This window comes from Triturus cristatus, chromosome 3_1, assembly GCF_964204655.1.
Source record: "Triturus cristatus chromosome 3_1, aTriCri1.1, whole genome shotgun sequence".
NCBI lineage: Eukaryota > Metazoa > Chordata > Amphibia > Caudata > Salamandridae > Triturus > Triturus cristatus.
The window spans coordinates 420,760,275-421,048,632 of NC_140583.1; the positions used below are offsets into that span (position 1 = coordinate 420,760,275).

The 288,358-nt window shown below is 46.7% G+C and overlaps 1 non-coding gene across 1 annotated transcript; it reads right to left on the reverse strand.

Moving 5' to 3' along the window:
• Nucleotides 1-112,139: 112,139 nt before the first annotated feature.
• Nucleotides 112,140-112,211, reverse strand: LOC146860346 (small nucleolar RNA SNORD2). The gene has a single exon (XR_014979347.1). It is a non-coding gene; the product is annotated as a small nucleolar RNA SNORD2 (small nucleolar RNA).
• Nucleotides 112,212-288,358: the final 176,147 nt, after the last annotated feature.

Sequence of the window (288,358 nt, forward strand, 5' to 3'; positions counted from 1 at the left end):
GAGGAGACTGCAGTACATGAGGAAATTAGGAAACTTCATAACAAATAAATCTCCCAAGATGGCCACCGGAGACAAAAGAGCCCAAATGTAGCCCAAAATCACCCAGATATAGCCCAAATATAGCCCAATGACAGAAGTGTGCAAAACACTTATTATTTTGTGTTTTTGCAGTGTTATATAGTGCAGACTTGTCAGGTATTGGAGTGCTTTACATGAGCATTGGTTACATCACACAAGAACAAATTCATTTTGGTTGTAGACATGGGGAGACTAAGTGATTTGACCAGAATCACAGAATGTCGAGCTGAAGCAGAAACTTCAACCTGGTTCCCCAGTTGCAAAGTCTGCAGTTCTGGAAGTAACACCACATCCTCTCCCCTAAGTGCAACATTTAATCAAGTTGTCAACTAGATAAAAAAACATAAAGATAACAAATAATTTAAAAGTGCTTTGTCGCTATTTGAAAACTCAGAAAATATGTCCTTATTTTAGTCTTTTAGAGCACTAACCATAATTTTGATGCCAATAAGACCCTCTCATATATGTAATTTCTAAAGGAATGCTCTAGGTATTACAGTTTTGATTACATCAAGATGATGTCAGGCGCTCCACACTTTTGTAATAAATATAGAATGTTAGCGATCTAGTTGTTCATTAGGATACTGTTGAGAGGCAGAGGCCAGGGGCACGGACTCTGAAAATTGAAGGCAGGTAGGAGGGTGCAAAGGCAACAATTTAACCACACTGAGCAGGCAGGAAGGGCCGTGGAAGCACAACAGACTATGGAGGGCAGTGGAAAGGGGGGCAGGGGCAACAAACCAACAATACAGGACTTGCAAGAGAGGCTGTTGGAGGGAAGATCTATTACGGGTCAAGGAAGCTAGGGGCGGTCCCCAGAGCCCCGGGAGCCACCACAGAACTGAGCAGGAGAGTGAGTCAGGGACAAAAGGGGCACCTTAATTTGAGCCGGGGTGCCTAGGAACGCTTGCTCCAAAAATGAAGAAAACAGACATATGAGACATGGAATTGGAGGCAGAATACAATGGCAGTTTAATGAGAAGATGCAACTTCAAAGAAACCGCAGAATAGAGACCTAAAGTACAAAATACAGAATCCAGATAATCATACAGCTGTCATGATATTCTCTGTATCTCAATTAATGTTACAACAAACAAATGATGGACGGAATGCTGACAATGCAGACATTCTCCCCCAGTCAAGAGATCTGGGTTAAATCCATCGTTCTTTTGCCCACTACACCACCCCAGTTTAGACATGGCCATATGCAAATCAGTCTTGACCCTGTGCCTCATGGGAACAGTCCAGCCCGAACTGCCAAGCCATGTCTTTCCTGGAACGGAATCAAGCATCCTAGGACCGGTTTCTGGCTATCAGCCGTCATCAGCCAGGATAGCTTGACTCCAATGGCGTAGTGAGCACGGGTCCCACGTCTGGGAATACCCATCCCACTTAGGGCGAAAAGCGTTACAACAAACAAATGATGGACGGAATGCTGACAATGCAGACATTCTCCCCCAGTCAAGAGATCTGGGTTAAATCCATCGTTCTTTTGCCCACTACACCACCCCAGTTTAGACATGGCCATATGCAAATCAGTCTTGACCCTGTGCCTCATGGGAACAGTCCAGCCCGAACTGCCAAGCCATGTCTTTCCTGGAACGGAATCAAGCATCCTAGGACCGGTTTCTGGCTATCAGCCGTCATCAGCCAGGATAGCTTGACTCCAATGGCGTAGTGAGCACGGGTCCCACGTCTGGGAATACCCATCCCACTTAGGGCGAAAAGCGTTACAACAAACAAATGATGGACGGAATGCTGACAATGCAGACATTCTCCCCCAGTCAAGAGATCTGGGTTAAATCCATCGTTCTTTTGCCCACTACACCACCCCAGTTTAGACATGGCCATATGCAAATCAGTCTTGACCCTGTGCCTCATGGGAACAGTCCAGCCCGAACTGCCAAGCCATGTCTTTCCTGGAACGGAATCAAGCATCCTAGGACCGGTTTCTGGCTATCAGCCGTCATCAGCCAGGATAGCTTGACTCCAATGGCGTAGTGAGCACGGGTCCCACGTCTGGGAATACCCATCCCACTTAGGGCGAAAAGCGTTACAACAAACAAATGATGGACGGAATGCTGACAATGCAGACATACAGACAGAGAGAGAGAGAAAACACATCTATAAATGCATCATGAGAAACAAGTTACACCAAGGAAAATGTTACCTAGGGACACTCACATTTACTCTTAGAGCAAGCATTCCTGCAATTACAATACAACATCTTTTAAATGCAAAAGTAAAGAGAACAATGGTTAAACATAACATGACATTTCATATAGGTAAAATAGAATAAGATACTTCAAGCAAAGCCGAGCAAGACATTTTAAGCAAAGGAAGACAAGAGCTCCCAGTTCTTGGGGAAAACCTGCACAGCCTGTTAACCTACATACAGACGGCGAGGTTGTCCGTCGATATCTGTGGGTGCTCCCTTTTTATATCATTTTGTGGGCTCCTTTGCACGCTACATCTACCTACGTATGCTACCCAAAAGCTTCGTCTGCAGATTTTACCAGACATTTCGTCATTTACCCACTTAATGCTGACAATGGACTGGGTGAAAAGGTCAGTCTCTCAGGCCAATCGCTTATCGTAAGTTCCATAGAGCAAGCAGAAAATAATGGGTATTGTACAGGAATTCAATATATTCATGTATAAAATCTCCTCAGTTCTCCTAACTTGACGCTCTGCGGTTGCCACTTCCTTAAAAGCGGGAAACCTGCCCAGGAAGCAAGTACCAGTCCAGGATGCAGCCTACTGTATGTCGACAGCTTCAGGGGGATGTTGAACTTTGATACCGACCACGGAGCACTCGGGTAGGGTGGGGGCTACTAGTTTGGAGCAGAAGGCCTCGCAGACCTGCCTTCAGACTGCTATACACTAAAATTGCAGAGCTATGGTCAATTTAACAAAGAGGCCTACATATTGAACAGAAGGGCCTACACAGGGGTTTTATGCTGGCTGAGTGGTAAGGATGTCTCAGGATAATTATATAGCAACACAGGACCCGCTGGTCAATTTAATACGGCCTACAAATGCGGCTGGCAGGGCAAGGACAAGGGTCTCATACTTCAGGTGTGGACAGAACGGGCCAGGGGCCCCCTGTGATACAAAATCTACCCTCCTTCAAGGCTGTGGCAATGTAATAGACCATTGTGGGCAGAAGGAAGAGGCAATGGTAGTACAACCATACATGCCAACAGACCCGATTCAGCCAGGAAACGTCCAATGTTTTTAAGCTCAAATGGGCTTTATTTGATCTGTCTCCTGTCTACAATATCCTCTTTTTCAATGTAACTCAAAGGGGAAAATCAATACCCCAGTTTTTTTTCAAAATCTCCCTCTTACCAAGTTCAAAATGTTCGCAAGTATGGTACATTGGATCATGGAAGGAAATGGGATAGGGACATGGACTTGGATAACAGAGGACAGGAGAGACATGGAGAGGTGCACCAAACTGACCCTGCAGGGCAGGCATCAGGGTTTGCAGCAGCACAATACACCACACAGGGCATGCAGGACGGGAGTGCAGCACAACAATCCATAGAAAGCAAGAGGGAGGGGACAGGACCATGCACATGGACAACAGAGAACAGAGGGGCAAGAGGCAATGGTAGCTAGCTGACCATAATGGACAGACAGGAGAGAAGGCTGCAGCATAACAGACCATAAAGGGCAGGAGGGACGGATCAGGGGCATTACAATGGAACAGACAAGCCAGGAAGGAGGGAGTAGGGGTCTGCACATGTAAACAGAGGGCTGGGGGCAAGGGGGCAGGGCAGGAGCAGCAAGATGGCCATGGAGGTCAGGCAGGATGGGCACTAGAAGCAAGACACAACATGAAGAGCAACAGTGAGACTGTGATGGCATACACACAGACCATGGAGGGAAGGTGGGAGGGGGTCAGGGGCAGCTAACTGACCACACAGGGAAGGTGGGAGGGGCCATGGCAGCACAGAAGACCATGCATGGCAAGTGGGAGGGTTAGTGGCAGCACAATGGCTATGATGGGCAAGAAGGAGGGTGCAGGGGCATGCACAAAGGACGATGGAGGATAGAAGGGAGGGTCAGGACCTGTGCACAGACAAGAAAGTTCAGGGGAAGGGGCCTCACAACAGACCACACGGGGCAGGCAGGAGGAGCAGTTGCAGCACAACAGACCAGGGAGGGCAGAAGGGTGTGGCAGTACAATGGACCATGTAGGACAGGAGGAAGAGGATAGAGGCATGGCATGTGGACAGGCAGGGTGGAGGTGGCAGGGACAGGTTACAGTCATCTGACAATGCTAGGCAGGTGGGAGGGGAGTGGCAGCTCAACAGAACACTCAGAGTAGATAGGAGTGGCAGGTCCATGGGACATGGTGGGCAAAAAGGATGGAGCAGGGGCATGCACAAAGACATCGGAGGGCAGGGGGAAGGAGAATAGGGGCAGCAAGCTAAGCACAGAGTTTAAGCAGGAGGTCAATGATGGGGCATAGAATTGGGCAATGGAGGGCAGGAGGAGTGGACTGGTACATCATACTAAATTGAGGGCAGTGGCAGCACATCAGACCATGCATGGCAGGAGGGAGGAGGCTAGTCCATGGATTCACACAACAGAGGATAGGGAGGAGGGGGATGGGGCAGCAAGCTAACTGTTCAGAGAAGGCGGGTATTAGAAACTTTATTGTTTTTAAAACATTTTGTCTGTGCAAACTACTTAAAATATGAACAAGTATGCAGCATAATCTCACTTTTATTCAGGAAGAAGAAGACGTTAGTGACTGTGACTCCGGGCTCACTTGGCAAAAACACCCCCTGACCCTCCACCCCCTATCGCAAAATGTAATGCCCGTGAAAAGGGTAGGTGAACACAGTGTTATATAGAACATAGTCCTGAGAGCACGATTGAAAATGAAAACTAGATATAGTGTATGGTATAAACTATGCACCAAAAAGTGTGATATAAGATGAACCAGGCGTGAAATATAATATGCAATACATTGTTCGCAATGACAGATTCATTGGAGAGCGCGAGATAGCACAGGCACTAGCGTGTGCTATGCGATATGCGCCTTGGAGTGTAATATGCACAGGGCAGTGTTGTGTAACCTAACTAGTCTCTAAAGTTGTAATATAAAATATGTGCTGGGGAGTGTAACGTTGCATATGCACTGTGACAAAGATATGGATCCCAAATTGTAATATGTATGGCATAGCACTGTGCGTTATAACATAGGCATCGAGGAAGGCACGTTAGATGGGGCAATATAACCCGTGCGAAGACAAGTGTGGCATGACATTTTCACGGGGTGGTGTTACAGTGCACATGGGCTAGAGAGTGTCATAGCATATGCACTAGCTAGTGGAATACAATACAGAGGTGTGTGGCACTCGGCAGGCAATGGTGGGTGTAACACAGCATTGGGCTCTGTCAGGAGCGCGCTGTGACTCGCAAGTGATGTTCGTCCCCTTTCCAGAGAGTAAAATAAAAAGTATTACACATCCGGCAGTGGATGTGTGTTTTATTAACTGTGAGGGGGGTTTCTTGCATAGTTTTGGTCGAATTTTTGTCGAATCCCCTTTGAATGGCTTGGTGTGCATGTGTATTAAATGTGCCCGTCAATAGCTACCCATGTTTGTATAAATAAACGACAAGGGTGTCTACCGGGATTAGGCACGGTAGAGCATCAGACATGTCAGAGCTTCACTAGTGGTGTAAATACATTCCACGTGGATTAATTGCATGCATAGTCGCCTTTTAATGAATATCACGCAAATCGTCATGGTGATAGGTACGTACGGTTTGTCCAGCATGTCCTAGGTGTGTCTATAAATATATATTTTTTAAAAATAATAAAAAACAGTGGCCGGCCCTGGGGATTGGGGTCAAAAAAATATAATTAGGAGACAGGCCCTGGGGGATGGGGTCATCAGGGCCAATAAATTAGAATAAGAAGGGGAACCACACAGCCCCCCTTCTTAAAAAAATAAAATAAATAAAAGACTGGCATCGTGCCGGAGGCCATGCCCCCTCCATGCAGCACTCTGCAAACGCGCCCCCAACAGGCATCTCCAGTATGCGCCAGGGAGCTGCGCTGCAGACAGGTGTTCTGAGGCCAAGCCCCTTTTTACACCTCTCTGCAACGCAGCTCTGTGGCGCTTACTGGAGGTACCTAGTGGTCTAGTGTGACCCTAGGGACCCTTAGGATTCAAGGGGACTTAATCTCTCAACTTAGAACAGCCACAGGGCGCGTTTACACAGTGGTGAAGGGAGGGGACGGGGCCTGAGGTGACGTGTGCAAACACGCACCATGGCACGTTTTAAATTGGGGATATAATTTCCCTTCAATACTGAGGGCCCCTGGGGGCTAACTAGCCCACCAAGTGCTTCCAGTAAGCGCCACTGAGCTGCATTGCAGAGGTGGTCCAGGCCGTGCCACTTTTTACACCTCTCTGCAACGCAGCTCTGTGGCACTTACTGGAGGTACCTAGTGGGCTAGTTGGACCCTAGGGACCCTCAGGACTCAAATGAACTTAATCTCCCAACTAAAAACGGACACAGGGCGTGTTTACACAATGGTGAAAGGAGGGGACGGGGCCTGAGTTAACGTGTGCAAAAACGCCCTGTGGCCTGTTTTAAGAGGTAGTTTTAATCCCCATGCCCTATTATATACTAGGGGCTTATAGAGGAGGTAAGGCTAATCACAGGGGGACCCCAACGCATAATGTTCCCTAGTGTATGTAGGTGTTTTCACTGTATTCTAAGTGTCTTTTAACATAGCACTGGCTCTAGGACTGGTTAGTCAGACTCAGTTACCACCAGTATCCGTCTGAAAAAGTTGAGGGTACAGGATGATTTTGCAACAAGGCTTCTTTCTGCTCTTCTTTTTGTTCTTTCTGCACGTTATCCTTCTTCCTGCACTTATCTTCGTATTTGAGGACTTCTGTTGCTTCTTTCTGCACTTCTTTTGTTTCTTTCTGTGCATTTTTTCTTCTTTCGTCACATGTCCTATCTCTGTAGGCATAGTTAGAAATTAGCATTTAAAAAACCTTTGAAATTAACAGAAAAAACCATAGGTTTCAGGCACGTTATAGTTAGGAATTAGCATTTAAAAAACCTCAGAAATTCACTGAAAAAACCATAGGTTTCAGGGGTGTTATAGTTAGCTGGACTTTTCACTTGTACAAAACCATTGAAATTCCCCCGTTATAGTTAGTTCAGCTAACTATAACTCGCGCGCCCGCAATGCACTGCTGATGACGTCACATATTACATCACTCATGACATGGTCAGTGACATCACTCATGACATCACTGATGACATCTCAAATGACATCACTGAAGACATCACTGATGACATCATCCTTGTGATAGAGTGGCAGACCTCCTCTCACCCTAATATAACCTTTGATACACACATTCAAAAATAGAGACTAAAATTTTCAAAACAATGGACATACCAATACCAGTTACAACAACCTCTTCAGTAATTCTAAGATCCACATACACATCCACTCATTCACCAACAGTCCAATACAGTCACTCATACATGTACTCACTCATCATATGTACTCATACACCTATACATCCTGTTACACAATGCCACTCATCCATAGTTACTCACACACATAGTCACTCATGCTAATAAAGAATCAAACATACATTTACTTGCATATACAGTTATACACACACCACCACACTTACTTCTACGGAAACTTACACATACTTAGTCTTTTAAACAATCACTTATAGAAACACATACTTATTCATACAGGAACTCTTTCAATCTCTCACTCTCACATATACTCACATATATACACCAATAGTCACATATACTAGTTTAAAACATATGTAGTTACTCATAAAGACACTATTGAGACAGTCATTCACTCACTAACACACCCATACACACACTCATCCACCCATACAGTCCTGCACACATACTGTGTTCAACACATACAAACAGTGAGTCACTCATTCATGCACCTATGCACTACGTAATACCCCCACTGAACCATGCAGACACTCAGACTGATACTCAAAAAACCAACTAATAACCTATATAGACACCCATGTAGCTACTCACCAATCCATGCAGCCACTTATACACAAAGTGAGAGACTGATACAGATATTTACATATTTAAACATTACTCACTAAGCCATGTATTCACTATGATACACTTAATCAGTCAGTTACACAATCAATTTTTCAAAAACAAATCATCCATTTAGACACTTATATACCCATTTATTCTTCCATCGACCTTGAGATATACATATATAAAACATACTTAATTTTCAGAATAACACACATTCACTGGATGATGTCATCAGTGATGTCATTTGAGATGTCATCAGTGATGGCATGAGTGATGTCACTGACCATGTCATGAGTGATGTAATATGTGACGTCATCAGCAGTGCATTGCGGGCGCGCGAGTTATAGTTAGCTGAACTACTATAACGGGGGAATTTCAATGGTTTTGTACAAGTGAAAAGTCCAGCTAACTATAACACCCCTGAAACCTATGGTTTTTTCAGTGAATATATATATACATATATATATATATATATATATATATATATATATATATATATATATATATATATATATATATATATATATATACATCGAAACTACTTTGGACCGTTCCAGCGCTGCAAGCTAGAATCAATGTACTCACCTTTGCCTCATGGTTCCTACTGAAGGTTGGAGAAATGTTTTAAATAAAGCGAGTACAAACGGGACCCACTCAGGGTAATTTAAGTTGATGGCTCCAGGGAAATACAAGTCCCAGCATCCAATGAGAAAAGCCCACTAAGGGCGAACAACCAATGAACACATGCGGTGCAAAGGAGCACCTCCCAATGACTCGTGACAGCCTATGAATAAGGGGCAGCAAGCCCTGAAACGTGTCAGGCATTCTTCCACCATGATGCAGGGGTCGAGTCAAATCAGTGAAAGCCAGAGGGTTGGCCTCCAGCGAGTGCGTCCTGAAACAGCTCCAGGGCATTTGTTTATTCAATATATATATACATATGTATATATTTAAAAAAAAAAAGAAAAAATTTTAGTTAGGAAAACTATATTTATTCTTTTTTGTAAAATATTATACAGAAGTCGCGCACCCTTCGCGCACCCTACACGATGGCTGCGCGCATTCCGGTAGCCATTTTGAAAAGTCGCTCTGGGGTCGCGACTTCGGCATAATTTGTAAAGTATGAAATATCTTTAAATTAATAATACATAAAAGTGTTTGTCTAAATTAATAAATACAAGTATTTTTAAAGTGTTTTTTTCAATATAATTTCGACTAAAAATTATTCGATTATTATTGGATTCGGAGGTTAGGAGGGATGGCCATTTTGCTCGATCTGTTTTGCAAGATCTTTTGGTCTAGTCAGGTGGACACCCTCCTCCGGGTGAAGTATGGCTTGAGGATTCTATTCAAAAGGTGAGGAATCAACAGGCAGAAGTATCCATCAGAAGAGCAAATTACTTACCTTCGGTAACGCTTTTTCTGGTGGATACAGTATCTGCCTGTGGATTCCTCACTGTTCCACCCGCCTCCCCGTTGTCCACCTATTTCTACCTAAAAGATGCCTTTACTGTTTGGCATGAATGTTTTAAATATGTCTTAATCATGCGTATGTTTTAATAGGGAGAAATGCTTGATCTGTTGCTCTTTCTTTATGCCTTTATTGGTTATGCATTTGTATATATATATGCTTGTATTTTGCACCATTATTGCGTATTTTGCACAATTGCATTTTTTGCACTATGAATGTATAGTTTGCACCTTAATGCTATAAATTGCACTAGAAACCTGCGTGTTTGCACAACCAGCATCCGCACTTTAGAACCAGCTCTTTTTATTGTTCACTGTGTATGATTTGTATATCCTCCAATGTTTAAAATGGCAAAAACAAGACAAAAGTTAAAGACAATATAGAGGATTCTTGTTTTGACAAACCCACGATATAATGATTGCAAGTATATTTGTATACCTTGTATCAACTCTACTTACCATGTATGTATTTCTTTTATGTTTATTATCACTAGCATCACAAGGTCATAGAGTGCTCAATATATAAGGACAATAGAAACGGCAGTTACTTTGTGTGATCAAGGCCACCTTGTGGCCGAAACGCATAATGGCGTGCTGTGTGGGTGCCGACGTCTATTAAAATCTAACGAAGCACGAGCTAGTGTCCGTGTGCTTTCTTCCTCACCGTCAGGAAGTGGGAGGCAGTGTTTGGACTTATATATATATATATATATATATATATATATATATATATATATTACCTACTGATGGTCACCAGTAGGTAGATATAGTTAGGACCTATTTTCCATAGGAAATCCGCAACATTCTATTTGAAATAACGTTGGCGCCGATTGACGAATCTTCGCGAAATTTTCAAAACTTTGGGCCAGCTCCGGTCCGCTCCTATCCTGACAATTTCACGGTGATTCATCAAGCGGGGGCTGAGAAAAAAGAGGGGTCCCAAAACGCGTATTCCCCATGTATTTTCCCATAGGACCTGTTGACGCAGCTACAGCCCGAACTGCTGAACGGAATTGCACCAAATGTGGCAAAGAGGTAGTTCAGACTCGTACCTTTTGCTTAAATGGTGTAAATCCGTTCAGTAGTTCCTTAGAAAAATAGAGTTAAAAAGATAGATAGATCTATGGCCTCGGAGGATCCGCGCACCCTCCCCGCACCCAGCGCACACCCTGCCGTGCACGAGCTAAATGCTAATTGGCTGCCAACACTCTGAATCAGGAAGTGTTGGCAGCCATCTTGTGCCTCGGTAGAACCGAGGCACAAGAAAACCGAAAAAAAGGTGCAAAACACGACAAGGGGGCAGGGTAGAAACACCCTGACCCCCTAGGCCTGCTCAGGGGGTCCCACAAGGACCCCCAAGGCCCAAAAAAAGTTTAATAAAAAAAAACACGGGATGCGCATCCCGCTGACGAAAAAAAACCCGCCCGCGCTTCGTTTACAATTAGCCCCCGGGGGGCCAAGTCCCAGGGACAATTTTTAATAGTGATGGGGGGCCCAGAGGGACCCCCAGCCCCAGGAACCGCCACCCCCCGGGGCTTTTGTGAAATACTTGGGGGGGCTCTCAGCCCCCTTCCAGCCCCGGGGACCGCCACCCCCGGGGCTTTTAAAAAAAAAAAAAAAACATGTGTGGGGGAGAATCGAGCCCCCCCACACGCCCCGGGGACCGCCACTTCCCCGGGGCACTAAATATTTAAAATAGGGGGTCGTTACGGACCCCCAAGCCCTGGGGTCCACCACCCCCGGGGCTTTCATTTAAGTGGGAGGGGGGCCGCGCGGCCCCCCTCCTGGAGCCAAAGATGGCCCTGGGGACCGCCACCCCCCCAGGGCCGGCTCCTGCAGTGTCCAGGCGTGCACACCCCGGGACACTGCTGTTTGCAATGGCAGGGCGGGAGCCTCGCGGCTCCCATCCTGCCATTGCAAACTGCTTTGCTTGATTGAAGCGAGAGCAGGGAACCCTGCTCTCGCTTCAATGAAGCAAAGCAGATTGCTTTTCCACATGGGGAGTAGCATGTTAGCTGCTCCCCATGTGGAAAAGCAATGCCGGCTCCCGCAGGAAGCGGGAGCTGGCTGGGACCGTGGGGGGATTGGGACCCCCCCACAGTCCCCAACGAGCTGGCCAGGCCCCGGGGGATGGGGTCCCCGGGGCCACAAGGGGCCACAGGAGAGGGGCAAGGCAGCCCCCCTCCAAAAAACAAAAATAAATAAAAATAGGGCCATGCCCCGGGGGATGGGGTCCCCGGGGCAAATTAAAGCCTCGGGAGGGGGCCACGTGGCCCCCTTCCCGATTTTTTTTTTTTTAAATAAAAAAAATTGGGGGCAGGCCCTGGGGGATGGGGTCCCCAGGGCCAATAACTTAGAAAAAGAAGGGGGGCTACACAGCCCCCCTTCTAAAAAAAGAAGGGATCGGGCTGGAGGCCACGCCCCCTCCTTGCACCACTCTGCAAACGCGCCCCCTGGCGCGTTTGCAGAGGGGGATCTAATTCCCCTTGAATACTGGGGGTGCCTGAGGGCCAACTAGCCCAGCAGGAACCTCCAGTATGTGCCAGGGGGCTGTGTTGCAGAGAGGTGTAATGAGGCCACGCCCCTTTTTACACCTCTCTGCAACGCAGCTCCGTGGTGCTTACTGGAGGTACCTGGTGGCCTAGTTGGCCGCCAGGGAACCCCAGGATTCCAGGGGACTTAATCCCGCAATTTAAAACATGCCACAGGGCGCATTTGCACAGTGGTGAAGGTAGGGGGCGGGGCCTTTGGTGATACTGTGCAAACACGCCCTGTGGCGTGTTTTAAGTTGGGGAATTCATTCCTCTTCAATCCAGAGGTCCCCTAGGGGCCAACTAGCCCACCAGGTACCTCCATTAAGCACCACGGAGCTGCGTTGCAAAGTGTTGTAAAAAGGGGCGTGGCCTCTGAATACCTCTCTGCAATGCAGCCGCCTGGCGCATACTGGAGGTACCTGGTGGGCTAGTTGGCCCCCAGGGGACCTCAGGATTCAAGGGGACTTAATCCCCCAACTTAAAACACCCCACAGGGCGTGTTTGCACAGTGGTGAAGGTAGGGGACGGGGCCTGAGGTGATATGTGTGCAAACACGCCCTGTGGCGCATTTTAAGTTGGGGAATTAATTCCTCTTCAATCCAGAGGTCCCCTAGGGGCCGCTCTTGTTTTTTGCCTTGCTTTCATTTCGCCACATGTGGCGAAATGAAAGCAAGGCAAAAAACAAGAGCGGACACATTACTGCCCAAAAAAGAACCAAGGAGCTGTGAAGAGAACAACACAGACACAAATGAGAAATCAGACAGTCAAAAGAGTATTACAAAACCTAATAACAATCAACCACGGCTTATACTCACCTATAGCAAAGAAAGCTATGAAATTCAAAAAAGAATAACTAAATATTGGAATGTACTCAAAAAGGATCCAGACATAGGGAACTATATTGGAGAACGGCCTTTGATCTCATATAGGAGGGCGCCAAATCTCAATGACCACCTGATCAGAAGCCACTTTGAAAACAAAAAACCGGAAACTTGGCTACAGATGAGATCTAAAGGGTTCACCAAATGCACATCCTGCAAGGCATGCAAAATCGGCAAAAATCTGAAGAATTTGAGTGACCCAACGGGCAAAATCTTTGAAATAAGGGAAACCATCACATGTGAATCCACACATGTGGTATATATTCTCCAATGTTATTGTGGAAAACAATACATAGGGAGCACGATCTGTCCCCTGAAGAAAAGGATATTGGAACACATCCGAGCGATACAAAACATGGACAACACATACGCTATCGCAAAACACATGACCATGCATAAGGACAAAACTTGGCTAGACATCAGGTACTCAGGACTAATAACAGTTCCAACAAATGAACGTGGAGGGAACAGAGTACAAAAACTACGCCGCCTAGAGTCCAGCATGATCATGAGATTCAGGACAAAACAACCGCTGGGTCTCAATGGGGATGAGGAGATGTATGTTCACCTTTGACACTGATTGGAAAAAGAAAGAAAATCAAGAAACAAAAAACAAAAAACCCGACGAATCTGTCAATGAACTCTCAAGAACATGCTTGCAGTAGAACTGTATGTATACATCCGGACTGTGTTGAGAAAGACAATAACAACCACACAGCAGTTGCATTAATAACAATGATGCTCGCACACTATCTATCTAACTGGCGACATGAGTAATCAAAAACACAGTAAGGGGCACTCAGCCCTCTAATCTATGAACACTTTGTTCAAGTTCACCCCATGTGTAATCATACAAAACATATTGGATAAATCACCAATATCGGCACGTCCGCTACTATAAGTGGACCTGTCCTATCAGTACATGGAGGTCAGTTAAAAAAAGCGAAAAACTTGATCTAAATCACTGTGTTTTCTGGTGCTCAAACCCGCCACACAGACAAGAGAATGATTAGCGCAAAAAACAATAAAGTTTTGTAAAAATGTAAAAATGCAAAAAATATGTTTGTAAAAACTACCCAACCCATAATGCACTAGAAAGAATCACAGTGTATTTAAGAGGAAATTAAAAAAGGACTAGAATAACACTCTACCGTGATCAGGAACTACAGTTCGAAACGCGTAGGAGACAGTCACGAACTGAATAAACAACTTTAAAATCATCAAGAGGTGTGCCGTGTACTTCATCTTTGAGTAAGATTTCGTACGAGACCCTGTCCTGGTCTCGACGCGGGCCCCAGCTGATTAAGGAGCTCCCACTGTCAAATGGACATTTTTTGCTCAGTGATATATATATATATATATATATTTAGTATACTATGTATACATGTGAAAATATGTCGGTCCACCTGTTTACCTCGGTGGCACAGAAAAAATGGGTGGAATTGACGTCAGTATGCCGACGAGGTCCTCTTATGGCTCCTATGACGTCATACAATGTCGCGAGCGGAGCCGTGCTATTATGACATCGTCGTCGACGTGGGAGAGCTAGGAAAGAATTTCCGCGGAATGCTGGTGCAGAGAATATTCACCTAAGTGTTCAGGCTAGTCCTTTGGGAGCAACTGTTTATGTTGCCACTCCAGAAACCGATACCTGTGATCCGAGTACAGAGGCCCTGCAGATGGCACACGAGGTGGGGAGCCCAGTCATGTGCACCGGCGAGGCAGCGAAGTGACAAGCACCACTACCCACAGAAAAGGTAACGAGGGCACTGAATAACACAGGATCTTCTCCTTGTATCTGGCAGGAACAACAAGGTTAAAATGCCCTGGTTCCAAAATGTAGAATTAGTGCTACAACGGTCTTTAAGAGGACCTGCAATGGATACCGCTTCTGCCTTCCGTACACTGGAGGTGGCACATGGGTCACGCGGTACGGTCAAACTGTGGTGCGACGCATACTCATTGACCTCTCATGGCACTGCTCCACACTTCTGGGATAACGCTTTCCAATAGCTGTGTTTTCTGATGATGTGTCGTGTCGGCCCTGTCCAACAGCAGAACCCCTTTAGATCCAAACAGACTCTTCTACTCAATCACTGGAAGTGAAACCAGGCCACGTGGACACTTTCACAATACAACAGCCGGGAATGCCCTTTACGGTAAAGAAAACACATTCCTTCCTCCTAATTTATCAAATAAATGACTCACTGAAGAACAAGGGCCAGCTTCGATCGGTAAACAGCCATTACAACAACTTTTTTACTTCGCAATACCATTACAATGCATGCATTACCACGCATGTGTTGTACATCGCGGTCATTACTACGTATTTTTTTAGATCACATGGTCATTTACCACGCATGCCTTTACAACAAATTTTGTTGTAAAAGTATGTGTGGTAAATGACCATGAGTTCTAAAAAAATGAAGACGATCCACGTTGTTGTAAGGAAACAGAGGCTCTTCCGTTTCCTCACAACGACGCGCACCGCCCCTCAGAGATGACATGAAGCAGGAACCACGAGGAGAGAGAGGTAAGGGGGATTGGGCCTGGGGTGGTGGTTACTTTTCTAGGGTATAGGGTAGTGCAGTGGTGTTTGGGTAGTGTAAGGGATCGTGATAAGGGTAGTGTTTTAGGGTTTAGGGTAGTACAGTGGTGTTTGTGTAGTGTAGGGGGTCGTGCTGGGGGTAGTGTTTTAGGGTTTAGGGTAGTGCAGTGATGTTTGTGTAGTGTAGGGGGTCGTGCTTGGGATAGATTTAGGGTTTAGGGTAATGCAGTGGTGTTTGTGTAGTGTAGGGGGTCGTGCTGTGGTAGTGTTTTAGGGTTTAGGGCAGTGGAGTGGTGTTTCGGTAGTGTAGGGGGTCATGCTGGGGGTAGTGTTTTAGAGTTAAGGGTAGTGCAGTGGTGTTGGTGTAGTGTAGGGGGTCATGCTGGGGGTAGTGTTTTAGAGTTTAGGGCAGTGCAGTGGTGTTCGGGCAGTGTAGGAGATCGTGCAGAGGGTGGTGTTTCAGGGTTTAGGACAGTGCAGTGGTGTTCGGCAGTGTAGGGGGTTGTGCATGGGGTGGTGTTTCAGGGTTTAGTGCAGTGGTGTTCGGGCAGTGTAGGGGGTCTTGCTGGGGGTGGTGTTTCAGGTTTTAGGGCAGGGCAGTGATGTTTGGGCAGTGTAGGTGGTCTTGCTGGGGCTGGTGTTTCAGGGTTTAGGGCAGTGCAGTGGTGTTCGGGCAGTGTAAGGGGTCATGCCGGGGGTGGCGTTTCAGGGTTTAGGGCAGTGCAGTGGTGTTCGGGCAGTGTAGGGGGTCGTGCGGGGGGTGCTGTTTCAAGGCTTAGGGCAGTGGTGTTTGGGCAGTGTGGATGGTCGTGCTGGGGCTGGTGTTTAAGGGTTTAGGGCAGTGCAGTTCGGGCAGTGTAGGGGGTTGTGCTGGGGCTGGTGTTTCAGGGTTTAGGGCAGTGCAGTGCTGTTCGGGCAGTGTAGGGGGTCGTGCTGGGGGTGGTGTTTCACGGTTTAGGGCAGTGGTGTTCGGGCAGTGTAGGTGGTCGTGCTGGGGCTGGTATTTCAGGGTTTAGGGCAGTGCAGTTCGGGCAGTGTAGGGGGTCATGCTGGGGCTGGTGTTTCAGGCTGTAGGGCAGTGCAGTGGTGTTCGGGCAGTGTAGAGGATCGTGCTGGGGCTGGTGTTTCAGGGTTTAGAACAGTGCAGTGGTGTTCAGGCAGTGTAGGGGGTCGTGCTGGGGCTGGAGTTTCAGGGTTTAGGGCAGAGCAGTGGTGTTTGGGCAGTGTAGGGGGATATCCTGGGGGTGCTGTTTCAGGGTTTACGGCAGAGCAGTGGTGTTTGTGCAGTGTAGGGTGACATGCTGGGGGTTCTGTTTCAGGGTTTAAGGCAGAGCAGTGGTGTTCGGGCAGTGAAGGGGTCATGCAGGGTGCGGTGTTTCAGGCTTTTTTGGGCAGTGCAGTGGTGTTCGCGCAGTGTAGTTGGTCTTGCTGGGGCTGGTGTTTCAGGGTTTAGGGCAGTGCAGTGGTGTTCGGGCAGTTTAGGGGGTCGTTCTGGGGCTGGTGTTTCAGGGTTTAGGGCAGTACAGTGGTGTTCGGGCAGTGTAGGGGGTCATGCTGTGGCTGGTGTTTCAGGGTTTAGGGCAGTGCAGTGGTGTTCGGGCAGTGTAGGGGGTCGGCTGGGGCTGCGGTTTCAGGGATTAGGGCAGTGCAGTGGTGTTTGGGCAGTGTAGGGGTCATGCTGGGGCTGGTGTTTTGGGGTTTAGGGCAGTGCAGTAGTGTTCAGGCAGTGTAGGGGTCGTGCTTGGGCTGGTGGTTCAGGGTTTAGGGCAGTGCAGTGGTGTTCAGGCATTGTAGGGGGTCGTGACTGGGCTAGTGTTTCAGGGATTAGGGCAGTGCAGTGGTGTTTGGGCAGTGTAGGGGGTCATGCTGGGGCTGGTGTTTTACGGTTTTGGGCAGAGCAGTGGTGTTCGGGCAGTGTAGGGGGTCGTGCCAGGGGTGGTGTTTCAGGGTTTAGGGCAGTGCAGTGGTGGTCGGGCTGTGAAGGGGGTCTTGCCGGGGGTTGTGTTTCAGTGTTTAGGGCAGCGCAGTGATGTTCGGGCAGTATAGGGGGTCGTGCAGGAGCTGGTGTTTCAGGGTTTAGAGCAGTGGTGTCGGGCAGTGTAGGGGGTCGTGCAGGGGCTGGTGTTTCAGGGTTTAGGGCAGTGCAGTGGTGTTCAGGCAGTATAAGGGGTCATGCAGGGGCTGGTGTTTCAGGGTTTAGGACAGTGCAGTAGTGTTCGGGAAGTGTAGGGTGTCGTGCTGGGGCTGGTGTTTCAGGGTTTAGGGCAGTGCAGTTCGGGCAGTGTAGGGGGCCATGCTGGGGCTGGTGTTGCAGACTTTAGGGCAGTGCAGTGGTGTTCGGGCAGTGTAGAAAATCGTGCTGGGGATGGGTTTTCAGGGTTTAGGGCAGTGCAGTGGTGTTCGGGCAGTGTAGGGGGTCATGCTGGGCTAGTGTTTCAGGGTTTAGGGCAGTGCAGTGGTGTTCGGGCAGTGTGGGGGGACATGCTGGGGGTGCTGTTTCAGGGTTTAGGGCAGAGCAGTGGTGTTTGGGCAGTGTAGGGGGTCTTGCTGGGGCTGGTGTTTCAGGGTTTAGGGCAGTTCAGTGGTGTTCGGGCAGTTTAGGGGGTCGTGCTAGGGCTGGTGTTTCAGGGTTTAGGGCAGTGCAGTGGTGTTTGGGCAGTGTAGGGATCATGCTGGGGCTGGTATTTCAGGGTTTAGGGCAGTGCAGTGGTGTTCGGGCAGTGTAGAGGGTCGTACTGGGGCTGGTGTTTCAGGGTTTAAGGCATTGCAGTGGTGTTCAAGCAGTGTTTGGGGTCATGCTGTGGCTGGTGTTTCAGGGTTTGGGCAGTGCAGTGGTGTTCGGGCAGTGTAGGGGGTCGTGCTAGGGCTGGTGTTTCAGGGTTTAGAGCAGTTCAGTGGTGTTCAGGCAGTGTAGGGGGTTATGCTGGGGCTGGTGTTTTGGGGGTTTAGGGCAGTGCAGTAGTGTTCAGGCAGTGTAGGGGTCGTGCTTGGGCTGATGTTTCAGGGTTTAGGGCAGTGCAGTGGTGTTTGGGCAGTGTAGGGGGTCATGCTGGTGCTGGTGTTTTACGGTTTTGGGCAGAGCAGTGGTGTTCGGGCAGTGTAGGGGGTCGTGCCAGGGGTGGTGTTTCAGGGTTTAGGGCAGTGCAGTGGTGGTCGGGCTGTGAAGGGGGTCTTGCCGGGGGTTGTGTTTCAGTGTTTAGGGCAGCGCAGTGGTGTTCGGGCAGTATAGGGGGTCGTGCAGGAGCTGGTGTTTCAGGGTTTAGGGCAGTGGTGTCGGGCAGTGTAGGGGGTCGTGCAGGGGCTGGTGTTTCAGGGTTTAGGGCAGTGCAGTGGTGTTCAGGCAGTATAAGGGGTCATGCAGGGGCTGGTGTTTCAGGGTTTAGGACAGTGCAGTAGTGTTCGGGAAGTGTAGGGGGTCGTGCTGGGGCTGGTGTTTCAGGGTTTAGGGCAGTGCAGTTCAGGCAGAGTAGGGGGCCATGCTAGGGCTGGTGTTGCAGGCTTTAGGGCAGTGCAGTGGTGTTCGGGCAGTGTAGAAAATCGTGCTGGGGATGGGTTTTCAGGGTTTAGGGCAGTGCAGTGGTGTTCGGGCAGTGTAGGGGGTCATGCTGGGCTAGTGTTTCAGGGTTTAGGGCAGTGCAGTGGTGTTCGGGCAGTGTGGGGGGACATGCTGGGGGTGCTGTTTCAGGGTTTAGGGCAGAGCAGTGGTGTTTGGGCAGTGTAGGGGGTCGTGCTGGGGCTGGTGTTTCAGGGTTTAGGGCAGTGCAGTGGTGTTCGGGCAGTTTAGGGGGTCATGCTGGGGCTGGTGTTTCAGGGTTTAGGGCAGTGCAGTGGTGTTCGGGCAGTGTAGGGATCATGCTGGGGCTGGTGTTTCAGGGTTTAGGGCAGTGCAGTGGTGTTCGGGCAGTGTAGAGGTTCGTACTGGGGCTGGTGTTTCAGGGTTTAAGGCATTGCAGTGGTGTTCGAGCAGTGTTTGGGGTCATGCTGTGGCTGGTGTTTCAGGGTTTGGGCAGTGCAGTGGTGTTCGGGCAGTGTAGGGGGTCATGCTAGGGCTGGTGTTTCAGGGATTAGAGCAGTTCAGTGGTGTTCAGGCAGTGTAGGGTGTTATGCTGGGGCTGGTGTTTTGGGGGTTTAGGGCAGTGCAGTAGTGTTCAGGCAGTGTAGGGGTCGTGCTTGGGCTGATGTTTCAGGGTTTAGGGCAGTGCAGTGGTGTTCGGGCAGTTTAGGGGGTCGTGCTGGGGCTGGTGTTTCAGGGTTTAGGGCAGTGCAGTGGTGTTCGGGCAGTGTAGGGGGTCTTGCTGGGGCTGGGGTTTCAGGGTTTAGGGCAGTGCAGTGGTGTTCGGGCAGTTTAGGGGGTCGTGCTGGGGCTGGTGTTTCAGGGTTTAGGGCAGTGCAGTGGTGTTCGGGCAGTGTAGGGATCATGCTGGGGCTGGTGTTTCAGGGTTTAGGGCAGTGCAGTGGTGTTCAGGCAGTGTAGAGGGTCGTACTGGGGCTGGTGTTTCAGGGTTTAGGGCATTGCAGTGGTGTTTGAGCAGTGTAGGGGGTCATGCTGTGGCTGGTGTTTCAGGGTTCAGGGCAGTGCAGTGGCTTTCGGTCAGTGTAGGGGGCGTGCTGGGGCTGGTGTTTTAGGGTTTAGGGCAGTGCAGTGGTGTTCGGGCAGTGTAGGGGGTTATGCTGGGGCTGGTGTTTTGGGGGGTTAGGGCAGTGCAGTAGTGTTGAGGCAGTGTAGGCGTCATGCTTGGGCTGGTGTTTCAGGGTTTAGGGCAGTGCAGTGGTGTTTAGGCAGTGTAGGGGGTTGTGCCGGGGCTGGTGTTTTAGGGTTTTGGGCAGAGCAGTGGTGTTTGGGCAGTGTAGGGGGTCATGCTGGGGCTGGTGTTTCAGGGTTTAGGGCAGTGCAGTGGTGTTTGGGCAGTGTAGGGGGTTGTGCCGGGGCTGGTGTTTTAGGGTTTTGGGCAGAGCAGTGGTGTTCGGGCAGTGTAGGGGGTCATGCTGGGGGTGGTGTTTCAGTGTTTAGGGCAGTGCAGTGGTGTTCGGGCAGTGTAGGGGGTCTTGCAGGGGTGGTGTTTCAGGGTTTAGGGCAGTGTAGTGGTATTCGGGCAGTGTAGGCGGTCTTGCCGGGGGTGGTGTTTCAGGGTTTAGGGCAGTGCAGTGGTGTTTGGGCTGTGTAGGGGTCTTGCAGGGGTGGTGTTTCAGGGTTTAGGGCAGTGTAGTGGTATTCGGGCCGTGTAGGCGGTCTTGCCGGGGGTGGTGTTTCAGGGTTTAGGGCAGTGCAGTGGTGTTCGGGCTGTGTAGGGGGTCTTGGAGGGGGTGGTGTTTCAGGGTTTAGGGCAGTGCAGTGGTGTTCGGGCAGTGTAGGGGGTCATGCTGGGGTGGTGTTTCAGGGTTTAGGGCAGTGCAATGGTGTTCGGGCAGTGTAGGGCGTCTTGCCTGGGGTGGTGTTTCAGGGTTTAGGGCAGTGGTGTTTGGTCAGTGTAGGGGGTCTTGCTGGGGTTGATGTTTCAGGGTTTAGGGCAGTGCCGTGGTGTTTGGGCAGTGTAGGGGGTCTTGCTGGGGGTGGTGTTTTAGGGTTTAGCGCAGTGGTGTTTGGGCAGTGTAGGGGGTCTTGCTGGGGCTGGTGTTTCAGGGTTTAGGGCAGTGCAGTTCGGGCAGTGGAGGGGGCCATGCTGGGGCTGGGGTTTCAGTGTTTAGGGCAGTGCAGTGGTGTTCGGGCAGTGTAGGGGATCATGCAGGGGGTGGTGTTTCAGGGTTTAGGGCAGTGCAGTGGTGTGCGGGCATTGTAGAGGGACATGCTGGGGGTGCTGTTTCAGGGTTTAGGGCAGAGCAGTGGTGTTCGGGCAGTGAAGGGGTCATGCAGGGTGTGGTGTTTCAGGCATTTTTGGGCAGTGCAGTGGTGTTCGGGCAGTGTAGGGGGTCTTGCTGGGGCTGGTGTTTCAGGGTTTAGGGCAGTGCAGGGGTGTTTGGGCAGTTTAGGGGGTCGTGCTGTGCCTGGTGTTTCAGGGTTTAGGGCAGTGCAGTGGTGTTCGGGCAGTGTAGGGATCATGCTGGGGCTGGTGTTTCAGGGCTTAGGGCAGTGCAGTGGTGTTCGGGCAGTGTAGAGGGTCGTGCTGGGGCTGGTGTTCCAGGGTTTAGGGCAGTGCAGTGGTGTTCGGGCACTGTAGGGGGTCGGCTGGGGCTGGTGTTTCAGGGTTTAGGTCAGTGCAGTGGTGTTTGGGCAGTGTAGGGGTCATGCTGGGGCTGGTGTTTCGGGGTTTAGGGCAGTGCAGTAGTGTTCAGGCAGTGTAGGCGTCATGCTTGGGCTGGTGTTTCAGGGTTTAGGGTAAGGCAGTGGTGTTCAGGCAGTGTAGCGGGTCGTGCCTGGGCTGGGGTTTCAGGGTTTATGGCAGTGCAGTGGTGTTTGGGCAGTGTAGGGGGTCATGCCAGGGCTGGTGTTTTAGGGTTTTGGGCAGAGCAGTGGTGTTCGGGCAGTGTAGGGGGGTGTTTCAGGGTTTTAGGGCAGTGCAGTGGTGTTCGGGCAGTGTAGGGGGTCTTGCCGGGGGTTGTGTTTCAGGGTTTAGGGCAGCGCAGTGGTGTTCGGGCAGTGTAGGGGGTCTTGCTGGGGGTGGTGTTTTAGGGTTTAGGGCAGTGCAGTGGTGTTCGGGCAGTATAGGGGGTCGTGCAGGAGCTGGTGTTTCAGGGTTTAGGGCAGTGGTGTCCGGGCAGGGTAGGGGATCGTGCAGGGGCTGGTGTTTCAGGGTTTAGGGCAGTGCAGTGGTGTTCAGGCAGTGTAGGGGGTCATGCAGAGGCTGGTGTTTCAGGGTTTAGGACAGTGCAGTGGTGTTCGGAAAGTGTAGGGGTTGTGCTGGGGCTGGTGTTTCAGGGTTTAAGGCAGTGCATTGTTGTTTGGGCAGTGTAGGGGGTCGTGCTGGGGCTGGTGTTTCAGGGTTCAGGGCAGTGCAGTTTTGGCAGTGTAGGGGGCCGTGCTGAGGATGGCGTTTCAGGGTTTAGGGCAGTGCAGTGTTGTTCGGGCAGTGTAGGGGGACATGTTGGGGCTGGTGTTTCAGGCTTTAGGGCAGTGCAGTGGTGTTCGGGCAGTGTAGAGGATCGTGCTGGGGCTGGGTTTTGCAGGGTTTAGGGCAGTGCAGTGGTGTTCGGCAGTGTTGGGGGACACGCTGGGGCTGCTGTTTCAGGGTTTAGGGCAGAGCAGTGGTGTGCGGGCAGTGTAGGGGGTCATGCAGGGGGTGGTGTTTCAGGGTTTTTGGGCAGTGCAGTAGTGTTTGGCCAGTGTAGGGGTCTTGCTGGGGCTGGTGTTTCAGGGTTTAGGGCAGTGCAGTGGTGTTTGGGCAGTTTAGGGGGTTATGCTGGGGCCGGTGTTTCAGGGTTTAGGGCAGTGCAGTGGTGTTCGGGCAGTGTAGGGATCGTGCTGGGGCTGGTGTTTCAGGGTTTAGGGCAGTGCAGTGGTGTTCGGACTGTATAGAGGGTCGTGCTGGGGCTGGTGTTTCAGGGTTTAGGGCAGTGCAGTGGTGTTCGGGCAGTGTAGGGGGTCGTGCTGGGGCTGGTGTTTCAGGGTTTAGGGCAGTGCATTGGTGTTCGGGCAGTGTAGGGGGTCATGCTGGGGCTGGTGTTTTGGGGGTTTAGGGCAGTGCAGTAGTGTTCAGGCAGTGTAGGGTTCGTGCTTGGGCTGATGTTTCAGGGTTTAGGGCAGTGCAGTGGTGTTCGGGCAGTGTAGGGGATCGTGCCTGGGCTGGTGTTTCAGGGTTTAGGGCAGTGCAGTGGTGTTTGGGCAGTGTAGGGGGTCGTGCCGGGGCTGGTGTTTTAGGGTTTTGGGCAGAGCAGTGGTGTTCGGGCAGTGTAGGGGGTCATGCTGGGGGTGGTGTTTCAGGGTTTAGGGCAGTGCAGTGTTGTTCGGGCAGTGTAGGCGGTCTTGCCGGGGGTTGTGTTTCAGGGTTTAGGGCAGTGCAGTGGTGTTCGGGCTGTGTAGGGGGTCTTGCCGGGGGTGGTTTTTAAGGGATTAGGGCAGTGCAGTGGTGTTCGGGCAGTGTAGGGGGTCGTGCTGGGGTGCTGTTTCAGGGTTTAGGGCAGTGCAGTGGTGTTCGGGCAGTGTAGGGGGCCTTGCTGGGGGAGGTGTTTCAGGGTTTAGGGCAGTGGTGTTTGGGCATTGTGGGGGGTCTTGCTGGGGGTGATGTTTCAGGCTTTAGGGCAGTGCAGTGGTGTTCGGGCAGTGTAGGGGGTCTTGCTGGGGGTGGTGTTTTAGGGTTTAGCGCAGTGGTGTTTGGGCAGTGTAGGGGGTCTTGCTGTGGTTGATGTTTCAGGGTTTAGGGCAGTGCAGTGATGTTTGGGCAGTGTAGGGGGTCATGCTGGGGCTGGTGTTTTGGGGGTTTAGGGCAGTGCAGTAGTGTTCAGGCAGTGTAGGGGTTGTGCTTGGGCTGATGTTTCAGGGTTTAGGGCAGTGCAGTGGTGTTCGGGCAGTGTAGGGGATCGTGCCTGGGCTGGTGTTTCAGGGTTTAGGGCAGTGCATTGGTGTTCGGGCAGTGTAGGGGGTCATGCTGCGGCTGGTGTTTTGGGGGTTTAGGGCAGTGCAGTAGTGTTCAGGCAGTGTAGGGGTCGTGCTTGGGCTGATGTTTCAGGGTTTAGTGCAGTGCAGTGGTGTTTGGGCAGTGTAGGGGGTCATGCTGGGGTTGATGTTTCAGGGTTTAGGGCAGTAAAGTTCGGGCAGTGGAGGGGGCCGTGCTGGGGCTGGTGTTTCAGTGTTTAGGGCAGTGCAGTGGTGTTCGGGCAGTGTAGAAAATCGTGCTGGGGATGGGTTTTCAGGGTTTAGGGCAGTGCAGTGGTGTTCGGGCAGTGTGGGGGGTCGTGCCAGGGGTGGTGTTTCAGGGTTTAGGGCAGTGCAGTGGTGGTCGGGCTGTGAAGGGGGTCTTGCCGGGGGTTGTGTTTCAGTGTTTAGGGCAGCGCAGTGATGTTCGGGCAGTATAGGGGGTCGTGCAGGAGCTGGTGTTTCAGGGTTTAGAGCAGTGGTGTCGGGCAGTGTAGGGGGTCGTGCAGGGGCTGGTGTTTCAGGGTTTAGGGCAGTGCAGTGGTGTTCAGGCAGTATAAGGGGTCATGCAGGGGCTGGTGTTTCAGGGTTTAGGACAGTGCAGTAGTGTTCGGGAAGTGTAGGGTGTCTTGCTGGGGCTGGTGTTTCAGGGTTTAGGGCAGTGCAGTTCGGGCAGTGTAGGGGGCCATGCTGGGGCTGGTGTTGCAGACTTTAGGGCAGTGCAGTGGTGTTCGGGCAGTGTAGAAAATCGTGCTGGGGATGGGTTTTCAGGGTTTAGGGCAGTGCAGTGGTGTTCGGGCAGTGTAGGGGGTCATGCTGGGCTAGTGTTTCAGGGTTTAGGGCAGTGCAGTGGTGTTCGGGCAGTGTGGGGGGACATGCTGGGGGTGCTGTTTCAGGGTTTAGGGCAGAGCAGTGGTGTTTGGGCAGTGTAGGGGGTCGTTCTGGGGCTGGTGTTTCAGGGTTTAGGGCAGTGCAGTGGTGTTCGGGCAGTTTAGGGGGTCATGCTGGGGCTGGTGTTTCAGGGTTTAGGGCAGTGCAGTGGTGTTCGGGCAGTGTAGGGATCATGCTGGGGCTGGTGTTTCAGGGTTTAGGGCAGTGCAGTGGTGTTCGGGCAGTGTAGAGGTTCGTACTGGGGCTGGTGTTTCAGGGTTTAAGGCATTGCAGTGGTGTTCGAGCAGTGTTTGGGGTCATGCTGTGGCTGGTGTTTCAGGGTTTGGGCAGTGCAGTGGTGTTCGGGCAGTGTAGGGGGTCATGCTAGGGCTGGTGTTTCAGGGATTAGAGCAGTTCAGTGGTGTTCAGGCAGTGTAGGGTGTTATGCTGGGGCTGGTGTTTTGGGGGTTTAGGGCAGTGCAGTAGTGTTCAGGCAGTGTAGGGGTCATGCTTGGGCTGATGTTTCAGGGTTTAGGGCAGTGCAGTGGTGTTCGGGCAGTTTAGGGGGTCGTGCTGGGGCTGGTGTTTCAGGGTTTAGGGCAGTGCAGTGGTGTTCGGGCAGTGTAGGGGGTCTTGCTGGGGCTGGGGTTTCAGGGTTTAGGGCAGTGCAGTGGTGTTCGGGCAGTTTAGGGGGTGTTGCTGGGGCTGGTGTTTCAGGGTTTAGGGCAGTGCAGTGGTGTTCGGGCAGTGTAGGGATCATGCTGGGGCTGGTGTTTCAGGGTTTAGGGCAGTGCAGTGGTGTTCAGGCAGTGTAGAGGGTCGTACTGGGGCTGGTGTTTCAGGGTTTAGGGCATTGCAGTGGTGTTTGAGCAGTGTAGGGGGTCATGCTGTGGCTGGTGTTTCAGGGTTCAGGGCAGTGCAGTGGCTTTCGGTCAGTGTAGGGGGCGTGCTGGGGCTGGTGTTTTAGGGTTTAGGGCAGTGCAGTGGTGTTCGGGCAGTGTAGGGGGTTATGCTGGGGCTGGTGTTTTGGGGGGTTAGGGCAGTGCAGTAGTGTTGAGGCAGTGTAGGCGTCATGCTTGGGCTGGTGTTTCAGGGTTTAGGGCAGTGCAGTGGTGTTTAGGCAGTGTAGGGGGTTGTGCCGGGGCTGGTGTTTTAGGGTTTTGGGCAGAGCAGTGGTGTTTGGGCAGTGTAGGGGGTCATGCTGGGGCTGGTGTTTCAGGGTTTAGGGCAGTGCAGTGGTGTTTGGGCAGTGTAGGGGGTTGTGCCGGGGCTGGTGTTTTAGGGTTTTGGGCAGAGCAGTGGTGTTCGGGCAGTGTAGGGGGTCATGCTGGGGGTGGTGTTTCAGTGTTTAGGGCAGTGCAGTGGTGTTCGGGCAGTGTAGGGGGTCTTGCAGGGGTGGTGTTTCAGGGTTTAGGGCAGTGTAGTGGTATTCGGGCAGTGTAGGCGGTCTTGCCGGGGGTGGTGTTTCAGGGTTTAGGGCAGTGCAGTGGTGTTTGGGCTGTGTAGGGGTCTTGCAGGGGTGGTGTTTCAGGGTTTAGGGCAGTGTAGTGGTATTCGGGCCGTGTAGGCGGTCTTGCCGGGGGTGGTGTTTCAGGGTTTAGGGCAGTGCAGTGGTGTTCGGGCTGTGTAGGGGGTCTTGGCGGGGGTGGTGTTTCAGGGTTTAGGGCAGTGCAGTGGTGTTCGGGCAGTGTAGGGGGTCATGCTGGGGTGGTGTTTCAGGGTTTAGGGCAGTGCAATGGTGTTCGGGCAGTGTAGGGCGTCTTGCCTGGGGTGGTGTTTCAGGGTTTAGGGCAGTGGTGTTTGGTCAGTGTAGGGGGTCTTGCTGGGGTTGATGTTTCAGGGTTTAGGGCAGTGCCGTGGTGTTTGGGCAGTGTAGGGGGTCTTGCTGGGGGTGGTGTTTTAGGGTTTAGCGCAGTGGTGTTTGGGCAGTGTAGGGGGTCTTGCTGGGGCTGGTGTTTCAGGGTTTAGGGCAGTGCAGTTCGGGCAGTGGAGGGGGCCATGCTGGGGCTGGGGTTTCAGTGTTTAGGGCAGTGCAGTGGTGTTCGGGCAGTGTAGGGGATCATGCAGGGGGTGGTGTTTCAGGGTTTAGGGCAGTGCAGTGGTGTGCGGGCATTGTAGAGGGACATGCTGGGGGTGCTGTTTCAGGGTTTAGGGCAGAGCAGTGGTGTTCGGGCAGTGAAGGGGTCATGCAGGGTGTGGTGTTTCAGGCATTTTTGGGCAGTGCAGTGGTGTTCGGGCAGTGTAGGGGGTCTTGCTGGGGCTGGTGTTTCAGGGTTTAGGGCAGTGCAGGGGTGTTTGGGCAGTTTAGGGGGTCGTGCTGTGCCTGGTGTTTCAGGGTTTAGGGCAGTGCAGTGGTGTTCGGGCAGTGTAGGGATCATGCTGGGGCTGGTGTTTCAGGGCTTAGGGCAGTGCATTGGTGTTCGGGCAGTGTAGGGGGTCATGCTGGGGCTGGTGTTTTGGGGGTTTAGGGCAGTGCAGTAGTGTTCAGGCAGTGTAGGGTTCGTGCTTGGGCTGATGTTTCAGGGTTTAGGGCAGTGCAGTGGTGTTCGGGCAGTGTAGGGGATCGTGCCTGGGCTGGTGTTACAGGGTTTAGGGCAGTGCAGTGGTGTTTGGGCAGTGTAGGGGGTCGTGCCGGGGCTGGTGTTTTAGGGTTTTGGGCAGAGCAGTGGTGTTCGGGCAGTGTAGGGGGTCATGCTGGGGGTGGTGTTTCAGGGTTTAGGGCAGTGCAGTGTTGTTCGGGCAGTGTAGGCGGTCTTGCCGGGGGTTGTGTTTCAGGGTTTAGGGCAGTGCAGTGGTGTTCGGGCTGTGTAGGGGGTCTTGCCGGGGGTGGTTTTTAAGGGATTAGGGCAGTGCAGTGGTGTTCGGGCAGTGTAGGGGGTCGTGCTGGGGTGCTGTTTCAGGGTTTAGGGCAGTGCAGTGGTGTTCGGGCAGTGTAGGGGGCCTTGCTGGGGGAGGTGTTTCAGGGTTTAGGGCAGTGGTGTTTGGGCATTGTGGGGGGTCTTGCTGGGGGTGATGTTTCAGGCTTTAGGGCAGTGCAGTGGTGTTCGGGCAGTGTAGGGGGTCTTGCTGGGGGTGGTGTTTTAGGGTTTAGCGCAGTGGTGTTTGGGCAGTGTAGGGGGTCTTGCTGTGGTTGATGTTTCAGGGTTTAGGGCAGTGCAGTGATGTTTGGGCAGTGTAGGGGGTCATGCTGGGGCTGGTGTTTTGGGGGTTTAGGGCAGTGCAGTAGTGTTCAGGCAGTGTAGGGGTTGTGCTTGGGCTGATGTTTCAGGGTTTAGGGCAGTGCAGTGGTGTTCGGGCAGTGTAGGGGATCGTGCCTGGGCTGGTGTTTCAGGGTTTAGGGCAGTGCATTGGTGTTCGGGCAGTGTAGGGGGTCATGCTGCGGCTGGTGTTTTGGGGGTTTAGGGCAGTGCAGTAGTGTTCAGGCAGTGTAGGGGTCGTGCTTGGGCTGATGTTTCAGGGTTTAGTGCAGTGCAGTGGTGTTTGGGCAGTGTAGGGGGTCATGCTGGGGTTGATGTTTCAGGGTTTAGGGCAGTAAAGTTCGGGCAGTGGAGGGGGCCGTGCTGGGGCTGGTGTTTCAGTGTTTAGGGCAGTGCAGTGGTGTTCGGGCAGTGTAGAAAATCGTGCTGGGGATGGGTTTTCAGGGTTTAGGGCAGTGCAGTGGTGTTCGGGCAGTGTGGTGGGACATGCTGGGGGTGCTGTTTCAGGGTTTAGGGCAGAGCAGTGGTGTTCGGGCAGTGAAGGGGTCATGCAGGGTGTGGTGTTTCAGGCATTTTTGGGCAGTGCAGTGGTGTTCGGGCAGTGTAGGGGGTCTTGCTGGGGCTGGTGTTTCAGGGTTTAGGGCAGTGCAGGGGTGTTTGGGCAGTTTAGGGGGTCGTGCTGTGGCTGGTGTTTCAGGGTTTAGGGCAGTGCAGTGGTGTTCGGGCAGTGTAGGGATCATGCTGGGGCTGGTGTTTCAGGGCTTAGGGCAGTGCAGTGGTGTTCGGGCAGTGTAGAGGGTCGTGCTGAGGCTGGTGTTCCAGGGTTTAGGGCAGTGCAGTGGTGTTCGGGCACTCTAGGGGGTCAGCTGGGGCTGGTGTTTCAGGGTTTAGGGCAGTGCAGTGGTGTTTGGGCAGTGTAGGGGTCATGCTGGGGCTGGTGTTTCGGGGTTTAGGGCAGTGCAGTAGTGTTCAGGCAGTGTAGGCGTCATGCTTGGGCTGGTGTTTCAGGGTTTAGGGCAGTGCAGTGGTGTTCAGGCAGTGTAGCGGGTCGTGCCTGGGCTGGGGTTTCAGGGTTTATGGCAGTGCAGTGGTGTTTGGGCAGTGTAGAGGGTCATGCCGGGGCTGGTGTTTTAGGGTTTTGGGCAGAGCAGTGGTGTTCGGGCAGTGTAGGGGGGTGTTTCAGGGTTTAGGGCAGTGCAGTGGTGTTCGGGCAGTGTAGGGGGTCTTGCCGGGGGTTGTGTTTCAGGGTTTAGGGCAGCGCAGTGGTGTTCGGGCAGTGTAGGGGGTCTTGCTGGGGGTGGTGTTTTAGGGTTTAGGGCAGTGCAGTGGTGTTCGGGCAGTATAGGGGGTCGTGCAGGAGCTGGTGTTTCAGGGTTTAGGGCAGTGGTGTCCGGGCAGGGTAGGGGATCGTGCAGGGGCTGGTGTTTCAGGGTTTAGGGCAGTGCAGTGGTGTTCAGGCAGTGTAGGGGGTCATGCAGAGGCTGGTGTTTCAGGGTTTAGGACAGTGCAGTGGTGTTCAGAAAGTGTAGGGGTCGTGCTGGGGCTGGTGTTTCAGGGTTTAAGGCAGTGCATTGTTGTTTGGGCAGTGTAGGGGGTCGTGCTGGGGCTGGTGTTTCAGGGTTTAGGGCAGTGCAGTTTTGGCAGTGTAGGGGGCCGTGCTGAGGCTGGTGTTTCAGGGTTTAGGGCAGTGCAGTGTTGTTCGGGCAGTGTAGGGGGACATGTTGGGGCTGGTGTTTCAGGCTTTAGGGCAGTGCAGTGGTGTTCGGGCAGTGTAGAGGATCGTGCTGGGGCTGGGTTTTCAGGGTTTAGGGCAGTGCAGTGGTGTTCGCCAGTGTTGGGGGACATGCTGGGGCTGCTGTTTCAGGGTTTAGGGCAGAGCAGTGGTGTGCGGGCAGTGTAGGGGGTCATGCAGGGGGTGGTGTTTCAGGGTTTTTGGGCAGTGCAGTAGTGGTTGGCCAGTGTAGGGGTCTTGCTGGGGCTGGTGTTTCAGGGTTTAGGGCAGTGCAGTGGTGTTTGGGCAGTTTAGGGGGTTATGCTGGGGCCGGTGTTTCAGGGTTTAGGGCAGTGCAGTGGTGTTCGGGCAGTGTAGGGATTGTGCTGGGGCTGGTGTTTCAGTGTTTAGGGCAGTGCAGTGGTGTTCGGACTGTATAGAGGGTCGTGCTGGGGCTGGTGTTTCAGGGTTTAGGGCAGTGCAGTGGTGTTCGGGCAGTGTAGGGGGTCGTGCTGGGGCTGGTGTTTCAGGGTTTAGGGCAGTGCATTGGTGTTCGGGCAGTGTAGGGGGTCATGCTGGGGCTGGTGTTTTTGGGGTTTAGGGCAGTGCAGTAGTGTTCAGGCAGTGTAGGGGTCGTGCTTGGGCTGATGTTTCAGGGTTTAGGGCAGTGCAGTGGTGTTCGGGCAGTGTAGGGGACCGTGCCTGGGCTGGTGTTTCAGGGTTTAGGGCAGTGCAGTGGTGTTTGGGCAGTGTAGGGGGTCGTGCCGGGGCTGGTGTTTTAGGGTTTTGGGCAGAGCAGTGGTGTTCGGGCAGTGTATGGGGTCATGCTGGGGGTGGTGTTTCAGAGTTTAGGGCAGTGCAGTGGTTTTCAGGCAGTGTAGGGGGTCCTGCCGGGGGTGGTGTTTCAGGGTTTAGGGCAGTGCAGTGTTGTTCGGGCAGTGTAGGCGGTCTTTCTGGGGGTGGTGTTTCAGGGTTTAGGGCAGTGCAGTGGTGTTCGGGCTGTGTAGGGGGTCTTGCCGGGGGTGGTTTTTAAGGGATTAGGGCAGTGCAGTGGTGTTCGGGCAGTGTAGGGGGTCGTGCTGGGGTGCTGTTTCAGGGTTTAGGGCAGTGCAGTGGTGTTCGGGCAGTGTAGGGGGTCTTGCTGGGGGTGGTGTTTTAGGGTTTAGCGCAGTGGTGTTTGGGCAGTGTAGGGGGTCTTGCTGTGGTTGATGTTTCAGGGTTTAGGGCAGTGCAGTGATGTTTGGGCAGTGTAGGGGGTCATGCTGGGGCTGGTGTTTTGGGGGTTTAGGGCAGTGCAGTAGTGTTCAGGCTGTGTAGGGGTTGTGCTTGGGCTGATGTTTCAGGGTTTAGGGCAGTGCAGTGGTGTTCGGGCAGTGTAGGGGATCGTGCCTGGGCTGGTGTTTCAGGGTTTAGGGCAGTGCATTGGTGTTCGGGCAGTGTAGGGGGTCATGCTGGGGCTGGTGTTTTGGGGGTTTAGGGCAGTGCAGTAGTGTTCAGGCAGTGTAGGGGTCGTGCTTGGGCTGATGTTTCAGGGTTTAGTGCAGTGCAGTGGTGTTTGGGCAGTGTAGGGGGTCATGCTGGGGTTGATGTTTCAGGGTTTATGGCAGTAAAGTTCGGGCAGTGGAGGGGGCCGTGCTGGGGCTGGTGTTTCAGTGTTTAGGGCAGTGCAGTGGTGTTCGGGCAGTGTAGAAAATAGTGCTGGGGATGGGTTTTCAGGGTTTAGGGCAGTGCAGTGGTGTTCGGGCAGTGTAGGGGGTCATGCTGGGCTAGTGTTTCAGGGTTTAGGGCAGTGCAGTGGTGTTCAGGCAGTGTGGGGGGACATGCTGGGGGTGCTGTTTCAGGGTTTAGGGCAGAGCAGTGGTGTTTGGGCAGTGTAGGGGGTCTTGCTGGGGCTGGTGTTTCAGGGTTTAGGGCAGTGCAGTGGTGTTCGGGCAGTTTAGGGGGTCATGCTGGGGCTGGTGTTTCAGGGTTTAGGGCAGTGCAGTGGTGTTCGGGCAGTGTAGGGATCATGCTGGGGCTGATGTTTCAGGGTTTAGGGCAGTGCCTAATGTTGGGTTATTAGTTGAGGGGTAGATACCCACTCCAAGTAATAATGGTAGCTATGGCAGAGAGCAGATAGCCTTAACTTAGATGAAAAATGTAAAGTGTTTTCAAAGTACTAAAAAAGTAACAAAGTTGAAATGCAAAACAATAAAAATACCAAAACAAATTAGACAGAGTAAAATGTAATAAAAAAAATTACTCCAAAATGAAAAGAATTCTGTAAAAGGAACTGGGCTTTAGTCCCTTAAGTCCCAATCCATCACAGGAGTGTGCTTCTAAAGCTCCCGAGGACCTCAGGGAAGGCATGAAGAGACTCAAGGGTGTTAGGCAGAGGCAAACAGGAGGGCCCAGTCCAGGTCCAGTTGCAACTGGTAAGCTAGGGAGTTACAAGAAAAGCCTCTTTTTGCTTGCCTTGTCCCTGTAGCTTTAACAGGAGGTCAGCAGTACGACACTTTGCGTCCACTTTTTGTATTGGGTACAAGAGGGACAGCAAGTCCAGTGTTCTTGACTATTTTCAGGCCTCAGGCAGCAGGCTCAGTCGCCTTTTGGTCTTCCACAGGAGTGTTCTCAAGTGGCTGACTGGAGATGCCACATTTATGACTGGTATGGGCTAGTGGGTGGGCATGACCCCTTGGGACACCCTAACCAATGAGGTAAAAGGTACCTGAGACTATCTCAAGATGGCTGATGTCTTATGCCACACTAAACTTGAGCTCTGCAGGCTATGGGTTTGTGTGAGGAGTGACTACTGTAATCCTAGTGTCCTCAAACATTTAACACTAAACACCAGTGTTAGGCAGTCCCTATTCCTCGAACAAACACAGAGACAGAAGTCTAGTAGGACAACGCGGAGTGTTCAGCAAACAGACAGTGGATACACACAAATATTTTGGGCATTCTTTTTCCCTCCTTTGAAGTGCACTCAAAATGTTGTATGAAAAACCCCAGCAGACCAGTCAAGCAGGATTTGACACTCCAGTATGATCTGACACTGTGATGTCATCAAGAGGTCCACTGTGATAAAGGCCAGTCTGACTGGGGGACAGTAGACATGTGCAGGCTGTGTGCTTGTTAAATCTTCTTGCAACATGGTACGTCTCTTTGAAATTAATCAATGCCTTGGGCCCAGCCTGCATACCATCCTGTCAAGGGCAAAATACAATCCCCCTGCCTAAAGTCTGTTGTCCTTGTCCTGGGAACATGTTCACATGCTCAAATACTAATTCCTCACTGGCAGAAGTAGGAGATCAAAATGGAGATGGAGTTTCCAGGGACTTTTTAAAAGTCATCTTTCCAAATATTTATTACAAATCCGACCTCACCAGTAATTGGGCTTGTAAAAAATATTTCACAAAGTCCAAAAATGTAATCTATTGTTGTTTTCTAAGTGAAGATAATATGTATTAAACTTAATATTGTATCCAATGCTTTCCGATGGAACAGCCAACCCTGCTACAGTCAAAATAACATTTAGGGCTTTTTCACTCTAAAGACATATGTTTAAAATTACATGTATATATACCTAATTTTAAATAGTATCCACTCTGGCTTATGGGCATAAAGTATTCAGCAAACATAGCAAAATTGACATGCTCGAGTGTAGCTCAAAAATTGTGAAACATCGTCCAGTCATTTGTAAGAACAACCATAGTGATATTTGGATGGGATGAGTTATTATGACATGTCCTGCATTGCCCAAATTTAGAACAAACCCATGTCTGCAAATGTTCAGTAACTGTACACGTACACTCAAGACAAAAAAGGAATGAATATCCGGTCAGCACTCCCATACGACAGCAAATCAAAAACAGAAAGCACATCTCGTTTACATTTGAATAATTTAACAAAACACAGCTCCCACTATATAACAAAGTGAAAACACATCTCTGCATGGTAATGAAACATTCACTCATTCTCATGATTCTCAGAATCCAACATACAACTCACACTGAAGAAATAAAGTGTTGACTATTCAGATGCTAGTTCATGCGACTCGGGTACCAAATAAAGCACACGCTCCACGGTGCCATTGCATCCAAATAAATATCTGTGCTTAATTGTGACACATGCTAATTTGCTTTTGTCACTGAATCAAGCAACCACCGTGCTGCTCCCCATGAGCAGCATGCACATTCAGGAAACATTCGAACAGTCACACAGCCCTATTACGTTTGCATCGACATGTCACATAACAAAGTAATGGACATCTGTGATAGATGCAGCCTCGTACTAACACACTTCTCATAGCATAATGTGCAAATTTTGGAAAGACTTGTGAAAAATAAGAATAATTGAAACCAATATTTTGTAGCAGAGGTAGGTAAAAACTAATGTTTAAGCAACCCTTATAAAAAGTTTAATATGTAAGCATAATTCACCCCTAATTTGTGAAATTAGTGATACTATGCAACACACGAGTAAACAAATTACATTTTTTTGTCTATTTGAAACCATACCCACTTAAAATCAAAGCACAGCACAGATTTCCTAAATTATAGAAAAAAATTAGATCAAAAGAAAAAAATAACAAAATACAACTTCAAACAATCCAACACACAGACCACATAACACTAAACCAATCCATTGGAAACATTCACAAACACTAAATAACCAAATCATCTTAAAAACACATAACACACTTAAAAATCACAACATTCTAGCACGACATGACAAAAGATATCATTAAAATGGATGTGCTATTCTACAAAGTTGCAATCAGAATCACTGACATAAGTCAATTGAGAACCACGTTATGCAGCAAGATTTACTAAATTATGTAGCAAGTAAGGGCAAAAGTTGTTGCATGTTATTTGACTAAAAGCGAAATATTTGGTCAATTCTGTAGTAACATGTGACACCATAAGCTACAAAATAGCTGTTTCAAAAATAGACTTTCAAACTCTGTTTCAGTGTGTACAAAAAATGGCAACCTGCTCCTATATGGATAGCAAATACTTGCCCCAAAAAATAGTGTGCCTGGAATTTGAAGAGTTAATTAGCTGTGTCCTAAAATATGTGGGAAGTGAGTTTGGTTTGATTTGGAAATAAAAATATTTACAGCTATTTTGCTATTATAACACATGATAATAGAAAAGGGAGCCCAATGAGATACATATACTGTGGTATCTAAAGAAAGAGCACAATAGACGTTCAGCAGATCCTATTGAAAATGCTAACCACGAATTCTAATATTGTTTCCGTACATGGAAGCTAATAAACAGCATTTTATTAACAATGTCCTTTCTACTTTTCAAAGTGAAATAAATTGCGAAAAACATACAACCCTTCATTCAGCAGTAAACAAGGCATGCTCACAGGCCTCAAATAAATGGCGCGCCTCATTTATGTGGTGCATTCCTATAATATTCTGAAATATCTCTTCAGTTATGAGGTCGTCTTGTGTTCTGGTTGCTGGCTTTCTTGAAGTAACTATTTCCATTATGTCACAGCCATGAAATACAAGATATTAGATTTCAAACTATTTAAGCACCCTTCTCACCAGAGATCGGGAGATTACTCCTAAGAGTTATTTTTAGGACACATTTAAAGTTCAAGTGCCCTTTTGCAATAACTGCTGTTTAAAGAAAATCATTTTTTATGTAAGCATAATTTTTATTGAATGGTAAATAAAACATTTTTATAACATATAAGGAATCATAATTGCAATCCTCTTTGAAATACATGTAATTGCTTTATGGTTTTATTTCCTACTGCAGACACAATCATCCCTAATTCTATCAATGGGGTTGCTTACACAATCTGAGTAAAGCTGTTACCTTTTTAAAGGCTCAAATGTAGCAATCAATAGCTGAACGCTGGTTAGTTACTTTTTTACAAAATGTCAGGTGTGGTGCTGCGGCGAGGTTTTCACCGTTTTGATAACCTTTGATCTGTTTGTCCCCTAAGAAATGTGGGCTATGTTCAAGTCTGACCAACATTTTTAAAGTCCAAGCCTTATCAAAAACTTTAATGGCCAGAACACAGTACAAAAGATTCTCCAAACCATTTAAAATAGAAGAAGAAAAATCTAAAGAGCATAAACACATCAAAACAATCATAATAGGGTCAGGGGAAAGAGAGACATTTTTGAGGCACTAAGTGCCTAGAAGATCCAAAGCAACAGTCAGAATTAGCAGTTCACAATTTACCAGAACTTAGTAATAATTTAGGCCAACTGCGAAGAAGCAAGAGTCTTTCATCTTCGGGCTTTATTTTCTGTAGGTCTAATCCATATATAGGGGAAAGTAAGTAGCTAACGCTGTTGAGGATCTCTCAAAGTCAGATATGCCATTGTCACGCCCTAACAGAAGCCATTGGTTTAGTAATGAAAATCTCTGAGTGTGAAAAAATTGGATTCCCTACCCGCTGAGATAACTTCTCTACTGAGACAAATTTGCTGCCTCATCCAGGTCCATTGTTTACTTTTGAGCATAGTCAGTATCTCAGTGGGCAAGGTTGTAAGGCAACGCTGGGTAGGGCTCCACAATGCTAGATGCATTCAGTGCGTGGTCCCAAATAAACCCTTTTTCCATGCTGTAAAAATCTCCAAGTGGGACAAACATATTTGTCTTCCATGGTAGATGTACATTCTCCTTTGGGAAGCTTTAGCATCATGCCCCACACCTCCGTAGGTGGAAAAAACGTCCCACTTTACCCCATCTGCTGGGAAAGGTCTTTTTGGCCAATCCTGCTGTGATTAGGTCCTCATGGCAGGCCTCAAGGCACTACATCTTTCCCCAGCTAGGACATGTGCAGGGTCCAGCCTACCAAGGTCAGGTGGGGGTTCTTGACGTCAGGCATCCTTTTTTTCTGTCATTATTGCAAGTAACAGATGGTAAACTGCTTGACCACTGGATAGCAGTGCTTGTACCAGGGTGCCACCAGGTGTTTTTCAGTCTTCTTTCATCCCTCTGCCATGCAAAGTCTTCTTCCTTCAAGATGTTTCTGTCCACATCCAGGAATAGTCTGACAAAGTGACAGAAAGGTGCAAACCTTACCACACACACTAGCCAGTGAGAGGAGAATTCCCCATACCCAATCTGGGCTAATTTCTCACATAACGCTCACTTCCTTTTTCACTATATCCTTTCTCTGTTTACTGCAAGCCCTTCCAAAGTCCCTCAACAAAATGTCCCCAACCACATTCCACTTGCAGGAGACTTGTTTCTTCTTCCAACAGCTCTCCAAAGAAGATGCAGTGCCTCCCCTCTATTAGTGCTAGGACTAGGGATTCTAACAGAAATTCTATTGTGGCTCTGGGAATCAGTGTTTGAAGTTCTTGAAAGCCCAATTTAGCATTTCCACATCAAATGAAGAGCTGTGAAAGTTTCCCTTATAACTGCAGTCTGTGCCTGTCTTTGTCATGGATGACTAATCCATGCTAAGGGGCACTGATAGCACCCTGATTCATTCCTGCTGCCAAATACCAAGCCACAGTCATCCAGAACAAAGGTCAGACAATGATGTGTCTTTAGCCCTAGCTCAGGATTGTGGGGCAAACCAGTTCTAAATCAGTCTATTCTCAGGCAGCACAAAATGCACTTTTACAAAGTTAATTTTTCACTAAAGCTCTCAAAAATCTACTACCAGTGAAAAAGATCTATATCATCAAGTATGAAATAGCTTTTAATGTATGTTCTAGCAGTTTCCAACATGATGAAAAAAAAGGAATTTTATTTATAACTAGGTCTGTTCCTGAAAAATACATCTTTGCCTATACAGTAAAATCAGCATTTTGTAATTGTTCACTGCACATGCATTTTTTCCATGCAGGTAATGTAAATACACACTGCAGCCCATATAGGACAACTGCCTTCCATGCTGCTGGCACATTTTCCTCACCAACTTTCAATGGCCCTCGGGGAAACCAGAGTACACCAATTAAGTGAACCCAATTTTAAAGTACAGTTTTAGGGTCAGATCAAATCAAGAAAAAACAGATCCATAAAACGTTTAAATAAAAATCCAGGGTGACCACACAAAAAGGGAGATTTCATACACACAGTTTGTTAAAATATGTAAAGTATAGAGCAGATCATGGATTATGCAGCAAATGTAGCAAATTTACATTAACACTGAATAAATTGCAGATTGGCATTTTCAAGCAGCCCTGGCCTTACTAAACCACGTATCATGAGAATATAGCATGAAAAATCATGTAACAATAAATAAGGGAAAGTAAAGGACGAATTTGTTCTATGACTTTTAAAGTTGCATACATTCGTCCTTTAAATTGACTAACATTGATTGTATCTTTACTTTATAAACGTGTACACTGTCACTGAAACAACTTACATAGCAGAATATCAGGGTTATGGTCTAAGACTGGTAACCTCTCAATATTAATAAAGAAAAAAAAAGGAGAATTCACGATCCCTACTCGAAAGGGCAATGTGATTATTGTATGAATCCAAAAGCACTCTCAAATGTTGCAGGTACTGTGTGATACACAACCATCACCTCATGCACTCTTCATAAACTCAGAAGTAGCGTCATCAATAAATCACTAGTAGCCTCACAAATAACCTCATCATTTATATCATTTTTACCAGAGGCTTTACAAATACCTAAAACCTTGTAGACTAACACAGATAACTTTATAAAAACAACATAAAAATACTGTTCAACATAAGAAGGTAATAGATGTCATTATACACATTAAATGGTCCTGAAATGACATAGATCAGATGTCTCCTAACAGATTATGGGGAAATGAAATGTTGTAGCAGCATTAAGTTGTTTGTATATAGAAATAAGTCTATAGTACCAAAGGCTGGTATTAGATATGTTTGAAGATGTTAGTAGATAGTTAGTGGACATTTAATGATGTAAACAGCATCATTAGGAGCAGAAAGGGAATCTAGTCTCCAAAAAGGCCTTCTTTATAAAAATAGTGCTGTGTGGTGCCCAACATAATCTGTCATATTTTTCATACATGGTGCAATATCTTAAAGTACAGGCAAGTCTGAACATGTTTATCAATTCTGTAAATATGCTCTATTGTCCCTTTTAAAAATGCAATAAAAAATGTGATAGGATGCTAGTAGCAGCCCAGACTTCATATGAGTGTAATAGGATCCATAATGTGGCAATTCGTGAGAAATGAGGGCGGGACTTTGAGGCTTTGCTTGAAGTCTTCCACCCCCAAAACTCTCAGGGCTTTATTATGATGGCGGCCAGATGAGTGTCTGACTGTTATTATTGTGGGATGGATACCAGCCGACATGTAGTGGCGGTTACACCCACCAAATTATGATCCGACCGCTGTGTAGGCAGAACATGCTGTTTTCTGTTGCGGCCCAGAAAAGCACCGCAGCACAAGCCACAATAGAAATAGGCATGTTTTAAACATCCATGCAATCTGTGCCATAGCGGAGGCCAACAAAAGATGGGGGCTCTGCTAGGGGCCCCCAAAGTCCCTTTCTGTCAGTCTGTAAATGGCGGACGGACTGCCTTGTGCAGGCCAAGGGAAATGGATGTGATCCTTTTGGCGGTGCCTGAGCAGCCACCATCCCTACTGTAGGGATTTTGGACCAATTGCTTCCTTGACAGGCTACTTGAGCCCATTGGAAAAGCAGCGGACTGTCCCTAAGACCAAAGCCTCCGACCGCTAGATCATAACCCTGCAATCGGACTGCTTCTACGGATGGTAGTTTTGTCCAATACCGACGGGCTGTCGGCAGCGTTCTCACCGCCATCGTAATGAGGCCCATACCTCTAGCCAGGACATGCATGTAAAATGACATTACAGAGTGGATTGCTGCTACTCTGTCTTCTTTCAATTAAGCCACAGCACTGTTTGAAGAATTATGTTTGCCTTGTTCCCTAGCGGCATAAAGAATGCTTTTCTTGGTGAGACCCTGCTGCTCCCCATTCATCCCACTAAGATCAATTCATGCCTCTGCCTTCCAGGGGCTCATCACCCCCCCAGTTTGAAACTTTTCAAATATACTAAATATTTAATTATGTACCTGGAATGTGCCATGCTATTTTAAATTAATGTAAATCTAAAAATAAGCTGCCATATATTTCATAATGATTACTACTATTATATTGATAGTGTTTTACCAGTGCAGACTTTCTCCAAAACATACCAGCTGTTAAACATGGTGTAGCTCTTATATTAATGGCATGCTAGTCTTCAATTTTTTATTTTAAATAAAATCGCTGTAAAGATGCTAGTAATGAGCAGTGGCATTCAACCTTATTTCTCCAAGTCATAAGATTTAAAATGCAACATTTGTTATTTTCTTTATGTGTTCTGCATATTTTTATTGATCAGACCACATGTCATGTCACCTGGAAAGTCATCTACAATTTCATTTGTGATGTTATTTGTTAAGTTATAAACAGTTCACTGTTTTTCATGTGTTATACCATAAATATTACGTTGCGCCAACTGGTGTGCTTTTAAGTAATGTTGTGAAATTACTGATTTCAGTATGGAACCATAACATCTTTTCCAGTTCTTCATTTTCTAAACCTTTAAAATAGGGTTCATGCTGTGGCAAAAATTATGCTGTAGTCTCCCATCATTTGCCACCATGATTGGCTGCCAAACTTCCTGCCTAACAGCCACACGACTGACATAATATCAATTACAACAATATTGAGATACAGAACTATTGTGTAAAAAATATTGACTAAATAATTATTGTTTCCTTATACTTGTAATTGTAAGTACACATAATCGAAATAAAATAAACTTTTTACACTAATATTATTAGAAAACATCCCAAAATATTGCTTTTTATAAATATAGTTTAAAATAGTAAATCAAAAATATTTTAATGTATAACAATATATTGTAAATTGAATAAATGTAAATATTATTTTGTACTATATAAATATATACCTATTTATGCACACACATATATGTGTATGTATGTTTGTATACATGTACATAACGTAACACTATTATTATCAAAACAATACCCTTTCAGGCCTAGAGTGACAAATATTGTGCAAAAAGGAAGCAGAGAACTCTGGGTAGTTCTCAAGTTTAGGTGGAAAGCAGATCCTGTATAGATCACACTTAACACCAGCAACCTTCTAAATTTGCTCACCTCAAATGTCTGCTTTTCTATCAAAGCTTTCAAGTGTAGGATTAGCACAGTGCCATCCATGCCGAGATAGAAAGGGACATAGTTTTTTGCCATTTCTACAGCAAAGTTTTAAGCATAGGATTAGCACAGTGCTATCCATGCTGAGCTATAAAATGACAAATGCCTACTGCTGATAAAAGCTACTGGTTGATCCTGGCCCTCTGCATTAAGTTGAGATAACACAGCCACTACTCCTATATCAGATGCATCTGTCTGGACAATGAAAGTTTTGGAGTAGTCAGGACATTGCAGGATGGGAGCAGACAGCTTACTGTCCACTGAACTTTCTTGGACATTCTTTTTGATGTCAGATCATTCAAGGGAGTCCCAATAGACACATATCCCTTCACAAATCTTCTATAGTACCCAGTCAGGCCCAAGAAAGCTCTGACCTGAGTCTGGGCAGTTGGAGCAACCCAATCCATAATGGTCTGGATTTTGCTCTCTAATTGCTGAACCTGGCCTTCACCTACGAGGTGGCCCAAGTAGACAACCTTGCTCTGCCCTATCTGACACTCAGTGGCCTTGATAGTGGGGCCTGCCTTTTGCAGGGCCCCCAGAACATTTCTGAGGTGGACCAGGTGGTCTTCCCAGGTGGACATAAAGACAGCTATATCATCTAGATATGCTGCACTATAGGCTTCCAGACCTGTTAAGACTTTATTCACCAGCCTCTGAAATGTGGCAGGTGCATTCTTCAGACCAATGGGCATCACAATAAATTGATAATGCACACTAGGGGTTGAGAATGCTGTTTTTGGCTTGGGATCCTCAGCTAGTCTGATATGCCAGTAGTCTGCTGTCAGGTAAAATGGACACAGAAACCTGGGTGAGGCCAAAGTATCTATGAGATCATCTGCTCTGGGACTTCGATGAGCATCAGGCTTAGTGACTACATTGTAGTGTACACAAAATATCATTGCTCTTTTCCCACCCATGGTGTGAGGTTTCGGCACAAGGACGAATGGACTAGCCCAGGGGCTCTCTGAAGGCCCAATGACCCACAATTCTAGCATCTTTTGGACCTCTGTCCTGATACAATCCCTGACATGGTCAGGTTGTCTGTAAATGTTATTCTTCACAGGCAGATTGTCACCTGTGTCCACGTCTGGGTACACCAGGTGGGTTGACTGGGTATCAGGGAGAACATGTGTCTGTACTGATTTAGAACTTGCCTGCAATCACTATGCTGTCAGTGAGGCTCTCTGCCAAGGCTACTCCATTTACTTATCCATCATCAGGGTTCTGAGAGAGGAGATCAGGGAGAGGGTCACTCTCTTTCTCCCGTCCCTCATCAGTTGCCATGAGCAAGCCAATATCAGCCCTGTCAACAAAAGGTTTCAGGCGGTTCACATGCATTATCCTATGGAGACTTCTTGGAGTACATAGGTCCACCAGGTAGGTGACCTCACCATTTTGTTGACGTATGGTGTGGGATCCACTCCACTTATCTTGGAGAGCTGCTTTGGCCACAGACTCCAACACCCACACTTTCTGATCTGGCTGGTAAAAAGTCAAGACAGCCTTTTGGTCATGCCAAGCTTTTTGAAGTTCTTGGCTGGCCTTCAGGTTTTTGCTGGCCTTCTTCATGTACTCAGCCATTCGTGAACGCAGGCCAAGGACATAGTCCACAATGTCCTGTTTAGGAGGTTTGTAAGGTTACTTCCAACCTTCCTTCACTAGACTCAATGGACCCCTAACTGGATGTTCAAACAGGAGTTCAAATGTGCTGTAGCCAACCACCTTCTGAGGAACCTCTCTGTAGCTAAAGAGAAGGCAGGGTAGTACAACATTTAATTTTCGCCTAAGCTTTTCTGAGAGTCCCATGATCATACTCTTGAGGGTATTGTTAAACCTTTCAACAAGCCCATTGCTTTGTGGATGGTAGGGTGTGGTAAACTTAGAGTTACTTCACAATTTTTCCACATTGCAGTGATGTAACTTGACATGACGTTGCTACCTCATTCAGTTAAGACCTACTTAGGAAAGCCCACTCAGGAAAAGATTCCCAGGAGGGCACTGGCCAGTACAGGAGCGGTAGTGGTTGTAAGGTGAACGGCCTCTGGGTATCTAGTGGCATGGTCCACCACCACTAATATATAACTGTGCCCAAATGCAGTTGGAGGGTTCAAGGGACCAACAATGTCAATTTCTACCCTCTCAAAGGAAACCTCAACTACTGGAAGTGGAATTAAGGGGGCCTGTGTGGTGCCACCTGATTTACCACTGGCTTGGCAAGTGACACAGGAGTGACAAAACTCCTTTGTGTCTTCAGACATATGGGGCCAGTGAAAATGAAGGACAAGCCTGTACCAAGTCTTGCTTTGCCCTAAGTGTCCTCCAAGAGGAATATCATGTGCTAGGGAGAGTAGGACACATCTGCACTTCTGGGGTATTACCAACCTCCTGGTGGCACCAGGCTTGGGGTTTCTACCCTCAAATTAGAGAAGACCATCCTCCCACTAGATCCTATGAGACCCACTGATGCTCCCTGCTTCCTCAGCAGCAGCTTGCTGTCTGAGGGGTCAAGGAGAAGGGCAGGACTGCTGCTCCCAATGCACTCAAATCTTCCCTGGAAGATTTGATTTGATTTGTAAGTTTATAAAGTGCGCAAAAGCCCGAGGGCGTCTTGGCGCTACTGTTAGATGCACTTCAGGTTACTGCAGAGATGCTGATCTAGCTTAACAGGGGTACAGCCATGTTTTGACTGCCTTTCTGAAAGCCATAAGCGACGGGCTACTTTTTAAATTGATAGGTAAAAGGTTCCATAACTTGGTTGCCCTCAGCAGAAAGCTTCTTCCTCCCCACCTAACCTGCTTAAACTTAGTTACTTGGAGAAGTTTTGCGTGAGTGGATCTCAATCTTCTTGCTGGGACATACCATTTGAAATAAGTTCTCAGGAACTGTGGTCCTGAGCCCTTTTTTCTCCCATGCTCCCCAAGAACCCTGCCTGATCAGGCCCAAGCTCCTCTGACACAGTTCCTTCACAAGGGCTAAGATCATCTCCCTCAGGATACTGATCTTTACTGAGAGTTTGTGAGGAGGACAATTCCTTACCCTTCCCACTCCTTCTCTTGGGAATCATGTGGTCCATTGTTCCAGGATCCAGTGCTTTTTCAGTAGTGAGCTGTTTGGCCTGAGCCCTGGTGACAGCAAACACTCAAATCTTCCCTGGAATATTTGATTTGATTTGTAAGTTTATAAAGCGCGCGGAAGCCCAAGGGCGTCTTGGCTCTACTGTTAGATGCACTTCAGGTTACTGCAGAGATGCTGATCTAGCTTAACAGGGGTACAGCCATGTTTTGACTGCCTTTCTGAAAGCCATAAGCGATGGGCTACTTTTTATATTGATAGGTAAAATGTTCCATAACTTGGTTGTCCTCAGCAGAAAGCTTCTTCCTCCCCACTTAACCTGCTTGAACTTAGTTACTTGGAGAAGTTTTGCGTGAGTGGATCTCAATCTTCTTGCTGGGACATACCATTTGAAATAAGTTCTTAGGAACTGTGGTCCTGAGCCCTTTTTTCCCCCATGCTCCCCAAGAACCCTGCCTGATCAGGCCCAAGCTCCTCTGGGACAGTTCATTCACAAGGGCTAAGATCATCTCCCTCAGGATACTGATCTTCACTGAGAGTTTGTGAGGAGGACAATTCCTTACCCTTCCCACTCCTTCTCTTGGGAAGCATGTGGTCCATTGTTCCAGGATCCAGTGCTTTTTCAGTAGTGAGCTGTTTGGCTTGAGCCCTGGTGACAGCAAACACACCGGCACATATGCCCATCATCTCTGCTTGAGTACTGAACTCCACTTCAGACCAGGCTGAAGTTTCTAGATCGTTGCCCAACAAACAATCTACAGGTAGGTCTGGAGATACCACAACCCTCTTAGGTCCTCTTATCCCTCCCCAGCTGAGGTTCACAACTGCCAAGGAATGGTCATTCCTGACATTCCTAGCGTTGGTGACTTGGAACACTTGTCCAAGTATGACCCATTCAGGGGATACACGTTTCTCTGTCACCATAGTGACACTAGCCCCTGTATCTCTATAAGCCATTGCTTATTTTCCATTGATCAATGGCTGTTGTACTTGCCCAAGTTAGTGGGACTGACTAGCAAGGTGGCAAGATCCATGCCACCATCACAGACGAAAACATCCTGAGTTGGTGTTCTGACTAAGTCAGAAACCCATCTCAGTACCCAAGGTTAACCCCACTAATCCCTTGTTTGCTGTACTACCACCTGTACTTGTTCTAGGAGGAGCAGGTGCCTTAGGGGCAGGGGTAGTAGAAGTAGTTCCCTTGGCCTTTGGACAACCAGCATCTTTTGTCAAATAAGTCTTCAATTTACAAAAGTAACACCAAGGTTTCTTTTTGCCTTTCTTGGAATTTTAGGACTCACCCCCAGATGCAGGTTTTTGGGGCCCTTGAGAAAACTATTTCTTATCTTTGGCTTTGTCCCCACCCTTGTCCAGAGTTTTAGAAGAATATTTCTTCTTCTGGTCACCTCCATCACCATGATTTTTCTGCTTAACCCTATTGTGAACCCATTTGTCTGCCTTCTTTCCCAATTCTTCGGGAGAGGGTAGATCAGAGTCCACCAGGTAATGAGGTAAAAGCTGGTTCTGAAAATTAAGGATCTGCCCCCCCTCACAATCACATTCACATTGTACAATCCTTGGTAGTCCTGTACCTTGCTTCCATGAAGCCAGCCTTCCAGAGCCTTAATAGCACTGCCTACAAAATCTACCCAGTCCTGGGTGTGTGCCTTCTGGGTGCCTCTGAAATTAATCCTATACTGTTCAGTGGCCAAGCCAAATCCATCTATCAGACGAAGAACAATTGATGGGAAAAATGCAGAACAATGCCATACATTCACCCCAGTACAGACATCTGGGACCAAATCTATCATTTTTTTGCTCACCATCCCTTTCCAGTTTGGACCCAGCCATATGCAAATCAGTCTTGACCCTGCGAACAATGGTAACAGTCTAGCCCAAACTACCAGGCCAGGTCCTACCTTGACTGGAAACAAGCATCCTAGGGCCAGTTTCAGGCTTTCACCCCTCTTCAGCCAGGATACCTTGACTCCAGTGGCGTGGAGAGCACAGGACCCATGTCTGGGCATACCCGTCCCACTCGAGGTGACAAACACAAAAAGAACAATTGATGGACAGAATGCAGAACAATGTCATACATTCACCCCAGTACAGAGATCTAGGTCTAAATCCATCATTTTTTTCTCACCATGCCTTTCCAGTTTAGAGCCAGCCATATCCTAATCAGTCTTGACCCTGCGCCCAATGGGAACAGTCCAGCCCGAACTGCCAGGCCAGGTCCTCCCTGGACTGGAAACAAGCATCTTAGGACCAGGTTTGGGGTTATACCCCTCATCAGCCGGGATAGCTTGGCTCCAGTGGCATGGAGAGCACAGTACCCACGTCTGGGCATACCCTTCCCACTCAGGATGACAAACGCAAAAATAGCAATTGATGGACAGAATGCAGAACATTGTCATACATTCACTACAGTACCGAGATCTGGGCCTAAATCCATCGGTTTTTTTGCTCACCATGCCTTTCCAGTTTGGACCCAGCCATATGCAAATCAGTCTTGACCCTGCACCCAATAGGAACAGTCCAGCCCGAACTGCCAGACCAGGTCCTCCCTGGACTGAAAACAAGCATCATCCTAGGAACCGGTTTCGGGGTTTCACCCCTCATCAGCCAGGATAGCTTGACTCCAGTGACATGGAGAGCACAGGACCCACTCTGGGCATACTCATACCACTCGGGATGACAAATGCAAAAAGAACAATTGATAGACAGAATGCAGAACAATGTCATACATTCATCCCAGTACAGAGATCTGGGCCTTCATCCATTGTGTTTTTTTCTCACCATGCCTTTCCAGTTTGAAACTAGCCATATGCAAATCAGTCTTGACTCTGCGGCCAATAAGAACAGTCTAGCCCGAACTGCCAGGCCAGGTCCTCTCTGGACTGGAAACAAGCATCCCTGGACTGGTTTTGTGGTTCCATTCTATGGAAGACTTTAGAAAGATGCAGCTGCTGGAGAAGGTGAAAGTGTCCAGTGAAACCCAATGGTGGATTCAAGATGTGAAGAACCTGCAAGTAGAGGGGACAGAGTCTATGCCACTCAGGAGTGACCTGGAGGAACGGAAGACAAATGCACACCAATGTCGGGTGTTGCAGGAGAGATGACAGTGACATTGAAACTGCAGCTGTGTGGAACAGGTGAAGCTGGGGAAGACTAGGAGCTATACACAATCTGTTTCGGATGTCAAGAGTTATGGGGTCGATGTCTGGCGGGAGCACCAACAAGCCTTGGCAGCTGAAACCAACGAGGAAGTTGAGGAAGGTGGAATGTCAGGACCTGCAAAGTCCAGGAGACTCACCACAATCAGGGGAGTCAGGGCAGGCCCGAGCATTCCGGGAGCCCAAACAATTCAGAGGTGACCCTCAAGAGGACCCACCAGCTGGAGGCACTGGAGGCACAGAGGACCTCAAGCAGCTCATTAAAGGAGCAGGCCCAAGTTGCAAATGATGTGGTGAGGACAAAGATCTTGTTCACTTGAGATGCTTGAGTTTGGGGCTTGTTGGAGCCTGAAGATCTTGGTGGCAGGATGCCAACAAGCCTTTGCAACTTCAAGTTAACGCGATGCACAGGGGCTCAGTTCCTGCAGCTTAGTTGCGTCGCCTGCAGATGCAGGGAAGTGATTCCTTCGCTTCAAGGGAGATTCCTTCAGGTGTCTTGGATGTCCACAGGCCCTGGATGGGTTCCTGTATGGAGCACAGGCACGGGCATTACAGCAGACAAGCAGGACGAAGAGATCAGCAGGAATCTTCCCGGTTGCAGCCTTGATGCCCAGAGCGAAGTCCAGCAAAGTCCAGAGTTCCCAGCCGGTTAAAGTTGAAGTGATGTCTGAATTGTATCATGCCCGACGACGAATCTTGGGTTACACCCACATGCAAGCCCTTAAATACCATAAGGAAAGGGTTGGGATGATTCAGGGGTCCCTCCCTAAGGAGGATCTGGACAAGGGAAGGATACTCCCTTGTCCTTTATCCAGCTTCAGGCTAGAGCAGGAGCCAACAGCTCCCGGAACTGTTTTGAACTGGACTATGCATGGAGGGCACCAAATGTGCCCTGCATGCAGACTATGTGGTGCTGGCAAGTGCTCCCACCCTGCCCCAATACACTAAACCCTGTCTGGGAGGTAGTCACACCTCTCTGTGATAGGATGCCTATTGTTCTGCCTTCCCCTACTCGAGCTTGGCTCAGCAGCAGCAGGGCAGAATCGTGTCTCTGGTCGGCAGCAGCCATGTTGTGCTGTCTGGGTCAAGAAGACTGGTACCAGGAGCACTGAGGGCCTAACGGAGGGTTTTTACAGTGCTTGGAATCATACCAAACATGACAGGGTTCGTTACAGCCAGTTTTGAGATGACCATCGCATAATGACGCTGTGCCCCTCTATATGTTAAATGGCTGTCTCACTTACAAACCGGGAGAATGGACTCCGAAGACTGTAGAGGTGTCCTGCTCCTGCAGGGGCACCCTCACACTTAGAACCGAGCATCCTGCCTTTAGAATTGAAAAGGCCTGCTGTAGGGATGACTTATAGGTTTTAAGTTTTGTGACTTTAGATATCGGGAAACCTACATCTTTCGTAAGTGGTGATAGCACCAGCTTACACAGGCTGCAATAGCAGGCCTGTAGAGATAGTTTGAATGGTCTCCCATAGATGGCATAATACATGCTTCAGCCTATAGGGGACCTCTGATGTACCTATGCCTTAGTACCATATGCTAGGGACTGAGAAGGGTACCCCAATGTCCAATCTGGGATGTACCTAAGGCCTTACCATAACAATTTAGGGGAGAAAGCAGAGAGACTGGGATCCTGAAATGCAGGATCCCAGCCAGACTAGTCATAAATAGCATTACATCAATTAAAAAGCGGGGTAACCATAGAAGCACTCTCTAAAAACAAATATCACATCTACGACCTTCTCACTGACACAAAACCAGACATATTATTCATATCTGAATCATGGTTGGGAAATGATATGGCTCCAGTCCTGCATGCAGTCATTTCTCTAGGCAATCAAAAGATCACTCAAATTCATGTAGGCAAAAAGGAGGTGACCTAGCTGTTGTGTTCAGGTAAACATTACATATCACTAAAGTTGATGACGTCGCAAATGCAATCCTACACCGTCTTCCTACTGTAAGTTCCTGCTGCTTTACAGACCTCCACCTAACAAGTCAAAATCAAGAATTCCCTTTCTGAAGGAGAAATGTTTGATTGGGTCAAAAGTGGGTCTGGAAGAGAATAAAGGATGGAAAACCTTATCATCAAGGAAACCTTTATGTTCCCCGCAAAGATTTATGCCAAGAGGTTATTCAGCATTGCTATGACAATCTGTTAGCTGAACACAAAGGGGTGAAGAAGACTCTGGCGCTGATATAACAAGAATTTTGGTGTTGGTGGCTAGATTTGGAAGCTCAGGTGAGACAATATGTGGCCTCTTGTGAACAGTGCGTCAAGGGGAAAGTCATCAGGCAGGCTCTACAAGGTTTGCTGAAGCCTTTGCACATTGCTCCTTATCCATGGCATACAGTCTCCATGGATTTTATTGTTGATTTGCCCTACAGTCAGGGGTTTTCTACCATATGGGTGGTAGTTGACCATATGGGTGGTAGTTGACCATTTTTCTAAAATGAGTCATTTTGTCCTGCTAAAATCCATCCCCAGTTCTGCACAGCTGGCTACATAATTCACTCAACAAATTGTAAAGACACATGGGATTCCCAAGGTGGTTATCTCCGACCAGGGCCCCCATTTATCTCACATTTTTGGAGGGCCTTCTTAAAAAGATTGGGAGTCGATTCTCGGTTGTCTACTGGTTTCCACCCTGAGACTGATGGACAAACAGAGAGGGTAAATCAGGATCTGTAGCAATATTTGCGCCTATATCTGATGGACCAAGAATGGGATTGGCAAGCCTTCCTTACCTGTTACTAGGAAAACAAGAGAGCGAGGTGCCAGCAGTGAAGGTTGTAGTAAGAGATCTGCAAAAAGCCTATCAGGTTGCCACCAGTAATCTAGTCAAAGCTAAAAGATCCTACAGGAAGCAGGCAGACAAAAAGAGGAGAGGGAATCCAGTTTAAGAGCAAGGTGATAAGGTTTGGATCTCCACTCGTAATATGTGCTTAAAAGGGAACAGGAAATTGCAACCTCGATTTGTGGGACCCTTTCTGGTAGAAACGATGGTAAACCCAGTCAGTGTAAAGATAAAATGCCCTTCTAAGTTAAGAATACATTCAGTGTATCTTTGATTAAAAGAAATCCACCTGATTTGAGAAAAGAACTGCCACTATCCCCAGTACAGTTACAGTCAGCAGAAAAATTCGGAGTAAAACAAATTATAGATTCTAAAAAAAAGAAAGAGAAGCTATTTTATTTATGAAGGTCCTGAGGCAAATCTTCCCTTTCATACCACTGGACCTGCAGAAACAGTGGTTTCAGCCTTAGTCCTATCAAGGCTGGACTATTGTAACAGCCTTTTGATTGGAATTAATAAAGCCCTCCTGGTTAAACTATCGGTTATACAGAATTAAGCCGCCCGTCTGCTTTTCAGACTGCCAAAATACTCTTCTGCAAAGGCGGCCCTTACAACCCTTGTTAGAAATGGGTGTCTCTAGTTAGCTGAGGTAAGTACCTTAGTCCAAAGAGAGAGCCTTGCTTCTAAGTCAGGCAAAGGATGGACACCTTCTCAGATAGCCCCTGCTCCTCGGTAGCTTGGCACGAGCAGCCAGGCATATCTTCAAGGCAAGTGTGTAAAGTATTTGCAAACACGCTCTCAGCAATCCAATGATGACACCACAAATGGACTCCACACGAGTTTCATAAAAACATTTATGTTTATATAAAAAGAGATACAATGAGACCACACGATAAAAATCCAACATATGCGTATTTTTAAAATTTGACCTGGCCGGTTATTAGGCCAGCAAACCCTTGCAGGTTCTTGCAGTATTAATGAGCAATTCTCTATGATCCCCTGCAATCCTAATGCAATGCTATGCAGTTCGTAATGCAAGAATCAGGCACTTTGTAATGTCAAAATAATGCAGTTCGTTATGCAACAATCAGGCAGTTCGTAATACCAAAATAATGCAATGCGTAATGCAACAATCAGGTAGTTCGTTATGCAGAAATAATGCAATGAGTAATGCAATCATCAGGCACTTTGTAATGTCAAAATAATGCAGTTCGTTATGCAGCAATCAGGCAGCTCGTAATGCCAAAATAATGCAATGTGTAATGCAACAATCAGGTAGTTTGTTATGCAAAAATAATGTACTTCGTAATAAAATAATCAGGCAGTTCGTAATGCAAAAATAATGCAATGCGTAATGCAACAATCAGGCACTTCATGATGCAAAACAAATTGCAATGAGTAATGCAATAATCAGGCAGGTCGTAATGCAAAAATAATGCAATGCATAATGCAACAATCGGGCAGTTCGTTATGCAAAAATAATGCAATGCGTAATGCAACAATCAGTTAGTTCGTAATGCAAAAATAATGCAATGCGTAATGAACTCCGGCAACGATCACAGTGCTTTAGACAGTCTCTAAGCCACTCGTACTGACTCGTAGTCAGCTTCCACCAACATATGCCCCCAACACAGATATGGTGTAAACCAAAGTGCAGCTCCACACTCCGGCCCCGGAACTGCCATTCCTCGGCAAGTATAGGCCGTGATACGAGCTTGAGCTGCAAGAATGGGAAAGGCCGAGAGCATCTCTCTCTGAGCATGCACCCCGCCACAGGCGGTGACACACGTTACCTGGGGGTGCGGCCTCGCTCTCCTCTCCTCTTCTCGCGACTTGGGCCTCCGATGTGACTTTGTTGATTCCAGGCAGTGGAACTCGGGCCCTCCCCTGACGGTGTAGGTTCGAGGTCCGGCTCAGGCAACGGCGGGCTCAGGCTGGCGGCACAGCTCCTCTGGGGATGCCGGTCCAGGCCGATGGTGATAACGAAGATCTCAGGCTGCAACAGGGCACACGCACACAGAGTTGTTGAGACTCACTTGAGTTTGAGGTGCACACGATCACAGGGCAGTCCTCACAAAGGTCTCAGGCTGCACAAAGTACACCCACACAGCGTCACTGAGATTCACTTGGACTCCGGGTGTGCACGATCACAAGGCAATCCTTCCGAAGGTCTCAGGCTGCATGAAGCACACGCACACAGCATTGCTGAGACTCACTTGGACTCCGGGTGTGCACGATCACAGGGCAATCCTCATTAAGGTCTCAGGCTGCATGAAGCACATGCACACAGCATCCCTGAGACTCGCTTGGACTCCAGGTGCCCACGATCACAGGGCAATTATTACGAGGGTCTCAGGCTGCAAAAAGCATACGCACACAGCGTCGCTGAGACACACCTGGAAACGTTTATGTTCCTGAGTTTCCACAACAGGGAGCCAGCTCTCCTCGAGCCCTTGGGGATAAGTTACTTCAGGATACAGCACACAGCAAAGTCCTTTCAAGCAGTGGGACACAGCACACGGCAAAGTCCCTTTAGCCTCTACTTGGTTAAATCAGCAAACTGCAGGCCAGCCCCAGAACACACAGCAAGGGTCAGTCCTTTCCTTCAGTCTCTTCAGCTGTTTCTTCCTTGGCAGAGGTTCCTCTTGACCATGAAGTAGTTTCAATCCTTTCCAGTCTTGATCAGTCTAACATTCATGGGTTTCAGCTCTCATAGTTATACCCCTAAATGTCTTTGAAGTCTTTGTGTTCAGGGGGGCACTGACCCCTGTCCAAACCAGTTCTGGGTGTCTCCCAGTCAGTGACATCTTCTTCCTTTGATAGTTGGGGTCTGGATCCTTAATCACTCAGCAGGAGATGGAGCCATTGTTTTATGGCAGCAACCCAGGCCTTTTAACCCCCAGGGGCTACTCCTCCCCCCTACACTCCAGATACAGGTCAGCCTGTTGCTGTCTCACCTCCTCCCCTGGGTCAAGACATTCCCCAGATCCTATCACATTCAAATCCAGACAGTCAATCCACAACCAGGCAGAGACACACAGAAATGTTAGAATACAAAAAAACAGCCACTTCTAAAAGTGGTTTCTAAACACACAATGCAAAAACCACCTTCACAAAAAGATGTGTTATTCAATTGTAAGTTCATGCACAGTAAACTTCACCTCTCCATCTTAGGTCTAGGGGAAGATAGGCTGGAAACATATTACACAGCCTCCCATTCTGTCCTATGGGCAAGATGGCCTTTCAACAGTAAAAAATGAAATGAAGAGTATTTCACTGTTAGGACATGGTACACACCTCAGTACATGTCCTACCTTTTACATACACTGAACCCTGACCAGGGGCGTACCTTGGGCATACCATGGGGTGTCTGATGTGCATACAAAGGGAAGGGTAAGGCCTGGCAAGTGGGTGCACTTGTCAGGACAACATGGCAGTTTAACAAACTGCACGCTGGCACTGCAGTGGCAGGGCTGAGTTCTCTCTTTGAGGTTACTTGTGTGGGTGGCACAATTAGGGCTGCAGGCCCACTAGTAGCATTTGCATTACCAGCCCTGGCACACATAGTGCACTTTACTAGGCACTTTACTAGTAAGGCAAAGATACCAATCATGGACAACCAATTACCATTACACTTTACACAGGGAGCACTTGCACTTTGACACTGATCAGCGGTGGCAAAGTGCCCAAAGCATCTAAGTTGGCAACACTATGTCAGAGCAAAGGTCTAGCGGAATGCAAAACGTTTAGGGAACTTTAGCCAAAAAGGACCAAGTCCAACAACCCTACATTGGCTTCCAGTGGATAAACTGATCAACTTTAAGGCACTGTGCATTGCCTTTAGGGCATTACACAACCAGGCCCATGCGTATCTGATTGACCACTTTCACTGGTATACACCAACCAGAATGCTGCAGTGCTCTTCACTTATGTTGGTGGAGGTCCCCAAAGTAAGACTGTCTAAATGGGGTGGTAAAAGCTTTTTAAACATCACTACCAGATTGTGGAATCAGCTACCATTCACACTTAAAAATTCCCGGACTTGCTCTCTTTCAGGCAGAGTCTTAAGACCTGTCTCTTTAAAACATAACCTTAGTATTTCTCTATTTTCTCTCAATCATTTAGCACTTTTCACCTTTAGCTGTGGGATGTTGCTCTACAAGCACCTAGACGCCTTCTGGTATTAGTTGCGCTATATAAATATATAGATAAATAAATAAAATAAATAGTAGATTGGAAAGGTTTTGGCCCAGAGGAAAGGTCATGGGAGCCTAGTTCTAATGTTCATGCCCCTAGACTGATTTGAGAGTTTCACAAGATGCATCCCAAGAAGCCCAAGGATGGAGGAGAAGAGGCTTTGGTGGGGGGTTCTGTCACGGCTGGACAATTCTGGGCAAAATCTGCTCTTGTTCATCCCCTTACTGGGCTAAAGTATATGAGGTCACCTAGTTTGCCATTTGCCACTGGCTCCCTGTCGACAGAAGAATCTCCTTCAAGCTCCTGATCCACGCACACAAGGCACTCCACAAAACTGGCCAAGCCTATCTCAACAGTCGACTTTCCTTCTACGTACCCAACAGGAAACTCCACTCCGCTGACCACGCCCTGGCCACGGTCCCGCGCATCCGTAGAACCACCTCCGGAGGCAGGTCCTTCTCCCACCACACCGCCAAGACCTAGAACACCTTCCCCCTCAACCTATGACAAACCAAAGACCTGCTGACTTTCAGGAGCCGACTCAAGACCTGGCTTTTTGACCAGTAGCAGCAGCACCCCCCAGCGTCTTGAAACCCTCACAGGTAAGTAATGCGCTTTACAAATTAACTGATTGATTGATTGATTGATTGATTGATTGATTGCCATTGAGCAAGTGCACCGATCCATTTCGCAGTGGCTCCTGTTGGTGCTGTTCAAGCAGATCCATGTTTGCCCACGTCGGAATTCCAAGATGGCGGTTGCCAATTGTGTTCCAGATAGTCAGTGGTCTAGTGTTCTGCCTGAGAGAGAAGAGTAGCTGCTATTGCGCTCGGGCACTATGCACTCAGCACACTTCAACCGTCTTTTCCTGAGGTGAAGCAACGTTCAGTTTTTATGCAGGCCTGTGACTGGAAATTCGTCAGGGAAGTAGCGTTTTTCTCCGTGTTGCTCCACCTGTCAAATCTCCTAGATTTGTCCTTCTGTAGTACCCAGTTGAGAGTACGCTGGAATCTCTCTTATCAGGTATTTTCGGAGCACAGCAGATTTTCGAAGTTGGTTGAGTGGGTCAGTAGTTGCATATTCCGTCTTTAAATTTAGAAGGAAGAAGAGAAGGAGTCCAAGTAAGTGAAAGCTGTTGAGTCAAGTCTGTGACTATTAATATCCTCTCATTCTGGCAACCCGTTTGTAAGAGGAAATTCCAAAGACTATTTTATAACTGTTATTTTCTGAGTGAAGAGACCTTTGAACAATTTGATCAAATGCTACATTCATTCTGGATATCAGCATTGAGCTATGCATCTAGTACTGTAAATTCCTCAAAATACGAACTACTGAATTGCAACAGCTATTCCTTCTAGATATAAATATATACATATATAATTCACTGAAAAAACCATAGGTTTCAGGCATGTTATAGTTAGGAATTAGCATTTAAAAAACCTTAGAAATTCACTGAAAAAACCACAGGTTTCAGGTGCGTTATAGTTAGCTGGACTTTTCACTCGTACAAAACCATTGAAATTCCCCCATTATAGTTAGTTCAGCCAACTATAACTCGCGCGCCCGCAATGCACTGCTGATGACGTTTCATATTACATCACTCATGACATGGTCAGTGACATCACTCATGACATCACGGATGACATCTCAAATGACATCACTGATGGCATCATCCAGTGAATGTGTGTTTTTCTGAAAATTACATATGTTTTATATATGTATATTTCAAGGTCGATGGAAGAATAAATGGGTATATAAGTGTCTAAATGGATGATTTGTTTTTGAAAAATTGTTTGTATAACTGATTAAGTGTATCTTAGTGAATGCATGGCTTAGTGAGTAATGTTTAAATATGTAAATATCTGTATCAGTCTCTCACTTTGTGTATAAATGGCTGCATGGGTTGGTGAGTAGCTACATGAGTGTCTATATAGGTTATTAGTAAGGGTGGGCGTAGTTCGCGAAGTAGCACTTCGCGAAGCTACGCAAAGTGAAGTTCGCACTACGCGAGCTACGCGTAGCACTTCGCGAACTGCGAAGTAACATGTTCGCACTGTGCAAGATGTTGTTTTCAATGATTGCACAGTGCGGACAAGCAACCGGCACTGTGCAATCATTGAAAATGGCATCTTGCACAGTGCGAGCTGTAGTTTTCTGCTGCTCGAGTAGATTTTTACTCGAGCTGCAGCTTTCTCAACGCGAACTGGTAGTTTCTCATCGCAAGCGGTCGCGAGCATACGCGACCCCTCGCAATGAGAAACCTGACCTTCTCGCGTTGGGAATCTCGCCGGGAGGTTTATTTTCCATGCTCGCGATCGCGAACAAGGAAAAAGTCTCGCCAGGATGTCATTTTGCTTGCTCGCGGTCGCCAACTTGACGTTGAGGACCGCGAGCAAGCAAAAAATGACCGCAGCACTACGCAACACTACGCTACGCGTGTTCGCACTGTGCTACGTGCAGTTCGCGTAGCGCGAAGTAGCGCGAACTTCGCAAACTACGCGAGCGTAGCGTAGTGCTTCGCCCAGGCCTAGTTATTAGTTGTTTTTTTGAGTATCAGAATGAGTGTCTGAGTGTCTGTGTGGTTAGGTGGGGGGTATTACGTAGTGCATAGGTGCATGAATGAGTGACTCACTGTTTGTATGTGTTGAAGACAGCATGTGTGCAGGACTGTATGGGTGGATGAGTGTGTACATGGGTGTGTTAGTGAGTGAATGTCTGTCTCAATAGTGTATTTAAGAGTAACTACGTATGTTTTAAACTAGTATATGTGACTATTGGTGTATATAAGTGAGTATATGTGATAGTGAGAGTGAGAGATTGAAAGAGTTCCTGTATGAATAAGTATGTGTTTCTATAAGTGATTGTTTAAAAGACTAAGTATGTGTATGTTTCTGTAGAAGTAAGTGTGGTGGTGGGTGTATAACTGTATATGCAAGTAAATGGATGTTTGATTCTTTATTAGCATGAGTGACTATGTGTGTGAGTAACTCTATGGATGAGTGGCGTTGTGTAACAGGAAGTATAGGTGTATGAGTACATATGATGAGTGAGTACATGTATGAGTGACTGTATAGGACTGTTGGTGAATGAGTGGATGTGTATGTGGATCTTAGAATTACTGAATAGGTTATTGTAGCTGATATTGGTATGTCCATTGTTTTGAAAATTTTAGTTTCTATTTTTGAATGTGTGTATCAAAGGTTATATTAGGGGGAGAGGAGGTCTGCCACTCTATCACAAGGATGATGTCATCAGCGATGTCATTTGAGATGTCATCAGTGATGTCATGAGTGATGTCACTGACCATGTCATGAGTGATGTAATATGTGACGTCATCAGCAGTGCATTGCGGGCGCGCCAGTTATAGTTAGCTGAACTAACTGTAACAGGGGAATTTCAATGGTTTTGTACGAGTGAAAAGTCCAGCTAACTATAACGCCCCTGAAACCTGTGGTTTTTTCAGTGAATTTCTAAGGTTTTTTAAATGCTAATTCCTAACTATGCCTACAGAGATAGGACATGTGAAGAAAGAAGAAAAAACGCACAGAAAGAAAAAAAAGAAATGCAGAAAGAAGCAACAGAAGTCCTCAAAGACGAAGAAAAGTGCAGGAAGAAGGATAACGAGATTAAGTTCATTTGAATCCTGAGGGTCCCTAGGGTCCAACTAACCCACTAGATACCTCCAGTAAGCGCCACAGAGCTGCGTTGCAGAGAGGTGTAAAAGTGGCACGGCCTGGACCACCTCTCTGCAACGCAGCTCAGGGGTGCTTACTGGAAGCACCTGGTGGGCTAGTTAGCCCCCAGGGGCCCTCAGGATTGAAGGGGAATTATTTCCCCAACTTAAAAAGCGCCATAGGGCGTGTTTGCACACGTCACCTCAGGCCCCGTCCCCTCCTTTCCCCACTGTGTAAACACGCCCGGTGGCCGTTTTTTAAGTTGGGAGATTAAGTCCCCTTGAATCCTGAGGATCCCTAGGGGCAAAATAGCCCACTAGGTACGTCCAGTAAGCGCCATTGCAGAGAGGTGTAAAAAGGGGCATGGACTGCAACACCTCTCTGCAACGCAGAGCAGTGGCGCTTACTGGAAGCACCTGGTGGGCTAGTTGGCCCCCAGGGTCCCTCAGGATTGAAAGGGAATTATTTCCCCAACTTAAAACGCAGCACAGGGCGTGTTTGCCCACGTCACCTCAGGCCCCGTCTCCTCACTTCACCACTGTGTAAACACGCCCTTTGGCCATTCTAAGTTGAGAGATTAAGTCCCCTTGAATCCTAAGGGTCCCTAGGGTCAAACTAGCCCACAATGTACCTTCAGTAAGCGCCACAGAGGTGCGTTGCATAGAGGTGTAAAAAGGGGCGTGGCCTCAGAACACCTGTCTGCAACGCAGCTCCCTGGCGCATACTGGAGATACCTGTTGGGCTAGTTGGCCCTCAGGGACCCTCAGTATTGAAGAGGAATTAATTCCCCAACTTACAACTGGCCAGGGGGCGCGTTTGCAGAGTGCTCCAAGGAGGGGGCGTGGCCTCCGGCGCGACGCCGGTCTTTTATTTCTTTTATTTTTTTAAGACGGAGGGCTGTGTGGCCCCCCTTCTTTTTCTAATTTACTGGCCCTGGGGACCCCATCCCCCAGGGCCTGCTCTGCGCCCTAATTTTTTTTGGTTGAAAAAAATTAATTTGGCCCTCCCAAGGCCTTAATCGGTGCCGGGGACCCCAACCCCCGGGTCATGGCCTTTATCAAAAAAAATCTTTAGGAGGGGGCTGCGTTGCCCCCCTCCTCAGGCCACTTATGGCCCCGGGGACACCATCCCCCGGGACCGGCCTTTGTTTTTTATTATTTTAAAAAAATATATATTTATAGAAACACCTAGGACATGCTGGACAAACAGTATGTACCTATCATCATGACGATTTGCGTGATATTCATTAAAAGGCGACTATGCATAGAATGAATCCACATGGAATGTATTTACACTGCTAGTGAAGCTCTGACGTGTCTGACGCCCTACCGTGCCTAATCCCGGCACCCACGCCAGTGGGTACTCTCCAAGTAGACACCCTTGTCGTTTATTTATACAAACATGGGTAGCTATTGACGGGCACCTTTCATATACACGCACACCAAGCCATTCAAAGGGGATTCGACAAAAATTCGACCAAACTATGCAAGAAACCCCTCTCACGGTTAATAAAACACACATCCACCGCCGGATGTGTAATACTTTTTATTTTACTCTCTGGAAAGGAGACAAACCTCACTTTAGAGTCACAATGTATTGCATATTATATTTCACGCCCCGGTTCATCTTATATCACACTTTTTGGTGCATAGTTTATACCATAAACTATATCTAGTTTTCATTTTCAATCGTGCTCTCAGGGCTATGTTCTATATAACACTGCGTCCACCTACCCTTTTCACGGGCATTAAATTTTGTGATGGGGGGTGGAGGGTCAGGGGGTGTTTCTGCCAAGCGAGCCCGAAGTCACAGTCACAAATGTCCTCTTCTTCCTGAATAAAAGTGAGATTATGCTGCATACTTGTTCATATTTTAAGTAGTTCGCACATTTTAAAAACAATAAAGTTCCTAATACCCACCTTCTCTGAACAGTTAGCTTGCTGCCCCATCCACCTCCTCCCTATCCTCTGTTGTCTGAATCCATGGACTAGCCTCCTCCCTCCTGCCATGCATGGTCTGATGTGCTGCCACTGCCCTCCATTTAGCATGATGTACCAGTCCACTCCTCCTGCCCTCCATTGCCCAATGCTATGGCCTATCATTGACCTCCTGCTTAGCCTCTGTGCTTAGCTTGCAGCCCCTATACTCCTTCCCCCTGCTCCATCCTTTTTGCCCACCATGTTCCATGGACCTGCCACTCTTATCTACTCTGAGTGTTCTGTTGAGCTGCCACTCCCCTCCCACCTGCCTAGCATTGTCAGATGACTGTAACCTGTCCCTGCCACCTCCACCCTGCCTGTCCACATGCCATGCCCCTATCCCCTTCATCCTGTCCTCCATGGTCCATTTTACTACCACACCCTTCTGCCCTCCCTGGTCTGTTGTGTTGCAACTGCTCCTCCTGCCTGCCCCGCGCGGTCTGTTGTAAGGCCCCTTCCCCTGAACTCTCTTGTCTGTGCCCAGGTCCTGACCATCCCTTCTATCCTCCATGGTCCTTTGTGCATGCCCCTGCACCCTCCTTCTTGCCCATCATAGCCATTGTGCTGCCACTAACCCTCCAGCTTGCCATGCATGGTCTTCTGTGCTGCCATGGCCCCTCCCACCTTCCCTGTGTGGTCAGTTAGCAGCCCCTGACCCCCTCCCACCTTCCCTCCATGGTCTGTGTGTATGCCATCATAGTCTCATTGTTGCTCTCCATGGTGTGTCTTGTTTCTAGTGCCCATCCTGCCTGACCTCCATGGTCATCTTGCTGCTCCTGGCCTGCCCCCTTGCCCCCAGCCCTCTGTTTCCATGTGCAGACCCCTATTCCCTCCCTCCTGGCTTATCTGTTCCATTGTAATGCCCCTGATCCGTCCCTCCTGCCCTTTATGGTCTGTTATGCTGCAGCTTTCTCTCCTGTCTGTCCATTATGGTCTCTAGCTACCATTGCCTCTTTCCCCTCTGTTCTCTGTTGTCCATGTGCATGGTCCTGTCCCCTCCATATTTCTTTCTATGGATTGTTGTGCTGCACTCCCGTCCCGCATGCGCTGTGTGGTGTATTGTGCTGCTGCAAACCCTGATGCCTGCCCTGTAGGGTCAGTTTGGTGCACCTCTCCATGTCCCTCCTGTCCTCTGTTATCCGAGTCCATGTCCCTACCCCAATTCCTCCTGCCTACCGTGATCCAATGTACCATACTTGCGAACATTTTGACCTTGGTAAGAGGGAGATTTTGAAAAAAACGGTGGTATTGATTTTCCCCTTTGAGTTACATTGAAAAAGAGGAGATTGTAGACAGGAGACAGATCAAATAAAGCCCATTTGAGCTTAAAAATATTGGACGTTTCCTGGCTGAAACGGGTCTGTTGGCATGTATGGTTGTACTACCACTGCCTCTTCCTTCTGCCCACAATGGTCTATTATATTGCCACAGCCTCTCTTGCCAGTCCTGTATTGTTGGTTTGTTGCCCCTGCCCCCCTTTTCACTGCCCTCCATAGGCTGTTGTACTGCCACTGCCCTTCCTGCCCAGTGTGGTCAAATTGTTGCCTCTGCACTCTCCTACCTGCCTTCAATTTTCAGAGTCCGTGCCCCTGGCCTCTGCCTCTCAACAGTATCCAAAAGTTTGGAACGCCTGACGTCATCTTGATGTAATCAAAACTGTAATACCTAGAGTATTTCCTTTAGAAATTACATATATGAGAGGGTCTTATTTGCATCAAAATTATGGTTAGTGCTCTAAAAAACTAAAATGAGGACATATTTTCTGAGTTTTCAAATAGCGACAAAGAACTTTTAAATTATTTGTAATCTTTATGTTTTTTTATCCAGTTGACCACTTGATTAAATGTTGCACCTAGGGGTGAGGATGTGGTGTTACTTCCAGAGCTGCAGACTTTGCAACTGGGGAACCAGGTTGGAGTTTCTGCCTCAGCTCAACATTCTGGGATTCTGGTCAAATCACTTAATCTCCCCATGTCTACAACCAACATGAATTTGATCTTGTGTGATGTAACCAATGCTCATGTAAAGCACTCCTATACCTGACAAGTCTGCACTATATAAAACTGCAAATACACAAAAAATAAGTGTTTTGCACACTTCTGTCATTGGGTAACATGTGGGCTACATCTGGGTGATATTTGTGCTGCATTTGGGCTCTTTTGTCTCTGGTGGCCATCTTGGGAGATTTATTTGTTATGAAGTTTCCTAATTTCCTCTTTTACTGCTGTCTGCTCAGTAGGAACTGCTTTCAGTTTTTTACTTTGATTCCATCAAGAAGGTATTCAGATATGTCACACATTTGCCATAAATTCTGAATGTTAGCACTCTAGTTGCTCATTAGATCACTTTAGAAGTCTGCTGCTGGTATTAAAAGTGCATGTTTCAGTCTGCATATCATAAGTTTTTAATGAAATAGAAGAGGATTTGAGAAGTCACTCAAAATGTGCCCTCATTTTCCTTTCTTCAGCACTAATCATAATTTCTATGGAAAAATGAACCCCCTCATTGTGTTCCTTTTTAAATTAAATGTTTTAAGTGTTACCAGTTTATTCCAATCAAGATGGCTTCAGGTGTGCCATACTTTTGTCATAAGTAAGACAGTAAGCGCTCTAGTTGTTCTTAAGAACACTCTGGGGCATTCTGTCATTGGGCTACACTTGGGCTACATCTGGGTGATATTTGGGCTACATTTGGCCTCTTTTGTCTCTGGTGGCCATCTTGGGAGATTTATTTGTTATGAAGTTTCCTAATTTCCTCATATACTACAGTCTCCTCAGTAGGAAATACTTTCAGTTTTTTACTTTGATTCCATCAAGAAGGCATTCAGATGTGTCACACATTTGCCATAAATTCTGAATGTTAGCACTCTAGTAGCTCATTAGATCACTGTAGTAAAGCTACTGCTCACCAGGGAAGTCTACTGCTGGTATTCAAAGTGCATGTTTCAGTCTGCATGTCCGAATTTTTTTATGAAATAGAAGAGGATTTGAGAAGTCAAAATGTGCCCTAATTTTTCTTTCTGCAGCACTCATCATAATTTCTATGGCAAAATGAACCCCCTCATGTTGTTCCTTTGTAAATTAAATGTTTTAAAAGTTACCACTTTATTCCAATGAAGAAGGCTTCCGGTGTGCCATACTTTTGTCATAAGTAAGACTGTTAGCTCTCTAGTTGTTCTTTAGAACACTCTGGGAAGCTGCAGTAGAACACAAAGGAATCAACTGACAGTCTCTGCCCTTGTTGGATGTACATGTTTTACAGAGAATGTCAGACTTCATTCTCACATGACTGAGAAAGATAATGTGAATTTACAGAAAATATGCTCTCAGTTTAGCTTATAGATCACCTTCCAAACCTCTGTGGGAAAAGCATGAGAACATAGTTTTCTCTCAAACATGATTCATGATATCACAGCAGAAGGCTTTTTCACATGGTAAAATCACCTTAGAACACACCAGAATTCCTAAAATGAGTATGATACCATCAACAAATGATTGATAATGTAACTAAAGTCTTAAAACCTTCTATTAACTGCAATGCTTTTTAATGAGGTGCTATCATGTATATTGGTCCCAAGATGGCTGCCAACACTTCTTGGATGAAGTGCTGACAGCCAATCAGATCTCACAATGAGATGTGTGGTTAGGTTCCGCCCAGATATATCTATCTTTTTAACTCTAATTTTCTCATGAACTACTGAACGGATTTACACCATTTAAGGCAGAAGGCACGAGTCTGAACTGAGGCCTACCTCTTTGCCAAATTTGGTGTAATTCCGTTCAGCAGTTCGGGCTGTAGCTGCGTCAACAGTTCCTATGGGAAAATGCATGGGGAAAACACGTTTTGGGACCCCCCTTTTTTCTCTGCCCCCGCTTGACGAATCACAGTGAAAGTTTCAGGATAGGAGCGGACCGGAGCTGGCCAAAAGTTTGGAAACTTTCGCGAAGATTTGTAAATCGGCGCCAACGTTATTCCAAATAGAATGTTGCGTATTTCCTATGGAAAATAGCTCCTAACTTTAACTACCTACTGGCGACGGCCAGTAGGTAATATATATATAAATATATATATATATATATATATATATATATATTTTTTTTTTTTCTTCAAAAACATCGGTAGCAAAGTAAAGCAGCACTCGAGACCAACGACCAGGTTACCAGTCTTTATTAAAAGTATGGCATCATCTCCAACGCTGGTAAAATCGGCAGCTTTCCCCTCACCTGACGCGTTTCGAGTAGTTCTCATCAGAGGCAGAGGCAGGAAAGTTCGTGCTCAGGCGGGCAGGACACTCCCTAATAAAACAATGTCACGCCCCTTATTCACGTATGTCTTTATGGGAGATGTAGTGCCCAGTTATTGCCTCCATTATACGGTGCACTAATGACTGCTAATAAGGCCCTTCAAGTGGGCCCCAGCTTTGGTGTAGCGCCTCAATCGTTGGTCGTTGCTCCACAGCGAGAATGGTGTATCCGTTCTCGTGGCCCCCTTGAGATCCTGGGGTGGTGCAGTCTTGGCGGAAGGGCGTCCGCCGTATAATCTTCAAAAACATCGGTAGCCCAGTAAAGCAGCACTCGAGACCAACGACCAGGTTACCAGCCTTTATTAAAAGTATGGCATCATCTCCAACGCTGGTAAAATCGGCAGCTTTCCCCTCACCTGACACGTTTCGAGTAGTTCTCATCAGAGGCAGAGGCAGGAAAGTTCGTGCTCAGGCGGGCAGGACACTCCCTAATAAAACAATGTCACGCCCCTTATTCACGTATGTCTTTATGGGAGATGTAGTGCCCAGTTATTGCCTCCATTATACGGTGCACTAATGACTGCTAATAAGGCCCTTCAGGGGGGCCCCAGCTTTGGTGTAGCGCCTCAATCTTTGGTCGTTGCTCCACAGCGAGAATGGTGTATCCGTTCTCGTGGCCCCCTTGAGATACTGGGGTGGTGCAGGCTTGGCGGAAGGGCGTCCGCCGGATAATCTTCAAAAACATCGGTAGCCCAGTAAAGCAGTACTCGAGACCAACGACCAGGTTACCAGCCTTTATTAAAAGTATGGCATCATCTCCAACACTGGTAAAATCGGCAGCTTTCCCCTCACCTGACGTGTTTCGAGTAGTTCTCATCAGAGGCAGAGGCAGGAAAGTTCGTGCTCAGGCGGGCAGGACACTCCCTAATAAAACAATGTCACGCCCCTTATTCACGTATGTCTTTATGGGAGATGTAGTGCCCAGTTATTGCCTCCATTATACGGTGCACTAATGACTGCTAATAAGGCCCTTCAAGTGGGCCCCAGCTTTGGTGTAGCGCCTCAATCTTTGGTCGTTGCTCCACAGCGAGAATGGTGTATCCGTTCTCGTGGCCCCCTTGAGATCCTGGGGTGGTGCAGGCTTGGCGGAAGGGAGTCCGCTGTATAATCTTCAAAAACATCGGTAGCCCAGTAAAGCAGTACTCGAGACCAACGACCAGGTTACCAGCCTTTATTAAAAGTATGGCATCATCTCCAACACTGGTAAAATCGGCAGCTTTCCCCTCACCTGACGCGTTTCGAGTAGTTCTCATCAGAGGCAGAGGCAGGAAAGTTCGTGCTCAGGCGGGCAGGACACTCCCTAATAAAACAATGTCACGCCCCTTATTCACATATGTCTTTATGGGAGATGTAGTGCCCAGTTATTGCCTCCATTATACGGTGCACTAATGACTGCTAATAAGGCCCTTCAAGTGGGCCCCAGCTTTGGTGTAGCGCCTCAATCTTTGGTCGTTGCTCCACAGCGAGAATGGTGTATCCGTTCTCGTGGCCCCCTTGAGATCCTGGGGTGGTGCAGGCTTGGCGGAAGGGCGTCCGCCGTATAATCTTCAAAAACATCGGTAGCCCAGTAAAGCAGCACTCGAGACCAACGACCAGGTTACCAGCCTTTATTAAAAGTATGGCATCATTTCCAACGCTGGTAAAATCGGCAGCTTCCCCTCACCTGACGCGTTTCGAGTAGTTCTCATCAGAGGCAGAGGCAGGAAAGTTCGTGCTCAGGCGGGCAGGACACTCCCTAATAAAACAATGTCACGCCCCTTATTCACGTATGTCTTTATGGGAGATGTAGTGCCCAGTTATTGCCTCCATTATACGGTGCACTAATGACTGCTAATAAGGCCCTTCAAGTGGGCCCCAGCTTTGGTGTAGCGCCTCAATCTTTGGTCGTTGCTCCACAGCGAGAATGGTGTATCCGTTCTCGTGGCCCCCTTGAGATCCTGGGGTGGTGCAGGCTTGGCGGAAGGGCGTCCGCCGTATAATCTTCAAAAACATCGGTAGCCCAGTAAAGCAGCACTCGAGACCAACGACCAGGTTACCAGCCTTTATTAAAAGTATGGCATCATCTCCAACGCTGGTAAAATCGGCAGCTTTCCCCTCACCTGACACGTTTCGAGTAGTTCTCATCAGAGGCAGAGGCAGGAAAGTTTGTGCTCAGGCGGGCAGGACACTCCCTAATAAAACAATGTCACGCCCCTTATTCACGTATGTCTTTATGGGAGATGTAGTGCCCAGTTATTGCCTCCATTATACGGTGCACTAATGACTGCTAACAAGGCCCTTCAGGGGGGCCCCAGCTCTGGTGTAGCGCCTCAATCTTTGGTCGTTGCTCCACAGCGAGAATGGTGTATCCGTTCTCGTGGCCCCCTTGAGATACTGGGGTGGTGCAGGCTTGGCGGAAGGGCGTCCGCCGGATAATCTTCAAAAACATCGGTAGCCCAGTAAAGCAGTACTCGAGACCAACGACCAGGTTACCAGCCTTTATTAAAAGTATGGCATCATCTCCAACACTGGTAAAATCGGCAGCTTTCCCCTCACCTGACGTGTTTCGAGTAGTTCTCATCAGAGGCAGAGGCAGGAAAGTTCGTGCTCAGGCGGGCAGGACACTCCCTAATAAAACAATGTCACGCCCCTTATTCACGTATGTCTTTATGGGAGATGTAGTGCCCAGTTATTGCCTCCATTATATGGTGCACTAATGACTGCTAATAAGGCCCTTCAAGTGGGCCCCAGCTTTGGTGTAGCGCCTCAATCTTTGGTCGTTGCTCCACAGCGAGAATGGTGTATCCGTTCTCGTGGCCCCCTTGAGATCCTGGGGTGGTGCAGGCTTGGCGGAAGGGCGTCCGCCGTATAATCTTCAAAAACATCGGTAGCCCAGTAAAGCAGCACTCGAGACCAACGACCAGGTTACCAGCCTTTATTAAAAGTATGGCATCATCTCCAACGCTGGTAAAATCGGCAGCTTTCCCCTCACCTGACGCGTTTCGAGTAGTTCTCATCAGAGGCAGAGGCAGGAAAGTTCGTGCTCAGGCGGGCAGGACACTCCCTAATAAAACAATGTCACGCCCCTTATTCACGTATGTCTTTATGGGAGATGTAGTGCCCAGTTATTGCCTCCATTATACGGTGCACTAATGACTGCTAATAAGGCCCTTCAATTGGGCCCCAGCTTTGGTGTAGCGCCTCAATCTTTGGTCGTTGCTCCACAGCGAGAATGGTGTATCCGTTCTCGTGGCCCCCTTGAGATCCTGGGGTGGTGCAGGCTTGGCGGAAGGGCGTCCGCCGTATAATCTTCAAAAACATCGGTAGCCCAGTAAAGCAGCACTCGAGACCAACGACCAGGTTACCAGCCTTTATTAAAAGTATGGCATCATCTCCAAAGCTGGTAAAATCGGCAGCTTCCCCTCACCTGACGCGTTTCGAGTAGTTCTCATCAGAGGCAGAGGCAGGAAAGTTCGTGCTCAGGCGGGCAGGACACTCCCTAATAAAACAATGTCACGCCCCTTATTCACGTATGTCTTTATGGGAGATGTAGTGCCCAGTTATTGCCTCCATTATACGGTGCACTAATGACTGCTAATAAGGCCCTTCAAGTGGGCCCCAGCTTTGGTGTAGCGCCTCAATCTTTGGTCGTTGCTCCACAGCGAGAATGGTGTATCCGTTCTCGTGGCCCCCTTGAGATCCTGGGGTGGTGCAGGCTTGGCGGAAGGGCGTCCGCCGTATAATCTTCAAAAACATCGGTAGCCCAGTAAAGCAGTACTCGAGACCAACGACCAGGTTACCAGCCTTTATTAAAAGTATGGCATCATCTCCAACACTGGTAAAATCGGCAGCTTTCCCCTCACCTGACGCGTTTCGAGTAGTTCTCATCAGAGGCAGAGGCAGGAAAGTTCGTGCTCAGGCGGGCAGGACACTCCCTAATAAAACAATGTCACGCCCCTTATTCACGTATGTCTTTATGGGAGATGTAGTGCCCAGTTATTGCCTCCATTATACGGTGCACTAATGACTGCTAATAAGGCCCTTCAAGTGGGCCCCAGCTTTGGTGTAGCGCCTCAATCTTTGGTCGTTGCTCCACAGCGAGAATGGTGTATCCGTTCTCGTGGCCCCCTTGAGATCCTGGGGTGGTGCAGGCTTGGCGGAAGGGCGTCCGCCGTATAATCTTCAAAAACATCGGTAGCCCAGTAAAGCAGCACTCGAGACCAACGACCAGGTTACCAGCCTTTATTAAAAGTATGGCATCATCTCCAACGCTGGTAAAATCAGCAGCTTTCCCCTCACCTGACGCGTTTCGAGTAGTTCTCATCAGAGGCAGAGGCAGGAAAGTTCGTGCTCAGGCGGGCAGGACACTCCCTAATAAAACAATGTCACGCCCCTTATTCACGTATGTCTTTATGGGAGATGTAGTGCCCAGTTATTGCCTCCATTATACGGTGCACTAATGACTGCTAATAAGGCCCTTCAAGTGGGCCCCAGCTTTGGTGTAGCGCCTCAATCTTTGGTCGTTGCTCCACAGCGAGAATGGTGTATCCGTTCTCGTGGCCCCCTTGAGATCCTGGGGTGGTGCAGGCTTGGCGGAAGGGCGTCCGCCGTATAATCTTCAAAAACATCGGTAGCCCAGTAAAGCAGCACTCGAGACCAACAACCAGGTTACCAGCCTTTATTAAAAGTATGGCATCATCTCCAACGCTGGTAAAATCGGCAGCTTTCCCCTCACCTGACGCGTTTCGAGTAGTTCTCATCAGAGGCAGAGGCAGGAAAGTTCGTGCTCAGGCGGGCAGGACACTCCCTAATAAAACAATGTCACGCCCCTTATTCACGTATGTCTTTATGGGAGATGTAGTGCCCAGTTATTGCCTCCATTATACGGTGCACTAATGACTGCTAATAAGGCCCTTCAAGTGGGCCCCAGCTTTGGTGTAGCGCCTCAATCTTTGGTCGTTGCTCCACAGCGAGAATGGTGTATCCGTTCTCGTGGCCCCCTTGAGATCCTGGGGTGGTGCAGGCTTGGCGGAAGGGCGTCCGCCGTATAATCTTCAAAAACATCGGTAGCCCAGTAAAGCAGTACTCGAGACCAACGACCAGGTTACCAGCCTTTATTAAAAGTATGGCATCATCTCCAACACTGGTAAAATCGGCAGCTTTCCCCTCACCTGACGCGTTTCGAGTAGTTCTCATCAGAGGCAGAGGCAGGAAAGTTCGTGCTCAGGTGGGCAGGACACTCCCTAATAAAACAATGTCACGCCCCTTATTCACGTATGTCTTTATGGGAGATGTAGTGCCCAGTTATTGCCTCCATTATACGGTGCACTAATGACTGCTAATAAGGCCCTTCAAGTGGGCCCCAGCTTTGGTGTAGCGCCTCAATCTTTGGTCGTTGCTCCACAGCGAGAATGGTGTATCCGTTCTCGTGGCCCCCTTGAGATCCTGGGGTGGTGCAGGCTTGGCGGAAGGGCGTCCACCGTATAATCTTCAAAAACATCGGTAGCCCAGTAAAGCAGCACTCGAGACCAACGACCAGGTTACCAGCCTTTATTAAAAGTATGGCATCATCTCCAACGCTGGTAAAATCGGCAGCTTTCCCCTCACCTGACACGTTTCGAGTAGTTCTCATCAGAGGCAGAGGCAGGAAAGTTCGTGCTCAGGCGGGCAGGACACTCCCTAATAAAACAATGTCACGCCCCTTATTCACGTATGTCTTTATGGGAGATGTAGTGCCCAGTTATTGCCTCCATTATACGGTGCACTAATGACTGCTAATAAGGCCCTTCAGGGGGGCCCCAGCTTTGGTGTAGCGCCTCAATCTTTGGTCGTTGCTCCACAGCGAGAATGGTGTATCCGTTCTCGTGGCCCCCTTGAGATACTGGGGTGGTGCAGGCTTGGCGGAAGGGCGTCCGCCGGATAATCTTCAAAAACATCGGTAGCCCAGTAAAGCAGTACTCGAGACCAACGACCAGGTTACCAGCCTTTATTAAAAGTATGGCATCATCTCCAACACTGGTAAAATCGGCAGCTTTCCCCTCACCTGACGTGTTTCGAGTAGTTCTCATCAGAGGCAGAGGCAGGAAAGTTCGTGCTCAGGCGGGCAGGACACTCCCTAATAAAACAATGTCACGCCCCTTATTCACGTATGTCTTTATGGGAGATGTAGTGCCCAGTTATTGCCTCCATTATACGGTGCACTAATGACTGCTAATAAGGCCCTTCAAGTGGGCCCCAGCTTTGGTGTAGCGCCTCAATCTTTGGTCGTTGCTCCACAGCGAGAATGGTGTATCCGTTCTCGTGGCCCCCTTGAGATCCTGGGGTGGTGCAGGCTTGGCGGAAGGGCGTCCGCCGTATAATCTTCAAAAACATCGGTAGCCCAGTAAAGCAGCACTCGAGACCAACGACCAGGTTACCAGCCTTTATTAAAAGTATGGCATCATCTCCAACGCTGGTAAAATCGGCAGCTTTCCCCTCACCTGACGCGTTTCGAGTAGTTCTCATCAGAGGCAGAGGCAGGAAAGTTCGTGCTCAGGCGGGCAGGACACTCCCTAATAAAACAATGTCACGCCCCTTATTCACGTATGTCTTTATGGGAGATGTAGTGCCCAGTTATTGCCTCCATTATACGGTGCACTAATGACTGCTAATAAGGCCCTTCAAGTGGGCCCCAGCTTTGGTGTAGTGCCTCAATCTTTGGTCGTTGCTCCACAGCGAGAATGGTGTATCCGTTCTCGTGGCCCCCTTGAGATCCTGGGGTGGTGCAGGCTTGGCGGAAGGGCGTCCGCCGTATAATCTTCAAAAACATCGGTAGCCCAGTAAAGCAGCACTCGAGACCAACAACCAGGTTACCAGCCTTTATTAAAAGTATGGCATCATCTCCAACGCTGGTAAAATCGGCAGCTTCCCTCACCTGACGCGTTTCGAGTAGTTCTCATCAGAGGCAGAGGCAGGAAAGTTCGTGCTCAGGCGGGCAGGACACTCCCTAATAAAACAATGTCACGCCCCTTATTCACGTATGTCTTTATGGGAGATGTAGTGCCCAGTTATTGCCTCCATTATACGGTGCACTAATGACTGCTAATAAGGCCCTTCAAGTGGGCCCCAGCTTTGGTGTAGCGCCTCAATCTTTGGTCGTTGCTCCACAGCGAGAATGGTGTATCCGTTCTCGTGGCCCCCTTGAGATCCTGGGGTGGTGCAGGCTTGGCGGAAGGGCGTCCGCCGTATAATCTTCAAAAACTTCGGTAGCCCAGTAAAGCAGTACTCGAGACCAACGACCAGGTTACCAGCCTTTATTAAAAGTATGGCATCATCTACAACACTGGTAAAATCGGCAGCTTTCCCCTCACCTGACGCGTTTCGAGTAGTTCTCATCAGAGGCAGAGGCAGGAAAGTTCGTGCTCAGGCGGGCAGGACACTCCCTAATAAAACAATGTCACGCCCCTTATTCACGTATGTCTTTATGGGAGATGTAGTGCCCAGTTATTGCCTCCATTATACGGTGCACTAATGACTGCTAATAAGGCCCTTCAAGTGGGCCCCAGCTTTGGTGTAGCGCCTCAATCTTTGGTCGTTGCTCCACAGCGAGAATGGTGTATCCGTTTTCGTGGCCCCCTTGAGATCCTGGGGTGGTGCAGGCTTGGCGGAAGGGCGTCCGCCGTATAATCTTCAAAAACATCGGTAGCCCAGTAAAGCAGCACTCGAGACCAACGACCAGGTTACCAGCCTTTATTAAAAGTATGGCATCATCTCCAACGCTGGTAAAATCGGCAGCTTTCCCCTCACCTGACGCGTTTCGAGTAGTTCTCATCAGAGGCAGAGGCAGGAAAGTTCGTGCTCAGGCGGGCAGGACACTCCCTAATAAAACAATGTCACGCCCCTTATTCACGTATGTCTTTATGGGAGATGTAGTGCCCAGTTATTGCCTCCATTATACGGTGCACTAATGACTGCTAATAAGGCCCTTCAAGTGGGCCCCAGCTTTGGTGTAGCGCCTCAATCTTTGGTTGTTGCTCCACAGCGAGAATGGTGTATCCGTTCTCGTGGCCCCCTTGAGATCCTGGGGTGGTGCAGGCTTGGCGGAAGGACGTCCGCCGTATAATCTTCAAAAACATCGGTAGCCCAGTAAAGCAGCACTCGAGACCAACGACCAGGTTACCAGCCTTTATTAAAAGTATGGCATCATCTCCAACGCTGGTAAAATTGGCAGCTTTCCCCTCACCTGACGCGTTGAGTAGTTCTCATCAGAGGCAGAGGCAGGAAAGTTCGTGCTCAGGCGGGCAGGACACTCCCTAATAAAACAATGTCACGCCCCTTATTCACGTATGTCTTTATGGGAGATGTAGTGCCCAGTTATTGCCTCCATTATACGGTGCACTAATGACTGCTAATAAGGCCCTTCAAGTGGGCCCCAGCTTTGGTGTAGCGCCTCAATCTTTGGTCGTTGCTCCACAGCGAGAATGGTGTATCCGTTCTCGTGGCCCCCTTGAGATCCTGGGGTGGTGCAGGCTTGGCGGAAGGGCGTCCGCCGTATAATCTTCAAAAACATCGGTAGCCCAGTAAAGCAGTACTCGAGACCAACGACCAGGTTACCAGCCTTTATTAAAAGTATGGCATCATCTCCAACACTGGTAAAATCGGCAGCTTTCCCCTCACCTGACGCGTTTCGAGTAGTTCTCATCAGAGGCAGAGGCAGGAAAGTTCGTGCTCAGGCGGGTAGGACACTCCCTAATAAAACAATGTCACGCCCCTTATTCACGTATGTCTTTATGGGAGATGTAGTGCCCAGTTATTGCCTCCATTATACGGTGCACTAATGACTGCTAATAAGGCCCTTCAAGTGGGCCCCAGCTTTGGTGTAGCGCCTCAATCTTTGGTCGTTGCTCCACAGCGAGAATGGTGTATCCGTTCTCGTGGCCCCCTTGAGATCCTGGGGTGGTGCAGGCTTGGCGGAAGGGCGTCCGCCGTATAATCTTCAAAAACATCGGTAGCCCAGTAAAGCAGCACTCGAGACCAACGACCAGGTTACCAGCCTTTATTAAAAGTATGGCATCATCTCCAACGCTGGTAAAATCAGCAGCTTTCCCCTCACCTGACGCGTTTCGAGTAGTTCTCATCAGAGGCAGAGGCAGGAAAGTTCGTGCTCAGGCGGGCAGGACACTCCCTAATAAAACAATGTCACGCCCCTTATTCACGTATGTCTTTATGGGAGATGTAGTGCCCAGTTATTGCCTCCATTATACGGTGCACTAATGACTGCTAATAAGGCCCTTCAAGTGGGCCCCAGCTTTGGTGTAGCGCCTCAATCTTTGGTCGTTGCTCCACAGCGAGAATGGTGTATCCGTTCTCGTGGCCCCCTTGAGATCCTGGGGTGGTGCAGGCTTGGCGGAAGGGCGTCCGCCGTATAATCTTCAAAAACATCGGTAGCCCAGTAAAGCAGCACTCGAGACCAACAACCAGGTTACCAGCCTTTATTAAAAGTATGGCATCATCTCCAACGCTGGTAAAATCGGCAGCTTTCCCCTCACCTGACGCGTTTCGAGTAGTTCTCATCAGAGGCAGAGGCAGGAAAGTTCGTGCTCAGGCGGGCAGGACACTCCCTAATAAAACAATGTCACGCCCCTTATTCACGTATGTCTTTATGGGAGATGTAGTGCCCTGTTATTGCCTCCATTATATGGTGCACTAATGACTGCTAATAAGGCCCTTCAAGTGGGCCCCAGCTTTGGTGTAGCGCCTCAATCTTTGGTCGTTGCTCCACAGCGAGAATGGTGTATCCGTTCTCGTGGCCCCCTTGAGATCCTGGGGTGGTGCAGGCTTGGCGGAAGGGCGTCCGCCGTATAATCTTCAAAAACATCGGTAGCCCAGTAAAGCAGTACTCGAGACCAACGACCAGGTTACCAGCCTTTATTAAAAGTATGGCATCATCTCCAACACTGGTAAAATCGGCAGCTTTCCCCTCACCTGACGCGTTTCGAGTAGTTCTCATCAGAGGCAGAGGCAGGAAAGTTCGTGCTCAGGTGGGCAGGACACTCCCTAATAAAACAATGTCACGCCCCTTATTCACGTATGTCTTTATGGGAGATGTAGTGCCCAGTTATTGCCTCCATTATACGGTGCACTAATGACTGCTAATAAGGCCCTTCAAGTGGGCCCCAGCTTTGGTGTAGCGCCTCAATCTTTGGTCGTTGCTCCACAGCGAGAATGGTGTATCCGTTCTCGTGGCCCCCTTGAGATCCTGGGGTGGTGCAGGCTTGGCGGAAGGGCGTCCACCGTATAATCTTCAAAAACATCGGTAGCCCAGTAAAGCAGCACTCGAGACCAACGACCAGGTTACCAGCCTTTATTAAAAGTATGGCATCATCTCCAACGCTGGTAAAATCGGCAGCTTTCCCCTCACCTGACACGTTTCGAGTAGTTCTCATCAGAGGCAGAGGCAGGAAAGTTCGTGCTCAGGCGGGCAGGACACTCCCTAATAAAACAATGTCACGCCCCTTATTCACGTATGTCTTTATGGGAGATGTAGTGCCCAGTTATTGCCTCCATTATACGGTGCACTAATGACTGCTAATAAGGCCCTTCAGGGGGGCCCCAGCTTTGGTGTAGCGCCTCAATCTTTGGTCGTTGCTCCACAGCGAGAATGGTGTATCCGTTCTCGTGGCCCCCTTGAGATACTGGGGTGGTGCAGGCTTGGCGGAAGGGCGTCCGCCGGATAATCTTCAAAAACATCGGTAGCCCAGTAAAGCAGTACTCGAGACCAACGACCAGGTTACCAGCCTTTATTAAAAGTATGGCATCATCTCCAACACTGGTAAAATCGGCAGCTTTCCCCTCACCTGACGTGTTTCGAGTAGTTCTCATCAGAGGCAGAGGCAGGAAAGTTCGTGCTCAGGCGGGCAGGACACTCCCTAATAAAACAATGTCACGCCCCTTATTCACGTATGTCTTTATGGGAGATGTAGTGCCCAGTTATTGCCTCCATTATACGGTGCACTAATGACTGCTAATAAGGCCCTTCAAGTGGGCCCCAGCTTTGGTGTAGCGCCTCAATCTTTGGTCGTTGCTCCACAGCGAGAATGGTGTATCCGTTCTCGTGGCCCCCTTGAGATCCTGGGGTGGTGCAGGCTTGGCGGAAGGGCGTCCGCCGTATAATCTTCAAAAACATCGGTAGCCCAGTAAAGCAGCACTTGAGACCAACGACCAGGTTACCAGCCTTTATTAAAAGTATGGCATCATCTCCAACGCTGGTAAAATCGGCAGCTTTCCCCTCACCTGACGCGTTTCGAGTAGTTCTCATCAGAGGCAGAGGCAGGAAAGTTCGTGCTCAGGCGGGCAGGACACTCCCTAATAAAACAATGTCACGCCCCTTATTCACGTATGTCTTTATGGGAGATGTAGTGCCCAGTTATTGCCTCCATTATACGGTGCACTAATGACTGCTAATAAGGCCCTTCAAGTGGGCCCCAGCTTTGGTGTAGCGCCTCAATCTTTGGTCGTTGCTCCACAGCGAGAATGGTGTATCCGTTCTCGTGGCCCCCTTGAGATCCTGGGGTGGTGCAGGCTTGGCGGAAGGGCGTCCGCCGTATAATCTTCAAAAACATCGGTAGCCCAGTAAAGCAGCACTCGAGACCAACAACCAGGTTACCAGCCTTTATTAAAAGTATGGCATCATCTCCAACGCTGGTAAAATCGGCAGCTTCCCCTCACCTGACGCGTTTCGAGTAGTTCTCATCAGAGGCAGAGGCAGGAAAGTTCGTGCTCAGGCGGGCAGGACACTCCCTAATAAAACAATGTCACGCCCCTTATTCACGTATGTCTTTCTAGGAGATGTAGTGCCCAGTTATTGCCTCCATTATACGGTGCACTAATGACTGCTAATAAGGCCCTTCAAGTGGGCCCCAGCTTTGGTGTAGCGCCTCAATCTTTGGTCGTTGCTCCACAGCGAGAATGGTGTATCCGTTCTCGTGGCCCCCTTGAGATCCTGGGGTGGTGCAGGCTTGGCGGAAGGGCGTCCGCCGTATAATCTTCAAAAACATCGGTAGCCCAGTAAAGCAGTACTCGAGACCAACGACCAGGTTACCAGCCTTTATTAAAAGTATGGCATCATCTCCAACACTGGTAAAATCGGCAGCTTGACCCTCACCTGACGCGTTTCGAGTAGTTCTCATCAGAGGCAGAGGCAGGAAAGTTCGTGCTCAGGCGGGCAGGACACTCCCTAATAAAACAATGTCACGCCCCTTATTCACGTATGTCTTTATGGGAGATGTAGTGCCCAGTTATTGCCTCCATTATACGGTGCACTAATGACTGCTAATAAGGCCCTTCAAGTGGGCCCCAGCTTTGGTGTAGCGCCTCAATCTTTGGTCGTTGCTCCACAGCGAGAATGGTGTATCCGTTCTCGTGGCCCCCTTGAGATCCTGGGGTGGTGCAGGCTTGGCGGAAGGGCGTCCGCCGTATAATCTTCAAAAACATCGGTAGCCCAGTAAAGCAGCACTCGAGACCAACGACCAGGTTACCAGCCTTTATTAAAAGTATGGCATCATCTCCAACGCTGGTAAAATCGGCAGCTTTCCCCTCACCTGACGCGTTTCGAGTAGTTCTCATCAGAGGCAGAGGCAGGAAAGTTCGTGCTCAGGCGGGCAGGACACTCCCTAATAAAACAATGTCGCGCCCCTTATTCACGTATGTCTTTATGGGATATGTAGTGCCCAGTTATTGCCTCCATTATACGGTGCACTAATGACTGCTAATAAGGCCCTTCAAGTGGGCCCCAGCTTTGGTGTAGCGCCTCAATCTTTGGTCGTTGCTCCACAGCGAGAATGGTGTATCCGTTCTCGTGGCCCCCTTGAGATCCTGGGGTGGTGCAGGCTTGGCGGAAGGACGTCCGCCGTATAATCTTCAAAAACATCGGTAGCCCAGTAAAGCAGCACTCGAGACCAACGACCAGGTTACCAGCCTTTATTAAAAGTATGGCATCATCTCCAACGCTGGTAAAATCGGCAGCTTTCCCCTCACCTGACGCGTTTCGAGTAGTTCTCATCAGAGGCAGAGGCAGGAAAGTTCGTGCTCAGGCGGGCAGGACACTCCCTAATAAAACAATGTCACGCCCCTTATTCACGTATGTCTTTATGGGAGATGTAGTGCCCAGTTATTGCCTCCATTATACGGTGCACTAATGACTGCTAATAAGGCCCTTCAAGTGGGCCCCAGCTTTGGTGTAGCGCCTCAATCTTTGGTCGTTGCTCCACAGCGAGAATGGTGTATCCGTTCTCGTGGCCCCCTTGAGATCCTGGGGTGATGCAGGCTTGGCGGAAGGGCGTCCGCCGTATAATCTTCAAAAACATCGGTAGCCCAGTAAAGCAGTACTCGAGACCAACGACCAGGTTACCAGCCTTTATTAAAAGTATGGCATCATCTCCAACACTGGTAAAATCGGCAGCTTTCCCCTCACCTGACGCGTTTCGAGTAGTTCTCATCAGAGGCAGAGGCAGGAAAGTTCGTGCTCAGGCGGGCAGGACACTCCCTAATAAAACAATGTCACGCCCCTTATTCACGTATGTCTTTATGGGAGATGTAGTGCCCAGTTATTGCCTCCATTATACGGTGCACTAATGACTGCTAATAAGGCCCTTCAAGTGGGCCCCAGCTTTGGTGTAGCGCCTCAATCTTTGGTCGTTGCTCCACAGCGAGAATGGTGTATCCGTTCTCGTGGCCCCCTTGAGATCCTGGGGTGGTGCAGGCTTGGCGGAAGGGCGTCCGCCGTATAATCTTCAAAAACATCGGTAGCCCAGTAAAGCAGTACTCGAGACCAACGACCAGGTTACCAGCCTTTATTAAAAGTATGGCATCATCTCCAACACTGGTAAAATCGGCAGCTTGACCCTCACCTGACGCGTTTCGAGTAGTTCTCATCAGAGGCAGAGGCAGGAAAGTTCGTGCTCAGGCGGGCAGGACACTCCCTAATAAAACAATGTCACGCCCCTTATTCACGTATGTCTTTATGGGAGATGTAGTGCCCAGTTATTGCCTCCATTATACGGTGCACTAATGACTGCTAATAAGGCCCTTCAAGTGGGCCCCAGCTTTGGTGTAGCGCCTCAATCTTTGGTCGTTGCTCCACAGCGAGAATGGTGTATCCGTTCTCGTGGCCCCCTTGAGATCCTGGGGTGGTGCAGGCTTGGCGGAAGGGCGTCCGCCGTATAATCTTCAAAAACATCGGTAGCCCAGTAAAGCAGCACTCGAGACCAACGACCAGGTTACCAGCCTTTATTAAAAGTATGGCATCATCTCCAACGCTGGTAAAATCGGCAGCTTTCCCCTCACCTGACGCGTTTCGAGTAGTTCTCATCAGAGGCAGAGGCAGGAAAGTTCGTGCTCAGGCGGGCAGGACACTCCCTAATAAAACAATGTCGCGCCCCTTATTCACGTATGTCTTTATGGGATATGTAGTGCCCAGTTATTGCCTCCATTATACGGTGCACTAATGACTGCTAATAAGGCCCTTCAAGTGGGCCCCAGCTTTGGTGTAGCGCCTCAATCTTTGGTCGTTGCTCCACAGCGAGAATGGTGTATCCGTTCTCGTGGCCCCCTTGAGATCCTGGGGTGGTGCAGGCTTGGCGGAAGGACGTCCGCCGTATAATCTTCAAAAACATCGGTAGCCCAGTAAAGCAGCACTCGAGACCAACGACCAGGTTACCAGCCTTTATTAAAAGTATGGCATCATCTCCAACGCTGGTAAAATCGGCAGCTTTCCCCTCACCTGACGCGTTTCGAGTAGTTCTCATCAGAGGCAGAGGCAGGAAAGTTCGTGCTCAGGCGGGCAGGACACTCCCTAATAAAACAATGTCACGCCCCTTATTCACGTATGTCTTTATGGGAGATGTAGTGCCCAGTTATTGCCTCCATTATACGGTGCACTAATGACTGCTAATAAGGCCCTTCAAGTGGGCCCCAGCTTTGGTGTAGCGCCTCAATCTTTGGTCGTTGCTCCACAGCGAGAATGGTGTATCCGTTCTCGTGGCCCCCTTGAGATCCTGGGGTGATGCAGGCTTGGCGGAAGGGCGTCCGCCGTATAATCTTCAAAAACATCGGTAGCCCAGTAAAGCAGTACTCGAGACCAACGACCAGGTTACCAGCCTTTATTAAAAGTATGGCATCATCTCCAACACTGGTAAAATCGGCAGCTTTCCCCTCACCTGACGCGTTTCGAGTAGTTCTCATCAGAGGCAGAGGCAGGAAAGTTCGTGCTCAGGCGGGCAGGACACTCCCTAATAAAACAATGTCACGCCCCTTATTCACGTATGTCTTTATGGGAGATGTAGTGCCCAGTTATTGCCTCCATTATACGGTGCACTAATGACTGCTAATAAGGCCCTTCAAGTGGGCCCCAGCTTTGGTGTAGCGCCTCAATCTTTGGTCGTTGCTCCACAGCGAGAATGGTGTATCCTTTCTCGTGGCCCCCTTGAGATCCTGGGGTGGTGCAGGCTTGGCGGAAGGGCGTCCGCCGTATAATCTTCAAAAACATCGGTAGCCCAGTAAAGCAGCACTCGAGACCAACGACCAGGTTACCAGCCTTTATTAAAAGTATGGCATCATCTCCAACGCTGGTAAAATCGGCAGCTTTCCCCTCACCTGACGCGTTTCGAGTAGTTCTCATCAGAGGCAGAGGCAGGAAAGTTCGTGCTCAGGCGGGCAGGACACTCCCTAATAAAACAATGTCACGCCCCTTATTCACGTATGTCTTTATGGGAGATGTAGTGCCCAGTTATTGCCTCCATTATACGGTGCACTAATGACTGCTAATAAGGCCCTTCAAGTGGGCCCCAGCTTTGGTGTAGCGCCTCAATCTTTGGTCGTTGCTCCACAGCGAGAATGGTGTATCCGTTCTCGTGGCCCCCTTGAGATCCTGGGGTGGTGCAGGCTTGGCGGAAGGGCGTCCGCCGTATAATCTTCAAAAACATCGGTAGCCCAGTAAAGCAGTACTCGAGACCAACGACCAGGTTACCAGCCTTTATTAAAAGTATGGCATCATCTCCAACACTGGTAAAATCGGCAGCTTTCCCCTCACCTGACGCGTTTCGAGTAGTTCTCATCAGAGGCAGAGGCAGGAAAGTTCGTGCTCAGGCGGGCAGGACACTCCCTAATAAAACAATGTCACGCCCCTTATTCACGTATGTCTTTATGGGAGATGTAGTGCCCAGTTATTGCCTCCATTATACGGTGCACTAATGACTGCTAATAAGGCCCTTCAAGTGGGCCCCAGCTTTGGTGTAGCGCCTCAATCTTTGGTCGTTGCTCCACAGCGAGAATGGTGTATCCGTTCTCGTGGCCCCCTTGAGATCCTGGGGTGGTGCAGGCTTGGCGGAAGGGCGTCCGCCGTATAATCTTCAAAAACATCGGTAGCCCAGTAAAGCAGTACTCGAGACCAACGACCAGGTTACCAGCCTTTATTAAAAGTATGGCATCATCTCCAACACTGGTAAAATCGGCAGCTTGACCCTCACCTGACGCGTTTCGAGTAGTTCTCATCAGAGGCAGAGGCAGGAAAGTTCGTGCTCAGGCGGGCAGGACACTCCCTAATAAAACAATGTCACGCCCCTTATTCACGTATGTCTTTATGGGAGATGTAGTGCCCAGTTATTGCCTCCATTATACGGTGCACTAATGACTGCTAATAAGGCCCTTCAAGTGGGCCCCAGCTTTGGTGTAGCGCCTCAATCTTTGGTCGTTGCTCCACAGCGAGAATGGTGTATCCGTTCTCGTGGCCCCCTTGAGATCCTGGGGTGGTGCAGGCTTGGCGGAAGGGCGTCCGCCGTATAATCTTCAAAAACATCGGTAGCCCAGTAAAGCAGCACTCGAGACCAACGACCAGGTTACCAGCCTTTATTAAAAGTATGGCATCATCTCCAACGCTGGTAAAATCGGCAGCTTTCCCCTCACCTGACGCGTTTCGAGTAGTTCTCATCAGAGGCAGAGGCAGGAAAGTTCGTGCTCAGGCGGGCAGGACACTCCCTAATAAAACAATGTCATGCCCCTTATTCACGTATGTCTTTATGGGAGATGTAGTGCCCAGTTATTGCCTCCATTATACGGTGCACTAATGACTGCTAATAAGGCCCTTCAAGTGGGCCCCAGCTTTGGTGTAGCGCCTCAATCTTTGGTCGTTGCTCCACAGCGAGAATGGTGTATCTGTTCTCGTGGCCCCCTTGAGATCCTGGGGTGGTGCAGGCTTGGCGGAAGGACGTCCGCCGTATAATCTTCAAAAACATCGGTAGCCCAGTAAAGCAGCACTCGAGACCAACGACCAGGTTACCAGCCTTTATTAAAAGTATGGCATCATCTCCAACGCTGGTAAAATCGGCAGCTTTCCCCTCACCTGACGCGTTTCGAGTAGTTCTCATCAGAGGCAGAGGCAGGAAAGTTCGTGCTCAGGCGGGCAGGACACTCCCTAATAAAACAATGTCACGCCCCTTATTCACGTATGTCTTTATGGGAGATGTAGTGCCCAGTTATTGCCTCCATTATACGGTGCACTAATGACTGCTAATAAGGCCCTTCAAGTGGGCCCCAGCTTTGGTGTAGCGCCTCAATCTTTGGTCGTTGCTCCACAGCGAGAATGGTGTATCCGTTCTCGTGGCCCCCTTGAGATCCTGGGGTGGTGCAGGCTTGGCGGAAGGGCGTCCGCCGTATAATCTTCAAAAACATCGGTAGCCCAGTAAAGCAGTACTCGAGACCAACGACCAGGTTACCAGCCTTTATTAAAAGTATGGCATCATCTCCAACACTGGTAAAATCGGCAGCTTTCCCCTCACCTGACGCGTTTCGAGTAGTTCTCATCAGAGGCAGAGGCAGGAAAGTTCGTGCTCAGGCGGGCAGGACACTCCCTAATAAAACAATGTCACGCCCCTTATTCACGTATGTCTTTATGGGAGATGTAGTGCCCAGTTATTGCCTCCATTATACGGTGCACTAATGACTGCTAATAAGGCCCTTCAAGTGGGCCCCAGCTTTGGTGTAGCGCCTCAATCTTTGGTCGTTGCTCCACAGCGAGAATGGTGTATCCTTTCTCGTGGCCCCCCTGAGATCCTGGGGTGGTGCAGGCTTGGCGGAAGGGCGTCCGCCGTATAATCTTCAAAAACATCGGTAGCCCAGTAAAGCAGCACTCGAGACCAACGACCAGGTTACCAGCCTTTATTAAAAGTATGGCATCATCTCCAACGCTGGTAAAATCGGCAGCTTTCCCCTCACCTGACGCGTTTCGAGTAGTTCTCATCAGAGGCAGAGGCAGGAAAGTTCGTGCTCAGGCGGGCAGGACACTCCCTAATAAAACAATGTCACGCCCCTTATTCACGTATGTCTTTATGGGAGATGTAGTGCCCAGTTATTGCCTCCATTATACGGTGCACTAATGACTGCTAATAAGGCCCTTCAAGTGGGCCCCAGCTTTGGTGTAGCGCCTCAATCTTTGGTCGTTGCTCCACAGCGAGAATGGTGTATCCGTTCTCGTGGCCCCCTTGAGATCCTGGGGTGGTGCAGGCTTGGCGGAAGGGCGTCCGCCGTATAATCTTCAAAAACATCGGTAGCCCAGTAAAGCAGCACTCGAGACCAACGACCAGGTTACCAGCCTTTATTAAAAGTATGGCATCATCTCCAACGCTGGTAAAATCGGCAGCTTTCCCCTCACCTGACACGTTTCGAGTAGTTCTCATCAGAGGCAGAGGCAGGAAAGTTCGTGCTCAGGCGGGCAGGACACTCCCTAATAAAACAATGTCACGCCCCTTATTCACGTATGTCTTTATGGGAGATGTAGTGCCCAGTTATTGCCTCCATTATACGGTGCACTAATGACTGCTAATAAGGCCCTTCAAGTGGGCCCCAGCTCTGGTGTAGCGCCTCAATCTTTGGTCGTTGCTCCACAGCGAGAATGGTGTATCCGTTCTCGTGGCCCCCTTGAGATACTGGGGTGGTGCAGGCTTGGCGGAAGGGCGTCCGCCGGATAATCTTCAAAAACATCGGTAGCCCAGTAAAGCAGTACTCGAGACCAACGACCAGGTTACCAGCCTTTATTAAAAGTATGGCATCATCTCCAACACTGGTAAAATCGGCAGCTTTCCCCTCACCTGACGCGTTTCGAGTAGTTCTCATCAGAGGCAGAGGCAGGAAAGTTCGTGCTCAGGCGGGCAGGACACTCCCTAATAAAACAATGTCACGCCCCTTATTCACGTATGTCTTTATGGGAGATGTAGTGCCCAGTTATTGCCTCCATTATACGGTGCACTAATGACTGCTAATAGGGCCCTTCAAGTGGGCCCCAGCTTTGGTGTAGCGCCTCAGTCTTTGGTCGTTGCTCCAGAGCGAGAATGGTGTATCCGTTCTCGTGGCCCCCTTGAGATCCTGGGGTGGTGCAGGCTTGGCGGAAGGGCGTCCGCCGTATAATCTTCAAATACATCGGTAGCCCAGTAAAGCAGCACTAGAGACCAACGACCAGGTTACCAGCCTTTATTAAAGATTGAGGCGCTACACCAAAGCTGCGGCCCACTTGAAGGGCCTTATTAGCAGTCATTAGTGCACCGTATAATGGAGGTAATAACTGGGCACTACATCTCCCATAAAGACATACGTGAATAAGGGGCGTTACATTGTTTTATTAGGGAGTGTCCTGCCCGCCTGAGCACGAACTTTCCTGCCTCTGCCTCTGATGAGAACTACTCGAAACGCGTCATGTGAGGGGAAAGCTGCCGATTTTACCAGCGTTGGAGATGATGCCATACTTTTTTTAATAAAGGCTGGTAACCTGGTCGTTGGTCTCGAGTGCTGCTTTACTGGGCTACCGATGTTTTTGAAGATTATACGGCGGACGCCCTTCCACCAAGCCTGCACCACCCCAGGATCTCAAGGGGGCCACGAGAACGGATACACCATTCTCGCTGTGGAGCAACGACCAAAGATTGAGGCGCTACACCAAAGCTGGGGCCCACTTGAAGGGCCTTATTAGCAGTCATTAGTGCACCGTATAATGGAGGCAATAACTGGGCACTACATCTCCCATAAAGACATACGTGAATAAGGGGCGTGACATTGTTTTATTAGGGAGTGTCCTGCCCGCCTGAGCACGAACTTTCCTGCCTCTGCCTCTGATGAGAACTACTCGAAACGCGTCAGGTGAGGGGAAAGCTGCCGATTTTACCAGCGTTGGAGATGATGCCATACTTTTAATAAAGGCTGGTAACCTGGTCGTTGGTCTCGAGTGCTGCTTTACTGGGCTACCGATGTTTTTGAAGATTATACCGCGGACGCCCTTTCTCCAAGCCTGCACCACCCCAGGATCTCAAGGGGGCCACGAGAACGGATACACCATTCTCGTTGTGGACCAACGACCAAAGATTGAGGCGCTACACCAAAGCTGGTGCCCACTTGAAGGGCCTTATTAGCAGTCATTAGTGCACCGTATAATGGAGGCAATAACTGGGCACTACATCTCCCATAAAGACATACGTGAATAAGGGGCGTGACATTGTTTTATTAGGGAGTGTCCTGCCCGCCTGAGCACGAACTTTCCTGCCTCTGCCTCTGATGAGAACTACTCGAAACACGTCAGGTGAGGGGAAAGCTGCCGATTTTACCAGCGTTGGAGATGATGCCATACTTTTAATAAAGGCTGGTAACCTGGTCGTTGGTCTCGAGTGCTGCTTTACTGGGCTACCGATGTTTTTGAAGATTATACCGCGGACGCCCTTCCGCCAAGCCTGCACCACCCCAGGATCTCAAGGGGGCCACGAGAACGGATACACCATTCTCGCTGTGGAGCAACGACCAAAGATTGAGGCGCTACACCAAAGCTGGGGCCCACTTGAAGGGCCTTATTAGCAGTCATTAGTGCACCGTATAATGGAGGCAATAACTGGGCACTACATCTCCCATAAAGACATACGTGAATAAGGGGCGTGACATTGTTTTATTAGGGAGTGTCCTGCCCGCCTGAGCACGAACTTTCCTGCCTCTGCCTCTGCCTCTGATGAGAACTACTCAAAACGCGTCAGGTGAGGGGAAAGCTGCCGATTTTACCAGCGTTGGAGATGATGCCATACTTTTAATAAAGGCTGGTAACCTGGTCGTTGGTCTTGAGTGCTGCTTTACTGGGCTACCGATGTTTTTGAAGAATATATATATATATATATATATATATATATATATATATATTCCACAAACACAGGTGCCTGCTATGAAGGAAGCCTCGCAAGAAGGTAAGTTTTCAGCCACGTTTATTCAAGGAGGAAAGCAGCGAGGAGGAAATACAGCTAACAGCAACATGAAGTCCTGCCTGACGCGTTTCGTGCTTGTAGCACTTCTTCAAAGGTACCGGACTGTGAAGCTGTATTTCCTCCTCGCTGCTTTCCTCCTTGAATAAACGTGGCTGAAAACTTACCTTCTTGCGAGGCTTCCTTCATAGCAGGCACCTGTGTTTGTGGAATGTTTTGCGGCTTGCCTGAGCCGCGAAGTGAAGCCCCGGGGCTGGTCTCAGCCCTCCAGCAGAGACGCCAATCGACGCCTTTGCCTTTCGGAGAAGATGCCGGTTTTTGGGGGAACAATCTAAACAGCGCGATAGTGAATGCTGCTACACAACCCACTGGGGTGATTAGTGAACAATAGTGATGAAATGTCAAGACAGCTCAATGTAGAAAGACCGGCACCACAAATACCATCAGGCCACAGGGGTGGCCGCGCCCACCTGGGCGGGACTTCAACTATTGAAAAGTGGTGCTGAAAATCGTCGTGCCATTTCCTTCACAGTCCGGTACCTTTGAAGAAGTGCTACAAGCACGAAACGCGTCAGGCAGGACTTCATGTTGCTGTTAGCTGTATTTCCTCCTCGCTGCTTTCCTCCTTGAATAAACGAGGCTGAAAACTTACCTTCTTGCGAGGCTTCCTTCATAGCAGGCACCTGTGTTTGTGGAAAGTTTTGTGGCTTGCCTGAGCCGCGAAGTGAAGCCCTGGGGCTGGTCTCAGCCCTCCAGCAGAGACGCCAATCGACGCCTTTGCCTTTGGGAGAAGATGCCGGTTTTTGGGGGAACAATCTAAACAGCGCGATAGTGAATGCTGCTACACAACCCACTGGGGTGATTATTGAACAATAGTGATGAAATGTCAAGACAGCTCAATGTAGAAAGACCGGCACCACAAATACCATCAGGCCACAGGGGTGGCCGCGCCCACCTGGGCGGGACTTCAACTATTGAAAAGTGGTGCCGAAAATCGTCGTGCCATTTCCTTCACAGTCCGGTACCTTTGAAGAAGTGCTACAAGCACGAAACGCGTCAGGCAGGACTTCATGTTGCTGTTAGCTGTATTTCCTCCTCGCTGCTTTCCTCCTTGAATAAACGAGGCTGAAAACTTACCTTCTTGCGAGGCTTCCTTCATAGCAGGCACCTGGGTTTGTGGAAAGTTTTGCGGCTTGCCTGAGCCGCGAAGTGAAGCCCTGGGGCTGGTCTCAGCCCTCCAGCAGAGACGCCAATCGACGCCTTTGCCTTTGGGAGAAGATGCCGGTTTTTGGGGGAACAATCTAAACAGCGCGATAGTGAATGCTGCTACACAACCCACTGGGGTGATTATTGAACAATAGTGATGAAATGTCAAGACAGCTCAATGTAGAAAGACCGGCACCACAAATACCATCAGGCCACAGGGGTGGCCGCGCCCACCTGGGCGGGACTTCAACTATTGAAAAGTGGTGCCGAAAATCGTCGTGCCATTTCCTTCACAGTCCGGTACCTTTGAAGAAGTGCTACAAGCACGAAACGCGTCAGGCAAGACTTCATGTTGCTGTTAGCTGTATTTCCTCCTCGCTGCTTTCCTCCTTGAATAAACGTGGCTGAAAACTTACCTTCTTGCAGTTATGTCATTTGAGATGTCATCAGTGATGTCATCAGTGATGTCACTGACCATCTCATGAGTGATGTAATATGTGACGTCATCAGCAGTGCATTGCGGGAGCGCGAGTTATAGTTAGCTGAACTAACTATAACAGGGGAATTTCTAGGGTTTTTTACGAGGGAAATGTCCAGCTAACTATAACACCCCTGAAACCTTTGGGTTTTTCAGTGAATTTCAAAGGTTTTTTAAATGCCAATTCCTAACTATAACGTGCATGAAACCTATGTTTTTTTCAGTGAATTTCATAGGTTTTTTAAATGCTAATTCCTATCTATAACTTATCTCTGAAGATATCATGAAAAGCATTCTTTTTTAAAAGTAGGGTGCACATTAGTTTTGTGGAAAAGCATCTTTGTGATTGGTTAAGAAAAAGCAGTTTCAACGTGGAGTACAAATCATATGATAAAATTTGCTCAGCTCAACCACACCTGCTACGGGCATTTGGAAGGCACTGTTCGAACGTAAAACAATTGTCAACTTTTAACCTGCACGAGTCGTTAAATGTTCAAGAAAATGTTACAAAAAATTATCGTAAAGTTTTAAAAAATTGATGAACTTTTAACCTGCACGCATTGTAGAATGTTCTAGAAAGTGTATTGATAGAATACGTTGCACTTTTGACTTCTATGTGTTGTTGAATATTAAAAAAAACAGTTCATATGGAAAATTAAAAAGAAACCAATAGAGAAGTTTTGAAACCTAAAAGAATCAAGGAACTATTCTAATTTATTCTTTACATATATTTATGTGTGCAGCAACAAAATTATAGACACAACAGCACTAGGAAGAGGAAGAAGCAGGGAGTGGGGGGAAAGAGGGGATGGGCAGAATGGCACACATGCACAATTAAGTACAACACACATATAGACTAACAATGGCCAAAATGAAACACACTAACAAGGAGCATAAGTCACACAACCTGCCAACCTCACACCACTGAACGAGCATAGAAGTGAAAACCACGCTGCATTCATACAGGATGTGTACAAAGGCCAGTTGTTGGTGTTGTGGGATGTCTGCGACCGTGGTCATCATGGATGAGATGCCCAGCATGTGGCACATGGTCGAGTTCACTGTGTGTTATGTTGCCAAACGGCTGCTCCTCCCTTTCACGAGCCCCCACACTTTTGTACGGTGAGCTGTTGTATCTCGTGCACTCGTACGGCACGTCATTGTAATGCCTATTTGCGCATGTCCTGCTACATTCCAACTACAACATCACAGTGCCGTTTGGAGGTGGTGCATGCCACTTTACAACATCGTCTGCTGCGGCTCTTGTAACAGGCCACACTTGAACACAGAGATACACTTACCGCACTTCCTGTACATGGACATTTCCGAGACATCCCGTTCCCCTTGCCGGATAGGCACACACCTGCACTGACCTGTGAACGACAGACCAGCACACGCCAGTTGTGCATGCAGGAGGATGTATACGTAGCTACACATCCAGGCTCACTGCCAACGCTGAGGTGAAAGCACACTGTGATGTTACAGGGCTCGTGCCTATCATGCTAAGACAATGACCTCAGGGACACACTTACTAAGATGTGGGTTTGGGGGGCATTGGCGGTCCTGGAGTTGTTGAGATGAGTCTTCTGGCCCTCATGGGTATCCCTGTATCATGCTCATTGACTCTATGGCACCTGTGGGTGTTCTGGTGTGGCTCTTGGGTGTGTTCCCTTTCATGGTGCAGGTAGTGGTCCTGCTTAACACCAGCAGAAAGCAGGTGTAAAATCCCTGGTGCTAACGTGTCTTATCGCCGGAATTTGTTTCGCATTGCAATTGGTGTGAAAGTTGTGATGTGATTTTTTTCGTGTGCACAACAATATACGAACTGAGCAGTGTATCTCGTCAAGATCCAGCACCTGACGCACTATTCCCAATCAATATAAATTTCTTAATAGATTTTGTGTGTACACTGTAAGTGCAGCCAATACCTCAGTGCAATACAATACAGGATTTTACTATTTAGAATAAATCAGAAAAGGTGCACCTCGTGTCTTTTTGCACGGGAACGGCTACTCTCCATTTCATTATCAGCACTTTAACGGAAGTAAAGTTGAGATAAATCTAACACACTATTCAGAAGTTGGTGCAAACTGCAGATATCACCAGTATTCCAGCGATAAGTGCCCCAAAATTTAACACCATGGTGGACTCCATCAAATAACAGTAAGAAGAACAACAAAGAGTCACACAGCAGTTAAGAGAACAACCAAAAACATTATTAATTTTTTTTTCAAACTTTTTTTTATAATAATAAATATATAAACGATACACTATTTTCAACCTTGATTTTTTTATTAACATAAATATAAACAATAAACTAATAAACAAAATATAACAACAATAATACAAAACAACAAGGCGGAACACTCCTGTGGGAACCACGGATGTCGACGACAGACCTGGAAAATCAGAAAGATTGTTAAGGAAAAACAATATGGTATTCTCAACAAAATACCACAAGAAACAAATCACAGATATATAAAATGTATACAGCTAACAACATTTTATAAGTTTAACTTACAAAAATTGTAAATGTTGCCGCTTTAAAATATTTACCGAATCTGAGGAATTTTTTTTACAGAAGGCACCACGCCCACAAAGTTTTTCTTCAGTGGTGAAGAAATTTTTAACTTTTTCCAAGGGGCAAACAAAGACCAATGCCACCTTCTTCATTCGCAAGATTTGCCAAAGAGTACTGTTACGAGGGGATCCTAACAAAAAATACTCATGCGGCACAGCCAGTATGATGAAACACCTAAGGACCCTTCATCCAAACAATCTTGCACAAGAAGAGTGCAAACAGATGAGAAACACTCCTGTTCTGTATCTGTGAAAAAGAATCACAAATAAATGTATATTAATAACTTTCAAATTTATACTATTCAATTACTGTACAAACACATTTTATATAAAAACTGACTAAGAAACTATAGCCCTGAACCACAAGTGTGACGATCGTTAAAACACTACATGCATAGTGCATACTACTTTGAAGCAGTTCATGCCCTAAAGCCTACCTCACTAAAAGACTACATGCTAACTGACTAAATGATTACAGTACTATAAGGAGACACACTGGGTGAGTGACAGGGTGTTTGCTAGAAGAGTATGAATACTAACTAGGGAATTGAAGGTGTGAAACACAACTGTGTAGGTGATTAGAGGACTGCATCCATACTGCATAGGCATTTAAAGCAGTCCATGTGCTAAGGCCTGGCTCACTGCATGACTACTTGGGTACTGACTGCATGATTAGAGTACAGCAAGGAGAGTGCCTAGGTGAATTTATAAGTGCTAGGCTTTTCGCACAGAGAATGGATTAGTACTTGGTACTGAATGGGTAACTAGAGGAGTGCAAAGGCAGTCACAAGTGCTGGACTGTATGGATACTGACTAGGAAATTGAAAGTGTGAAAGACAAGTGTCTAGGTGGTTAGAAGACTGCATGCATAGTGCATAGGGGTTGGAAGCAGTCCATGTGCTAAGGCCTGGCTCAGTGTATGAATACTTAGGCGCTGACTGAATGATTAGAGTACTGCAAAGATAGTATCTTGGTGAATTTATAAGTGTTTGGGTTTTAGCACAGTGAGTGGATTAGTACATGGTGCTGAATGGGTCACTAGAGGACTGAAAAGGGAGTGACAGGGTATTTCCTGGAAGTGTATGGATACTCACTAGGGAATTGAAGGTGAAAAAGACAATTGTGTAGGTGGTTAGAGGACTGCATGCATAGTGGATAAGGGTTTGAAGCAGTCCATATACTAAGGCCTGGGTCACTGGATGAGTACTTGGGTACTGACTGAATGATTAGAGTACTGGAAAGAGAGTGCCTGGGTGAATTTATTAGGGTTTTGCGCAGTGAATGGATTAGTACATGATGCTGAATGGGTCACTAGAGGAGTGCAAATGGAGTGAGAGTGTGTTTGCTGGAAGTGAACGGATACTGACTGGGGAATTGAAGGTGTGAAAGACAAGTGTCTAGGTGCTTAGAGGACTGCATGCATAGTGGATAGGGGTTTGAAGAAGTCCATGTGCTAAGACCTGGCTCAGTGCATGAATACTTAGGCAGTGACTGAATCATTAGAGTACTGGAAAGAGAGTGTCATGGTAAATTTATAAGTGTTTGGGTTTTGGCACAGTGAATGGATTTGTACATGCTGTTGAATGGGTCTCTAGAGGACTGCAAAGGAAGTGACAGGATGTTTCCTGGAAGTGTATGGATACTGACTAGGGAATTGAAGGTGTAAAAGACAAGTGTATAGTATGTTAGAACACCACATGCATACTGCATAGACATTTGAAGCAGTCTATTTGGTACTTAGAAACTGACTAAATAATCAGACTACTTCTAGGACAGTGCTTAGGTAAAACTTTTAAATTTTCAGTTCTGCCACAGTGAACAGAATAGTACACGCCACTGCACCTTAGTGTCAAACCCTGACTCATTTTATCAATGCATAAGCAAAGACTAGCTTCTAATGCTACTAAAACTTGATAACATGAAAGCTTTTTAATTAGTTATCTGTCAGCAAATACACGATGTTACCAAATGCTTCTCTCACAGTGGTTCTCAAATGCACACAGACTCACAGTGTAATTCTAGGCAACATCCACTATACCTAGGAGTTTACCAAAAATCATTCACTACTGTGGAAGTGGTAAGCGAACTGCACACAATCTTCATATTTCAGGACTGCACTTTTATGTCAAAGCCTGACTCATATAATCAAAGCATAAGCAAAGACTGGCTTCTAATGCTACTAAAACTTCACAACATGACCGGTTTTAAAACAGGTATATGTCAGCAAATACACGATGTTACCAAATGCTTCTTTCACAATCCTTACCCAAATGCACACAGACTCACAGTGTGATTTTAGACAAGCAACACTATCCTAGGAGTTTACCAAAACTCATTCACTACTCTGGAAGAGTTAATGGTACTGCACACAATCTACATATTTAAGTACACCACATCAGTGTCAAAGCATGACTCATTTAATCAACGCATGAGCAAAGACTGGATTCTAATCCTACTAAAACTTCACAACATATATATATATATAATGAAAGCATAAGCCATAACTGTCTTTTAATGCTACTAAAACTTGACAACATGACATGTTTTACAACACTTATCTGTCAGCAAATACATGATGTTACCAAACACTTCTCTCACAGTGGATCCCAAATGCACACAGACTCACAGTGTGATTCTAGACAAACAACACTATCCCTAGGAGTTTACGAAAACTCATTCACTACAGTGGAAGTGGTAAAGGAATTGCACACAATCTACATATTTCACGACTACACTTTAATGTCAATGCCTGACTAATTTAATCAACACATAAGCAAAGACTGGCTTCTAATGCTACTAAAACTTGACAACATGACAGGTTTTAAAACAGTTATCTGTCAGTAAATACACGATGTTACCAAATGCTTCTCTCACAATCCTTACCCAAATGCACACAGACTCACAGTGTGAGTTTAGACAATCAACACTATCCTAGAACTTTACCAAAACTCATTCACTACTGTGGAAGGGGTAAGGGGACTGCACACAATCTACATATTTAAGTACAGCACATCAGTGATCAGTGTCAAAGCATGACTCATTTAATCAACATATAAGCAAAGACTAGATTCTAATGCTACTAAAACTTCACAACATGACAGATTTTAAAACAGTTATTTGTCAGCAAATACATGATGTTACCAAATGATTCTCTCACACTGATCCCAAATACACACTAACTCACAATGTGATTCTAGACAAGCACCACTATCCCTAGGAGTTTACCAAAACTCATTCACTACAGTGCAAGTGGGAACTGCACACAATCTACATATTTCTGGACTGCACTTTTCTGTCAAAGCCTGACTCATTTAATCAAAGCATAAGCCATAACTGTCTTCTAATGCTACGAAAACTTGACAACCTGACTGGTTTTAAAAAAGTTATCTGTCAGCAAATACACGATGTTACCAAATGCTTCTCTCACAATCCTTACCCAAATGCACACAGACTCACAGTGTGATTTTAGACAATCAACACTATCATAGGAGTTTACCAAAACTCATTCACTAGTCTGGAAGAGTTAATGGTACTGAACACAATCTGCATATTTAAGTATAGCACATCAGTGTCAAAGCATGACTCAATTTCAATTTTGAAAAGCTTTTATTCGGTCAAATAAATCAACCATATAAGCAATACATTCATAAAACAGTCTAATTAAAAACAAAATGGAATGTAAAAACAGTGGGATTGAAAATATAAAAGTATCAAAGTTCATAAACATGACGAGTCAAGTACAAAAGTGCAAATGCATAGGTCACAAAGAGCCCCTAACATTTTACTTGGACATGAACTGTCCTGATTCATTTAATCAACTCATAAGCAAAGACTGGATTCTAATGCTACTAAAACTTCACAACATGACAGGTTTTAAAATAGTTATCTGTAAGCAAATACATGATATCACCAAATGCTTCTCTCACACTGATCCCAAATACACACTAACTCACACTGTGATTCTAGACATGCACCACTATCCCTAGGAGTTTACCAAAACTCATTCACTACAGTGCAACTGGTAAGGGAACGGCACACAATCTACAAATTTCAGGACTGCACTTTTCTGTCAAAGCCGGACTCATTTAATCAAATCATAAGCCATAACTGTCTTCTAATGCTACTAAAACCATCACAACATGACAAGTTAAAACAGTTATCTGTCAGCAAATACACGATGTTACCAAATGCTTCTCTCACAGTGGTTGCCAAATGCACACAGACTCACTGTGTGATTCTAGACAAACAACACTATCCCTTGCACTATATCAAAACACATTTCTTCATCTAGAAGTAGTACTACATTTTAGTATAGAAACATAACATAACTCATTTCACAAATTCATAAACAATGACTTGTTTCTAATTCTACCAAAATATAAAAACTGCACAGTTATCTGTTTACAAACACATGAAAAACACAAATGCTTATCACAGAATGGTTTCTACATGCACACACATTGTAGAGAAAAAAAGAACTCCCTACACTTTAGCAGGAAAAATACATTAGTCTGATTAAAATCAAAATAGTCTACATACATCCGCTCACAATTAAATAACTCAACTTTCAAGCTCTTTTATAGATTAAGGAGTATATCAATCACTCACCATATTTTCTTTTACAGAATCTCTGCTCTGTGCACCTCTCAGCAAAAGCAAAGAATGAAAAAGTTTCCCTTTCATTTTCCACACATATACATATAAACATCAAGTCACAATCCTTTGCACATAAACTCAAAAGCAAACACACATTTCTATTGGTTAAACATTTCAACCCTTTCCAACTGAAATACATTTCAACCCTTCCCCCAATCTGCCTTCTGCCTGTTACCATAGAAACAGGTCATGGAACACTGCACTGAGCTCACAGGTCACAAGTTCAGCACACAATGTTCCTACACAAGACAGGAAGTGTGCTTGACTTTTCAACATATCAGCTTATCATATATAATGTTCCTTACAATCTGTTTTTGTTAACCAATAACAACCATACCTTTAAAAAACAGAAATATACAACCTACCTTTCAGTGTAGAAAGTTGTCATACAACCAATGATTTCTTGTCGTTTTTCCAAAAACGTTGCCGTGGATCCGCGCACCCACCGCGAGAGAATCCGTGCATCCAACGCAATAGGATGCGCGCACCATGCGCGCATTTTCCCGTGTTTTATTTTTTTAAAGGGTGCCCCAGTGGGTCCTTCTGGGAACCCCTAAGCACCTCTAGAGGGTCAGAGTATTTCCACTCTGCCCCCTTTATATGTTTTACACACTTATTCCCCTTGCTTCTTCAGCCTCGCTTCTACCGAGGCAGAAAATGGCCGCCAACAGTTCCTGGTTTTGAATGTAGAGAGACACTCAACAGCCAATTAGCATTCAGTACGCGATCGGGAGGGTGCGCGCTCGGTTCGAGGAGGGTGCGCTTACGGTGCGGGTACGGTCCGCGGATCCTTCGCGGCCATAAATATCACTAACTTTTTTACCCTAATTTTCTCAGGAACTACTGAACAGATTCAAACCATATATGCAAAAGGCACGAGTCTGAACTGAGGACTACCTCTTTGCCAAATTTGGTGTCATTCCGTTCAGCGGTTCGGGCTGCAGCTGCGACAACAGATCCTATGGGAAATTGCATGGGGAAAACGCATTTTGGGACCCCCCTTTTTTCTCGGCCCCCGCTTGATGGATCACTGCAAAACTTTCAGGGTAGGAGCGGAGCGGAGCTGGCAAAAAGTTTGGAAAATGTCGCGAGGATTTGTCAACCGGCGCCAACGTTATTCCAAAAAGAATGTTGCGGATTTCCTATGGAAGATAGGTCCTAACTATAACTATCTACTGGCGACCGCCAGTAGATAATAAATATATATGTATATGTATTTATATGTTCACTGAAAAAAACAAAGGTTACATGGACGTTATAGTTAGGCTGAGATTTTGCTCAGACAAAACCAGTGAAATTCAGCACTTATAGTTACCTGAACTAACAATAACTTATGCCTCCGCAATGCACTGCTTATGACCTCACATATTGCAACACTCATGACATGGTTAGTGACATGGTCAGTGACATCACTGATGGCATCACTCATGATCATGGCATCTCAAATACATCACTCATGACATCACTGAGGAAATTATCAAGTGAGTGTAAGTGTTTTCAAGAGTTCATGTTAATTAAACATATAAACTGACCTACTACAAAAGTTAAATTAGTATACGAGGTGCAGTACTACTGTGTGATACTACTTTTAACATATGTTAAGTAAGTGGCTATGTGACTGTACTTATCCTTGTGGGCATGGGTGTGTAAGTAGCAGTATGGGTGTATAAGTGGGTGTCTGAGTAGTTGTTTGGGTAAGTGACATGCTGTGTGAGTGGCGATATTGGTAAGTGGGAGTGTCAGTATGAATAAGTGAGTGGTGTGTGAGTGGCTCTATCGGTGAGTAAGTAAGTATGTAGTGACTGCATGGATGAGTGAGTGGGTGCCTGAATGTCTGTATGAGTGAGTGACTTGGTGTGTAAGAGGCTGTGTGGGTGAGTGAGTCTCTTTTTTTTGTGGGTGTTTGGTTAAATAGGTTGGTGTGTGAGTGGCTGCATTGGAGAGTGTGTATGAATGGCTTCATGGGTGAGTGAGCAAATGTATAAGTGCTTTTATGGATGTGTGATTGGGTATGTAAGTGGTTGTGTAGGTGTGAGAGTGAGTGTCTATCTGCATGGGTGAGTGAGTGGCTGTGTTGAAAGGCTGTATGGGTTAGTGAGTGTGAGTAACTGCATAGGTAAATAAGTGGGTGTGTCAGTAGCTGTATGGGTGAATCAGTGGCTATGTAATAGGCTGTTCAGGTGAATGACTGGTTGTATAAGTGGCTATATCAGTGAGTGAATGGTTGTGTGAGTAGCTCTACGAGTGAGTGATTAAGTGAGTGGGTGTGTGTCTGCCGCTATGGAGGAGTGAGTGAGTATATGAGTACTGGTATGGGTCTGTGAATGGGTATTTGAGTGGTTATGTAAGTGTGTCAGTGGGCATATGAGAGGTTCTTTGGGGGTGTGAGTGGGTGTGTGAGTGGTTCTGTGGATGATGTAATCAGTGATGTCATCAGTGATATCACTGACAATGTCACTAATGGTGTGATATGTGAGGTCATAAGCAGTGCATTATGGGGTTATTTTTTGTATGAGTGAAATCTCAGCCCAACTATAGCATCACTGTAACTTGTATTTTTTTCAGTGAATTTCTAAGGTTTTTAAAAAAAATATTCCTAGCTATAACGTCCCTGTAACCTTTGGGTTTTTTCAGTGAATTTCTAAGATTCTTTAAACTTTATTTCCTAACTTAATTGTCATTGTAACCTTAGGTTGTTTATGTGAATTTCTATGGTTGTTTAACTAGTAGCCATGTGTGCAGAGTCGTAGAGAAAGGGGGTGGTACCTCCGACCTGCTCTAAGGAATCCTTCTGTAAGGGACTTACTGGAGGTGACAGCAGGGGTAGTTGGTCCTAAAGGACACTCTGGAGACTGGAGGTAACAGGAGGGCTTCTTGGCCCCCAAGGTCCCTCAGCAGCCACGAGGACTTCACCCTGTAAGCAGTAGTACACCAGGAGGTGCGTTTGCAGAGTGGTCAAGAATGGAGGCATGGCTCTCGAAGTCCTTACAGCAATTGTGATCTGTGGAACTTACTGGATGTAACAGGAGGGGTAGTTGGCTCCTGAGGATCCTCTGGAATCAAGAGGACTTCATCCCCCAACCAGAAGTGTGCCAGGAGGCACGTTTGCAGAATAGTGGAGAAAGGGGGAATGTTCTCCGATAACCTCTTAGCAATCCCACTGTGTGGGACTTACTGGAGGTGACAGCAGGGGTAGTTGGTCCTAAAGGACACTCTGGAGACAAGGGGACATCATCCCCCCAAACAGCAGTGCATCAGGAGGTGTGTTTGATAGTGGTGAAGAAAAGGGGCAGGGCCTCTGAAGTCCTCTCAGGAATGTGGCTGTGTGGGACTTATTGGGGATAACAGGAGGGCTTGTTGGCCCCTAAGGACCCTCTGGAGACAAGGGGGTTTAGTTCCCCAACCAGCAGTGCACCAGGCGGTTCATATGCAGATTGGTGGTGAAGGGGGCTTGGACTCTGAAGATTTGCACAAGGTTATTTTACTACTTTTTTTTAGAGAGGGGGGATGCTTCCCACATTTCTGTGGGAATTCCCCAATGGAGGTGGTGATCCCCAGGGCTGTAGAGGGGACCACACAGCCCCCTGCATTTATTTTGCATAAAGCCCCGGGAGGTGGCAGTCCCCAAATGGCCTCCAAAGTCCTTACAGCAATCATGCTCTGTGGGACTTACTGGATGTAGTAGGGGGTAGTAGGCCCACAAGGACCCTCTGGAACCAAGAGGATTTCATCCCCCAACCAGCAGAGCACCAAGAGGCATGTTTGCATAGTGGTGCAGAAAGAGGGCATGGCCTCTGAAGTCCTCTCAGTAATCCCACAGTGTGGGACTTGCTGGAGATAACAGGAGGGCTTGTAGGCTTCCAAGGATGCACTGGATCCAAGGGGACTTAATCCTCCAACTGAGGAAGTGCATTTGCAGAGTGGTGAAGAAGGTGGGTGGCCTCCGACAACTTGTCAGAGTTTTCGTTTCTCATTTTGTTAAAGGTGGGGGATGCCCCCATGTTTCAATGGTAATTCCTCCACAGAGGTGGTGGCCTTGGGGCTACGGGGGGCGTGCTTTTATTTTGCATACGTCCCCAGGGAAGTGCCTGTCCCCAGGGCTGTTGGGGGTCCGTGCAGCCCCCCACTTTCATTTAACATAAAGACATATACCCTGGGAGGTTTCAGTCCCCGAGGTGGCATGGGAGTCCATACACCGCACAAATTTAAGCAATAACCCCAGGGAGGTGGCAATCCCAGGGGTGTGGAAGTGCCACATGGGCACCCCTCACATATTTTTAATAGCATGCCCCTGGGATTTGGCCCACCTGGTGGCTTATTATAAAAGACGCATGGGAGCCTGTGCGTCTTTTTAATTTTGTTTTGCCATGAATTTCTGGATCCAACCGCAAATTCATGGCAGCATTTAAAAAAATGCTTTAGAGCCCTGATGCGGTCCCTGTGGGACCCCTCATAATATCTGGGGGTCAGAGTATTCCTACCCTGCTCCCTTTTCTTAATTTTTCACTTTTTCTGTGGGACTCAGCTTCAAACCGAGTCCCACGATGGCTGCCATCACTTCCTGGTTGAAGTTTTGGCAGCCTAATCTGATTTTAGTAGGATACTTGAGCCCCCTGCAAGGACTCACATCCCCAGATATCTATTTTTTTTAACTCAAATATCTTTTAAACTACTGAATAGATATACACCAAATTCCAACACTTTCTGGACCAACAACTAGCTGTCTGTCAGATTTAGTGTAGTTCCATTAAGCGATTTGGGCTGTAATGGTGTTCAACAATAAAAAAATTCCAATAGACATAACATGGAAGAAATGTGTTTTGAGACCCACTTTTTTCTCGCCCCCTGCTTGACAGATCACTGTGAAACTTCCAAAATATATTGTGTCGATTTTTTAAAAGGGGAGCCATAATTATTGCCAAAACAAAAAGTGCCTTTCATATGGAAACTTTGGTACTAACTATAACTACCTACTAGTGACCGTGTCATCAGTGATGTAATATGTAACGTCATAAGCAATGCATTGCAGGGGCGTAAGCTATAGCTAGCTCAGATAACTATTACTGCTGAATTCCTATTGTTTTGTACGAGTGAAATCAGAGTCTAACTGTAACTTCCCTGTAACTTAATTTTAACCAGTAACCTTTCACAGTGAGTGTGTGAGTGAGTGCAGGAGTGTCTCAGTAGGTCTATTAGTGGGTGTGAGAGTGGCTGTGTCGATCTGTCAGAGGGTGTGTGACTATCTAAGTTCATCTGGGAGCAGCTGCATAAATTGTCTGAATGGGTGTGTGAGTGGTTGTGTGAGTGTCTGAATTGGTCTGTGAGTGGGTGTCAGACAGTCTGAGTGGGTTTGCGAGTGCCTCCATAAGTGTGTGAATCAGTCTGTGAGTGAGTACATGAATGTCTAAGTGGGTTTGTATGTGAGTGGTGAGTCTCTGAGTGAGTTTCTGAGTGGGTGTGTGATTATGCAAGTGTGTAAATGAGTCTGAGTGGGTCTTTGAGTGAATGCATGTGTCTCTAAGTAGGTCTGTGAGTGAGTGCATAAGTCTCTGAGTAGATCCGTGAGTGAGTACATGAGTCTCTGAGTAGGCCTGTGAGTGCATGAGTCTCTGAGTGGGTCTGTGAGAGAGTACTTGAGTCTCTGAGTGGAACTGTGAGTGGGTGTATGAGTCTCTGATTGGTTCTGTGAGTGGGTGTAAGTCTCTGAGTGGGCCAGTAGTGAGTACAAGAGTGTCTAAGTAGCTTTTTGAATGGGTGCATGAGTGTCTGAGTGGGCCTGTGAGTGGGTGTATTAGTCTCTGAGTGGGTCTGTGAGTCAGTGAATGTGTTTCTGAGTGGGTGTGTGAGCCTGAGTGGGTCTTTGAGTGGGTGTGTGGGTCTGTGAGTGAGTGCATGAGTCTCCAAGTCAAACTTGAGCCCAGGGTACCACCATCTCCCTGGGGCTTTATCAAAAAAATGGAGAGCGTGCACTGACCCCCTACATGGGCTTTTTTGAGCCCCGGGGACCGCACATCCCTGGGACTTTTACTTAAAATATTGGAGGGGGCCACACCTCCCAGGGATTTGCTGTATTAATTAGCGGGTGCCATGTGTACCCCATGCACCCCAGGGACCACCATCTCCCCAGGCCAGCTATGAAAATATATGTGGCGGGGTTGCATGGCCCCACTCCTGGCCCATATACATCCCCGGGAAACACTAGCTCCCCATGGCCAGCTCATGAAAACAGAAGGAGGGGGACCAAGCGGCCCCCCTCCTGGAGCCATTTGTGGCCCTGGAGGCTGCCACCCCCTGGGCTGGTTCCTGCTATGTCCCAGGGTGCCCACCCAAGGACATAGCTGTTTTCTTTTTCTTGGCAAGAGCTGACTGCTCATACCAGGCCAAAGCAAACAGTCTGCTTTCAGTAAGCAGGAGCTTTCAAAGTGCTCACCCTTAGTGGAAGGAGATGTTTCCTCTAGGCTTCAGCTGAGTCCCAGAAAAAACTTTGAAAAAAGAAAAGAGGGCAGGGTAGGAATACCCTCACCCCCTACCCCTGATCCTGGGGTCCCACTGAGACCCAGAAAGGGCAAGAAAGCATATAAAAAAATAATTTGCTATAAAATTATGATGGAGCTGTGAATCTGCAGGAAAAATTATTTTAAACAGCAAGCGCTCTCTCCCTCACTTGTTTTTAATGTAGACCCGGATGAGCCAGGTCCCGGGGCATGCTGAATAACAAATTTAATGAGGGGTCACACAACTCCTCCTCCAAGGGCAATTTTGTGCCTGGGGAATACCACTCCCGGGCCTATAAAGACAATTAGAGGGGTCACGCGGACCTCCCCGGGGTTCTAAAGACAATTAGGGGGTTGCATGGACCTCGCAGGGTCCCGGGGACCACCACCTCCCTTGGACTTTTCTTAAAATATTGGAGGGGCCACACAGAGCCCCCTTCATGGGCTCTTTAGAACCCTGGGGACCATCACCTCCCAGGGATTTGCAGCATTAATTAGAGGGTGCCCCATGCACCCCAGGGACCACCATCTCCATATATATATAACATTAAAGTATTATCAAATCAACTGAAAAACGTTTTTACCAAATTCATTAAATATGTAAATAAAAAAGACATTTACTAAAAATATATGAATACATAAATATGTATAAACAAATGATAGAAAATTTTAAAAAAAAAAATAATAGATATATTTAGACAATATTGAAGCCTGGGAATTTGCTATTCCCATTTCAGACTGTGGAACAGTAACAAAAGCATTGGACTTTGGAGGGGTAAGATTTACTATTCCTACTCCAGTCTGTGCAACAGTAGGGGAAGTGTTGGACTTCAAAGGGGTGAAATGTAGTACTCCCACTCCAGTCTGTGCAAAAGTAGAGAACGCATTAGACTAGGAAGGGGTACGATTTACTATTCCCACTCCAGTCTGTGCAAAAGTAGGGATAGCGTTGGACTTCGGAGGGGTTAAATATACTATCCCCACTCCAGTCTATGCAGCAGTAGGGAAAGCTGACTTCTGAGGTGTAAAATGTATTATTCCTATTCCAGTCTGTGCAAAAGTCAGGAAATCGTTGGATTACGGAGGGGTAAAATTTACTATTCCAAATCCAACCTGTGCAACAGTAGGGAAAGCGTTGGACTTCAGAGGGATTACATTTACTATTCCCACTCCAGCCTGTGCAACAGTAGGGACAAAATTGGACTTCAGAGAGATTACATTTACTATTCCCACGCCAGTCTGTGCAACAATAGGGAAAGCATTGGACTTTGATAGGGTAATATTTAATATTCCAACTCCAGTCTGTGCAATATTGGGGAAAGGACTTCACTTCAAACACATAATATATTTGAATAACCCTAATAAATTAGAAACAAATATAATACTCCTAATATTAATATTATTAATTAACCAAATAAAAATGATGCATATATAAATAAAAAACAATTACACAATTTGCATGATTATTAAAATTGTAATACATAATTATCAATTTAAAAAACATGTATTACTTAATTAACTTCCCATATTTTACCACCACAACCCTAGCAGCCCACATTTAAAATATTACTAAAGTAAATAAGTACAACACAATCAACATAATTATCAAATAAATTATTAATAAAAAATTAATAATTACTTATTCATTGATTATTTCTAAATTGCCTTCCCGCCCTATACCCCTACAAACGCAGCAGCCCGCAGCTAATAAATAAATTTGAAACTATCATTATTGCACTGATAACTTACTTGATAATCAATGTAACAATTAATAATACATTATTAATTCATTGTTAATTTATTATACTAAATGAAGTTCCCACCCCTACAAACCTACCAACCCGCACCTAATATATAACTGAAAATATATAATTATTACAGAATTAATAATAATTAATAAACAATTCAATAATTATTAATAAATAAATTATTAATTAATTACATTTATTTAACTTTTCACCCTATACCCCTATAGCCCCAGCAGCCCACACATAATATATAACTTAAAACATATCATTATTACACAATTATAATAATAATTATAATAATCAATTAAATTACTATTGCTAAATTAATAATGAACTGTTAATTAATTATACTCAATTAACTTCAAACCCTTTACCTCTACAGATCTAGCAACCACCTATGACACTACGAAGCCTGTACTGGTTTCTCAAGGTTTTCCTCAAGGCTCAATACTTTACCCAGCCCTATTTAATCTCTTTATTGAATCCTTGACCATTATTCTGAAACAACAGGGGTTAAATATCATCTATATTCTGACGAGACACAACTCTTCTACAAAATAATGTCACCCAAACACATCTTTATTTAAATGCCACACTAAACTTAAAACTGCACCCCAACAAGACCGAACTGCTACTCCTCTACCTCAAAAACAACCCTCTTCCAATCAAAAGTATGGCTCAAAAAAGTGAACTCGTTAGATCACTCTCTTTCCCTTTCTAACTCCGTGAAGTCCTTGGGTATCACCCTTGATAAAAACATGTCTATGAAGGAGAACATCAACATCAGAGCCCTCTTCATACTAAAACACCTAAAAAAAATCAAACCTTTCGTCCCCCTCAACGATCTTCAGAATGTAGTATAATCACTTGTCCCCTCAGAACTTGTCTATGGCAACGCCATCATTACTAGAACTCCAAATGGTCACCTCCCACCCCTGAGAGCCACTTTCAAAATGGCAGGCAGACTCCTCACAGGATTGAAGCGGTTTGCTCACATCTCACCTGCCCTTAAGAGTCTCAACTGGCTTCCCATTGAAGAAAGATGCGTTTTCGAGAAAGACTGTATTTCCCACAAAGCTCCCCATACAAATAACCCCAAAAACCTTGCAACCAAACTTTTGAGGGCAGATAGCGGCTGGGTTCTAAGAAGCTCCAACTCACTTCTTCTCATACCCTCCAAGATGAAACAGAAATCTACCCAGAAGCACCTCTTCTCAGGAAATTCTCCCAAGATATAAAGCTCATTCTCCGAAGATGTCTGCCTCTCCTTTTCTTGCTTCAAACATGACCTCAGATCTCCACTTCTAAACAACTATGTTAATTCGATCACAAGTTGATCCACGTTTCACAAGGATTCAACTACCCTCTATTGACTCTTCCGTTATGGCCACCTGACACATTCAGTCACTATTTTTCCACTAACGTCATTACCTAATTTGTTTTTTATGTACTGTTTGATTGTTCTCTCTATATTATTGTTATATTGCGTATATTTCTTTGACTATGTTTGACCTACAGGTATCCTTGCTTTCAGCTCTAATTAACTATGCCCACAATTTGTAGAGTGCTCTGATACCTTCGAGGTCAGCAAGCTCTATATAAAACTGGGAAATAAATACAGAAATAAAAATTAAATACATTAGTATCAGCATATCAGCAATTAAATTAAAAATTATAAACCAATTAAAAATATTTTTAACAATTATACAAGCAATAACACACAAAATTAACATATGCAGTAAAATATATGAAGATAATTAAAACACAATATATTTAACAGCTATATTATTGAAAACAATATTAACAACAACAATATTCTTGCCAACAATATATAACTTACTTGAAAATCGATATTCTTGAAAATTATATTCCTGCATCATGATCTTTTTGAACCACAAGTTTTGTATCTGATATTTCTGTAAGTCGATATTTAAAACTCAATATTATGTCCAAATACCCCACAAGCCTACACTCAATATTTTCTCCAAATACCTCACCAGCCTACTATATTTCAAACATATGGTGATAAATTGGAATTAAATTCACCAACCATGGAGGAGCAAAACAAGTAGTAGTAGTACGAGACTGACACCCTCATACATCTCACAAATTACATCACATATCACAAATGACATTATAAATTATGTCATCAATAGAATTCAATGAAGCTGTGACACTCAGCAGAGAGCCCGGTGAAAGCTGGTAAATGTTAGGACCTGCATCTGGAATGTACTAGATGTAGCTGAAGAACTAGTACAGATGTCTGGAAAATAAACCAGAAGGGCTAAAATCTCCAATCCATTCTGCTAATTCTACACATAAAGTAAACAATTTCTTACGTCCATCTCTCTATCAGTGAAATATTTAGATTTTACAATGGACTCTTTCCTTTCAATGTTCCCACATCAACAAAATGACCAAAGCTGCCAATTTTCAACCCATTCTATAAAAAATGTAAACATCTTGTTTGCCTGTCCATCTAAAGACATTCTTTGGTGATCTTTCTATTGACCCACCTCCTAGCCAGAGTGCCTCAAACCATGCAACACCACTTAAGAAGACCATCTATACATTCTATCAATATACAGGGGCTTATTTACATGCCCATGGAGCCATCGGTGTGTCACTTTTTTTGGCACACCGGCGCTGCAGTGTGCCTGCCCATATTTACAGGGCCACATAAAGCCACCCTGCATGGCTTTTCATGGCCTTGTAAGTATGGCCACCTTTCACACATTAATCTTAGTTAAAGGGACCTTCCATGGGTGTTGCTGTGGTTGTTTCCATGCAACATCCAAGGAACCTGACGCATTTCCAGATTGACAAGGTTTTGTAAACCTGGAAATGTGTCAGATTTCTACACCTCCCCAGGAGAGGGGTAAAGGAGATGCAGTGTTTTCCCTTTTTTCATGGGTAAAGCTTTAGCTATTGGGAATTCTATACAATATATTAAAAATTATTAGGCTGCTTTACTTGGACACTTAGGTCAAGATTAAGCTTGGGATGACACCCATCTCTCAAGGGAAGTGAGGACATCAATTGATCTGAAGCAGGGGTGAATTCTTAGGCCGCTCCTATTTATTCTATATATTTCAGACCTTTCTCCAGTGTTTAATGGGTTGGTATCACACATCTCGAGCCTTGGTGGCACTCCGCTGTCAAACATCTTGTATGCGGACGACCTGCTTCTGTTTAGTAACACCAGGGTAGGTCTGCAGAGATCAATCAATCATTTGGCAATATGTGTAGTAGACAATGAGTTGGAGATTAACCTTAAGAAAACAAAAGTAATCTCGATAAATCAATTTATCTTAAATCAATGCAGAAGGTACCTCAATGACGCCACGCTAAATGAGACATAGGCATATGTCTATCTAGACATCAGATTTGACTCAAATACCTCGCTTTCTCCACAAAGAGAAGCAATCAAAGAAAAAGTCATAGCCTCAAATTTAACATTTTCAACTTTAACAAAAACCCTTCGGGGGCACACCCTCTGACCACTGGCTGTAGTAATGAAGGCAAGACTGATACTCAATCTCTCATACGGAGGCGAAATAACTTTGCTGTTTAAAATCATAATAAAAACTCACATGCAAGTATTTCGGGTGCCGAGCTCAGCGTCGCTCGCTCAAGTCATACTGGAGTTCTCTCTGACAAGACAGACCATTGCCAGGCCTGGGGCTTTTGTAAAATGCTGCCATACGTTGAAATCTGCAGCTGGGTGTTTGCTAGCTAGCTTGGTCTGGTCTGAAATCAACCTCCAAAGAGGAAAGGGTGATTGTAAGAAATATCTTGATGATAGTATAGAAAATCTTGGGCTGGACGAACTATGGATTGTAGATACAACTGCCCAAGTATTCAGAAGAATGTTAAAAAAAAGTATAAAGTTGAAAAGCTGTATAGAGGACAAAGGAGCAGCAGCCAAATAAACACCTGTGGCTAGTGTTGAATTCCTATGACAATCAAAAGCACCACCGTATTTTTGGAAGCCGCCTACTCCCTGACGGTCCAACAGAAATTACTGTAGCAGACTTTGGGAGAGATTCCCACTCTGGACTTCATACCAAAATGGCAGGATAAAGACCAACGGGGGGACATGGGATGTCGCTAGTGCCATCAGGTAAATGAGTCGCTCATGCATATTCTATATTCTAGTCCTTGCTGTGGGGAACCATGTTAAGGAAGGAGTTTAATGCATTGGGGATTAGGATTGCAGATGTGCAGTACTAGAGTCACCGGGTCCATGGAATACAATGCTTAACATCCGACTGGTGCAATTCTTGGACATTTTTTAGGACCTTGATAAGGAGGACATCTATGCTCAGATTGAGGACAGGGCTGCTAGTTAAGATGTGCTCACTGAAGGGTTTATGGAAATGGCGGGCTGCTGGGGAGATGCAGGATTCATCCAGTTCCTATCCTCTTTTATTTGGCATTAGTTTCTGTATCATTTAATAGGTGCACTGTGGCACTTTATGCTTGTGTCTGGGTACACGGGAAAGGCTTCATTAAACTTGTAATGGCAAAGTATTACATTGGAACACATCATTTAAATTCTCTCTGGCAATTTTGGTGCTCGGTCTATTGGTGCAAACTTTATTAGGTGTCTCACATGTGTATTTTTTGGCAGTCTGTAAGTCCATTAGAGTAGGCATTTCCCCCTAAGCCACACTGGGCAATTAGGGAAGCAGCATGCTCCCTCCTAGGGTGTCTCTAGCCCCCTACCTATCTTTCGGGTACGTGTTCAAGCTTACGTTTTACATGCACTTTGGCACTTTTATTGGTTTCTTATGTTGGGGGTTGCGATCAGTTAGCATCTGTAGGGAAAGGCACATTTACGCTAATGAATAGGGATTAGTCGAAGTGGTCGAGGCAAATTTAAAAAAATTGGGAAATCACCCTGTTAAAATCAAGGTGGGCTGCTAGGAAGGTAGTCGTTTTCGCTCAGGCTGTCACAAATCCCTACCACGTTCTGTGAGTATCCATTGTAGTGTAAGTATTACGTAAGTATTGTAGCACTTTATTCATTTACTTGAAGAGAAAGCTTAGTCAAGACAATGTTTACATCTTATGCACGCCAGGACTTTATGCACCCTTAGGAGGCCTTACATTTCTACTCCGCTGTATGGACTCCAATTATTTTAAAAGCTTCATACAAGCAGTTCGGCATTTTTTTATGGGTTTACTTGACTAATCAGCTCAGCCAAGATACTGCTTACATTTATATACATTCTTCACTTTATATGCCTTTTGGGCAGCCCGGGGTAGCAACGAGTTAGTCCTGTGAAGGTATGCACTTTGGCACTCTGGGCTCACTGCAATGAAGGCACTCTGGCTAAGCGGAGCTGGTTTTACATTTCATGTCATTGTTCTGTGTGTTTGCATATTTGTTCTTATTTGCAGTGATGTTAATTGTGTATTTTTATCTTTTTTATGGTTTTAATTGACTAATAAACTAGAGTTTGCCACTCCACATCAGACCCTCTTCCTCACTCCTTGAATTCCACAAGAAGCTGAGATCTGCTCCTTGAATAGCCCCCTAGACCCGCCATAGGCTGACTCACACCTGCAAAGCATCAGGATATCCTCTCGAGTGATAGCGCACTCTACACGTACACTTAACAGAACATAACAACATGACATAACCTCCAGGCCCTAAACCCATACACCGCAAAGTCTGCTTCGCTAAACACATCTGCTGCAGAAATATCTCTTGCATTCTGATGTTCACTGACTATAATGATTGCATTCAGGAAACAAGCATTTACAATGCAATGGTCTCGGCAATATTATAGGTAGAGCTATTGGTATTGCTCATTATTTTTTTAATCATTTTTGTATCCCTAAATAAATGGCATTGTCATTTCTATGGGCATTAGCTTTTTTTTGCATATGTGATACCTATTGCATTAGCAGAGAGAGTGAGGTAGTGAGATAGAGAGAGAGAGTGAGGTATTGAAATAGAGAGTGAGGTAGTGAGAGAGAGTGAGGTAGATAGAGAGAGTGAGGTAGTGAAAGAGTGAGGTAGTGAGGGAGAGGGATGTTGTGAGGTAGTGATATATAAGCATAGAGTGATGTTGTGATGTAGTGAGAGAGAGAGAGGTAGTGAAAGAGAGAGTGAAAGTGAGTTAGTGAGATAGAAAGAGTGAGGTAGTGAGATAGAGAGTGATTGAGGTAGTGAGTGAGAGAGTGAAGTTGTGAGGTTGTGAGCTAGAGAGTGAGGTAGTGATGTTTTGAGAGAGAGAAGTTGTGAGATAGGGAGGTAGTGAGATAGAGTGGAGTAGTGAGGTAGAGAGAGTTATGTAGTGAGAGAGAGTGAGGTAGTGAAACAGTGATATAGTGAGGGAGAGGGGTGTTGTGAGGTAGTGAGATATAGGAAACATTACAACACCCTAAAGACCAAGAGATGTAAACATTAGGAAGACGTTAAGGGATGTGGCGTTATGGCCAGTGCCGTCGAATTTGAAACTGAGGAACCGGTTTCGAATCTCGGCGTCTGCTCAACCACTTGTGTTTCGAGACAAATTACTTAATCTCCTCGTGGCTACAAAAACGAATAAACCATGTGTAATGGAACTGGTGAACAGTATTGCCCTCCAATAGCTCCGGTCGACGTAGCGCTACATAAAACTGCAAAAAATTTACAAAATTCTGGCGAAAGGGCAACAGACCCCCAAACACTAGACTTTTTCACCTGGATTTAAAAAAAAGTTTTACTGCCTGCAGCACACACCTCAACACATTTTAACTCAATTTCAAATGTGATTTCTAAGCCTTTTTATCTCAGAAGTATGTAAAACTCTGTGATGGCGAATTAGAATTTTCGAAAACATTATGAAATCTGAAATATAATATGACGTGTGCCCACAAACTTTTTAAATTCGATTACACTGACGGTGGGCTTCCGAATAGTAAATTGCTAGGATATTGGGGACTGCTTGGGTGCCAAGGACTGTTTCTGCTGTTTTTTGGGGCGGGGTGAGTATTGGGGCTATATTCACTAACTCAGATTTATTATGACGGCAGTAAATACACCCGGCTGTGAATATTAACCATTGATGGGGTGGCAGGCTGAAATTCATGTGGTCGAGTGTGATTTATATTTGCATAATGGCATGTTCACATTGTGCATGGTGTTACTGTCCTGCTTCCCATCCCCAGAAACGCACACACCTGCAGTGGCGTGATGCAGGGTCCTTGCCTAGTTCCAACCAAGGCTTCAGGAGTGGATGGGAGGGTGGCCTCACACAAGGGAGGCGCAGGCTCGCCTGGGAGAGAGGGGTTAATGCCCCGCCGGTGCCTTCAGTGCGACGCTGTGCTGACGGCGCGGGCTCTGAAGTCCAGGGCGCTCCCAGCTGTAAAAGGGAGTCTGCAGGGGGGGGCGCAGAGCTGAGGGCGCTCCTGGAGCAGAGAGCCAGTTCTGTAGTGGCCTTCCGTGGGGCTGTGGTGTGCCCCCATCCCTCGATCTGACCGGTTCCTTGTTTGTGCGAAGGCACCTTCGGGCCGTGTCCCTGCACTGCATGCGGTGTGAGTGCACAGCTGTACATGAACCTCCAGTGTAAAGGGGGTTCTTTCCACCCAGACCTACGGCTCTAACAGCCCCCACCAATAAACACTCAATACGTGGCTGTGTTCGATGATAGTAATCGTTTGTAGACTGGCAAGCTGCGGACCGACCTCTCACCCCAAAAAGATACGCACAACCCCAATAATCATTTTTGTGGAAAGTATGGGTCATAGTCATTTACAGTAACATTTGTCAACTTTCAAAGCCACTATATGGGACACAACCGGGAGCACACGGGGCTCCCGGTTGTGCACGATCCCAGAGCTGTTTGCTGCTGGTGCCGCGGCGCGGACGGCACTGGAAGGTAGCGGCCGGGATGAGGGTGGAGCGCAGCCACCGGGATCCTCGGGAGGAGGCTGTCGGTCTGTGATACGCACAGGGCAGCCGGGCATAGAGCAGGCTGCACCTGGGAGCTGTGCACAGGATTCCCGAGCCCGGCGCCGCCTGCAACGCCCTCGGAGCTTCGAGTGATTGATAAAAAATGGCGGATGGAAGCTTCGAAACTTTTTCGGAATCGAGGGCGTGTTCCTGCTGTTCGAAAATGGGCGTGGCTAAAAAGTGGAAAGAACAGCACGGAACATGCCCCCGAATCTGAAAAAGACGGAGCCTATTTGGAGGGACGGCTCTCTCCTCCAATGGCTGGCCTCCGTTTAGGAAGCCAGCCAATGGAGAAGAGGCAAAAAGAGAGGCGGGCTAAATAGCCACTCTCAGAAACATTAAATCTCCGGACTTCTGGTTCTGCCCTCGGCAGACCAGATGGTCCCTCGCCTAAAAAGGAACCAATGAAAACGATGGGTGTGCACAAAGGAGACACCGCATGTCTCAAAAACAGCGCACTGCCCAGGCTCGACCGAAAAAGGAAACTAAATGCTTCCACCGTGTGGAACTGAGCGCAAGTCATAGCAGTGATTTAAGCAAGCACGGTAGTTTTAATCAATTAAAATGATATCTGAACAGCATGTTGGCCACAAAGTGGTGATGAACTACAACTGTGTAGTCCTCGTGGAGTGAGGCCTTTAATATACCCTCGCAAGAGTCTGCAAAGTTTAAGGAACGTTACAGAAATTCAGTCTTTTAGGGGAGTTCCGAGGTGGTCTGATATTTACCCGCAATTGTGCTGTGAAGATAGTCTCTCTCTAGAACGAACTGCGCATCCTTCGGACATCGGAATGCTGTTAAACACAGAAATAAAGATTAGTGCAAAACCAACAATCAACGTGAATTTCGTTCTGCTAAAGGAAGTAGCAACAGCAGATGGAAGTATCTAGGAAAAAATGTTGTTCGAGTGAGGCTGCGATACTTTATGAATTATTAACGCCCAATACTAGCAACGATGAAATTACCTACGAGTATTACTTAGTGCACATACCTCCACGATTAGACACATTCCCTCCAAACCGAACAAGAAACTTCTTAATTATAAGTTATTTAGTATGAAAACTACTCAGGCGTGGAGAAGGCCCGTTATTTAGTCGCTACCACCGAATTACCATAAACACGAAGCTCGTTTAGAGGATATGCCGAGGCGCTAAAAAGCCAATTATAAATTGTGTTGCTACACACAGTTTATATGAAAAACATGCCAATCCTGGGACTGGCCTCAAAATTCATCAAATGTCTATTCTCGATGAAGGAGCTACATAGAGACGCTAAACCCTGCCCCCACCACTGTTTGTTTCAAGGGGAAATTACGACAGTACAGCTAATTTCTTCGCTGAAGTATTCAGTGTGCAGACTGACGGCGTGCTCAGAAAATACGGAATAGAAAAGCCACTGCCGTTGACACCAAAATATTCACTCAGTATGCATTGCTCACGTGACATGCCCTAGAAAGACCGACTTAACCACCAATCATAATTACGACACGCTCGGTATGATGGGTTACCTGGACCGGAGGGGGGGGGGGGGCACAAAGTGATCAGCATTACGATTTATCACCATTTGGTTGTCTGTCCCGAAAGATGTTTAAGCCCTCATTTCACTTTGTCCACACGTGATGTACCACCCTTCACTGCCCCGGGTCACAGGCCACGTTTTGGCATCAGTGGACAAGCTTTGCTTTAGGGCCGGCAATCCACTCACCCACACAATAAAGAGCTAGGAAATACCTGAATTTCAGCTTTCACTGATCTTGGGTTCCACTTCGTCCGAAAGTCTACCCCTGTAGGAGACAAAAAGCCGCCATTAAATCCGTCTTAAACAGAGACGAGCAACACAAGTCGTGAATTTCGTGGCAGAAAGTGTCCAATGTTTGAAAACAAGCGTTCTGCTAAAGGGAAGTAGCAACAGCAGATTGAAGTGCAGAGGAAAAAAGGTCGTTTAAGTGAGGCTGCAGAGCTGCGATACTTAATGAATTATTAACGCCCAGTACAGTACATACCTCCACAATCAGACACCTGACTTCTAAACTACCACGAATTACTAAAAACAAAGCTCGATTAAACGATATTCCGAGGCGCTAAAGAGCCAATTATAAATTGTGTTGCTACACACAGTACGAAGAACATGACAATTCTGGGGCTGGCATCCAAATTCTTCAAGTGTCTGGTCTAGGTGAAGGTGCTATCTAGCGAGACGCTAAACACTGCCCCTTTATTTAGTCTAGGTGTAAAAACTACGGATGGGATTCAGTTTAATAATCCAAGTTTATGGCGGCTGCATCATTTCACTTTGCCCTGCTTACACACGCGTTGTACCACCCTTCACTGCCCCGGGTCACAGGCCATGTTTTGGCATCAGGGGACAAGCTTTGCGTCAGGGCCGGCAATCCGCTCACCCCCACAATAAAGAGCTAGGAATTACCTGACATTTCAGCCTTCCCTGATCTGGTGTTCCACTTCGTCCGAAAGTCTACCCCTGTAGGAGACAAACGCCTGCAACGCCCTCGGAGCTTCTGGTGAGTCCTAAAAAATGGCGGATGGAAGCTTCGAAACTTTTTCAGATTCGAGGGCGTGTTCCTGCTGTTCTAAAGGGGCATGGCTAAAAAGTGGAAAGAACAGCAGGAACACGCCCCTGAATCTGAAAAAGACGGAGACTATTTGGAGGGACGGCTCTCTCCTCCAATAGCTGGCCTCCGTTTAGGAAGCCAGCCAATGGAGGAGAAGCTAAAAGAGAGGCGGGCTAAATAGCCACTCTAGAAAACATTAAATCTTCCGACTTCCGGTTCTGCCTTCGGCAGACCGGTAGTCCTCGACCTAAAAACGACCAATAAAACATTCACAATAAGAAAACAATACACTGAAAAGTGACACCAATGAAAGCAATTTCGCTTATAAACCTGTGTTTTATTTGATTGAGTCAACGTTGAACCAACCCATGATGGGATTTGGGTGAAATGCATGCAGATTGCTGCTTCTTAGTGAATGAGGGTTGCGTCAAGGCCGTTATCATTCTGTCGCAATTTAGGTGTGAATGGAGTTCAAATGTTCCGTTTTCTGAAGGTGATTTTCATTCTGATGCCCAAAGATACTAGTATGCCTGTCTAGAGCTAGAGACTGAAAATTGCCAAGGGGTGGATCATTCACACACCATTTTTGACTGGCACTAACGCATTTCTTCGACGTGCTAGGCATTGATTGATAAAAACACCTTTTACCACTGTATTAGGAAAGGAGATTTGTGGAAGTGGTAATAGGTGACCACTATGCTAGCACATAATTGTTGAGGTGGTTTTAATATGTTGTGTTTTTGTGCTACCTCAGTGCATTGTATTGTAGTTTTGTACTAGGCATGCTATATTTTCTTCCATTTTGACTGTTTTGGTTTTTGTGCCATTATGTTTCTGTTGTGTTGTTATTGTGCTATGTTTCTATATACCTTATGCTTATTTAGCTATGTTCAGAGGTGTCAACAAATGTGGCTGCACTTTCATCCAAAAGCTGAACACTCCTTTAAATTTCCTCTGCTAAATAATCATTTCACACTGTCTAAAGTGGTAAAATTCCACTGATTGAGCTTAACTATTTAAGACATCCCTATAGAAGAGGCAGTGGCTTACAGTAGCATTTTCGGGGCTCACTTTAGAATTCAAGTTTTTATTGCGTGGTTGCGAGAGCAAGTGTACACAGCTTAACTGCCTACATCGGTCTGCCGGCAGAGCGCAAAGCAAGGAGAAGGACACAGCGTGAAGGTCTACATCCCGGAGGACGACCCCACGTTTAATTCAAGCTAATGCAAGATGCAGAGGCCTCCAGCAAAGAAACCACTTTTAAAACACATAAACAACAAAAGCAACCCCTCCTCCCCCCAGCCCACCCCTCCTCCGCATAAGTTCGAGCACGACCACCAATTACACACTACAGCCTCCAAGAAATGGACTATCATCTAGCTATTCCAGTGCTGGCTATTCCAGGTGGCTCTAAAGGTATGAGCTGTAGGATCTGAAAATATTTCGGGCAAGTAACCTCCCTCATGTCTCTAGTGAGAGTCTGCAAAAACGGCGCCCACAGTTTGGCAAATTCCCTGCCTTTCCCATCGGCACCAAGCGACAAACGCTCCATAGCCAGCTGCTGCCAAAGTCGAAGGATCCAGTCACGGGGATCCGGGGATACCATTGACCCCCACATCGCTAAAAGTACCTGACGGGCCGCCAACAGGCCCATGGCAAATCTGTTTACCCCGCAGTGATTTCAGTGGGAAAAACTTAGGATGGGGAAGACCCAACAGTGTGTATTCAGGAGCACGTGGCAAGGTGATCTGAAAGGCCGCGTCTACATCATCTAGGATGCCTGTCCAATAACGCAGCAGCTTCGGGCAGTGCCATAGCAAATGCACCAGGGTGCCAGGCAGACCACACCCCCGCCAGCAGCGGTCCGATCTGGATCTATCCCAAGTCTTAATGTGCACCGGGGTATGATACCAATAAGCAACCATTTTGTATGCAAATTCCGCCCCTGCAACGTTAGAAGCAGTGTGATGCGCCCGATAAAATATGTGCTCCCACTCCTTGTGCGTTAAGGGCCTCCCCAGCTCCGTTTCCCACCTGATTTGCACCCTCGTGCGACGTGTCGGTGAGTGCAAGGTAATCATGGAATAAAGTTCAGCTATGAGCTTGCGGTCCCCTTTTTTACACACCAGCCACTTCTCAAAGACCGTGAGGGGTCAAGACATAAGTGCCAGGTTCTCCGCGCGCGTAACCCAATGAACAACCTGCGAGTAATGGAAGCCATCAGAAGCTGGAAGATCAAAATATTCGCGTAGCTGGGGAAAGGGAATCACTCCCTCAAGATCAAAAAGAGAGCCTACACATTTACAACCCTCCTCCCTCCAACGCTGAAAAGTCGGGGACGCACATCCTGGCCGAAAATCAGGATTATCGACGATGGGGGACATCGGGGAAGGAAACGTGGCCCAACCCCTCGGACCCGCAAGCTGATCCCACACTCTGAGGGTCGGGGAGGTAACCGGCGAGGAATACAGCCCCCATGCTCTATGTCTGCGCAGAAGCCACAGCTCACACCATATATTTCGCCTGGCCACTGTTTGATCCATAAAATTCCAGTGCTTACTGGAAAGAGGTCGGTTCCATTCTACAATGTAGCTGAGGCATGCCGCCTGGTAATAAGCGCTCACTAAAGGGAAGCCCAACCCTCCCTGCGCGTTAGGTGAAGATACAAGCGCCAGCGCAAGTCATGGCTTCTTATTATCCCACAAAAACCTATTCAGAAGTCCTTGTAGTTTTCGTAGCATTCCCGGCAGAGGGCTCAAGGGCAGCATTTGAAAGATATACAAAATATGAGGAAGCACCGTCATCTTGACCGCCGCCATCCGTCCGTACCACGACAACTTGAGCCGCGTCCAAGCCATCAATGTCTTGGCCGTCTGCTCCATAAACGAGGCATAGTTAAGAGCAGCAGTTCTGGCTGTGGACGCCGCCAGCCGAATGCCCATGTACATAACATCCGAGTACGACCACTGGAAAGGAAAATCTTGCTGCAGGTCCGACCGACACCTCAGCCGCCGGTACGGAAAGATTCAGAATCTGGGACTTTGAAAAGTTGACTTTGAACCCCGCCACCGCCCCAAAGGCAGTTAACTCCTTGGTCAGGTACTGAAGCGTGGGCCGGGGCTGTGTAAAGGAAGGAATTACATCATCGGCATACATGGTGATTTTGTGCATATCAGCCCCAAACTTAAGGCCCACAACATCAGGGTTTGACCGAATATGCTGGGCAAAAGGCTCCATGTAGAGCGCAAACAAGAGTGGGGACAAGGGACAGCCTTGCCTCGTGCCCCGGGCGATGGGGAAAAGCGCCGACTTACACCCATTCACTCTCACCGCCGCCGTGGGGGAGGCATACAAGCAGCTGACCCACCGAATAAAGTTGTCCCCGAACCTGAAGCCGTGCAGCACAGCAAATAGGTACTCCCAATCCACGCGGTCAAATGCCTTCTCGGCGTCAATCGAGAGCAGGAAGGCCTGCGTGCGCCTTCGGTGAACAAGATCCAGAAGGTGCAGAATACGCTTCGAGTTATCCCCAACCTGACGCATCGGAATGAAACCGGATTGATCCGGATCAATAATATCATCCATAATTGGGCTAAGTCGAGCAGCCAAAACACCCGCGAAGAGTTTCGCGTCAATATTAAGGAGGGAGATTGGTCTGTATGACCCACACTCCGGAAGATCCTTTCCAGGTTTAAGAATCACAGATACAGCTGCCTCAGACATGGAGGGCGTCACCGCTCCAGATATGAGAAAGGAGTTAAAAAGCCTTGTTAAAAGGGGAGCCAGCTCCCTGCAGAGCGTTTTATAAAACAAGGCCGTGAAGCCATCTGGGCCCGGGCACTTAGCGACTTTGAGGCGCGAGATTGCCGAGACCACTTCTTCGACACGGATGGCGGAGTCAAGTGTGGCTGCTGATGATGCAATTAAAGGAGTGATATCGCAAGCCCGTAAGTAGTCCTGTGCGTCCTGCATGGGAGCATCATCTTTCGCATAAAGGCGCTGATAAAACCGGAGAAAGGTCTCAACAATGAGGGCATCCGTGGTATGCTCAACCGCATTCTCATCCCGAATAAAGTGGATTGCAGATGCCTGCGTTTGTGCCCGCAGCCTATGAGCCAGTATCCTCACACCCCGATTTCCACTGAGGTAGTATTTGTGTCGCAGACGCAGAAGAGTATGTTCTGCCCTATCTAGATCTAAATGCTTTAGCATACGCCGACGCTATTCTAACTCTCTCCATACCCTTGACGCACTGGTCCGCTTATGGACAGCCTCCAATTTGCCCACTTCCCGCACTATCTCCGCACGCTTCTCTTTGCGGTGATTCGCGTAAGACGCAGCAATCGCTATGAACTCACCGCGCTACTAGTTTCAATGCTTCCCACACCGACGCCAGGGCCATACCCTCCTGCTCGTTCTCCGAGATATAGTGCACAATAGTATCTCGGACGCACTTGGTGACAGCTTCGGAATGAAGAAGGGAATCGCGAAGACGCCAACCCGGGGGTGTTGACCGCACGCATCGCACAGGAAGGAGCACCGAAATAAGAGCATGGTCCGAAAGGGAGCGGGCGTGATATCCACCGCGTGCAACAAAGGGAGAAGGGACAAAGAGGCTAAAAAGTGGTCAAGGCACGCATATGTTTTGTGTGCCGCTGAGAAGTAAGTGTAATCACGCGCTTTCGGATGCTGAACTCTCTCGGGGCTCACTTTAAGTGATTTGGTCCCTGATGCCTGTAATCTGAGTCAATCTGAATGGCGTTCATGTTAACGTGTTTCTGGTTTGAAATGGAGCACTGGGTGCAGTTATTATGTTTGTAAGTGCAAGGAAACCATGTCATTTTGTTTACAAACCATTAGTGCACTGTGGAGCCAATTCACAAAGGGCCTTCGCACTCATGGCGGAGGCCGCACAGTCATAGTGGGGGAGGGCACACAATGGGTAACCGCAGTACGGAGGTCCTGAAGTGACTGCAGGGTATCCGCCACAAGTGTAGAGGCCCCACAGTCATTGTGGGGGAGGGCACACAATGGGTAACCGCAGTATGGAGGTCCTGAAGAGACTGCAGGGTCTCCTCCACGAGTGCTGAGGCCCCACAGTAATAGTGGGGAGTGCACGCAATGGGTAACCTCAGTACGGAGGTCCTGAAGTGACTGCAGGGTCTCCGCCACAAGTGTAGAGGCCCCACAGTCATAGTGGGGGAGGGCACGCAATGGGTAACTGCAGTACGGAGGTCCTGAAGTGACTGCATGGTCTCCGCGACGAGTGTAGAGGCCCTACAGTCATAGTTGGGGAGGGCACACAATGGGTAACCGCAGTACGGAGGTCCTGAAGTGACTGCAGGGTCTCCACCACGAGTATAGAGGCCCCACAGTCATAGTGGGGGACGGGCACACTCTTGGTTGGGGTCCCGCAATGGGTAACTGCAGTACAGAGGTTCTGAAGTGACTGCAAGGTCGCCGTCAGGTGTGCGGAGGCCCTTTGTGAATTGGGCTCTTAGATTCACCTCTGTCTCGAGGAACACATTTTTGTTTGAAAATTCGCCAAATATGTCAACAAGATCAAAGACTGGGTTTGTTCCATGACTTTAGCCTTAAAACCTTGCCAGCCAAAACCCCACAGAGGCAATTCCTGATCCTGTTACATTAGTGATTGCCAACTGATGTTGAGGCTGTCCAGGACAGTGCCTACTAAATATCTATGGCCCATGAAGTGCTAATCCTCAAATGCCTTCCATGCGCTTAGACATGGACAACGTCAACGCATGGCCTACTGGCATAGTAGTTGAATGTCACTGTCTACCAAAAAGTGATTTCTTCATGTGATTACCTCCAACAGCATAGGCAGGAGTTGTTAAAATGTTTTAACTCAGAGAATAGATAATAAAGAGAATTTCTAAAGCACAACTAACACTTGTCATGCAATAGACATTACAGTATTAGTGAGTAAATATTTGATTATACCTGGCCATATTGTTACTGCTGCAGGATCCCTGCAGCCACACAAGATGGCAGTGATTCATAATTTACAGGGAGATCTCTTGCAAGCAGGGAGAAGTTTACAAGTAAAGCTCCATACATTTCTAAAATGAAGTTCATACAAAAGCAGTTGGTATTGTAAGGTTGCAAATATAGGGTACACTACAGGACTTCAAGAGAGTAACTCACAGAGGCAAATTGAACAATCAAAATATGGCATCATACCTCACCACTTCATCCCATAAAAACGAATTGACATATAGCCTTCATAAAATTATGCAAAACGGCACTTACAGCACACAACTGTAGCCTTCATTATGGCAGTGGTTGCCCACCTATGAACAATGAGAGAAATAATTCCTGCATATAGACAGGAATTCCTGACTCGCAAGCTGAGAAGGCTAATGAACTCTGCGCAGAACTTGTGGCAGAGCTTAATTTGCAACAAAAAAAATCACCAGACCCATATTTATTTTCTCAGAGTAGAACCCTCTGCTACTGCTGTCCCCGTGGCCACTCACTTCCACAGTCTTCTCAACACACAATATTTCCCTCTGTATTCCTGCATCCTCAATTAAGAAGAGTCAGCTTGAAAGTTATCTTTTCATGTTCTGTATTTTGTTTGTTTACACAGAATTCTAGTGAAAATGTACTACATTAGGGTTTAGATATTTGGGTGGCTGCTAAACTAATACATCGCTGTTAAGAATGGGATTTCTGGTTGGCTAGGGTATGCACCTAAGCCAGGCAGGTCCCACCACTCTAGTCAGGGTAAGGAAGTTACACACCCAAAATACCTGTGCTCACCCAATTGGTAACTTGGCTGAGCAGTTAGGCTTATCCCAGAGGCAATGTGTTAAGCATGTGCGCAACACACTCACACACCAGTGACACAATAAGTACACCACAAAAGAGACTCTACACCAGGTTATGGAAAATCTCATATATTGTATATAAACACATAAACTACAATCACATAAATCATAAATCATTCTGCCAACTAGACAATTGTCATAACATTACAGGTAGTGCAATGAACTAAGGACATATAAGTTATAAGATATGAAACAGTTAGGTCATACATAAATCACCAATTATCACCATGAACACATAGGGTGCAGCATCCCTGCACTCCTACTACACTTTACATGGTAATTCCAAAAGAAAACATAGGGCGTTAGAACTCCTTTGTGCCTTTTATGGGTATTACGGTAATTCTGGCATGGGAAAGAGCCGAGCTCTACCTCTGTGGAGGAGTCCTTCCTGCCCAATTAGTGGGGCCAACAATGCCGCCAAAGGTAAATGATAAGAAAGCTGCCCGTGATCATGCAGCGCAGCTGAGAGTAATTCAAGGGGTTCAATCCCCCAAAAGTATGTGATAAGGCAGCTGCCCACAATCGTGTGGCACAGCTGTGAGCAAATTTAAGAGCCTCTACCCCTCCTCAGGGAGCGTGTTGGCAGCCTCGCCCGGCCTCCAGCTGCATTGACCAGGCAGCACGACTCGAGTTCAACACTCACCACTCCTCCCAAGACAGGAGTCACAACAGGACATGCTCCACCTGAAAAAGCAGTGGTGCACTCACCATTGCGGTCCTCTGTACTTCTTGTTCGTCCAGCTACTAGGGAGTGGGGCAGTCGCATCAGCCCAGTACTGGTTCCTAGTTACTGCGGCAACCCGTCCGAGCTGGAGCGAGGCTTCGTTGTTGATGCTTCTTCAGCAGTTAGAGCCCTGAGCGCTGAGGGGAAACACTGGAGCAATCCGTTGCGGCTCCCCACAGCCTGCAGCACTCCACACGCACTACTGGGGAACCTGGAGTGCTCCTCATGTTTATATTTCACAATACAAAGGGGTTCAGCTACATGCTGATCCTACAGGCATAATGTAGCATGCACCACACACTAACTGCAGGACTCAGAGCCAGTTAGCCTGCACTTCAAGTGAGGAATATAGCACTCACCATGCGCTTCCATCTTGTTTTGCAAAGTTTGAAAGAAAAGGCCAGTCCTTTCACTGCTCCAAACAAAAGCAGCAACTGCAGGCCAACCCACCCTACACACATCAAGGGGCAGCACTCCTCATACAGCTCTTCTTCCAGGCAGGTTCCTTTTGATCTAGCAAGGATATTTTGAAGTCTTTGATTACCCTGAGACTTTCAACAAGAGGCAAGCACACACACCCCTTGTAGATCTACTCAAGCAGGATACCACAGCAGGGCAAAAAGAGTCAGTCCTTTTACTCTGCCCATAGATAGAAGCAGCAACTGCAGGCCAACCCAGCCCTCACACAGAAAAGGCAAGGGTCTCTGAACTCAGTCCAACCCATGTGTTTCCTCTCTTGTCCATCTTAACCTCAGGAGGTGAAGACAACATTGTGCAAAGGAGACACAGCCTAGTCAGGTGCTTTTGAAAACTCCTCCCACCACTCTAAATGTAGAAAGGCCTATTCAGCCAGGCTATGAGTCTCCCAGGAAAGACAGGACACACCGCTACCCCCCTTGTGACTGTCTAGAGTGAATGCACATCCCCAGCTCCTGTCACTCCAAAACCAGACTGTGAATACGCAAACAGGCAGAGGCAAGCAGAATTGTAAAGCAAGAAATTGCCCACTTTCTAAAAGTGGCATTTTCAAACACACAATTTAAACCCACCTTTGCAAAAAGGCGTGTTATTAAATTCTGAGTTCAGAGAGCCTAAACTCCTTTCCTCTATCTCATCCCAACGGAAAGTTACACAGTATTTCACTGTCAGGAAATGTAAAACACATCAGTTCATATCCTACCTTTCACATACACTGCACCCTGCCCATGGGGGTACTTTGAGCCTACCTTAGGTTACCTTACATGTAAGAAAAGGGAAGGTTTCGGCCTAGCAAGTGGGTGTGCTTGCCTGGTCGACATGGCAGTTAAAAACAGCGCATGCAGACACTACAGTGGCAGGGATGAGACAGATTTACAGGGCTACTCAGGTGGGTTGCACTCAGTGCAGTTTACTAGGGACTTACCAAGAAATCAAATGTGCCAATCCTAATCACAATTTGCACAGAGAGCATATACACTTTAACACTGATCTGCAGTGGTAAAGTGACAAGAGTCCTAAAAGGGACAGGTCTAAAAATTGCTTTAGACCCACCACCATAGCACTACATTTCTTTGAGTTACAAAGTTACCAATTAAGAAATATATTGTCTGTGGATTCTGCCACCACCTCGGAAGGTGTATCGGAAACTCCAGACTTGCGTACTCTAGAAGATCTGTAGAGCATGCAATTTAAAATCAGGAAATAGAATGTCTATGCGAAATCCAAGCGCTTCTGTGCCCACTCAAGTCTAGAATGCACCAAGCTCGAAAAACGCTGTCTTCAATCCTCTCATATGTGCTATTGAGAAGAAATATTATTTTTTCCGAGGTACAGAATGTAAACAAAAACAACAATTCTAAGTAGGTAAGATTAATGAATTGGAGAAAAAATAACTTTCTGATTGATTCCAACAGTTAGTCAAGCAGTTTATATATTTTAAAATTTGTTAAATCTGGGATGAGTTAAAATATGCCTTAATTAATGCGCATTCACTGATTGCATATGTTGAGGAACTCACTTTATCAATTCACACTCACACAATTGAATTTTTTTTTATGACAGTTATGGCTATATGATTTTGCTGTTGAACCAGTATTTGCCTTGTTATTCTCTTCAGTTTATTTTATCACTTGTCGAGTTCTTCTGACCAGAAAAGGTGGAGGCTTGGCAATTATTCATAAAAGCTTTATTAATATCACTTTGCTCGGTGGAATATCACTTACCTCAGCTGAGGTTTTTTATTTTTATATCACTGCTGTTTCCACAGGATTAATGCAGCATCCATCTGGGGCATACACCCAATTCAGATATGAACTAGGTGATCGTGTAGGATCACTAGCGATAAAATCTCCCAAATTTGTACTTTTAGGAGCTATTGATCTTTGGTTGGAAGACAACACCCGTTTGGAAGTAATTGGTTGTACTTTTGTAACGTTTTGTGGGCCTTCTCAGAGAGTGGGACAAGTCACACATGAAATGGGCTGTATCCTGGATGCCATTTTGACCTCAGAGGCACTAGTCATTAGTGCCTTGAAGCCAATTCCTGTAGTTTGGTCTGACCATTATGTGATTCCTTTCCTTGTTAACGGACCAACTACTAAACTGAGTGATAATTACCCAAGTCAAGGCCAATCCATCTTACGATCATGAAATAAGATTCCTAAGAATAAATTAGAGATATTATCAAACAGCACCCTGACTAGGGAAAAAGTAGTTAATGAAAAATTGACTATAGAGGATAAAATATTAACATTCATTGAAGGAATACCTCTGTTATAAACACGTCAGTGGCTATTAAAGATTGGTCAGGAAAGCTACAAATCTCATTATCCTCTTGGTTCACTGTGTCTTTGATCCTAGCTAAGCAGAGGTGTAATAACTTGCAACAAAATGGAGGTTGGATGATAGGTCCAGCAATAGCTTTCAAACAGTTTAAAAATAAATTAAATAAAGCTTTGATGGATAACATAGCCAGGTAAATTAAGGAAGCTAAACATTTCCCCCATGAAGTGCTTACGATTGTAAGCAATCTTTCCAATCCCTCTCATCTATATGCTTCAATCCTCTCACCTCATATTTTATGTGAGGATTTGTCCTCCTATTTTGAGAATAAAATCAACAAAATCCCCTCACATTTTTCAGCAGAAAGTCAGGACCCAGACATTCTGTTCTCCCAATTTGAGTTTTTGCATTTTGAACCTTTCACTGCTGAACTGACTGAGAAGACAAAATGTACACTAAGGTGCCGATCACGATCCTGTAAAAACCGGGTACGAACCGTCGGACGGAGCATATTCTCCGTCCGACGCGTACCCGGTCGTCAAAATCTACCAACATGGAATTACGATTCGCACAGGAACACCATTTCCGTACGAATCGTAAAAAACCCGACCGAACAAAATAAACATACAAATGCGATCCGGCAAAGCGCCGACCTGACGTCGGGACGCTCGCAGCCTGCCATTCACGAACAAGGAATTACGATTCGCACCGACGTCATCCCGCACGGTGAATATTTTCCGGCTGCCAAAAACTGCCGGGAAATCAGGACGACGCGAACAAGGACCACCAGTACGCGACGGACACACAGGACGACGCGAACAAGGAGGACCAGTACGCGACAGGACGACGCGAACAAGGAGGACCAGTACGCGACAGTACGACGCGAACAAGGAGGACCAGTACGCGATGGACATACATGGACCCGAACCTACGAGTCATCCCGGCCCTCATAGCAATCGACCTCCTCTACAGGTTCGGACGCAGACGCCGCAGAAGGTCAGACCAACTAAGGGAGGGGGGAAAGTGGGGTGGGGTGGGGGTGGCAGGACCAGGGCAGGCCACAAACCCCCCACCAAAGTCACACAGTACACATGCCCTGGACATACCTGACTCCCATGCCCTGGTCACTACGAGGGGGTGGGGGCGTGTCCAGATAAGCCAGCGACCGCCACAACGGAAGTCCGTCACGACGCGAACAGGCAACACAACCAGACAGGTACGTCCCGTACCCACGCCTGAAGAGCGTGGGTACGAGTCGAACCACGCCCACACCCACGTCACCCCAACAATGGCGGGACGGCTCGTACCCACGTGGCAAAGGCCTGGGTACGGCCCGCACAAGCATCACACAGCGTGGGGACGGATATGTACGGACCCTACCCCCACCCCGTATGCATGGAGTGTACCCCCACCCCAACAGTGTAAGTACGACCCGTACCCACCCGCGTACGTATGGAGCGTACCCCCACCCCAACAGTGTAAGTACGACTCGTACCCCCCACCCGCGTACGTATGGAGCGCACCCCCACCCCAACAGTGTAAGTATGACCCGTACCCACCCGCGTACGTATGGAGCGTACCCCCACCCCAACAGTGTAAGTACGACCCGTACCCACCCGCGTACGTATGGAGCGTACCCCCACCCCAACAGTGTAAGTACGACTCGTACCCCCCACCCGCGTACGTATGGAGCGTACCCCCACCCCAACAGTGTAAGTACGACTCGTACCCCCCACCCGCGTACGTATGGAGCGTAGCCCCACCCCAACAGTGTAAGTACGACTCGTACCCCCCACCCGCGTACGTATGGAGCATACCCGCACCCCAACAGTGTAAGTACGACCCGTACCCACCCACGTACGTATGGAGCGTACCCCCACCCCAACAGTGTAAGTACGACCCGTACCCACCCGCGTACGTATGGAGCGTACCCCCACCCCAACAGTGTAAGTACGACTCGTACCCCCATCCGCGTACGTATGGAGCGCACCCCCACCCCAACAGTGTAAGTACGACCCGTACCCACCCGCGTACGTATGGAGCGTACCCCCACCCCAACAGTGTAAGTAAGACTCGTACCCTCACCTCGAATGCATGGAGCGTATCCACATCCGTGTATGTCATGAGCGTACATATTGTGAAATCGGAGAGGTGGGTGCAGAGTCCTCCCAGCAGTGCCCTGAGACAGGAGGGGTGGGTGCAGAGTCCTCCCAGCAGTGCCCAGACACAGGAGGGGTGTGTGCCTATCACTCCCAGCAGTGCCCTGAGACAGGAGGGGTGGGTGCCTATCACTCCCAGCAGTGCCCTGAGACAGGAGGGGTGTGTGCAGAGACCTCCCAGCAGTGCCCAGACACAGGAGAGGTGGGTGCAGAGTCCTCCCAGCAGTGCCCTGAGACAGGAGAGGTGGGTGCAGAGTCCTCCCAGCAGTGCCCTGAGACAGGAGGGGTGGGTGCAGAGTCCTCCCAGCAGTGCCCAGACACAGGAGGGGTGGGGGCCTATCACTCCAAGCAGTGCCCTGAGACAGGAGGGGTGTGTGCAGAGACCTCCCAGCAGTGCCCAGACACAGGAGGGGTGTGTGCAGAGTCCTCCCAGCAGGGCCCTGAGACAGGAGGGGTGGGGGCCTATCACTCCCAGCAGTGCCCTGAGACAGGAGGGGTGTGTGCAGAGTCCTCCCAGCAGGGCCCAGACACAGGAGGGGTGTGTGCAGAGTCCTCCCAGCAGGGCCCTGAGACAGGAGGGGTGGGGGCCTATCACTCCCAGCAGTGCCCTGAGACAGGAGGGGTGTGTGCAGAGACCTCCCAGCAGTGCCCAGACACAGGAGAGGTGGGTGCAGAGTCCTCCCAGCAGTGCCCTGAGACAGGAGAGGTGGGTGCAGAGTCCTCCCAGCAGGGCCCTGAGACAGGAGGGGTGGGGGCCTATCACTCCCAGCAGTGCCCTGAGACAGGAGGGGTATGTGCAGAGTCCTCCCAGCAGGGCCCAGACACAGGAGGGGTGTGTGCAGAGTCCTCCCAGCAGGGCCCTGAGACAGGAGGGGTGGGGGCCTATCACTCCCAGCAGTGCCCTGAGACAGGAGGGGTGTGTGCAGAGACCTCCCAGCAGTGCCCAGACACAGGAGAGGTGGGTGCAGAGTCCTCCCAGCAGTGCCCTGAGACAGGAGAGGTGGGTGCAGAGTCCTCCCAGCAGTGCCCTGAGACAGGAGGGGTGGGGGCATATCACTCCCAGCAGTGCCCTGAGACAGGAGGGGTGTGTGCAGAGTCCTCCCAGCAGTGCCCAGACACAGGAGGGGTGGGTGCCTATCACTCCCAGCAGTGCCCTGAGACAGGAGGGGTGGGTGCCTATCACTCCCAGCAGTGCCCTGAGACAGGAGGGGTGGGTGCAGAGTCCTTCCAGCAGTGCCCAGACACAGGAGGGATGGGTGCCTATCACTCCCAGCAGTGCCCTGAGACAGGAGGGATGGGTGCAGAGTCCTCCCAGCAGTGCCCTGAGACAGGAGGGGTGGGTGCAGAGTCCTCCCAGCAGTGCCCTGAGACAGGAGAGGTGGGTGCAGAGTCCTCCCAGCAGTGCCCAGACACAGGAGGGGTGGGGGCCTATCACTCCCAGCAGTGCCCTGAGACAGGAGGGGTGTGTGCAGAGACCTCCCAGCAGTGCCCAGACACAGGAGGGGTGTGTGCGGAGTCCTCCCAGCAGGGCCCTGAGACAGGAGGGGTGGGGGCCTATCACTCCCAGCAGTGCCCTGAGATAGGAGGGGTGTGTGCAGAGTCCTCCCAGCAGGGCCCAGACACAGGAGGGGTGTGTGCAGAGTCCTCCCAGCAGGGCCCTGAGACAGGAGGGGTGGGGGCCTATCACTCCCAGCAGTGCCCTGAGACAGGAGGGGTGTGTGCAGAGACCTCCCAGCAGTGCCCAGACTCAGGAGAGGTGGGTGCAGAGTCCTCCCAGCAGTGCCCTGAGACAGGAGAGGTGGGTGCAGAGTCCTCCCAGCAGTGCCCTGAGACAGGAGGGGTGGGTGCAGAGTCCTCCCAGCAGTGCCCAGACACAGGAGGGGTGGGGGCCTATCACTCCCAGCAGTAACCTGAGACAGGAGGGGTGTGTGCAGAGACCTTCCAGCAGTGCCCAGACACAGGAGAGGTGGGTGCAGAGTCCTCCCAGCAGTGCCCTAAGACAGGAGGGGTGGGTGCAGAGTCCTCCCAGCAGTGCCCAGACACAGGAGGGATGGGTGCCTATCACTCCCAGCAGTGCCCCGAGACAGGAGGGGTGGGGGCCCATCACTCCCAGCAGTGCCCATGGAACGCAAAGGGTGGAGTAGTCACAGATACCATGCCCACAAATGTCAGTCAGGAGCACAAAGACCCTGCAGTACATGTACCACATGTGTGCGAGGATGGAAGTATACGCATGCATAGGGCCAAAAACAAAACATTTACACATGAAGTCGTCAATTGTCCACATACACAAGTACAATGACTACCAAGGATGCCACGAATGATGCAGCTGGAGAATGGCTCAGCATGCATGTGCCAAGGTGAAGGAGTCCGTCACACACCCAGTTAATGTACTCACAGCTCTGCACTAAATATTGGGAACACCCTGCAGGGAAGAAGTCAGGGTACACAGAGGAAGGAAAACACCTTGGGACAATTGCAACATGCAGCAACTGCTTACATGAATGGAGAAAGGTAGCTAACACCGTGTGAGGCACACTGATCCCAGGGTCCCCCCTATGAGCAGCACACCACTACATTTCCCACACACCCAACACATGACCAACACCCACAACCATGTAGCAGCCCCACCAACAGCCATGCCAGCAATGCAGGAGTGTTCCAAGGGCAAAAAATAAATAGCTTTATTCAGCATGAGCAAAAAACTAGTATGACGTAAGTCCCATCATAACAAAGGCCATAGGGCAGTCCAGGAGTCCGAGCTGGATGGGGGACACAGTGGGATGCGTGTCCCCTAGCTTGCCTGCACAGTTACGAGTCCTCGTCTTCCACAGGGGTGAGGGCATCATGGGGGGTGGAAGGAACAGGCACCGCAGGGACAGGAGGGCAAAGGGTAAGCAAATTGCGTGCAGGGATGGAGGACTCCACCACAGGGGGTGGGGCAGGGCCAAAGGTGGATTCTAGGATCTCACTGCACACCTTGGCAAGTTCCTCCAGGGACTCCCCTGCACCCGAAGGAACCACAGGCCCCAAGGAGGGGGGGGGTCAGAGGGATGGGTCGCAGCGCCACTGGGGGAGGATGTGGACAGGGGGGGGGACTCAAGCACCCTGACCGAGGACTTCCTTGACTGCTTGCGTGGTGGCGTCACTGTGGGGCTCAGGGACAGAGCGGCCATGAAGGAGTCTTTGGGGGAGATGTGGCCAGGAGAGCTGAGGGGAGGGGATTTGGAGGGAGTAGATTGGGTGGAATGCGGACTCCCACTCTGGCTGCGTGTCACACGTTTGCCCCCCGACCCAGTGGGTGTGCCTACTGCACCCTGTGTGTGCGTGTCAGGAGGTGTGCGGCGGACCTTCCCTGCTGGTGTGGTGCCTGTGTCTGTTGTGGTGGGTGCATGCTTATGTCTGGGTGTATGTGGGACAGGCATGGGAGTGGGAAGTGTGGAAGGGGCAGGGGTAGGGGGTGGGACGTAGCGCTTCAGGAGACCCACTGCTGCAGTCAGTGTGGAGTCTATGGACCTCAGCAAGTTGCGTTGGTCAGCCTGCGATGAATGAATGCCCTCCAAGTATGCCTCCATGTTGTTGAGGACCTGGCTGTGGCCATGGAGGACATTAAGGATCACAGTCTGACCAATCTGCAACTGCCGCTGGATGTCCACAGACTCAGCATTGGCGGCAGCAGTGGAGACAGGGGCAGGGGGTGCGGTGCCTGGCAGGAAGGAGACATGTGGGGACCGGGCACGCTGGGAAGGGACACGAGCACGTGGGAGGCTGCTGATGGCAATGGAGGGGGCGGTGCAAGATGTAGGGCTGCTGTCAGATGGTGGTGCAGCCACCGCCCACTCGGAGTGATCCTCCTCGGACCCGTCGGCTTCATACTCTGTTGTGCCAGTCGACAGGTCCCCGGGTTCACTCTCCACCGCCTCAGTCCCACTCGAAGTGCCAGCCCCGATGTCACCGCTGGCACTGGTGCTCCGTCCCTCCACGCCGTCTGTGTCCATGTCTCCCTCCGTGTCCCCCGACGATGCTGTGGGCAGGGTGAAGAGACAGAAAGTTATCATACACCTGTATACATATGTCACATGAGTCAAATCTACGTAGGTTACAGTGCATAGCCTGATACAAAGGAAGAGTTACATCTACAAAACAAGGTACATATGTAGGGCATGCAAGACACAGTTCCTCTACCCACCATGCCATGGAATAACTATGGAGAGCATGACACACTAGCAAATGAGATGAAATGGAATTTTGACTGAGGAGCAAGGCCCTGGGGACAATCCAGCACTGCATCAGCACCACACAGTGTGGCAGCAAATAGGGATGAGCAGGGACCATAGGCAGGAACAAGAGGCACATGCAGCATAGGTAATACTGATAACATGCCCACCCTGACTGTCACACTGCACCTTGAGTGTATGTCCAGGCAAACATCACACACTGGCCAGTCCTAGCAAGGAGATGACAGGTCTTGACATGTAGGCCATGCCCGCACCACCCACCCCCTACATGAGACAAATCTATGGAGACACATGAAGCACGTACATCTCTTAGTCTGGGTGAAATACACATGGGATGCAACTAATCAAGGTTGCACACCAAATACCCAAGGTGCGCCTGTCCAAAGAATCATGTACAAATGGGCATCATCAGATGATTGCTACAAGACACACAGGCATTGGCCACCGTGAGTATGTACTTGGAAAATCAGGTCAGGCTGTACAGTGGACACTTGTAATACATCGCACGTCGATATACATGGTGCCAGGGGACAATGGCACAGAGCACAACCTCTGCTGTAGACACAGAGATTGTCAACATATTCGGATTACACACATGATACCTAGGAAAAAATGCCCATGGGGACAGTAGTGGCCACACAACTCCATGCTCGTGAATGGGAATGACTGCAACACACCCTAACATCCCTGCACTATGCGTAACACACACTCATGCACATCATGTCACAGGCCACCACATAGGACATGCGTACTGTAAGGCCTCACACTTGAGAGACTAACTCCCATGTCTGGACTCAGCATTAGTGCCAACTGACATGGAACCCACAAGTCCAGAACTGTACAGGGCACAGGTAAGGTCCCAAATCCTGTTACACACCACCCCCACACATTATGCTGCAGGCATTGTACACTTGTAGAAGGTGTCAGGCTACATGACCTTGTGATGGAGCGACTACACACAGACCAGGGAACACATTGCAAGGAGGGGAAGGGAGGCAGGAGAGCACAGCAAGTCTGTGGGGGATAGGATCAGCACAGCACCATAAACCCTGGAAGTGTATCCATGGAACATTGCACTTACAAATGCTGGTGAAACACAACAAACACACACGTGTACCTACCCCCTTCCGGCTGCTGCATCTCCTGTAGACGCCTGTCCAAGTCAGGAAAGACCACCGCCAGCACACCTTTCTGGATGTGGGAGAGACGGCGGTGCCCGCGGTTCTTGTGGCTCTCAGGTGAGTCCCCCAGCAGGACCCGTGCGATCCTCCGTGTCCAGCACCGGATATCCTGCCAGCGTTTCCTCACCTGGGTCAGGCGCCGCTTCCGACCTTCCGCCCTCCTCACGGCGCTGACGGCGTCCAGCCATATCTGCTCCTTGGCAGAGGCGTCTACCTGTGAGGATGGACAAGTGACACTACATCAATACACCTGGCACATGTCCCAGGGACACAGATTAGAACACATTCGCTGTTTACAACAAGGCCTAGTATGCATCCAACGCATTGCACCTTTGTCATAGGGACATGATCCTCTGGGGAAGGGCAAAAGCAGTACGTGCCATTGAAAGGACACAGGTGGAATGAGGGCAACAACACAATCAAAGATCCAGCCTCACACTGTGCATCACACCCACCCCTCCTGTCTCAGGGCACTGCTGGGAGTGATAGGCCCCCACCCCTCCTGTTACAGGGCACTGCTGGGAGTGATAGGCCCCCACCCCTCTTGTCTCAGGGCACTGCTGGGAGGGCTCTGCACCCACCCCTCCTGCCTCAGGGCACTGCTGGGAGGACTCTGCACACACCCCTCCTGTCTCAGGGCACTGCTGGGAGTGATAGGCCCCCACCCCTCCTGTCTCAGGGCACTGCTGGGAGTGATAGCCCCCACCCCTCCTGTCTCAGGGCAATCAATCAATCAATCAATCAAGGAATTTATATCGCGCACTACTCACCCGGAAGGGTCTCAAGGCGCTTGGGGGAGGGGGTCTGCTACTGCTCGAACAGCCAGGTCTTGAGCTGTTTCCTGAAGGCGAGGTGGTCCTGGGTCAGCCGCAGGTGGACGGGCAGGGAGTTCCATGTCTTAGCCGCCAGGTAGGAGAAGGATCTTCCTCCGGCGGTGGCTCTCTGGATGCGAGGGACGACGGCGAGGGCGAGGTACGCGGATCGTAGCTGTCGGGTGGGCGTGTAAAAGGTCAGGCGGTCGTTGAGGTACCTTGGGCCCAGGTCGTGGAGGGATTTGTGTGCGTGGGTGAGGAGCCTGAACGTGATCCTCTTGTTGACAGGGAGCCAGTGCAGGTCTCTTAGGTGGCTCGAGATGTGGCTGCGTCGGGGGGCGTCCAGGATGAGACGGGCGGAGGCGTTCTGGATACGCTGAAGTCTTTTCTGAAGCTTGGCTGTTGTACCGGCGTAGAGGGTGTTTCCGTAGTCTAGTCTGCTGGTGACGAGGGCCTGGGTGACAGTCTTCCTGGTCTCAGTCGGGATCCATCTGAAGATCTTGCGGAGCATGCGGAGGTTGTGGAAGCAAGATGAGGAGACGGCGTTGACTTGTCTGGTCATCGATAGGGAGGAGTCCAGGATGACGCCCAAGTTGCGTGCGTGGTCCGTTGGCTTGGGTGCGGTGCCCAGGGCCGGGGGCCACCAGGAGTCGTCCCATGCAGAGGGCGATGGTCCCAGGATGAGGACTTCTGTCTTGTCCGTGTTCAACTTCAGGCGGCTGATGTTCATCCATTCGGCGACATCTTTCATCCCTTCGTGTAGGTCGGCTTTGGCGGTGTCGGGGTCTCTGGTCAGGGAGAGAATCAGCTGGGTGTCATCGGCGTAGGAGATGATGTTGAGGTTGTGTTGGCGTGCGATGGCAGCGAGGGGTTTCATGTAGATGTGGAAGAGAGTGGGGCTGAGCGATGATCCTTGCGGGACGCCGCAGATGACTTCGGTGGCCTCAGAGCGGAACGGAGGGAGGCGTACTCTTTGTGTTCTGCCGGAGAGGTATGAGATGATCCATTCCAGAGCAATCCCCTGGATGCCGGTGTCGTTGAGGCGTTGGACTAGGGTGCGGTGGCAGACAGTGTCAAATGCTGCGGAGAGGTCAAGGAGGATGAGTGCCGCTGTTTCACCTTTGTCGAGCAGGGCTCGGATGTCGTCGGTGGCTGCGATGAGGGCGGTCTCTGTGCTGTGGTTGGCTCTGAATCCGGATTGCGATGGGTCGAGGGATCCGTTCGTCTCGAGGAAGGCGGCCAGCTGCTTGTTGACGACCTTCTCGATGACTTTGGCAGGGAAAGGAAGGAGCGAGATAGGGCGGAAGTTCTTGAGGTCGGTCGGGTCCGCAGTTGGTTTCTTCAGTAGTGCGCTGAGCTCGGCGTGCTTCCAGCTCTCTGGGAAGGTGGCTGTGTCGAAGGAGGCGTTGATGATGTCTCGGAGGTGGGGTGCGATGGTAGAGGCGGCCTTGTTGAAGACATGGTGGGGGCATGGGTCGGTCGGAGATCCGGAGTGGATGGTGTTCATCATGCGTGTCGTGTCTTCGAGGGTCACTTTGGTCCATGTCTGGAGGATAGCGGCGGGGTGCGTAGGTTCGGTCGATGGGTGCGGGGGTGGAGCGCCAAAACTGTTGTGGATGTCGGCGATCTTGCGGTGGAAGTACGAGGCGAGGGAGTCGCAGAGGTCCTGCGAGGGAGTGATGTCGTTGTTGCTGGTGCTGGGGTTGGAGAACTCCTTGACGATGTTGAAGAGCTCCTTGCTGTCATGGGCGTTCTTGTCCAGTCGTTCCTTCAAAGATTTCTTCTTGGTGGTGCGGATGAGCTGGTGATGTCTGCGGGTGGCGAGTTTGAGGGCGGTCATGTTGTCAGTGGTCTTGTCGAGGAGCCAGGCCTTCTCGAGGGTGCGGCAGGCCTTCTTGGAGTCCTTGAGTTCGTCGGTGAACCAGGGGGCCTTCTTGCTTCTGGGCCTGGTGAGTGGGTTCTTCAGTGGGGCGAGGTCGTTGGCACAGGAGGTCAGCCATTGCGTGAGGTCGAGGGCTGCTGTGTTAGGGTCCGTTGTCCTGACCGGTGGGTTCTGGCTGAGGGAGGTGGTGAGCTGGTCGACGGTGATCTTGCTCCAGTTTCTGTGGGGAACCTGCTTCGGGTGGTGGTGGACCGTGTTCTTCTTGAAGCTGAAGTGGACGCAGCTGTGGTCAGTCCAGTGGAGTCCGGTGCAGTGGCTGAAGGTGATGTGCTTGCTGGATGAGAAGAGGGGGTCGAGCGTGTGGCCGGCGTAGTGGGTGGGGGTGTTGACCAGTTGCTGGAGTCCGAGGTTGGCGAGGTTGTCCAGCAGGGTGGTCGTGTTGCGGTCGTTGTTGTTCTCCAGGTGGAAGTTGAGGTCTCCGAGGAGGATGTATTCGGTGGAGGGGAGGGCGTGAGGGCTGATGAAGTCCGTGATGTCTTCGCAGAACTGTGCGCGTGGTCCCGGGGGTCTGTAGATGAGGGTGCCTCTGAGGGTAGTCTTGGGGTCGGTGTGGATCTGGAAGTGCAGGTATTCGGCGGTGTTGAATGCGTCGGTGGAGTCAGTCGAGATGCGAATGGTGCTTTTGTGAACGATGGCGATGCCCCCTCCGGTCTGGTTGTTGCGATCCCTCCTGATGATCTTGTAGCCGTCCGGGATGGCTATGGCGATGTCGGGGGCTGAGGAGTCGTTCATCCAGGTTTCCGTGAGGAAGGCGACGTCTGGAGATGCGGTGTCGAGGAGGTTCCAGAGTTCCACGGCGTGTCTGTGGATGGAGCGGGTGTTGATCAGGATGCACTTGAGGTGGTTGCTGTTGTCCGTCTTGGTGGGCGTGGTGCTTGTTCGGAGGCAGGAGAAGTTGCAGGATCGGCAGTCGAAGGGTCCATGGGTGCGTCGCGGGGACGCTCGGTGGCATCCGGGGGCTCGGGCGGGTTTGAGTGCGATGAGCGTAGCGAAGTCGTAGGTCCTGCGGGGGGGCTGGCGGGCGCGGGGGCCAGGGGGTCTGGCGCTGGGCGCGGTCCAGGCGCGGACGGGCGCAGACGGGCTTACCTTTGGCGCACCTTCGGCGCTCAGTCGGCGCTCCCGCTGCGCGCGTCCGCTGCGCGGTCGCTGGGGGGGCGTCATAGTAAGGAGCCGGGAGGGAGGGTCCGCTGGGAGGCGGGAGGCTGGGTGGCCAATGGGCAGGGAGGAGAGGCGGGACTGCGGGCTCAGCGGCGGGAAACCAGGAAGGCGAGTGACCGGGGCAGCGGCGGCGGCGAGGAGGCGAGGAGAGTGGCCAGCAGCAGCAGGAGGAGAGCGGCGTGAAGCGGAGGTCAGCGCAGGTGAGGAGGGAGCGGCGTGAGCGGGGTCGGTACCAGCAGGTAGGCGACAGGCAACAGGCAGCAGCAGGCGACAGGCAGCAGCAGGCGACAGGCAGCAGCAGTGAGAGGTGAGCGACCGTCTGTGTGGGGCACAGGGGTCGCTCACCACAGGGCACTGCTGGGAGGACTCTGCACACACCCCTCCTGTCTCAGGGCACTGCTGGGAGTGATAGGCCCCCACCCCTCCTGTCTCAGGGCACTGCTGGGAGTGATAGGCCCCCACCCCTCCTGTCTCAGGGCACTGCTGGGAGACATCAGGCATTCCCACCCCTGGGACCCCCCTACAGTACATAGCATGTGGGTCACACCTGGACACAATGCCAGAAGTCACAGTCACGAAAAAAAGGCACAGTCTGTGCCAGTGGCCACTGCACTCACCTGATAACCTGGTCGCCCATACAGCATGGGGTACTGTGGGAGGATCACATCCACCAAAGCCATGTTCTCCTCCAGGGTGAATGGCTGTGACCTCTCCACAGCCCTTGACATGGTTCCAGGGAATCAGTAGCAGCAGCTGGGTCGTGGAATACAGAGATGTGCAGGCATGTGCTCCCTCATGGGACCTGGCTGCCTTATATCTGCCTTGCTGGCCCATCTCATGCACAGGGGTACAGAGTGATTGGTCACTCACATTTGCATCCTATGTTTCCTCCAATCCCTTCAAACCTAGCAGTCTGTGGGTTCTCTATCGGTTTCATTCTCCTGCATGATGTCAGCCCCACAAACACATTGCAACAAAGTAGAAGAATTCCAACTGACTTCTGCTGTGCACCTTCCAGAACAATTTCGAAATTTGAACTTGGTCTCCATGACAACCAGCATGCATGTAGGCCTTAATACTTGTCCCCTATGTAATTTTCAGCGTCACACACAGGTACGGTGCGTTTCGGGGCCCAAGGGCACCCCAAATGCATTGCAACGGCCCCTACACGCGTGCCTACGTTCACTATCATTATGGGTCTCCTCGCGTATTCGTACTCGTCGTGGTACGGGCCGTACACACGCCTGTACGCTCACTATCACTACGAGTATGCATACGCGAGGCCACCCATAGTGATAGTCAGCGTACAGGCGTGAGTACGGCCCTATCACTATGGGTGTCCTCACGTATGCATACTCGTAGTGATAGTGAGCGTACAGGCGTGTGTACGGCCCGTACCATGACGAGTACGCATACGCGAGGCCACCCATAGTGATAGTGAGCGTACAGGCGTGAGTACGGCCCCATCACTATGGGTGTCCTCGCGTATGCGTACTCGTCGTGGTACGGGCCGTACACATGCCTGTACGCTCACTATCACTACGAGTACGCATACGCGAGGACACCCATAGTTATGGGGCCGTACTCACGCCTGTACGCTCACTATCACTATGGGTGGCCTAGCGTATGCGTACTCGTAGTGATAGTGAGCGTACAGGCGTGTGTACGGCCCGTACCACGACGAGTACGCATACGCGAGGCCACCCATAGTGATAGTCAGCGTACAGGCGTGAGTACGGCCCTATCACTATGGGTGGCCTCGCGTATGCGTACTCGTAGTGATAGTGAGCGTACAGGCGTGTGTACGGCCCGTACCACGACGAGTACGCATACGCGAGGACACCCATAGTGATGGGGAGCGTACAGGCGTGTGTACGGCCCGTACCACGACGAGTACGCATACGCGAGGACACCCATAGTGATAGTCAGCGTACAGGCGTGTGTACGGCCCGTACCACGACGAGTACGCATACGCGAGGACACCCATAGTGATAGTCAGCGTACAGGCGTGAGTACGGCCCTATCACTATGGGTGGCCTCGCGTATGCGTAGTCGTAGTGGTACGGGCCGTACACATGCCTGTACGCTCGGCATCACGATGGGTACACATACGGCAGCACTCCCATAGTGATATGGGAACATACACAGGCCCTCTTCGCAGCAGTACAGCGGTTTTCACACATCACAGTGGTGACAGGCGGCACACAGGTAGGGATAGGGCGGACATACTTGTCCATGGATGGACATACTTGTCCATTAATTGACATCAAGGCATCATCTGTGCATTACTACATGTGTGGGGCACAGGTGTGACGGCCTGTGATGTGGCACATGACTCCTGAGTGGAGAAGGCACCAGATGTATGATGAGATGTGTACAGATGTACCGTGTGATGGTGCAATGTGTGCCAGGCATGGCCTTGACTCCTTTGACATGTGTGCATGTCGTACTGCACACTTGGGGTTAGCGTCACTGGCATGGCACGGACACCAACACACGGAAGTGTCCCCTGATGCCCGGTACAGGGTTTATCACACCTGACTTGTCACTACCCACGGTGCACAATGTGACTATGTCATGTATGTGTGGGGGCTTCCCATCAGGTTGATGTTGGAGCACCCTCAAAAGCTGCAGCCGTTGCAGCAACCAACATGTGTCTGTGTGTAGATTGTCATTGCACACTGTTCCGCACACCATGCCACATGTGGTATCGGAAGTGAGGTGCACATGTATGCATGGGACACGGAGTAGCGTAACAAGGACATGTCAGCATCCTCACAAGGAATGTGTGGTGAGTCATGACATGTGCACCTTCATGGCAAGGTGTGTGGGCTGTCCTAGTGGAATGTCATGTGACCTGTGGATCCAGTGTTCCGCTACCAGTCTCTGCAATCGGCATCCTACTGCTGCTGATGTGTGGGCGTATGTCACTCCTGTCTTGCGTCTGGCTGTTCACTTGCACTGGGACACAGCTAATCCCATGCCATGGCATGTGGAGGTTCACAATCTCCGTGTGTAGCTGGGTCTTGGTAGGAGTGTCACCTGGCAGCCATACGTGTCCTGGGCATGTAGCACATACCTGACTCCCTATGTAGCATATGTGTATTGACAGATTAACATGTGCTCAGTACATATGAATTGTTGTCGTAGTGCACTCACTCTTCCTTGTCATTTCCTAATTACTGCAGAGCGCCGCCTCTTGCCCGACCTATTCCGGACTTGGCTGCCATGCAGGAGAATGACAGCATCCGGCTCTACCGCTTCACCCAACCGTTGATTGTGGAGTTGACGGCGAGACTGGCACCACACCTGCAACCGCAGCACAGGTATCCTACGGCACTGACACCCCAGCTGAAGGTAATGGCTGCCCTACATTTTCTTGCCACGGGTACCTTTCAAAATACCATAGCTCATGTTGGTGGCATGTCCCAGAGCATGTTCTGCCGTGTGCTGCATGATTTCTTAGAGGCCATGTTGATTCACCTGGATGACTTCATCAAGTTCCCAACCCCTGAACAGATGACTGAGGTCAAGCGTGGATTCTATGCCCTGGGAGGGATGCCCCATGTCATTGGGTCCATAGATGGAACACATGCAGCTTTGGTACCACCACACGCATGGGAGGTGGCGTACCGCAATCGAAAGCACTACCACTCCATTAATGCCCTTGTGGTGTGTCAGGCCAACATGGTGATTTCACATGTCTGTGCTCGTTTTCCAGGATCAGCACACGATGCCTACATCATGAGGCGTAGCAGGATGCCTGAAATGATGATGCAGCTGCGCAACGAACGGGCATGTGTTGTTGGTGGGTACAGTCTGTCTGTCCTGTATTTTGCATAACCTACCAGCACGACCGCTTCACCACTTCTAACGATGTCCATGTGCTTCCCATGTAGGGGACGCTGGCTATCCCAACATGCCTTGGCTGCTCACACCTCTCCGCAACCCCATCACGCCGGCCCAGCTCCGCTACAACACCGCCCATGGCCGGACAAGGCGAGTGATCGAGAGGACGTTTGGCCTGCTGAAGAGCTGATTCAGGTGCCTACACAAGACCGGCGGCGCACTCCCATATGCCCCGGCGAAGGTCTGCAAGATCTTCATGGTCTGCTGCATGCTGCACAACATGGCAGTTGAAAGAGCTGTGCCACTCATCCTGAATCAACATGATGAGGACCATCCACCCGTGGAGGACGAAGGGCTTGGCAATGTGGCTAGTGATGTGGAGGATGTGGAGCTGCAAGAGGACATCCGGACTCGGCTCATGCGCGACTTCTTTGCTTAGTGGTGAGTACCAGTGTCTGAGTGTGCACGCATTGGTCCCCGTGTGCCATGTGTTGTGATGTGTGTGTCCACCTGAATGTATGGCACGTGAGTCAGAGGTGTGTGTGGGTGTGTCACTGGAGTGATGGTGGCCATGATGGTAGTATTTTCCGAGTCATAATTGTGACCTAGCATGTTGTCATCCATACATGTGTCGAGTCAATGCACATGCAATTGGCTGTGCTTTTTGTGGCTGACTTCTTGCGTGTCTCTCTTCCCCAGGTACTTGCGCATGCCGTCTGCTGCTTGCATTGTTGTGGCACTGCTATTCCTCCTGGACACGACATCGTGGGCTGACTCAGCGTTACAGGCACGGACACGTTTGGAAGTCTCCATAGGGTAAGGGATGCATCAGGGGTGTATTGGGTGTGGCAGGTGTTCACGATGTAGGCACACTGGCCCTGTCGATGTTTGGTTCCTCTGCAGCCATGTGGCATCAGCATGGGACAAGACATGCAGCTGTGTACACCTGAATAGATGGTCTGCCTGGTAGACAGTCATCAGTGATGGGATAGGGGATTGTGATGATGGCATCAATGTGTGTGACACTGCCCTCGGACACATACGGTTAGCATTGGCTTGACATGGTGTGGGACTTCCACATCAGCGGATCAATGGTGTATGGCAGTCTCTCCGTGAGCAGCTGTGGGTGTTGAGCTGTTAGCCGAGGCTTGTGTGCCAGTTCCATGGCGAACACACATTTGTGATGCAGAAGGGGGGTTCCAGTGTTGGACCCACATGTTACTCCACATGATGTGTTCATGTGTACTTCAAGTAGCCTCTGCACTCCCGAAAACATGACTAATAAAGGTGTCTCTATGCCTCCAAGGTGCCTCTTCTCAGTCAATGCTGGTGTGTTGCCACGGTGCATCCAGCATGTCTGGCATGGTATTCCCTGATTGTGGCTATGTGTCAATGTGTCGAGTAGCAAGATGCAAGCTGTGTGTGTGTGCTGAGACTGTGTATTGGGCATGATGTCCATGACTGTGTGGGTATTGTGACATGTGCCATCCCCATGCATCCAACGTTGTCCATGACCCCATTCTCTGCATCCACCGGACTCAAGCTTGCAGGACATGGTTCTGCCACCTGTCTACACATACCTGGGTGCCCCCCAGGACACTGGACTGGATCCCTGACCTCTGCGCATGACTGTTGCTGTACTCAATGTGTCTGTCAGCACGGTTGTTCGGCCACCCCCTCAGCTGGTTGGGCCCATCACGGGTGTGTATGGTGCTCCATGTCTGTCTTGCCTAATACACTGTGACCCATGTGTCCTGTGCCAGACTCAGGCCCCAGGGTGTGGATGGTTGAAGACAATAGATGACTCAGGCATGTTTAGACTTTACAAGACACATGTTAGGTAATTATGCAACCAGCAGGCATCTACTCTTCATAATGTGATTTATTATGGGGGGGGGGGGGGACAAAGTGAGGGGCTTTCCGGGAGTTTGGAATCCAAAGTTCAGTAGGGGAGTTGGTGTCCTTGCCATTTGAAATCCTCAGAGTCCATGTCACAGTCTTTGTCAACATTGGTCAGCCAGTGACCAGCAGGGCCATGTGGCAGAGAATGTCTCTTGATGCTGTGATGCTGTTGGTCCAGTGGCCCAGGTGCCAGGCCAGGTGTCCTGGGAGATGGTGATGTAGCGCCGACCCTCACGGTCCTTTCCGTGGACGACCCGGCCTCCTGCGGGGACCCTCAGCAGCAGGCCGTGACGACGTCTGGGATGCTCCATCGGATGTTTCCTCCTCCTCCTCCTGATCCCTCCCTGTGGGTGGTGATGTTCTCCGCCTTCTGGCACAGGGAGGGTCGGCCATGTTGTCGGCCATCCGGCGGAGTGTATCGTGAATCCCCTGGAACGCCTTCACTTGCTCAGCCTGTCTGCCCTCCATCCTCCGTTGGTGTCGCAGTAGACAGGCATGTTGCTCGGCATGTTGCTGGGCCTGCTGGGTCTTTATCTCATCGAGGGTCCCCTTGATCTCATTGAGGGTGGACACAACCTGGGCCATGCCCGTGGTGTCCTGCCGGTATGTGTCCATGATGTCACGGACATGGGCAAATACCGGTTCCCCAGCCAACTGGTCAGGCTCGCGCCTCTGCCGTCCTCCACTCCCACCACCCCTGCCCACTTGCACCTGGCCTGCACTTGTGGGTACATCGGGTCTCCGGGACCCCTGAGGGGGGGCATTGGCGTTGTCGCCTGCCTCCTCCTGGGTGCCCAGGACACCGTGTCCCTCCTGGCCAGCCTGGCTGCATTGTGGTGTTGGGGCAGGGATCCTGGGTGTCTCCTGGGATGTGGCAGGAGTGGGGGTGGTGGTTGGCACAGTTGTACCTGATGCAGGTGCTGCAGGTGGTTGGACACCAGAGGTGCCAGGTCGGTCGGGGTCGTCCACAGAGTGGTGAGAGTGGTCGCTGCCGGTGGGATCGGGCTCCCGCAGATCCAGGTCCTGTGAGTCTTCCCCCCCAGTGTTGGGGGGTGAACCACGACGTTGACCTGTGTGTGAGAGAGACAACGTTAATTTTGGTCCATGCAACATCCATGTTTCATCTGTTTCAAAGTTGGGACATTTCCTCTTGGAATTGGGATCTGTCTTGCATTCCACTCACAGTGCACTTGTGCATGGGTGTATCCCTTGGGAACCACTTTGGCCCCTTTAACTATGTGTGGCACAGTCTTACTTGCTGCGTCAAGTGTGACTGCAGTCAGCAGTGGAGTGGGCAGGTGTGGCGAGCCATGCATTGGCGCCTTCCGTGTAGCACTGTACATGTGCACATGGAGTGGATCCACACACTTATGTGATCCAGGTAGCTGTCGTTGTGCTCGTGAACAGGTTGTGACATAGCCCTGTGTTTTGCCATGGGGAAGAGGGGGGGTTCTGGGACTGGCCACCCTTGTCTACATGCACGCAGTCTACCTGCTGACGAGCAGACATTCGCACACGCCACACGGCTGATTTGCTCTCCCTGTGTCTCGCTCCCTCTCTGTCCCCCTCTCCCTCCCTCCGTGTGTCACCCTCCTCCCTCTGTCCGTCTTCCTGTGTCTCCCTCCCTCTCTGTCCCCCTCTCCCTCCCTCTCTGTCCCCCTCTCCCTCCCTCCGTGTGTCACCCTCCTCCCTCTGTCCGTGTCCCTGTGTCTCCCTCCCTCTCTGTCCCCCTCTCCCTCCCTCTCTGTCCCCCTCTCCCTCCCTCTCTGTCCCCCTCTCCCTCCCTCCGTGTGTCAGCCTCCTCCCTCTGTCCGTGTCCCTGTGTCTCCCTCCCTCTCTGTCCCCCTCTCCCTTCCTCTCTGTCACCCTCTCCCTCCCTCTCTGTCCCCCTCTCCCTCCCTCTGTGTGTCACCCTGTGTCACCTCAGGCCAGCTTCCTGGGCACACACTGTTAGCAGATCTTTGAATGGGCCTTGGCTTGTTGAAGTGAGTTTGTTTCTGATCTCCAGGCACCCATTGGGTGTAGTGTCTGTGTGTGCGCTGCTGCTGTGGTGGTGTGTGCTGCCACTCTTTCACAATGTTGGCTGTTCATTAGCTGCTGTCATGTGCGAAACAGTGCCTTCACCCCCATGTGTTGATGCAAGGCGTCCGCCATTTGCTGGCAAGTCATTCCTGTGTTGGGACACACTGTTTGTCTGGCTGTGACCTAGGCCATATGGGCAGTGGGCATTGTTGTCTGCTTCTGAGTTGCACTATGTGATTTTTGGTGCCCAGCCTTCCGCCATCCGGGTTACCGTGTCATGTGTTGGTGTCTTCTGTGGCCTGTGACTTGACATTGTCCAGCTGGGTGCATGGGGCATGGTGGCGCCAGTGGAATGTGCGTGTTCATGGAGTGTGGTTGAGTCATGCGATGGCTTGGGGTGGTTGCGTGCCTGTTAGTGATTTTGGTTGTGGATGCCGTTCCCCCCATGTGAGGTGCGTTGTTTGTGTACTCACCCGGGTCTCGGAGTCCTTCTAATCCTTCGACTGCCTCCACCGGCAGTATGGCCATCACCCTCTCCTCCCAGGGCTGGTACTGTACGGGTCTGCGGGAGGGCCCTCCTCCGGTGGCGTTGGCCTGGTCGTGTTCCTCCTGCCTCTTGGCTCTGACCCTCCTCCGCAGATCGTACCACCTGTTCTGGCATTCCTGCCTGGTCCTTCTGGTGTCCCCAACAGCATTCACAGCATCAATGATGGTCTGCCACATGGCTGTTTTTGCTACCATGCTGGTGTTTCTGACCAATGTTCCAAAGAGCTGTGGCTCGACTCTGAGGATTTCATCAACAAGAACCTCCAACTCTCGGTTACTGAACTTTGGATTCTTGGTAGTGGGCATGGTGAGGGGTGTGGGTGTGGATGGTGGGGGGGGGGTGTGGATGGTGGGGGGTGTGTGTGGATGGTTGTGGGTGTGTGGGTGTGGTTGTGCAGGTGTGTGTGTGTGTGAATGTGATGAGGGTGTGTTTGTGAAGGTGGTTGTGTGGAGATGTGCAAGTGTAAGGTGTGGTGAAGCTTGTAGTAAGGTGCTGTTAGTTGTCTGTGGTGTCTAGCAGCAGTGAGTCTGTTGCAAAGGCTCATGGTTTGTGTGTGTGGGCCCTTTTTATTGGTCCATTGGTGGGTGTGGCTGTGTTTGAAGTTTGGGTGGGTGTGTTATAAGGAGTGGTGGTGTTTAGTGCCTCTGTTTGTTTTTGGCAGTTGCAGGTCAGTGTATGTGTTTTTTCAGTGTTTGTTGGCCATGTTTAGTGGCTTTGTGCCATTCGAATAGTGTATTCTTGTGTTGTTTTGGTTTTTCCTGGTTGTGTACGTGCGTTTTGAGCGTGTGTACGGTGTGTACATGGGCCATTTGGTTGTACGGTGCTGGCCTTGTGTGTGGCTTGGTACGACTCGTACATGCGGTTGTGATGTTGGGGCCTGGGGTGTGCTCCGTACTTAGGAGGTTGTGTTGGGGGTGCGACTCTAACGTACTGGGGTGTGGGTACACGGTGGTACAACACGTACAGGGGTGGGGGTAGGACTCGAACGTACTGGGGTGTACATACACGGGTGGGGGTTCGACACGTACAGGGGTGGGGGTAGGACTCGAACGTACTGGGGTGTGGGTACACGGTGGTACGACACGTACAGGGGTGGGGGTAGGACTCGAACGTACTGGGGTGTGGGTACACGGTGGTACGACACGTACAGGGGTGGGGGTAGGACTCGAACGTACTGGGGTGTGGGTACACGGTGGTACAACACGTACAGGGGTGTGGGTACGACTCGAACGTACTGGGGTGTACATACACGGGTGGGGTTCGACACGTACAGGGGTGGGGGTAGGACTCGAATGTACTGGGGTGTGGGTACACGGTGGTACGACACGTACAGGGGTGGGGGTAGGACTGGAACGTACTGGGGTGTGGGTACACGGTGGTATGACACGTACAGGGGTGGGGGTAGGACTCGAACGTACTGGGGTGTGGGTACACGGTGGTACGACACGTACAGGGGTGTGGGTAGGACTCGAACGTACTGGGGTGTACATACACGGGTGGGGGTTCGACACGTACAGGGGTGGGGGTAGGACTCGAACGTACTGGGGTGTGGGTACACGGTGGTACGACACGTACAGGGGTGTGGGTACGACTCTAACGTACTGGGGTGTACATACACGGGTGGGGGTTCGACACGTACAGGGGTGGGGGTAGGACTCGAACGTACTGGGGTGTGGGTACACGGTGGTACGACACGTACAGGGGTGGGGGTAGGACTCAAACGTACTGGGGTGTACATACACAGGTGGGGGTTCGACACGTACAGGGGTGGGGGTAGGACTCGAACGTACTGGGGTGTGGGTACACGGTGGTACGACACGTACAGGGGTGGGGTAGGACTCGAACGTACTGGGGTGTGGGTACACGGTGGTACGACACGTACAGGGGTGGGGGTAGGACTCTAACGTACTGGGGTGTGGGTACACGGTGGTACGACACGTACAGGGGTGGGGGTAGGACTCTAACGTACTGGGGTGTGGGTACACGGTGGTACGACACGTACAGGGGTGGGGGTAGGACTCGAACGTACTGGGGTGTGGGTACACGGTGGTACGACACGTACAGGGGTGTGGGTACGACTCAAACGTACTGGGGTGTACATACACGGGTGGGGGTTCGACACGTACAGGGGTGGGGGTAGGACTCGAACGTACTGGGGTGTGGGTACACGGTGGTACAACACGTACAGGGGTGGGGGTAGGACTGGAACGTACTGGGGTGTGGGTACACGGTGGTACGACACGTACAGGGGTGGGGGTAGGACTGGAACGTACTGGGGTGTGGGTACACGGTGGTACGACACGTACAGGGGTGTGGGTAGGACTCGAACGTACTGGGGTGTACATACACGGGTGGGGGTTCGACACGTACAGGGGTGGGGGTAGGACTCGAACGTACTGGAGTGTGGGTACACGGTGGTACGACACGTACAGGGGTGTGGGTACGACTCTAACATACTGGGGTGTACATACACGGGTGGGGGTTCGACACGTACAGGGGTGGGGGTAGGACTCGAACGTACTGGGGTGTGGGTACACGGTGGTACGACACGTACAGGGGTGTGGGTAGGACTCGAACGTACTGGGGTGTACATACATGGGTGGGGGTTCGACACGTACAGGGGTGGGGGTAGGACTCTAACGTACTGGGGTGTGGGTACACAGTGGTACGACACGTACAGGGGTGGGGGTAGGACTCTAACGTACTGGGGTGTACATACACGGGTGGGGGTTCGACACGTACAGGGATGGGGGTAGGACTCGAACGTACTGGGGTGTGGGTACACGGTGGTACGACACGTACAGGGGTGTGGGTACGACTCGAATGTACTGGGGTGTACATAAACGGGTGGGGGTTCGACACGTACACGGGTGTACATGCAGGGGGGGTGTACATTAACGGGGAGTACGACTCGAACGTATGGATGCTGGGGGGTGTGTTTGGCGCGTATGCGGGCAAATATCTCCATGGTTGCAATGGGAGTTTGGTGCGGACGGTGTTTTTACCATACGGTTGTGAGTTCGGACGCACGGGTGGGATCGTGATTCCTCGGTCTGACTTGACTTTTCACGTTTGTACGGTAAATCGTCCGAGGACGTGTCGGACACATTTTCCGACCCGAGGACGTGTGGGGAATGATTCCCAATGCGGTTCGTATGGACTTTTTACCATGCGAATCGTGATTGCCAGTTCGTACGGGACTTGTACGATTCGTACGGTAAAAAGACCGGATACGAGTCGCACGGGGATTTTTTTTGCCGGATCGTAATTGGCACCTAAATCGGGGTAGCCACTGGATCCTTGCCCCACTTTTATTTTTCATTTGATCACTAAGACTCTCATTCTAGTCGTGTGCACTTTATGCAATTCCTCTTTTGATGAAGCTAAGGTTCCATTGGTATGGAAAAAAGCTACTTTAATCCCTTTGTTAAACAGTCAGTAAACTGATTCTTCTATAATTAAAACCTTTGGGCGATATTATTGCCATCACCCGCAAAATGATTGAAAAAGAAGTCAAAAGGCAACTGACACAATTTATAGTAACTAGCAGTGTATTGGATCTATCACATTCAGTACTGAGTCCGCACTTGGATTAGTGAGTAAATCCTTGTGGGAAATTGTGGATCATGGCAGCAGAGTAACTCCACTCATGTTGGATATGAGCACCGTGTATGATACAGTGTCTCACTCCACACTCCTAACAAGATTACAGTCGAGTGGTATTGAAGGAAAATCACTGAAATAGTTTACTTCATTTCTAAATACCAGAACTCAAAAAGTGAGGTTTAATGAGTACTATTTCCCTGTTTGAATTTTGAATAAGGGAGATATTGCAGGGGTCACAACTGACCCCAACATTATTCAAACTTTGTGTGGTGCCATTGGTCACTCAGATCCACTCCTATAGTTCTCAAATGATCTCCTACTCAGATGACATGCAGAATGTGATTTCCTTCAATGAAGAGCCTTAATCTGTAGCAAAGAATTTTCAGCTTTGTCTAGTAATGATGATAAAGTAGTTGGCATATATATTTTTTTAATTAAATAGGAATATGAATGAGGTCATAACCCTAGGTGGACTCGCTTTGATGTAGAATGACAGGAAGTGACATCACCACACCTTTGACACTGAATTTAACACACCACTGAGAGCACCCACAGAACACAAAAACACCTCCCACATATGGCACATGCCAATTGACCACTGTTTTAATCAAGTACTTTCACACTGAGTAGCATACTATCGATCTGCCAATTTGCTTTGCCTCCTCATCAGGTATACTAAGTGCTTTGTAATTGTAATTAGAAGAAAATATTGCTTAATCTATATTAAAATTACAAATGGAGATATAACCCTGCTACAGAACGTGCACACATGTTGATGCTTCATTTGTCTTTTCTTGCTGCACAATTTAGTCAATCACATTGCATAATTTGATTTTCTATTGCCGCATAATGTCAATGACCTCACATAAAAGCAAAGTAAATTTAAGAAAACATCACCAATTGACCAAAGTGAATACTGGACAATTATGTAGTTTTAAAGGAGGCAACATATATAAACACTACAGTATATGAAAAAGTAAAAAGAAGGAACCAACTGTGAATGTCTTCAATGCTGGAACAGTTTGCAGGCTAAAACAGTGATGCTTTCTTAAACCTTTGGCAACACAGCTCACAGGCCCACAATGACTTCTGGTTTTCAGGATAACTGGAAAACCAGGAAAACCTGCTGAAGATACAAGTCCTTCTAATTCATATATTTTCTACTCAAGAGGAGTGGGGAAAAAAAGATCAAAATCCCTAGTCTGCAGGACAAACATACTTAGGGGTCGATTAGGATGTAGGGCGGATCGCCACCGCCCGCATGGCGGTGGCGATCCGCCCTACAACACACCCCGCCCGCCACCCATTTCCCCCCACCATATTAGTATGGCAGGGGGACCCCGGCGAACGGAAAGACCGTCCACCGGTTTTCCGCCGGTCACACAGGTGACCGGGCAGAAAAGGGGCCTGATATGGTGGCGGTGTCTGCTAGACACCGCCATCCATATTAGGAAGGCAGCAGCGGGAAGCTGGCTTGTTGCCACCACAGAAAGGCATATGGATTGTGACTTCGGGGGCCTGTTGCGGGCCCCAGGGTATTGGGGGAGTGGGGGGTGCACATGGGGGGGTACCTATGATACCCCCTACATTGTCATGGACAAGATGGAAGGCACCACGCGGTGCCTGTCACCCTGTGCGTGACAATGCACACAGTGCATTCCCAGAATTGTAGCGGGCGGTGCTGTGAGCACTGCCCACAACAATGCTGGGAATGGAGGATGCCACTGCCACGGTGGCATCTAATTGCAGGTGCGGGACCGTCGCACCACTGGTGGCCAGTCCGAGCACCGCTAGGGTGGCGGGAGGATTAAAGTCCGCCTGCCATCCTAATCGGCCCCTTAGTCTTTAGGGGAGCCTGGGGCCTGCAAGGTATTGAAGGATGTATTGCTGGTTGACAAACTGAAACGGTAACAAGTTCAGCTGTTTCCTGTCCCTGTAGCACCAGCTTAGTTTTTTACATATACAAGAAGTGAAGCAATACCTTGGGGCAAATTTACAAGGGAAGTGGCAGAGTGAGGTGTTAGCCTTCCTGCTTAATGCCTCACTCCGCCACTTCAGAAACGCAGGGCTGCACTATATTTAGAAGAATATGGTGCAGCCCTGCATTTCCCCCAGCACTGGCACTACACTTAGCTGCCTAGTGCCAACGCAGGCACCCTTGTACCATAGTGCAAGGGTGTCTGCGTGCAGGAGAAGATTGTTTATGTGCACAAAGGTCCCCCCTAAATGACGTTTTGTACTTCAATGTGTGCTGCTTAATGCAGCACACATAGAAGTTACAAAATGGCATTTAAAAAAAATGATTCTTTAGTACATAAACAATCATTGGCACAACGCAGCACACATGAAAACAGAAACAAGCATTGGCATAGCCAATATGTCTCGCTTTTGGGACCTTATAAGTATTTAGTTATGCAGCACAATATCCTTGGTGCAACAACATTAACTGTTGCATGGTTAAACACTTACAAGGCCCCAAAGTCAAGACCTATTGGCTATGCCAATGCTTGTTATGTTTTGTCCTCGGCGCATTGCAGCGATCACCCCCAGAACTGGTGTGATTCACCTGTAACTCATCTGTCCTGACGAATGCATTTTCAGTCCAACACCGTGTTCTCATTATGTGTGAAAGACCTGAACTTCGCCTACTAACAAATTCAGTCTCTCAATGAGGGGGTGGCTTTAATAAATAAAATAAACAATTAGAAAAGTGGAAGAGCTAGATGGGCTGATATAAAAATAAATATAATAAAAAAAGGGGTAATGAGGAAAGCAAAGGGTGAGCTGAAGGGTTAAGGAGGAGCTTAAACATCGCCCATGTCATGTGTGACCCTTTCAGCCAGTCCTGTCTTTCAGGCAGCAGTGCATTGCATTCTGGGACTTGTAGTTTCGCGCTTCCCACCACATTATGGACTCACGAATGCAGTAAAGGGAAAGCCAGAGTGGGTGGAGTCATCACACATGGTGGAGGGGTGGGCCCTTGCTAGTTCTGCGTGAAATGGGTGGAGGAGGGAGTTAAGAGGATGAGAGGAAAGTGAGAAGAGACTGGGAGAAGAAAGCGAGGAAGGCCTGTGAGGCTGGGGTAGCACAGACTGTGGGGGCGGGACATTGGAGGATGCGTCAAGAAACAGGAAGCCGGAAGTAAGGAAGATAGAATGGGAGAAAAGGGAGCGCGTGGGAGTCAACGAGAGAAGAGTGGTGAGGAGATGGAGGGAGGGGGTGCACGGGAGATGGAAGGGGGGTGGGAGGGAGCCGCATTGAAATCGCGTTCATCGGAGAACTGAACAAACCAAAGGTGGGGTGAGGCGGTCCTGTGTGGGGTGTGGAGAGGGGGGAGAGGGGGCATGGAGCAGTAGGAGAGACCTGGTGTGGGTGCTGGGCAGGCAGAGGAGGGGTTAACATCTAGGAGAGGGAGAAAACCTGCAGTGGACACGGGATGCATGAAGGAATAATCTGTGGGAAATAGATGTGATGGCAGTTGGGTGCAAGAGAAGTGTCAGAGAATGAATGGGGTGAAGGGGAGTGGGGTGAAGGGCAGCGAAGTGGAAGAGTTGTGGAAGAGTTGTGTGACAGAATGGGGATGAAGGGTAGTGGAGGGAAGAGTTGTGTGGGAATTGTGGTGGGCAGTAATGTCAGAGTTGGGCTGAAGACAGGATGGGGGTGATTGGTGAAGCGAGTGCCAGAGTCCAACAAGCATTGGCCGCGCAGAAGTAAAATTCACACCGTGCGGCCGTAAAAGCAAAAGTCATCGCGATCACTCTGAAAGCGAAAGTGATCGCGATGACGCGCTAAAGCATGCTAGGGACGCGCGCAGCAGCGAGGGGAGGGGCATGGTGCTGAAGGCTGGCGCAGGAAAGGCAGATGGCTGGGCGCGAAGGGAGGGGGAATGCGGGGAGCAGCTGTGCATGTGCACGCCATCGTGCACTGAAGCTTGTGGCCAGCACAAAAATGTGGGTAGCACTTTCAAAGCCCACCTACTAAATGTCTTGCCAGACCAGCGCATTCGCTGGGTCAGGCGAGACCTAAAAACGAGGAGAAATGAAACATTTCTCCATGTTGCTCCAGGGTAAGACCAGGTTTTCCCTGGTCTTAATTCTGGTTCTGCCCCCTATTTACGCCTCTCTTGTAAATATGGGGCAGCACCAGAATCAATGGGTGTTGTGGTGGAACGCCCACCGCAACACCCACTTCCCTCCTCTTTCACGCTAAGCATAGCGTGAAAGGGGGCCTAATTTACAAGGCAGAGTTAAGCCACATTAAGTGGGTTGACGCTCCCTTGTAAATAAGCTAAAGCCCCTATTGCCACAGGAATGTCGTAAAAAGTGACTTGGCTAAAGGGGCTTGTAAATATGCCCTCGTGTTTTCAATTTTTTTTATTTTCTGCTTGCAGAGTGTGCAACTCTTCTATCACAGGTGCTGTTTTAACGCCATTTGAGGCCAAGGTTCGCAAGAGCAGTGCCAGGGGTAGCAAGGAAAAAGCCAGCAGTCACAGGTGCGTCCCCTGGAGACCCTCAAATGACGTCAATATATGTATCTGCAACAAAGCCTTAGCAAATAAAGCTCCAGCTGCTTTGAAACACCATTTTATACTGGATCAATCAGAATACGACTTGCTTCAAAGGTATTACTTGAGGCTCCCAGATTTAAGAAGGTAGAAATCGGAGGCAGATTGCTTTTCTAACACTCTTCTAAAGTCTGGAATGACCTCCTGATGAGTATCCAATGAGAAGTAGATCATCAAAATTTTAGGCTGAAATTTAAGACATGGCTGTTCCATTAATTTGCATTTTTTTGTTCTCTTTAACTACAGCCAGGACACCCTTAGTAGGTATCAGTTCACGCTTTATAAATCTGTTACTTTTTAGTATCCTCGCTGTTTGTGATATATGCTAGGGAAGGTACAATAGAAACTCAAATTTTCAATTGTGAATTTTACTTCATAATCATGCCGATTTTCCAAATTAATGTGAAGCTTTCATAATCTTCACTTTTGTCATCAAAATATATTCACACACTTCTCAGGCAAGCTGCCAGGAGCCGTGCCCGCGTGAAGATAAATACTTCAAACCAGTTGCTAGAAATCCCATTCTGAGGTAATGCTGCACTGGGTTTGCAGCAGGCAAAACACCAATCACAGTTTTTTTTCTCCATTTTGTCTTCCATACTGCAGCTGTGACTATGAAGAATGAAAAAGAATGGGGTTCAATTGGCAGTTTGCAATTCACAAATATGACTTTTGCAATCAATGATGACTCAATTTCAAGCAGTCTGTTCCATTGTGGAAATCAGGATTCTCTTGTTACATCTTGGGGAGAAGAAGCAAATATCACTTGCAATACAAACAATGCCGGTAAATTGTGGTACATAATTATTAGATGAGGATGTCAAAGCCGTGTGTCTCCAGAGGATTCTCCAACCCCCATGTATATGTGTTTAGGGCTCATGACCTCCTCCTCCTCACACACTCTAGATTCATGAGCATCGTGGGCTTATCATCTTCCATTCTGTCATCCACACAGATTACTCCATTGGAATTTAACACAGATAATACAGTGCCACACAGTTGTCTTGCTGACAGTCCCAAATTATTGAAAAAGACAACCTTGTACACAAGAATTGCAGTTCCAATGTTTCTTTACATGAGCTGCAGAGATCCAAACGATTGTTGTACATTTACTTCTCCGAATTTCTTTTATACAATGTTATATATTTTTTATACCTAAGTACTTGCGTGTTTTTCCCTTGCTCATGTTAGTTGGTGTATGTAATACATGATCTTTTTGAGTGCACACCTTGCTTCGATTTTTCTCTTCAGAACTCTAAAACCTTGTCATGGCCGTAATTCATTGGCAGAATGTACAGGAGAGCTCATCCTGATTCGTGTTTTCTTGTCAGTAACCCAACACCAATAACTGTTACAGAGGGTCCAAAGTTTCACATGGAATCCCAACCTTCATGGAACTTAGTCGAGCTAGCCTACTTTTGTGACTTTTCCAAAATGTGAATGATACTTCAATTCATTCAAGCAGTGGCAGGCAGAGGGTGATTAATAAACCAATGGCTGATGGGGGGTGCCAGAAAGCCCCTTTGTGTGTGATTTTGGTATTGGTGACATAAGCTCAGGTACAGAGTTAACACATCAAGAGCCTAATGTACAAAGGCATTTTTAGGTTGTAAAGCCCGAGCTTCACAATACCAAAGGTGTTACGACAGTAAAATGAATTTGTATTATGTACTAAATCCATAACGAATCACTCTTTGGAAGAGGTGTTTATTGGGAGGCCCTTCAAATAGCTGTTTGTTAAGGTGTGTATCAATGTTTTTCTGACTGAAATTCAGTAGGAAAACATTGCATTTGTATCGACACCTCAAAGGATGTGGTAACCTATTGGCAAATTGAAGGAGTTCCAAGACCCCCTTCCCTTTGTGAATGTTAAAAATAGTTCTTTGTGGATTACGCAGTGGTCCATTGGCCCCCAGCCAACTCACAAATAAACAAACAAAAAAGTTTTCTTTTTAAATTCATCCCTTTTGCCTTTAAGGAAAACAGACTGTGCAGTTTAAAACAAAAAGTTGACTTTATTTAAAAAGGGATCACTGACATGGCAGTCTGCTGATGGCAACAAGCCTCCAGCCCAATGACGACATCCAATCATAGTCAGTCACAATTTACGACCTACCTCATGAATGTTGATGAGGTAGGTCAAATTGTGGCCCACTATGCTTCGGAATTTTGTGAATTAAAAATTAGTACATAGGTTTGTTTGCAAAAATTATTTTTCTTTCACAAAATGTTGGTGTGCAATTTGCTATCACTTTTTGCGAATGGAGATTTCGTAAATCAGGCTGCTTGAACTCTAGTATTGGATGTTCGAGTAAAAGCAGGGCAGAACAGTACCCTGAAACAAGTGCCGTCCGTGGTGCAGAAAGCAATAAATAAATAAATAAAATGAATAAAAAAATGAGTTGCAAAAAAGTGCTTGTATATCCCTATTTCCATTTCAGACAAAGTGGTGATCCTTTGGTTGTGTTGGATATGAAGATCTTGAGAAATACTCAATAGTTAACTCTATCAGTAAATAAAATAATACAGCCGCACCCGGCATTTCCCACCATAGCACTAATTACATATAAAGTATTTTTTCGAGAGCTGTTGCTGGAAATGTCACATCTCCCGCTGAGGCTTGGACCAAAGATGCAGAATTACCGATAAGGTTATTGCTGCTGCAGTGTGCAGGGGAGCTGCCTGGAGGCTGTTTGCTTTGTCAAGCCATTTATTAGTGACCTGTCAGCTGGGCTTAGAGGGAGAAAAGGTGAGGATCACGGAAGATAAAACAAAACAAGGGAGGAAATGTGAGAGAGGATATGACTGGGCCCGACTTAGAAACATTATTGATCGGAGGTTTATTGATGGCCTGCTAATGCAAGAGTATCAACGCGCAGTGAAGGGGACCTAAGTGACACCACGCATGAGTTATGCAAGGCCGTCAATAGCAAGTGGAAATAATGCCTCTTCACTGAGGCCCGGACAAGCTCCTGGCGCGTGCTCGGCTCGCGGCGGCTGCAGCCCTGCAGGAGGCCGACAGGAATCACTGGCGCGGTCAAGAAACATGAGGCGTTTTACATTCCGCATTCCTGTTTCATACATGGACATTCTTGTATTTAAAAAAAAAAACAAAAAACGAAAGCAATAACACTAAGATCCCTTTAAACAAAGCCTGTGTGAAATTCTGTCTTCGGTCGCAGGGAAACAGATATGCCTTTTGGAGTTTTAAATAAAATGTAGCTGTTAAAAGAGCTAAATCCGATCCGTAGTAGTGACTCACTCTCGCCCAGAGGCATTTCACACTTCCACCACCAGAAGTGATATTTAACTCCGAGGCGCTATTGCTACAATACTTAATCACTCAGATTTGCATTAATTATGCCACCACTTTAAAATAGAATTGTGAATATACATCATGATCGTAGGGTAAACGTAAAATGGTTTGGCTTAATAGAAGTGCAGCTGTGCACAATGTAAGAGTGATATCTGAAAAGGACAGTCTCCTTACGCATCCATCAAACAAATTCATTTTGTGACAAAATTGGGTCAGACCTTTCCTTATTGATTGGTAGTTCTAAAAGCACCGTCTTTTCCCCCTCACCTAGTATCATGTTCAACCATTTTCCATAATAATTTTTAAACACAGACGAAGGTCTGGTACTCGCTCAGTTCCAGGGAATGCACTCACAGCATGGAATGCCGTCCCTGCTCAAATCAGACTGGCAACAATATTCCGTATTTAAAACTAAAAACTCTGACAGCCGCAACAAACCCCAATCAGAATGCCCCCTGCCCCCTCTGAACTCGGGAGACGGGACCTGGGGACACGCTTCTCTCTTCAGTATACCGCAGTCTCACCCTGGGGCCTCCTCTGCTCGAGCTCATTCTGACTGCGAATGTAAACATGCCCACAAACCCGATTTAAGCGGGAGATTCCCGGGGGGGGGGGGGGGGGGGGGGACTTTACTTTGGCTGTCTCCCGCCTGAAATTGCCTCTGCTTCAATAGAGGTCAATGGGGGGAAACCATTCCCCAGACTGTTTTTCCCCTCCCACATACCTGCTCTAAATTGTTGGCATGCATGCAAATGGGGTGTGCCATATCTTAATTGTTTAAATGTCTCTGGTTGTCCAGTTAACTGAATCATCTACAAAATAGCTTTTTATGCCTTTAAATCCAGGACAGCGGGCAGGGGCGGCTCCTACGTTAATGCGAGAAGCGTCGCCCCCCGTCCTGAAAGCCAGCAGAGGCAACCAACAAATTGAAATGATAATAAAACATTTTTATTATCATTTTATTTGCTGTCGTACAGGCTGCGGGCCGAGTGAGGGGGGCCATTCATCCTGATGCTACAGCTGCAGCAGGGGCGAGTGGTGGCCACTGCCAAGTGGCATGATGGTTTTGCCGACCCTTTGCTGGCCCGATGGGGCCGGCAAACTGTCATGCGCACTTAGACTTTCTCCACCTAGTTGTGCTGTACAGCTGGGTTGAGAAACCAACACAGGCTCCCCGTAAATGACTGAGCTCCGAATCGAGGTGCTCAGACCAATCCCAGTGCTGCTCACATGCTGGAAACAGCAGCTATGGGGAGCTGGGAGCCTGCACAGTGCGCAGCAGCTCCCGTCAAGGACGCCAAGGCCGGGAGCAAGGCGGCAGCCATCGGAGCAGGTAAGTACCATTTTAATATTTATAATACTCTTTGCTTAACTTTGTATTCCCCCTCCCCGCCTCACCACTTCACAATACCAATGCCTGCTACTGCATAAAGGTGGAATGGTGTAAGCTTGTGCAGAACCTCAATAAAGTAAATAAATAACGTTTCTTGTCTGTCTCGCCCTTCTGCTGGCACACAGAATCTTGGCACCTCCACAGCCCATTTGCTTTCACTTCTTTTCATTTCAAAGGATTTGCTTGGTTCTTCAAATACTGTTTCTCTACTGCTATTACCAGGGAGGGAAGCACTGGCACTTATACCCAGTGCACTATGCACGAATGTGCCTGACTTCAGCAATGTTCTGATTTGATTGTCTCTCATTTTCTATATTCGGTCATTTAAATTAGGACTGAAATCATTTGTAAGGTTTTATTTAACTTTCATTGACTAACTTTCATAATCATAGGTGGCATTTCTGTCCACGTTTGCCTTATGTTTTAGTCTTTCTTCACTTTCATTGGAATTTTTTCATCCTTGCAGCTGTCAATTTTCTCTTTGATTCCCCTTCCTTGCTTTCTGCCTGGACAAAATAATGCTAGTAGTTTTCTGTTCGCACATAAGGGTGTGATTTCATTTTCTCTTGTAACATGCAAACTCTGCACATCCGCAGCCAAATTACTTTCAGCTGTTTTCAGTTATAAAATGTTGTAGTTTCTTGAATTACAATTTCCTTTCATTGTCTTCCTTGATGTGACTGCAGGGACGAACAAGAGCAGATGTTTCTACTTCTGAGTGTAGTAGACACCAAGATACACGGCTTCATTTAGATTCTGTTCAGATTAGTTCTCTAAATTTTGGCCCTCATTATAAGGGGCTCTGCTAACTCTGGTACCAGTGCAAACAGCTTTTCCTGTATTTTTCCTAGATACATTTCAGCAGGTCAAACCTGCTAAAATGTACAAGGGAAAATGCTTATTAACTTCTAAAACAGGTGAAATTTCAAAAGCACTGATTTTTCAGGGGGGGGAGGGGCTCAGATTTGGAAGTAATTATCATTCCTGGTAAATTCCAATCCTAGGGGATTGGATTTCACTTGGTGCAATAATTACCTCAACCTCACTTGGGTCCACTGGCGGTGTGGACCTCAATGTTTTATTCATTTTGATCTCGGCGGAAACTATTTTAAAAGTTTTTTTTTAACTTAGTAAGTGAACTGAGTGCTTGGTTGTCAGTAGTGTTGTTTTTGTCTACTTTTGTTTTCCCCATTTCCCCATGTCTCCTCTGCTTCTACAGGATGTGACTTGTATCTACAGCCACACAGACACCATCCCTCTCAATGTCTCACCTACAGACATTCTGTCTGCCAATGTAATGATTGCAACTGCATATTTATGTGGTGGACACTCCTATCAGGCATGCAGCTTTGGGCACAAAAGGCATGCTGTGTCCATCCATACACATCCAAGCTAAGAGATAGGGCCTATTGACAGCTGCATGATTAGGGATTGTTGGGATGGGACGTCTTCTACATGTCTCTGGAGAACGGTCTTCCCTGCTTTATGCTGATCTCCAGGCAAGTCACTTAAACGTTACTGCATGGTTTCTAGGTCCCTACCTCCATGAACATGACAATATTGCATGTCCACTGAGGGGTTCTCTGTTAACATGGGCTGTGACCCTAGAGCTTGGCACTGAGGTTGAGGGAGGCATGCATAATGCACCCCTATTTTACAGATAGTGGCTACTGTCCTCTCTAACCCAGGCTTTGGTAGGGTGACAGTGGTGGCAACAATAAGTCTATAGTCAGGGATACCTGTATCCCTTTATTCTCTATTAGACACTCTCCTGATAAAGTCTGTGCAGTCTCCCTTGCTTGTGATCCTGTTGCCTTTGTGTACCTGGGACGTGTGTTTGAGAGTCAGTGGGTGTACTAGGGAAGGATGGTGTGTTGAGCCATTGTGTGTAATATGAACTGTTCGGTTGGACATTCCAGCTCCCAGTGGCCCTTCCTATTCCTTGGAGAAGCTTGGTGGGCTGGTGTGAGGAGTTGGCCAGGTATATGCTGTCCACTAATTAAAGTGGCAAATATACAATGTCTCAACTGGTAAATCATGTAAGGGAGCTGTTAGGCACGAGAATTAATCACATAGCACAGGAAAGGGACAAGGGAGACCAAAAGGAGGGTGAAGGGTTGTTATTTGTAGATAGAAGCACAGAATACAACGAAATTACAGTAACCATAACAACCAGATGTGCACTGGGGGTGTCGTGGTGAGTGAACGGCGCAGTGACACAAGTGATTAGGCAACAACTTAGAGCGGCAAAAAGGGCAAATAAACAATGGGGGGTCAAACAAAAGTATTTACAAAAGTATTTACAATCACAAACATAATTCCATTATTTGTGAATGACCCTTTAAATGCCGCAATTGGCGTTGTAGAGTCGACGGTGTTTCGACCTCTTTACCCTGAGGTCATCATCAGGACTATGGTTACACGATTCACAAAGTGCTTCTATAAGAACGGGAGGAAAAGGAGGGAAAGTAAATGGACGTGGGACCCAGGGAAACTGAATAAAGCAGAAGAAACCTTGGAAGGGTGGGAAGAAGGTTACCTGGTGACAATAGGAGGGGAGGGTAGAAGAGTCCAGGGTACGTCAATCTTGAGGCGTGCGGTGGCGTCAGTGAAAACAGTAGTCAGGTTGCTGTGGTGCGTATCTGGGCAGGGAGGGAAGAGTACAGGATGAATTACCTGAACGAACTGAGGCCAAGGTGAAGAGGAGGCCAAGGGTGAGAGCGGCATCATGATCTTTTCCTTTAGTGAAGTTTCGTGCACCGGGGAAGAGCTAAAGCGTGCGACGTACTTGGCAGCGCTCTGAAAAGAAAAGGAACGGGCTTCATTAGTCACGGGGGTGCGGGCGAAAGGGGAGAGAGAAACAGTCAACAAGCGAATGTAGTCTAACTGCGAGGGTAAAAGACACAAATGTGTCTGAAGCTTGCCAGAAGTGTAGATACAGGGATCAAACAATCAGGTCTGGCTGTATTTGATGGTCGAGGCAGTCCAGGACGAGGAACCGGGATAAGTCTGGTAGCAAGGGGCCGTGGGAGCGAATAAAGCGTCTCAAGCGTGCTGCTCGGCGTTACCGGATTATGTGGTAGCCGGCAGTGTCACATGAGAGTGTATGGGCGGGTCAAGTCCGGGCAATGGGAAAACAACTAGAACGTGAAGTGACGTGGCTGGTGCCCCGGGGGGACAAGTAAAGGAAATACGGCACTTGAAAGATGGCCGATAGGGAAGACACCGAGATGGGTTGAGAGAAATATACATATATAATTATTGATGAAATTATACTTGAACTGTATTTGGCATTGAAATACTGGAAAATACAATGAATCAAATCTGGAAAAGTAAACAATCACAAGAAAAAACATGAAAAAAACATGAAAAACGTTGCAAGTATTGGGTACATCACTTGTAAAGTTAATGAGTTAAACAATAATCAGGGTTCAAAGTCAAGTTATGTTAAAAACCATTAACACTTGTATTAAGACAACAAAGGAAAAGCTATACAGTTGGTGCAATGTGGTTGCTAAACCCCTTTAAACAAATACTCAGGGGCTACTGATGGAGGACCACAGTGGCCAAAGTGGCTGACATATAAGGCAAGAGGAAGTATCTTGCAACCAAGATGGTATCATTATAAGGTTTGCATAGGTCATGCGATCAGCAATAGATGGACAGACATTGATGTATTAAAACAGGGGGACAATGTATCTACGAACATTCAGTGCTACGACAGTAGTAGGTAGAAGGTAGCTCCTACGTGTTTGTGATAACTGTGTTCCACTCATCGAGTGAATTTAGACCATGCAACACAGAATTGCAGCGTGTTATCCATCTACATTCACACTTGTTCAGTAGAAGTTGAAGGTTTCCGCCACGGATGGGTGGTATTGGACTGTCTATGACCTGCCATGTCATGTCTGTCTCAGAGTGGTTGTGTTCTTTATAAAGTGTTACCAGTGGTGCGGTAGTAACATTGCATGTAATGTGGCTCTTATGTTGTGAAATACGTTGCTTAACCACCTGTGTAGTCTGACCTAGGTAAAGTAAATTACAAGGGCAACGGATCGCATAGATAACATTGATGGTACGACAATTGGAAAATTGTTTGAGTTGGTATGTACGATCTGTGGTGACAAAGACTTTGGTGTTATTGGTAAGGTCACAGACATTACAGTTCTGGCATTTAAAATGGCCTATTATGGGTGGAAGACCCCACATGGCTGTTACTGATTGGTCATGTCTTTGCTTAGAAGGCCATGTAATGGTATGGACCAATTTGTCCAAAAGATTATCTCCCCTTTTGTATGATAGTAAAGGGAGTTCTGAAAAGTGTGGAAAGGTGCGGAGCAATGTCCAGTTATTTTAAAATTATTTTCCCAACCTTGTTGCTGGACGAACTATAGGTTGAGACAAAAGGAATGCGTGTGTTATGGCGTTTGATGGAGGGTGCCAGGATTACCTCCCTGTGACTATACCATGCACATTTGAGAGCCCTTTTAACAAAGTGTTTGGGATAGCCTCTGTTGATCAATTTGTCTGAGAGGATGGCTACCTCCCGGAAATATTCCCTGTGCCATTTTTAATTCTGCCAGATGCGGTGGAATTGCCCATATAGTAGTCCGTCACATAGGCCGCGGGGATGGTAGCTAGAGTAAAGAAGGAGGGTATTTCGTTTAGTGGGTTTGCGGTACAGCGTTGTGCCAATGGTGCCTTCTACGTGTAAAGTGAGGTCCAAAAAGGGGAGATCATTTTTTCGAATGTCAGAGGTGAAGGTAAGGTGGGGTTGAGCATTGTTAAGCCAAGCAACAAAGGAGACTAAGTGCACCTTGTACCAGTCCAAACAACCCCTTATGGTGATAGGTTAAAGACAACCTTTATTGAAAGCTATCCTAGTGGTAGCTATGGAGAGCAGCCTTCAGGCTAAGTCTTGAAGGAATGTAAAGCAGCTTGTTTTACCAGTCTATAATCTCTTGAATGACCAAATGAAAGGACAACCACACCAGGTATCTATTTAAAATATATGTATTTAAGATAAAACACACCCCTCTAGTCTCTTTATGAGGCTGGAGTTCGAAGTACTTAAGTTAGAAGTCAGTATTCAACAGTAAAAGCACAAATACACGTTTGGGCCCTAGGGGCGTACCAAACCATATACCAATAAAGTGGTATAAGAACCACGACTGAACTAGACACAAGGCCTAGAGCCTTTAGAAGTGCTTGGGCCCCAAGGAACCACCCAAGGTAGTGACGTAGGTGACCCACGGGGGACACGTGCAGTGTTAGAACACAGGCGCAAATTGACGTTAACTTCTAAGGGGAAAGTCGCGGTTGGAAAATTACAAGTTAGGGACACTTAGAGGATGACTACAAGCAAACCCTTTTGCACTTACAGGTGTCTAGGGCCAACACCCATGGGAGCACCGAAGTACTCGAGTTACCTCACCCAGGGAAGCCGGGTGCATAGGTGTCTTTTGGTGTCGGGTCGCGGCATCATTTTCAATGAAAGCTGGCAAAGAAGTGCTGCTGCCGTGAAAAGGAGAAGTGTCCGAAGGAATCCAAACCTGGGTCAAGGATGGAGTGAACCTGAAAGCAGAGGGGACAGAGTCTGGGTCACTTACCAGTGATCAGGGGCACGATAGTCCAATGCCCACAGATTGCGGGTGCTTCAGGTGAGTTGACGGGTGTCTTTACTCTTCAGCCACGAGGTCCAGGAGGTGTCAACGACAACCAGGAGCTGGATTCGAGCTGTCCCATGAAGTCTATCGAGTGCTGCGGTGTCGGAGACCAGAATGGACCCAATAAGCCTTGGCAACAGCAAGTCAAGTGGAAATAGAGAAGGACGTCGGTGCAGACTAGCAAGGTCTGAGGGACTCACCCAGCGAGGGTAAGTCAGGGCACGTCTGGAGCAATCAGGAAAGCCCAAGGAGAAAAGGAGTTGCCTTTGTGGGGACCCATTAGCCAACGGGCTAGCGATCGCGAAGGAGCCTTCAGCAGTCGCACTGGAAACTGGCCCATGGGTCACTCGTGGAGTAGAGGCCAGAGATCTTTGGTGCTGTAGGTGCCCAAGGCTGGGGTTACTTGGAGCCCAAAGCACAACTTCAAGGACGACCAGGAAGATGATGTACCAGCAAAAGTTTATGGTATCTAGGGGTCACAGTTCCTCATCACCCACGATAGCCACGGGCCTCAGCTTTGCTGTGGACTCAGGGTAACCTCAGGGAACTCTAGAGATCTACCTCTGGTGATGCAAAGACTTCGGCGTCCCGCTGGAGCTTCAGAGTTGCAGACCGGATAGTTGCTTCTTTGGTGCCTGCCAAGCAGGGGAGTCACTCCTTGACCCCAAGGGAGATTTAATCAGTCTTCTAGTCGAAATAGAATGTCGAAGGTTCAGGATATATGTTACAGAGTTTCGTCCAGGGTAATCCAAAGTCTCAAGGACTGGGTTCCTATACTTATACTAAGATAGGGGGTTGGACATACTCTGGGGACCCACCTTTGGGAAGGTTTGGAAAGAGGGGTGGTTACACCCATTTCCTTTGTCCAGTTTCATGCCAGAGCAGGGGCAGGTAGCCCCTGCAACCGGTTTGAACTGGACTATGCACAGGGACACCAAGTGCGCCCCCAGTGCATGACTTCAAAGCACCAGAGAGTGCTCCCGCCCAGCCCCAATACACATCTGCCTGTCTGGGGAGGTGGTTACACCTCCCTGTGACAGGAAACCTATTGTCCAGGCCTCCCCTGCCGGAGTTTGAGTCAGCAGCAGGAGGCCAGACCCGTGTCTGTGGCAGTGGCATCCATTTTGTGATGCCAGGGCTCTAGAAAGTCTTTACCGGTTAGATCAGTGTGTACATGTCTCTCCCTCTAGAAGGGTGGAATGCTACCCCCACCACCAGAACCTGCGGGGGTGGGGGAGTAGTATTCCAAAGTGTTTGACACCAAACACGACATGTTTCCGTGCAGCCAGTCCAAAGTTAGCATTTACAGCGAGGTTATAATGCACTTAAGAGTATATGGTCAGGCTGCACCACAAACAGCATCAGAGGAGGTACTCCAAATGCTGCAGAGGGGCTCTGCTCATGCACGGGCACCCTCTCACAGAAAAAAACAAGCACTCTGCCTTCAGCATTTTGAAGGCCTGCCAGAGGAGTGACTTATGGGTTTTATATGTGTGTGCTATGGTAGTGATATAGGGTAGCCTATACCACAGTAAGGGGTGCATGCACCACCTTACCCAGACTGCAGTAGCAGACCTGTGGTGTCATTTTGGAGTTCTTCCCAGGGGTGGCATAATACATGCTTCAGCCCCTGGTAGGCCTCTGAGGTACCTATGCCCTGGGTACATAGTATACCATATACTAGGGACATATAAGGCACTCCAGAATCCAATTAGAGATGTACCTAATGTACATGGAAACCATTTTAGAGAGGAAGCAGCTATGCTGGGATCCTGATTAGCAGAGCCACAGCCAGACTAAGGTCGAAAAACAGTGAAACACCAGCAAAAAGTGGGGGTACCCAAGTGAAGCAGATCCTACTCTCCTACAGCTGGGGGTAGACACTCACACCTATTTGTGTTTAGCTGCACTAAATCTGCAAGGAGGAACCCTCCTCCCTTTCTGTTGGGTAATGATTGGGTCTACTGGTCTGGAGTTAATTAAAATTCATTTCTTGGGAGTTGCCCGGGCTGTTACAATGGAAGACAGAAACTCATCCTTTGCAAGCCTTGTACATACAATGAACATGCCACAACTATGCCTCAGGATTGGATGGGCACTAGAATTCAAAAGTAGCAGATACGCTGATTGGATAAGGTTATCAATCAGACATGATAAAAGTCACCATGCCCAGACCTCTTCCCTGTGCTGTGGGAGCCTGTGTGGTGCTTCCAGTTGCAATCGGTGACTGGTGAAAGAGTGTCATGTGGTACAGGCCCCCATCTTTTTTGGTGACATCTGGGGGTATCAGGGTGTACGGGTACTCTGGCCAGCCACTACCCTCCTACAGCTAGCCAGTGGCTACTGCAAAGTGTGAATCCAGTAAAATGACATCAGGCACCTGTGATCAGATCCCTGATGCCACTAGAGCAGTATTCTTACTTAGTGTGGGAGGGCACTTATGCTGCTTTGGTTGGGTGTGGTTCAGGGCTGGCCAAGAACGTATGACTTCACATCAATTGCTGAAATGACCTCATTTCAATACAAGGATTGGTATCATGGCTCTAACGAATGAGAGCAACCCTGTGCAAAATGGTCTGTAATATGCAATGCTAAATTGTGTCTACATGGTAACAATATTTTTATACTGTTTGATCTCAGAACTCTGGCCCAGATGGTTGTAGAGACATCTGTTTTTCACCGTTTACCTTAGTTTTATATGTAGTATATTTCTCTTGTGGGTATTAAAGATCTTTCATTTTTTAAAATTAAAGCACTGACTTGACATTGACTTTGTCGGCTGGTGGTATGGTGTGCACTGTATTCTGAATGTCTAAACCCACCTCACCTCCTTGAGAAAGCCTTAGACAGCTCTATTTCGCTACTCTGAGAGAGTCAAGTGCTGGAGAGGAGTACTCGGTTATCCAGACTTAGGTCCACCAGTACTGAGGACACAAGTGGGGCAGCACTCCAGTAGATGCGATTGGAGCCCTTTAAACCCTGAGTGCCTTGGTGCCCAGGAGGCCAGGTCTAACAGGGATCATGGAGAAAGCCCCGCTTTTATTTGCTATAACCTATCTCCCTATTTCCAAATCTCACCCAAGGCTGATACGGTTACTCCGATCAAGGATCAAGTAAAATCCACGTATCCACTCCCCATCAGTGCTAGCTCAAATAGAAATAGCTAGACAAATCTTTCGGCTCAAATGAAAATGTAATTGTGCAAAACAAGTCTTCCAGCTCAAAGGAAAATGTTTCTTATGACAAATTCGCAAGGAGTTATGACATGAACCCTGGAAGCATCACTTTCCAGGGTCCATTTTCTGGGCTTCCTGTGATGTAGTACCTGCTGCTCTTCTTATTCATAGGAGGACTGTGTGAATAGGTGTGAATAATTAAAGGTCAGCCACAAAGTTTGAATACAACTTATCAAACACTGCCGCTGAGATCCAAGCAGGGTATAATTAAGCATATAAAATAAGAGTACACAGTAAAAGTTATCAAATTGTACTCATCCCATTGAATCTCTCATACTGGGTAACATTATGCTGTGAATTTGGTGTTTGCATCATTTCCCAATAGAAAGCTGCAAAAAAGTGTTATTCTCAAAATTCACCCTGTATATCTTACAACCGGCTGTGAAACCTACGAAAGTAAATATGAATTGATTAAAGTAATTTGTTAATGTATTTGTATGCAAGTTGGAAAAGCATTTCCTTGATTCACGTACACCATACATGAACTATGTTTAACTAAACAAAAACTTTGCTCACAATTGCACTTGGCCTTTCAAATGGGCAATAATGGTATGTAGCTGAGGCATTATCAGCAGGCCTCAGCTAACCCAGCACTCAATATCAGGTGTCCAGATCAATATATTTGAAGGGAAGATGCCAAAAAATAGGATTTCTTCATGGCTGCTTCCTCTACTTGCGTTTATGAGGTGTACATTCTGAAGCGAATACTCTGTTGTTGGTCTGCAGTAAACAACATTTGAGTGGTTACAGCTTTAATGTAGGCCTCCATCAAATATGGCAGATAGGTATCTATTAGCTTGTTCTTCAAAGGGGCTGATGAACGGAAATTTGCCATCCAGAATCTGATGGTTCATTTTCAGGCAACGGTATGCGCTGAAAACAGGTCACTCCTATTCCTAAAACGTTACTCTGGCCAGTTCTGTTTTTAGCCTGGGCAATGTTTAAAACAGTATGCATTCTGCACAAATCTGTCTGTGGATGTACACAGCAGTTATTTAATATCTCTATTAATCTTCCACTTTTGAGAGTATGAAACTTTCCTTCTTCAGAAGAAAGTCTCTTTGTGAGAAGCCTGCAGTCGAATGCACCTATACCCTCACTTAAGGGGTGTCTTTTAATACCGAGGGGCCCGGCAACCGAATGTAATGATCACATCGGAATTAGGAGTTTTTCCAGAACACTGCACAGATAGTGGTTCAAATTTCTTTACCTAAAGAATGAGCCTAGCAGCAGGAGCAATGCTATGGAATAATGGACACAATACGATTCTAACACCTCTGGCTCTCCCAGCTCCTATCATCAAAGGGGCAACCGGTCCAAGATGTCCTATACCTGTGGATGGTGAGCAGGCTGGAAGGGTCAAAGAGGAACAGCATAAAGAGGTTTTGTGTGAGCTCTAGACCCACAAAGCTCATTTTCTGCACCTGACACGCAGATCTTGGTGAATCTAACCATGGAGAACATTCTGCCATCACACTGGCAGTAGCTTCTGGGGGTGTATGAAAATTCCTACCAACCTAGATCTAGGTGTCTTCTGACCATCCGAGACTGAATCCCTTCTCTCCCCCACCGCACCAGACTGCGATGCACTAATATTACCAAATGTCTCTGCATGCACATATGTTGTTGCTATATACTGTCAGTTACTTCTCTCAGGGGTTAGGTTTGCACTTTGTGAAAATCCCCAAATACCATAAAACAAATAGTGTGTCCTTGAGAGTTCACAAAACCTTCGAGTAGTTTACCAAAGTAAAGGCTTGAGTCTAGGTAATAAGCAGCGTTTATACTAGTTATGTCAAGTAATTACACTCTAGTGTAGGAAATGCCAAAACCAAATATACACAAGCAGTTTCCAGTATTTTTAGACGTGACTCACTTACACCACCATTTGCAGATGAGAACAAGAAAAGCAAGATGCTTCTGCTCCTGGTGTTGTGCCGGTGCGTGTTGGGCTCTGCTGGGGGGCTCATCTTCATTGCCCAAGCCACGCCACATCTTCCTTTCAACTTCAACATCACCCTGGTGGGAGCATCAAGTCCCAGGGTGCAACGCGAGAGTAGCCAGGTTTCGCCAGGTGCTGCTAACGAGGCGAAGGCACTTCATCATCCCTGCGCATAAAGCGCCGCCTCTCCCCCCGTGGCGCGGGATGCTTCTGCTCCTGGTGTTGTGCCGGTGCGTGTTGGGCTTTGCTGGGGGGCTCATCTTCATTGCCCAAGCCACGCCACATCTTCCTTTCAACTTCAACATCACCCTGGCAGGAGCATCAAGTCCCAGGGTGCAACGCGAGAGTAGCCAGGTTTCGCCAGGTGCTGCTAACGAGGCGAAGGCACTTCATCATCCCTGCGCATAAAGCGCCGCCTCTCCCCCCGTGGCGCGGGATGCTTCTGCTCCTGGTGTTGTGCCGGTGCGTGTTGGGCTCTGCTGGGGGGCTCATCTTCATTGCCCAAGCCACGCCACATCTTCCTTTCAACTTCAACATCACCCTGGTGGGAGCATCAAGTCCCAGGGTGCAACGCGAGAGTAGCCAGGTTTCGCCAGGTGCCGCTAACGAGGGGAAGGCACTTCACCATCCCTGCGCATAAAGCGCCGCCTCTCCCCCCACGGCACGAATGCTTCTGCTCCTGGTGTTGTGCCGGTGCGTATTGGGCACTGCTGGGGGCCTCATCTTCATTGCCCAAGCCACACCGCATCTTCCCTTCAACTTCAACATCACCCTGGTGGAAACATCAAGTCCCAGGGTGCAACGCGAGAGTAGCCAGGTGTCGCCAGGTGCCGCTAATGAGGGGGAGGCACTTCACCATCCCTGCGCATAAAGCGCCGCCTCTCCCCCCGTGGCGCGGGATGCTTCTGCTCCTGGTGTTGTGCCGGTGCGTGTTGGGTGCTGCTGGGGGGCTCATCTTCATTGCCCAAGCCACGCCGCATCTTCCCTTCAACTTCAACATCACCCTGGTGGAAACATCAAGTCCCAGGGTGCAACGCGAGAGTAGCCAGGTGTCGCCAGGTGCCGCTAATGAGGGGGAGGCACTTCACCATCCCGGCGCATAAAGCGCCGCCTCTCCCCCCGTGGCGCGGGATGCTTCTGCTCCTGGTGTTGTGCCGGTGCGTGTTGGGCTCTGCTGGGGGGCTCATCTTCATTGCCCAAGCCACGCCACATCTTCCTTTCAACTTCAACATCACCCTGGTGGGAGCATCAAGTCCCAGGGTGCAACGCGAGAGTAGCCAGGTTTCGCCAGGTGCTGCTAACGAGGCGAAGGCACTTCATCATCCCTGCGCATAAAGCGCCGCCTCTCCCCCCGTGGCGCGGGATGCTTCTGCTCCTGGTGTTGTGCCGGTGCGTGTTGGGCTTTGCTGGGGGGCTCATCTTCATTGCCCAAGCCACGCCACATCTTCCTTTCAACTTCAACATCACCCTGGTGGGAGCATCAAGTCCCAGGGTGCAACGCGAGAGTAGCCAGGTTTCGCCAGGTGCTGCTAACGAGGCGAAGGCACTTCATCATCCCTGCGCATAAAGCGCCGCCTCTCCCCCCGTGGCGTGGGATGCTTCTGCTCCTGGTGTTGTGCCGGTGCGTGTTGGGCTCTGCTGGGGGGCTCATCTTCATTGCCCAAGCCACGCCACATCTTCCTTTCAACTTCAACATCACCCTGGTGGGAGCATCAAGTCCCAGGGTGCAACGCGAGAGTAGCCAGGTTTCGCCAGGTGCCGCTAACGAGGGGAAGGCACTTCACCATCCCTGCGCATAAAGCGCCGCCTCTCCCCCCACGGCACGAATGCTTCTGCTCCTGGTGTTGTGCCGGTGCGTATTGGGCACTGCTGGGGGCCTCATCTTCATTGCCCAAGCCACACCGCATCTTCCCTTCAACTTCAACATCACCCTGGTGGAAACATCAAGTCCCAGGGTGCAACGCGAGAGTAGCCAGGTGTCGCCAGGTGCCGCTAATGAGGGGGAGGCACTTCACCATCCCTGCGCATAAAGCGCCGCCTCTCCCCCCGTGGCGCGGGATGCTTCTGCTCCTGGTGTTGTGCCGGTGCGTGTTGGGTGCTGCTGGGGGGCTCATCTTCATTGCCCAAGCCACGCCGCATCTTCCCTTCAACTTCAACATCACCCTGGTGGAAACATCAAGTCCCAGAGTGCAATGCGAGAGTAGCCAGGTGTCGCCAGGTGCCGCTAACGAGGGGGAGGCACTTCACCATCTCTGCGCATAAAGCGTTGCCTCTCCCCCGTGGTGTGGGATGCATGCGGGACACACCCGTCCTTGCCCGTCATCGCCAGGAAGAGGCAGGGCAGGGCTACCCCCCTTTTGTTTGTTTTTTGACCAAAAAGAGAAGACACTTATTGCTGAACAAGGTACTGTGTTAATTTCTGATAATCCTTTTTTTACCTGAAGAAAACCCATGCAGTCTAAAGATGTCTAATACTTGCTACTTTGGGGAAAGCTCGTGTTGTACTACTGCCTTTGACTTTTGGTTTAGTTGACCTAGAGGAAATACTGAATCTAACCAAACATTGACGGTGTAACGATGGGAAAAAGGAAAGCCATGGAAGGAATGGGGGGGCAAATGGAGCTCCTGGCGGGGTGGGCAAAGGGAAAAGTCGAGGAAGCCCTTAAGAATGCTGCCAACAATTGTGTGATTGATAGAATTGAGTCTCTAATCACAGAATGCAAAGTGCCCGGTAACCGAATGTAATGATCACATCGGAATTAGGAGTTTTACCAGAACACTGCACGGATAGTGGTTCAAATTTATTTACCTAAAGAAATGAGCCTAGCAGCAGGAGCAAGGCTGTGGAATAATGGACAGGATACCATTCTAACACCTCTGACTCTCCCAGCTCCTATCATCAAAGGGGCAACCGGTCCAAGATGTCCTATACCTGTGGATGGTGAGTAGGCTGGAAGGGTCAAAGAGGAACAGCATAAAGAGGTTTTGTGTAAGCTCCAGACCCACAAAGCTCATTTTCTACTCCTGACACACAGATCTTGGTGAATCTAACCATGCAGAACATTCTGGCATGCACACTGGCAGTAGGTTCTGGGGGCTGTATTAACATTCCTACCAACCTAGATCTAGGTGGCTTCTGACCATCCAAGAATGAATCTCTTCTCTCCCCCACCGCACCAGACTGTGATGCACTAACATTACTAAATGTCTCTACATGCACATATGTTGTTGCTATATACTGTCAGTTACTGCTCTCAGGGGTTAGGTTTGCTGAGTTGCCCACGTCTGCTGGTGCTATTAATCCCCCATTAGAAAAGGGTAGTAGCCAATTGTGCCCAGCCATAATACCTTCAATGTTTCAGAACCCCCACCGTAATCACGCCTCATATAGTAGCTGCCCTGCCTCTTTCAAAGGCAGGGCAGCGGGAAAATATTTCCCCCCAGCATATTAATCCAGTGGCCCTTGATGCTGCAGGTTATTTAGATTGTGATTGTGTTGGGGAGACAGTACCTCAAAGTCTAGTCCCAAGCCTTATAGAGAGTGCTACCAAGATAGTTGAAACTGGTGCTTCCATACCTCAAGATCCTATGCAGATTGTCAACTTACTTAGGATGGAAATAGGCGCAATGAGGCTGATGATCGAAGAGTTAGTGGCCACAGTTATAGTAATAGTACCGGAAAACATTTTGCACAAATCAGCAGCTAGTCTGTCACTTAATTTCCATTCCCAACGGGCACTTATAAACACACATACAGAAGGAGTTATAACATTCAAAGGTCCCTCTTTCCCTTCCACAGCACCCGCCAACCAGGCCCACAAGGCCCCTACTCATAGACGGGTGGGTTCCTCCCAAGCCATTACACCTAACAGTCAGTCAAAACAACCTCATTTTCTTTTTTTTTTTTTTTTTTTTTTTAAAAACCTTTATTTGTGCATATTAAAAGAACAAATACGGGCCTACAACCGTCAGGCCGGCCACGGTACATTTAAGCACTGGTACAAACATTACATCCCCGTGTATCAACGGTCAAGGTTAGCAACGAGTCGTGAGGTATACACTGGAGAGATCCTTGACACCAGGGGAAGGAGAAGTGAAGGTTAATTTTAAGGTTTTTCAAAATAATTTTATCAGGGAAAAATCAGTAAAGAATGAGAACCAAGGAGATTCGAGTCCGCAAGATAGCTTCACCACACGGGAGAGCAGCAGCATCATTAAAACTGTCATGGAAGGAAAACCTCAGGCAGTGAGGCGATGCAGTTATATAACAGGATAGTCACATGAGTAAATATGCACCCCTCCAGAGCCGCCCCCACTCAATCCACCCCACACCCGGACCCCGAATCGAAACAAGTATAGCGCAGAAACAGAAAAGAAAAAGGCCCATAGAACTAAGTAGAAACAGTGAATTACCCCCCCACCCTACACCAATGCGGAGGCTACGGCCTGCCCCCCCCCCCCCAGCATAGTGCCTGTCGCCCAATGAACCCGAAATATAGACAAGAGAGAAAGTAGGAATAGAGTGAAGAAAAATAAGAGAACAGAGAGGTAAGGGGGGAGGAGCCTACGTTACCCCAGAGCGCCCGAAACCATCGGCCAGCTATGGCCTCCACACACTGAGAACCCACTACGCCAAAAGCGGTCGTGGGAAGATAACGTGTCACAACAATTGAAGTGAAGGCGGACAAACCGCGACGAGTGCGCACAACATATGCAAACAGTTCCAGTCCCAGTCCAGCCCATCCGTGAAACCATGGCGATATAAATCAGTTTAGCCCTGGCCCGATCGCGGGCTTAAGATTACACCAGCCCCTACATGAAGGCCCCGCCCCCCGTGCAGACAAAGACAATATGGCCGCTTGGGAGAAGATGGTGAAGTAGAGTCACAAAATGGCCGCCGACCATCTATTGAGGTCCCCTTGTACACCACATAAAGTCCAAACCTGGCATGTAAAGCACAGGAGTTCCACAGAAAAGAAGCAGTAGGCCGCCGTGAACAGTTCCTCGAGGACGTCAGGTGTCGCTCTGCTGGATACCCTTGCGGGCACGATGAGGCATGCAACAACGAAGCAGGCAGCAATAAACGGGGAGACAAAGTATCCGCAATTGAGCTGGAGAGCGATTGATCCTGGGTGCCGGTAAAGCCAGAGGCAGGCACCAGTGTAGCACGATCATAAACAGCCATTGCGTCCCCGCAAGAGGACAAAAGCACTGGCAGACCCACGCCTTGTTGATGACGAACGGGGCGCTCACGACCCGCAGCCGACAGTATGGAGTCAAACCGCTCACTCAGCGCTTGCAAGCCAAGACACATTTGTAGACGCAAGTCCCGCAGGGCAGCCAGAACGGAGCCGCATGTCAGCGGAGGCTGCTCCCCCCCATCGGTAGCAATCCGGGACGGCACTGTGGAGCTGGTGTCTGGTAGAGGGAGGGCGAAGCGGGCAGCGGGCGAGACCGGAGTAGCATCCCCCAGCCGCGAGCAAGCAATCATCGCCATGTTTTACCGCAGCACGGTACGATGGCCAGGGGGGGAGGTCGTAGCAAGGAGGCAATTCCCCTCAGGTCTGCGCCGCAACAGGGAAAAGCCAACAATCGCTGCCCTTCCCTCGGGTTCTCTCTGCAGCCGACTAGGCAATAGAAGAAGGGGGTCTGCAGCCTCCCACAGCGCGGTCCACGGAACGGGGCAGGAGACCCGCCGCACCGGGGCTTACCCTGTAGCTCCAGCCCATCAGTTGCGGGGCGCAGGAGGTGTCTGGGCGTCCCTCCCCCGGCTCATCTGGCGACAGTCCGTGGTGTGAGGTGGGACCAGGACCGTGGGGCTCAGGTTTACGCTAGCGGGTCCGGTAACTGCGGAGCTTCCAGGGGGCCGGCCAAGGCCACAATAGAGCAGGGGTCCAGTGCGGAGAACAAAAGCACCAAGAACTCCGGCTTCCGGGCGGGCTAAGACTCCGGGAAAGCGGCGGCGCGGTCAGCGCGTCGTCGCACACGTTGCACCTCGAAAATCGGAGAGGATAGGAAGCAGGATAATAGTCCGAGGCCAAAGGCCGACGGAGCCAGGCGCTCAAGCGTCTGCTCCGGTCGCCATCTTGGCTCCTCCCCAACCTCATTTTCAAGCTAATACTAAACACATTAGAGCCAATACCATATCAGTAAACGTACGCCCGTGCCCCAAAGATTCTTGCCAATCAGTTAAACCATCTACTTTCCCCCTTGTACAAATGCGAACAGTCTTCATGGTCAACGTCCCCAAGCTTGCTTCGCTTGGTGGCTATGAAAATAAAGACTCTTTAAAAAACAAGTCCATACATTGGATCCGCCATGTCAGGGGTTGCTGATCATTAATACGGGAAGACATAGTCAGGGCACGGAGACGCATGTCCTATAATCAATCCTTGCCCTGCATCGAACTTAACCTGGCTACTCCCGATCTGGCTGAAAATCTCTTGCCATTAGAATACCGGACTTGCCCTCTGGGCGCTTTGGTTATTCAGTTTAGATGTTTCCCAACAACTGCTGCTGTTAGGGTACAGGATAGCACATTAGAGCTGCACGCTGAAGGGGAGCCCTCACTAGAAGCTATTAATTGACTGAGAACAGATCCTATTTTACACCTTGAATCGCAACCTATTCTTTCCAAAAGCAATTTAAGCACCCTTTCGAGTATACAGCGACCAACTGCTTTTGATCAATCATTTACTAGTTCGAGTCTCACTGACTACACTAGCCACCATGCCAACAAGTTAAGGGATCAGAGGGCAGTTAAATATATGGACACCTATATGGACACTCCTGGTACTCCCCCTGTTTTATTGTCTCAGACCCAAGAAACTCTCCTATGCGAGCCAGTCCCCATTCCGGCCCCTTACTCCCAGCTTAAGATCACTTCCTGGAATGTAGCCGGGCTTTATAGTAAACTGTTATTCCCCGACTGGAACGAACTAATAGAAGGTCAAGACATTTGCCTGTTCCAAGAAACCTGGAGCTTAGTTCCTTTCTATAAGTCTGGATATACTTGTTTTTTTATACCAGCTGTTACCATGGGGAGAGGGTGCCCCTTGGGAGGCCTTATTATTTGGGTTAGTATTGCTCTGGGCTGCAGAATCACTGAACGTCGTTGTGCGAGCACATAATGAGGCTCACTATTAACGGAAACAGAGGAGGTGTAATTCTAGAGGTTTTTAATGTTTATGTAAAGGGGACAAGAGAGGGTTTGCCCTCATCTACTGTCTCATCTTTGGAGCAGGAGTTAACTAGTTGCCCATCTGACTCACATCTTGTGATCGCGGGAGACTTTAATTGTACGTTTGAGCCTCTTAGCCCGGAGGACATGCTGGGGCTAGAGGAAGACGATGCAAGATGGGGTATCCCACCCTTAAGCATATCCCCCATTAAAAGACGGTCTCGGGTTGCAATTCAGTTGAACGCATTTACTTTGGAATTTGGGTTAAGGGCCGCCAACGGAAGAACACTGTCAGATGCTGCAGGGGCCTGCACATATAATAGAGTCAGTTGCCCTTCTCGCATTGACTACATCTTAATAGATGTAAGACTTTGGAGAAGCATGATTGACATGGAAATAGTCCCTACTATCGACAGTGACCACAATCCACTTTGCTTGACCATGAAGGATCCCTGGTCTCCCTCTCGCCCAGTCTCTGGTGTAAGCACTATTATGTTGACTAAGGAAGTGGCCCCATCTAACTGCAGAAGATATCTCAAATGGCCTAAAGTTGTTGCTAATGAATTAAAAATGACTGTTATCAAACGGATTTTGGAAGAAAATATTGTTGATTTGCAGGAGGCATCTTGCAAATTTGACGTTTCAGACAAGGTTGTAGGCATCTATATGAGAACTGTAGAGCAGATGGGGTCTTTCTTCCAGTAACTAGTAACTAGTCACAACCCCCTTATTGTGCAAACAAAAAGTGGGCAGACATGGTTCTCCAAGGACTGTAGACAAAAAAGGAAAGCTCTAGTCCTTGCTATTAAAAGCAAAAACTGTCCTCAGGTTCAAGTTTCTAGGAAGGAGTACAAACCTTCTTTGCTCTGTGCTAAACTGAAGTGGGAATAATCCCACTGGCAGGATCTGAAGGACGCTAGCTTAGCAAAGGATGTTAATTTATTTTGGAATCTTGTCGGGGATGAATAGAAAGTACCCTGCCTTAATTCCTAACCATATTTTGAGCCAGGATTGGTTTGATCATTTTAGGAAACTCTATACGGGGGCAGATCCAATCTGCCAAGAAGGCCCATATGATCAGTTTACCACCCGCCTCACCCCAAATACTTGCGATCACTTTATGCTAAATGAAGTAGAAGCGGCTATTAAAAGAATAGTACCAGCAAAAGCTCCAGGTCCAGATGGTCTCCCTGGGGACCTATTTCTTGCGGATCCCCGTAATTGGGCAAGATATATCGCGCTTTTAATTAATTCCATCTCTAATGGATGCCCTATACCCGAATTGTGGAAGGGTGCCGAGGTGGTGCCAATTTTTAAAAAGGAAGCCAGGGAGGACCCTGCCAACTACCGACCTATTAGTTTGATTGATGCTATCCAAAAAGTCGTTGGCAGGTGTTGCTGCAGAGAACGTCCTCTCCCATTATCAGGCGGGATTCAGGGCCAATACCGGGACGGTTGACCAGGCATTCAGGCTGCTTCTCCTCTATTGGAAGATAGTCGTGATAGGTAAAGGCAGTCTTTATCTCGCATTTATTGACCTGAAGACTTCTTTTGACCTGGTCCCCCCGGGATCGGTTGTGGCAATTCCTGGATGAGATGGGCATCCCTCCGTTAATACTTAACTTGCTGATACGATTGCACGAGGGTAATTATGCACAAGTGAGATGGGAGTCACAACAGCAAAAAACTGACAGGATTCCTGTGAATAGGGGAGTACGCCAGGGCTGTGTTATGCCGCCCACCCTGTTCTCTTTATATGTGAATGGGGTGGTTGGCTTTCTTCAGGAAATTCCAGCTAATGCCCCGGCCCTAGCAGGAGATAGGATACCTACCCTCCTGTTTGCAGATGATACACTGTTGATTTCTAAGACCCCGGGAGGGTTACAAAGACTCCTGTACAGGTTTCAGCTCTTCTGCAACTCCAGGGGGCTGATTATCAACACCAGTAAGACCAAAATGATGACATTCAACCCCTATAAGTCTTTTAGGCATAATTTTACCCTGGGTGGAACACGCCCGGAGAGAGTTAGTACATTCGATTACCTAGGCATTCTGCTCTCTGAAACAATGCACTGGAAATCCCACATTAACAAGATGCTCCTGAGCCATAAATGTGTGGCTGGGGCAATAGGCAGAGAACATCGCTCCTCACAGAGCAGACCTGTTGCACCGGCGCTCACGATTTATTCCGTAAAGGCAGTTAGTTCGCCACTTATGGCGCCGAATAGTGGGGTTTCGAAAACGTAGAAGAGATCTGTAGATCCGAACATAAGTTCCTAAGAGAACTAGTGACCCTTCCTCGAAACGCACCACTCAAACCTCTGATGAGCGATATGGGTAGATGCTCTTTTAGAGACATTGCCAGATTACGACCTTTCTTCTTTGGGGACGTCTACTGCGGACTGTCGAACTCACTAAATATGCTACTGCATTTACAGAGGTAATTAATTTAGACGGTAATCACAGGGTTAGCTGGATAAATAATGTTAAGAAATTAGTATTCGCGCTAGGCCTTAAAGAATCCTGAGAAGGCCAGAAACCACCTAGTAAGGCTAACCTTAAAAGAATATATTGGGCCTGGGTTAATACACAAGAACTCAGTAATCCCAAAGCAAGAAGGCTGACAGAAGATTGTTATCAGCACAAGCAGCACAAATTTCCAGAACCATATTTAGATCTTATCCAGAGACCAAGAAATAGGGCGCTCTTTATACAGTTTAGGGCTGGCTCCCTCTTGGTTCGCGAACTAACTGCAAAGTGGAGCCCCCCCCCTTATCAGACAATTGCGAGCTGCCACTGATGCGAGGCACCGAAAGAGTGTGGCCCTCATGTTTGCATGCCCAAGCTAGAACCTGATGGTTAAAACCCATCTGTAGACAACTGGGCACTTCTGATCATTGTACTGCCCTGCGAATTCTGAAACCAGATCCAAGAACCCTTCTTAGGTCTCTCCTATGCAGCGCGTATGCGCTGCATAGGAGGGCCTTTAGCCATCGGTCTTCACTTTTCAAGCACTGCACTCGTGGCAGCATCCAGCTTGCGGGAGCGAGCAGCGGCGTGCCACAAGCACGAGTGCAGTGCTTGAAAAGTGAATACTGCTCTCCCAAGCACGCGCACCACTCAGGGGCTCACCTCCTGCTCCCCCTCTCTCTTCACGTGGCCACTCCACTTCCTGTATGCAAGTCTCACTGGGGCCGGGCTTGTTTTTTTTTTAACCCGACTTCATAGATAATACTGGAGAACTGTAATTCCTTTCAATCTGCTGCTAAAACACACATTGGTAACACTTCATTCGGTTGGATATTACTCTTGTGAGATTGAAGCAATTTCCCTGAACAACACTTTCAACATTATGTAGCTGTTAAAAAAACACATAGGTTTGCCCATGTCTGCTACAATGGATTCAAGGAGAACAGCCCTTCCAACGCACCCGCTGCCTTCCTCTGCGCAGCCCCAAGAAATCTGTTGCTTTAGCGGCATTGCGATGAATAAAGCCTCTAATTGCCTTAATCAAATAATCGCTCCGTGATTCCGACACCACCTTCTGCAGGCGGCCTGGAAACAAGAGCCGTGCATATGTAAATTGGAAGTGATCAGGGGATAGGGTTCAATGTTTTTTATTTGGAATAAAAACACCGATCGAGCCTCGCTCGTCCCGACCCCCGTCTCAGGATTACAGAGCCCGCGCCTGTCCGCTATGATAATTTCACTTCATTAGCCTTAGATATAAACACAGGCTTTTTCCGCGCGCTGCCTCTCTGAGCTGTTGATTCTGTGCACGCAGAGGTTATTCACGTCTCGTAATCGGGCCCTAGCCTGCAGGATAACAATAAACGGCGGCAGACACGCAGGTTGTCGTGTGTGTAGTCTTTCAAAAGCACTGTTTTCCCCCTGTATTGTATTATATTTATTTTTTTACATGACAGCATGCCCAGCTTCACTTCCAGTAGTAACAGAGCTTCCATATTTTGCGTTAATCACTCTGCCAGCGAGTCATTAATGTTGAAGAAATCTTTTTGCACAAAATTATGTAAATGTTAAAGGGAAACGCTTTCAGATTGGGAAAACCCAATCAATTATCAATTATATGCATGTACAAAATATATTTTTTTAAATACATATATATATATTCTAATTGTCTCTTTTCGAGAACATCGACCTATCAATGGCCACATAGCATCCACGTTAACAAGTCTTTTGTATGTCATTGACTCCATTGAACCTCCTCTTCATTTGTCTAAGTTATCATATCCTTTCATATTTGAAGGAGAGGCTTGTTAGTCGTTTACAGTATGGATTATGCTCATACTTACGCACACAGACTGCATTTGTGTTGCACCAGATAGCTTTTACTCACGCGTAAACCACATATCACTAAAGAATATAAATATTATCTGACAACGTACTCTTTTCCTGAACCAATCCCAAGGTTTTTAATAGATTCGTTAACTCAAAATATTGCAGTTTAATGATAAGCCTGGACCATTCATCCAAATCAAGTTGGCTTAATGAACAAGCTTTTGCAATGCAATAAATCTCGCATTTACACGATTTTGAGTTGTTAACATTGCAAATACAATGCCTTTTATTTTTGTTTATAAAACATAAATAAAGGCAGTGTCATTTACACTGCCAATAGCTTAAACTTGCGTAAATGCGAGACCTATTGCATTGCAAATGCTTGTTGCTTGTGGTGTGGCAAAGTACCTTAGCTGCATTTGGATTGTCAAATCCAAATTCTTATGCAGGGGGGGTCTGATATTACACTGTGGTCTTTTTATTATTATTTTATAATTGTCTTCAAATAGCCAAACAAGATGAAATGCATTGTCACTTTATTTAATTGATTTTTTATATATATCGATGATATTTTACTATTTATTGAATTAATCTCCCATCTTAATTTAGGGATTAGCCCGTTATTGCTTATAATCATCAACGAATTGAAAAAATGCTAATATACTATGTCCAGATGGAATTTACATACCTAGATATTAATAATGTTTTTTTGATAACTTGTATCTTTTACTGTTGGATTGTAAGTATGATGATGCTTAGATGATACTTGTTATCGAAATAAAGCTATTTGACTGACTGACTGACTGACTGAAAAGCAAGACAGGATGGCAAGAAAGGCTCTGATGCCAGAGTGAAGACTATCTTCCCAAGCACATATGAAATGAACCAGCAAACGTCATATTGGTTGACGTAAAATGCTCTACTGAAGCTTAGGATTTGGCAGCATTTGCAGATGTGACCGTGGCGCCAAAGAAGCTGCAGAGTCAACCTGTACAGTGCTGTGTAACCTTGATAATGCAAGAGTCAGCTCACGGCTCATCTCGGAGCCAAAGTGAACTACTGAAAGTGCTGAATGGACACATCTGCTGTCATTGAAGCAGCTGTTCGGCATTCATAAATCCATCCTAACAATACCAGCTGCAGTAGGCTGCCTTCCAGTTTTGATGCACACATCTTGTCAATTCAACATTGAAGCACAAAGATGTTAAGCAACTTACATCAGAAACAAAACAATGAACAATCTGCTTTTAGTTTTCATGGAGGTGACATCCTCTCTTGTGGGCCAGTTTCAGACAAGGTAAGTACCACTACAAAAGGCACAGTGCAAAATGACCTTAAGACAAAATAAGGAAGTAGGGGAGACCTAATACAAGATGTTTGCAATGAGCTCCTCCTTTGTGATCCACGCATCATTTGAAGCATTGATTTAAAATGGCAGCTGTTTTTCACAGAGAAAGTATCTGAGAGAGGACATTTGCACACATGTCTGTAAATGGTTTAGTAGTAAATGTGGGAGCGATGGAGAGTGGCTAGAACATGGGGAATGCGTACACCTAGTTGGGAGTGATTCAGGGAGGGGTAATTAGGGGTTTAAGGAGGGTCAGGCAAATACAAATACCTACCCGCAAAATAGTAAGCCAATTGCTATTCACAAACTACACTTTTAAAGTTGCTACATGAAAATGGTCCCAAAACAGTAAAGGTGCTTGGATTGAGTCTGGCACCACACATGACCAGTGCCGGCACCTCATTACCGGTGAACGCAATGGAGGGGTAGGTGTGGAGGAAGTAGCCCGCGCTTTAACGCCCCGGCTTTGTGTGGGGACCCATTGCTTTTGCCTTCAGAGGTATTGTCTCATCTGGGCCAGGTATTAATCATGAGCGGCATCCATCATACAGCTGTTGCCATACTGTGGGTATATAAGTTGCTGTTCCGCCCTGATTGAGATAGAGGGTATTTTTATCTTATTTACACTGTTCACGTGCACTTCACTGAATCGTTTTATGGTCCTGAAGAAGCGCAAATGACCCAGGTTGGGCAAGAGTAGCGCGAAACATGTCGACCTATGACCTATGACACCCAGGCATAGTGGGCCTTTGGGGCATTGTTTTTTATTGAGCGGTTTTCGGACTGCGAAGGGTACAACAGTTACACTGTCGCTGCATGTTGACCCTTTTTTAATACATTGATTATTTTGCACGCACAATTCTCCGTTGATTTACCCTCTTTTTGAACCCACTCCTCACACACCCGCATGCACCATCCGGCAGTCCTAAAAAGATCTCCGACAAAGCGACCCTTCGGGGGACCCGTAGGGAATTGCAGCGCCGGCCCTACGAGGAGCAACTGCCCGATGATGAAGCATGACACCCCTTGGGGTGTGTGAGGGCATCAGAGGACAAAAAATATATATTTTTTTTTTTTCCCCCTCACTTATGGGCCCTTCATACCTAAGGTTCTTTTGTTTTGTTTTTGTTTTCTTGCTCACAATTTTTCTTGTAAAATGCACGGGTGACTTTTTGCACCCTTAAGTATGGGTGACTTATTGCATCCTACTGTAGGAACAGTGTCCTTCGTTGGGTTATAAATACCACACATGACCACTCAGGGGTACTGAAAAACCCTCTTGTATAAAATAATACAGCCAGGACTCAAAATAACAACTAGTTCAAAATAATGTTGAATGAATAGAACTACTAAAATTACTGAAAACTTCTAGGGCCCTATTACGATGTTGGTCGGTGATCCTCCAACCACTTGTCGGAGATTCCCCGACCTACATTGTAGGTTTAAAGTCAGACCGCATAATTACCATGTAGGCGGTCGGAGTTTAAGCTGTCCGGTCGGTTTGACTGGCTTCTGACGGGCTCAAGGATCCTGTCGGCTAGTTGGAGACCGCACATAATCCCCGATGGACGGCGTTTCCACCATGGTGATTATGATGTTGGATTCTGACTGGCTTTTTATGCCGGGCTTTCCCAGAACAGCGGACCTTCCCAAAACAGAATGGCCCCTCAGCCACACAATAGCTGAATGTTGGGAGACGTGGGAACCAAGTATGTGTGAAGGAGGCAAGTCACCCATCAACAACAATGCACACAATACAAAGTGTAGCGGTAATGTGCTGGACAGACCTCACTATGCAGAGCACAGACCTCTCCATGTTTACATATACTGCTGGTGCTTGTACTGTTGTGGATAGTGGACGCAACCATGTTACCTCAGGCAGTGGGGAAGATCTCGGTCATGTAGCTGTGTCCTCCCCCCCTGTAAGCGGAACCGGAAGTGGAGTGGGCTGGTCCAATGTACGCCACTCCAGCATAGGAGTGTGAATAAATAGGCCGGGGCTCTGGGCGTGGTTCACTTCTGTGATGGCCAACGCATCTGCCAGAGCAGTGGTCCTCACCCTGCCACGAGGCTGCCGCTGTCACCACGGGCCTCCTCAACACAGGCCCCCTGCAAACCCAGCGGCACAGCACCACAGAGTTATGTCTGTACAGACTACTGCCTTTCGATGTACACTGCGGACAGCAGGGCTCACAAAAATTCAGATCGAGTCGCGATTGCAGATGACGCAGTCCAGTAGGTAAGAGACATTGCTCAAAGTGCGGCCCACCCAGACCACGCATCATCGCAGGCTGCGCACACACTGAGTGCTTCAGGTGCCACTAACTTAGTGCAACACAAGTCACCGCCACGTGGCCTTATTGATACATAATTCAATAGACAAAAGACATTTCTACTAGTGCGGCCTTCCTGGACCACGCATCATCGCTGAGAGCTTCAGGTGTCACTAACTCTGTGCAGCTCAAGTGAACGCCACATGGCTGTTGGCCCTTGCTGACCGCTGCCTCCGGCCTACACTGTGGTTAGCAGGGCTAACAATTCAGATAGAGTCACGATTGCAGATTACGCAGTCCAGTAGGCAACAGACATTGCATCCAGAGCAGCCTGTCCTGACCACGCATCATCGCTGGCTGCACATACTCTGAGTGCTTCAGGTACCACTAACTCTGTGCAGCTCAAGTGAACGCCACGTGGCTGTTGGACCTTGCTGACCACTGCCTTCGGCCTACACTTCGGCTAGCAGGGCTGACAATTCAGATAGAGTCATGTTTACCGATGACGCAGTCCAGTAGGCAACAGACATTGCATCCAGTGCACCCTGCCCGGACCACGCATCATCGCTGGCTGCGCACACGCTGAGTGCTTCAGGTGCCACTATCTCAGTGCACCACAAGTCATCGCCACGTAGCCTTATTAAGGTAGAATTCATTAAACAAAAGATATTGCTACCAGTGCGCCCCCCCGAACCTCGCATCATCGCTGCGCACACACTGAGTGCTTCAGGTGCCACTAGCTCACTGCACCACAAGTCATTCCCACGTAGCCTTAATAAGGCAGAATTAATTGGGCAAAAGACATTGCTACCAGTGCGGCCTGCCCGGACCATGCATCATCGCTGGCTGCGCACACGCTGAGTGCTTCAGGTACCACTAACTCTGTGCAGCTCTAGTGAACGCCACATGGCTGTTGGCCCTTGCTGACCGCTGCCTCCGGCCTATATAGCAGTTAGCAGGGCTGACAATTCAGATGGAGTCGCGATTGCAGATGACGCAGTCCAGTAGGCAACAGACATTGCATCCACATCGGCCTGCCCGGACCACGCATCATCGCTGGCTGCACACACGCTGAGTGCTTCAGGTACCACTAATTCTGTGTAGCTCATGTCAACGCCACGTGGCTGTGGGCCCTTGCTGACCACTGCCTCCGTCCTGCACTGCGGTCAGCAGGGCTTACCATTCAAATTCAGTCTTGATGCATTAATTTTAGAGTCCAGTAGGAAACTAACTGTAACGTCCCTGAAACCTACACATTTCGATAATGTATTCCATACATATTTCATCTTTTGTTCCATACGCCTACACTGCGGTAAGCAGAGCTCACAATTTGAATTGAGTCTTGATTTATTAATTGTAGAGAGAATTGTACTCTATGTCCTCGGATTTTGTCAAGAAGAAGCGACAAAAAGCATTTCTCAATGTTTGTGCTGACTACTGCCTTCCATCTACACTGCGGACAGCAGGGCTAACAATTCAGATCGAGTCGCGATTGCAGATGACGCAGTCCAGTAGGCAACAGACATTGCTCCCAGTGCGGCCTGCCCGCACCACGCATCATCACTGGCTGCGCACACACTGAATCGTTCTGATGCCACTAACTCAGTGCACCACAAGTCACCACCACGTGGCCTTCTTGACGCAGAATTCATTAGGCAAGAGACATTGCTCCCAGTGCGACACGCCCGAACTATGTATCATCACTGGCTGTGCACACTCTGACCTCCACTGTTGCCACTAACTCAGTGCACCACAAGTCAACACCACATGGTTTTAGGCCCTTGCTGACCGCTGCCTCCAGCCTACACTGCGGTCAGCAGGTCTCACACATATCCAATCCAATCCTGTCCTGCAAGGACACATCATTATCGCTGGCTGCGCACACACTGAGCTCTTCAGGTGCCACTAATTCTGTGCATCACAACTCATGGACCCTTTATGATTGACTTTCGTGCTGTAGACACCGGATGCTACAATGTCACCTCATGCAACAGGAATATCCTGAAGAGGCATTAACAATTTCTTCACATCAGTACGCTCATCTCTGGTGCCCCTACCTCAGTGCACCACAAGTCATAGACCCTTTACGATACAATCTTTACTGTGTGATTTAAGGTCTGGTACCCCTACCTTAGTGCACCACAAGTCATGGACACTTTATGATTGAATCTCTGTGTGTGATCCGATTATCACTGTTGTACTTGTTGCCAGCACCAACCGTTCCCTGAGGGCTGGCTTACACTCACCCCACACGCATCCAGCACAGACGTCACTGGACATGTGACCCTGGTAATAAAAAGGCGCCGAGCACATGCCTGTAGCCAGTTCCACCATCTATCTAATTGTGTCTGTGTATTCATTATGTATGCATGATGACTCTGGTCCCTACCACATTACATTGTGCTGTTGACTGTGCACGCAACCATGTTATCTCTGGCAGTGGGGAAGACCTCGGTTATGTAACTTTGTCTGGGTCATTCTATGAGTACATGGGTAGAGACTGGATGATAAGAGTACTGCAAGGAGAGTGTATAGTGAATTTATAATTGCGTTGGGTTGGCGGAGTGATTGGATATGTACATATGTTGGCAGAGCCTAACCCCCGAGCACGAGCTTGGCTCTAATCGGCTGCCAACCAGTGGCATCCCCGGCGGAGCACCAGGATTGCAAACCAAGCCTCGGGAAAGGCTCAGAATCCTGTCTGCAAGATATTCCCAGCTCCTCAGCTGGATCATTGACATACGGCGGATAGAATCTACGAAATTCTGTAAGCGTAAGCGGAGTGGGCAGAGTCGGCGTACACCAGTCAGGGGTGCAACTAGAGCCGAATTTCGGGGGAGGCTGATAAAAATTTCGGGGGGGGGGGGGCTAATTCTTCCAGTCATAGGCAGAGTGGAGATGCAGAGTCTCTAAGAAGAGTTGAAATCACCACAAAGCCTCATTTACAGGTAAATGATGCTTTAAAGACCTGTGAATTACTCAGGTGCTGCACTGAGAGCTGCGCACCCAGCGCGTTCACACTAGGGGGTTGTGCTGAGAGCCGCGCACCCAGCGTGTTCACACTAGGTGGCCATGCTGAGCGCCGCGTCAGGATCGCCACTTCAAACTTTTCTAAACAAAAACAGTCCACTTCTATTAATTTATATTCACCCGAGGACCCCATTCCCGAGGGCATGCCCAATACTTGAATGTATTTATTAATCATTAGGTTGCGTGGTCCCTTTCCATTGCCAACTTCTGGCCCTGGGGACCCCATCCCCCAGGGCATGGCCTCTTCGTTGGGGACCATGGGGGGAGCCCCAATGCCCCTACGGTCCCAGCCGGCGTCCCGCCTCCCGCGGGAGCCGGCATTGCTTTTGGGCAAGAGGAGCTGCTAACATACAGCTCCTCTTGCCCAAAAGCAATCCCGCAATATAATTATAGGCTCATTTAAATGAAGAAGGGGAGCCCCCGCCTCATTAAAAAAAAAATTGCCTGGATTTGCGCACTTCTACCGAATCACAAGATGGCTGCCAACACTTCCTGGTTTGGACTGTTGGCAGCCAATCACAGTGAAACTCGTGGTCATGGCAGCCAATAACAGTGAAGCACATGGTCGAGAGGGTGCGCGAACCCACCGCTGCCCCAGATATCGAAACTTTTTTTTTTTATTTCTCAGCAACTACTCAACAGATTTACACCATTTAAAAGAGAAGCTGCTTTCTGAATCAAGCACTACCTTTTTGCCAAATTTGATGTAATTCCGTTCAGCAGTTCAGGCTGTAGCCTTGGCTAAATTTTCCTATGGGAAATTGATTTTTTGACTTTTATTTTTTGAATTTCTCAAAAACTACTGAACAGATTTACACCATTTAAAAAAAAGGTCGTTTTCTGAACCAAGCTCTACTTTTTTGCCAAATTTGGTGTAATTCCGTTCAGCAGTTCGGGCTGTAGCCTGTAATAAAATTTCCTATTTGCTCAGCCCCCGCTTAACGAATTACCTCCAAAACTTCAGGATAGGAGCTGACCTGGATAGACCTTTTTTGGGAGAATTTCATGAACATTCGTCAAACGACGCCAAAGTTATTAGCAAATCAAAAAATGCTTTCCTATGGAAACTAGGTTCTAACTATGACTTCCTACTGGCGACCCCCAGTAGGTACTATATACAGGGCTGCTATCATGAGCAATTGAGAACTCTTGCCTGAATAATGTGAACACTTTTCTTAATACCAGCAATTACTGTGTGTCCCTGATGCATTCTGTTAGTTCGATGCTCCACAGTCAAGTGACTTTTATACACCTATATAATGTACGCACTTACGCACTTTGCTTTGAGCTTCCTAATCTGTGACCAAGGCAGACACCAAAACTAGTTAGATATTTGGAAGCGGTTGAGCTGCATTGTCCTCGAATAAAGAGCCTTGTCTCCAGTGATGGGCCTCTGTTCTTTTGTTCATGTAGCATGACGTAACGGGCTTCTCTATGCCCACCAGAGGCCGCCCTGAAGGGTTGGGAAATCCTTTTTCGGAGGGGTTTTCTGTTGATATATCTATATATAGTCTCTCTCTCCCTCACTGTATATATGTGATCATGACATGTCATGTGATCAAGGCCGTTGATCGGTCGAAAAGCATCATGGCGGCATGGTGATTGCTGAATAAAAGATAATCAGCAAGATAATTGGGTCTGCTCTTGTCCTTTCGCACATACGAAAACATCGGACAAGCTCTTTGAAATATATACATATATATATATATATTTGTTTTTTTGTTTTTTGTTTTTGCTTTGGAGTGATTGTTTTCAAATATATATATATATTCACAGAAAAAACCATAGGCTTCAGGGACGGCATAGTTAGTTGTACATTTGACTCATTTAAAACCGTAGAAATTTGCACATTATAGTTAGTTGAGCTAACTATAACTCGCGCGCCCACAATGCACTGGTGATGACGTCACATATTACATCACTCATGACATGGTCAGTGACATCACTGATGACATCATCCAGTGAATGTGTGTTTCTGTAAAGTTGAAATATTTTTCATATATATCTATGCCAAGGTGTATTGAACAATGAGTGGATTTACAAGTGCCTGAATGGATTATTTAGTAGGTGCGTGACTGACTGTATAAGTGAGTGATTGAACATGTGTTACTGAATGCATGGGTTAGTGACTAAACTGTCTGTATCAGTGTCTTAGTTGGTGTATAAGCGGCTGCATGGGTTGGTGAATAGCTACATGAGTGTCTATATGGGTTATTGATTTGTTGTCTGAGTATCTGTATGGGCGCCTGAGTGTCTGTGTGGGTGGGTGGGGAGGTGTGTGACTATGTGCATAGATGTCTGACTGGGTGATTCACTGGTTGTTTGGATTGAAAAGTGCCTCTGGGAAGGGCTGTATGGGTGAGTTATAGTGTGTATGGGTGTGTTGGTGAGTGAATGAATGTCTCAGTGGTATATGTGTGAGTAACTACATATGTTTTAAGACAGTATATGTGAGTGTTGGAGTATATAAATGACTATACGTGAGAGTAAGTTATTTGAAGGGTGGGTGTATAAATGAGTGTCTGCTTGTATCACTGATTGTATAAGACAGTAAGTATGTGTTAGTATCTGCATAAATAAGTGATGTGGTGTGTGTATAAATAACACCGTTGGTGTGTATAACTGTATACATGAGTAAATGCCTATGTGATTGATTCTTTGCATGACTGACTAGGTGTGTGAGTAACTCTATGGATGAGTGGCGGAGTGTCACTGTATGTATAGGTGTATGAGTGCATATTATAGTGCTGTATTGATGAGTAACTGCATGTATAAGTGACTGGATGTGTGTGTAGACCTAGGAAATAGTGGGTGCTATGTAGTATCTGGCACTGTTGTGTGTATGGTTTCAAAAATAGTAGTGTGTATTTTAGAGTGCGTGTATCAAAGTTTATATTAGGGCATCAGTATGTGCATCAGATTATCACGTGGATGATGTCATCAGTGATGTCATCAGTGATGTCATTTGAGATGTCATCAGTGATGTTATCAGTGATGTCACTGACCATGTCATGAGTGATGTAATATGTGACGTCATTGCTGGAGCAGAGTTTTCAGTTTGAAAATTCTGGGGCTTTTGAAGCTCTGGCATGTCTATTCGTTGTACTAATTTATTAATAATTAATGATTAATTATTTGTCTTGTGCAAGTGCGTTTATATTAATCAATCCGTTTGTCCTAACAAGAGAGGAGAGAGTTACACGTGGGTGTGCATAAACGTGCTGTTTTAAAAATAACGTGCGTGTTTTCATGTTTAAACGTTGCTATGTGCTGTTTATTTTTGAGCACAAAACGCTTTCCGAATTAATGCTTTTCTATGTTGCAAGTGCTAGATAAATGCATACACATAAGGGTATTAGTGGGGTTAACACTGTTTAATCACTATGCTGTAGTAACGTTGTTTTTGTCTCTTTTAATTAAGATGGTCTATTGAGGCCTATGTTGGCCTAAGAAAAGATGGCCGACTTGTGAGCCTGGCTGTGATTTATAATATGAAAACTGTGACGAGGGAGACCCCTGCTGGAAATGGTCTTGAAGCTAACTGACCATGGTCCTTGCTTGAAAAACTTTCCATGAGGACAGCAGCAGTTTTTGGGAAGTCTCCAAGTGAAATGAAAGTGTCCTTGGCAGCCTTGGGAAACAAAGGAGCCTTAGAGAGAAGCTCTGAACTGTGGCTCGATAGCCGAGGAGAAGCAGGATTAATATGATACATGTTTTATTTTCTTGGTTCCTGTTCCGTAGTCTTCGTTATGTGTACTTTTCCTGAGCGGAGATTCTCAAATGTAGCGATGTTACATCCTTTCCTTCTCGCTCTGCTCAGCAAGTCCGGCGGACATTATAGTTTTTTTCTATGTTCCCAATGTATCTTTCTATTGTTTAGAAACTATAAGAGATGTTAGCCTAGAGAGGGTCTTTGCCACTTGCCATTTTGCCTTTGCCGCGTACCGAATCTGCGTTGCTGAGGATTGATGCTGAAGGGACTTCGTCTTGAGAGACATTTACCGAGAGACTTGTCCTGACCCGTTCTGACATTTAGCTAGAATAGGTAACTATGAGAAATGATTTACTCTGATTGATTTTCTTTGACTAATTTTAGATAAAGCAATATAATTTTAAACATGGTGTTGGATATTCTTTCTTGTCAATTATTGGGTTTGCATTATTGATTATTGTTGTATATATTGTATAGATTATGCGTAGGGACAGTCACAAAAACCAGGTCTTATCGACCTCGGTATAGATGCAGGGTGTTTAGGAGTGTTTTCCTTCCACAGGTTTATTGCTGGTAGAGTATTTGAGCGTATGTTAGAGAAATGGGCCCTAGCGTATGATGTATGCATGTGCGTATAACTGTGAGATTACTTTATCCGTGGTAGTGGGAATATTATACGCACCCTGATCTCTATCATCATCACCAGTGCATTGCGGGGGCGCGAGTTATAGTTAGCTAAACTAACTAGAACGTGCTAATTCCTCTGGTTTTATGTGAGTCAAATGTCCAACTAACTATAACGTCTCTGAAACCTATGGTTTTTACAGTGAATTTCTAAGGTTTTTTAAATGCTAATTCCTAACTATAATGTCTGTAAAACCTATGGTTTTTTCAGTGAATTTCGAAGGTTTTTTAAATGTTAATTTCATATTTTAATCTTTATAAAACCTATATTTTTTCTATTTTTTTGTAATATTTTGGAACTCTATTATACTTTTTTTTAATTGAAAAATTATGTAATTTTTTATATCTTCAAAAAAAGTATGTATCCTATCCGCCATATTGCTAAACTCGTAAAGGATTCGCATTTCGTATCCGATGGCTTCGTAGCACCTCCTCCCACCTAACATCATGTACGTATAAGGTCGTGCCAGTTGCTAGTTTGGTATGTGACGGGTGCACGGTAGCAAGCCGCGTGTTACATCATATACGTATGAGGTCACGCCGGCTGTGCGTTCCGTAGGCGATGAGTGCACGCTGCCAGGCCCTGTGTTACGTCATAGATGTATGGTATCGCACAGGGTATGCCATTCCCTCAGTTTTTTTTTATGCCTCAAAACTATATCTAAATAAGTTTAAAGTGTATTTGATAGCAAGCGATAATCGAAAATATTTTAAACATTTATATATTTCTAACTGTAATAAATTTATATTATGGTAAATATATTTTCTCAAAATCACGACGGGTGCGGCCTCCTTGCGCGCTCAGTGCCTGATTGCCATGTGGCCTTAAAAAAAAGCAGTTGATTGGTTCATAACATTTCCCATTGTAACAGTTGGAGGACCCCACCCATTTTAGTCATTCTCTCTACAACGTTTGTTAAGAGACATCTCTTCTGCTTAGAGAGCTTTTTTGAAAAGTTTTTTTGCTGTGTACACATATCTTATAGTACAGACAACATCCAACGATCATCTTGATCAATATTCATGCTCTGTACAGTAGCCTTCCACGTGTGATGGCCATGCATCTGAAACGTTATATCAAAAAACAAATGTGTGTTACACGATGCCCTTGGTGTGTGTGCTCATTATTGTGCTGTCTTTCGGCCTAGGTATTTGTGGCTTGAAGGGGTATCATCAGCCATGGGCAAAGTGCACATCCTAGATCACATGTGACAAACAGTAAAGAGTAATGTGTAGATTTGTGTTGCAATATGCTCTGTTGTCAGGCTTTACCACTATAGTAGTGTGTCATATGTGAGACATTCAGATTCACTTTTGACATGCATTGCTTGACTGTAGTAAGCGTTATCACTGTGCATGACGTAACCTCACTGCTGATCCTCCCTCCATCCGAGCACATTCTCAGGTGTGCGCTTCGCGATAGCAACACTTTCAATAATACTGAACACCATTGACATGCGTGTCTGCGCATATCCACAAGCTTGACAACGACATGTGATGTTGTCCATTCAATGTTTTCGGACAGCATCTCATTAGCGATTGTTGCCGCCCTCCCGGTACATGCTACATTAATATAAATTGCGGATTGTGCGACGTCAAGACTGCAACAGGGACACACACATAAGTACACTTCATGTCCAGACAGGAACAGAACAACGCCCAGGTCCCCGGAATATTTATTCACACCCCTACGCTGGCCTGGCGTATGCAAGCCCAGACCACTTTTCGTACGTATAAATAGGATAACGATGATGCCACATGTTCCAGCTCATCCACACTGCCTCAGGAGATATGGCCGCATCCACCTCGCATATTACAATGCGCAATAAAAAAGGGGATCCATGAGGTGTACACCATCCTGGCAATCAAAACTACATCTGAATTGCGAACCCTGCTGGCTATCGTGTTTGGACACACACCAATGACAGCAGGTGAGGAGTGGGGCATGGGTGCACAGGGGCTGCAATTGAGCGCGGTGCGGCGGGAGGGGTGCGGTGTATCAGCCCGAGTGCACAGGTGCAAACAAACAGTGTTGCCGTTCATAATGATGTGATCTCTGACCTCATTCGGTCACATCTCTGTCTCATTTTAAGGACCTGCTGGACCGTACTGTAGGCCTGAGCCAGCGGGCAGCGCTGCCCCACAGACACGTGGTGTTCGCTTTTGGGGCACTGTAGTGAGCTGACTACTATGTGTACATGCACACAGGCTTGCGCCACTGCATTGCACGCGCACATAATGCTTCTAGCATGTGCTCTGTTCCTTTGTATGTGAACGTTGGCATAACATATTATTATTTAACCTTGTGTATTCTCGTGCACTCCAACTCCTCTTTGAACCACGATTACCACTAACAGTTGGTAGATCGTACTTCAAGAAGGAAGGATACACTCAACTGGTGTTCTCTATTAAGCTTGAAATAAAACTTCATTTACCTCAAGGCGTTTCCACAATTATAATATTTCTCCCTTTTCAGACACTGAGTTAGTGGCAACAGATGAGGCCCTGGGCATTCAGACGCCTTCCATCGTGGAATCAAGACACCGTCCCCGACCGGAGACCTGCTGTGCCACCCTGAGAGCAGCACACCGGAGTTGGAGCTCACACCAAAATGTCGTTTGACACACCGGTTGTGGCAGGTGAGCACTGAAGCCTTGGTGCGCAGGAGCTGCAATTGAGAACACTGTGGGGGAAGGGGCTGGGGTGCAGCAGCCTGGGTACACAGGTGCAGGCCAGCGATGTTGTCTTAGATAATAATGTAATCTCTGGCCTCATTCATACCTCTGTTTCATTTTAAAGACTTGCTGGACCGCACTCTTTCTCGCGGACCCCAGCGTCCCAGACTCACGGGTGACGGGAGGTGAACAGTGAGGGCTGGGTGCAGTAGGCCGACACTCTGTCTCCTCCTCCCTCTGTTCTTTTGACTCTCCTTCCCCTTCTCACTTCCACCCACTCGCTCTCTGTCTCATTCTCATTTTCTTCCTTTCATTCTGACTACCTTTCTTTTTCTCTTGGACATGGCACACATATTTATGTTTCTTTTTTGTCTTGCAGGTTTTGTATGCTGCTTCTGGAGGAGTCCCACCCACTTATTTCATGTTTTACTGTTGTTTGTTCGAATAAAGGTGCGTTTCCATTTATTTGTGTTGTTTTGATAAAAGTAATTTTTTTTACCACTAAATGAGTGTATGGTTCTTCTTTTTCTGACAACACTTGTCTGTAGTTTATTGTGAAAATCGGCGGTTGATAGGAGTTTATGAGGGAAAACATTTGTAATTTTGCGGTGCACCTACCAAATATAAACCAACAGACTATTACATAAATGAAGCATAGGTAATTCTACAACTGCAATGCTTTTTTGAGTGTATCACTTTATAACACCATGAGTACTGCCCGTCTGATTACAGAACCACTGCCTAGGGCCACCCAGGCTTCAGGGACTGGTGAGGCCCACCCTGCATATTTAAGTAAAGTCCCGGCGGGTGGCGATCCCCGGACTTGAGTTGGCCTCGAAGCCCTCCGAACAATTACTAAACAATACCAAGGGAGGTGGCGAACCCCTAGGCTGCGAAATATGTCTGTGCCCTCCCGCACCTAATTTACATGTGAGATTAAGGTCCCCAGTGCTGCAGAGACCCCACAATATAATAATAGGATTGGCACCGGAACATTACCCACCAGGGGGCTCATTTAAATGAATGGGTGAGACCCCACTTCATTTTTTTTTTCATTTTTACCATCCGGATCCGCTTTATTGAAGCGTTACGAAGTTTTCCTCCTCTCGCTTCAGTGAGGCAAACAAGGATTTGCTATCACAGGGTGGAAGCCATGCTCCCGCCCTGTAATAGCAAACATAAATGTCCCGCGGATGCACGCCCCGGGACATAGTATGAACTGTGCCTGGGAGGTGGCGCTCCATAGGGCCATGATGCATTGGTTACTGCATAACTACAGAATTAGTAAAAGCGCATACTAACTATACTTGCACACGTGTTGTACAGCGACCAGAGTGTAGTGAAGAGGCAGAGGAAGCCCAAAATCCAGAAATGTAAATCCTACCAAGTCGGATGACACAGTTCCATGAGCCGACGACCCTGGGAGGAATAGAAACAGCTTCACCAAGAAAATGGGTCTTCAGCACAACGCAAGGAAGCTCAAAATATTGGTGAGTGCTGCCTTCTTTTTACCTTCTCCAACACGTCGCCAAATTTTTGTAGTGAAGAGAAAGACAGCAGTGGATCCGATAAGGAGATTTATTGCAGGAAAAGAAGATAACTTAAACAGCCACCAACAGGTGCAGACAGCAAGGCAACCATCTTCTCTAGCACCGTGTACAAACTCCCCAAGATTCCAATCATGACAGCCCTACATTTTAACATTACATACTTACATTCTAGTAGCATTACATACTAACACTCTACTATGACTTACATTGGCATACTACACAGAGCACATGACTTTACAGCAATAAGCTCATGGTTTCATCCACTAGTCTTGAGACCAGTAGGGGTGAGTAGTTCGCTTCCCACTCCCTGTATTGTATAAACGCAAACTAACACTACTTCCACAGGTATACTACAGCGCCCAGAGCACATCACTTTACAGCAATGAGCTCACGGTTTAATCCCCGAGTCTTCAGACCAGTAAGGGTGAGTAGTTTGCTTCCCACTCCCTGTATAGTATAAACGCATACTAACTATACTTATACAGTTATTCTATAGCAGCCAGTATGCTACAGCGCCCAGAGTCCATCATTTTACAGCAATCAGCTCTGTTTGATCCCTGAGTCTTCACACCGGTAGGCGTGAGTACTTCGCTTCCCACTTCCGGTATAGTATAAACGCCCGGTAGAGGTCAGTAGTTTGCTTCCCACTCCCTGTATGGTATAAACACCTACTAACACTACTTGAACAGGTATGCTTCAAAGACCAGAGTACATCACTTTATAGGAATGAGCTCACGGTTTAGGCTCTTGGTTTCATACCCGAGTGTAGCAGCATCTCATCTCATCACCATGTCATTCTGAGCAACATTGCACTTTCAGACTGGTAGGACTGACTACTTCGCTTCGCACTCCCCCACAGAGGTTACAGTGCTCCTATCCTCCTGTTTCCTACTCTTTTCACCCTTTTTTCCCCTTACTCGTTTCAACGGACTCACGAAATGGCTTCCAACACTTCCTAGTTGCAACAGCTTGCAGCAAATAAGCAGAAAGCTTGTGCTCGTAACGCCTCAGCCAATCAGATGGCAGAATTCCCAAATATCGATATCTGCAAATTTCGATATTTCTCCAAAATTACTGAATGAAATTAACACCAAATAAACAAAAGCGTGCTTTCTAGACGAAGACGCTTCTCGCTGCCAACTTTGACCAGTAGCCTTGTCTAAAGTTTCCTATGGAAATTGCATGGAGAAAACAAGTTTTGGGACCCCCCTTTTTTCTCTGCCCCCCTTGACGAATCACCCCCAAGCTTTCAACATAGGAGCTGATATGAACAAATAATTAGTTTGGAAAATTTCATGAAGATTCATCAAACGACGCCAAAGTTATAAGCAAAACACAAAATGCTCTTCTTATGGAAACTTGGTCCTAACTATAACTACCTACTGGCGACCGCCAGTAGATAATTTATATATATGGAGTAGATGAGTTCTCAATTTACTCTACTAGTAGGAATACATATAGTGGTCATTGGTTTTGAGAGGAAGTGTCTAAGCGATAAGTACTGTGTTGTGTAAAAGGTTGTGTAAAAGGTTGTTTCTTATTTTTTTTAAATGTTAAGATCTTGAGAGGCTCTTGAGGGATGGTGAAATGTAGGAAGGAGTAGGTGATCTTTGAATACACTCTGGTATGCACACTTGTTACTGTAGGAAGGAGTCTTACTGAAGATGGTATTTATCAGAGTAAGGCCATTATTTTGGAAAGAGTTTTGAGGAGACTTAAGGCCCTTCACACACACACACTCTGTATGCACACCCGTCATCTGAGAGAAACGTCTGACAGGAGAGGTGTGTCGCTCCCCATATACCCTATTATGCACACCTTCCATCTGAGAGAGAGATCTCAAAGGAGAGGTAAGACCAGCTGCATACCCTATTATGCACCTCCGTCATCTGAGACAGAGGTCTGAAAGGGAAGGTTGGTTCATTACCCACCCTACTAATAACACCCATCATCTGAAAGAGAGGACCTATAGGGGAGGGTAGCCCCTCTCTATATACTACTACACACACCTGTCATCTGGGAGAGAGGATTGAAAGGAGAAGCCAGTCCCTCCACACATCCTACTACGCACACCTGACATTACAGGGAGAGGTCTCAACAAAGGGATCAGTCCCTCCTCACCCTGTACTATGCACACCCATCACCTGAGAGAAAGGTCTCAAAGGAGAGGGTAGTCCATGCACATACCCTACTATGCACCCCTTTGATTTGAGAGAGAGATGTGAAAGGAGAGGCCCATCCCTCTCCACTCACTACTATGCATACCAATCATTTGAGAGAGAGTTATCAAAGGAGAGGCCAGTCCATCTACAAATGCTACTATGCACACCCCTCATCAGAAAGAGAGGTCTTAAAGGAGAGGCCAGTTGCTCCCCATCCACCCTACTACTCACACCTGTCATCTGAGAGAGGTCTTAAAATTAGAGGTGAGTCCATCCACACATCCGACTATGTATACCTATCATCTGACAGAGAGGCCTGAAAGGAGAAGCCAGTCTATCCCCACATCTTACTACGCACAACCGCTATCTGCCTTTCAAAATAATGTCCACACACAGGATATATTCTTCAGTTATTCTGCAGTACTTACACTCCAAAAAAATTATTTAATTTAAAAAATAAACCTAGAAATTGACTGAAAAAAACAAAGGTTAATATAATGTTATTGTAAGGTGTGACAAAAAGATCTGTTTTTGTTAAAAGAAAAACCCTTAGGAATTTTTTTTATTTTTAGGTGAATTTGTCAGTGACAACATTGATGTTTTGGACAAAAAAACAACCCACAGAAATTCCCCCGTTATATTAAGCAGCACTAGCTATAACTTGCGCCCTCACCATGGACTGCTTATGACCTCACATATGACATCACTCATGACATATTCTATGACATCATTTAGACATCACTGATAACACCACTGATGACATCATCCACACTTCTTTTGCAAATATTGTTCTATAAACTAGTATGGCATTAGAGGCCTGAAAGTAAGTACAAAATAGCTCAGAATAAGATGAAGCATCAATAATACCATCACAGAAACAACTCCCTTAGGTGTAACGAGCATGGGATATGTGCAACCTTGACCCTATATCATACACTTCACGGGTAGCCTAGCTCACATTAACAATCAACCACAGATATATGGGAAACCCTCATTGGACACAGTGTTCAATCTGTATACAATTATTCAGAGAAAAACAAGTTCCTTAAGATACTCAAAGTCTGTTCCATAATGAATCCCTTACTGTGCACAGCTTTTATCTGTATCACACCCCTCAAAGTCACTGAACCTACACTGAGAAATTCAAGTTGACATGAGTATAAAGGTGGGGACTGTAAACAGTGTTTACTCTATGGACAGAATTTACTCTGTACTACACTGTTTGCAGACATTGAAACTCTCTTGAGAAATATTTGAAACTATCTAATAATAACAGTGTAGACTCTATGCAACACTTCTAAAAAAAGACGATATTCACTTCAAATAACCATGGTCTGAAGGAACTAAATATTATACTACCTGCAGGCTTCATACTTTGTTGAAAACTTTACAGACAGCACATCTTCCGAAGCAAATAAAGCACATGTGCAAAGGCTAGTACCTGGTGCACACAGTTTTCTATGTTAAGTAGGAATGATCATCCCGAGATAATTCCGTCTAATAACTTAAGGCTTTCCTTTAAAAAAAAAAGGCCCTGGGTGATAGGGTCTACAGGGCGTATTAAGGCCAGGGGAAGAGATCACAGAGCCCCACTCCCCCTTTTTATTGGTACTGCCCCCAGAGATGGGATCCCCGGGGCCTAATAAGGCTCGGGGTGAGGGGCAGTGTGATACCCCTCCCTTGTTTCATGTATTTCGTCCTGAATGGGATTCCCGGAGCCCTAGGGCCAACTTTATTCTGTGCACAGCAAAGGCTGTGTGCAGCATGGGGTTGGCTGCCAGCTGGGAATTTGGCTGAGCACTGCAGGGGATTAGCTTTACGTATGGTAATAAAATATTACGTTATGTTAGAAAAGCACTTGAAATTCACAGAAAAAGCCAAAGGTTAAAGTAGTGTTATATTTAGGTGTGATAAAAAGATCTGTTTTAAAGAAAAACTTTGAAATTCCAGTGAAAAAGTCAAAGGTTAAGGTAGCATTATATTTATGTGAATATATCAGTGACAACTTTAATGTTTTCAACTAAAAACAAAATCAGAAATTCACCAGCTATAGTTAGTAGAGCCCCTCCCCCCCCTTCCCTAAGCCATTATAAGCCCCACTTTAATAAACAATGCTGCCCAGGCCAACATTTATTTTTCCTGTGGGATCGCAGCATCATTTGCTGATTTTTTCAATTTTGGCCCCTCTTGGTCCCCCACTCATGGGCCTAGGGCAGCAGGGTATCCCTATCCTGACACTTTATATTATGTGTTTTTTTAATTTACTTCAGGAGAGTATAAACGCATACTAACTATACTCACACAGTTATTCTATAGCAGCCAGTATGCTACAGCGCCCAGAGTCCATCACTTTACAGCAATCAGCTCTGTTTGATCCCTGAATCTTCACACAGGTAGACGTGAGTACTTCGCTTTCCACTTCCGGTATAGTATAAACGCACGGTAGAGGTCAGTAGTTCGCTTCCCACTCCCTGTATGGTATAAAAACCTACTAACACTACTTGAACAGGTATGCTACAAAGACCAGAGCACATCACTTTATAGGAATGAGCTCACGGTTTAGGCTCTTGGTTTCATACCCGAGTGTAGCAGCATCTCATCTCAGCACCATGTCATTCTGAGCAACACTGCACTTTCAGACCGGTAGGACTGATTACTTCGCTTCACACTCCCCCACAGAGGTTACAGTGCTCCTATCCTCCTGTTTCCTACTCTTTTCACCCTTTTTTCCCCTTACTCGTTTCAACGGAATCACGAAATGGCTTCCAACACTTCCTAGTTGCAACAGCTTGCAGCAAATAAGCAGAAAGCTTGTGCTCGTAACGCCTCAGCCAATCAGATGGCAGAATTCCCAAATATCGATATCTGCAAATTTCAATATTTCTCCAAAACTACTGAATGGATTTACACCAAATAAACAAAAGCGTGCTTTCTAGACGAAGACGCTTCTCGCTGCCAAATTTGACCTGTAGCCTTGTCTAAAGTTTCCTATGGAAATTGCATGGAGAAAACAAGTTTTGGGACCCCCCTTTTTTCTCTGCCCCCCTTGATGAATCACCCTCAAGCTTTCAACATAGGAGCTGATATGAACAAATAATTAGTTTGGAAAATTTCCTGAAGATTCCTCAAACGACGCCAAAGTTATAAGCAAAACACAAAATGCTCTTCTTATGGAAACTTGGTCCTAACTATAACTACCTACTGGCGACCGCCAGTAGGTAATATATATATATGGAGTAGATGAGTTCTCAATTTACTCTACTAGTAGGAATACATATAGTGGTCATTGGTTTTGAGAGGAAGTGTCTAAGCGATAAGTACTGTGATGTGTAAAAGGTTGTTTCTTATTTTTTTTAAATGTTAAGATCTTGAGAGGCTCTTGCGGGATGGTGAAATGTAAGAAGGAGTAGGTGATCTTTGAATACACTCTGGTATGCACACTTGTTACTGTAGGAAGGAGTCTTACTGAAGATGGTGTTTATCAGAGTCTACTATTTAAGGCCATTATTTTGGAAAGAGTTGTGAGGAGACTTAAGGCCCTTCACACACACACACTCTCTATGCACACCTGTCATCTGAGAGAAACGTCTGACAGGAGAGGTGTGTCGCTCCCCATATACCCTATTATGCACACATTCAATCTGAGAGAGAGATCTCAAAGGAGAGGTAAGACCATCCGCATACCCTACTATGCACACCCGTCATCTGAGACAGAGGTCTGAAAGGGAAGGTTGGTTCATTACCCACTCTACTAATAACACCCATCATCTGAAAGAGAGGACCTATAGGGGAGGGTAGCCCCTCTCTACATACTACTACACACACCTGTCATCTGAGAGAGAGGATTGAAAGGAGAAGCCAGGCCCTCCACACATCCTGCTACACACACCTGACATTACAGGGAGAGGTCTCAACAAAGGGATCAGTCCCTCCTCACCCCCTACTATGCACACCCATCACCTGGGAGAAAGGTCTCAAAGGAGAGGGTAGTCCATGCACATACCCTACTATGCACCCCTGTGATTTGAGAGATGTGAAAGGAGAGGCCCATCCCTCTCCACTCACTACTATGCATACCGATCATTTGAGAGAGAGTTCTCAAAGGAGAGGCCAGTCCATCTACAAATGCTACTATGCACACCCATCATCAGAAAGAGAGGTCTTAAAGGAGAGGCCAGTTGCTCCCCATCCACCCTACTACTCACACCTGTCATCTGAGAGAGAGGTCTTAAAATTAGAGGTGAGTCCATCCACACATCCTACTATGTATACCTATCATCTGACAGAGAGGCCTGAAAGGAGAAGCCAGTCTATCCCCACATCTTACTACGCACAACTGCCATCTGCCTTTTAAAATAATGTCCACACACAGGATATATTCTTCAGTTATTCTACAGTACATACACTCCAAACAAATTATTTAATTTAAAAAATAAACCTAGAAATTCACCGAAAAAAAACAAAGGTTAAAATAAAGTTATTCTAAGGTGTGACAAAAAGATCTGTTTTTGTTAAAAGAAAAACCCTTAGGAATTTTTTTTATTGTTAGGTGAATTTGTCAGTGACAACATTGATGTTTTGGAAAAAAAACAACCCACAGAAATTCCCCCGTTATAATAAGCAGCACTAGCTATAACTTGCGCCCTCACCATGGACTCCTTATGACCTCACATATGACATCACTCATGACATATTCTATGACATCATTTATGGCATCATTGATGACATCATGTAGACATCACTGATAACACCACTGATGACATCATCCACACTTCTTTTGCACATATTGTACTATAAACTAGTATGGCATTAGAGGCCTGAAAGTAAGTACAAAATAGCTCAGAATAATATGAAGCATCAATAATACCATCACAGAAACAACTCCCTTAGGTGTAGCGAGCATGGGATATGTGCAACCTTGACCCTATATCATACACTTCACGGGTAGCCTAGCTCACATTAACAATCAACCACAGATATATGGGAAACCCTCATTGGACACAGTGTTCAATCTGTATACAATTATTCAGAGAAAAACAAGTTCCTTAAGATACTCAAAGTCTGTTCCATAATGAATCCCTTACTGTGCACAGCTTTTATCTGTATCACACCCCTCAAAGTCACTGATCCTACACTGAGAAATTCGAGTTGACATGAGTATAAAGGTGGGTACTGTAAACAGTGTTTACTCTATGGACAGAGTTTACTCTGTACTACACTGTTTGCAGACATTGAAACTCTCTTGAGAAATATTTGAAACTATCTAATAATAACAGTGTAGACTCTATGCAACACTTCTAAAAAAAGACGATATTCACTTCAAATAACCATGGTCTGAAGGAACTAAATATTATACTACCTGCAGCCTTCATACTTTGTTGAAAACTTTACAGACAGCACATCTTCCGAAGCAAATAAAGCACATGTGCAAAGGCTAGTACCTGGTGCACACAGTCTTCTATGTTAAGTAGGAATGATCATCCCGAGATAATTCTGTCTAATAACTTAAGGCTTTCCTTAAAAAAAAAGGCCCTGGGTGATGGGGTCTACAGGGCGTATTAAGGCCAGGGGAAGAGATCACAGAGCCCCACTCCCCATTTTTATTGGTACCGCCCCCAGAGATGGGATCCCCAGGGCATAATAAGGCTCGGGGTGAGGGGCAGTGTGATACCCCTCCCTTGTTTCATGTATTTCGCCCTGAATGGGATTCCCGGAGCGCTAGGGCCAACCTTATTCTGTGCACAGCAAAGGCTGTGTGCAGCATGGGGTTGGCTGCCAGCTGGCAATTTGGCTGAGCACTGCAGGGGATTAGCTTTACGTATGGTAATAAAATATTACTTTATGTTAGAAAAAACACTTGAAATTCACCGAAAAAGCCAAAGGTAAAAGTAGTGTTATAATTAGGTGTGATAAAAAAATCTGTTTTAAAGAAAAACTTTGAATTTCCAGTGAAAAAGTCAAAGGTTAAGGTAGCATTATAGTTATGTGAATATATCAGTGACAACTTTAATGTTTTGAACTAAAAACAAATTCAGAAATTCACCAGCTATAGTTAGTAGAGCCCCCCCCCCTTCCCTGAGCCATTATAAGCCCCACTTTAATAAACAATGCTGCCCAGGCCAACATTTATTTTTCCTGTGGGATCGCAGCATCATTTGCTGATTTTTTCAATTTTGGCCCCTCTTGGTCCCCCACTCATGGGCCTAGGGCAGCAGGGTATCCCTATCCTGACACTTCATATTATGTTTTTTTTTTATTTACTTCAGGAGAGGGGACTAAATCCCCAAGTACTGTAATGGCTGTCAGCAACATGACATTGCTGTCAAGCAATCAGAGCACTCACTCCCATGGGAATCTGATCCTCATGGGAGAAAATTCGCCCAAGGGAAAAAAAAATTCCCTGTGCCAATCAGAACACTCTATATTGGGTTAGAGGGACTCTCATGATAATCCCCCAAACCCAACCGTCCAGTTATCTGTGTTTTTTTGTAACCTTAATTTCTCAAAAACCACTGACTGGATTTACACCAAATCCCCCAAACTACAATGTGCGTACCAAGATCTAGCTTTCTGCCAAATTTGGTGTAATTCCATTCATCAGTTTTTGCTGCAGCCCTGTCTAAAGAAGTCTATGGAAAATGTATAGAGAATCTGCTTTTTAGGACCCTACTTATTTCCTTGCCACAGTTTGACAGATCACTATGAAACTTTCCTTGCACAAACTAATCAAAAAGTATCACCTTTTTGGAAGGTTTTGTGGTGATCAATCAAACGGTGCCAAAGTTATTAGCAGCACAAAAAACGTTTTCCCTATGAAACAGCTGACCTAACTATAACTACCCAGTGGTGACCGCCACTGGGTAATATATATGTATATATTGAGAAGGAGAATGAAGAATAAAGTAGAATTTTGTTTATGTTTGTTAAATATGGAGACTATATATACTTTTAAAATAATGGTGCTTCTTCAGTGTGACAGAGGCTGTTTGACAGCCGAAAAGCGTCCTGACCGCCGCTGCCTGATGCAATTAACAGGAATCAAACTCCTGCTCTTGAGTGCTGATTCTCTCTATTTTGTGGAGGAATTGTAGCAATTTTGATGGCATGAGCAGTAGCGCCTATCCATTCACCACCAGCTGCTAGGAGCAAGCTGGCAACCGCAGTATTTTGAAGGAAGTATTTAGGCCAGCCTACTCCGAACACGTAACTGGAAGATCAGAGACGAGTGAAGGGCTGACGCAGCAGTGGAAGTCCAGCACTGAGTGTCAGGACCCTCCTGGAAGGGACTTACACCCTGCGGTTAGCCCCCTCACTCAATGATTTATATGTTGGCCAGAGCTGCACATCAATTTTTATCCCTACCAAGGGGACCCTTAATTACATTTGTCTCATTGTACCCCTTAGGTAGTTTTAATCCACCATTCCACTCACCCCCACACACCCACACTCATCATCATGGCTATATTTAAAACATCTATGCCAAAGATCCCTCTCGCAGGGTCCGTGGGGTATATGCAAAAGTAACAATTGATGTACAGAATGCTGGACAATGCAAACTTTCACCCCCAGTCACAAGGATATGGGTTTAATCCATCATTCTTTTGCTCACCACACCACCCCAGTTTGGATCCATCCATATGCAAATCAGTCTTGACCCTGTTCCTTGTGGGAACAGTTCATCCCGAACTGCCAAACCCAGTCCTCCCTGGACCGGAAACAAGCATCCTGGGATCGGTTTCAGGGCATCACCCTTCATCAGCCAGGCTAGCTTGAATCCAGTGGTGCAGTGAGCACAGGACCCACATCTGGGCATACCCTTCCCACTTAGGGCAACATATGCAAAAGAAACAATTGATGGGCGGAATGCTGGACAATGCAAACATTCATTCCCAGTCACAAGGATCTGTGTTTAATCCATCACTCTTTTGCTCACCACACCACCCCAGTTTGGACCCAGCCATATGCAAATTAGTCTTGACCCTGTTCCTTGTGGGAACAGTCCAGCCCGAACTGCCAAGCCAGGTCCTCCCTGGACCGGAAACAAGCATCCTGGGACTGGTTTCAAGGCATCACCCTTCATTCATCAGCCAGGCTAGCTTGAATCCAGGGGTGTAGTCAGCACGGGACCCACGTCTGGGCATAGCCTTCCCACTTAGGGCACCATTTGCAAAGGAAACAATTGATGGACGGAATACTGGACAATGCAAACATTCACCCCCAGTCACAAGGATCTGGGTTTAATCCATCATTCTTTTGCTCACCACACCACCCCAGTTTGGACCCAGTCATATGCAAATCAGTCTTGTTCCTGTTCCTTGTGGGAACAGTCCAGCCCAAACTGCAACGCCTACCCCCACGAGGAGCTAAGCCCGATGATGAAGCATGACACCCTTACAGGTGTGTGAGGGCACAATTTTTCAATAAGGAAGAGCCCCCTTGCCATTATCCATCCTGACGCACACTTTCTAAGGAACAGTTACCCTCCTAGTGTTTATATATATATATATGTATTTACCAGTAGGTAGTTATAGTTAGGATTAGTTTCCATAGGAAAGGCGTTTTTTGAATTGCCAATATCTTTAGCGCCGTTAGATGAATCTTTGCTAAATCTTGAGGCACTCAGGTCAGCTCCTGCCTTGAAAGTTTCTGGGTGATTCGTCAAGCGGGGGCCTAGAAAAAAGTGGGTCCCAAAACACGTTTTCCCCATGTTCATTTCCATAGGAAACTTTTGTCACAGCTACAGCCCGAACTGCTGAACGGAATTTCACCAAATTTGGCAGAAAGGTAGCTCTTGGTCCAAATTGTGTAAATCCGTTCAGTAGTTCCTGAGAAATTCATATATTTACAAATATTAATATCTGGCGGCCGCAGTGGATCCGCGAACCCTCCTGATCTCGAGCCTGACTCGGATTGGCTGCCAACACTTCACACCAGGAAGTGTTGGCAACCATCTCGTGACTCTGTTGAACCAAGTCACAAGAAAAAATTTAACAGAATTTAAAAAGGAGACTGGGTAGAAACACCCTGACTCCCTAGGGATCCGACAGGAACCCGAGGGCACTAAAAATCTTTTTTTTGTAAATTTTCAGCGGAATTCGTGCAGGGTCCATGTATCCTGCAGAAGTAATTTTTTTAAATGAAGTGTGGGCTCCTGTGCTTCATTTTCTTGAAGCCCCCCGGTGGGCCAGGTCCCAGGGCAATGTTATTTATGATGCGGGGGCCACGGGGCCCCCGCAGCCCTGTGCCCTGCCACCTCCCCACAGCTTTTTATTTGAAAAAAAATGCGTGGGGGGGCTCCGGCCCCAGCACTGCCCGGGGGACCACCACCTCCCTGGGGCTTCAATTAACAGGAGGGCTAGTTGGCCCTCAGTGACCCTCAAGAGGCAAGGGGACTTCATCCCACAACCAAGTGAGTGCCAGGAGGTGAGTTTGCAAAGTGGTAGAGAAAGGGTGCATGGCCCATGACCACCTCTCAGCAATCTCACTGTGTGGGGTTTACTGGATGTAACATGTAGGCTAGTTGGACCCTAAGGACCCCAAGGACCCCCAGCAGCAAAGGAGACTTCATCCCTCAACCAAGAGTGCACCAGGAAGCGAGTTTGCAGAGTGGTGGGCATAGGGGGCGTGACCTGCTCTCAGAACTCAGTAATCCTGCTGTGTGGGACTTACTGGAGGTGATAGGAGGGGTAGTTGGCCCAGAACGACGTCCTTGGGGGATAACTACCACTCCTGTTACCTTCAGTAAGTCCCACACAGTGGGATTGCTAAGAGGTCTTTGGAGGCCACGCCCCCTTTTCTTCACTACTCTGCAAACGCACCTCCGGACACACTATTGTTTGGGGGATGAAGTCCACTTTACACATGAGGAACTTTGGGGGCCAAGAAGCCCTCATGGTACCTCCTGTAAGTCCTATGTAGCTGAATTCCTGAGTGTTGGTTGGAAGCCCAGACCCCTTTCTCCACCACTCTGTAAATGCGACTACTAGTCAAATCAGCATTTTCAATGCAATAGGTCTAGCATTTGTGAGAATTAGAGCTATTGGTGTTGTAAAAAGAATGCTTTTTACTAAAGTATTTTTGGAGTGGAGTAAAGTACGTTGTGTGTAGAGGAATTATGTGGTATGTTGTGCAGTGAAATTGTGTGGATAGAAAGTATGTGGTATTTAGTGTATAGGAATTATGTAGAGTGGGATTTTGTGTTTTGGAGAATAATTATGTGATATAGTAGGCTGTGTTGTGGAGTGCTAACCACAGGTTTACTCTTCCTCGTTTCCATAGGAGCTAAACTATAAACTCAATGAGACTCAAAAAAAGAAGCAACCACAGAGGAACACTTTAAGACCTAATTAGAGGTATGAGCAGGGCCATTGAAATTATATGACTGTTTGGCCACGGCGATTTTCGCATAATTATCCGTTTTCATAATCTGGAGAGTTGATAAAAAACCCTTGTTTCTAGCTCAAAGGGCTCAAACATTAAGAAAAATGCAGCAAAAGGTATTACAGTGTGGTGGAAGGGCCTTCCAAAGCTGGTATGGTCACCTGTTACTCATTGCAAAATATGGGTGTTAAATTGGTCCTAATGGTGCACAAACCTCTCTTGCTTCTTTGTGCACCTCTATAGCCTGTTTCTGCACTTCCCTTGCTTCTTTCTGTGCCTTTCTTCCTCTTTCTGCATCTTTCTTCCTCATTCTGCAGTTCTCTTGCCTCTTTCTCCAGTTCTCTTGCCTCTTTCTGTACCTCGCTTGACTCTTTCTGCAACTATGTTCCTTCTACTGCACTTCATTGCCTTCTTTCTACATCTCTCTTTCTTCTTCCTGCACCCCTCTTCCCTCTTTCTGCATCTCTCTTGCCTCTTTCTGCACTACTCTTGCCTCTTTCTGCACCTCTGTTGCTTCTTTCTGCACTTCTCTTGCCTCTTTCTGCACTACTCTTGCCTCTTTCTGCACCTCTGTTGCTTCTTTCTGCACTTCTCTTGCCTCTTTCTGGATCCCTCTTGCCTCTTTCTTAACCTCTATTGACTCTTTCTGCACTTCTCTTGTTCCTTTCTGCACCTCTCTTGCTTCTTTCTCCAACCCTCTTGCCTCTTTCTCCACCCCTCTTCCCCCTTTCTGAACCTCTCTTGCCTCTTTCTACACCTCTCTTGCCTCTTTATGCACTTCTCTTGCATCTTTCTGCACTTCTGTTGATTATTTCTTCATTTTTCTTTCTTCTTTCAGCAACCCTCTTGCCTGTTTCCACACCTCTGTTGCTTCTGTCTACACTTCTCTTGCTTCTCTCTGCACCTCTCTTGCTTCTTTCGGTACCCCTTGTGCCTCCTTCTACACCCCTCTCCCTCTTTCTACACCCCTTTTGACTCTTTCTGCACCGATATCCCTTCTTTCTGCACTTCTTTTGTTTCTCTCTGCACATTTCTTGCTTCTTTCTGCACCCATAATGCCACTTTTTCCACTCCTCTTCCCTCTTTCTGCATCTCTATTGCTTCTTTCTACACTTCTCTTGCATCTTTCTCCACTCCTCTTCCATTTTGCTGCACATCTGTTGCTTCCTTCTGTACTTCTCTTGCTTGCTTCTTTCTGCACCTCTTTTGCTTCTTTCTACAGCCCTAGTGCCTCTTTCTGCATCCCTCTTCCCTTATTTTCCACCCCTCTTCCCTCTTTCTGCACCTCTCTTGCTTCTTTCTCTACCCCTCTTGACTCTTTCTCCACCCCTCTTCCCCCTTTCTGAACCTCTCTTGCCTCTTTCTACACCTCTCTTGCCTCTTTCTACACTTATCTTGCATCTTTCTGCACCTCTGTTGCTTATTTCTGCACTTTCCTTGCTTCTTTTAGCACCCCTCTTGCCTCTTTCTGCACCTCTGTTGCTTCTTTCTTCACTTCTCTTGCTTCTCTCTGCACCTCTCTTGCTTCTTTCTACCCCTTGTGCCTCCTTTTACACCCCTCTTCCCTCTTTCTGCACCCCTTTTACCTCTTTCTGCACCGATATTCCTTCTTTCTGCACTTCTTTTGTTTCTTTCTGCACATCTCTTGCTTCTTTTTGCACCCCTAATGCCACTTTTTCATCTTCTCTTCCCCCTTTCTGCATCTCTAGTGCTTCTTTCTGCACTTCTCTTGTCTCTTTCTCCACTCCTCTTCCATTTTTCTGCACCTCTGTTGCTTCCTTCTGTACTTCTCTTGCTTGCTTCTTTCTGCATCTCTTGTGCTTCTTTCTACAGCCCTAGTGCCTCTTTCTGCATCCCTCTTCCCTAATTTTCCACCCCTCTTCCCTCTTTCTGCACTTCTCTTGCATCTTTCTGCACCTCTGTTGATTATTTCTTCGTTTTTCTTTCTTCTTTCAGCAACCCTCTTGCCTGTTTCCACACTTTTGTTGCTTCTTTCTACACTTCTCTTGCTTCTCTCTGCACATCTCTTGCTTCTTTCGGTACCCCTTGTGCCTCCTTCTCACCCCTCTCCCTCTTTCTACACCCCTTTTGACTCTTTCTGCACTGATATCCCTTCTTTCTGCACTTCTTTTGTTTCTCTCTGCACATTTCTTGCTTCTTTCTGCACCCATAATGCCACTTTTTCCACTCCTCTTCCCCCTTTCTGCATCTCTATTGCTTCTTTCTACACTTCTCTTGCATCTTTCTCCACTTCTCTTCCATTTTTCTGCACCTCTGTTGCTTCCTTCTGTACTTCTCTTGCTTGCTTCTTTCTGCACCTCTTTTACTTCTTTCTACAGCCCTAGTGCCTCTTTCTGCATCCCTCTTCCCTTATTTTCCATCCCTCTTCCCTCTTTCTGCACCTCTCTTGCTTCTTTCTCTACCCCTCTTGACTCTTTCTCCACCCCTCTTCCCCCCTTTCTGAACCTCTCTTGCCTCTTTCTACACCTCTCTTGCCTCTTTCTGCACTTATCTTGCATCTTTCTGCACCTCTGTTGCTTATTTCTGCACTTTCCTTGCTTCTTTCAGCACCCCTCTTGCCTCTTTCTGCACCTCTGTTGCTTCTTTCTTCACTTCTCTTGCTTCTCTCTGCAATTCTCTTGCTTCTTTCTACCCCTTGTGCCTCCTTTTACACCCCTCTTCCCTCTTTCTGCACCCCTTTTGCCTCTTTCTGCACCGATGTTCCTTCTTTCTGCACTTCTTTTGTTTCTTTCTGCACATCTCATGCTTCTTTTTGCACCCCCAATGCCACTTTTTCCACTTCTCTTCCCCCTTTCTGCATCTCTATTGCTTCTTTCTGCACTTCTCTTGTCTCTTTCTCCACCCCTCTTCCATTTTTCTGCACCTCTGTTGCTTCCTTCTGTACTTCTCTTGCTTGCTTCTTTCTGCATCTCTTTTGCTTCTTTCTACAGCCCTAGTGCCTCTTTCTGCATCCCTCTTCCTTCATTTTCCACCCCTCTTCCCTCTTTCTGCACCTCTGTTGCTTCTTTCTGCACTTCTATTGCTTTTTTCTGCATCCCTCTTCCCTCTTTCTGCACCCCTCTTGACTCTTTCTGCACATCTGTTCCTGCTTTCTGCACTTCTTTTGTTTCTTTCTGCACCTCTCTGGCTCCTTTCTGCACCACTAATGCCTCTTTCCCTACCCTCCTTCCCCCTTTGGCATCTCTGTTGCCTCTTTCTGCACTTCTCCTGCCTCTTGCTGCAACCCTTGTCCCTCTTTCCCAACCTCTGTTGCTCCTTTCTGTACTTCTCTTCCTTCTTTCTGCACCTCTCTTCCTTTTTTGGTACCCCTCATGCCTCTTTCTGCACCCCTCTTGCCTCTTTCTGCATCTCGGTTCCTTTTTTCTGTACTTCTTTTGTTTCTTTCTGCACCTCTCTTGCTTCTTTCTGCACCTCCCTTGTCTCTTTACCACACCTCTTCCTCCTCTCAGTATCTCTGTTGCTTCTTTCTGCACTGCTCTTGCCTCTTTTTCCACCCCTCGTCCCACTTCCTGCATATCTGTTGCCTCTTTCTGCACTTCTCTTGCCTCTTTCTCCACCCCTCTTCCCTCTTTCTGCACCTCTGCTCCTTCTTTCTGTACTTCTTTTGTTTCTTTCTGCATCTCTCTTGCTTCTTTCTGTACCACTTGTGCCTCTTTTTCTCACCCCTCTTCCCTCTTTCTGCATCTCTGTTGCTTCTTTCTGCATTTCTCTTGCCTCTTTCTCCACCCCTCTTCCCTCTTTCTACACCTCTGTGTCTTCTCTGTACTTCTCTTGCTTCTTTCTGCATCCCTCTTCCCTTTTTCTGCACCCATCTTGCCTCTCTCTGCACCTCTGTTCCTTCTTTCTGCACTATTTATTTTTCTTTCTGCATGTCTCATGCTTCTTTCTGCACCCTTAATGCCTCTTCCTCCACCCCTCTTCCCTCTTCCCTCATCTCTGTTGCTTCTTTCGGCACTTCTCTTTCCTCTTTTTCCACTCCTCTTCTTTCTTTCTGCACCTCTGTTGCTTCTTTCTGAAATTCCTGTGCTGTTTATCCACCCCTCTTCCCTCTTTCTACACCTCTGTTGCTTTTTTCTGTACTTCTCTTGCTTCTTTCTGCACCTTTTGTGCTTCTTTCTGCACCACTAATGCCTCTTTCTCTACCCTCCTTCCCCCTTTGGCATATCTGTTGCCTCTTTCTGCACTTCTACTGCCTCTTGCTGCAACCCTTGTCCCTCTTTCCCTACCTCTGTTGCTCCTTTCTGTACTTCTCTTCCTTCTTTCTGCACCTCTCATCCTTTTTCCGTACCCCTCATGCCGCTTTCTGCACCCCTCTTGCTTCTTTCTGCACCTATGGTCCTTTTTTCTGTACTTCTTTTGTTTCTTTCTGCACCTCTCTTGCTTCTTTCTGCACCCAGCTTGTCTCTTTACCACACCTCTTCCTCCTCTCAGTATCTCTGTTGCTTCTTTCTGCACTGCTCTTGCCTCTTTTTCCACCCCTCTTCCCACTTCCTGCATATCTGTTGCTTCTTTCTGTACTTCTCTTGCCTCTTTCTCCACCCCTCTTCCCTTTTTCTGCACCTCTGCTCCTTCTTTCTGTACTTCTTTTGTTTCTTTCTGAATCTCTCTTGCTTCTTTCTGCACCACTTGTGCCTCTTTTTCTCACCCCTCTTCCCTCTTTCTTCATCTCTGTTGCTTCTTTCTGAATTTCTCTTGCCTCTTTCTCCACCCCTCTTCCCTCTTTCTACACCTCTGTGTATTCTCTGCACTTCTCTTGCTTCTTTCTACATCCCTCTTCCTTTTTGTCTGCACCCGTCTTGCCTCTCTCTCTTCTTTCTGCACTATTTAATTTTCTTTCTGCATGTCTCATGCTTCTTTCTGCACCCTTAATGCCTTTTCCTCTACCCATCTTCCCTCTTCCATCACCTCTGTTGCTTCTGTCTGCACTTCTCTTTCCTCTTTTTTCCACTCCTCTTCTTTCTTTCTGCACCTTTTTTGCTTCTTTCTGAAATTTCTGTGCCTCTTTATCCACCCCTCTTCCCTCTTTCTACACCTCTGTTGTTTTTTTCTGTACTTCTCTTGCTTCTTTCTGCACCTTTTGTGCTTCTTTCTGCACCCCGCATGCCTCTTTCTGTACCCCCTTCCCTTTTTCTGAACCCCTCTTGCCTCTTTCTGCACCTCTGTTGCTTCTTTCTGCAGTTCTCTTGCCTCTTTCTACACCTCTTGTCTCCTTCTGCACTTCTCTTGCCTCTCTCTATACTCAAATGGGAAGTGCAAGCTGTCAATTTTAAAGGTCTACTTGCTCTCGTGACTAAAGTATATGTCTACTTGTACATATATTCTCACAAGTGTTATGCATCTGAAGATGGTAACTTGAAAAGCAGTTAGCTTCTTCTATAGGTGTTAAAAATCTGTAGATGTTATAGAGCCTCTCTTGCCTCTTTCTGCACCTCTGTTGCTTCTTTCTGCACTTCTCTTGCCTCTTACTCCACCCCTCTTCTTGCTCTCTGCACATCTGTTGTTCTTTCTGCACTTTCCTTGGATCTTTCTGTACCTCTCTTGCTTCTTTATGGACCCCTTGTGCCTCTTTCTGCACCTCTGTTCCTTCTCGTTGTACTTCTTTTGTTTCTTTCCGCACCTCTCTTGCTTCTTTCTGCACCACTCGTGCCTCTTTCTTCACCCCTCTTTCCTCTTTCTGCACCCCTCTTGCCTCTTTTTGCACCTCTGTTCCTTCTTTCTGCACTTCTTTTGATTCTTTCTGTACCTCTCCTGCTTCTTTCTGCACCCCTCCTGCCTCTGTCTCCAACCCTCTTTTCCCTTTCTGCATCTCTGTTGCTTTTTTCTGCACTTCTCTTTCCTCTTTTTCCATTCCTCTTCCTTCTTTCTGCACCTCTGTTGCTTCTTTCTGCACTTCTTTTGTTTCTTTCGGTACCTCTCTTTCTTCTTTCTGCACCCCTCTTGCTTCTTTCTCCACCCCTCTGCCCCCTTTCTTCATCTCTGTTGTTTCTTTTTGCACTTCTCTTGCCTCTTTCTCCACCCTCTTTCCTCTTCCTGCACCTCTGTTGCATTTTTCTGCACTTCTCTTGCTTCTTTCTGTACTTCTCTTGCTTCTTTCTTCACCCCTCGTGCATCTTTCTGTACCCCTCTTCCCTCTTTCTGAACCCCTCTTGCCCCTTTCTCACCTCTGTTGCTTCTTTCTGCAGTCCTCTTGCCTCTTTCTACACCTCTCGTCTTTTTCTGCACTTCTCTTGTCTCTTTCTATACTCAAATGGGAAGTGCAAGCTGTCAAGTGTACAGGTCTGCTTGCTCTCGTGACTGAGGTATATATCTACTTGTACATGTATCCTCACATGTGTTATGCATCTGAAGATGGTAGCTGAAAAAGCGGGTAGCTACTCCTATAGGTGTGCAAACCTGTAGGTTTTATAGAGCCTCTCTTGCCTCTTTCTGCACCTCTGTTTTTTTTTCTGTATCCCTCTTGCCTCTTTCTCCACCCCTCTTCCCCCTTTATGCATCTCTGTTGCTTCTTTCTGCACTTCTCTGCCTCTTTCTCCACCCCTCTGCCTGCTTTCTGCACCTCTCATGCTTTTTTCGGCACCCCTCGTGCCTCTTGCTTCACCCCTCTTCCCTCTTTCTGCACCCCTCATGCCCCAGTCTACACCTCTGTTCCTTCATTGTGCACTTCCTTTGTTTTTTCTGTACCTCTCTTGCTTCTTTCTGCAACCCTAATGCCTCTTTCTCCACTCCTGAGAGAAGTTGGCCTGGTATATGCTATCCACTAATTAAAGTGGGCACCCTGTACCAGTCCAAACAACCCCTTATGGTGATAGGTTAAAGACAACCTTTATTGAAAGCTATGCTAGTGGTAGCTATGGGGAGCAGCCTTCAGGCTAAGACCAAATGAAAGGACAACCACACCAGGTATATATTCAAAATATATGTATTTAAGATAAAACACACCCCTCTAGTCTCTTTATGAGGGTGGAGTTTGAAATACTTAAGTTACAAGTCAGTATTCAACAGTAAAAGCACAAATACACGTTTGGGCCCTAGGGGCGTACCAAACCATATACCAATAAAGTGGTATAATAACCACAACTGAACTAGACACAAGGCCTAGAGCCTGTAGAAACATTTGGGCCCCAAGGAACCACCCAAGGTAGTGACGTAGGGGACCCACGAGGGACGCGTGCAGTGTTAGAACACAGGCGCGAATCGCTGTTGACCTCTAAGGGGAAAGTCGAGGTTGGAAAATTACAAGTTAAGGACACTTAGAGGACGATTACAAGCAAACCCTTTTGGACTTAGAGGTCTCTAGGGCCAACACCCACCAGAGCACCGGAGTACTCATGTTACCTCACCCAGGGAAGCCGGGTGCATAGGTGTCTTTTGGTGTCGGGTCGTGGTGTCGTTGTCAATGGAAGCTGGCAAAGAAGTGCTGCTGCCGTGAACAGGAGAAGTGTCCGAAGAGATCCAAGCCAGGATCAAGGATGGAAGGAACCTGAAAGCAGAGGGGACAGAGTCTGGGTCACTTACCAGTGAGCACAGGCACGATATTCCAATGCCCACAGATGTCGGGTGCTTCAGGTGAGTTAATGGGTGTCTTGACTCTTCAGCCACGAGGCCCAGGAGGCGTCGACGACAACCAGGCGCTGGATTCGAGTGGTCCCACAAAGTCCTCCAAGTGCTGCAGTGTCGGCGACCAGAATGGACCCAACAAGCCTTGGCAACGGCAAGTCAAGTGGAAATAGAAGAAAGACATCGGTGCAGACCAGCAAGGTCTGGGGACTCACCCAGCAAGGGTAAGTCAGGGCATGTCTGGAGCAACCAGGAAAGCCCAAGCAGAAAATGAATTGTCTTTGTGGGGACCCACTAGCCAACGGGCTAGCAATTGCGAAGGAGCCTCAAGCAGTTGCACTGGAAACTGGCCCATGGGTCACTCGTGGAGTGGTGGCCAGAGATCTTCAGAGCAATCAGTGCCCAAGGCAAGGGCTACTTGGAGCCCAAAGCACAACTTTGAGGAAGAGCAGGAAGATGATGTACTGGCAAAGGTTCATGGTGTCCAGGGGTCACAGTTCCACATCACCCACGATAGCCACGGGCCTCAGCTTTGCTGTGGACTCAGGGTAGCCTCAGGGAAGTTTGGAAATCCACCTCTGGTGATGCAAAGACTTCGGCGTCCGGTAGGAGCTTCAGAGATGCAAACCAGACAGTTGCTTCTTTGGTGCCTGCCAAGCAGGGGAGTCACTCCTTGACCCCAAGGGAGATTTCTTCCGTCTTGTAGTTGAAATAAAAAGTCGAAGGTCCAAGATATATGTTGCAGAGTTTCGTCCAGGATAATCCGAAGTCACAAGGACAGGGTTCCTATACTTATACTAAGATAGGGGGTTGGACATACTCTGGGGACCCACCTATGGGAGGGTTTGGAAAGAGGGGTGGTTACACCCATTTCCTTTGTCTAGATTCGCACCAGAGCAGGAGCAGGTAGCCCCTGCAACCGGTTTGAACTGGACTATGCACAGGGACACCAAGTGTGTCCCCAGTGCAGGACTTCAAAGCACCAGAGAGTACTCCCGCCTAGCCCCAATACATAGCTGCCTGTCTGTGGAGGTGGTTACACCTCCCTGTGACAGGAAACCTATTGTCTAGGCCTCCCCTGCTGGAGTTTCGGTCAGCAGCAGGAGGCCAGACCTGTGTCTGTGGCATCCATTTTGTGATGCCAGGGCTCTAGGAAGTCTTTACTGGTTAGACCAGTGGGTACATGTCTCTCCCTCTAGAAGGGTGGAATGCTACCCCCGCCGGCAGAACTGACGGGTAGTATTCCAAAGTGTTTGACACCAAACACGACATGTTTGCGTGCAGCCAGTCCAAAGTTAACATTTACAGTGAGGTTATAATGCACTTAAGAGTATATGGTCAGGCTGCACCACAAACAGCATCACAGGAGGCACTCCGAATGCTGCAGAGAGGCTCTGCTCATGCAGGGGCAACCTCTCACATAAAAACCAAGCACTCTGCCTTCAGGATCGTTAAGGCCTGCCATAGGAGTGACTTATAGGTTTTATATGTGTGTGCAATGGTAGTGATATAGGTAGCCTATACCACAGTAAGGGGTACATGCACCACCTTACCTAGGCTGCAGTAGCAGACCTGTGGTGTCATTTTGGAATGCTTCCCAGGGGTGGCATAATACATGCTGCAGCCCCTGGTAGGCCTCTGAGGTACCTATGCCCTGGGTACATAGTATACCATATACTAGGGACTTATAAGGCGCTCCAGAATCCAATTAGAGATGTACCTAATGTACATGGAAATCATTTTAGAGAGGAAACAGCAGGGCTGGGGTTCTGATTAGCAGGGCCACAGCCAGACTAAGGTCGAAAAACAGTGAAACACCAGCAAAAAGTGGGGGTACCCATGTGAAGCAGATCCTACTCTCCTCCACAACCCCCCCCCCCAAACACCGGGACATTAAACTAACCTTGACCAGTTGAATCTTCATGTTCTAAGTGGAAATACCTAGAGAGTCCATCTGCATTGGCATGGTTACTCCCAGGTCTGTGTTCCACTGTAAAGTCCATCCCCTGTAGGGAAATGGACCACCTAAGCAGTTTGGGGTTTTCACCCTTCATTTGTTTTGTTTTAGCCATAAGAGGGGCTTATGGTCTGTCTGAACAAGGAAGTGAGTACCAAACAAGTATGGCCTCAACTTCTTCAGAGCCCAAACCACAGCAAAGGCCTCCTCTCAATGGCTGACCAACGTTTCTCTCTAGGGGTCAGCCTTCTGCTTATGAAAGCTACTGGCCGATCCTGACCTTCATCATTCAATTGTGACAGTACAGCCCCTACCCCCAATTCAGATGCATCTGTTTGGACAATGAACTGCTTGGAGTAATCAGGACTCTGTAGAATGGGAGCAGTGCATATGGCCTGCTTCAGGTCATCAAATGCCTTTTGACAGCTAGCTGTCCACTGAACCTTTTTGGGCATTTTCTTAGAAGTTAAGTAATTCAGGGGTGTCACTATTGATCCATACCCCTTGGCAAATCTCCTATAGTACCCATTCAGGCCTAAGAAGGCTCTCACCTGAGTCTGGGTGGTTGAAGCAACCCAGTCAATGATGGTCTGGATTTTGCTCTGCAGTGGTTGAACCTGGCCTCCACCTACAAGGTGGCCAATGTACACAACCTGACTCTGCCCTCTCTGGGATTTGGGGGCCTAGTAAGTGAGGCCTGCCTTTTGCAGGGCCTCCAAAACATTCCATAGGTGGACCAGGTGATCCTCCAAGGTGAAACTAAAGACAGCAATATCATCTAGATAAACTGCACTGTAGGCTTCCAGGCCTGTAAGAACTGTATTCAATAACATTTGGAAAGTGGCAGGTGCATTCTTCAAACAAAAGGGCATCACCCCAAATTGGTAATGCCCACTTGGGGTCGAAAATGCTGTTTTTGACTTTGCATAATCAGCTAGTCTGCTCTGCCAGTAGCCAGCTGTCAAGTCAAATGTGCTAAGGTACTTGGCTGAGGCCAAAGTATCTATAAGCTCATCTGCCCTTGGAATTGGATGGGCGTCAGTCCTAGTGACTGCGTTGAGAACCCTGTAGTCCACACAAACCCTCATCTCTCTTTTCCCACCACTGGTGTGAAGTTTTGGCACAAGGACCACTGGACTAACCCAAGGGCTATCTGAGGGTTCAATAGCTCTCAAATCCAACATTTTCTGGATTTCTGTCCTGATACAGTCCTTGACATGGTCAGGTTGCCTATAAATCTTATTTTTAATAGGCAGACTGTCCCCAGTGTCCACTTCATGAGTGTACCAGGTAGTCTGATTTGGAGTCAGAGAAAACATGTTTCAGAACTGATTGAGCACCTGTCTGCAATCAGTTTGAGGCTGCCTCCCAAGGCCACACCATCAACTGACCCATCATCAGAGTTCTGTGAGAGGAGGTCAGGGAGTGGGTACTCTCTTCCTCCTGTCCCTCATCAGTAGCCATGAGCAAGCCCATGTCAGCCCTGTCTACATATGGCTTTAGCCTGTTGACGTGGAGAACCCTGTGGGGACTCCTGGGTGTTCCTAGGTCTGCTAAGTAAGTAACCTCTCCCTTCTGTTCAACAATAGTGTGGGCTCCACTCCATTTGTCTTGGAGAGCTGCTGGGACCACAGGCTCCAACACCCACATTTTCTGTCCTGGCTGGTAAACAGTCAGTACAGCCATTTGGTCATGCCAGCCTTTTTGCAGTTCCTGGCTAGCCTCAAGGTTTTTAGTTGCCTTTTTCATGTACTTAGCCATCCTGGAGTGGAGACCAAGTACATAGTCCATTATGTCTTGCTTTGGGGGCTTGAGAAGTAACTCCCATCCTTCCTTCACCAAACATAATGGACCCCTGACAGGGTGACCAAACAAAAGTTCAAAGGGGCTGTAGCCAACCCCCTTTTGTGGCACCTCCCTGTATGCAAACAAAAGGCAGGGCAAGAGAATGTCCCATCTTCGCCTGAGCTTTACTGGGAGCCCTTTAATCATGCCCTTTAAGGTTTTGTTGAAACTTTTAACCAAACTATTGCATTGTGGGTGATAGGGTGTGGTGAACTTGTAAGTCACTCCACACTCCTTCCACATTGTTCTTAATAACATAAATGTGGTACCTCTGTCTGATACTACCTCCTTAGGAAAACCCACTCTTGAGAAAATTCCCAACAGGGCTCTTGCCACCACAGGTGCTGTAGCGGTCCTTAGGGGAATAGCTTCTGGGTACCTGGTAGCATGATCCACTACCACCAGGATAAATCTGTGCCCAGATGCTGTTTGGGGATCCATGGGACCAACAATGTCAATCCCCACCCTTTCAAAGGGCACCCCCACCACAGGTAGTGGTATCAGGGGGGCCTTTGTAGTGCCACCTGCTTTGCCATTGGCTTGGCAGGTTACACAAGAGCGACAACACTCCTTTGTGTCTTCAGACATGTGGGGCCAGTGAAAGTGAGGGACAAGTCTGTCCCAAGTCTTGTTCTGGCCCAGGTGACTTGCTAAAGGGATATCATGGGCTAGGGTCAATAGAGAGCCCCTGAACTTCAGAGGTATAACCAACCTCCTGGTGGCACCAGGCTTGGGGTCTCTACACTCTGAATACAGGAGTCCATCATCCCAATGCACCTTATGGGGACCACTAGCATTCCCAGCAGCCTCAGAAGCAGCTTGCTGTCGGAGGGGTTCAAGAGAGGGGCAGCTCTGCTGCTCCTGGCTCATATCTGCCCTGGAAAGGCCCCCTGTCCCCAAGAACTCAACCTGATCAGGCTCAAGCTCCTCTGGGACAGTTCCTTCTTCAGGACGGTGATCATCTCCCTCAAGAGACTGATTCTCCTTCTGAGTCAGGGGGGAAGGCTCTGCCTTAACCCTTCTGCTCCTCCTCTTGGATGGCACTTGGTCCATTGTTCCAGAATCCAAGGCCTGTTTAGTTTTAGACATTTTGGCCTGTGACCTGGTCACAGCAAACACATCTGCAGGGATGCCCAGCATTTCTGCATGAGTCCTGATCTCTACTTCTGCCCAAGCTGAAGTCTCTAGATCATTGCCAAGCAAGCATTCGACTGGTAGGTCTGCGCTCACCACAGCCTTCTTAAGGCCAGTTACCCCTCCCCAGGAGAAGTTAACAACTGCCAGAGAATGGTCTGTTCTGACGTTGCTAGCATTGGTCACTTGGTACGTTTCACCAAGTATAATCTGCTCAGGATCCACAAGATCTTTTGTCACCATAGTGACACTTGCTCCTGTGTCCCTGAATGCCAAAGCCTGTACTCCATTGATTAAAGGCTGTTACATGTACTTGCCCAAGTTAATGGGACTCACAGAGGGGGTCATATCCATGCCCCCATCACAGACAATAACAGCCTGAGTGGTTTCTCTGATTAGGCCGGAGTCCAACTCAGTACCCAGGGTCAACCCTACTAAACCCTCGGCTTGTGTACTCTCACCACCAATTGTAACTTCACTAGGGATAGCAGGTGCCTTAGGGGCATTTGTGGGGGCTGGAGTATTCTCTTTGGACTTGGTGCAATCATTGGTCAAGTGTGTCTTTTGCTTACAGACTTTGCACCATGGTTTCTTTTGGCCTTTCCCTTTGTTAGACTGTGAATCCCCACCTGAAGAAGATTTTTGGGGCCCTTGTGAAGACTTCTGGTCTTTACCCTTCTTCCCACCCTTGTCAGAGTTCTTAGAATCTTGCTTCTTAGGGTCACCACCTTGGTTCTGTAACTTCTGCCTCGCCCTGGTTCTGACCCATTTGTCTGCCTTCTTTTCCCAATTCTTGGGGAGAGGTCAGATCGGAGTCTACCAGGTACTGGTGCAACAGCTGATTTTGACAGTTATTAATAATCTGCTCCCTCATTATCAGATTGTACAATCCTGTGAAGTCACACACCTTACTGCCCAATAACCAACCTTCCAAAGCCTTAGCAGAACAGTCAACAAAGTCCACCCAGTCATGATTTTGTGCCTTTTGGGTAGCCCTGAACTCTAACCTGAATTGTTCAGTGGTTAGGCCAAACCCATCTATCAGTGCACTTTTCAAGACCTGGTAATCATCACTATCCTCTTCTCTGACAGTGAGGATCTTATCTCTACCTTTGTCTGCAAAGGAGAGCCATAAGATTGCTGCCCACTGCCCTTGGGGGACCCTCTGTCCTTTACAGGCCCTCTCCAAGGCAGTTATCCATTTGTGGATGTCATCCCCACTCTGGTAGGGAGGGGTAATCTTACTTAGGCTTCTATGGTCATAAGACCTCTCCCTATCTTTAGGGAAGTTGCTGCCACCAAGGGACTCTAGTCCCTCCTTTTTCTAGCTCTGTAGAGCTCTAGGGCTTCCTTATCTAGGGTCATCTGCTGTTTTCTGAGGTGAAGCTGAGCTTGCTCATACTTCAGCAGTCTCTCTCTCCTCTGCTGGGAGGTTTCCCTTCCTCTGTGAGAAGAAATAGAGGTCCCTATAGATGAGGTAGACTGGACAGACTCCCTTGAGAGAGATCTATCCCTTTTAACCCTACTTTCAACTCTTCCTGGAGGGACAAAGAGGGGAGCATTGTGCTCTTCCTCATCATCCTCATCCAGTGGAGCTGGGTTGTCCAGATCCTGAGCATTGTCATCAGTCTGGTCAGCAGCAGAGGTTGGCCCAGGGGAGTTCCACCCCTAGGTCCACCCTCAACTGCTGCCCCACCCACTCTGCCTACCCCTTCAGGCCCACTAGGCCCTGAGAGATCATCCAGCCTGAGTATCTCCTATAGATGCTGGGTTGTTGGGCTTTTGGCTGTCTTCAGCTTCCTAATAGAACATAAGGCCCTAAGCTGAACAAAGGTGAGATCCTCATACGTATAGGGGAGAAGCCCACTGGTTTCTGACAGGGACCCACTGGTTCCTGGCTGATTAGACATTACTAGTGTGGTGTGATGTATTGCACTACCTACACTAGTGTGGCATACTAAACTCTCTTGAGTTGTAGAAAGGGTGTGCTAAGCCCTTGACACACAACTCTAAGTTCAGTAGAACTTACTGTATACTAAGCTTGATATTATATGTACCTAAGGTACCTTTAGTGATTTTCAGTTGATCAATTCAATTGAGATTATCTGGTAAAACAATAGCAAGCTGGAATCCCACACACTGCACACCAATGTGAGAAGTTGGCCTGGTATATGCTGTCCACTAATTAAAGTGGGCACCCTGTACCAGTCCAAACAACCCCTTATGGTGATAGGTTAAAGACAACCTTTATTGAAAGCTATCCTAGTGGTAGCTATGGAGAGCAGCCTTCAGGCTAAGTCTTGAAGGAATGTAAAGCAGCTTGTTTTACCAGTCTATAATCTCTTGAATGACCAAATGAAAGGACAACCACACCAGATATATATTCAAAATATATGTACTGAAGATAAAACACACCCCTCTAGTCTCCTTATGAGGCTGGAGTTTGGAGTACTTAAGTTACAAGTCAGTATTCAACAGTAAAAGCACAAATACACGTTTGGGCCCTAGGGGCGTACCAAACCATATACCAATAAAGTGGTATAAGAACCACGACTGAACTAGACACAAGGCCTAGAGCCTTTAGAAGCATTTGGGCCCCAAGGAACCACCCAAGGTAGTGGCGTAGGGGACCCACGGGGGACGCGTGCAGTGTTAGAACACAGGCGCGAATCGCCGTTGACTTCTATGGGGAAAGTCGCGGTTGGAAAATTACAAGTTAAGGACACTTAGAGGACGACTACAAGCAAACCCTTTTGGACTTAGAGGTGTCTAGGGCCAACACCCTTGGGAGCACCGGAGTACTCGTGTTACCTCACCCAAGGAAGCCGGGTTCATAGGTGTCTTTTGATGTCGGGTCGCGGCATCGTTTTCAATGGAAGCTGGCAAAGAAGTGCTGCTGCTGTGAAGATGAGAAGTGTCCAAAGAGATACAAGCCTGGATCGAGGATGTAAGGAACCTGAAAGCAGATGGGACAGAATCTGGGTCACTTACCAGTGACCAGGGACACGATAGTCCTATGCCCACAGATGTCGGGTGCTTCAGGAGAGTTGACGGGTGTCTTGACTCTTCAGCAATGAGGTCCAGGAGGTGTCGATAACAACCAGGTGCTGGATTCGAGCTTTCCCATAATGTGTGTCAAGTTCTGCGGTGTCGGCGACCAGAATGGACCCAACAAGCCTTGGCAACGGCAAGTCAAGTGGAAATAGAAGAAAGACGTCGGTGCAGACCAGCAAGGTCATGGGGACTCACCCAGCAAGGGTAAGTCAGGGCACGTCCGGAGCAACCAGAAAAGTCCAAGCAGAAAAGGAGTTGCCTAATTGGGGACCCACTAGCCAACAGGCTACCGATCGTGAAGGAGCCTCAATCAGTTGCCCTGGAAACTGGCCCACGGGTCACTCGTGGAGTGGCGGACAGACATCATAAGTGCAGTAGGTGCCCAAGGCAGGGGCTACTTAGAGCCCAAAGCACAACTTCAAGGAAGACCAGGAAGATGATGTATCGGCAAAAGTTCATGCTGTCCAGGGGTCACGGTTCCACGTCACCCACGATAGCCATGGGCCTCAGCTTTAGTGTGGACTCAGGGTAGCCTTGGGGAAGTATGGAAATCTCCCTCTGGTGATGCAAAGACTTCGGTGTCCGGCGGGAGCTTCAGAGTTGCAGACCGGACAGTTGCTTCTTTGGTGCCTGCCAAGCAGGGGAGTCACTCCTTGACCCCAAGGGAGATTTCTTCCATCTTCTAATGAAATAGAAAGTCGAAGGTCCAGGATATATGTTGCAGAGTTTCATCCAGGGTAATCCGAAGTCTCAAGGACTGGGTTCCTATACTTATACTAAGATAGGGGGTTGGTCATACTCTGGGGACCCACCTAGGGAGGGTTTGAAAAGAGGGTTGGTTACACTCATTTCCTTTGTCCAGTTTCGTGCCAGTGCAGGGGCAGGTAGCCGCTGCAACTGGTTTGAACTGGACTATGCACAGAGACACCAAGTGTGCCCCCTGTGCAGGACTTCAAAGCACCAGAGAGTGCTTCCGCCCTGCTCCAATACACATCTGCCTGTCTGGGGAAGTGGTTACACCTCCCTGTGACAGGAAACCCATTGTCCAGGCCTCCCCTACCAGGGTTTCGGTCAGCACCTGGAGGCCAGACCCGTGTCTGTGGCAGTGGCATCCATTTTGTGATGCCAGGGCTCTAGAAAGTCTTTACCAGTTAGACCAGTGGGTACATGTCTCTCCCTCTAGAAGGGTGGAATGCTACCCCCACCACCAGAACTGGCAGGGGGTAGTATTCCAAAGTGCAGCCAGTCCAAAGTTAGCATTTACCGCGAGTTTCTAATGCACTTAAGAGTATATGGTCAGGCTGCACCACAAACAGCATCAGAGGAGGTCCTCCGAACGCTGCAGAGGGGCTCTGATCATGACGGGGCACCCTTTCACATAAAAACCAAGCACTCTGCCTTCAGGATTGTTAAGGCCTGCCATAGTAGTGACTTATAGGTTTTATATGTGTGTGCAATGGTAGTGATATAGTTAGCCTATACCACAGTAAGGGGTGCATGCATCACCTTACCCAAGCTGCAGTAGCTGACCTGTGGTGTCATTTTGGAGTGCTTCCCAGGGGTGGCATAATACATGCTGCAGCCCCTGGTAGGCCTCTGAGGTACCTATGCCCAGTGTACATAGTATACCATATACTAGGGACTTATAAGGCACTCCAGAATCCAATTAGAGATGTACATAATGTACATGGAAACCATTTTAGAGAGGAAGCAGCAGGGCTGGGGTCCTGATTAGCAGGGCCACAGCCAGACTAAGGTAAAAAAACAGAGAAACACCAGCAAAAAGTGGGGGTACCCATGTGAAGCAGATCCTACTCTCATACAACTCCTCTTCCCCCTTTCTGCATATCTGCTTCTTCTTTCTCCATTTCTCTTTCCTCTTTTTACATCCCTCTTCCATCTTCCTGCACCTCTTTTGCATCTTTCTATACTTCTCTTGCTTCTTTCTGCACTCCTCGGGCTTCTTTCTGCACCTCTATTCCTTCTTTCTGCACCTTCCATGCTTCTTTCTGCACCCCTCATGCCACTTGCTTCAACCCTCTTTCAGCACACCTCATGCCCCTGTCTTCACCTCTGATCCTTATTTATGCAATTATGTTGTTTCTTTCTGCACCTCTCTTGCTTCTTTCTGTACCCCTCTTGCCTCTGTCTCCACCCCTCTTCCCCCTTATTGCATCTCTGTTGCTTCTTTCTGCACTTCTCTGGCTTCTTTCTGCACCCTCTTCCCTCTTTCTGCACCTGCCTTGCCTCTCTCTGCACCTCTGTTCCTTCTTTCTGCAGTTCATCTTTTGCCTCTTTTGCTACCCCTCTTTTTTCTTTCTACACCTCTGTTGCTTCTTTCTGCACTTCTCTTGCTTCTTTCTGCACCTCTCTTGCTTCTTTCTGCACCCCTTGTGCCTCTTTCTGTTCTCCTCTTCCCTTTTTCTGAACCCCTCTTGCCTCTTTTTGAACCCCTCTTGCCTCTTTCTGCACCTCTGTTGTTTCTTTCTGCAGCTCTCTTGCCTTTTTCTACACCTCTCGTCTCTTTCTGCACTTCTCTGGCCTCTTTCTATACTCAAATGGGAAGTGCAAGCTGTCAGGTTTAAAGGTTTGCTTGCTCTCGTGACTGAGGTATATGTCTACTTGTACATGTATTCTCACATGTGTTATGCATCTGAAGATGGTAGCTTAAAAAGCGGGTAGCTTCTCTTATAGGTGTTCAAATCTGTAGGTGTTATAGAGCCTCTCTTGCCTCTTTCTGCACCTCTGCCCCTTCTTTCTGTAACTCTCTTGCCTCTTTCTCCACCCCTCTTCCCTCTTTCTGCACCTCTGTTGCTTCTTTCTGCACTTATCTTTCCTCTTTCTCCACCCCTCTTCCTGCTTTCTGCACATCTGTTGCTTCTTTTTGCACTTCTCTTGGTTCTTTTTGCACCTCTCTTGCTTCCTTATGTACCCCTTGGGCCTCTTTCTGCACCTTTATTCCTTCTTTCTGTACTTCTTTTGCTTCTTTCTCCACCTCTCATGCTTCTTTTGGCACCCCTCGTGCCTCTTGCTTCACCCCTCTTCCCTCTTTCTACACCCCTCATGCCCCTGTCTGCACCTCTGTTCCTTCATTATGCACTTCTTTTGTTTTTTCTGTACCTCTCTTGCTTCTTTTTGCACCCCAATGCCTCTTTCTCCACTCCTCTTCCCCCTTTCTGCATCTCTATTGCTTCTTTCTACACTTCTCTTTCCTCTTTTCCACCCCTCTTCCCTCTTCCTGCACCTCTGTTGCATCTTTCTGCACTTCTCTTGCTTCTTCATGCACCCTTCGGGCCTCTTTCTGTACCTCTATACCTTCTTTCTGTACTTCTTTTGCTTCTTTCTGCACCTCTCATGCTTCTTTCTGCACCCCTAATGCCACTGTCTGTACCTCTGTTCCTTCTTTTTGCATTTCTTTTGTTTCTTTCTGCACCTCTCTTGCTTCTTTCTGTACCCCTCTTGCCTCTGTCTTCACCCCTCTTCCCCCTTTCTGCATCTCTGTTGCTTCTTTCTGCACTTCTCTTGCTTCTTTCTGCACCCTCTTTCTGCACCCACCTTTCCTCTCTCTGCACATCTGTTCCTTCTTTCTGCACTTCTTTTGTTTCTTTCTGCACCTCTCTTGCTTCTTTCTGTACCCTTAATGCCTCTTTCTCCACTCCTCTTCCCCCTTTCTGCATCTCTGTTGCTTCTTTTTGCACATCTCTTGCCTCTTTTTCCACTCCTCTTCCTTCTTTCTGTACTTCTGTTGCTTCTTTCTGCACTTCTCTTGTCACTTTCTCCACCCTCTATCCTCTTCCTGCACCTCTGTTGCTTCTTTCTGCACTTCTCTTACTTCTTTCTGCACCCCTTGTGCCTCTTTCTATACCCCTCTTCCCTCTTTCTGAACCCCTCTTGCCTCTTTCTGCAACTCTGTTGCTTATTCTGCAGTTCTCGTGCCTCTTTCTACACCTCTCGTCACTTTGTGCACCTCTCTTGCCTCTTTCTATACTCAAATGGGACGTGCAAGCTGTCATGTTTAAAGGTCTGCTTGCTCTTGTGACTGAGGTATATGTCTACTTGTACATGTATTCTAACATGTGTTATGCATTTGAAGATGGTAGCTTAAAAAGCTTGTAGCTTCTCCTATAGGTGTTCAAATCTGTAGGTGTTATAGAGCCTCTCTTGCTTCTTTCTGCACCTCTGTTCCTTCTTTCTGTACCCTTCTTGCCTCTTTTTCCACCTATCTACCCCCTTCCTGCAACTCTGTTGCATCTTTCTGCACCTCTGTTGCTGCATTACTCACTTTTTTTTGTTTCTTTCGGTTCCTCTCATTCTTCTTTCCGCACCCCTCTTGCCTCTTTCTCCACCCCTCTTTCCCCTTTCTGCATCTCTGTTGCTTTTTTCTGCACTTCTCTTTCTCTACCCCTCTTTTCTCTTTCTACACCACTGTTGCTTCTTTCTGCACCCCTCGTGCCTCTTTCTGCACTCCTCTTCCCTTTTTCTGAACCCCTATTTCCTCTTTTTGCACCTCTGTTGCTTCTTTCTGCAGTTCTCTTGCTTCTTTCTGCACTTCTCTTGCTTCTTTTTGTACCCCTTGTGCCTCTTTCTCCACCTCTCGTCTCTTTCTGCACTTCTCTTGCCTCTTCCTGTACTCAAATTGGAAGTGCAAGCTGTCAAGTTTAAAGGTTTGCTTGCTCTCATGACTGAGGTATATGTCTACTTGTGCATGTATTCTCGCATGTGTTATGCATCTGAAGATGGTAGCTCAAAAAGCGGGTAGCTTCTCCTATATGTTCAAATATGTAGGTGTTATAGAGCCCTCTTGCCTCTTTCTGCACCTCTGTTCCTTCTTTCTGTACCCCTCTTGCCTTTTTCGCCACCCCTCTTCCTGCACATCTTTTGCTTCTTTCTGTACTTCTCTTGCTCCCTCTTCCCTCTTTCTACACCTCCTATTGCTTATTTCTGCCCTTCTCTTGCTTCTTTCTGCACCTTTCTGGCTTCTTTCTGCGCCCCTCGTGCCTCTTTCTGCACCCCTCTTTCCTCTTTGAACCCCTCTTGCCTCTTTCTCACCTCTGTTGCTTCTTTCTACAGTCCTCTTGCCTCTTTCTACACCTCTCATCTTTTTCTGCACTTCTCTTGCCTCTTTCTATACTCAAATGGGAAGTGCAAGCTGTCATGTTTAAAGGTCTGCTTGCTCTCGAGACTGAGGTATATGTCTACTTGTACATGTATTCTCACATGTGTTATGCATCTGAAGATGGTAGCTCAAAAAGCGGGTAGCTTCTCCTATATGTTCAAATATGTAGGTGTTATAGAGCCCCTCTTGCCTCTTTCTGTACCTCTGTTCCTTCTTTCTGTACCCCCTTGCCTTTTTCTCCACCCCTCTTCCTGCTTTCTGCACATCTTTTGTTTCTTTCTGCCCTTCTCTTGCTTCTTTCTCCACCTCTCTTGCTTCTTTATGCACCCCCTGTGCCTCTTTCCACACCTCTGTTGCATCTTTCTGTACTTCTTTTGTTTCTTTTTGTACCTCTCATGCTTCTTTCTGTACCCCTCTTACCTCCCTCTCCACCCCTCTTCCCCCTTTCTGCATCGCTGTTGCTTCTTTCTTCACCTTTTGTTACAAAACAGAGCAGACTTTACTGCGGTAAGGTTTTTGCTTTTTTATTGCTCGGTCAGCCTTTTCACAACGCGTTTCTATCGACAAGCGACCTTGATCACATGCTCATTACACAGGGATGTATCCCAGACTGGCTTTTAATTCCCTTCAGCCTGACCTCCACCAAAGACAGACTCATGACAGCTTCACTCATTATTTTGATACACGGTATCATTTCATAGTATTTGCAACATCTTTGCTCTTCATACTATTGCGAGCTGATTCATTTTTACACTTTTAAACACACACATGTAATTTACATTAACTCATAAAGTGCGCATTAGGGACTTGCATATTTCCCACTTCAAATACTGTAATACTTGGTACATTCAATGCATCAGTTGTATACATTTAGGCCTTTAAATTAAAATTGGACTAATCTTCCAACACCACTACCTGGCCAGTGCCCATCGTACCTGTATCCTCAGTTACATAATTATTTACTATTGCCTCCCTTCAACACTATTTTCTAATTTTATAATATTATTACTGCAACACAAATTTTAAGGTTTCTTTCGGGCTAGTGCCCCAATCTGATCAGCTCTTAATTTCATGTGGTACTGTCACATACTGTTTGTGATTTTTTAACTTGCAGGTTTAACTCTTCTCACTTCTTCTACACATTTAGTTCCCCTCAGCACTAGGTTATGTTCCTGACTTTATCCTCATTTCCCCACTATAGACAAAAGTGAAATTCTTCATCAAAGTTTAAACCATTCGTGGCCTTACTATCGAGTGTTAGTATGTGTCTGGTTTCTAACTCACGTAGCCTGCGAGTCCGGTCCCCACCTCTTCTATCAGCTGGCACTGCATTAATTACAAAATATCTGCCTTTTGTAGTGTCCTTATCATGTACCAACTAACAGTGCCTGGCCACTGGGTATGTTCTATCCCCATTTATTATGGCCCTCATGTGCTGAAGTACTCTCTTGTGGAGTTGCATCGTAGTGCTGCCCACATATTGCAGTCCACATTCACACGTCAGCACATATATAGCCAACTCGGTCTTACAATTGTAGGATTCCAAAATCCTCCTATTCCTTCCTCCAAATTGAGTCAAAAAGTTTACCGTATCTTGGCCTATGCTACATACCCTGCACCTGTTACACTTTCTAAATCCTGGGGGTGGTTGAAGCCAGCTCTCTCCCCGCTCATTTTCTGGACTTGATTATATAATTGTGTCTCTTAAAGATGGTCCGCTTCGATACATAATCACGGGGTGTCTTGGTAATAGTTTACCAATTACAGGAACAGTTTCTACCAAGTGCCAATTCCTATTGCAGAAATCCCTTCACTCCTTATGTAGGGTGTTATAGGTGGTCAGAAACCTTCCCTGGGGTTTACTTTCCCCCTCCTTTACCTCTTTCTTTGAGAGTAGGATTCTTTCCCGTCTTAACTTGTTGGCTGCTATCCTTGCATCCTCCAGCACCCGGTTACTATAGCCTCGCTGGAGAAATCGTTGACCCATCTCCTCTTGACATTTAATTAAGTCACTCACAGTACTGCCATTCCTATTTGCCCGAAGCATTTCCTAGTATGGTATACTCATCTTAGTGTGTTTGGGGTGGAAACTTGTGGCATGCAATATTGTATGTATATATATATATATATATATATATATTACCTACTGGCGGTCGCCAGTAGGTAGTTATAGTTAGGACCGTGTTTCCATAGGAAATCCGCAACATTCTATTTTGAATAACTTTGGCGCCGATTGACGAATCCTGGCGAAATTTTCAAAATAGGTGGGGCGCTCCGCTCCGCTCCTACCCTGAAAGTCTCGGGGGGATTCGTTAAGCGGGGGCTGAGGAAAAGGGGGGGTCCCAAAATGTGTTTTCCCCATGCATTTTTCCATAGGACCTTTAGTCCAAGCTACAACACGAACTGCTGATAAGAATTCCTTGAAATTTGGCAGAGAGGTAGTCCTCAGGTCAGGGATGTGCCTTTTGCAGGTCTGGTGTAAATCTGTTCAGTATTTCCTGAGAAAATAGCATTTACATCAATATATATATCTATAAGCGTGCTCCGAGCGTGTACGGTAAGCTTACCGTACGCGCACGCTGCCGTGCGCGAGCTTAATTCTGATTGGTGGTTACATGACTGTAAACATTCGAATCGGTCGAAATCAGGAAGTGTCGGCCTCCATTTTGTGTGTCTCACACTGATAAACAAAGGTGGAGAACGTGGAAAGGGGGCAACGAAGAGAGTTGCAGACCCCCTAGCGTTTGTCAGGGGGTCCAAGAAGGTCATAAAAGTATGAAAAATACATTTAATTTTTTTTTTAAAAAATTGCGGGGTGCGCGTACGGTAAGCTTAAAACAATAAAAAAAATAGAAGTAAAAAACAAATTTAAGTGTTTAGATATTAGGGGGCTCTAAAAAGAGCCGTTGTGTTTATGAAGTGTTTTTCGGTACCTACAAGTAAGTACCGATGCAGAGTCTAAAGTTCAAGAGGAAGACTCTGTTGCCTTCATCAGTGAAATGTACACCGTCTCCTCTATAAATGCCTTGCATGTTGTAACGCAAGTTGTTGTGGTATATAGAACCCATACCATAGTCTCTGAGGAAAGCAGAAATAGATTTGTTGACGTGCTTTCTTGCTTTGTCAATCTGTGGACAAAATTGGTTGGACCAGTTCCACTTTTGCCTTTGGCATATGTTAGAATATACAAAGGCAGATTGAGGAAAAAGCGACATCAATTGCACAAAGGTGTCCTTAATAAGCATTTCCAGACCTACCCCAGTTAAAGTGCCTAGGTCATTTCCACCACAGTGCACAATAATAAGGTTAGGCTGTGGGAGATGTTGAAAGGTTTTCACCAAAGGCAATAATTGGTGCCACTTTAACCCTCTCTGACCAATCCATTTAATGTCTCCATTTGGCAAAGCAAGGTCTCTCACCATACCTCTTTTTTCTGCATACTTTTCACTCCAGAAGACATAGCTGTGACCTACAATCCACACTGTGAACATCTTTCAAGGAGATCTGGATGCACTCAGAAGGTGTCTTTCAGTAGAATGGCAATATGAAATAAAAAACAGTTGTAAAATGGAGGCATACATATTTTTTTTTAAATAAAAAGAACTCATTGGCTGATTCAAATCTTTTTACAGTAAAAAAGTAGGCTGTATGTGTACATTTTTAGAAGCATGTTTTGTATTGGTTCCTCTCTCCTCACAGCAGTGGTCCATGAGCTGTTGCTATGGTAGCAGGCAGAAGTCAAGTTGGGGAAGGATACATTTGTAAAAGGGTTGAAGTTTTCAACCAATAGAAATGTGTGATTTCATTTGAAAAAATGTGGGAAGCACTGAGATTTGTAATTACCATGTATATGTGTGAAAAAAGAGAGGGAAACATTGCCATTTACTGGTTCTGGAGAGAGGAGAGAGGTGTAGAGCTCTGATATTCTGACTCTGATAGTATGCTGTTTGAGTGCCACATTTCTTTCTCAACTAAGTAATTTTAAAGGTGAGATATGAGTTTGAGAGAGGATGTATGTGGTGATGTTTGATATAAATATTAGAATTGTGATTCTTCTTTAAAAGTTATGTTTTACATTTTGTGCTTTGGGAGATATTTAACTGTCTTTAACTAGTTAAATATTATGGAGTGTGTTTTTACCCTAAGTTAAGGTGTACTGGTATCACTGAAGAATACTGTTTTGTGCCTAGAATCAACCCATGAGTCTGTGTGCACACAGGAATAGTTGTTAGAGATTTTAATAGTGATGGTCCGGTTCTGTAAGAATGGCATTTGTAGGAAAGGGGCAGCTTTCTTTTTGTAAATATGATGGTTTCCATTCAGCATAAATCAGTAAGACACAAATGGGAGGCAAATGCTAACACATTAGAAATTGATATCGCAGATTTTGCTTCTAATCATGCAATTGCTGAGCTTGGCCATACATGTACAAAACTGCAACTAAACCTTGCCACACATGTACTTTTACATACATTACTACAATGTTTAAGCTGTTATGGATGCATGCATGAATATGTCTCTTGCAACTGAAAATACACAGTCTGCATAAGCAGACTGTTAGCACACACCCAGCAGTTTATCCTGTACAATCATGCTTAGTATTCACAAGTGAGTGGTGTTTCAGGTAGCAGTGAGTAACGCAAATACATTCAACATCACTAAGGCTGATTTCTTTTGCTGGGGTGTAGTCAGTCACCAAGGTCACACATGTTCATGGTCTCAAAAAGCTGTTTGCACATGTGCTGTTTTCTGTTTCTGAAAACTGTAATGAAAATGTATCAGACTATTAGAGTACTTATCACTTGCAGAAAAAAACAGCAGTAAGCGTGCTTTCAAATTGACAAGCAAATTTCGTTTTCTGACAAGAATCACAGCATGAGTCTGTGAGCACACAGGAATTGTTGTCAGAGATGTATTTTGTGTCACTCTGGTTCTTTTAGAATTGCATTGGTAGGAAAGGGGAGGTTTTGAATGTTGTCAGAGATTTTATTTCTGTTGGCCTGGTTCTGTAAGAATGCCATTTGTATGAAAGGGTCAGCTTTTTTTGGGCACTGTGATGCTTTCTATTCACTATAAATCAGTATCAGACAAATAGGAGGCAAATGATAACACATTTGAAATAGATATAGCAGATTTTACTACTAAACATGGAATGGGTGAGGTTGGTCCTACATATACAAAACTCCAATTAAACCTTGCCACACGTGTACTTTTACATATATTACTACAATGTTTATGCTGTTATGGATGTATACATGCATATGTCTCTTGTAACTGAAAATACACAGTCTGCATAAGCAGACTCTTAACACACACCCAGCAGTTGATCCTGTAGAATCATGCTTAGTATTCACAAGTGAGTGGTGTTTCAGGTAGCAGTGAGTAACGCTAATACATTCAACATCACTAAGGCTGATTTATTTTGCTGGAGTGTAGTCAGTCACCAAGGTCACACATGTTCATGGTCTCAAAAAGCTGTTTGCATATGTGCTCTTTTCTGTTTCTGAAAACTGTAATGAAAATGTATCAGACTGTTAGAGTACTTAACACTTGCAGAAAAAAACAGTAGTAAGTGTGCTTTGAAATTGGCAAGCAAATTTCATTTTCTGCCTAGAATCACAGCATGAGTCTGTGACCACGCAGGAATTGTTGTCAGAGATGTATTTCGTGTCACTCTGGTTCTTTTTGGATGTATACATGCATATGTCTCTTGTAACTGAAAATACACAGTCTGCATAAGCAGACTCTTAGCACACACCCAGCAGATTATCCTGTAGAATCATGCTTAGTATTCACAAGTGAGTGGTGTTTCAGGTACCAGTGAGTAACGCTAATACATTCAACATCACTAAGGCTGATTTATTTTGCTGGAGTGTAGTCAGTCACCAAGGTCACACATGTTCATGGTCTCAAAAAGCTGTTTGCACATGTGCTCTTTTCTGTTTCTGAAAACTGTAATGAAAATGTATCAGACTGTTAGAGTACTTAACACTTGCAGAAAAAAACAGTAGTACGTGTGCTTTGAAATTGGCAAGCAAATTTCATTTTCTGCCTAGAATCACAGCATGAGTCTGTGACCACACAAGAATTGTTGTTAGAGATGTATTTCGTGTCACTCTGGTTCTTTTTGGATGTATACATGCATATGTCTCTTGTAACTGAAAATATACAGTCTGCATAAGCAGACTCTTAGCACACACCAAGCAGTTTATCCTGTAGAATCATGCTTAGTATTCACAAGTGAGTGGTGTTTCAGGTAGCAGTGAGTAACGCTAATACATTCAACATCACTAACGCTGATTTCTTTTGCTGGAGTGTAGTCAGTCACCAAGGTCACACATGTTCATGGTCTCAAAAAGCTGTTTGCACATGTGCTCTTTTCTGTTTCTGAAAACTGTAATGAAAATGTATCAGACTGTTAGAGTACTTAACACTTGCAGAAAAAAACAGTAGTAAGTGTGCTTTGAAATTGGCAAGCAAATTTCATTTTCTGCCTAGAATCACAGCATGAGTCTGTGAGCACACAGGAATTGTTGTCAGGGATGTATTTCGTGTCACTCTGGTTCTTTTTGGATGTATCCATGCATATGTCTCTTGTAACTGAAAATACATAGTCTGCATAAGCAGACTCTTAGCACACACCCAGCAGTTTATCCTGTAGAATCATGCTTAGTATTCACAAGTGAGTGGTGTTTCAGGTAGCTGTGAGTAACGCTAATACATTCAACATCACTAAGGCTGATTTCTTTTGCTGGAGTGTAGTCAGTCACCAAGGTCACACATGTTCATGGTCACAAAAAGCTGTTTGCACATGTGCTGTTTTCTGTATCTGAAAACTGTAATGAAAATGTATGAGACTGTTAGAGTACTTAACACTTGCAGAAAAAAACAGTAGTAAGTGTGCTTTGAAATTGGCAAGCAAATTTCATTTTCTGCCTAGAATCACAGCATGAGTCTGTGAGCACACAGGAATTGTTGTCAGAGATGTATTTCATGTCACTCTGGTTCTTTTTGGAAGTATCCATGCATATGTCTCATGTAACTGAAAATACACAGTCTGCATAAGCAGACTCTTAGCACACACCCAGTAGTTTATCCTGTAGAATCATGCTTAGTATTCACAAGTGAGTGGTGTTTCAGGTAGCAGTGAGTAACGCTATACATTCAACATCACTAAGGCTGATTTCTTTTGCTGGAGTGTAGTCAGTCACCAAGGTCACACATGTTCATGGTCTCAAAAAGCTGTTTGCACATGTGCTCTTTTCTGTTTCTGAAAACTGTAATGAAAATGTATGAGACTGTTAGAGTACTTAACACTTGCAGAACAAAACAGTAGTAAGTGTGCTTTGAAATTGGCAAGCAAATTTCATTTTCTGCTTAGAATCACACCATGAGTCTGTGAGCACACAGGAATTGTTCTCAGAGATCTATTTTGTGACACTCTGCTTCATTTAGAATTGCATTCGTATGAAAGGGGAACCTTGTTTTCTGGAAATGTGATGGTTAGCATTCAGCCCAAAACAGTATCTCAAATAAGAGGCAAATGCTAACATATTTAAAATGAACATGGTAGATTTTTCTTCCACTCTTGCAATGGGTCATGTAGTTGCTACATGCTAAAAACTCATATTAAGCCTTACCACACATGTAGTCTTACATACATGTTTACAGTGTTTAAGCAGTTATGTAAGGGTCCATTCAAGTCTCTCTTGCACCTGACAGTAGACAGTCTCCAGAACCACACTCTTAGCAGAGAGCTAGCTGTTTTTCCTGTACACTCATGCTTACTAATCAGCACTGTGTGGTGTTTTAGGTAGGAGTGTGGAACGCTAATGCATTGAACATCACCAAGGCTCATTATCTTTGCTGGAGTGTAGTCAGTCAGCCAGGTTACACATGTACATGCTCTGAAAAAGCTGTTTGGACATGTGCTCTTTTCTGCCTCTCTAAACTATAAAGAAAATGTGTCAGACTGTTAGAGTAATTAACAGTTGCAAAAAAAAAAAGTAAGTGTGTTTTTGAATTGCAAATCAAATATCGTGTTCTGCCTAGAATCACACCAAGAGTCTGTGTGCACACAGGAATTATTCTTAGAGATTAAATTCGTGTTGGTTTTGTTGTGTTTTTCACTTGTAGGAAAGGGGTAGATAGTGTTATAAGATTAGAAAAGATCATAAAAAATATAGTAATATATTTAAATTACAAAAAGGTATTTTTTTTTAGTTTCTTTCAGGTATTGCTGCAGAGCAGTGAAGGAAATATAAGATGTCTATAAAATCAAGAAAGCGAAAACAACAGAAAAAACATGTATATTTGAAGACAACTGGAGGACCCAAGTTAGTTGAAGATGCTCATGTTGGGAAAAAGAAAAAGTCTTCTGGTAAGCAGACAAAGGAATTCTTTAAAAATATATTCAAAAAAAGGAAAAATTTAAAAAATGTCCCCATTGGAAAAACTGTTTCAAGTAGAAAACAACAGGACAATAGTGAGAATTTACTAAATGCTAATGTACAAGCAAAAGCAATAAAAATTGACTTGAAAAGAAAATCAGCATTTAAAGAGATCCGTAGGAAAATGTTTCAGAGAAGAGTGACGTCCAATTTGCTAAAGGATGTGAAAAAATATAAGAAAAGAGCTAAATTTTACAAGAGAAAAAAAGATATTGAAGCCATTGTAGCTAAGGCTTTAGAATTAAAAAGAAAACTATTCATTTTAATTTTGAACAGGATGCGTACATTAGAAAAAATAGTCTATGTAATGAAGTCACAAAGCAAAACGAAAAGAGTAGTGAAAAGAAATAACTTTTGTAAAGTGTTTTTAGGAGAATGGATGCATAGTTCAAGTACTGAACCATTTTTTAATGAAGAGAGTTATCTTCAAAGTAATAGTTTGCTGCATGCAGTTGACACCACTGGACGAGCTTATGAAGTAAAAGATGGTTGTATAATGGAAAAGGAGAAAATGGTTCCAAGAAATGAGGAAGAAGTGATTGTGTATGAGGTCATGGGGAGACGTCCTAAAGCCCCAGTGTATACTTGGAATTGTAGTAGTATTTGTACTTTGCGACAGGAATCTATTGATAAATTACGTGAGTTTTTAAGAGAATATAGTAAAAAGAGTGTTAAACAGCAGATTAAGGTGCTTCGAGGACTAGATCCATGCAGAGTGAGAGAGAATACTGGTTTGCAAGGACACTCTCTGGCTTGTCTATCTAGAAAAGTTTGTCAAAGTGTTTTTCACCATTTTAGGATGCTGGCAGTTCATCATACTGAAATTAGAAAATTTGTGAGAAGATTGTATTTTGCTAAAAGTCCAGCACTAAAGTTAAATGAGTTGAATAGGGCTCTGTTCCGTGGAACTGTATCAGATGTTGAGAAGGTTACTGATGAAATTCAGTTTAGTCACTTTGGTCCGGAACAAGAAAGTGCAGGGAATGATACAGTTATTGAGGAAAATGTGGAAGAGAATGTAGAACCCTCCGTAAATAAGAAATTTGAAGATCAAATAACAAAATTTGCTATCATCTCTAATGAAAGACCAAATATTACTTGTATTTGTTGCCGGAGAAGCCATTATAAAATCCAAACAAGGAATGTTGATCTCTACAAAAAAAGTGAAGAAGAAGATAATTATAAGTGGAAGGATTTTGCAACATATATATTTCTTGAAAATTGTTTTGATTTGGGTGAAGATCATCGTATTTGTAAATACTGTTACAACAAGTTAGAAGAAAATAAAATGCCAGCTAGAGCTGTACATAATAATTTAGAATTGGTTGAAGTTCCTGCAGAACTTTCTGATTTAAATACGTATGAGTCTATACTCATTCAATGTGTTCATCCGTTCCAGACCATAGTACGTATGGAGCCAAAAACAGGCAAATTACATCCTTCAGATTTACAGAGAGGTTTAAAAGGAAGAGTTGTCTATTTGCCGTTGGATTTGAAAAAAAATATGGAAACTATTGACACAGATACTTTAAAAACTGAACCATTAGTTATTCTGGTTAATGGTGTACCTACAAAGAGTAAGAACATTTGGCAGGAGCTGGTAGATGTACGGAAAGTACAAAGAGCAAATTTATATTTGAAAAGGAATAATAAATGGTATGAATCAATTTATATAGATGAAGCTGAAGAAGATTTAGTAGGAGACACAGACACACCAACTGGGCAAATTGAAAAAGTGGACAAGTCAAAAGAAGAAGAAATTTATGAACATTTCAGCATACATCCTCTTCATTCAAAAGAAGTTATGGCAAACACTATTGATCTGTTTCAGATGAAGAAAGCACAAGGAACTCCCGTGAGTGTATGGGAGGAGAGCTTGGAAGCTCGTTGTTTTCCCCAGCTATTTCCTACAGGAGAAGGTGGACGATACGATGAACGTGCAGTCCAGATTCCTGCTTCGGAGTATCGGACTACAAGATTATATGCAGAAGATCCCAGATTTTGTCAAAGTATTCCTTATTTGTTCCATCTTTTATTTGAAAGTGATTTGTCTGCACTATCTTATGCAGTAAATCACATTTTAAAAAGTGGAGTACATCTACATAATGTATCTGCTAACGATTTTATGAACAAAGTGCAGCAGCGAGATGATCATTTGGAATCACAATTGATCAATCTGATGGCTTGTCAGCGTGGGACAAATGAATATTGGTACCGACGCCATGGAGAATTGAAGTGCATGTTACGGAATTTAGGAACTCCTACATGGTTTCTCACCCTAAACTGTGCTGAGTACGCTTGGGATGATCTTCTGGATTTTCTTCGAGAGGCAAATTCAAACATTAAAAACATCGAATACAAGACAGCAGGAGAACTGTGCTCATTGGATCCGGTTAATGTTTGCAGATATTTCAATCATAGATTTGAGGCTATGATGTCCTTCATCTGCAATAAAAAAAAATCCACCTCTTGGAGAAGTTGTGGATTTCTTTTGGAGAAAAGAGTACCAAGCAAGAGGTGCTCCTCATATTCATATGCTGTTGTGGATCAAGGATGCCCCAAAATTTGGAACAGATGCTGATGAAGCAGTTTTATCTTTCATCGAAGAATATGCAACATGTGCTATACCTAAAAGCAGAGAAGAGAAAAAGTTAAAAGACCAAGTTTTACGTTTCCAAAGTCATTGGTGTGGAAAATACTGTCGACGGAAGTACAAGAGTAAAGATAAATTCTCCACAAAATGTCAATTTGGATTTCCACGACCTGTTCTTTCAAAAGGAAGAGTCAACAGTCTTGTGTCAGCTGTGCGACATACCATTACAAGAAAATCTCCCAAAAATACGTACAACCTAAGAAGAAAAGAAGAGTCAAAATATATAAATGACTACAACCCAGTCATTTTATCCATGTGGAATGCTAACATGGATATTCAGTATGTGGCAGACAATTCTATTGCTGTTGCTCGGTATGTCACATCGTACATTACTAAATCTGTGAAAACGGAATTGAAGGAAATGTGGGAAGAGATTTCTCACGAGAAAACTGTCAGTAAGAAACTATACAGTTTCAGTTTAAAGATGTTATCGCATCGAGAAATTGGATCCTACGAATGCTCAGATAGGTTATCATCTGCAAGTCTGTACTCGAAATCCAGAAGAATAATTTGGGTAAGTTTAGGCCTTGCAGCAATGCGAAATCGGGTACTGAAATCTGTTGCAGAAATTGAATATTTCGCCGAGAACGACCCGGAAAGTACAGATATTTTGAAAACAAACATGTTGGACACGTATTACCCAAAAAGAAGTTGTCATCTTGAGAACATGTGTCTCTATGAAGTGATGCAGAACTACATTTTTTCACGGAAAGCCACAGAAGACATCAAAAATGGAAAATATAAAGTCATTGGTGAAGAAGGATGTTTGGTGAAGCAAACAAAAGGAAGTTTGATTAATCATAGGAAGCTGAGTTGCGACACTACTGACAAAAAGGAATTTTACTACTTGGCACTTTTACAGCTGTTTAAACCATGGCGTATAGAGGACGAATTACTTGGAGAATTTGAAAGCTATGAAGATTCCTTTAATGCATGTAAAGATACGATTGAATGCAGTACTTTCATAAATTATGTCCAAATGTTAAATGAAGAAATTGAACAGGAAGCAACAATTGCAGCTGAAGTAGCTAGAGACAGTTCTCAAGACAGCCAAAGTTCTGAAACACTCAGTCAAGATCCTCTAGGACAACCAATTGTAGAAAATGAAGCTGCAATAGCCATGAATGAAGTTGAAACAGCTATGAATCAAGCTCAAGAAGATTTAATAGACATACCAAATTTGGAACAACAACTGAATGAAGAACAACAACAAATTCATGAAGAAGTCCGTAAAAAAATTGATCACGGATTACTACATGAAAATAAAGACTGCACATGCACATCATTTGAACCAATCAGGATGTATGTGAGTGGACAAGCTGGAACTGGAAAAAGTTTCCTAATTAAAGTCATCAGAAGCTACCTACAGCAAAAAACAGATTCAACTTTGTCTTGTGTTGTTACTGCTCCAACTGGGTTAGCAGCATATAATATAAAAGGAATTACCTTACATCGCTTGCTAATGTTACCAGTGGAGCATGAGAACAAAATAGAATATCACAAGCTTACAGGAGAAGCATGCTTCGAAGTTTCAAGAGTGTTGAAGAAGATGCAAGTTCTCATTATTGATGAGGTAAGCATGGTATCAAACTTAATGCTTGCCTTTGTGCATTTAAGAATGCAGCAAATTCTAAAGAGAGACTATGACGTGTTATTTGGAGGAAAACATGTTATAGTTTTTGGGGATCTTCTACAGCTTACTCCAGTTAAAGGACAACCAGTGTTTAATACTGTGACACATGAAGACACGAAGAAGTCATTAGGAAGCATTGGTAATGCAAATATTTGGTCGTTCTTTGAGTACAAAGAACTTACTACCAATATGAGGCAAGCAAACGATGAAGATTATGCAAGTATTCTGAAAGATATCAGAATTGGACTACTGACAGAAGTTGGCAGAAAAGCATTACAGAGTCGGTTGCTACATAATTTATTTCCAAAGGAAGAAATAGTTGCAGAGAAAATATACAAGAATATTGCAGAAAAAAATACTGAAATCTGCTTAATGCCAACACTACGTGAATGCTCGATATTCAATGAAGAACTTTTGAAATTGGAAAAGGAAGAGATTAAGAAAATGGAAGCAGTTGATAAAATTCAGCATGAAGGAATTACTATTACATTAACAGGCAAACTGCAAAATAAATTGGATTCTCTAGAGAAGAACATTTCGAAAACAGCTGGATTAGAAAAAAATCGATATCTTTGCATGAACTGTCGAGTATTTTTAAGGAGAAATTTGGATGTTGAAAAAGGTTTAGTGAATGGAGCTATGGGTAAAGTTGTGGGTTTTGGGAAATACCAGAAAAAAGATGGAATTGAATTTTTAAAAATAAAATTTGATCAGATTGCAGAGATTAAAGATATTAGTCGTTGTTCAGTCCGTTTTTTGCTTGTAAAAGACTTATATGTACGTAGGAAGCAGTTTCCATTTTCTCTAGCATATGCTGTAACTATTCACAAGTCTCAAGGATTAACTGTAGATAGTGCTTTTGTAAACATTGGATCTACTGTGTTCAAAGAATGTATAGCATATGTTGCTTTGTCACGAGTGAAAACATTATCTGGTTTATTCATGATAGACTTTGATGACTCAAAAGTTAGTGCAGATGCAAATTGTGTAAAGGAGTATAATAGATTAAGAAGAACCTATGCTCCTCATTTAGGTCAGTATCCTGTGTTGGAGAAACGTTTTGTTTCTCGGAAAAGGAGATTTGACAATATCTGTAATGAGGATGTAGAGAAGAGAAAACAAAAAGAGACTCATGTGATTGCAAGCAAAAAGAAAAAGTATAATGTTGAAGAGGTTGTTGGTTGTCATTTTGAAAATAGCTCTGGTGTCAACTGCTACGCAAATGTAGTGCTAAATGTTGTATTTTATCTTGAAAGTTTGCAAGAGCAGATAATAGTAAATCATGATAAAAGATTCTGTTCTGTGCTAAGTGTCCTTTATGAGAAACTGAGTATTGATAAAAATAAAATAGAAAGTGCTAATGAAATTAGAAATCTTTTAGACGTATGTTCAGGACGTACACAGTTTACTCAAAATGTCCAGCAAGATGCATAGGAATTCTTGATGTATGTCCTTATGGTACTGGAAGATGAAGGCATAGATATTGAGAATATGTTCGGTCTCTCTTATAAATGGGAACATACTTGTGAAAACTGTTTCTACACATGCAGCTCTAATGTTGATTCAGAAAGGTTTATCTATTTAACATTGCCAGAAAGTAAATCAGTGAGTTTTAGTAAATTATTTAAAGATGCCAATCATAGCATGGAATGCTGTGAATGTAAATCTGACATGTTTTCAACGTTATTTTTAAAGAAATATGGACAGTATGTAATTTTAATGATGGAACGTTGTAGTGCTGATGGTTCAAAATTGGACACTTTAATAAAGAAGTTTATAGGACAGCAATTATCAATTTCAGGAAAAACTTTTGTAACAGTTGCAATAATTTTCCATGATGGACCTACGATAACTTCTGGTCATTACACAGTTTATCTTAAATGTGAAAAAGGCTGGACACTGTGTAATGATTCTCAATTGGTTTTTAAGCAACGTTTGCCTTTTGATTTAGCAAATTCCTATTTAATTTTTCTGAAACCAAAATTTTAGATAGAATTTGCAACATCTGTACAAATCATTTTTGCAATTTTATTGGATTACCATTGGAAATTTCATCAAAAAAGGTTTTAAAAATTACCATTTGGCCTAAAGAAAAGGTAACAATTTGTATTGTGGACTTCTTAGACACATATTATTTTGGTGATTATGCTTATGCAAAAAAAAATTGACGACGATATGTAGTGCAAAAAGTTATTGTTCTTAGATGATATTTTTGAAAAATATGTAACATTTCTATAAAGGTATGTTTTAGTGAGAAGAGATTCTGGGCTTTTTTTAAACAATCTTTCGGATTGTTATTTTTTTTTGCCCGCTGTTAAGTGATGAATGCTATTGCTTTCACGATTTAGAGTGAAATTCAATATATTCTGAAAACAGCAAAAAAAGGGTCAAAAATTGTTTTAAAATATGAAATTATGTGTAGTGTATTCTAAAATGTATTATTAAATATTAATACTTTTTTCTTTTTTTTCAGATAGAGAATTTTTTTTTTTTTTAAACGTTTTTTCTAGCAATTTAAACGAAGCATTTATTAATAAATATTTGATTTTTTGGGTAAGGTAAGTGTGAAATTTCTGTATTTATTACACATTTATTTTCATGCTCCCTTTTTTTCACTTCTCCTCTCTCTGCTTTTCTCATTTCCGTTGTACTCCCTCAAGGATCTTGTAGGGTAAAAAAAAAAATGTTTTTGTTTTTTAAAAAAAAAATGCACGTACCGTACGCGCATGGTAAAAAAATGTATTACATTTTTTTAAAAAAAAGTTGTGAGGTAAGGTTGGCTCTTAAAAGAGCCGTTGTGTTAATACAGGGACAGAGGAAAGAAAGAATGGGAATATTAATAAGTACTACAGATGTGCTGGTCTATCTTATTGTTTATTAGGGAAACACTGGTCTCCCCATGAACAATTAGACCATAACATCTGGTGCACCTCACTTGTACCCTCAGAAATCGAGGGTTCATTTCCAGAGGAGCAGAAGAGGGTGATGCTCCCACTGCAGAGGAAGGGCTCAGCTGAGCTGCCGAAGATGTACTCGGCTGAGCTTCTGCGGGTGTGCTCGGATGACTTTCTGAAGGATTTGCTTCAGAATGTCGAGCAAAAGTCCTGGGATGTTTATCCCTAATGTGTCTCACCATAGTGTGGTTACCAAAGGAATACTTCTTCCTTGGGTTACCTCTAGATAAGACACGCTCACAAAGTGAGCAGGTGACTAATGGAGCATTTACCTTTTTCTGCCCCTCTGGAAAAGTAAAATACTCCCAAACAAAAGAATTCTTTTGTTTCCTCCTTCTCTGCCTGATGATGCTGCTGCCCTGCTCACTCTCAGAAGAGGTCTGCTGCTCTGCCATTGTATCCCAAAGACAATGCAGCTCCTTCTCCTAAGAAATCACAAGCAGTAATGGGGGGAATGGGTGTGGTGTAGGAAGATTCTAGAACTGAAAGTAGTTTAAACCAATCAAAAGTGTTGTCTCTTGATCACATGACCAACCGTACGCGCACGGTAAGCTTACCGAGCGCGTACGGTAAAAGTACGCATGCGCGTACAAAAGACACGTGCACGCGCGCATGCGCATTACAGGCACTGTTGAACCCTTCCGCGTAACGTGCGCGCTCGCGTGCGCGTGTAAAGCATGCACTTAGGCGTCGCGTAGGAAGTACGGATGCATACGCAAATTGCGTAAGCATACGCAAACAGAGTAGAAATATTACGTACGCTCACCGTACATAAAGCGAACCGTGCGCTTACGGTAAGCTTACCGTACGCGCACGGTAAAAAAAGATGTTTTGAAAAAAAAAGGGTTTGTTGAAGATATTAACTATGTTATACAACTATATCTAACCAATAATTTAAAAAATGTGAATCTTTATTAATTGAAGAATTAATTAAAACCATGAATATATACATAGGTAGAATAGTGTTTAAAGGAAAAAATAAAATGGAAAAAAATGATGTAAAACAGAAAAAAAATCAATAAAAATCATAGGTTTCACACACATTATAGTTAGGAAATAAAATTCAAAAAACCATGCAAAAACAAAAAACATATAGCTTTTACACGCGTTATATTTAAATATTAGCTTTTAAAAAACCTCGCAAATTCACTGAAAAAACCATAGGTTTCACACACGTTATAGTTAGGAATTAGCATTTAAAAAACCTTGCAAATTCAATGAAAAAACCATAGGTTTCACAAATGTTATAGTTAGCTGGACATTTCGCTCGTAAAAAACCAATGAAATTCCCCCGTTATAGTTAGTTCAGCTAACTATAACTCGCGCACCCGCAATCCACTGCTGATGACGTCACATATTACATCACTCATGACATGGTCAGTGACATTACTCATGACATCACTGATGACATCTCAAATTACATCACTGATGACATCACTGATGACATCATCCAGTGAATGTGTGTTTTTGTGAAAATTAAATATGTTTTATATATGTATATCTCAAGGTCGATGGAAGAATAAATGGGTATATAAGTGTCTAAATGGATGATTTGTTTTTGAAAAATTGATTGTGTAACTCACTGATTAAGTGTATCACAGTGAATACATGGCTTAGTGAGTAATGTTTAAATATGTAAATATCTGTATCATTCTCTCACTTTGTGTATAAGTGGCTGCATGGGTTGGTGAGTAGCTACATGGGTGTCTATATAGGTTATTAGTTGGTTTTTTGAGTATCAGTCTGAGTGTCTGCATGGTTCGGTGGGGGGTATTACGTAGTGCATAGGTGCATGAATGAGTGACTCACTGTTTGTATGTGTTGAAGACAGCATGTGTGCAGGACTCTATGGGTGGATGAGTGTGTGTAAGGGTGTGTTAGTGAGTGAATGACTGTCTCAATAGTGTCTTTATGAATAACTACATATGTTTTAAACTTGTATATGTGACTATTGGTGTATATAAGTGAGTATATGTGAGAGTGAGAGATTGAAAGACTTCCTGTATGAATAAGTATGTGTTTCTATAAGTGATTGTTTAAAAGACTAAGTATGTGTAAGTTTCTGTAGAAGTAAGTGTGGTGGTGTGTGTATAACTGTATATGCAAGTAAATGTATGTTTGATTCTTTATTAGCATGAGTGACTATGTGTGTGAGTAACTCTATGGATGAGTGGCGTTTTGTAACAGGATGTATAGGTGTATGAGTACATATGATGAGTGAGTACATGTATGAGTGACTGTATAGGACTGTTGGTGAATGAGTGGATGTGTATGTGGATCTTAGAATTACTGAAGAGGTTGTTGTAACTGGTATTGGTATGTCCATTGTTTTGAAAATGTTAGTCTCTATTTTTGAATGTGTGTATCAAAGGTTATATTAGGGTGAGAGGAGGTCTGCCACTCTATCACAAGGATGATGTCATCAGTGATGTCATTTGAGATGTCATCAGTGATGTCATGAGTGATGTCACTGACCATGTCATGAGTGATATAATATGTGACGTCATCAGCAGTGGATTGCGGGTGCGCGAGTTATAGTTAGCTGAACTAACTATAACGGGGGAATTTCATTGGTTTTTTACGAGCGAAATGTCCAGCTCACTATAACATTTGTGAAACCTATGGTTTTTTCATTGAATTTGCAAGGTTTTTTAAATGCTAATTCCTAACTATAACGTGTGTGAAACCTATGGTTTTTTCAGTGAATATATATATACATATAAATATATGGACACAAAGCATTCATCGGTTTTCTCCAGGAAAAGAAAGAATGCACGAACTCCTCTTCGTCGGTAGATACTGTTATTTTATTTTACAGTTTTCAAATCTCCCTTATGTCATGACGCGTTTCGGCCGACGAACGGCCTTGATCACATGAGACAAACTTTGCGTATGACGGCGTTTAAAAATGCTGACACCCACATCACATGATGGACAGAAATGGAAGAGATACTATCACATCGAAAATCAGTGCTCTGCACAAAACAACAACGTAATGAATTTGTTGAATAAATACATAATTGTGTTCGTAAATGTACTTAAAATAAAATAAATAAATATAGTAAATACATTGTTGACAATCTAACGTGTTCGAGTCATATGCTAAATCCCCAGTCTGAATACTGTGCATAATTGAAAATTCAAACATATGACCCCAAAACAATACCCAAGTTAGATCGTGTGGAGAAAATGGGCAATTTACATATTTTCTCCAAAACAAAACGAACCAAGTTGAAAAAGCATATTGTGTTAATGACACATTGCAATTTAACACATCAAAACAAATTGTCATCTGGATAAAATCCGGCTTGCAGGTACCTCATGTACTTGATGCAATTCTAAATATGTCCAATCAGTAAATGTATATTTTTATAATGATATTATCGTTTTCTTATTTTATTATACACTTATTATACACTTATTATATATATATATATCTATATATATATATTCACTTAAAAAACCATAGGTTTCACACATGTTATAGTTAGTTGGTCATTTCCCTTGTAAAAAACCAATGAAATTCCCCCGTTTGAGTTAGTGCAGGCAACTATAACTCACGCGACCGCAATCCTCTGCTGATGACGTCACTCGGTGCGCATTGCGCAACCCGCGCTTTTTCGAAAAAAAAAAAAGTTTTTTCCACCATTGGGGGTCCTTCAGTGACCCCCTGACAAAGGCTAGGGGGTCAGGAACTGTCGACCCTGCCCCCTTTTCACGTTCTCCACCTTTGTTTTTTACTGCCTCAGACTGCGAGAGACAAAATGGCGGCCGACACTTCCTGATTTTGACCGATTCGAATGTTTACTGACATCTAACAACCAATCAGAATTGCGCTCGCTTACGTCACCGGTGCGCGCCTATAGATATGTATGTACTTTTAACTGCAATTTTCTCAGGAACTAATGAACAGATTGACTCCAGATATGCAAAAGGCACATCCCTGACCTGAGGACTACCTCTTTGCCAAATTTAAAGTAATTCTGTTTAGCCGTTTGGGCTGTACCTTGGACTAAAGGTCCCTATGGAAAATTGCATGGGAAAAACGTGTTTTGGGACCCCCCTTTTTTGTCGGCCCCCGCTTTACGATTCCCCCCGAGACTTTCAGGGTAGGAGCGGAGCGGAGCACCCCACCTATTTTGAAAATTTCACGAGGATTCATCAATCGGCGCCAAAGTTATTCCAAATAGAATGTTGCGGATTTCCTATGGAAACACGGTCCTAACTATAACTATCTACTGGCGACCGCCAGTAGATAATATATATATATTTATATCTATATATATATATATATATATATATATATATATATATATATATATATATAGACTAATTCTTTGTTCATATCAGCTCATATGTGGGAAGATTGGGGGTGATTCATCAAGTGGGGACCGAGAAGGAAGGGGGTTCCAAAACGTGTTTTCTCCATGTTAATTTCCATAGGAAACTTTAGGCAAGGCTACAGGTAGAACGGGTAAACAAAATTACCCCAGATTTGGCAGGGAGAAGGGTCTTGGTCTAGAAAGCACACTTTTGTTTATTTGGTGTAAATCCATTCAGTAGTTTTTGAGAAATATCGAAATTTACAGATATCGATATATGGGAATTCTGCCATCTGATTGGCTGAGGCGTTACAAGCACGAGCTTGCTGCTTATTGGCTGCGAGCGGTTGCAAATAGGAAGTGTTGGCCACCATTTTGTGATTCAGTTGAAATAAGTAAGGGGGAAAAAGGGTGAAAAAAGTAGGAAAGGGGAGGGTAGGAGCACTGTAACGTCTGTGGGGTGTTTAGGGTGTGCTATACAGGGAGTGTGAAGCAAAGTATTTAGTCCTACTGGTGTGAAAGTGCTGTTTTGCTGAGAGTGAGAGGGTGCTGAGGTGAGGTGCTAGTACACTCAGGGATGAAAGCGTGCGCCTAAACCGTGATCTGAGTGCTATAAACTGATGTGCTGAATTATTTATCCCTACCGGTGTGAAAGTGGTGTTTTGCGCAGTGAGATGGAGCTGAGGTGAGGTGCCGGTACACTTGGGGATGAAAGCGTGCACCTAAACCGCGAGCTGAGTGGTGTAAACCGATGTGGTCTTGGCACTGTAGCATGCTGGCCTCTGTAGGATAGCTGTGCTGGAGGTGAAGTGTGTGAAGACTCGGGGATGAAACCATGAGCATAAGCCATGAGCTGATTGGTGGAAAAAGATGTGTGAGGGCGCTGTAGGATACAGGCCGCTTTAGCATATCTGTGTAAGTAGTGTTAGTATGTGTTTATACGATACAGGGAGTGGGAAGCGAACTACTCACCTCTACTTTCTGAAGACTCGAATGCAGTGTTTAAGGAAGCAGGAATAAAGAAATAATTGTGAAGAATATAATGCAGAATGTTGCAATGCCACAGAAGAGCAATGGTGAAATCAGGTGTGTCTAAGAAAGTGGGTGAGTGTAATAGGAAGGAGGAATAAAGAAATAATCGTGAAGAATATAATGCAGAATGTTTCAATGCCACAGAAGAGAAATGGTGAAATCAGGTGTGTCTAAGAAAGTGGCTGTGTGTAATAAAGCGATGGAGTCTGAAAGTTATATAAAGAGTGTCTGTCTTTAAGTGCCATAAATTGATCCACTGGTGCAAGAGGTAAGGCATTCAGTTGAGGCAAATTCCAACTGCTTCTGCTGTATTCAAACGTAAGCCCCTGCATCAGTGAATTCCATATTACATGTTACAGTTCCATGTGACATAAACAATACCTATTACACTTGAATGACTCGAAATTCTATAATGAAAATAAAGGTAGGATACGATTAGCACATGTATCCTTTAAGAAAAGAAACAAAAAAAAAAATTGTAAAGTGTAATCATCAAACTTCTCTGTACCCTGGTACTCCTTTGTTGTAACACAAAATTATCAACAGTAGTCAGCAATCTCTTGAACGGTAGATTCAATCGGAACTTTGAGGAGGAAGCACATTAGGTACCCTTCTCATCAAACCATACATTATTTTCTTCAGCTCTTTCAAAAAATAAATCTTGTGCAGAGATCTAAGGCACCGAGCTGAGGCAAACTCTAACCGATTCTGTTATATTCAAATCTGAAGCTGCTGCATTAGTGAATTCCACATTACGTGTAACAGTTCCATGTGACATAAACAGTAGCTATTGGACATGAATGACTCAATTCTATAATGAAAATAAAGGTAAGATATGATTAGCACACCGTGCCAACCAGTTTCTAAACAATGTTGTGTTTTTTAATGTTGAGCGCCAGCTCGTGAGTAGTGGCTGAGGATGGGTAAATTTGTGTGAAAGGGCTTCGTGGATAACAGGCAGGCAGAGAGACGTGTGTACAAAGAATAGAGATGGTTTCAAAATGGATGTCGGGTTTAGGCTAATTTAGGAAGTAAATAGCGTATTTGAATAGGCCATACATCATCCATCCCTGGTTAGGCTGGAGACGTAAGGGACAATAATGAAAACAGAGTTCAAATGCCTGAGCATACTTAGAAAGTTATTATATGAAAATAGTTCAAATGAAGTGTATTAAAAAAATTGAAATGAAAAAGTAAAAAAAGTTGGTAAAAGTCAATCCAAGAAAAACGTGAATTTCTACAAGTCTTGGAGATCGCAGTCCGGAAGTTCTTCAGTGGCTTGAGATGCCTAATGTTCCAAGAGGTCATTGTTGCCATCGTGTGAGAAAAGGAAAGCGATCCAATTCATATCTTCGAAGTGACAGTAATGTTCCTCGAATGTTGGAGCGGGAATTTGAATTGGCAGGCAATCTGCGATGTTGTCAAAGGTCGTACGTTTCAGTAGATCTTTCGCGGCTGCGCAGAAATCCCATTCCACCAGAATACCTTTTGGCGTTGCATCCGCCATTGCTCTACTGCCTGAACAATCGAGTTCATGGTTTTCAAGATACTCCATTACCTGCTGGATATTGGGAGCGATTGTTGGGATGTTGGCAAGGCATACATCCATTTGCCAGGCGAATGGGCAAGTTTTGCAATAGAAAGATGGTTGGATGCACATTGGATATGTGTAAATAAATGTCATGTTGTAGCTGGCTCGGATAATAGATAGGGGCAGGCAGACGAAATGTATTTCCATTTTTTCACGGTATTGATGTAGCTTCCCGTAGAGGCATATTCTGTCGGAGATGCTTGTTACCACAGGGAGCGCAGTCATTTTTTACAAGCAAAAATAGTAGTAGGATGGGCACAAAGAGAGTGAGAATTTTGGGCACTGTTCCTGTTATTCCAGAGATGATCCAATGAATGAAGTGTGGCATTATACCAAAAACAGTTTGAAAGGGTGTGAGAAGGCCGGAGGAGACCGTATTAAAAAAGTGTGCCAGACCGTGAGTGTGAGATGTGTTGAAAATTGGGTAACAATTCACAAAGTGTAATGGGAGGTTCGAATTTAAAAGGGACTATATTTTACTGGAAGTTGGTGCTATCTGCAGGCCATAAATTTATTTTGCAGAAGTGAGGGACACTTGTGTTCTGAAGAAAAGCGCTTTAGTTTGGTTAGTTTAATGAAATGTGTTTGCAAAGTTGGGATTCAAGGCCAAGTTGAAGTTTGGGAGTTAGTTTGTGTGGGTGGGAACAGAAATTGCTACAGGAATTTACTCGGTTTGAAACATTAAGGACATACGGTATGCCACCTCACATTCCGTAGGAGTGCATGTTATTGAGAAGCAGATAACTGCCGTTAGAAAGCTGTGTGAATGTTGGTGTGATTGTGGGAGTTGGCATGCTTTCAAGAAAGCAGGCAAGATTGGGAGCTGTAAGCTTAGAAGTGTCATGCAGTTGGAAATTCTTGCATAGTAATGAATGACTGCCATTGTGGTCACAGTTTGCACCTGTGAGAAAAACTTCTTTATGCTCTTTAAGACAGCGATATGTAAATGGGAGAAACCACTGCTCGTGAATAAACGTGCTACCTTGTTTAATCGCATACAACATGACAAACAACATGTACACCTATCAGACACAACAACACTGCGTACTGTGGGAACCATGGTTAGCCATGTACACAAAGCAAAAATGGCATAGCACCTCTGTTACACAATGCAGAATGCGGGGAGAGATGGGAGGAAAGTATGTGCGAAGGTGGCAAGTGATTCTCGATTATAAAAGTAGACAATGGAAAGTTTTGAGGGGATGTTGCGGACAGACTTGAGTATGCAGAGAACACACATGTACATGTGAACATACACTGATGGTCTATTGAGTGAAGTGACGGAACCATAATAGTAAAGTCAGTAGGGAAGATTTTGAAAACATAGCGTGTATGTACCCTTCCCCCCCCAAATCTTTTGCGTAGTGGGCTGGCTCTGCATACGCAAGTCTAGCATAGGGGTATGAATAAAAGGCACGTTTCCCTGGGTGTGGTTCTCTTCCGGAAAAGCGAACATGTCTGGCAGGTCTGCACAGCTTACACCGCCACGAGGTTGACCTCGTGAATGAAGGTGGCTACGGGAATAATGCTCTCAGCTTGCTGGTACTCAGAAACCGCCGTGGCCGCTGCGATGCACACATGCCCCACCGTTCATCTTTCACTACCGCATTATGTGAAAGAGGGACCACCACGTACCGGCGGAAGCTCCTGAGGCGAGGTCGGAAGGTTCCTCCGATCAACGCTGGCTACCGTGACACAGGCACACAGCGTTCAGTTTGAGGCCCAGCAGCATGGAGTGCTCTGTATACTACTAACACAGTAGTCGAACAGGTACCAACAGTGGAACGGTGTCTTGATCCCACAATGGAGGATGTTAGAACTGCATCTGAGAGTGGAGATAAAGGTACTCCCTTGGAGCAGGTGCAACCAACTCTAGGTTACTATAGTAGAACGGTGTATTGATTCCAGAATGGACAATTTCTGATATTACTTGCAAGTGGGTTTTCACAGAACTCCTTCTGTTCACGAGCATCAGACGCTGTGCTTCTGTAGGTAATTGCTGTACATGATTATTGGGCTTGGCTGACTGCAGTGGCTGGAGTACACCGCGCTATAGCAGGTCTGAACAGTGAAACGGGGTCTTGATTCCACAATGGACGATGTTAGAACTGCATCTGAGAGTGCAGATAAAGGCACTTCCTTCGAGCAGGTGCAACCAACTCTAGGTCCCAACAGTGGAACGGTGTCTTGATCCCACAATGGACGATGCTTGAACTGGATCTGAGAGTGGAGATGAAGGTACTCCCTTCGACCAGGTGCAAGAAACTCTAGGTCCCAACAGTGGAACGGTGTCTTGATCCCACAATGGACGATGTCTGATATTACCTGCTGCTGAGTTTTCAGAGAACTCCTTCTGTTGAGGTGCATCTTCCTCTGTGCTTTCATAGCTAATTGCTGCACATGATTATTTGGCTTGGCTGACTGTAGTGGCTGGAGTACACCGCGGAACAGCAGGTCCGAACAGTGAAACGGGGTCTTGATCCCACAATGGATGATGTAAGAACTGCATCTGGAGTGGAGATGAAGGTACTCCCTTCAACCAGCGGCTACGAACTCTAGGTCCCAACAGTGGATCGGTGTCTTGATCCCACAATGGACTATGTTAGAACTGCATCTCAGAGTGGAGATGAAGGTACTCCCTTCCACCAGGTGTAACCAACTCTAGGTCCCAACAGTGGAACGGTGTCTTGATCCCACAATGGACGATGTTAGAACTGCATCTGAGAGTGGAGATGAAGGTACTTCCTTCAAACAGGTGCAATCAACTCTAGGTCCTAACAGTGGAACGGTGTCTTGATCCCACAACGGATGATGTTAGAACTGCATCTGAGAGTGGAGATGAAGGTACTCCCTTCGATCAGATACAACCAGTTCTAGGTCCCAACAGTGGAACGGTGTCTTTATCCCACAATGGGTGGTGTCCGATATTAACTGCTGCTTGCTTTCCACAGAACTGTTTCCATTGAGGTGCATCAGTGTCTGTGCTTCCATAGTTAACTGCTGCACATGATTATTGGGCTTGGTTGACTGTAGTCGGAGGACTACACCGCGGTACAGAAGGTCCGAACAGTCAAACGGGGTCTTGATTATATGATTGAGGATGTCAGAAGTTAAAGTCTGTGATGATTTCTGTGTACCCCCTCCGACCAGGTGCAACCAACTCCATGCATCTGAATCCAACGGCACGTTGCTGTGAGGTGTTAATGACTACTGCCTCTGGCTTACCCTGCGGTCAGCAGGGCTCACAATTCAGATCGAGTTGTGATTGTTTAATTACAGAATTCAGTAGGCAACTAACTACAACGTCTTGAAATATACAGAAAATTCTTTTAGTATATTTGCTTGAAGATGTTTTTTTAGATGAGTTATATGTTTAGTACAATGGTGAAATTCATCTTGCAAGTTCAAAGGAACACTGAATAGTCTACACTGTGGACAGTAGAAATCGCAATTCGAATTGTTTTGATTTATTTATTGCAGAGTTTTCTGTAATTTATGTTGTTGTATTTTGGGAAGAGGAAGTGAGAAAAAGTATTAATGGATATCTGTGTGACTAATGCCTTCAATTTTCACGCAGTCCTGTAGGAAAAGACATTGCTGCAGTGCGCTCTGTCAGCACCATGCATACACGTCATCGCAGGCTCCGCACACGCTTTTTCTTGCTTCGCGTATGACAAACTGTGTAGCTCAAGTCCACCTTACATAGGTGTGGGTCCTTACTGACCGCTCTCTCTGGCCTACACTGCAGACAGCAGTGTTCACAATTGAGATCGAGTCGCTATTGCAGATGATGCAGTGTTGATGGTAACAGACATTGCTGCTAGTACCTTACGGCAGCACAAACTATTGACTCTTTTATTATTGAATCTCTGTGTGTGATCCAATGATTACTTTTGTAGTTGATGCTAGCATTCCCTGAGGGCTGGTTTACACTCACCCCACACGCATCCAGCACAGACGTCACTGGATATGTGACCCTGGTAATAAAGAGGAGTCGAGCGCACGTGCCCGTACCCACTTCCACTATCTATGTGTGTCCGTGTGTTCATTATGTATGCATGATCCTGCCCCTGGGCCGTACTACATTGCCTTGTGCTGTGGACAGCGTATGCAACCATGTTACCTCTGGCAGTGGGGAAAAGTTGTGTTATGTAGCTTTTAGATGCATGGCTATCACAGGTGGAAAGCTGCTTTACAGAGCATGAATATTGATGAAGATGATGGTTGCATGTTGTGTGTACTGTCAGATATGTGTACATAGCAAAAAGTTTTCAAAAAAGCTCTGTAAGCAGAAGAAGAGTCTCTCATCAAACGCTGTAGAGAGAATGGCGAAAATGGGTGGGTTCCTTCAACTGTTACAATGGGAAATGTTTTGAACCAATCAAATGCTTTTCTTTAAGGTCACATGGCAATCGCGCAGCGAGCGCCCAAGAAGGCCGCACCCGACGCGATTTTGAGAAAATATTACCATAATATAAGTTTATTACAGTTAGAAATATAAAATGTTTAAAATATTTTAGATTATCGCTTGTTCTCATATACACTTTAAACTTATTTAGATATAGTTTTGAGACAAAAAAAATGAGGGAATTGCGTTCCCGGCGTGACACCAATACGTCTATGATGTAACACAGGGCCTGGCAGCATGCACTCGTCGCATACACAACACGCAGCAGGCATGACCCCATATGTACATGACGTAAGGCGCGGCTTGGTACTGCATACCCATCGCATACCAAAGTAGCAGCAGGGCGCAACCACATACGTATATGTTGTTACGTGGGACGCGGTGCCACAAACTCGCCGGATACGAAATGCGCATCCTTTACGAGTTTAGCAATATGGCGGATAGGATTCGCGTGCTGATGGATCTTGGTAGACTACCGGTATGGGACTCTAGTTTTCTCAGAAAAAAAAATGCATATAGATTATTTTTTTGAAGATATAAAACATTACATCATTTTTAAAGTTAAAAAAAAATTCCAAAATATTTTTTTTAAATTAGAAAAAATATATGTTTTTATAAATATTAAAATATGACATTAACATTTAAAAAACCTTCGAAATTCGCTGAAAAAAACATAGGTTTTACAGATGTTATAGTTAGGAATTAGCATTTAAAAAAACCTTAGAAATTCACTGAAAAAACCATAGGTTTCAGCGATGTTATAGTTAGTTGGATATTTCACTCACAGAAAACCATAGAAATTCCCCTGTTCTAGTTAGTTGAGCTAACTATAACTCGCGCCCCAGCAATGCACTGCTGATGACATCACATATTACATCATTCATGACATGATCAGTGACATCACTGATAACATCACTGATGACATCTCAAATGACATCACTGATGAAATCACTGATGACATCATCCACGTGAAAATCTGATGCACCTCATCCGACCCTAATATAATAGTTGATACACCCACTCTAAAATAGAGACTATAATTTTCAAAACCATGAACACACCAATACCAGTTAGTACATATTCACTCACTAATTCCTAGGTCTACACACACATCCTTTAATTCACCCATACAGTCACTCATACATACAGTCAGCCATCAATACAGCATTATCATATCCAGTCACATATCTATACAGACACTCACACACCGCCTCTCAATGATAGAGTTATTCACACATGTAGTCAGTCATGGAAATAATCAATCACAGTTTTATTTACTCACCTGTACAGTTATGCATATACCACCTCACTTATTTAAACATATACTAACACATACTTCTACTCTAATACAATAACTAATACAAGCACACACTGATCCATACAGGCACTCTCTCACTCACTCAGTCTCACATATAGGGCCATATGTAGGAAGCCAAATACTGGTCGGTAACAGACGAAATTCGGTAAATATCCCGTTACCGACCGGTATTGAGGCACTTGGGATGTAGGTGGCTGATTTCTGGATTCGGTATTTACCGAATCGGAATTTTCAGAAATCGGTAAAATACCGATTCGGTAAATACCGAATCCAGAAATGCTATGTAGGGGGCACTCAAGTGAGTACAGAATTGGTGTCTGGATTCGTTATTTACCACCAACTACAAGTTGATGGTAAATGACGAATACCTTTAAAAAAGCACTTTTGTGCAATTTGTGAAGTGCCATGTGGCAGACATACATGCCCTTAGGGCATGTATGTGCGCCACATGTGCACACATGCACGAATCAGGGGTGCAACAGGGTGTCAATGTGACACCCTGCCACCCATGATAATGCCTCCCCTATTACCGATTCGGTATTTACCGAATCGGTAATAGTAACTGGCTTCCCATTCATTCCTATGGGCCTCCAGGCCCATAGCAATCAATGGGAAGGGATGCATTATTACCGATTCGGTAAATACCGATTCATAAATACCGATATTTACCGAATCGGTAATGATTACCGATTAATTACCTACATACCATTTACCGATTCATAAATACCGAATCAGTAAAATTCGGTATTTATGAATCGGTAAATGTTATGCTACCTACATATGGCCCATAGTCATTTATACACTCCAACACTAATATATATCTTTCACATATTCAGTTACTTGCATATGCACCACTGAGGTATCCATTCACTCACCAATACACTCATACACTCACTCACCGAGTCATACAGCCCTTCACAGATATAGACTTGAACACATATACCCAATGAATTATCCACTCACACATCTATGCACAGAGTCACACCCCACACCCATCCACACAGACACTCAGGCACACATACAGATACTCAGACAACCAACCAATGCCCATATAGATCCTTATTTAACTGCTAACCAGCGCATGCAATCGCTCACACACCAACTGACAACCTAAACTGTGTGAATGTCTGTATCAGTCGCTAACACATGCATTAAGTAAGACACAATTAATTACTCACTTATACAGTCAGTTACACACCTACTTAATCATCCATCCTGACTCTTATATACCCATTCATTCTTCAATACACCTTGGCATATTTATATAAAACATATTTACATTTCATAGAAACAGATAGTCACTAGATGATGTCATCAGTGATGTCATTTGAAATGTCATCAGTGATGTCACTGACCATGTCATGAATGATGTAATATGTGACGTCATCAGCAGTGCATTGCGGGGGTGCGAGTTATAGTTAGCTCAACTAACTGTAACAGGGGAATTTCTATGGTTTTCTGTGAGTGAAATGTCCAACTAACTATAACGTCCCTGAAACCTATGGTTTTTTCAGTGAATATATATATATATATATTACCTACTGGTGGTCGCCAGTAGGTAGTTATAGTTAGGACTAAGTTTCCATAGGAAGAGCATTTTTTGTTTTGCTTATAACTTTGACGTTGTTTGATGAATCTTCATGAAAGTTTCCAAACTAATTCTTTGTTCATATCAGCACCTATGTGGGAAGTTTGGGGGTGGTTTGTCAAGGGGGGTCCCGAGAAAAAAGGGGGGACCCAAAACATGTTTTCTCCATGTTAATTTCCATAGGAAACTTTAGACAAGGTTACAGGTCGAATGGGTGAACGGAATTACCCCAAATTTGGCACAGAGAAGGTCTAGAAAACACACTTTTGTTTAGTGGTGTAAATCCGTTCAGTAGTTTTTGAGAAATATTGCAATTTACAGATATCGATATTTGGGAATTCTGCCATCTGATTGGTTGAGGCGTTACGAGCACAAGCTTGCTGCTTATTGGTTGGGAGCGCTGCGAGCGGTTGCAACTAGGAAATGGTGGCCACCATTTTGTGATTCCGTTGAAGCGAGTAAAGGGAAAAAAAGGTGAAAAAAGTGGGAAACAGGAGGGTAGGAGCACTGTAACCTCTGTGGGGTGTTTAGGGTGTGCTATAGATGGGGTGTGAAGCGAAGTATTCACCCCTAGCGGTGTGAAAGTGCTTGGCTACGGAAATTAAGAGCGGTATTGCCTAGAGTCTGATGCTGCTAAGGTGAGCTGGTGCGGGAGTCGGGGATGAAAGCGTGAGCCCAAATTGTGTGTCTTATGCTGTGAAGTTATGTGCCTTGACCACTGCACTACACCTGTGGAAGTAGTGTCAGCATGTGTTTATACCTACTAGGATGAACTACTGACCTGTACTGGTCTGGAAGTGCTGGGGTACGGAAAATATGTGCGGTATTGTGTACAGTCTCATGATGCTAAGCTGAGCTGCTGCCGGACTCGGGGATGAAAGCGTGAGTCCAAACAGTGTGTCATATGCTGTGAAGTCATGTGCTCTGGCCGCTGTGCCACATCTGTCCAAGTAGTGTCAGTATGTAGTAATACCTACTCGGAGGAACTTTTGTTTCGAACATTGTAACTTGTGTATGGTGCTTAGGGGGTGTTATACAGGGAGTGAGAAGGTAAGTTTACGCGTATCAAATCAATTCGGTATTTGTAAAGTGCAAACTACTCACTCCTACAGGTCTGATGGCGCTGGGCGCTTAAGCTGAGCTGATGACAGACTCGGGGTAAAGCCGGTGAACTACTGACCCCTACTGGTCTGACTGGGTATGGAAATTAAGTGAGGTATTGCCTAGAGTGTCATGCTGCTAAATTGAGCTGCTGCTGGACTCGGGTATGAAACCGTGAGCCTATGTTTGCTATGCTGTGAAGTCATGTGCTCTGGGCGCTGTGCCACACTTGTCCAACGTGTATATGGTGCTTAGGTGGTGTTGTAGAGGGAGTGCGAAGGTAAATCAATACGGTATTTGTAAAGCGCAAACGACTCACCCCTATGGGGAGTAGAGGTGGTGATCAAAGCGAGAGCTCTGTTCTGCAAAGTCAGAGGGTCTGGCCGCAGCGTCACAGCTGTGTGGAGAAGAAATTTTGGCGAGAGTCCGGGAGTTGCCGTCACCTGGCCCTTAATTAGCGGGCCTAAGTTGTCAGTTATAGGGTGGCTCTAAAAAGAGCCCTTGTGTTGATTAGTTGGAGCTACATATAAGTGCGGATGCACAGCTTCAAGTTATTCAGGAAAACTCGATTTCCGTGATCTGTGAAGTGTACTCCATCACTTCTATCAGCCATATCAAAATGTATGTTGTTGTTGTAGATGGACACCAATTTGGGGTCTCTGAAGTACGCAGACACAGCTTTGTTGAGTTTCTTCCTAGATTTTTCAATCTGAGGACAAAATTGTTTTGACCATTTCCACTTCTGTCTTTGGCATATCTTGGAATATACAAAGACAGTTTGAGGGAAAAGTGACATAAATTGTCCAAAGGTGTCCTTCATAAGCATTTCCAAACCTATCCCAGTCAATGTGCCTAGGTTGTTTCCGCCACAGTGCACAATCATGAAGTAAGGGTGTTGGAGATGCAAACAGGTTTTAACCAAAGGCAACAATTGATGCCACTTCAATCCTCTCTGTGCTACGTCTGTGTTCTGCATACCTCTTGCACCAGACAATATAGCTATGTCCTACGATCCACACAAGCATTTTGAAGGTATGGCTGGAAGGTATGGAAAGATGTTGGTAGCTCTTGCAGTTCCTTGGTAGAATAAGAGATATGTTTAAAGATGGGGAACTACTTTTTATTGCCATACAAAACGATACGTGACTGGGAGACGAAAAGCATGCTTTTTTTTAAAAGTAGGGTGCACATTCGTTTTGTGGAAAAGCATCTTTGTGGTTAAGAAAAAGCAGTTTCAATGTGGAGTACATATCATAGGATAAAAGTTGTCAACACAACCACACCTGCTACTTGCATTTGTAAGGCACTGTTCGAACTTAAAACAGTCGTGAACTTTTAACCTGCACGTGTCGTAAGATGTTCAAGAAAATGTTGCAAAAAAATATGGTTACGTTTAGAAAGATTGATGAACTTTTAACCTGCACGTGTTGTAGAATGTTAAAGAAAGTGTGTTGATAGAATACGTTGCACTTCTGACTTGTATGTGTTGTTGAATATTTTAAAAAACTGCTTATATGGAAAATTGAAAAGAAACCAAGAGAGAGAAGTTTTGAAACCTAAAAGAATCAAGGAACTATTCTAATTTGCTCTCTACATGTATTTATGGGTGGAGCAACAAAGTTATAGACAGAACAGCACCAGCAAGAGGAAGAAGCAGGGAGTGGGGGGACGGGAAGAGATGAGCAGAATGGCAGACATGCACAATTAAGTATAGCACAAGTATAAACAAACAATGGCCAAAATGAAACACACCAACAAGGAGCACAAGTCACACAACTCGCCAACATCACACCAGTGAACGAGCATAGAAATGAAAACCACTCTGCATTCATAGAGAATGTGTACAAAGGCGGGTTGTTGGTATTGTGGGATGTCTGCGACCGTGGTCATCATGGATGAGATGCCCAGCACGTGGCACATGGGCGAGTTCACTGTCTGTTACATTGCAAACAGCTGCTCCTCCCTCCCACGAGCTCCCACACTTTTGTACGGTGCGCTGTTGTATCTCGTGCACTCGTACGGCACAAAATTTGTCATGCCTATTTGCGAATGTGCTGCTGCATTCCAACTACACCATCACAGTGCCGTTTGGAGGTGGTGCATGCCACTTTACAACATCGACTGCTGCGGCCTTTGTGGCAGGCCACACCAGAACACAGAGACACACTTACTGCACTTCCTGTACACGGAGATGTCCGAGACACCCCGTTCCCGTTGTCGGATCGGCACACCCCTGCGCTGACCTGTGTATTCCGGACCAGCACACGCCGGTTGTGCATACTAGAGGATGCGTGCGTAGCTACATGCCCAGGCTCACTGCCAATGCTGAGGTGATAGCACACTGTGATATTGCAGGGCTGGTGCATATCATGCTAACACAATGACCAGAGGGACACACTTGCTCAGATGCGGGTTTGGGTGGCGTTGGCGGTCCCAGAGTTGTTCCAAAGAGTCTTGTGGCCCTCATGGGTATCCCTGTATCATGGTCATTTATTCTATGGCACCTGTGGGTGTTCTGGTGTGACTCTTGGCTGTGTTCTCTTTCATGGTGCAGGTAGTCATCCTGCTTAACACCATCAGAAAGCAGGTGTAAAATCCCTGGTGCTAACGTGGCTTATCACCGGAATTTGTTTCGCATTGCAGTTGGTGTGAAGGTTGTGATGTGATTTTTTGCGTGTGCAGGACAATATACGAACTGGGCAGTGTATCTCGTCAAGATCCAGCACCTGACGCCCGATTCCCAATTAATATAAATACAATGAGGTTTCGTAAAGGATTTTGTGTGTACACTGTGAGTGTAGCCACTACGTCAGTACAATTCAATACAGGATTTTAGTATTTACAATAAATCGCAAAGGTGCACCTCGTGTCTTTTTGCACGGGAACGGCTAGTCTGCATTTCACTATCAGCACTTTAATGGAAGTAAAGTTGAGATAAATCTAACACACTATTCAGAAGTTGATGGAAACTGCAGACATCACCAGTATTCCCGCGATAAGTCCTCCAAAATTTAAGACCATGGTGGACTTCATCAAATAACACTAATAAGAACAAGAAAGAGTTGCACAGCAGGTAAGAAAACAACCAGAAACGTTAGTAATTTTGTTTTTCAAACTTTACATTTTTTATTGACATATATCAACGATAAAGTAATAAACAACATCTATCAAAAAAATATAAAATAACTAGGTGGAACACTGCTGTGGGGACCATGGATGTGGACGACAGAGCCTGGAAAATAAAGCACAAAATAAGGACGTGTGTAATGCGCATATCAAAGGAGAGAGACATAGGGAAAAAGAGAAGGAAAAAAAGCTAGAGAGAAAAAGAGAGGGAAGGAAAGAAAGGGAGTGAGTAAGGGAGAAGAAAGAGAGAGAGTTAGAGAGATAGAAGGAAAAGAAGGAAGAGAGAGAGAGAAAGAGAGGGAGAAATAGAGAGAGAGAAAGAGAGAGAGAGAGAGAGAGAGAGAGAGAGAGAGAGAGAGAGAGAGACACTGCCGCCCCTGCGCATCCATGAGCAAATAATTACCTGGTGCCACCGGAGTGTTCAGCAGTGGGCACTCCACGTGCCCATCAAAACTCTGCGCATCCCAGATATGTAGCTGAGTCCTGAGTCATGAATGGTGGAGACCACATTAGCTTCTCCACGGATCTCACAGATGTCGCTGAGTCCTGAGTCATCAATGGTGGAGACCACATCAGCTTCTCCGCGGCCTGGCAGATCTCACACATGCCGCTGAGTCCTGAGTCATCAATGGCGGTGATCATATCAGCTTTTGGGGCCACTAAGCCTGTGGAAGTTAAGTTTGTGCCACGTGGTGGTAGGTCCCTGATGGCCATATGAGCTTCGGGTGGCACTAACCCTGTGCATCTGAAGTCCGCACTAAGGGGGTGGTAGGCCCCTGAGGGCTATATGGATTAGGGTGCGAGTAACCTTCTGCGCAAGCTTTGAAAGACTCTTTATGGTTGAGACACATGGAGCGTCCGACATCTAGTCAGCACCGGCAATAAAGGATGTGACGTTGTCGATCTATTATATTTGTGTGGTCACATGGCCTGTGACGCAAGTGCCGGACGGGTGTGGTGTGTGTGCAAACCTGCTCTCAGGGAGTGGGCGGGAGATGTGGAGAACTGGACCACTGACCTGCACACACAGCGAGTACGCCTGCAGCAGGTAGCTATGTGGGGCTATCGTCAGAACGTAATCTGAGTGACGTGGTGTGGCGTGTCATACGACAGAACAGAGGAGCAATAGCTACAATGGCATGGACGGCTCGTAGTACTGTGTCTGTGAGTGGACTGGACGAGCCGCAGCTGTCCCTCTGCGAGCGTGGGTGTGAACTGTTCATAACTCACACTACATAAATATTGAAAAATAATTTTGCGATGCAATCCGCCAACTGGCATTTGTCCGAGGTATTTGTGAAAACATATCGGAGTTCTTTCTGTGATAGATACCCCTTTGATGCTACCTCTCTCCACATCAGCAGGTAACGCACCCTCTTCCCACATTACCATCATACCCCCAACAACCTTCTTGGGCCCGGAAGTGTCCCTGTGCGGTTGGACAAAGAAGAGTCTTAGACATGTATAGATTTACATTTAAAAAATGTATTTAAAGAAAAGAACAACAAATAAGACTGAAGGGAGTCTGGTGCTGTGGTCGCTGCCACGAAGTTGGGGTGACTGCCATTCAGGATTCAGGACACAGTTACACATGTGGGATCGGTTTGTGTTAAAGCGGGTTAGTGGCACGATGTGTTGTTGGCCTTGCATATGGAAATATGCCTCACTGATCAGAGGGAGTTTGGTGCTGTAGTCACTGCCACGGACTTTGGGTGACAGCCATTCAGGACTCAGGACACAGTTACACATGTGGGAACGGCTTGTGTTAAAGAGGGTTAGTGGGACTAGGTGTCGCCAGCCTTGCATATCGAAATCTGCCTCACAAATCAAAGGGAGTATGTTGTGTGGTTGCTGCCTCGGACTTGGGCTCACTGCCATTCAGGACTCAGGACACAGTTACACATGTGGGATCGGCTTCTGTTAAAGAGGGTTAGTGGCACGAGAAGTATTGAGAGTGTATGAGCCTGTGATGATGCTTGGTGTGGACGGGCCGCACTGGGAGCAATGTGTCTTGGCTATAGGATGCGTCATGTGGAATCACGACTCTATCTGAATTATGAGGCCTGCTGATCGTAGTGTACACCAGAGGTAACGGTGAGCAAGGGCCTACAGCCACGTGCATACGTTGAGGATGTCACCAGCCTGCACAGTGCAGGTTCAGTGGCCCCACTTGTCGCCAGCCTTCAATATGAAAATACAACTCACTAATTGAAGGGAGTGTGGTGGTGTGGTCGCTGCCATGAAGTTTTGGGTCACTGCATAACTGATCAAAGAGAGTTTGCTGCTGTGGTGGCTGCCATGGACTTGGGGTCACAGCCATTCAGGACTCAGGACACAGTTACACATGTGGGATCGGCTTGTGTTGGACAGTGTTAGTTGGCACCACGTGTCCAAAATTAAAATTGCGAGGTCTGCTGCCCACAGTGTAGACTGCTGAGTGTTCGTTTGCACTTGAAAATTAATTTGGTGATTGTACTAAAGCTATAACTGATATAAAAAATGTTCAAGAAGAAAGGATACTAAAAGGATATTATGTAGAATTGAGGCCTATAATAATTATTTGCCTAGTGGACTCTGTAGTTAATGAATGAAGAAATAATTTCCATTGGGAGCCCTAGTGAGTGCAGTGTAGTATAGAATACACTGACGAAGTGTTGTATTTTCTGAGTACAATCTTGTTGTTAGAAATTAGCATTTAAAAATGGAATTGCGAGCTGTACTGCCTGCAGTGTAGACTGCTATTCCATTTTAGTTTTCATTTGAAGATTAATTTGGTCTTTGTAGTAAAGCTGTAACTGATATAAAAAAAGTTCCTGAATCAAGGATACTAAAAGGATAATATGTAGGGTGTAGGACTGTGTTACTTACTTGCCTACTGGAGTCTGTAGTTGCATATGGAAATACCCCTCACTGATCAAAGGGAGTGTGGTGGTACGGAGTTGGGGCCACTGCCATTCAGGACTCAGGGCAAAGTTACACATGTGGGATCGGCTTGTGTTGAACAGAGTTATTGGCACCACGTGTCGCTGCCGTTGCATATTGAAATATGTCTAACTGATCAAAGAGAGTATGCTGGTGTGGTTGCTGCCATGGACTTAGGGTCACTGTCATTCAGGACACACTAACACATGTGGGATCGGCTTGTGTTAAAGAGGGTTAGTGGGACTACGTGTCGCTGGCCTTGCATATCGAAATATGCCTCAGTGATCGAAGGGAGTGTGGTGCTGTGGTCGCTGCCACTGGGGTGACTGCCATTTAGGACTCAGGACACAGTTACACATGTGGGATCGAGTTGTGTTGAACAGGGTTAGTGGTAGTACATCTACATTCCTAGTTTGAATTTTATAATGAGTATGTCGGCAATAAATATAAACATAGTAGTGATTTTCACCAGAAACTACTTTAAACTTTGCTATTTCTTTTTCAAACTTCACAACAGTATTATCTTCCATTTGTTGATCAACACCTAGACATATCCAACTGTTATTTTCTGTACAGTTCTCTTGACTAGCAAAGAAACGTAAGTCTATATCATCACAAATTTGTTTTATAACATTTATATTAAAACTCAATTTCGTGCCGTAGGAAAACCTAGACTTAGCCAGATGGTTCCTGTTGACTTTGAATATAAACTTGCAGATGTCTATCGATCCGAACATTGGTAGGATTCAATTTCTCTATGTGAAAGTATCTTCAAACTGAAGCTGTGAAATTTCTTCCCACATTTCTTTCAATTCTGTTTTCTCAAAGTTGGTAATATATGACGTGACATAGTGAGAAACAGAAATTGAGTTATGTGCATCATATTGTATGTTCATATTTGCATTTCACATCTTCAAAATCTCCGTATTGTAATCATTATTGTACTTTGATGCTTCTGTTCTTTTTAAATCAAAAGCCTTTTTGAGTGATTTTCGAGTGATGGTATGTCTCATTGCTGACATTAAACTGTTCACTCTTCCTCTGGAAATTACTGGACGTGGAAAGGGAAATTGACAGTTTGTGTAAAATTCATCTTTTGATTTATCTTTTCGTCTGCAATACTTTACACATTGATGACTTCGATATGCAAATACGCCACACTAATCGAAGGGAGTCTGGTGCTGTGGTCGCTGGCAAGAAGTTAGGGTCACTGCCATTCAGGACCCAGGACACAGTTCCACATGTGGGATCAGCTTGTGTTGAAGACGGTTAGTGGTAGCATTTGTCGCCGGTCGCCCACAGTGTAGGGCAGAGGTAGCAGTGAGCTAGGGTCCACAGTCACATGCATGTGGAAATACCCCTCAGTGATCGAAGGGAGTGTGGTGCTGTGGTCACTGCCATTGAGGACTCAGGACGCAGTTACACATGTGGGATTGGCTTGTGTCATCAGTGATGTCATTTGAGATGTCATCAGTGATGTCACTGACCATGTCATGAGTGATGTAATATGTGACGTCATCAGCAGTGCATTGCGGGGGCGCGAGTTATAGTTAGCACAACTAACTATAACAGGCGAATTTCTCTGGTTTTTTTAAATGCTAATTCCTAACTATAACGTCCCTGAAACCTATGGTTTTTTCAGTGAATACACATATATATATATATATATATATATATATATATATTATCTACTGGCGGTCGCCAGTAGATAGTTATAGTTAGGACCGTGTTTCCATAGGAAATCTGAAAATTCTATTTTGAATAACTTTGGCGCCGGCTGACGGATCCTCGCGCAATTTTCAAAACTAATGGAGCGCTCCGCTCAGCTCCCACCCTGGAAGTCATGGGGTGATTCGTCAAGCGGGGGCTGAGAAAAAAGGGGGGTCCCAAAACGCGTTTTCACCATTCATTTTCCCATAGGACCTTTAGTCGAAGGTACAGCCCGAACGGCTAAACAGAATTACTTGAAATTTGGCAAAGAGGTAGTCCTCAGGTCAGGCATGTGACTTTTGCATATATGGTGTCAATATGTTCAGTAGTTCCTGAGAAAATTGCAGTTAAAAGTACATAAATATCTATAAGCGCGCACCATGCGCGCACCGTGCGCGCACCTTAACGTGCGCAAGCATAATTGTGATTGGTGGTTACATGTCAGTCAACATTCGAATCGGTCGAAATCAGGAAGTGTTGTCCGCCATTTTGTGTGTGACAGTGAAAAAGAAAGGTGGAGAACGTGAACAGGGCAGGGTACAGAGTTCCTGACCCCCTAGCTTTTGTCAGGGGGTCCCTGAAGGACCCCGAAGGGTGAAAAAAACATTTTTTTTTAAATCGCGAGGTGCGCGCACGGTGCGCGCACGGCAGAAAAAACGCATAAAAAAAATAGAATTAAAAATTAAATTTAAGTGTATAGATGTTAGGTGGCTCTAAAAAGAGCCGTTGTGTTAATTGAGGAACAGAGGAACAAAAAAATGAAAAAAATTATGGGCTGCCGCATGTGTGCTGTTGTATCTTACTCTCTATTAGGGGAATGCTGGTGTCACCATAAGAGAGAAGAGCATTGCACGCATTGCACCGTATATGCACCCTCTTGAACAGAGGGTGTATATCCAGAGGAACAGAAGCAGGTGAAGCTGCCGCCGCAGATGAAGTGCTCGGCTGAGCTGCCGATGATGTGCTCGGCTGAGCTGCTGCGGATGTGCTCGGCTGAGCTGCTGGAGGGTTGCCTCTAGCAGCTCGAGCAAAAGCCACAGGATGTTCTCCTTTAACGTGCCTGATCATAGTGAAAATACTAAAAGAGTATTTCTTTTTAGGATCTCCTCTTGATAAGACAACACCACAAATAGTGCAGGTGACTTTTGGAGCATTCACCTTCTTCTGCCCCACTGGAAATGTAAAAAATTGCCATATAAAAGAGTCTTTCTGTTTCCTCTATCTCACAAGGGTCTCCTGCTCACTCCCAGAAGATGACTGCTGCTCTGCCATTCTCAAGTACTGGAGTACTGGAAAAGCTGCTCAGCTCCTTCTACCAGGGAATCAGAAGAAATATTGAGGGGAGTGGGTGTGGTCAAAAACTCTTAAAAAAAATGTTTTTAATGTGTTTATAAGTTTATAGAAGATATTAACTATGCTGTTCATCTTTATCCAAATAAAAAAAAAAGAGCTGAGTCATTCCATATTACAGGATAAAGTCAATCTATAACTATATACATAGGTAGCTTATTGTAAAATAAATATTTAAAAAATATAATAATACATTCATAAATTAGTATTTAAAAATCCTTTCAAATTTACTTAAAAAAACATAAGTTTCACACACGTTATAGTTTGGAATTAGCCTTTAAAAAACCTTGCAAATTCACTGAAAAAAACATAGGTTTCACACATGTTATAGTTATCTGGACATTTCACTCGTACAAAACCATTGAAATTCCCCCGTTATAGTTAGTTCAGCTAACTATAACTCGCGCGCCCGCAATCCACTGCTTATGACGTCACATATTACATCACTCTTGACATGGTCAGTGACATCACTCATGACATCACTGATGACATCTCAAATGACATCACTCATGACATCACTGATGATGTCATCCATGTGATAAATTACCACATCTTCTCACACCCTAATATAACCTTTGATACACCGACTCAAAATTTCAGAGTTCCATTCTCAAAACCATACATACTCCAATACCAATAACTACATACCCACTTATCAACTCTTAGGTCTACATACACCTCCACTCATTCACCTGTACAGTCACTCATACTTACAGTCACTGCATACAAGACTATCAAATGCATTTATACACCTATATAGACACTCACACACCACCAATCATCCATAGAGGTACTCTCACACCTAGTCAGTCATGCAAATAATCACACTCCCATTTATTCACCTATGCGGTTATACACACTCAAGTTCACTTACTCATAAAAAAAGTACCACATTCTTACACTCTTATAGAATCATTCATACAAGCACACACTCATCCATACAGTCACTCTCACAATCACACACTCTCACATCTACCCACTTATATACTCTTAAACGCATATATACTGCCTTTTACATATGTAGTTAGTCACAAATGTACCACTGAGATACACATTCAATCCCTAACACACCCATACATACACTCACTCAACCATACAGTCCATCACAGATGCACTCTTAAAACCATGCACCCATAGAATCACCCACTCACACATCTATGCATAGAGTCACACACACCCTACCCACACAAACACTCAGGAACCCATACAGATACTGAGACAACCAATTAATAACCCATATAGACACTCATATAGCTATTCACAAAACCATGCAGTCACTTATACACCAACACACAGACACATACAGACATTCACTCAGTTTAGTCACTAGTCTGCAGTAAGATACATTTAATGACTCACTTATAGAGTCAGTTACGCACCTAGAAAATCACCCATTCACACACTTGTACACCCACTCATTCTTCAACAGGCCTTTCCCTATATATATTAAACATATTAAAATTGTTCAGAAACACATACTCAATGGATTATGTCATCAGTGATGTCATTTGAGATGTCATCAGTGATGTCATGAGTGATGTCACTGACCATGTCATGAGTGATGTAATATGTGACGTCATCAGCAGTGGATTGCGGGCGCGCGAGTTATAGTTAGCTGAACTAACTATAACGGGGGAATTTCAATGGTTTTGGACGAGTGAAATGTCCAGCTAACTATAACATGTGTGAAACCTATGGTTTTTTCAGTGAATTTGCAAGGTTTTTTAAATGCTAATTCCTAACTATAACGTGTGTGAAACCTATGTTTTTTTCAGTTAATATATATATATATATATATATATATATATATATATATATATATATATATATATATATATTACCTACTGGCGGTCGCCAGTAGGTAGTTATAGTTAGGACCCCTTTTCCATAGGAAATCCGCAACATTCTATTTTGAATAACTTTGGCGCCGGTCGACGAATCCTCGCGAATTTCTCAAAATAGGTGGGGCGCTACGCTCCGCTCCTACCCTGAAAGTCTCGGGGGGATTCGTCAAGCGGGGGCTGAGATAAAAGGGGGGTCCCAAAACGCGTTTTTCCCATGCATTTTTCCATAGGACCTTTAGACAGGGCTACAGCCCGAACGGCTGAACAGAATTACTAGAAATTTGGCAGAGAGGTAGTCCTCAGGTCAAGGAAGTGCCTTTTGTAGGTTTGGTGTAAATCTGTTCAGTAGATTCTGAGAAAATAGCTTTTAAATCAATATATATATCTGAGCCAGCTTACGGTACGCTTACCGTAAGCTTACCGTACGCGTACGGTGGCGTGCGCAAGCGCGATTCTGATTGGCTCTTAGATCTTAGTAAACATTCCAAACAGCCGAAACCAGGAAGCGGCGGCCGCCATTTTCTCTCTCGCACTGAGAGCTAGGTTGTTAAATAAAACCAATAAACATGTAAAGGGGCTGTTTAGACAGCTCCCACACACATAGCCATGTTGAGGGAGTCCCCAAAGACCCCCCAAGGCCAAAAATGCATTTTTTTTTTTTCGCTAATTTCGCCGATTACGCTTACCGTACGCGTACGGTAAAAAATATAAAAAAAAAACACTATCCACACTCACCCCACCCCCTGTGCTTTAGGCGGCCGCAGGCCACCAAATGTATAGGGCTTATTTGCGGTGTGAAAAACCACAATATTTTAAACAAAAATAATAAAAGAAAAAATTAACAACACTCTCTCCACCCCACCTATAAAAATTACGAATAATTAAAATATTACCTTTCAAAACGAAGTGCATCATATGTCCTCCATGTGCGCACGGTGCGCGAAGCGCATCGTGCGTACATGGCCCATCTAGCGTAATGTGGGCACGCGGTGCGCGTAGCGCACTGCGTGCCCACCGTGCGTGCACGGCACTAACTGCGTAAAGTGGGCGCGCGGTGCGCGAAGCGCACCGCGTGCTTACTGTGCGCGCACGGAACGAACTGCGTTAAGTGGGCGCGCACGCCACGAATGGCGTAAAGTAACTTAGCATTTAAAAAATCGTACAAATTCACTGAAAAAACCATAGGTTTCACACACGTTATAGTTAGGAATTAGCATTTAAAAAACCTTGCAAATTCACTGAAAAAACCATAGGTTTCACACATGTTATAGTTAGCGGAAATTTTACTGATAAAAAACCAGTGAAATTCCCCCGTTATAGTTAGTGTAGGCAACTATAACTCACGCGACCGCAATCTTCTGCTGGTGACATATGTGTCTTTATGAAAAAAAAATATTTGAAATATATGTATAGCTAAAAATGTATGGAAGAAGACATGGGCAAATAAGTGTCTAAATACAGTATTAGCATCAGCAGAGGATTGCGGTCGCGTGAGTTATAGTTGCCTACACTAACTATAACGGGGGAATTTCACTGGTTTTTTATCAGTAAAATTTCCGCTAACTATAACATGTGTGAAACCTATGGTTTTTTCAGTGAATATATATATATATATATATATATATATATATATATATATATATATATATATATATCACCATTTCTGATTTCATAAAGAATGGAATGAATTACCCTATAATGGTTGTATTTCAAATTAATTCTAATGTCAGATGTTTTATGATGTGTTCCAATATTATGATTACAAAAATGTTTTTAATTAAAAAGCAAGTTATTTGATTATTTATGCCTCTTCTACATTTAGATTTATACTGAGGGTATTCAAAGCTTGTGTCAATTTATAGCATAGGTGATACGTTTTTCCAATATATATATTTGTTGTTGACTTTGATGAGCAGATTCCTTCATGTGTGTCATATGTCTTGGTCTTCAGAATCTGTCAAAGCAATGGCCTACTGTGAAAGCTTCCATGTCCTAATTAATGGTTGAATAAATGGTACCATAAACTTTATTTAGAGCATAAGGGCAACATGCCCTAACATGTCACATACTTATGGTACTGGCATCATAAGTAGGCTTTCTTGAAATGCATCTCAGGTCCATACCTCCTGACCATTTGACATGAGCTCATTCTGCTTGTTGTCATCCAGTCTCTGTACTTGCAGATATCCAGCAAATACACCAGGAGCTTTTGTGGACATTATCTGGCAGTCAGTGGGTGAAGAGGACAACAGAGCAGTGTTTCTACCATTGTCGCATTTTCTGCCTTCCCTAGCTTTTATGTCTTGGCTTTGATTGCCTTGTCTGGCCTACTCTCGGGCACAATAGAACAGTGTAATCCCCAAGTGTAATCCCAAACCCACTTACCCATTCTTCATACATGGTAATGTTGAGAGGTAAACGCCAGCTTTGGGGCAGTCACAGTTACCCAGTACAGTTTCTGCTTGCACATGCATTTGGGGTCATCTGTTGTGCAGACTGGATCAGAATAGTCACTGTATACAATGATGCCAAGTTGGTGCTATAATGTACTAGTTTTTGCACAGCTACTTTAGCGCAGTACAACACTCATCAAGCAGCTGTTTGTTGTGAAACCAGCAGCAGCTGCAATCTGAAAACACAGAAAAACACTAAATGCATTTTGGAATCCTAAACACAACATAAAATAAACACCCACAAATCTGAATCCAATACTATAAGATAACGCTAACTTGTAAATCTTGCTTTGGGTATTTGGGATCATTGCGGTCTTAAGGAAAAAAAGTATTTTTGCTGCCCTTAGCGGAAGATGGAAAAACTAAGGGGCATATTATCAAGGACATCGTTAAAAATTATCACCGGTTTAGAGGCAGAAAACTGCGGCTAAAGCGGCGATAATGGGCTTGATAATATGCCCTTGCGAATTCCAATAGAAGTCCATGTTCTGGTGTGAATATGGGCTTCTATTGGAATTCTACAGGGCATATTATCAAGCCCATTATCATCGCTTTAGCGGCAGTTTTCTGCCACTAAAGCAGCAATAATTTTAATGCCGTCCTTGATAATATGCCCCTAATATTTTAATCCTACTAGAAGTAGTGTGCGGACATGTATGGATGATATTAGGGGGAGCCAGAGAGCCGGTCAGCAAGTTGACCATGACTTAGTGAGGCTCTGGTGACTGTCATATCAATCAGCCAATTATCCTTTCCCCTGGGGTGACTTGCTGCCGATCCTTAACCGGCAAAGCTCACAGTGAGGCACATAAAAATACTGAGCATGTTAATTACTGGGGACCTGGTGCTGTGACCTATCAGTCTCCAGAAGCTGCACTGATCTGAGATCCTCCCTACTAGAGTGCTTCCCACCCTGATTGTTGGTGGTGGCATTTGGAACACCTGAGCACCCTTCGTCTGAGCAACTCTGTGGTACTCAATTTCTACTTGGGACTGACCCTTGGCCTTGCGCGTCCTCTATGGGGGACTTGGGGCTACTTTCCAGACAGTGTCTCGGCCCAGGGAGGACTGGCCCTTTGGTCTATGTCTAGTTGGTGCTACCAACAGTTGGGCCTGGGTGCCCTGATTAACAACCTCCCACACTCCACTGTCAAAGGACACCTGCAACATACATGAACCACCCATTGGGTAATATCTACATCCAGGACGGGTCTGCTCATGTCCCCCATGGTCTCATTTGTCGCTCTGGGTTGAGGCAGAACCTTGGTAATACAGCGCTGGGTCTCCATTAATAAAGACTGCCTCTCACCAAGGCTCATGCCTGTGAGGGCCCCCGCACCAACTATTTCTCTAAGGAGCTAGTCCCTTGAGACAATCCACAGTGTAGTAATCAATCTTTTTATACTCCTCGATGGGACTACTCGAGAAAGCCGCTCAGACTGCAAGGGACAGGACCCATCGACGAGGTAAAGCTGCATGCGAATGCTGAGCGTGGAGCCTACATTTAGATCCTGAACTGTGGTCTGCTAGTGCCCTCCAATGCCTCAGTTAGGGTGTTGGTGTGGCTCGACTATTACATCCACACCTTTATGACTCCCGAATGAGTTGGTCCTCTCCTTGACTTTGACTATGTGGGAGGCTATCATCCTTGGTTTACTGACACAATATCGACACCCATAACATCGACCTACACAAATATCGAGACACTAATATCGCATGCAAAAAAATATCGACTTCCTATACTTACCATTAAAAACACAAAACTATCAAGTATAAATACATTGTATAAAAAATTGATGTTAAAAATATGGAGTGCAAAAATATCGTAAACATAAATATCGGTAGAATTAAATGAACATATAAATTAACAAAATTATCGACATCCACAATATCGACAACATAATCATTGCTAAAATATAACTTATTTTTACCCAAAACATTAAATACACATTTAAAAATACACAGAAACATATTAATAAATACCAAAATTAAAATAATACATTTCAAACAAAATATATATTTACAATTATAAAATATATACAATTAACAAATAGCCAAACAACACGAATATTTGAATAAAGAATCACATAAAAATATAATAAATAACATTTATCACCATTAAAAATAACCAAACATATTATATATATAATTACAATAAAACATATGAAAACAAATATATTGTAACATAAATATACTCTGAAATAAATAGATACATCGTTTTCCAAATTAACATATAATGGCCAAAATAATTAAACAGATCCTATAGCAACCAATAAATAAAAAGCATAAACAACACAAACCAATAGAAAGATTCAACTAATTAAAACAACACTATAAAAGAATAAAATTAATTAATCAAAAATTACCTAAGAACATGCAAACATTGGAGAAGGACGAAATTCTGCCAGATTGAAGCCCCAACAAAAGACCTTCAAAAGAGCCACAACAAACAACTCAAATTCAAATTAAGTACAATACCTAAAAAATTTACATATTCTCCTAACTAAACTTAAAATAATTAGAACATGTAAAAAAATAATTAAATGCATTTCCAATTTTTGTTTTCCTATTTTACAGATAAAACAAATGGATTTACAAACCTTATCAACAATAAACACAGCAAAGAAATAAACTGTGCAACATTCTACCAGTAAAAGATTAAGAACAAAATAAAATAAATCAAACATATAAAACAAAGTAAGTATGAACATTAATCATTTTTAAACCTTAGCTAAATCAATTGATAAGCTAAACTAACAAAATATAACTAATCAAAATATGCCCCAAGCCATTCTACCAATTATATAATATCCATGGAGAATACAAAGAAACAAACATCCTTTCATATATGCACTACTACTCTATAAACAGTCTATAACCTACGAAGAACTCCCAACAGAAATAAAACAATAGACAGGTAATTACTTTCACCATAAAATAATCATTGACGTCAAACAAGCAAATTTAAAAATTTACCCACATACAGCAATACAAGGATGCTGTTACCACTTCAATCAGAGTATATGGAGGCATCTACAGAAATCTATCCTAAGGGGCTTATTACGATGGCAGTCGCAAATTCTCCAACCTTTGGTCGGAGGCTTTCGAACCGGCATCGACGGTTTCCATTCTGACCGGCTGATTATGAATCAATCGGTCGAAATTGAAAGCAGCCTGTCATTCCAGCTGGCTTCCGACGGGCTCAAGGAGCCTTCGGCCAGTCGGAGGCCGGCACATAATCCCAAAGGGTGGCCTTCCCACCCTTATGATCACGATGGTTAGTCTCCGGCAGACTTTCCATGCTGGGCTTTCTGTCATGGAAAGCCTGTCGGAGAGCGAGTATGAGGGACTCTAGCAGGGCCCCTTTTCAGTGGCAGCCTCTAGTTTGGGGCCAAGGTGGCATAGGTACCCCCCTGTTATTCCCTGAACCCAGTGGCAGCGTGAGGTGCCTGCAACGGGGTGCAGGGATTAACACCACCTCCCATTTCCCTATGGGAGCATGTACTACAGCCGGTTTATGGCCCTAACACATGCTCCCATAAAAAAATGTCGGAATGCGACCAAACAGCGTTTGGTCGTATGCTAATCAGGCGGTCGGGACTGCCAACCGAAGGTCGGCCAGTCCCGTTTCCGAGACGGCGTCTGCTCGACATCGTATTAGGCCCCAAAGTGTAGAATATTCAACAAACAGTAACCTTGCATATCAAATAAAAAAATGAATAACCCTAGCCTACGTCCCCATAACTGAAGTGCCAACTACTTAACCTACTTATAGAAAGTCCCTTCTACCAATCAAATGGAACAACACTAACTCCCTTGCTAGACTATTTCGAAGACTCAAGAGTAGGGAGACTACAAAGATCATGACATAGAAGGCAACCCACATTCCACATTCCTTGGTGGAATGTGTCAACAGTACTCTGGCCCAAAAAGCTAAAACCAACAATGCAGTGGTAGGATGGCATAACGCCTTCCAATCCACACTAGGAAGAACACAAACAAGTCTACACAAGCTCTAGAATCTATAAAAAAAACTACCAAGAACTAAGAATAGACCATCTGTAACTAAAATGGATCATAAACTAAGAAAACAAACTAAAACAATGTACAAGCACCTACAATACAAAACTAGATCATACCCAAGCACCCAAGGACTAGAATACCTAGATACAATTGCAAAATCGATGCTCTAAAAATAATAGCTATCCAAACACCAGCTACTACAATAATACAAATACACCACCCAAAAACTAGTACTACATTTTAAATGTAAAAAATATTATTGTAACTTTTAAAAAAAATATTCAAACAATAACATATGACAAAATAAAATGATTAAAATTGAAAAATAAAACAGGACAACAAAACACAAAAATAGACATTGTCCTTTCATATTAAAATTATTGCAGTAGATCATCCTCAAACAAGTACATTTCCCAATTAAAATCAATCCAAATCCAAATAAACAATAAATCCCCCCCGAAAATTATAAAATACAGGGGTCGATTCCAATCCGGGTCCGACAGCTCTCGGGGAGCTGTTCGTAGCCAACACGTACCCGTAGGCGGTCCGTCCTGTAGATGAAGTAAGATGCGCATAACTGCCAAAAACCCGACCGACACGTTGTCTGTAATTCAAGCTTCATTCTCTGTCCGAGCCGTACTTCAGAGCGCCAAACCGAGTCACCCGGAAGCAGTATCCATAGCAGTTTCCACCCTGACAACTACGATGTGTACTTCCTACTCGCCGGACCGGTCGGCAGGTACGGCACGTCACAGCATCTGGAAAAGAAGCATATCAGCTACGATTCGTGTCACAACTCAATCCACGGCTACGAGATGGACCAGCTTGCAACTGGTACGAGACGGAGCAACAAGCAGCGTGTACGAGATGAACACATCATGAATCCCATCGCTCAGGTCATACCAGTACTCTAAATCTATGACCGGATCAGGAACAGATGCGGACGGTGCAGACGGTAAGTCAGACACCTACCACACAAGCAAATGACATGTACCCGCAAAATGGTACACACACAGGGGATCCACATCCTGGCCACTAACAACAGGCCACCATAGGGGCTGTATGGCCAGCACCACTACCACCCCTACCCCTAGGGCTCATGTTAACCATCACTAATGCCACCCACACTCATAGGGGACCTGTTGCCCATCACCCTTGCCACTCCCACTCATAGGGCATATGTTGCCTAGCACCCCTACCACCCCCACTCATAGGGGACCTGTTGCCCATCACCCCTGCCAACCCCCCTCATAGGGAACCTGTTGCCCATCACCCCTGCCAACCCCACCCATAGGGCTTATGTTGCCCAGCACTTCTGCCACCACTACCCCTAGGGGACCTGTTGCCCATCACTACTGCCACCCCCACTCATAGGGGACTTGTTGCCCATCACCCCTGCCACCCCTGCCACCCCCACTCATAGGGCTTATGTTGCCCATCACCCCTGCCACCCCCACTCATAGGGGACCTGTTGCCCATCACCCCGGCCACCCCCACTCATAGGGCTTATGTTACCCATCACCCCTGCCACCCCCACTCATAAGGGACCTGTTGCCCATCACCCCTGCCACCCCACCCATAGGGCTTATGTTGCCCAGCACTACTGCTACCCCCACTCATGGGGACATGTTGCCCATCACCCCTGCCACCCGCACTCATAGGGGACCTGTTGCCCATCAATACTGCCACCCCCACCCATAGGGGACCTGTTGCCCATCACCCCTGCCACCCCCACTCATAGGGCTTATGTTGTCCATCGCCCCTGCCATCCCTACTCATAGGGCTTATGTTGCCCATCACCCCTGCCACCCCCACTCATAGGGACCTGTTGCCCATCACCCCTGCCACCCCCACCCATCATCCCCACCCATAGGGTTCATGTTGCCCAGCACTACTGCCACCCCCACCCATAGGGGACCTGTTGCCCATCACTACTGCCACCCCTACTCATAGGGTTTATGTTGCCCATCACCCCTGCCACCCCCACTCATAGGGGACCTGTTGCCCATCACCCCTGCCACCCCCACCCATAGGGCTTATGTTGCCCATCACCCCTGCCACCCCACTCATAGGGGACCTGTTGCCCATCACCACTGCCACCCCCACTCATAGGGCTTATGTTGCCCATCACCCCTGCCACCCCCACTCATAGGGCTTATGTTGCCCATCACCCCTGCCACCCCCACTCATAGGGACCTGTTGCCCATCACCCCTGCCACCCCCACTCAAAGGGGACCTGTTGCCCATCACTACTGCCACCCCCATTCATAGGGCTTATGTTGCCCATCACCCCTGCCACCCCCACTCATAGGGGACCTGTTGCCCATCACTACTGCCACCCCACCCATAGGGGACCTGTTGCCCATCACTACTGCCACCCCCACTCATAGGGCTTATGTTGGCCATCACCCCTGCCACCCCCACTCATAGGGGACCTGTTGCTCATCACCCCTGTCACCCCCACTCATAGGTCTTATGTTGCACATCACCCCTGCCACCACCACTCATAGAGGACCTGTTGCCCATCACCCCAGCCACCCCCACCCATAGGATGGGTGATGCGCCACACATCCATCATACTCCAACATTAGGTATGTCAGCAAAATACATCCCCCCTAACATCATGACAACAGTGTGTAGTCTGTGACAAATGCCCACAACAGTGATTATGACTTCAAACATACAATGTAGCTAACAGCACGTGTGACCAAAAAATGTGTGTGGCCTACACAAGGCAAGCATCACAATAGCACTGTGTCAATGTAAAAATAACACTGCCTCACTGTGCAGAACAAAAGTTAAGTGTGGGGTTCCAAACTGCAGCAAATGTTGAGCATTGTGGTAATGGGGTCTAAACCCCCCTCATCACAGTGACCAAAAGGTAAGTGTCATCATGGTCAAAGCTGCAAATGCCAAACAGCATGTGTGATAACTGGTCCCAACACATGAAACATGGGGCAAACTAGTGGCTGTGTCCCGTACCCACAGAGATATGGTGAGGCTAACAGTGCTGTGAAAACAAAACATACTCTCGGCCATGTGCAGAAAAGCACCACACATGGGGGCTGACAATGCATACAGTGTACAATGACACAAGAGCAGAAGTGACCATCACAAAGCATACACACATCTCGAAAATAGACACACTAATCAAATCAACCTGTGTAGACTGTAGGTGTCAGGTCACAAACTCACATTCCATGCCAGCAATGGCACCTAACAACCAGGATGATTGTGCAGAATGATGTTATATGACTCACAGGGACAGCAGGGAAAATCACAAAAACAGCATCCAGACAATGGCCCACAACAGCAATACCAATGCACTGATGCAGATGCACAAACACAAACAGGCAACCTCACACTGCACATCGGACACAACATTTGTGTGTGTGTGTGTGTGTCTCAGTACCCCCAGACAACTACACAACACATGAGGGGGGCTGAACCACAGTGACACAGATGTGGACACAGTGCCATACAAAAGTAAACCATCATTGTGACACCCTTAGTGGGCAATCAGGCATTGTGAGATGAGAGGGAGCACAACAGACACATGTGACGCAAGCCGGAATGAACCCAAACTAACACAGCAAGAGATTGACACACAACAGCACTACCCCCAGGGACCAGACATTGGGGTGACACAAGCATGCATGACACCTCCACTGTGATGACAAATGTAGATGTCTTACAAACTGTGAAAACCAGACATGTGTCCTGTGCCACAAACGTACATTACATCTACACAAACACAAATCACTCAGCATGACCCGTCATCCATGGACAAACGGGAGCTTGGGGCACATCCATGCAAACATTTGCATCAGTCCACCCTCAACACCACACACCCTGAACTTCAACAATGTGCATCTGTGAAGCCCACATGGACAGGTGACATTGCACAAGCACCCATGACAAACACAGGAATGTTGGGAGGAACTAAGGTGTACAGACTCATCACACAAGGACAGTTCACAACCCTGGTGAATGACAGACATACTGCACAGTATGCCGTACCTGGCCATGATGTCAAAGCTCATGTAACCTTCAGAATACCACCCACAGTCCCAGGACAATGCAGAAGCCAAGGAGAACTACAAGGCACACATGCTGACACCTGCAAACATTGCAGCCCTGAACCGGACAAGTGGGAGCAGTCACACATACATATACATGTCTCAATCACTGAAAGGTATCACCTAGGGACAACTACATGATATTGCGAACTAACAAGTGCCTTGGGGACCCCTGACTGTGTCCCATCTGTGTCTGCCAACATCACCATAACTCAGAACTGAAAAATCCCAATGATGAAACACCAATTAACAGTAGTGTGTCATGCACCCACACATCTGGAAGGCCATGGCAAAGTTGTGGGATGAACACAGTACCACTGAGCAAGCATTAACAACAGGAACATATCAAGGGAACACTGCCTGTGTATGAAAAGGGATGTGGACACACACACACATGCTCACACAACTCACACCATGGGCCCAGGCTATGTCACGGAACAACACATCCGTGACATAGCCTGAGGGGACCCAACTCCTGTGGAAGCCCAGCTGTGCCAAACATAGTGACAGCACATCTCACTCATGTCAGCAGAACACTTGGTCAGTCAGCCATCAGTTACCACACAATGAAGGCTCCGGTCACAACAGCCTCGGTATGTGAGTCTCCCCTAAGTCATCTGAACATACTCAACCCATATGTACAGCAAGTTACACAGAGGACCCAGTTGCTCCACACCTGTAGGTCCAGTGGAAATGAGCCCAAAGTCAGTGCCGTCAAATTTCTTGGTTATGTAACATCAAAGTAGCTCTTAAGGCTCTTAGCCTAGGCCATCTTTGGTCAGATCCAGAAGGTTCTTCTTTCCCGTCCAAGAGTGAACTTAAGAGATTGTATGCTGAGATGCTTTTATTTAGGTCCCTTGCCAAGTCCCCTAGGGATTCATTATCCGACCTCTTTATGGACCATAAGGCCGATTATTCATTGGAACCCTATTGGGACATTATTATTGGAACCATTGACAGGAAGTTGTACCACCAAAATAGAGTGGGCTGTTTGCCCCTAAAATCCTTCACTAAAAAATGGGGTAACAACCAGGCTTTAAATGCAGATTCCTCCTGTCATTTTTGTCAGGGGTCAACTGAAACCATCTCACATGTCTTATTTGTATGTCCAGCATATAGAGCTCCTCGTTTGAAATGGATCAAGCCACTGTGTAAACAGTTAGGCATAAGCACAGCGCAAACAGCTCTGCGTATCCTTAAGTGTGATACCAAGGAGGTGATTGTGGTTGCCATGGCAAAGTTCTGGTCCACGTGTTGGGCCATAAGGAGGAACCATCTAGATCATCTGCAAACGTAAAAGTTATTTTTTGGGTTTTGACCCTTTTATTGCTAACTCTGATTTACTGTAACTATTCTAGTCTTGGTGTATTTAATGTTTTTTTATCTAATTTATTGATGTGGCTTATATATTGTGATGCTGTGTCTTTTATGATTTTTAATCGAATAAAGACTTAATGACTGACAAATTGGACAATGGGAAGCAAATCATATGTACATGGGTGCAAGCCACAGATGTGACCATGCAAATGAAATGTTCACAGAGATGCCCACAAATTGTTGATCATGACACACCCAGTTAGCTGCAAAGGATGACATGGACACAGACCAGAATAGGATACATATCTCATGGACCACATGGAGTACCTCACATCAACACCTCAGTATTCAACATTGGAAATCCAGCATTACAGGTTCAAGGGCATGCTAAACATCATCAACATAATGTACAGCTAAATCAAGTTCACAAGGATAAAGAAAAAAGCTTTATTCAGCATATGAAAATGTAAACGTCCGTGCTAACAAAAGGCCAATGGCCAGTCCATTATCAAATGACAAGGAGTGAACTTAAGTGACAACTGTCACACGTTGCTTGCCTGCACTGGGAAGGACAGGGGGCATCCCTTTGGAGAGGTATACATGGGGGCAGGCCAGGCACCACAGGGACAGGATCAGGGCGCAGCAGAAGGAGGCAGTGAAGGGGTGGTGGATGGAGGAGAGTCACTGGCAACTGCAGTGGAGCTGACTGAAGTAATGGGTGCAGTCACAACTGTGGGGCACAAGTCAGATAGGGTGGGTGCCGGCACAACTTCAGTGAGCAGGTCAGATGGAGTGGATTGGGTCCCCACTGCTGTGCCCAAGTCAGACGGGGTGGTCGTGGACTCCACTGCAGCGCCTAAATCCATGTGAGCAGAATGGGGTGCAGGTGAGGTCGGCAGGACAGAGGGGGGGACACAGTCCCCACATCAGTGGCACTAACTGTCTGACTGGGTGTAGAGGAGCAAGTGGTAGGGGGGATGGCCTCATCATTTTGGGGATGGTGTATCTGTGGGTGGGGGAACCCGGGGCAGGGTGTGGCAGGGGAACCTCTGGAGTGGTAGCCGGGGGATGGAGGATGGAGACTTTGCCTTGGAGCTGCATGTCGGCGGTGGGGTCATGCTCTTCCGGCTCCGGGGGGACTTGCAGGTGGGGGCCTCAGTCTGACTGTGCCTGGGGGAGGGTGTCCAGGTGTGAGGGGCACTCCCCTCTGTGTGTGGGGACTACCTCTTCCCCTTGTACTCTGGATCTGCTGGGTTGGTGGGGAAGAGGCCAAGGTCACAGAGGAAGAGCTTCTGTGGAGATGGGGTTGCAGGTGAGGCAAGGGAAGGGGGCTGGGAGATAGAGGTTTTGGAGGACTGCGGAGTGGTTGTGGATGACTGTGTGTGTGTCTGCAAACCAGCCCCTGTGAGTGTGGTATCCGTCCCCTGCGCTTGCTTGTGTGCACGTCTAGCCCTTGGTTTGGGTGTTTGTGTGCTGCCCGTGTCTGTGGCTTTGTGAGAATGTGCAGGTGTGTGTCTGCTTGGGACTGGTAGGTTGCTAGGAATCGTGGGTGGTGCAGGGGTAGGAGGGGTGCGGGACTGTTGGAGGAGGGACAATGCTGCTGTCAGGGAGGAGGCCACGGACTGATTGGTCCTCTGTAGGGCAGACATGCCCGATGAAATGCCCTCCATGAACGATACCAGTTGCGTCAGCAGAGTGGTGTGTGCATGGAGGACACTCAGCATTGGTATCTGCCCTACATGGATCTGTCTAAGTAATTCCACAGACTCCTCACTCAGGGCAGCAGGGGACACAGGTGCAGGGGGTGCAGTGCCTGGCACAAAGGAGACATCCTCCAGAACACGGGAGCCTCCACGGACCTCTGGGATGGGAGCCGATGGGAGGGTGTTCATGGTGGTGGTGGTGGGGGCGGTGGCGGGGACAGCCTCACTCACTTGGGTTTGGTGGCTGCTGACACCCACCTCCACAAGGGAGTCATCCTCAGAGCTGCTGTGGCCTTCAGCTGGGGTGGATGGTGCTGATGACTCCTCGGTGTGGCTCCACTCGCCCTCCGTGCCACTGGGTCCCCCCACTCCTCTCCTTCTGTCCCTGTCAGGCTCTGTGGATCCTCCTGGTCCATGGAGCTGTCCCCTCATGTGGCCGTGGATGTATCTGGATAGGAATAGGAAGAAAGAGAACAACATCAGTCACCTGCACTGACTGCACACACCACAGTGAGTACATCACATCACTGGACAAGTCCTGGCATCATCAGCTGAACACTGCTCAAAGTGCCAACACTGTTTAGAATAAGCCAATCGTCATTCTCAACATCACCCATGGCACACATATCCCTCCTTGACTTGCACCCATATGTCTGTTGCATGTTGGATGCTAATACCCCAATGTCCTGACATGCACCACCCACACATTAGTTAGACATGTAAGTGAACATGTAGCAGTATGTCACTATACAGACAGCACATCTCTTGCCACTGACTCAGTACAGGTGTCCGGATGAAGGGATGGGCAGAGACTCATCACACATGCTTGTGATGCATGCCAGCAACACACACTATGATGTTCTCATGTCCTGATAGTCAATGCCACAATGGGGTGCATGGCGCACACTTGAACACAATGCAGGATCACTCATAGCAAGTTAAATGCCATGGCACTGGCATGCCTGGAAAGTCAGTCAACACTGTCTCCTGTCAGAGGGGCAGGGCATCCAGACAACAACAGTATGCACTGTGTCACAATCATAGTTCGGGTAAAGCTAACTCTGCAGATGACAAGTACACTTGTCCATCCCCTACAAACAACATATGCAGGACCCAGAAGACCCCACATCATGCAAATCAGACATACGAGTCCCTGTACATTAGCACATCACAGTCTGCCGTGCATGTAACCCAGCTGCCTGAAGTACACAGTTGCATACACCATTGTGCGCTGTCAGATGATCACACACCTATATGTCACACAGGTCTTGTCTCTCACAGTCACATCTCAGATGTCCTGCTGACCCTCAAAATCATGGACACCCCAGTTGTACGTAACAGGAAGCCACACCATAATGACACAGAGGCAGACACCTGAAGGCACATGTCACTAAGCACAACCTGTAAGTTGATACACAGGAGTGGGATTACAGAGAGTTTCTAAATGCCCTTGAGGAGGCATGACTGCCCAGGTCTACGTGAAACAGTGTTTGGCCCTGGACAGTAGTCAGGTGGCTAAGCAAGTGTGACATACTTTATATGCATACTCCTGAGGCCCACAAATTGGAGTCCCCTACTGCATGGGTTTGTTTGAAATACCCCAGCCACATGTGGCGAGTCTGACCAGAAATTGTAATACATATCAAGGGCACACACAGATCAAATGTCAGATCCCAGGCATTGGGTAAACAATTGAACCACCCATGAAACACACAACAGAGTCACAGGAACATATGCTGTTCGGAAGCTGAAGCATAGCTGACTGTAGGGACACAGTGCCCTAGTGACACAAGCAACAGACTGTAGGGCCACACCTGTGGAACAGATGAGGGGTGTGCATCACACAATTGAGGGAACTGAGTATTGGACTACAAGACCTATGTAATGTGGAAGTGTGACCAGGCCAAAAGACTGCAATTAGCATGTCAGACATAGTACACAGATTAGGCATGGATTTACCCCCTCATTGTTGCTGTCTGGCCTCCAACTGCCTATCCAGGTCCGGGAAGACTACCGCCAGGATCCGGAGCATGTGGGGGGTCAGGGTCTGGTGTCCGCCCATCCTGTGTGGAGGTGACAGCTTCAGCTGGACTCTAGCGATCCTCCGGGTCCAGCCCTGAAGGTCCTGCCACCTCTTCTGGCAGTTGCGGATCCGGCGCTTGTAGACCCCCACCGAACAAACTGCCTGGGTGATGGTCAGCCATTTCTCCTGCTTCTGGTGGGCATCAACCTGTGAGGATTCCATTAACACACATGCCCCATATTTGTGCTGCACACATTTGGATATACATGTCATCATCACAAAGGAAAATGAGTTACACAGGTAGTGCAACCATGGGAAAGGACAAATAACCTGCATGTCTGACATGTTAACAATGCCTAGGAAGTTTAAGCTTGCACTAATGCATTTTAACAGCAGAACACCTGTTCATTACATGTACCTACACACTTTGGGGGATGAAAGTAGTCAGTGAGAATGCTTGCCACTGGTGTACACACTGCTAGTACTGCTAGTCAGACAACATGCAGAATTAGGAAGCAAGTGGACTGCACACTCACCTGCTCCCCTGGTTTCCCATACAGCTTGCTGTACTATGGAAGGAGCCCGTCCAGCAGGGCCTGGTTCTCCTCAGTGAAGGCTAGGGCCCTCTGCAGAGTACATGCCATAGCAGTAGCCAGTGGATGCAGAGACAGCAGCAGTGGTAGCAGGGATGTGGTACAGGAGCATGTAGTGCAGGCAAGTGAGCTCCCTGGGGGCCAGCCAGTCTCTTATATCTGTGCTGCAGAGGCAGAATCTGTGCCATGTGTCCCAACTGATAGGTCCAACATGGCTGCATTCTATGAATCTGGCCAATCCATGGAAATGTAAGAATCATATACGCTTTCCGCATCGTTCAAATCTTCACCTTCATGAAACACTAGGAATTGCAACATTGTTGTAGGCATCCAACTGACTTTCCAGCGCACAACTTGTACAAGTTTTGAATCCGCATTCGTCACCATGACAGTCCAGAGCCAATGAGTACGTGATCGGTCAACTGACTGTACAACGCATATTTTTGAACATACACATGCACCCGGCTCCATACGATTCAATGGCCAAGGCCTACGCCTGTCTCGGACCATGCCTGCCCGATGCACATGCAGGATAGTCACCCGCGTCGGGCCTCATTTCAATCAATGGCAAAGCGTATGCACGGCCCGGTCATGAACCGTGCAATGCGTATGCATTGTCACCCACATCGGACCTCATTGCAGTCAATGGCAAAGCGTACGCACGGCTCGGTCATGGACTCTGCAATGCGTACGCATTGTCACCCGCGTCGGACCTCATTGCAGTCAATGACAAAGCATACGCACGGCTCGGTCATGAACCGTGCAATGCGTACGCATTGTCACCCACGTCGGACCTCATTGCAGATAATGGCAAAGCGTACGCACGGCTCGGTCATGAACCGTGCAATGCATACGCATTGTTACCCGCGTCGGACCTCATTGCAGTCAATGGCAAAGCGTACGCACAGCGCGGTCAAAAACCGTGCAATGCGTACGCATTGTCACCTGCGTCGGACCTCATTGGTGTGACTATTTTACGGATTAAACACACAATTACTTGCCAGGGACACCTGTGCACACCTACCATACTACAGCATTGAGTCACGGACACAGTTGCAGGTTGGATATGTTTAGGACATGGCACATACACCCTGAGTCCTGGGTGTGATGGCATGTATGTCACAGTGAGACCTGTAGCCACAATTCAGATGTACACCCACAGTCTGTGTGCATGTTGTGTCTAAGATGTGTCTGATCAAATGTGCCCAATGGAGACAGCCTTGACGGTGTGTGTGTGTGTGTCTAAGAGACGCTTGCCTTGTGGTGTGTACGTGATACACCATGTCCATGCCAGTGTCGATGTGGCAATACAGGGACCCTGGGTATCTACATGGCAAAGATCTGTGATGCCTGGGAGACATCAGGCCTCACTTGTCACTGTGGAGTGTGTTTGTAACGTGACAGCAGTACATAGGTTGTGTGACACAGCCCAATGATTGGCCATTGCACTACATGGGACTTATGAAGACATGTGGACTTGAGATGTTAGGGGATGGGCATGTAGGTGACATATGTGTCCATGCCCAACAGCACACACCTCAGTACATTGTGTATTGCCATGATGTATCATGTGATATTTTGCTTGGCCATAGCCACATGGGTGGATGAATCGAATATCTTCCTTTGTTCATCTCTGTTCTGCAGGGCACCAGCTGTCCATCGACCGTTCCCAGACCTTCAAACCATGCAGGAACGCGACTGCATCTGATGGTACCGCTTCACCAGGCCACTGATTGTGGAGGTGCCGGAGCAGTTGGCGCCACATCTGCTACCTGGTCAGACATACCCTACAGCACTGACCCCAGAGGTGAAGGTGATGGCAGCCCTGCACTTCTTTGCTACTGGTACCTTCCAGTACACTGTGGCTACAGCAGGTGGGACGTCGCAAACTATGTTTAGTTGTCTGCTACGCGATGTCTTGGAGGGGATGTTGCATTTCCTTGACCTGTACATCATGTTCCCTAGCCCAGCTGAACTCCCTGAAATAAAGGATGCCTTGTATACACTGGGGAGGATGCCGAACGTCATCGGATCTATTGATGGGACACATGTGGGCCTGATACCACCACAGGCACATGAGCAGGCATACCGGAACAGGAAACATTTCCACTCGATCAATGCTCTGGTGGTATGTCTTGCAGACATGTGTATCACACTTGTGTGTGCACGGTTCCCTGGTTCTGCGCACAATGCCTACATAATGAGGAGTAGTCGCATTGCAACGCTGATGTCACAGATGCCAGATCAGCGTGCCTGGCTTGTCGGGGTGTACTGACTGTTTACCATTGTGTGTGTTTGGCAATGTTGTATTCTGCACTCCTACAAAACTCGGCTACTTTTTTTTGTGTGTAGGTGACTCCGGATACCCCAACATGCCGTGGTTGCTGACACCCCCCAGGAACCCTGTGACACCAGCCGAGATGCGCTACAATGAGGCACATGGTCGGAGCAGGAGGGTGATTGAGCGGACATTCGGCCTCATGAAAAGCCACTTTCGCTGCCTGGACAAGACCGGAGGGGCCCTCCCATATGAGCCTGCAAAGGTGTGCAAAATAATCCTTGTATGCTGCATGCTACACAACATGGCAGTGCGGAAGAAGGTGCCTCTCATCCAGGATGAAGATGACCAACCTCCGGCACCTGTTGAGGATCCCGGCCTGGGCCAAGATGCCAGTGATGATGAGGATTAGGATGACGTCCGCAACAGCTCATCAACAACTTCTTCACCTGAATGTGAGTTTCCAGGGTTGTTATGTCAATGTATGAAGTTAGCCTGGAATGTGTTGTGGATGCCCTGTTGCTGTATGAGTGTGTCTGTGTGCCACTTGACTGGATGTGTGCAGTGATGTGTCCATTTAGGTAGTGTGTACTCCACAATAGGGTAGTACTGCTAACTTGTTTCTTTGTAGGTTTCTTGTGACATGTTTGGTGCATGTGTATTGCATTTCTCTCCTGTTCTACTGTGCTTTTGACTATGTCTTGTGTCTGTCCTTCACAGGGTAATTTGCCTGTTGTTTGGTCAACACTGACCACCAACACCCAGAAACCGACACGGTTGTGGCAGTAGTCAATTGACATCAAGTGATGTACCACACCCCTGGACTCCAATTCTCAGACACTCTGTGACCGTGTGTCCACCGTAA